The sequence below is a fragment of the Triturus cristatus genome, chromosome 7 (assembly GCF_964204655.1).
Source record: "Triturus cristatus chromosome 7, aTriCri1.1, whole genome shotgun sequence".
NCBI lineage: Eukaryota > Metazoa > Chordata > Amphibia > Caudata > Salamandridae > Triturus > Triturus cristatus.
This window is the reverse complement of record NC_140590.1, coordinates 28,563,479-28,851,836: the sequence shown is the minus strand read 5'-3', so window position 1 is coordinate 28,851,836 and position 288,358 is coordinate 28,563,479. Positions and strand designations below refer to the sequence as shown.

Below are 288,358 nucleotides of genomic sequence, written 5' to 3'. Positions count from 1 at the left end.
CCTTAGGAGACCTGTGGGACGGCGCACGATCTTGGCCGGGGGTACGGTGGTGCAGGGCAGCGCCCGTCAACAAGGCTGGGCGAATTTCAATGGGGGTGGGGCTACATGCCCGGCGGACCGCCTGCCTGTAGCACAGACCATGGTTCAAAGCGGCCCGAGGCTGGGCACCCGCTCCAAAGTGGCATCTGCGTACACCCTGATAGAACAGACCTCGGCTGGCGCAGCGGAGTACGGGAGCCTGTGACTGACGTGCGAGACAGGAGAAGACTACAGAGGTGAGGCGGCACACCAGGGTGGGCTTGAGGCAGTCCGGACACCCTGGGAGAACTCGCACAGTGCGCAGGGAGCATGCTGTCCCCCAGAGCAGACCCCTGAACCACAGAGGCCTGTAAGGCCACAGACGACACCCAGATCGGGCAGCCTTGCTACAACCCACAGGCTCCACCCTGACTGGTGGAGTTGAGTGAGGAGCCTTCATAAAATAGCCAATCATATCTAAACGCTCAGAGAAGAATATTGGTTGGGGATGTGCCTGGTCCACTGAATTGGGTGAGAACGTGACAGTAGAACTGCCTGGTCGCAGTCACAGGGCACTGGACGAATCTGATGGTGACAGGGGATAAGGCTCTGAGAAGGCACACTCAAGGACGCACCAGCATATAAAGACCCAGGGCGGATTATCAACTACGCTACCTCTTGGTGGCCTGAATATACAGAGCAACCAACTCCATTGAAACGCCAGAACTCTATGATTGGACTAGCTCCGTGAGTCAAGGGTTAGTAGCGAACACAAACATTGTCAGTCACCCGTGACCCGAGGGGTGAGCGCTGGGGAAAGTCCCCAGGAAGAATGGATATGCTGCCCTCGGTGCAGAGAGTGCGGGTCATGAGACGGATGATGACGACGAAACAGTTGAGTTGAGCAGAGGTACTGCTCCCACGGGGCCCACCCTAGTGGACATCATGCAGGCCATCACCGTCTCGAGGGAGGTGCTAGAGACGAAGATTGACGTGATCGGAACAGACCCTAACCTGCTGAAAGATGATCACCGCAAGCTCAAAGAGGGTGTGTTAGCCACCGAAAAAGCACTCACTGACAGTCCAGAAGTGGGGTCTACTTTGCAGAAATCGCTGAAAATTGTCGAAGCCAATGTCAAGGTACAAGAAGCACGGGCAGAGGACAGCAAGCTGAGATCCTGTAGAAACAACCTACGCATAGTTGGGGTTCCAGAATGGGCGGAGGGCACAGATGCGGTGAAATTGCTGGAGGACTGGTTTAAGACTGAGGTGGCCCCAGAGGGACTTTCCTCCTTCTATGCACTGGAGAGCGCTCATAGAGCCTCAGCCAGGCCGCCCAAGCCCGGAAACCCCCCTTGGCCACTTGTGGAGCGACTCCTTCACCTTATTCTTCAACAAGCTAATCAAAAACAGGACCTAAAGAGAGGTAATAATAAGAGATTATCTTCCCGGACTTTACCAGAGAAGTGCAATGCCAGCGGGCATCATTTCTGGCCCTCAAGCGAAAGCTCCAGCAACTACAGACCCCGAATGCCATGATGTTCCCAGCACGCCTCCGAGTGACCAACAAAACAGGGACACAGTTCTTCACTACTCCACAGGAGGCATGGGAGTGGCTATAATCCCATTGGGGCCGGGAGGACCGCACCTTGTCCCCAGACCTGACACAGCAAAATATGACCAAGAGCCAGCATTCGCCTAGGCCCCCATCACCTAAGGAGCGCCGATCAGAGTGTTCAAGGCACTGCAGGCAATTGCAGAACTTAGCTGAAGAGGCACCAGCCCTGGCTCAATCAAAAGCGGTCCCGATATGGACAGATCTGAAAGCTCACTGCCAGTTAGTGCAAACAAGGACTCTGAGGCTGAGCTACCAGAAGTTACACTTGAACGGCAGACGAAATTGCTTAAGAGGGCCAATCCATGATGTGCTTCGTAAGACTTCCAAAAGACTGAATGTGACTCATGCTGGGAACCAAATATGGCTGTGGGTGAATGACGACGATATGAGCATTGGGGCAGCCGATCAAGTAATGATGTTGGGGGTGCGGCCTGCAGGAGCTTCGGGCCCGGTAGGGTAAGCTACATAACCCCACCACTACCAAAGACTTCCTATTACTAAGTTTAAGTTTGGATGGGAACTAGTTTGTGTGTACCTATCCTGGGGAGGGCGAGTTGGGGGGTTCATTTTCTTTGGGGATTGTTGTTCTGGGCCGGGCATGTCGTTTTAGGGGAAATCACTAGGTATATGACCCACCTCCCACCATGGTATCCACCGTAGGCATTAAATGTCTATTGTGGAATGTCCAGGGGATGCACACTATGTTACGCCGCCATCAATTCATGCATCCCTGATCAGGAGGGGGGTGCAAGTTGCGCTGCTACAGGAGATCCATCTAACTGTAAAGGAAGTTGCTGCTCTTCAACGTAAATAGAGGAAGCAAGTATTTAATACCAATTATTCGGCCTCCACCCGGGCAGCCCTAATCTGGGTGAGGGCGGGAGTGCCCTTTGAATGCACTAGACAGATAATTGACCCAGAGGGGAGCTTTGTAGTAGTCCTGGGGTGCTTAGATGGCAGAGACATAGACTTTGGGAGTTCGTATGCACTTAACACGGAGCAGCCTGCATTCCTGGTGCAACTTTTGAGGACACTGGCTTCAGCTCTGATGGGATCAGTGCTACTGGGCGGTGATTTTCATGGTGTGACTGACATTGGGTTGGACTGCTCTCACCCTCCACTCCCTGATGCTCCCATACAGAAAGTTGCAAAGGCCCGACGAAATTGGCATCAGAGGTGGGGGTTGATAGATACCTGGAGGATTCAGCACCCTGGGGAGACAGATTACTCCTTTTATTCAACAATGCATGAGCTCCATGTTCGTTTAGATGCTATCTTGTGCTCTCCGGATGTGCATGGGGGGGTCAAAATGAGTGAATACTTGACTAAAACGATCTCTGACCATAACCCGCTGTGGATAAACCTGGAGTGGACCCGTGAACGACCAAATATTCCCGTTTAGCACCCGAGGCCGGAAGCGCTAGAGGATCAGGTCTTCCATGCTACAGTAGGCACCGCCATAGATCACAATTTTTTAAATAACGCTAATACGGCTACGAGTCCACTTATAGAGTGGGACGCCCCTAAAACAGTCATCAGAGGGTGTTGCATTGCAGAGATGGTGGGGGCACGGAAGGTTCTCCTACAAGATATATGAGGGGCAGAACAGCGACTCTGTGAAGTCAAAAAAGAAAGACCAGAGCGGGTAGATAAGCTTGCAGATCTCCTGGAGGCTGGAGAATCAATGGCAGCCCAAGTTGGGCGACTGCGTTGTTTTGATTACAAGAATTATGCAACCCAAGCCCATGCTGAGAGGGACAAGTCTGGGGCCCTACTGGCTTAGTTGGCTAACCCGGTGAGGAGGGGGACAATGATTCTGGAGCTCCGGGGGTGGGAGGACGAAATCTATTATAGACAGCAGGATATTAACACCCAATTCCTGAATTACTACACTGACTTATATCAAAGCAGATTGGCCCCAACAGGCGATGGTATAGCCAGGTTCATAAGAGAAGTGGAGCTCCCAGGCTTAGATAGGGAAGCAGCGGAAAACCTAGGCAGAGACATAGAGATCGGCGAGGTGAGAAGGGCCATTAAGTGCATGGCCAGACATAAAGCACCAGGGACGGATGGGTTGCCAGTAGAGTTTTATTTAGCTTACTTCGACGTGTTGGCTCCCAGGCTGGTGGCCCCCTATAACCAGGTGAAGCAAAAAGGGCGAATGCCTGATTCGACGAGAGAGGCGGTAATTATTCTGCTCCTCATATCAGGGAACCCGGCTTGGGATAGAACAGCATACCGACCACTCTCCATGCTCAATCTAGATTACAGAATCCTGAGCCAGATACTGGCCACCCTCCTCCTACCTCATATGTTGATGCTGATACATAAAGACCAATCGGGCTTTATCGCCACCAGAAATACAGCAATGAATACACGACAGCTGCTACGGGTGTTAGAGGCGGACACCTACCAGAAAGAGGAGGCAACCTTGCAGTTGATATCGAAAAGTCATTTGATAGCCTTGAATGGCCTTAACTTTTCCAGGTGAGGAGGAAATTTGGGTTGGGAGGAAAGTTCGTAGACTGGATGGCTCTCTTGTACAGACTCCACTGCCAGGGTCCGGAGTGGTGGACTGATCTCAGATGCCTGCATGGTGGGTCAAGGAATACGACAGGGATGTCCACTGTCGTCCTTACTGTTTGCCCTGGCGATGGAGCTCCTTGCAGCCTGTGCTAGATTCGGACAGCATTACCAGGGTCTGAAGGTGTCAGGACAGATCCAAAACAGAGCGCTATTTGCAGATGACTAATTGATGTTCCTTGCTGACTTGGGAGAAGCACTCCCTGGAGCTAAAGAGCTCCTGCATGCCCTGGGAAGAGTGGCGGGGCTTGGAGTAAATTGGACAAAGTCGTGTCTCTTCCCGACCGGGATAAATAGAATGGGGCCACCAGAGACGGATGGTATGAAGTGGGAGCATAGATGCCTGCCTTACCTGGGCACCCAAATATACCATGCCCAAAGGGACCTGTTAGAGAGTAATATAGGAAGAGCCTCGGGAGTCATTAAAAGTAGCTTTGACTTCTGGGGGACACTCCCGTTATCGGTCGTGGGCCGAGTCGCCGTCCTAAAAATGGTTACATTGCCAAGACTCTAGTATTACTTTGGTTCACTACCAATATGGATACCGCCCCGAATATTTACTCAACTCAAAACAATGGTCATGGGGTTTTTATGAGGAACTGGGAGGCGAAGGCTTGCACTCAGTACCGTGATGCACCCCAGAGTGGAGGGTAGCTTAGCTGTGCCTGATTTTGAGACCTACTATTTCGCGGTGCAGATGCAGTGGTTCACATAATGGATGGCGGGACTCAGGGGGACAGACGATGACTTGAGCGATGATTCGAGTCTGCAGTGCCTCTCACAAATACTGTTGAAACTCCCCATGCGGGGTCATTCGACACCTTCTGACTTGCTAACAGTGCATAAATGTTGGAATAGGACCCACTGATAATCGCGGATCCGATGCCCCTACGCACCTGAAATCCCACTGACCATGTGTGAGGCTTTATCCCAGGGGGGAAATTGGCATAGGCTGGCGGCCTGGGGGGAAGCGGGATATGCACCATAGGAGATCTGTATGTGGAAAGTGCTATGCTCCCTGTTAGAAATGGGATTTCTTGTTGGCCAAGGCTTGCGCCAAAGCCAGGCAGAAGGCACCACTCTAGTCAGGGCAAGGGAGTTACATGCTGAAGATAACCTTTGCTCACCCCCTCGGTAGCTTGGCACGAGCACTCAGGCTTATCCAAGAGGCAATGTGTAAAGCGTTTGCGCAACACACACACACAGCAGCAGGAACTCCACACAAGGTTATATAAAAAATAGCCTTTGTATTGTCATAAACACATTAGAAACATAATCGCACATCTACACTGTGCCAACTGGCACTAGACAATATTCACAGGGGGTTATATATAGGACAGGGCCAATCGGGCCACTGTCAAAACCATTAGATCAGGTAAGTAAATCTACAACGCAACCAGTAACTACTGGTACCATAATGACCTAAGCATTATCACATTAGTATTAGACACCATCCCAAAATATCATAGCATGGCATTAGGCATGAACACCTTAGTCCCAAACATCATTAGCATAAACACATTATGCAGTAGACATCACATTAGGGCTTTGCGCCCTACCAACATAAACCTGGCGCCACCCAGGCCAACTAGCCTTTTACTGGGGCTCGAATGACCTATGTCCAGATAGTCAGGGCTCTAAGGGGGACCTCGCAAAGGGCCCCCTGACTGCCCCAGCAACAAACACAAAGTGTGTCAGGGCACTGGGGCCTGGAGTGCACTCAACCCTCCTTGACCTAAACGGTACTGGCCCCCAAACGTGGCAGCGGCCCATTGCTCTCGCAGGACAGCTGTAAAAAGTGCGCAAATAAGGTCAGGCACTCACGGGGACTCCAAAATAAATGTGGCCCCACGTTGCAGCTGCCCACTGCCAGGTGGGGCAGCTGTAAAACCAGAAGCGGCACTGGGGGCGGGCACCGACAATGTGCCCCGATGCCCCCTTCAACAACCAGTTCACCAATGAGCTCCACTCACCGGGCTCTATCTCTCTTCCAGGTGTCCTCACTTCTTCCACTGCCGCTTCTGGCACCCGGTCGACTTCGAATAGCCCCCCTTCCACCGGGACTCCTCCAGGACACATCGCGGCTTCCTCTTCAATGCGGCAGGGGCAGGCACCAATAATGTGCCTCGGGCCCCCTCCGCTGCAACTACCACGCGCTTCACCCTTCACCCTGTCCCCCTTCCCGGGACCGGGACTTGGACCTGGAGCCGGCGAGGCTCTGCAACGAAATCAGCAGGGGGGACAGGCACTGGCAACATGCCTCATCAGTTCACCCCTGCACCGGGACCACTCCCGACTTCCACCTCACGGCCACAGGGCTTCCACCAGCTCACAGGAGCCCGGCTCAGCCTGTAATGACTTCCAGGCTACTTCAGGCGAGGTCCCTCCCACGATCAGGCTTTCACTTGCCTGACTTCCTCTGCGGCCACTCTGCTCGTCTCGGCGGTGGCTCACGCAGGGGGGCACGGACCGGCAGGTCCTAAAAAGTGTAAACCCGCGGGGTGGGCACCCTCTCACCAAGTCAGTGAAAATGCGGAATGGGCACCCGACCGTATTAGGCACAATGCGGGGTGGGCTCCCGCCGTCCTTCCCCACAGCACGTGGGGGATCCCTACATCGGGGATTCCCTCTGAGTGAGGTGCAGCTCTACGCTGTGCTGCCCCAGCACTCTTCTTCTCCTGGGGCACAGGCGATGGCAGGAATAAAAAGGTATATAGCGCTCACGAGGCGCTGGGTTTCCAAAAGTCCCAGGGGCACAGCTGGGCCCAGGCAGGCCAGCACACAGGGCCTCCAGCAGGGAGGCAGTCCCCCGTGGCAGTTCCTCCTGGAGCCCAGCAGAAGCAACAGCCCCCCCCCCCCCCAGTAAGTCAGGAACAGCTCTACAAACATGGGGTCACAGTCCCTACATTTATACTTAGTTTTCCTTTGTCTGCCCTGGCACAGGACTTGGGGAAACCAGTTAGAACTGGTTCTGGAGCACTCTGTTTACAAGGCTCCTCTTCCCTATTGTTAGGTGGGGGCTCATCATCAGACACACCACAGAGGGGCAGAGCTAGCATTCACTAGGGCTGGCACCATCCTATTCAGGGACCAGGGATTCCTCCTCCCACCACTCCAAATGCAGATGTCCCATTCAGCCTAGTGCTGACTCACCCTGCCCCTACTGGAGCTACACACACCTCACCAGCCCCTGTCACTCAAAAGCCAGACATGCAATTCACATCAGGCAGGCAGACACATAGCACACAGAAATGCCAACTTCTAAAAGTGGCATTTCTAAAATAGTTATAATAAATCTGCGCACACCATTGCGTAGCGTTTATTACTACTATTTCAAACATACCAAACTTGACCACGCTGCACCTCTCATATCAGGAACTACCAGTGATACGCTGATCAGGTAATCCCCTATGCATTCCTATAGGATGGCAGCCCCATAGTAGTGAGAAACCAAAATGGCTGTTTGTCACTATGTCACACACTTAAGTTACAAGTCCTAAAGTCCTATCTAGACATAGACCTACAATGCACCCTGCCCATAGAGCTAGCTAGGGTCTACCTTAGGAGTGCCTGACATGTAGTAAAAAGGGGGGTCACAGACATGGCACACACTTTAGGTGTCACCTCACAGCGGCAGTAACACTGCACACCCGGGCCCTGCAATGGCAGAGACCTGAGATAGGTTTGAAAGGCTACTTTGGTGGGTGGCGCAATCAGCGCAGCAAGCCCACCAGTAGCATTTAATTTACCAGCCCTCGGTCTATGGGATACCACTTTAAAAGGGACTGACAGGTAAATTAAATAGGCCAAACAGGTGTAGACCAATCTTACCATATTTAACACAGAGAGCGCACTCACTTTACACTGGACAGCAGTGCTAAAGTACCCAGAGTCCTAAACCCACCAACACCATGTAAAAAAAAAAGGCTAGGAGGAAGAAAAAAGTTTAGAGATGACCCTGCAAAAAGGGCCAAGTCCAACACTCCCCTTCAGTGACCTCCGAGAGAGAAACGACCTACCAGGAGGTGATTTTCTCTTACACACAGCTATCACAGCTATCACATGCGGAAGCACTGGCGGATGGGGCTCTCTGAACCCCAGACGTCAACAGTCTGCCAATACGTAGTGACGGCAGCTGGAACTTTTAAGGTGGTCACTTGCCTATATAAGCACCTACACATAAAATACTACAACCCCTGACGGAGTTACGTCTCAAGTGGGAGGAGGATTTGGGTGAGGTTATAGCTGAAAAGTCATGGGGGAGCTGGTCGAGAGAGCCTGAAAGAGCACCAGGGATTCACGATTCCAGCTAGTCCTCTTCTATGTCTTGCACAGAGCTTACCTCACCTGGGTAAGATTAACAAATACTTTGACACCCACTCAGCTGCTTGCCCCTGCTGTAATATGAAGGGAGCAGGGTTTCCGCATATGTTCTGGGATTGCCCAACTTTGCACAACTTTTGGGAGGGGGTCACCACAGTCTTGACGGATGTCACAGATAGGCAGGTTGAGGCGACTCCAGGGTATTGCCTGCTGCACTGGTTCTCCCACACAGCCAGGAACAAGGTTACAAGTACGCTTTTGGACTTGGGGTTGGTATTGCCCAAAAGGGATATCGCTAGTCATTGTAAAGCGAGGAGCAGTCCTCATATCTCTAGATGGGCAGAATGCAAGGGAACGGTCAGAATGCAAATAACAAAAAGGACAGGAAGCAAGAAAACACTGGAAACAGCTAGGGCATGGGTAGCACTGGTGGACCTCCTGAAACACCCGGATGAGGATAGGGAAGACAGTCTAGTGGAAGAAGGCCCTGATAATGGTGACTAGCCCCTAAGCACCACAGCCGATCCCAGTTGATGTCCACACATCAGGTCAGGCACATTACTTCATGGGCCCTTCAACCGAACTTCCAAAATTGCACTCTTGTTAGAGCGGAGGACGGTTAAAACATAGAGCAACCCTAGAACACAAAGATATGGTTTGTTTGTAAGCAACACGCCTGTGGGGTGGGAAGGGTGGGGGGCTAGTTGTGCGAGGGCCAGAGTTGAATAGGAAAACAAGGACTTACTGAGGTGATCCTTGTAGATCAATAATTTACTTTAATAGGTAGATATTATGTTAAAGATTGCTGAGACTGGGCATTGGGCCTTTTGCTATGATCTATCCTTTTTCCTATCCTGCTATTGGGAGTAATGGGCAACCGTAACCAAAGAGATTTACTTCTGTTCTTGGTCATTAATTTTCATGGATTTTTATCGCTTTTCAATAATTGTGAATGTAACCAATAATCCATTATTATAAGCCTACTGAAAACCCTCATGATAGTCTGGAGCCAGGGATGGGAACAAAATACCTATGTGCACTTCAAAGACCCTTCTTTGAAGTCACCCTCACTACAAAGGCACAACTTGGTATAAATACTGTGTCTCTGACTCTACCAAGCCAGTTCACTACTGGACCTTTGAAGAACTCTACCAGTAAGGACTACTGTGCTGCTACAAGGACTGCCACTCAGCTGGACTATTGCGCTGAAAGAACTGCTTTTCTGTTCTGATGTGCTGCCTGTTGCCTGCTGCTTGCTACCCTCTATTCTGTTGAGGAAAGGACTAGGTCCATCTCACTTGAACCCAGAGTGACTACAAGGGCTTGACCCATGTTCTGAAGTCTCAGGGACATCAAAGACTTCCTACAGCCCTTCAACAGCACCTGGACTCTGCTATCTGTGAGTCCTGCCATGTAGAGTGGTGTGAATCCAGACCTGGGTCCTTGAAAGTGAGCTTTTGCTGTGCCGACCCACAAACCCATGCATCGACGACTTTGTGACAATCAGAACCAACGCATCTCCTTCGGCGCAGTTGTTCAACGGACTGCCCTGCTCAACGACGATGGACTGCGCAACTCAACAACACATTCCCTGGATCACAAAGGGGGTTCCCGACAAGGCTTCGCCAACTACTTTGATCGGAACTGGTGCATCACCTACATCCAAGAGATCGCTAAAACCAGCCGGATGGCATTGAGAATATCATCGGTGCTAGCTGGAGGTCTGAGACAGTATAGGCTTCCAGCTTGGGTACCGTGGATTCGGCAAACTTTCTCCAACAACCTGCGGACATCACACGTTACAAAGTGCAAGCTAGTACAGGTTTCCGGTTGAAAGCATGGATCCCACATTCTAAGCAGACTTCCCAAGCACTCCTTGAACTCCTCATGCAATGGCACCCCCAGGTAGTGTGCTGATTGTTACAAGCACACTCCCCAGCACAGTGTGATTACTGCATACGTCAGGAAGATCTTTGCCCCACCGACGATCACTTCCACCCATTTCTGCAGCACACTTCTCAGTCCTTACAATTTAGTGGAAAGGGGAAGATCTTTTCTGACCCTGGGATCTCATGAAAAAGAGGCCAGCCAACCAGTCCTTGGAGAGTGCTTAGCTACCCGGGCCACAACAGTTGACAATTAGCTGCTGGCCAGCAACATCCAGGCAAAATTCACTAAGTGATAGTCCCCTTCTTGGAGCACGACAAGCCCCAGGCCCCCACAAGTCTGCAGATAATCCATTTGCAGCCCCTCCTGCCCAAATGGTTCCTCTAGTCGATGGCCCAGCGTCAAACCAGCTTATTTTGGTTCCAATCCCTAAAGTGTTTCCAACTCCTGAGGGCAGAGCCCCACTAGTTATACCCACAATGGCCTTTGAAGATGAGATCAGTTCAAAAGTCCACCTTCTAAATGTTGTCCTGTCTGCCATCTCACCCTAGGAGGCTTGATCAATATCATTAGTGGGGCCAGGAATCTGCCCCTTGGAATGCAGGTGCCAATTTCACCCTGTTATGTGCCCGGGTTAAGCCCTTGTAGCAATGCTGTTCATTTCTTACATTGTCGTCTTTTTCACAACAACATTTCTTCTGTGACCTTTCGCAAATATTTGCACGTGTGACAATGTTGGATTAGTTTCTCCGAAACTACTTTGTTTACACATCTAGCTTCGCATAACATTATCACGATGCCTCAAACACCATGTACAAGGCCCTTTTACGTACAATGTACAAATGTCGTTCTCTCTTCATCCACGGGGTGACAGGGCTATCTACATATTTATTACATTGCTAATCTATACGTACATCACAAGGATGCTTACTTTTATAAATAATGAGCATACCAATAGATCAGCAGAGGAGATACTTCAGCTGACACCGAGGATCCCTGCATGCTGAGACTCCACCACAAAGCAGTCTGACATCTCGTGAGGGGTGTCCAGTTCATGACCAGGACAGGGTCCTACATTCTCTCCCACCAGGTAATGGGTTGGATCGTCCCTTGGGGGGATTTTTAGCTACATACCTACACACACTCTAGGTGCACGTAGAGTTGGGTTTGCATAGTAGGAGTAGGGCTGATTACTGCCTTGTTTATATGCCTGCACATTTACACTATTTTAGCACCATGGTAGAACTATATCCACAATTTACACTTTTGGTGCTTGTAATCAATTTCATCTGAATGACGTTGATTCAATAAATATATTGAAAGTATCCCACTGTGTATTCTCTGTATATTGCTCTGAGCACAAGTAAGCATGAGTGACTGAGCAAAAGATTTGGTCTGTCTCCACGATCCCTGGGGGGTCAGGATTGCCATGTTCAATGGTTGCCAGAAACCATTTGCTACCTGGGTAATGTTAGGGAGGCTTACGGTGGCACTTTGAGCTAGCTGGTCTCTAGGGCAACATATCCTGCGGGGTACCCAGAATTAGTCTAGGGACCGCACCCAAAGACTATGTCGTCCAAAAAGCGCACACATCCTACGGATTAGTAGGAAATGCATGACAACCCCCTCTAATCTGTCCCAGAAAAGCCACTCAGCACCAGAGGTCTGCAGTCCCTCCTAAGCCCCTACTTTATGGCTGTCTATCAGGAATTCACAGATGTAGCTGTCCCCCTACCACCCAGAAGTGGACTGGAGACAGGCTGACAGGCACACAGAGCCATGAGCATAGAAATGCCCACTTTTCCAAAGTTGGAACCAAGGGGAGGCTTGGGTCCTGAGCTAACTGGATGGGACCACTGATAATTATACAAACAAGAATATAGTCACTTGCTTTGATTAGTACTCATTCAATACTGGGCCAGTGGATTCAATTCATAGGCTTGTGTCATTTATTTCACATTTTTTTTAATTATTCCATAAGATTCAATAACATTCAAATCATGTCAGACATTAAGGAAACACAACATAATTATGTTTTTGAAAACAACATACGAATTGCATAGACAAATAGAGGCACATGAACAAATATTTACAAATGTGTGTAATACATCAGCATGTTGTGTACAGTTAGAGAAACAAACAAAAGTGATCAAAGCACCAGTCCATAAACCAAAAATGGCAATCAGGCAGAGCGACAAGTCGAAACTTGCAAGCCACTAGAATGTCTCCTGCATATATGCACAGCTATGTCCCATTTCCAACCCCGTCGTCATTAAGGGGTTTTCATCAGGACTTGGACGTGGTGGTGTCTATTAGGGAAAATCAGAAAAAAACGAGGTGTGGGTTACTAGCACCTACCAACTTAATTGTGGTGTGTTAGTTTTCCAATGCTACGCCTAGCACACAATAAAAAGTATCTCTTATCGTGGTTGCAAATTGTGTGGGTTTTTTTCAAAAGTTGCTGACAATGTGCCATAAGTCCAAAACCATTGCACTAAATGACCTATTCCTCTTTTCCCCTTTCAAATCACTCCCATTCACTCCTCCTTACCCATCTCCACAGTCGGTCTTCAGGATAGCCATGCTATGTCGACCGTGAATCCATCCAGGTTCCCCCAGGAGGCCATGGGCTCCCTCTGCTGATCGTCCCCAGGGCATAGTTGGCTGACCATGCCCCTGGGGGGGAAGCCAGTCTGACGAGGCAGCAGGTCGAGGCCCCGTCCGAAGCATAAAAGCAGGCACTCAGGTCCCTTTGCCCAAGCCACTAGGACATGCCCAAGATCAAACAGACCCCATTCTCTGACATTTTTCGGCTCTTCTATAGATCCAAAACAAGGCAACTGATCCTGTGGAGGAAGCCAGCCTTCCTGGACATTTGGGAGAAGGAGTTTTTTAGACTGTTAGAGAACTCTGTCAGCCATGCACAAATTTGGCACCTGAGTGAGAAATATCCACCCAGGCAAGTAGCCTATTCGGTTCAGTTACTCCCAGCAACACAAGCCCTGCTGCCCACCTCACTCCAACATTCAGCAGAACATTCGGCCTGCTCTTCCCTAAAAGTTTCCAAAACACCCAAAGTCTGCCCATTGGATAGGCCGGGTAGGAAGCCTCTGTTTTCCGACAAGTGCGGCAGCACCAAAATATCCTGTGCCCGAAGAAGAGGGGTGCAATGGGAGGGAAAGGGTTTCCACAATGCCTTTTGGCTCACCAACCATGCCCAGCTTGCCAAAATGATATTCACAGGAGCTCATGATCGTACGAACCCAGCCGTGGGCACACCCTAGCCACTGAGACCATAGTCAAGCGAAGGCTACAACGGCTACAGTATCCAATTGGGAGAATCCATCGAAGTCCGTTGCACCGCCTCTATCGGGCCAAACACATAAAAGTTTTAATGAGACCCCTAACTGTGGCAGAGAAAGCACAGCAAACCAATATAGTGCCACCCATTTTTCCCTGCAGGTTCCAACAGGGGTCCACACACAGCCTCCAATATCCCTTGTTGACGTTAGCAAAAACCAAAACCGCAGGTAACCCCCCCCTGGTACCTGCACAAAATAACCTGACAACAGCCCAAATATTCTCAATCCTTCCAGAAAAAGGGCGTTACCCAGTAACTCAGCCCGATTAGAAAAAACCCTTGTTCCATGCCACATGCAGAGACCCAAGAGACATGCACGTGTCAAGGGAAACATTAGTCTAAAATTAAACAACCGCTTCTCTTCGCAATTGCTCGCTGCTCATGCAGCTCATAAGGACACCACTGCATCGTTGAAAGCAATACACCTTTAAGAAAAGCAGCCCACAGGTAGGAGTACTGTCCCCGCTGTGCCAAGGAGAGTGGCGAAAACCCATATTGTGAATACTCTTAAAGAGTTTAATCCCTTCGCTGCTAGGCCTTCCCCATGCTAATCCTTCTTTTTGCTATTTGTGGTAGTTTGCGCTTTGGCCCCTTCAACATTATGTCCACATAAGGTATCCATGCCAAATTTGCGTCCTTTTCTTCCAACATCTTGAGGATTCTAAAGGTAAACAGGGTTTGTGTATTTCACTGGAGGGAACCGAGCAATTGGCTAAAATACAGCTATTTTGGGGGGTAATTGGAAAAAAGTGCTGCAAAAGAAAGCGTCTGTTTTTTTCCTTGCAAAAGGTATAAACAAAGAGTTTGTGGTGCTAAAATTACCATCTTCCCAGCTTTTCGGAACCGGCCGACTTTTGTAAAAAAAACAGCATCTTCTACACAGTTTTGGCATTTTACTGGGACAGCCTATTTTTTTGTGTTTTCAACCTCCTTCTAGCTAGTGGTAGTATTGGGAATGAAAACGCTAATGGATGCCGGAAGACTATACATTTCTGAAAGGAAGAGAACATTCTGAATTCATCAAGGGGTAATTTGTGTAGATCCTTCAAGGTTGTTCTATAGAAACTAACAATTGAAATAAAAAAAATATTGAAACTGAGTTTAAATAAACAGCCCTTTTCGCCAAACGTTTTCACCTGTAACTTCGTCTAAGTATGGCAGATTTTTTAGAACAATATACCGTCACGTCTGCTGGACCCTTCTGGCTGTGAAGATATCTAGGACTTGTAGGTGCACCAAGAACCCGCGTTACCCGGAGCCAATAACTTGCAATGTTTTTTGATTGTGTACCGGGTATATTGCAATTCATTTGGTAAAATAGAAAGAGTGAAAAGTAGGTACCAAGCAAACCTATATATTTACGAAAGGGGAACAGAAAATAGAGTTTAGAAGCAGTGGGCAGTGACTATTATAGTGTCCAATATCAAAATAATTCTACAAAGAGCTGCAGTTCAACTAGTCCTTACTAGATGTCCCTCACAAGTCAAATGCAAAAGCATTGAAATGATTATTACATCAAGCTGCAGTTCCACTAGTCGTTACTAGATGTCCCTAACGAGTCAAATGCAAAAGCATGAAACCCTTTCATGAAACTTATGCATTTGACTCGTGAGGGACATCTAGTAACGACTAGTTGAACTGCAGCTCTTTGTAGAATTATTTTGATATTGGATACTATAATATTCACTGGCCACTGCTAATCTTGTCCCATAATGCTTTGCAGGGCCTTTGGTTGGGATTGTATTTTTGCCAATAACTGTGCTTGGGGTTGTCCTAAGAGGATGGGAACACCACCGAATCATTCAAGAAGATTTGCTTTTTGTTTTCAAGGAATCTGCTTGGTTCTCTCCTTAGGTTAGGGAGGATCCCAAAATTATCACCTCTCTCACTGCTTGCTAATTTATCATTTTAACTTTTGTGAAGTGACTATATGCATTTTAGCATATAAATACAGCAATATTTATTTTATTATAACTTTCTCTGTGCAAGATGCTGTTTGCAATTATTGCTCAGAGCACGCAAGTGCACAGTGCTATAATCTATGCACTATGCAGTTCAAAGTGTACTTCGCACAGCTACATGTAGTGCTACTATGCAAACTATGCCCAGCATTACCCAAAATGCAACGTGGACACATCACATTTTTCCATTTTTGTGCAATATGCATAGCTGTGGATTTTGGACCCTAGCTCTGCTGGCATTGTTTTTTTTAGGGGGGGCTTTGTCATGCCCCCCCGAACTATTAAAAAAGAATCATTGGTTGCTAGGGGGCTTTCTGCTTCTCAGGAGGGTGATTTGGGGGCCAGTGCCTCCTACTGCCCCCCGGGTCCAGAAATACTGATTATGCCCATTTTGAAATGGGAAGTGCTAAGGCCCTTGTCCAAGGGGCCTCTTCCCCCCCTTCCTGGTGCCTAGTGGGTGGAACCCTGCTTGGGGATCACCCTCCTGCCGCAATCCCCAAGCATGGATCCACTAGGAAGGGGTTCTCCCCTTTCCAATTATATCTCTCCGGTGTGATTCGGTGCTCGGGGCTGAGATAGTCCCACAATCACTGAAACAGTGAGACTGAAACTAAGTTTCAGTTTCATTTTCAATGTAATGACATCAGCGCAACATGCATGTGATTGTCATTCCATTGGAAACAAAAAAAAATGTCTTGGGAGGTTGGGGAAGCTCTTCCCTCCCCCTCCCGAGGCAAAAAAAAGTTAATTTTGTGCTAGTGTGCACATGACAGAATGGTTCTGTCATGAGCCCACGAGTACTGGTGCTCATGACGGAACGATTCCGTCATGGGCACGAAGGGGTTAAAATTAAGTTAAAACCCCAACATTCCACTAAAATTCGATCACCTTCGTTCCATTCAAGAAAAAATTGCCCCCCAGTAAACCCAGAAGAGCGTACTATTTACAAATAAATGAAGGAATGTTTTAAAACTGCCTAAAATGTGTTTTTTCCAAGCTAACCTATAACCTGCAGCTCTTATTCTACAGGTCTGTGATCGAAACTACAAGTACACCATTACGGCCGCAGTCTGCCATTTCTTCAATCAAAGCTTTCAATGACTGTTTTACAAGACCAATCACTTAACTAATACAAATTCCAAATGGACTTTTGTAGCCTCGTCTTAAAAGAAGTTTTTCTGCACCGCGCCAGGACAAAACACCTCTGGGCATCCAGACACCAGACAACAAAAAATAGACAAGAAACAACAGACGAAAGGCCCAGATGGCCGACATCTCCCTGGAAGATGAAAATACAACCTACAAAATGCTTCCTAAGTTACGTATTTTTGTACACGCTCACTCTAATCGGGGTGCTCTTGAGCCCCTCTGGAGCCAAAAGTATGCCTAATCTCAATGAGCTCTACTTCTACATTCATGCTACGCATGCACAGAGACCTCTCACCTCACATACACCTACACTGAACCAAATGCTAGTATTCTTCACGCACTACACAATGTACTCCAACACAACACCTGTAATCAGCACATGACCGACGTAGGCACCTGAACTGCAAACAGGTCATGTTAAATCTGTTCACTAAAAACCTCACGCCGTAGGTGCGGACATGCTTTACTTATCACAGGAGGTAGCCCCCGAAAAAACAAAGTGCCTCATCCATTTGTACCTATGTAGGATTAGGGTAAAAATCCAGCCCAATAGAGTAGAACCCCGTAGAATACTTTTAAACATCACCTGGTATGAAACCAACCCCACTACACTATATCTTTTCACTGAGCCAAGTGATATACAATCTGAGGTAGACAAGATGCACAGAAAGGGCACCATAGGAAACTACACTGTTTGGCCCCTGGACTTTGCAGAAAAAAGATTCCTGGAGGTAGCAAGACCACCACACCAATGCACAAACACATCTGCTCCCACCTCCATCTGTGGTCCCAGAGAAGCCCTTAACATCTTTGGGGCCACCTTCTATAATGACAAATGGATACCAGACATAGAATTCCAGTGCAGGGCTGCTCATCTCAATCACGCTGGGGGTGAGGGAATGAGTCCCATGGGAGGGAGTCAAACATCAGCATAGATACCCCATGCCAGAAAATCTGGGATAGCAAGATTGCTAGGTACACATATTTGGGGGAGGAAGCGGCAACCCCTAATGGTACGGAAACTTACATAGTACTCTTTATGCTTCAGAGGCAAAGGAATCATACCGCCGGGCAGCAATGAGAATTACAGCATGGTAATGCACACACTGTATCTGCAATGGGGCACCTCCACATTGATGGATTACTACTGGCAATGTTGGGACCTTGCCTACACCCAGCTCGTCCCCTGATGGCATGGCCTCTGCAACATAGGGACCATACACACCCCCACCCTGGTTATCCCTGGAGAAGATCTATCCGAGTTGTCTCAGCATCTGTTACAGAAGAAAATAACTCTGTTGCATCAGGCTCGAAGGAGAAGAACTGATGAGTATTTTGGCTGGGCTCAATACAAGGACATTCCAGAAGAATTCAGACTGTTCACTGAGGCTCAAGTAAACACTAGAGGGTCAATACCCTGTTTCACCATGCAAACAAAAGCGAACAGCCGCTTGTTACAAATACCCAGATGGGAGATAATGAAAAGGATCAACAATACTGAGCTTGGCCTAAATGCTATCATGGAAGAATTGAGAGCCATTCGCCTCATGGTGATGCAACATCGGTACGTGTTGGACTTGATGACCGCTATGGTGGGTGGGGTGTGTGCCAAGATTAGTGCTTCCTGTTTTACTTTTATTCCTGGAAATGACTCGGACAATGTGACATTAGCCCATGCTATCCAAGAACTGTATCATCTGCAAGCCGACATGAAGAAGGCGGGAGGTGCACCGGACTAGGACTGGTTGCACAGCATGTTTGAGTGGATCCCCTTATGGTTATCCAAATAATTCATGTCATTACACTGATTCTCATTGCTTTTCTTTTGTTATGTGGTTTCCTACAAGTGGGGGTTTCCAGATGTAAAAAAGCTGTCCTCAAAATTAGGTAGTATGCACTCAGCTAGTGAAAAGGTAGCATACACTAACCACACACACATACACTTTCTAATAACATAACAGTCATGACATATGAGGAGGATAGAGTAGTTGAAGAATCAACTGGAGGGGGGAATGCTGGAATAGGTAAATACGATGTCAATGATTCCCGTGATGTGTGCTGGCTAGACAATGGTAATACCAATAAATGTAATATCAACGTATGCCATAACCTCTGCCCGCACAGTAGCACCAACATTTGCAATGATGATATCAATGTGTGTCATAAAGCATGCTCAAATGATAAAGCTGTTAGTAGTAATAGCAATGCCGATGTATGTTATGACCTTAGCCAACGTAATTGTGTTGATAACACCAAGATATATTTCAATATATGCTATGACAACTGCATGCACAATGTGAAGGATGTACAAAAAAAAAATTATACCAGTGACTGCCACATTATTTGCAGGAGTTTCAATGAACTCGAATTATTGCTGTCGGATTCACCCAAGTTGACCTCCCGATCCACCGCTCCCAGTGTAAACCAGGATTGATCCCACAGATAGCTGCACCACAAACAGGTTCGAGGAAATTGACCCCAATAAATCATGTTTGGCCAAGGGCTCATGTTCCCGAAAATACCACAAAGCTAGATACCACATGTAGATAGAAACACTCAACCAATCAGGACACAACATGCAGACCACACATAGCGATCATGTGCTACTCAAGCCGAACATCTAGTCACACACACTCTGACCCACTCTAGCTCTCCCCGAGGTCGAGAGCCATCTGTTTTCCTTAACAGACCCCCACATTTATTGATTTATGACTGAGATGCTTTTTGGAATGCAGAAAATTGCTTTATTGTACCTCATGAACTAAATACAACAGCGGCCAAAACATTGTATAACGAGAGACTTTGAGCAGACGCACTCTGTCGAGGCTATCCCGGCCGCAGGGTTTCATTTAACCAACTTGTAATTGTTTTGCCAAATGCCGCTTCTCTTTTCATTTATTTAAGGTAAACTCATATCTAAGCAACACACTTCTTGTGATAGTTAGACCGGTCAGCCTTATGGAGGTCTTCCCCCAAACCTTTTGCCTCTCCTTCTCCATTTTGCAAAACTTATTTTTGCTGGCCTTAGGCCTCTATGCACTTTACCACTGCTAACCAGTGCTAAAGTGTTTGTGCTCACTTCCCTAAAACATGTTTACATTGGCTTTTACCCAATTGGCATATTTAATTTACTTATATGTCCCTTGCAGAGTGGTATATCATATACTCAGGGCCTGTACGTTAAATGGTACCAGTGGGCTGGCAGTACTTATGGTGCCACCCACATAAGCAGCACCTTAAAGCATGTCCCAGGCCTGCCAATACAGTCTGGATACAGTTTTAAACTGCCAAGTCAACTTGGCAATAAAACCCCCTTGCCAAGTCCTAAACTCCCCTTTTATTATATATGTAACCCCTAGGGTAGGCCCTAGGTAGCCCATGCGGCAGGATGCCTTGTAGTTGAAAGATTGGGCATGTACCTTTTAGTTTTACATGTCCTGGTAGTGAACAACTCCTACATTCATTTTTTCATTACTGTGAGGCCTACCCTCCCAAAAAATGACATTGGAGATTCCTTATTACATGTAATAAGCGGTAATTTCCAATTGAGAGAAGGTAGGCATTGTAGCTAAATGTGTGTTGTTTGTTTGATTGGGGCATTGCACCTACATTTTGTACTTGTCATTGTTTTTTTTACATTTATTGTGGTGGGTGGCCCGTAGTTTCAGTAGGGGCCAAGTTGTTTCTTTGTAAGTAACTTTTCTTCTTTTATAAAGAAACATGTTGCACTGTTTACTACATTTTCTCCAACTTTTGAAATGAATTTGCAATATTGATTTAATTCACTAGCCCAGTAGTCTGTCAATAGTCCTTTCAGCCAGTTGGTCCCAGATCCACTCATGAGTGCATGAACTAACTGTTTCTGTGGCGTCTGTTGAATTTAAACATCATTAAGGGCATGGATGGCATTGGATTGAAATGCAAAATGTGTTTTTTTGGTATTTCACTTTTTTTATGTGTGTTAAATAAATGCCTTTGTTGGATGTGTGTGGTTGTTGTGTAAACTTTTTTTAGTCCTGTGGATTTTCATTTTTGGCATTGTTGCATTAAAGCATTTGCCTTTGTTGAGTCTCCCCATGTGGCCAGGGGGCATTTTGTAAAGTGTGTGTCCATATAGGCCTGCTTGAGTTCATTGTTTTCCCGGCCTCCTGCTTGTTGTTGTTGTGAGTGACCGTGTGGCACTGACTAGTGGCCATTTTTGTGGTGGTAGGTAGTGTGCGTTTGCCATAGGCCTGCATGTCTTCTTTCCTTTGTTCCTCTTGGCTTATTGCTTCTTGTTGTGTTAGCCTGGCTATGTGGCTTGCCATTTTGTGAAGGCAGCCAGTGTACTTTTGCCATAGCGCTGCATTGTCTGTCTTCCCTTTCTTGTTGTTGTGGCCTGGCCATGTGGCTGTTGGCCATTTTTTGAAGGCAGCCAGTGTGCTTTTGACATAGGCCTGCATTGTCTGTCTTCCCTTTCTTGTTGTTGTGATCTGGCCACATGGCTGGCAGCCATTTTGTGAATGGGCAGCCAGTGTGCTTCTGCATTAGGACTGCAAGCCTTCTTTGTGGTGGCCATGCCTTCCTACTGGTTTTTGTTTTGCATGCAATTTGTTCTTCTTTTATCAAGCAAACAATGTAGCACTGTTCACTACATTTTCTAATAAATTTGCAATATTATTGATTTAAATTGATTCACTTTGTGACCTAGTCTGCCAATGGGTTTTCTAACCAATAGGCCCAGAACTACTCTTGGGTGCATGAAACAACTGGTTCTGTGGTGTCTGGTAAATGTAAACATCATTTAGGGCATGAATGGGATTGGATTGAAATGCATTTTTTGGGGGGTGGTATTTCCCTTTGTTTCATGTGTGGTAAATAAATGCAGTTGTTGGATGTGTTGGGTTGTAACTTACAAACCTTTTTTAGCACTGTGGATTTTAGTTTTTGGCATTGTTGCATTAAAGCTGTATTGTTTAGCATGCCTCCTTTAACTGGCCAGTGTGTGAGTGTGTTTGTAATAGTGGGCGAGCATTTGCCTTGGCTGAGCCTCCCTATGTGGCCAGGAGTAATTTTGTAATGTCTGTGTCCAACTCCATATAGGCCTGCTTGAGTTCATTGTTTTCCAGGATTCATGCTTGTTGTTGTTGTGACTTCTGAGTGACCATGTGGCTGGTGGCCATTTTGTGGTGGCAGTTAGGGTGCTTTACTGCTTTTGCCATAGGCCTGCATGTCTTTCCTTTATTCCTCTTGGCTTATTGCTTCCATCCATTGTCAGCTGCAGCTCCCTGAATGCTGCATCCCACGTGATGCACAAAGCCAAACCGGGTCCGCTACATTTGTATTTTTGTTCTTCTTCTTCTTTCCTATCCTTCCTGAGTGTACTTTACAATACTCCAACCATGAACGCCCTTGTTGCTGTCAAAGTCTCACAAATGGCTACACTGTATTGTTATGTTTTTTTAACAACTGAGGTAATACTTTTAATAATATCAATAACACTAACAAGTGTGACCACACATCAAGTTATATATTATATTTGTTTGTTTGTACTAGGGGTAATTTACCCACAACAATGAAGGACACGTTTTACTGATGTTCTTCTTGTTTCTTTGCTTTTAGGTGCACAAAAGAGGAGGAGACGACATCATCCATTGCACTGCCAGACAAAAGTCCTACTGCGCACGATGTCACGTGACGTGTGACCACAGACATCTCTTCAACTTGTGCCACTGCGTGCTGCTGGCATCTTCAAGATGGACCCAAAGAAAGATACCAGGCCCAGTAATAAGAAAGTTGCCAGTGAGAAGAAGGCACTGCCACTTACCAAGACTGGTATGTTGCCCAAGACCTGTTTTGGGGAAACAAAAAATTGCGCCTGCAGCAGTGGTGTCTGGGGAGCAAGCTGGGAGCAGCACCCCTGCATCAGTGGACCCACCCCACCATCCTAGGACCAAGCCCATGTCTGTCTAAGAGGCAGCCAGTCTAATCACGAGTCCAAAGCCGATGAGCACTGATGTTGAAATTGACTTATTGTTATCGCAAAGTAGTACCTAATAAATGTAGGAAACTCAGATAAGTGGGCAACAACAGCCACAACCACCCCCAATAGTAGTTGTTCCTCCCGAAGCAGGGGCAGTTCAGGAGATCGAGATTCCTGCAGAGGAAGAAAAAGAGCAAGCCACTCCTTCAGAAGATCCATTGTCTTCCAGGTCCCTAGCAAGGAAAATTAGGGTTAGTCCATCAACTTCTTCTGCAAGCCCCCCTTCTGATGATCTAGACACCACTTGGAAGTCACCTCAGCCTGAGAGTGGGGCACACCACGAGCCAAGGCTAGGGAAACGGAAGGTTCCAGAAAGCCTTAGAGTTATGGGGATAGATATAGAAGAGGAGGATGATGATGAGCCAGTCATCATGGACATTAGTCACGCCCCAGTAGAGACCGACATTATCCCATCCCAAATTGCTTTGAGGGATGTGACACGGATACCACCAACACAAATGATACCACCAACACCACCTCCAGCTTCCATATTTCACCAGCAGCGACCTACATCCACAACCACCTCAGTAGAAGTCGGTACTGTAGAGAGTCAAACATCATGCCCACCCAGTTCATCCGACATTGCAAGTGGAACCAGCAGTGTCAGAAAATTGACTTCCCCAGTTTGAGACTTTTGTTTGGTTAGCAAGAAGGAGGTGAACATTGCTATATACTCCATTTGTGGACTAGGTATTAGTCGGGGTAAGCTTGGTACGAACTATGGTACTAGAGGCCAAACTTCCCATCTGGGAAAACACCACTTGATACAATGGGAGACACACCTTAGTGGCCAAAAAGCCAAGCGTTTTGTTGGTGGAGGGGATGAAGAAGCAAAACTGATCACGGTGCAAGGTGAACAAGAGGGAGACATTTTCTCTGTTACACAAAGCAGCCCTGTCTCCAGCAGTGCAGTGGTACCGCCCACATCATCATCTGCAACATTGAAATGGCACAAGAGTCAGGCTAAGGTACCAAAGGGTCCAAGGCAAGAGAGTACTGCAACAAAAAAAACATGCATTGAGCATAACATCTGGCTTCAAGAAGTCACCTGCATTAGTAGCACCAGAAAAGAAAAAATTCAAGCTACCATTTTCAGCATGTTTAGGTCGGAGGGGCAGTACGAACGCAACCAACCAACGGCACATCTGTACAATGCGAAGCTGGCTAAAATGTTAGCGCAGGACCTCCTCCATTTTCCTTTTGTGCAAGGGTTGTGTTTCTTGAATTTGTGGTAGCCATCTGCCCGAAATGGAAGGTTCCCAGCCGGCCCTATTTCACTAGAGTTGCTGTTCCAGCACTACATCACAACGTGCTGGAAGTGCTTGGACAAGCTTTGCAGCAGAGTGTAGTTCACACTATCCACCTGACAACAGACATGTGGGCCAGTTGCCAAGCCACTGATTGCATGTGCATCACTGCACACTGGATCTCTTTTGTGGGGTTAGAGAAAAGATATCTGCAGGTGTTGACACTGCTGAGATTTTTAATGCCCCTTGAAAACATGCAACTGTAGCCATGTTTGCCATGGAGAAATCTCATACTACTGCAAACATTTTGGAAGACTTTGACAGCAAGGTCTTTGAATAACTGTGACCAAGAGGCCTTAACATTGGTTTTGTTGCCACGGACAATATCAGCAATATAGTTAACATGAGTAATATGAGTTTTTCTGGGGCACCATTGTATGCTAACATCTTCATGCCAAAATTTGAACAGGATCATATTTTCATGGACTCAGGAAGGAACTCCAATTAGATTTTTTACGGACGTTCCTTTGATGAAATTTTCTTAATTTTGAACAGCACCCAGGCAGCATTAGAGCTAAAGATTCAAGAGCTGAGAAATGCACAGATTTTCTTTACACACATGATCAGCACCATGAGTTTATAGTTTTTGGAGGTGTTGATCACTAAATCCAGTGCCAATTTGAACACCACAATCTTCAAGAAGGAAACAGATAGAAGAATTGGTTACCATTCTCGAGTTTTCACCCTTCTAGTCTCTTTCAAAATTTACTATGCTCTCAAATGCTGAAGCTCATACGATTCACGTCAACACATGAAGCGTTTGAGACAGCTTTAGAGATTCAGAAATGCACTTTTAAGCAAAGGGGTTATCCCCCTTCCATACTAACTGAAGCTGAGACAAGAATCTCTTCCATTCTGAGACAAGACTTGCTTACAACCAAAGTCAAAACACCGCAGAACCGCATGGTATTCATGTCCAAATGTTTCACTAAATCAGCAGCAATAAAAAGAATTATAAGGAAACGATGGGAACTACAGCACAAGCCTGACTTCTACAATTTGTTTGATGAACAGCCTATATTCGCGTATACAAGAAGTCGGGACATTGAAGAAATGTTAACACAACCCAAATGCACACAAAGTATTGTTGCAACAGACACGCAGAAATGTCATAATTGCATCCATTGCAATAATGTCATTCTGGGGAACACCATCACCCATCCACAGACAGGGAAACCTATCAAACTAAGACATTCAGGTGATTGTAACTCAACATTGTTGATTGATTGCATAAAATGCCCCTGCGGCTTAATGTACATATGCAAAACAGAACACAAGATTAAGATTAGAATAACTGAGCACAAGAGCATGATACGCAATAAGAACACTAAATCCAATCTAGTTGCACACTGGTTGGAACTCAAACATAATACAGCTCAATTCAGGTTCCTCATGATGGAGATTTCACACACTAGTGTAGATAAAGACAATTCTAAACTTTTTTTTTAACAGGAGATCTGGTGGATGAAGAATTTCAATACTATGACCCCTAATGGGCTCAACGATAAAATGGGCATGATTTGTTTCCTATAATTGTGGCCCTAGTAGTGAAAATGAAAGTGCATTGCATCGAGTGTGTTCATGTTAATCCACTTTTTAATATAATCTTGGCACCAGGTGCATACTGTGTCACTACTGTGTGGTTTTGTGTTACATAACATGTTTATTAAGATCCTGTGGTAAGCAGTGGCTTGTTCCTTGTTTCCATGTTTTTCACTATGCATATCCAACCCCATAATGGCGAATATGAGATACAACTTCACGTCTTCTACATTGGTGGTGAGGTTCCTTTTTCTTTTTCTCACGAGCGTTTTTTTCTCTTTTGCTACCTGTTTTTTTTTTTTTTTACCCTTGGTAGATCAGTTCCTGTTTCCAGGTTCTCATGCAATCCAATAAGCAATAGGGTGCTCTGTTTTGCTCTTTATTTTTTTCTTTCAGCATTCCGCACTAAATTGTGCGCATTACATATGTAGGTTCACAATTCACTGTCATTGTGTGGTATTTAAATCACGTGCACTTTCACACGTAGCCTTTTTCTGTTTTATAATTTTCACACATTTACAGCGGTGGTGGGACTGCTATCCTTTTTTGGTAATGCTCTCTAAGATGGTGAACGTAATCGAGCATTGATCATTGTTTATGCGTTGTAGTATATTTTTGTGCCTGACTCTATCATGGCGCCCCTCATTTTATTGTCCATAGCATACACTGCCTTTTTACAGTTTGCGTTATTTTGGTTAATGGGCAGGTTTTTGTTTTCAGCATTTCCCACATGGTTCATGTGAAAGTTTGGCCAGCCTCACATTATTCACAATGCTTCTCTTGGTCTCCCGTCTTTTTGGCTCTAGTGCCATTCATACACTACTATTGTTACATGTCCCAACTTGGCGACAACGTTTAGGCCCACGCATGCTAGTACATTTTTTATTTCTCTGCGCTGTTTTAAGAAAAGTTACTGCGGTTTCTATAGCGGGTTGGGTTTTTCTCTGTCTCGGGCAAACTGGCAGGTAATATTTCAGGCACAGCTCAAGCTAGATTTTGTTTGATGCTGTTCTCAATACTTATATGGCTGTTTTCTGCGTTCTTCCACTGCTGTCAGTTTCAATTTTGGGCTTAGAGTTATTGCATAGCAATCCATTTTTCCTGGATACTGATCTGCTTGAGGTACCTATATGTTGTCAGAAGCATGCTGTGATACTTTCAGAGCATTCTATTGAGCTGGTGACTGATGCGCTATTTTCTTGTTGTTTCCCCCAGATCACGTTCGTGCATACTCACTTTTGTGAATATTTGTTTTGATTGAGAGCAGGAACTTGTTGTAGGTGTGCTCACTTTATCATACACTTATAAAAAAGGCTAAAATCAACTTCTTTCAATCTAAGATTGCTACTGCCCAAATTAAGAGCAAAGAAATGTTTAAAATAGCCAAATCTTTTATCTCACCGACAGCCTGTTCTAAGATAGGGCCTTGCTCAGAGAAATGGTCAAAGCAGATTTCTCAATTCTTCCATGGGAAAATCTCTCTGATCCAACATGCTTTTTCTAACATAACTGAGGAGGAGTTGACTTTTTATAATGGTCTCAATAGCAAATTTCATATTTTGGATCCTCCGCCTCTTCTTTTTTTCACAGAGCTTCAGCTGGATGAATCATTGTCCCTCCTTAAAAACATTAAGTCGGGTTCCTCTACCGACCCCTGTCCAGCCAACAATTTGTCTCTGGTTGACCCCACAATAAACCCAATTGTACACCAGCTCTTTAACACTTCCCTCTCCATGGGCATTATGCCCAAGCTGTGAAAGCATGCTAAGATTCCCCCTCTGATAGAAAAAACGAACGCTGATCCTATGGATCCAGCTAATTATAGGCCGATCCCTTTGCTTCCAGCTCTCTCTAAAGCTTTATAGAAGCACGTCCACAAAGGTCTTCAAAATCATATTGAAGATGGGAAGCTTCTCCATGACTCCCAGTCTGGCTTTAGGGCCAATTTCAGCACCGAGTCTGCGCTGCTGAAAATGACAGAAATCATCAAGGGCAAATTAGACGGGGGAGGTAAGGCCGTTTTGATATTACTCGATTTATCGGTGGCCTTTGATACAGTCCCACACGAGAGACTCTAAAACAGACTTAAAAATATCGGCCTGGGTGGCACTGTCCTCTCATGGATCTGGAAAACAGATCCCAGAACATCTGGCATCCACATTTTTCCTCCCCGGTCCCTGCCATCAATGTAGGTGTCCCCCAGGGCTCCATTCTCAGCCCTACTCTCTTTAATATTTATCTCTCTTCCTTGGCCTCCTTGGTTGAGGAAGCGGGTGCTAAGGTCATCACTTACGCTGACGACACTCAGCTTATTTTCTCGTGTGACATAGACTCCGACTTTGATGGGTTGAAGATCAACTCCTGTCTCTCGAAGGTTTTTAATTGGCTGAGGGTCAATCAACCTAAGTGAAATCCGGATAAGACGGAAATGGTTTTCTTCGGGAAACCAGTAACACCTGAATGGAGGGCCTGGTGGCCCAAGGATCTGCCGCCCCCACCCGCTGATAAAGAGAAAGTAAAAAATCTGAAAATAATCGTAGACAAAACATTGTCAATGCACTCTCTAATACAATATTTTCTGGTGCATCCTTCAGCATCCTCCGTATGCTAAAAGAATTCTTATCGCTCCTGGCACTGGAGAGTAGAAGGACTGTTGTGCAGGCTCTTGTGACATCTAAACTTGATTATGTCAACTGCCTGTACCCTGGTCTTTCTAAATCCTTGACCCAGCGCCTGAAAGGGGTTCAAAATGCGGCAGCCAGAGCCATTGTGAGATCAAGACCTTTACTGGCTTTGTATTAAAGAGAGAATTGACAATGCAGTTGTAGGCTATTTGCAAATCACTATGTATTTTCTTTAGAATGATCCTAATCTGCCTGGTTGGTAAATTCTCATGCTCCCTCTGTAAATGCAGTTGTAGGCTATTTGCAAATCACTATGTATTTTATTTAGTTTATCCATTTGATACTTGCCTGTCGGTACCTAGAATTTAATTAATGTGCAAGGGGCTAAAACTCTAATGTCTGGTCCTTAGAGTTATATGTGTATTATCTCAAGATTGTACAAATGTTATTTTTCTTGCATATCCTTTCATTTGACTATCTCTCTCTTGTGTTTTTTATATCTTATGTTTGCTATTTTTTTATGCTTTCTGTAATTGTCTACTATTAAAAAAAAGAGCGAATTGGCTTTAAGACCATGACCATCTTCTTTAAAGCCTTTCACAAGGTAGGAGCTAGGTACTTAAACAAACTAGTAACCCACTATCATTCATCTAGACCTTTACGTTCCTTCAACGCTAATCTGGCTATTGTGCCCAAAACTCGCCTTGTCCGCACTGGCAGCAGATCCTTTGGCTTTTTGGGTGCCAAACTATGCAACAGCTTGCCAGAGTTCCTTAGGCTTGACACAAGTCAACTTTCTTTCAGAAAGAATCTAAAAACATGACTCCTTAACCAATAATTGGCTTCTTCTATTCCTTTTCTCTCCGCTGTCAATGCGCCAGGACACTCTAGCTTGAGTAGCTGTGCGCTTTATTAAATACTACATTTCATTTAATTTCATTTCATTCATACACTACAGAGTATTGTACACATGACAGTGGCTGACGTAGTGTTCGGTGCACAGGTGTTTAGGAGCTTAGATTAACACATATTTCATTAATTTGCATGTATTTCTTGGGATCTCTAGGGAATCTTGTCTCACTTTTCTTCAGTGCCATTAGCTTCGGCTTACTTTTGGTAACACCAGCACAATCGCCCATCAGTGAACTTTTATCTAATCTCCCGCCATTCTTCCTGGACTTACACCACCGGGTTGGGGTATACCTTCCTGTACATTACACAGTATGTTTACATATTCAGTTTTGTTCTGTTGTATTCATAGAGGCCACCGAAGAAGGGATTCCCTACCCCAAAATGCATTGGGCATCTCCATCAACAGAATGTTCAAGAAATTTGTGTTTTTTACAAGAAATGTGTTCACAATCCTCTGAGAAGAATTTGAAGTTGTTCAAAATTCATATGTTATTGCTTTTGCTTGTTCAATTGATATAAACTACAAAATTGAACCTCTAATCAAATAAACTACAAAATGATATTTGAGAATTTTACATTTTGCAACGGTATATAATTTATGATCAAGTGTTGAATTTGATTTGTAGCTGTGCGGCCAGGCATCAAGTGAAGTGTCACTTGTTTAGGTTTTCATTTATAGTAGAGGCAGGCTACCTCTTCCTGACCTGCACGCAAACTAGAGAAAATATGGGTTAAACATGTTTTTATTTCAGCAGAAGTATAAGGTGTCACAACCCAACCTACGTCAGTAATATACTTAAGGCAATGGCCGATGGTGGCCATCTCAGGGTCCTGTGCTTGGGGCACTGCATTAACATCAATGTTCAGGACTTTTTGAAAAAAGAAGACTGAGTCAGCAACATACTGACCACCTGCAGATGAATCTGCACACATTTCAGCCATTATTTTAAAGCCCAGAAGCAGCTGAGGATCATTGAACGTGCTAATAGAATTGCTAGTTAAAGCATTCATACAGGAGGTGCCAACAGAATGGAAATCAACGTATTACATGCTTGAACGTCTGTTTGTGTTCATGATGTTTATGTTTTGTGGGGGGGTTACTTTTTTTAATTCACACAGTTTCCTTCGCTGCAGCAGGGCCGCAGCCAGTTTTTGATTGAAATAATCTGCCGATAGTGTAACACACCAACAGATATATGCGGTGCCCTCACCTGTGACTTGCCCTACTAGTGCTGTCTGTCCTTTCTCCTAGTCTATGCAGTCTGCAAATAAAACCTATGGACTGGGAAGGGTGTGGGTGTGTGAAAAAAACTATAACATATTTGTGTTTTGATTGGTGTGGCGTGTGCCTTGAATTTGGTAAACTGTTCTGTTTCAATTTTTGGACTGACAATTGAGGAAAGCAGGGTGTATCTCCCCTATTCAGGAGCACCGCCTTAATTGAGGTGAAGGATATTAAGTGTATTCCATGTAAGCAACAGGAACCAATACACCCATAAACAGTAAAAAATACAACAACAAGGCAGATGATATCTGATCTGAATGATTATTTTTGGGACGACGTGAGGTACTATTGATTGATTGTGTACCCATGCAGCCGAAAGGCCACCCATGGTTGACACGGTCAAGAAGATGTAGCCTTACGGCTAGAGCGGTCGACCTCGCACCTGGGAAACCGGGTTCGAGTCTCAGCGACGACGCTCAACATCTTGTGATTCTGGGCAAATCTCTTAATCTCCCCTTGCCTAACAAAAATGAATGTGTCCTTCTGTATCAAAACTGGTGCTCATGTAAAGCACTCCGATACCCGATTTTCTCGGGTCTAGTTCGTGCTATATGAAACTCCTGGAAAAAAAAACGTAGGGAGTGGGTCTCGGAGTTGGAGGGAGGTGATTGATAATGGGTTGGTATGGTTCAAGGGAGTATTCTGAAATACAAACTTGAATCAAAAACCTTGAAAAAAAAACAGTCCTTGTTTCTCTTCCCAGCGATTTTTCCATTTATCATTGCATTGCTCTTACAGCATTATATTTTTGTTATCCTAATCTTATTCTTATCTTCACCCTTGGCTTTGCTACTCTGGTGTGGTTTATTTTTCTTTTGCCTTCTCTTCATCCAGTGACAGTCTCCACCTATGCTATGGTTGAATACCATCCAGCCATCCATCCATTCAAAGTAAACATGGCTATCACTCTTCTTAATCTCTCAACAAACCTTTCACCAACAACATACATTTGTAATTTTTTTTAAACCACCACCCACATGACCTTGCTTGCCTTTGAGTTCGACCCATCAAACTCCCGAAGGATTCCTTTCACCCATACAGTTTCACCCACCCAGGCAGACATCCTTTCTTTCACCTTTCACCCATCCTTTAACCACCTTCGCATCCTATCAGCCACCTATGCATCCCGGGCCCCCTTCCTTCACCCTCGCGGCCTTCTCTGCCAGTCATATATTACATGTCATCTGTCCTTCCTCCCTCCTCCTTCTTTCCATTTTCGTTCAACCCATCCATCAAGGTCATCTGACTCTTAGTCTTCTTCATAAAACTTTCCCAGCTGAGTTGAAGTCAGATACAAGAGGCCATTAGTTACTCAACTCCCACCGCTAATGCTATTGCTAATGCTAGGTAAAGGGTGTCTTCTTCAACCGTTGTTCACAACAACTTAGCCTACACTACACCCTGGCAGCGAGTGTGTATTGTAAATAAGTAAGGAATATAACTTACCACCGCCCGCCACTGCTGCTGGCTCACCCACCGCTGCAGCTGCCGCATCTGCTCACTCCTGGATGGCGTTGCCTTCCCCACTGGCCCCGGCACTGGTGGTTGGTATGCCTAGAAAACACATTACACATTTTTTAGATGCCATATAATCCTCCGCCTTTTTTTTTTGTCACTAGCAAGATTGAGAAAAATAGTGTCCAACTGGGCATACAATCGGACAAGAGGTCTCTCGAGTCTTGAGTCCTCTCTCTTGGTTGGAAAATATAATTGTGCCCTCCTCATAGTTCCTTCCAGCCATGGTGCACGGTAATCAGTTGTTGTAAATCAACTGCTGCTAAGAATAATAATAGTACTAGGCTTAGACAAGAAAAAGTAAAAATACACAACTTTGGGATGTCCAACGTGACCATCATTTCATTTACTGATTGAGCATGAGAAAGAAATTAAAAGAAAGCCTTCTAATTTCAACAGACATGTGTAGAATACATTAGTTGGGCATGCAATCTGCACAGCAGAGTAGTAGTACTAGTAGTAGTAAAGGACCAATCTGTTCTCTGAGTCTTACAGTAGTACCACCACTAGGCAGTCCACAAACTATAACGGGAGAGGGAAAGCCGACTGAATAAACGGAATAAATTATAAAGCAAGCCTCAGACAGACTAATAGTAGTTTAGTGTCAGAGGCAGTAGATAGATGCAAAAAAAACAGACACTAGAAATATAATAATTTAGTAGCTTATATATGCTTCTTTAAAATTCTGAGGAGACGGACCGGCTCCTGGACCGTGTCAATTCTGGCTCTCCTCTGGATCCTTGCCCACTCAAGGTGTTAAAAAACTGTCGGGAGATTGTGGTTCCTCTCTTTATGGGGGTCATGAATGTTGCCATCTCTGAGGGAATCTATCCGTCATTGTGGAAGACAGCGGTGGTTAAACCCCTTCTGAAAAAACCCTCTTTAGATGTTAAGGAATTAAAAAACTCCCGGCCAATTTCTCTGCTTCCCGTTCCTGCTAAGATCCTGGAGTCTCACCTAAACTCTCACCTCAGCACATATTTAAGGGATCATCATTTGCTTGATGATTCTCAACACGGCTTTAGGAGACAACATAGCACGGAGACAGCTCTGACGGTAGTCTTTAATAATATTCAAACGCAGGTTGATGCTGGCCGTACTACCCTCCTGGTGCTTCTGGATCTTACTGCAGCCTTCGACACCCTATCTCCTCATAGGCTGGTGGCCCGTCTCCGAGAGATGGGTGTCGGGGGCACAGCGCTGAGCCTCCTTGCTTCCTTTTTGGGGGAATGTGAACAGAGGGTGAAATTGGGGCAATACTTTTCTGCCCCTAAGGTCCTGCAGTGCGGTGTCCCCCAGGGCTCGTCCCTAAGCCCTACACTTTTTAATATATATGTGGCCCCTCTTGCAGAGGGTGTTAGATCCTTTGGGCTAGAGGTACTGTCCTACGCAGACGACACCCAATTAATGGTGTCGATAACTCATACCCTCAAAAACTCAGCCCTTAATTTCCGGAGCTGCATGGAGGCAGTTTCCTGTTGGATGGTGGAAAACTTTCTGAAATTGAACGGGAAGAAGACTGAGGTCTTGATCTTTGGTAGGGATCAGGGAATCTGGTCCACTGATTGGTGGCCAACCTCGTTGGGGATCTGTCCCTGTCCAGTTTCCCATGGGAAAAACCTAGGGGTGATCATGGACAATGTACTCTCCCTGAAGCTCCGGGTAAATAGGACGGTCTCTACCTGCTTTGGTATTATCAGAATCCTTAGAAAGATGTCTCATTACCTCTCTCTTGAATCACGCAAGTAGGCTGTAGTGGCCTTGGTAACTTCGAGACTGGACGATTGGATTATTTTTAAGATCCTTTGTTTGACCCACAAAGCCTTTTATGATGCCGGTCCTGAGGGTATAAAGTCAATGGTCTGTCATTATGCCCCTTCTACGTCTCTTCGTTCCGTGGACAAGAACTTTCTTGTTGTGCCTAGGTTTAGGAGGGCCAAATGGGGAGGTAGAGCTTTCTCCTCTGTGGCGCCCAGAGTGTGGAACTCTCTTCCTTTGAACATCTCTGGAGAGCCATCACGACTTTTGTTCGGTAGGGCCTTGAAGACCTGGCTTTTTGTCAATTCTTCAGTATGAGCTTGCTCCTTCTCTCTTGTCCTTTGATGGTTTGCATCAAGCGCCTTGACGCCCTTGGGCATAGTTCGCGCTTTTATAAATTTATTTTCATTCATTCATTCATCTCATTCGCAATCATCAATGAATCAACTCCCTTTGACTGGCCAATTGCTCGCTAAGTTTGCATTTCCATTTATTTTAGTCATCAAAAATGCATAGATGGGCGCATACATATTGCATACACCAAATCGATTTGCTGAGTTGCTATATTATTCACCCTCCAACAAACTACAAAAGGTTCTACCAAGTACTGGAGTCAGAAGCACGTGACGGAGGACGCGTCATGCGTGACGCTAAAACATTACGAACTAATACCAAGTAACTAACTATAATAACTACCTACCACCACTATCATAGTGACAGGACAAAGGGAAGGAGTCTCTCTAGCATTACCTCACTTAAGTTCTCTAACCTCTCTCACATAATCAGCCCAAGCGAGCGCAAACTTGTAAACAAGATTAGTAGCACATTTCACCTGTTGGAAGAATAACAATCACATAAAATTAGATTTTTAAATGTAACTTACCAGCATGAAAGCAGCAGCAGCATTCTTGCTATTTGGGGAAAAATAATATTTACAATAACACAGAACAGAACACACAATCGTAATAAATTAGCTACTCACCAAGCCCCATGACCTCATCACCTAGCAGGTCAGCAGGTTCTGCTCCTAGTCCAGGATGTTGGCCCACCAGTGAGTCAGCTATTTGTGGGTGCACCAGATCTCAGAGCAGCAATACAGTGCCCAATGCACCCTCCCCCACCGGCGGTGATGCTCCTGGATCCCATAGCTGGAACCAGGCCTGCTGCCTGCTGCTAAGGTTAAGGTGGTGCTGCATGAAAAAAACGTGGGCGGCCACCTCCTCCTCTGAGAATGAGACCTGGACCTTAGCTCCATCTGGGCGCGTCCTTACCCTTAGCCATGGTTCTGGGGGGGCGGGAGGGAAAATAAAATAAAGTAAGGAGAAGAAATAGGAAAGTAAAAAAAAAGCAAGTAATAGAAAAACAGTACAAAACGCTGTAAAAGTAGAAATAAAGGGCAAAATATACACTTAGGAAGAGAGAAGGATAGATCACAAATAAAAAAGATCAGAAAAAAATTGAAGAAACAAAGGATTAAAAAGATATGAGAGGATTCAAAAACAGGCCCCAGAACTATAACAAAGAGTGGAAAAACAAGATGGCTGCACCCATTGGCGACCACGTGGTGAAGTTAGAGCGATATTTCCCCCCGAAAACGCAATCCGCGAGCTTGCGGAGCAAGTGACTATGCATGCTAGCGTAACTCCCCGTAACGTTGCAGAGTTTTTTTACCACTTCACGTACTTCCGCATAGCGTGGCTATGCGAGCTCCGCCCGGGCTTAGTCTTAGGTCACATGACTGGATGTAGCTCACAGGTTTTGTGAATTCCTCTTAACCGTCACACAATGCGTATTAGGTATACCTGAATGTGCCATTTGCTGGCAGGATGGGGGGGCTGGGGATTTGATCACTGCCCCCCTTACATTTGAATTGGGACTGTTTTTCCTTCACACCAATGATCTATCACCTCCACATTGTCACTACAGCCAGCTTGGGGGCAGGGGAATCAGGACAATTCCATTCACTTCAAAGTCACCTTTCTAGGTGCTTCTCCTAACATCCAGAAGGAGGGTAGCAGGTAATTTAATATAGGCCCTCAGACACCAACTCCTCCGTTCCCTCCTGGACCTGTGGAAGGACTCCCAGAAGACTGACTGCTGCTGTGACTTGCTGTACACTCTGCAGGACTGCTTTGCTGTATGTGGATGAACTGCTTTGCTGCATGGAGCCTGTTTTGACACCTCAGAGGCCAGCCCAGCGGTTGAACCCTGCCTCTTCTCTGGAACCAGAACCACCAGAGTGACTCCATGGGCTATTATGTTGGCCTCCTGTTCTAAGCCACAGGGCCACAAAAGGCTCCAACCATCTTCAACTCACACCTGGACTCATCATGAGTGATTCCTGAACCCCCAAGTGGTTCCCCACCAGTCCTGGACCCTTGGCTGGGCTAAAAGTGCCTAGGTGGCCAAATCTCAAAACTGAGGACTTAGAAAATGTTTGGCCAAAAACTGCTCAGAGAACCAGGAGGATACCAAGACCAACCTCGCCTATCCACCCAAGGTGCATCACTGGTCGGATTGACTTTTTGGCTTCTCCCACTATGCTCTTCAATGTAGAAGCAAATCCTGTTCAGTGGTCCTTCGCCAAAAGGATATGTGACCTTGTGAAACTGTCTTTGGCTACACCCCTCTGCCTCATCCAGCTGAAGGTTTTTGACTACGCAAAAAGAGATCAAGGCCCTGATTACGATACCTGTCGGACGAGCGTCTGACCGGTATCGTGTCTGAATGGAACTTGACCAACTAGTAGTCGGCGGTTCCACCTGACGAATTTGGATGTGACCTCCAATGAAGCAGTCGAAAAACATCAATTTTTACATTGCGACTTGCGCTGCAGTCAGAAAAGAGCAGCAGCAGAACCTGCATTGGCAAATTAATGTTTTCAAACATCCAAGCACCAAGTGCCAGGCACCATGTAGTACCTGGCACCTGGGGCATGAATGTTTGTGGGGGTTCCACAGCTGCCCCCAGACCTCATAGTAGAGGCCACGGAGGGAGTGGGAGCCTGCTAGAGGTCCCAAAAGTCCATTTCCAACAGCTTTTCAATGGCAGTCAGACCACCATGGTAAGTCTGCCTGAAAAGGAAATCGTAACCCCTAAGGCAGTGCCTGAGCAGGCACCGCCCCGTTGTAGATTACTTTCCGACTGACAGTTGGACGAGCTCCTTGAGCCTGTTTGAATTGTGGGCCGGTCCCTCCGCATGCTGCCTCCGACCGTCACACATATTTATGTGGGAGTCGGACTGCAGCATAAGAAGTCTGTCGGACCGCAACTGACAGTACGTTGGCTGCAATCCAACCAACATCATAATGAGGGCTCAAGTCTGAATGTAAAAATGTTTACCGCAGCTTTGACCCAAGGCTCTCTGATGATGACCCTCCATTCTCGGACACCGCTTGCTGCCTTGCCCCGCTGAACTTTACCTTCTAAGAACATTTTCGATGTGGGATTTTTCTTATGATGTGTTTTCCCTTTATTACTGTTTGTGTACTGCATAAATACTTTACACGTTGCCTCTAAGTTAAGCCTGACTGCTTCTTAAGCCAAGTTTTCTAGGGTTAAGCACAGGTTCATTCAGTGACTTTTTGTAGTTCACCCTGCAAAGGATTACGGCTGTTGCTTGACCAGAGTTCACACTCCAGCCAACCAACAACTCAAATTCTCACAGGGGTTTACATATTTTCTTGATCTTTCTTTAAGTGAACACATGTTCCATATTTGACAGTTGTTGTATTTATTGTTGACAGTCACCCTTTTGCAACTATTTTATTTTTTAACTTCACTTCAAAAGTTCAATATTTCTTGTACATCATCTGCTCTTGCTAATGTTTTTTTTCTCCATTCTTGAAGCTCGCCTTCATTTAGGAGGCTCTTATGTTGTCTTTCTTCTAAAAGTCTGGAAAGGTGGCGTGTTTTTTTTTATTTCTCTTGCTCATACAAGTCTGGACATTTACATGTCCCTTTATATAACATACACAGCTTCATTTCTAGATGGACACACACAACAGATACTATGGTAAATACCCATTGGAAGAGCAATGGTTACATTCTGTAAATAGTGCAGGCATTCCTCTCACACTGGTTCCCAGCCTTGGAGTAATTCTCAGTATTATTTGCCATCTTATAACATGTATCAACTATCTCCATTAGTGTAAACTGTCTCCAATTACTCACTGGCCCATTAACATACTTATATAGTCAACAATTCATCTACAAACCATTGACCTCTTCTCCCACACCAATTCAACCATCACAATCTATGTACAAACACTCTCACAAATAAAATCACCAGGCCTACTGGCTTGCCAGTCCTTCTTCTGTGCAACAATGTCTTGTGCATGCACACCAACTCTCTGAGTTAGTAAGAGTGATTTAGTCTTTAAATGGGATACTCTGCTATAGATTGCACAAGGTACGCCATTTACTTTTCACCTCATGAATAAAAAATACCCGCTTTAGAAATATTCATTCCTTATAATTATCGAAAGGATAATCAGCCCTGCTTAATAGTTTCAGATTTTGTTTTGACAATCTTCTAGGTCTTATTAATGTAACACCAGTTTTCTTGTATTCACTTCTAAGTCTTGCCTCCTGCTCATAGGTAGTCTAGGGAAGCATATTCTGACCCATATGAATCCACATTTTGTTTTGGTTTTTATATGCCCAGGACTGTTGTTTTGTAAGCCTTTGCTGTGAGTCTTCCATATGGAGTTTCACCCACTATAATCGTCTGTTGAAAATAGATAAGAGCTGCATCTGTTAGCGCCTATCCTCTAAAAAAAGCTCAACCGAATACAGCTGGGTAAGGATCTCTGATCAGGTTGCACACGACACATGTTTAAATGTGGGAGTTTGCGGGAGAGTATCAGAGAGGGACCACTCGCCTAAGATAGCTTGGCACCTTAACACAAGTAGCACAGTTGAGGATGGGACCCAGATGAAATTAGTTATGGCCTGTAAAGGTCTGATTATTCAGTTTCCGTTCAGTTCAAAATAGTTTATTTAGACAAATTAGTCCATCAAACAAATTAGAAGTACATATATACAAATAAAATACAGACCATAAAAGCAATCAGTCGGGTATTAAAATCCCATTAGATCATCATACGAGTAACAACATTCACATATTGTCCTATAGCTATGGTCATCTAAATAACACTGTTAGACCTGGCATCCTTGGAGTGGTGTTAGCCCACAATTCTGTCTTCACTATCCTATTTCAACTGAATTAATGTTTGTTAGCTTCATAACCAGAGGTAAATTGCTAGTGATCTCTCCCCAAAACACGGTAAAATTGGCCTACACCTGATTGATACATTTAATTGACCCGAGTTACATTTTGTTAGGCCTAACGATTCCTTTTTAATACCTATAAGTCACCCCTAAGGTAGGAGCTTACCACTCCTATAGCAGGGTGCATGGTGTTAAAACATTGTATATGTGTATTTAAGTTGTACATGTTCTGACATTAGAACACTCCAAAAATCATTTTTCATAGTTGTAATTCTATCTCCCTCATACACTTACACTGGGTTACCTTATTACACTTCATAAGTGAAAACTTCAGCTTGGCGGCAGATAGAGAAATGCTTCTTCCATTCAAATTAATTGTAATTTAAAATCCTCTTTAATGGTAAAGTCGGATTTTAAGCTACTCTTCTGAAAATGCCACTTTTAGAAAGTTGAAATGCACAAAAGGTGAAGGGTGGCTGCTTGCAGTAAGTCTAACCAGTGGCAAATTTTCAGGGAAGCACTGGGACCCATCGTTCTTTTGCTCACCACGCCACCTCAGTTTGGAACCAGGCATATGCTAATTAGTCTTAACCATGTTCCTCATGGGAACAATCCATTCTGAACTGTACCCAGCTGATGAGCCCATTATTAGACCTAAAATGGTCCTGGGCTGCTTGGGTTCCAGGAGGACCTGACTTGGCAGTCTGAATATACTCCATATTCCATATTAAACTTCACTAAAGCCCCTGTTGATAATACTGCGTATTTGTTTTCACTGAAAATGATCAATTTAAATTACATGTAAACATTCACCTGCCTCCATTCTTTCTTTTGATTGAAGCCATTTATAGTTTGGCTGCTTTTTTTACTAAATAACATTATTTATGTCTTCTCTGTATTTATGCCATTATTTATGTCTTCTCTGTATTTATGCTTAGGTCATTTACCTTACAGTATTGAGCAAAGGTATTAATTTTTCTCTCTAAACCAATGGTTGTATAATCAAGTAGAATTAAATCATTGGCAGAGAAGACAAGTGATATGTGTATTATGCATTTTAGGTTAGAACGAGTGAGTTGTTTTAAGAGCTGAGGCGAGATCCACTAAACAAACAGTGTGGGAGCAAGGAAGCAGCCTTGATGTAGACCATTTACAATTGGGATTTTTTTTAATATACATCCCAATTTCTTAATCTCTATCTGCGCCAAGCTGGGTGAATTTAATCTTTGGATTAATGGAAGCCATGTGTTATTCCCCATGACAATAATTTGCACCAAAGTTTATCCCTATCCACTGTGGGTCAACGGCAGATTGGAAGTCGACGAAGCACACTCAATTCTTTTGGTTTGTCTTGGGCGACTTTCACAGGGCCAATCACTGATCCATTATCAGGTGACCTTCTCTGAACCCTCCTGCTCCTTGGGCATTCAATTTATAGGTCTCGCATAGGCAGCGCATGCGCTGCCTCTACGAGGCATCAAGTAATTAGTATGTTAGGTGAAACTCCGCCTATTGCTGTGTTATTTCTGTTGCTGCTTGCCATTAGTTAAAGTTTGTCATTGATTGTGTTTGATGTTTTTTTATTGGCTGTTGATGCGATGCTGACTTCCGTTTAGTCCGGAAGCCGCGGCGCCTAACTACTCTTTTTGTCCGATAGATCGCACTCTATTTTGCAGCTGCCTCCTGCTTTTCAAACGCAGGCTTTCACTTTTAGAACACGGTCGTGCACTTTTAACAATGGCACCCATGCTCGTTTTAAAATCCCGGGAAAAGCTCAGCGAACCCACGCTTCTTCCCTCTCCCTGGCTGCAGCTGCCTCCTGCTTTTCAAACGCATGCTTCATGCTCGTTTTGCTTTTAAACAGCAGGTCATGGATGCATGTATCCCGGGTTATGCTGTAAGTGCTGTCGCCATCCTGGAGTTAAGCGTACCTAGCTATTAAGCCTCAATACCCTCATGCACAACACTCTCCCCTTGCCATATGCCGTGCCAGTACAGGGTACCCCGCGCTGTGCCTGGAGAGGATCAGAACAGGGGACATGCACTTTTCCATCCCGGAGACCGAGAGTCCAAGACCCATAACGGGGAGGGCGGCGCCGCCTACGTGGTGAGTGATTCGGTGCCCAATGCCTCTCATCCCTCTTCTTACTCCGTTCCCGTCCTCACTATACCCTTCATGCCCTTCTCACTTGACTCATCTCTGGCTGACCCGCTGTCTGTCCCCCTCAACCCACGGATGTTGTCACCCTTTCCTGTCTCCTCCTCTGCGAAGTTGGCAGTCCTCCTTTTTATTATGCTGTATCTCTCCTGCCCGTCATACTTCTTCTTACTCCGTCCACCATCCTGCCTCTATATTAGCATCCTCTTGTCGGTACCCCTCCCCTCTGCAGGGCCAGTCTCCCTCTCTGCCTCCACATTCCTCCAATCTCCCCCAAACAGCTCTCTTTTATCCGATACCACTTATTCACACTACATGCATTTGAATTTTCAGAGTGATGAAGAGTGCACACGTTAATTAGTAAAATGCCAACTTTGAGGCCTAGTCCAGACACGTTATCAATAGACCAATCTCCTCCCCTGGCCTGGAGGTAACGCATTCAACTATTTGTATTTAAAATTATTCTTCAGTTTGGGGGATTAGCAGCATGAGCTGTGGAAGCAGAAGGCAGGCAGGTGTTTCCTTTTGACGTTGCCACACTTCCTGGATAACTGCCCTTTAGGTAACGGATTCTTAATCTGGTGGGCATGCCCCTCTTCTGAACCTGGTGGAACAGCGATCAATCGGGTATTTGAAGGATGTGTCACAATTTTTGAAATGTATTGACTTGCCATGATTAAACTGGTGTATAAAAGGAGACTGAAGAACTGCTGCACCCAACACACAAGCACTGGAGGGCATGTCACAATCCTGAAGTCTGGGGCCATGAGGTCATAAATTTACACCATGACAACAGGTTGCAATGTAACATGGGAACTCTGATTTGGTGTAAAAAATATGCAGTTATAATGAAGATACTATTATAGCACTGGGGGGCGTGGCTAACTGGCCACAATGGCGGACGTAAACCCGTAGAGCTCTGCTGCATTTCCCCGAGTTATCCTGCTTACGGGGATCCTGAGGTGCTATCTTTGCGCTGAAAGTAAGCGGCATGGTGGTGTAGCGAGGCAGAGGTGCTGGCAAGATTCTGGAGCCCTGTGAGTGCAGCGAACGGGCTGTGGAGCGATGGCGACGCCTGGCCTTGGGAGCTGTGGACGGCGGTTACCCAGGGGAGCCGCGTGGATTACGCCCGGAGCTGCGGTGGCCGGAGGCATTCGCTGCGGTGGAGGCAAGGCGGGGACGACCAAGATGGCACGGGCAAGTGGCGGAAGTGAACGCTGGGCAAAACGTGTGGCTGGCGGGAGAGACCCCCCGGGTGCGGGACCTGACACACGGGCGCAGCAGAGGAGGCTGCGGGCAGACTGGAGCCGTGGCCCCAGGAGCAATGAGCGGAGCCCTGTGAATGACTGCCGATGTGGGGGCACCCTCGATGGAAGGAACACGGAGAGTGGACCTGGTGAGCGACGCGCCTGGGCAGCATAACTTACTGGGGTGATTGGAGACGAGCGACCGCCGGTAGCTGGAGCAACTTGTGCGGACATGGGTCGCCGGGCGCCAGAGACTCTGGATTGGCCTCAGTGACCGTTGAGAGACACGGGAGCCGGACGGCGGCGGCCATTTTGAGACTTTCTCCCTGAGGTCGCTCAACGCAAGACAACACAGGGGGCACGAGAAGGACAGAGCCGAGGGGCGAGCTACATACGGAAGAATCACAACGGGGAGAGACGCGGATAGCCCCCTCTGACGTGGGAGAAGGCAGAAAAGAATCCTCAAGAATGTCCGCTCTAGTCGGCTGATAGACGCTGAGGGAGCAAGACTGTGTAGGGAGCACAAACGATTCTGACATCGTGGGGCACACACGGTGGCGGACCTGCTGTCATAGTGCCTCGGACTGGAAGAAGGAGAAGGTGAGAGGTGCGGAGTAGCGGCTGCTGCTGTCCCAGTGTGACAACATGAGTGGCGAGACTGTGGTGGGGGATGCCGTCTGCGCTCATGGGAGATGCTGCGGGGCCGACGCCTGTGGTGCAGATGAGGTCGTGAAGGGCGAGGCTGTACCCGAGGATCTGCCCCGAGGGGTGTGCCGCTGCCTCCAGCTGAGGAGTTCCCGCCCGACTGCTGCCTGCCGCCTCGGGGTGCCGCCTCAGGTTACGTTGGAGGAGCTAGGAGAAGCCATATCCTCCATGGCATCCGGGAAAACCCCGGGCCCGGACGGGTAACCCACGGAGTTCCACAAGGCCTACCGGGAGCACCTGGTGCCGCACCTCCACAAGGTGTATATGACGGCGGTTGAGGCAGGAGAGCTGCCTCCCTCGATGCGGGAAGCTTATCTGGTGTCTCTCCCCAAGCCGGATCGGGACCCCACGGACCTGGGATCTTATCGCCCACTAGCGCTTCTTAACACCGACTGTAAGATCCTAGCTAAGGTGTTGGCGGAGTGATTGGCGCCGGTGGTTTTGCACCTAGTTCACAAAGACCAGAATGGGTTTGTGCCAAAACGCAGCACTTCCTTGAACCTGAGGAGGTTTTTCAGGGTGGCGGCAGATAGCACACAGGAATGGCCTAGGGCCGGCTGTCTAATATTAGATCTGGAAAAGGCATTTGATTTCCTGGAGTGGCGATATATCTCGGTGCTGCTGCTGCGATACGACCTTGGCTTGGGGTTTCTGCATATGGTGGGTCTTCTTTATAAAAAACCTACGGTGCTGGTGCGATTAGGTCCGTATACCTCTGACGTCGTACCGATTTGTAGGGGAACTCGGCAGGGATGCCCACTATCGCCACTCCTGTTCGCCTTGGCGATGGAGCCCCTGGCAGCGACTATACGGGAGAGGATGGGGGCTGGCATACATTTGGGGGACGCAGTCCATCAGGTGTCACTCTATGCGGATGACCTGTTGGTATATGTGAGAGACGTCGATGATATCCCCCCTCAGTTAGCCCAAATTTTGCGTGACTTTGCTACCCTTTCGGGACTTTGGGTGAACGCCAGCAAATCTTGTCTCTAAGCGTTCGGCGAGGGGCGACAGGACCCCGGATATATCTTGAACGGCACTAGAGTACAGTGGAGGGGAGACACCTTCCGGTATCTGGGACTTCGCATCTACCGTCAATCGGCGGACCTACTAGATGGCAATCTGGGTAAGGCCTTTACGGCTATTTAATCCCAGATACGCTTCTGGAACGCATTGCCGCTAACGGTCACAGGTAGAGTGGCACTGTCCAAAATGGTGATCCTCCCGCGGCTTCTATATTATTTTGCTAACCTACCCCTATATGTCCCAGCGGCCTTCTTTACCAAGCTGTCACAACTCCTCAGGGACTTCATCTGGGGGAATAGCCGACACAGGATGTCGCTCAAGAAACTCTATCTCCCTACAGACCAAGGAGGATTGGCCGTACCCTGTTTTGAGCATTATTACTTAGCCTGCCAACTACAGTGGATAGCTCGTTGGTTGGCGGATAGGGGTCGTGAGGACACCACGTCAGTGCTGCCGCCGTACTCGCTTTAGCAGTTGCTAGTGCTTTTCCACCCAGCCTCTAGGACTGCAGTGCCAACCCCGCTCCTCGTTGCTGTGGCGTATCACTGCTTCCGCAGGAGCCTATTCCTCACTCGGCACGTGATCCCATATGCGCCGGCGCTGCCGCTGGAGGGCACCCCCAGAGGGACGGGACCGCTCACCTCCCACGCGCTTACACAATGGCGAGAGGCAGATATTCAGACCCTGGGAGATTTTTACAGGGATGGAGTGCTCCTCTCGTGTGACTTGCTGGTGGAGGAGAGGGGACAACCACCGGGACAATTCCTGACTTATCACTCCTTAGTTAGGACTTTGGTTGCCAGGTGGGGAGATATGACCGCGGAGCCCAGCCAACACCTCACCATACAGTATTTACACGTCATGTGGAGAGGCCGACGTCTGATTCGATGGTTTGCAGCATTGTTGCGGACATATACGGCGATCACCCTAGAGCCACTTAGCTGCAAGTGGGAAGCAGACCTGGGGAGACAACTGGCAGATAAAGAATGGGAACGCATATTGAAAGGCCCGGTGCGTATACCTAGAAATATGCGCCTCCGACAGATACAATTGTTCGTCATACACAGGGCGTATCTTACCCCTGCGGCCCTTAATAGCTACTTTCGTTGCACTGACGCAAGGTGCCCTAGATGTGCTGAGTCGGGGGCTGACCTCATACACATGTTGTGGGGTTGTTGCAAATGACACTCCTACTGGTCTACAATTCATGACTCCCTGCGTACTATAACAAGTCGTGACATACCTTTTGACTAGGTGGTCCACCTGCTGCATCACTTTCGCAGGACGCCGGCAACTAAGGTTACGTCTCAATTCCTGGACCTGGGACTCGCGGTCGCAAAACGCCTCATAACTAGGAGGTGGAAGGCGCAGGACCCACCTCATCCGTGGGCATGGAGACACTCGCTTGCTGCATGGGCCGGAGAGGAGGGGACTGCCATCAGACGGGAGGAGACATTAGGGTTGAGGAAGACGCCCATAGCTGCACAGTGGGAGGAGCTACTCCGGGCACTCAGACATGTTGAGGAGGTGGATGGGGGGCGAGCTAGCAAGTGGGGGGTTGACTCCAGGACGGGCAGCGGGGGATCCGCCGGAGTGACCTCGTAGTGTTCCACGCATGACTTACACCTAGACTAGGCGCTGTGAGAATACGCATCTAGACACAAAACTGTGAGTCACAACTTAGTCACTGCACATCACCATGAGAGATGGGGAGTAGACGGGTGGCAGAGACAGGGATATGCATAACGGAGCTGGTCTAATTTCGAGGTGGTTGAGGTTTTACATGTTTTGTTTTATTACTATTTGTTGGAAGTAGATACGGATTCGGCTGAGGGACTCAATGGTACAATTTGATGTACTCATGAACAGGAGTAGTGGGCTGTGCGCAGCAATACTTAAGATCTGCACTGTATTAGGGGTTCCGAGCAACTGGATAGAGTTATTAGTCTACAAACTATTACACGACTACGTCCCTTCATGTGTGATATATAATGCTATTGACAAGGAGTGTTATGACAAAGGAACTCATACGCAAGTAAGCCAAATTTCTGTAACTGTGTTTGAAAAATCAATAAAACAGATTTATAAAAAATAAAAAAAAGATACTATTATAGCGCTTTCAGACCCCTCAAGCCTTCCAACACAGCATGGCGAAGCGCCTTTATTTAGTTAATATCACCAGCGCTTTCACACCCCTCCCGCCTCCAAACACAGCATGTCAAAGCACCTTTATTTATTTAAAATCACTGGTGCTTTTAGACCCCTCCCGCCTCTCAACACAGCACAGCGAAGCACCTTTATTTATTTAACATCACCTGCGCTTTCAGACCCCTCCCGCCTCCCAAGACAGCACGGCGTAACGACTTTATTTATTTAACATCACCAGTTTTGCCTATAGCTCACAAAACTGCAGATACTCTGTGAATTGTATACGTGCTTGGACAAGGGAAGTGTGTGACTAGTAGTCATATTTTAAATGTCTTTAATTCACAATGTTTGAGGACCTGATCGAAGCTCAGGAACCTCTGTGGAATATTTCAAACCTGCTGCAACCAGATCCGTTGAGTTCCCCTGCACCTGGAACCTAGTGGTTCCATATTTAATGGACCGTCTCACTGCATGAACACCTCAGGACGACGGGCACTTTTTTCTTTAAATAATAAGTCCACTGAAAAAAAAATATAAGTAGAAAACATTGTCATTTATAACGCCAATCGCTCTAAGTTTTACAAATGGGAGACCGATTGCATTGCAAATGCTTGTTACTGTAGGTGAGCTAGAAGGATCTTGCCGAAGATCTTTTATTCTACATCCGACTTATGTTCCCTTTCTTTTTGGCTGAAGTGTAAAATCTGTAGTGTTTAACTATATTTCCATTTTGCGTAAAGTGAGCCTCGGCAATAGCTTCTGCTACGAAGGCGATTGGAATGTCTTTTCATATATATTTGTGGGCCTTTTCTGTGAACTATCTCGGTCATGAACACATATCCCCAATTAAATTTACATGGTTTAGTTTATATATTTCTATTAGCCGTACCTCTCTGAGTGAGACTTCATAGAATGAGGGCCTGATTTAGATCGTGGCTGTATTCCCGCCGAACAGCCGCCGCCGCGGTCCAAGCTACTCCATTGAGTTGACGGCGGCCCGCCCTCCGTATCTAGATGTTGCTGCAATAGACAGGAGACTGCCGCTTCAGCGGTCTTCTTTGCTAGCAGAACTCCAGGCAGGATTGCGCTGAGTAGATTTAGATGTTCCCATTGTACTGGCGATGTCCTGGCGGCGGAGTCCTGACATAGTGGGGCAATGGTGGCATGGGAACAGGTAAGTACTATTTATTTTCATCTCAATACATGGATATGTTGTGTATATGTCAATATGTATATGTAGTCAATGTGTACTGCCCATTTTTTAAATTTATAGCATTGCACACCAACAACATACATACACCATTGACTGTACACGCACACCCACCACAAAAGACCACCTTGCATTCCGGGGACAATGGGTTGGCTAAGCGTCAAAGTCAAGTAGCAGCCACACAGCGAGGACCTGGGCAATGACGTTGAAGACCAAATCACTGGTGGGATCCTGAAAAAAGGTGAGTTTTCACCTCTTTTTCTTCATTTCTGGCCCACCCAAGCTTAGAGGTTTCCCTGCCACATATACCACGGCTGTGAGGCGCATGGTAATCTGGACGGTGGGAATCTCTGCGGGACTCCCTCCAACAGCCGCTTCAGCCTCTGATACTGTTGAGGCGGGAGACAGATCCTGGCGGAGTCAGTGGGACCGTGGCGGTCTTCCCTCGAGTGCCCAGCCAACATCCAAATAGGAATATATAAGCTACAAGACATAAAACTGAACCAGAAGGAAACACAATAGTGAATGATGTGAACATATGCGGTATATTGGTTATTTCATCCAAACGACAGCCAGGACCCCGGCCTCAATTCTGTGACTCCATCGCCGACCTCATCAGCACGCACGCGCTGACCTCCACCGACTACATCCTCCTCGGAGACCTGAACTATCATCTGGAGAACAACAACAACTCCTCCACCCTGATCGACAACCTCGCCAACCTCGGACTGAAACAGCTCGTCACGACGCGGACCCACATCGCCGGTCACACGCTTGATGCCATCTTCTCCTCAAGCCCCCACGTCACCTTCAGCCACGCCGCCGAACTCACCTGGACAGACCACCACTGCATCCACTTCTCCTTCCAAAAACCCCTCACACACCACCGCGCCCTTCATGACTATCAATATAAAAAAGTCTATTAAAACCACATTAGATTCCCAGGCCATCACATAAGGACGGTAGCTCTCTGCTTGATGGCACATTCAATTTGTGTAGCAGCCGAGAAGCAGCTCTTGATCATGGGTAAGGGCTGCAGGTAAATAAAGGCAGTTCCACAGTAACAAATGTTGGCTGCTCCATAAGAATGGGCAGCACATATCATTTCCTCAGCAACTAATAAAATGTACAAAATGAGATAAAATGTAAGGTAGTTGGTGGAGATTAGTCGTCACCTGGGCATAAAGGAAGTTGTAAAAAATGAGTGTCTTGTAATGGAAAAAGCAGCAAGAAAGTGCATTGTGTATAGCCTGAGTCTCATCAGTAAGAATTTATGGTGTAAATTTCCCACCCATAGTAAGTATGGCGCAGGACTTATGGCCGTACCAAATCTCCATATAGGTCTGGACCGCTGGTTTGTCTACAGCATTCCACGTTCTATTTTCCAGGCATCTCTCTAAACCCGCATACTTCAGGTACTCAATAAACTTGGGAAGGAGGATTCCATCATCATAAATCCAGCGGACAAAGGAGGCGGTATTGTGACTTAGAACAGAGTTTCCTGTGAGGCAGGCATCATTAGACAACTGTCCAACGTCAATCACTAAAAAAAGCTGCCCTCAAATCCTATGCAAGAGATAAAAACTAAAATACTAGAGACCACAACCTGAGCATTGGTCCAGGAAGCTAGGATTTGACTTTCTCAACAAACAATCCCCACGTACCCCAGTACTATATTCACTAAGTGAAATCCATAAAAGTGTAACCAACCCCCCAGGCAGACCGATGTTATCAGGCTGCGACTCCCTCCTGGAACCTCTCGGGAATATATGAATATCTTTATGGAGGAGTTTGTTCCCCATCTTGACACACATGTATGTGACAGCACCTTCAAGATCAATCTCAACAAAGGACATGACTTTGACCCCACTCGGGAGATATTAGTGACTCTAGACAGAGCCACTTTATACAAACATCCCAAAAAGAGAGAGCATTGATGTAATTGAAGGGATCCTCAACAATCGACAAGCCAGTCAGTGTGCCCACTGATTTCATTATAGAACTCCTGGAGATAGCCTTACAACAAATGACTGTCTGTTTAATCAAAAATATTATCAGCAATGCTCAGGGACATCATAGGAGCAATTTTCAGTGGGCCAACTTGAGGAGGAATTTGTCACCACCGACCAGAACCCTTTCCAAGCCAATATTCAGTGCTGGAAGAAGTACATTGAAGACAATTTCCTAATATGGAGAGGTGTTCATCTGGGCCTTATGATGTTCATTCAATACCTCAACAACAGCCAACCATTCCTTAAATTCACATCCAATTGCAGTAACCACAGCCTTCCCTTCCTAGACTTAGACATAAAACATAATGAAAATCATCTAATTTCTCCCTCTATCGAACCCAATGGAACAAAACACTCAACTTGAATATAATAGCTGCTTCCCAGAGCCCTAAAAGATGGTCTCCCATATGGGCAGTTATTAAGATTGCGCAGCAACTGCACCATTAAGCAGAATTTCTTTAGAGGAGGCACCATTTTGAGCACAAACCTTGGTGATAGAGGCTACCCTAAACGCCTCGTGAGAAACTCTATGAAGAGGCATTGCTATAGCCCAAGAGAACAAATATTAAAAAGTAATGCCAAACCCAAAATAGCCAAAATTGCATGCGTCACTACAATCTGCCCAGATACGAACAAGATGGTGAAAGTTATCAAAAAATATTGGCATACACTCACAACAAATGACTTCTTTAGTTGTTTTTGCTGCTCTTTCTTATCCTTCCTGAGTGTACAGTCACCATTAAAGTTTAAATTGGTGTAGTTTTCCTTTTTACGAATCAACACTAAATGACCAGACCAGTCGGGCATGTACTTTGCATTAGCACTTTGTTTTGTAAATGACTGGGTTGTATGCTATTTTAGCTCTAATTTTATGGGATATATCTTTTAAATATTGAAATCTGTTTATCTTTGTATTTTTTATATATTTGTATTCTTGTGATAAGTATTTCTTCCAATTCTTATACATTGCTTTTAAATTCCCAAGAGTCTGTATAGGGAGTATATTATAGTACCTTTTATCTTGTTCATTGCCACACTAGATTCACGTGCTTACTTCTTTTATGGTACTGTAAAACCGAAACAAAGACTTTGATTGAGAATCAACACTGTATACTATTGTTAATTATATTATCTTAAGTAACTGAATGATACTGTTTGTTTGTACAACTACTTGAACTGCAACAATGCCACTTTTCACTGATGTTTTTCTTTCTGGTTTGCTTTTTTTTGCTTCAAAAGAAAAGAGACATCACCCACAGTACTACCAGTCACAAGGCCTATGCACGACGAGAAACGTGACTGACTACGCAACACAGTCATCTCTTCAGCTTGTTGTGAAGCTAAGTGCCCCTGCCAGCTGACAGCTTCAAGATGGCCCCAAAGAAAGGTGCTGCCAAGAAAGTGGCTAGTGGGGAGCAGAAGAAGCAGATTTCCACCACTGGTGTGCCAACAGCAACCTTTTTCAGAAAGGTTGTGCCTACAGAACCAGACTCCTGTTAGCAGGTTGAGAGCAGCACTACTGCATCAACAGCATCGCCTCCCTAACCTAAGCCCAGGACCATGTATGTCAGTGAGGCAACCAGTGCAATCATGTCGACGCAGACGAGTAGCGATGTTGAATTGGATTTGTCCCTTTCGCAAAGTAGTGCATGATCATTTCAGGAAACACAGCAAAGTGGAAAATCGCAGACGCAGTCAGCAATGGATTTGTCTGATGTTGGAGCAGAGCAGGAGGTTGAACATCCTTCAGAGCAAGAAGTTGAACCTCCTCTTTTAGAATCATTGACTCCCGCATCTCCGGCAAAGAAAAGGAAGGGTACTACAGCACCATCTTATCCAAGCACCACTTCTGATGATGATGCTAGGGACATGGTGTGGATCTCAACAGAGAAAAGGACACAAGAGGAGAGGCAAGGGAAAAGAAAATTTCCAGAAAGAGTTAGACTTATGGAAGGGGATGAAGAGGAAGATGACGAGGTAGTCATGGTGGAAGGTGGCACAGAGGAAGCTGACATTGCTATTCAATCAGCTACGAGGGATGTGCACAGGTAGCACTGCCACCACCTCCCATATTTACAAAGCCCCAGCTGAGACCTACACCAACTCTTGCCTCAGGAAAAGCAGAGAAGCAATCCACAACATGCCCACCTACCTCCAGTTTGTCTTCAGGCAGTGATAATGGCCCAGTGAAAAAGTACTCCTCCTAGTTTGGGACTTTTTTACAGTTGGCAAAAAGATGGAGCACCTTGCAGTATGCACCATTTGCCACAGTACTGTTTGTCGAGGTAACCCTGGTACACATTATGGAACTGAAGGCCAGAAGACCTGTATGAAAAACACCACATAATCAAGTGGGAGGAGCACATTAAAAAAGTTGCTCAACATGGTCGTGGTAGAGGGGAGAGCCAGGGAACATCAGCTACAAGTCCAATCATGGTGGAAGGTGATGATGTGGAAGAAGAGGGCGACATCTTCACACAAAGCAGCCCAGTCCCCAGCAGTGAACCAGCAGAATCACCCACCTCAGCGACTTCACAATGGCACAAGAAGACTCTGAGTGAGATGATGGAGACACCACGGCATATAGTGACTGCCCCACCACCACAACGCACATTGAGTCTACAACTAGCATCTACTTCTCAAGAATAAAATCCAGGCTATTTTGACAGGCATGTTTAGGCAGGAGGGGCCCTACAAACAAAACCACCCAACTGCACATTTGTACAATGGGAAGCTGGTAAAAATGTTAGCGCTGGACCTCCTCCCTTTTTCATTTGTGGAAGGAGTGGGATTTTTAGAATTTGTGGCAGCCACCTGTCGTAAATAAAGTATTACGCTCTCAAAATTTCTATAATATCAATATGATCATGCATAAAGCAAGAGGCTGAGTCTGTGGTATCAGGTTCAAAAGGGCTTTATTCCAATAACTCGAGTTATAGGGAGAATAGTTCCATCACCACAAGGGATCAGGAAGGGGCTTCTCAGAATATTCTCAAACTTTATTCACAGAGTACAGTATATATACATTTGATATTATACGTAAGCAGGAGTGCTTCAGGCGGAGCAAGAGAAAATTAGATAAGAGCATGTGGGTGTGTAAGCAGGCGTGAAGGTGGGCGTCCACTTGATGATAATAGGTGAGTGTCATAGGTGGGTGGATGCCTTGAGGGGGTTGCGTGATCAGCTGGAACTTTACTGGAACTTTGCCTTACTTGTGCTCAACTCGAGCATGACGTGTAACTGACGTGGGGAAGGCTGCTTGTGCAGTCGGGGAGTCTGGAAGTGAGGCCTTCAGTGTCAGGACGACCAGCACATCTTGTATTATCTGATATCTAAAGTCTGGAGCAGGGACTGATTTGTGACATAGGTTGCCCATCACCAAGAGCCGATGTGGCATTTATTTCTTCATTCACTGCATAGGCCTTACATGGGGGCTATGGGCTGTTCGCTGACGTGAGCTTTGCAATCACACAAAAAGAGACAGAAAGGCTAGGCTTTCTCCTTTGCAGATGGGTTATGTTTATTCCCCCTTCTCCAGGCAGGAATGTGGTTCAGCAGATAACCGTGCTCAATACTGTCTCGGCACCTCGGACAGGGCCCCTTTGGCTGAGGCCCAAGTGTGCAAGGCCAAGGATACGCAGCTGCAGCTCTCAGAGCGTCTGAGGCCTGAAACCTCTTTTCGGCTCTGGCTGAGCCACAATAATGGGCTTTCATAAAAATGCAGGAAAACATGATGCAAAACGTGTAGGCCTCAGTGCAGATTTGTTGTTTCTCTCATGGGAGACTGGATGATGGCAGGCCACGTTTATAGCATAAGCATCATGATAGACAGGCCATGGAGGGGAAATGCATGGGTTACATGCATGTGCACATAAGCGTTGGGGGGCATATGGGGACACATAGGCCTCATAATTTTTATTTCCTCATTCCCTCCTTGTCCCCTAGTGGACCCTTCATGTCACATCTATTCTCATGAGACAGTCGATCTGTTCTTGCAGCATTATTTTTCCATTTTCAATGCTCTGTAAATGGGGATGTGGAACACATGCAGTAGCACACAGACCGCAAATGGCCGGGCCACACTGCAGACATAGACAACAACTGAATATCATTAGTAGTATCAACCCACAGACGGTCAACACTTTCCATCCCCATGCCGATATTATTCCCCAGAGCCAACTGGACCAAGTCCACGTGCCTGGGTCTTGGTGTATGCTTTGGGCAATCTTGTGGAGCCTTGTTATTGCTTTGTATACAGACGGTGCGTTATTAGGAATGAAAACGCAACAGCTGGAGCCGATGATCCTACAAGCCCGCCCCTATCCGCCAGGATGACGTCAAGAACAAGACGATTCTGAAGAACGACCATTCTCATAACAGACTGTTCCTGGGTCAAGTTCCCCAGGTCTGATGCAGTTACATTTGCAACTGTTTCTAGAATCCTTGTTAACCTGCGGATAAGTTTACTATTCTGGACGGGACCTATGAAGAAGAAAAATCCTTTGTTGAAATCTGTATATTGCTCCCAAGCTGTCTCAGTCTGATCAATGCCGGAAGCATCGAGCCCTCGTCTGTATCTGATAAGTGCTAGTTGGAGATTTTGATGATAGTTGGACGGGGCCAAGAAAACAGGTGGTAAAAGAAATGATACGTAGCACGTCCCACCCCAGTCTAAGGGCAGTTGTACATAGGCTGTCTGGCCACAAATAAAGTAGGTGTGTCGTGATGCTCTGAAATAGGACTTTCCTTTGTCTTTAAACACTATTACAGTATTACACTCGCTGTGCCCCAAATGTACTGAGCCTTCTTTTCTGACACACAAGTTCCCTTTTACTGGCAGGACTGTAATTGAGGATGGACCTAAATTGTGTATGGGCTTGACATTCAACACTATAAAGTCGAGGGTCGCATTTCCTTGCAGATACTCTTCATTTTCTAGATCTGTACCTTTCCTTTGGGGAAGACCTTCTTCATCTGGGAAACATGCTTCATTCATGACTTTATTCAAGTTACCCCATACCCAGTCGCCCCTACACTCCTTGTCTTGACATTCTTTGGCATCACCGTTGATGGATGTCATTAAGGCAAACCATGCTCCGCAAGAACCATTATGGGAGAATGGAAAAGGGAAAAGAGGCAACACTCCCTTCACCTTCTGATACGGGGGAAGTCGGCCACAGACCCAGCAGTCTGTAGCATTGCTAGTCTGATGTGAATGGTGCAGCATCTGAATAAAGGTATTGTTGCGTAAGGCAAGTCGATATGATAGCTCATGGGATGGCAGATCACTAAATGTGTGATTTATAGTATCATCAGTGGAGGAGTGTAAGAGTGAGGCAATAGGAGGAAAAATAGCATGTAGTATTAAGCTGATACATATTATCGTGATACACAGAAGAGATAGAAAAATCAAAGTCACTATACATCTACCACGTAATATTTTACAGTATTTGCTTTTCATCTTGCTCTTTTTATCATTATCAGTGTTCGAGATCTTATGCAAGCCAGAATGCATGTTCAACCGCTTCACCACCTAGTGGACTTAATTGATCAAACGGGTTCTGACTTGTTAGATCTAAGTTTAGCTTTGTACTCCTGCTGGGGAGTCTCCTCTAGTAAAGGGGGCTCGAAGTCTGTAAAGTTTGTGTCCTTTTTAAAAGAATCGTTCTTCCCGAAGTAGCGTTTACAATGATGAAGATGAACCCATCCTTTCCGTCCTTCGACTTTAACGGCTGTCCTTGTGGTCAGTAACACCAACTTTGGCGTCTTCCACCTCGGCTCAAGAGGGCTTGATCTATCAAAGTTCCTTATTAGTACATAATCCCCAGGAGCGATCGAGTGTTCTTTGACCTGGGTGTTGTCAGGGAAGGCGGCATCAACCTGCGAACGACAAGAGAGTAGTGCAGACATCAAGGAAGCCAGGTAATCTGTCAGCATGTTACTATCAACATCAGTAATTTTTTTAGGCATTGGAGTGCCCCACATATTCGGTGGTCTACCAAAGACCACTTCATAGGGAGATAAGCCTGTTCTAGAATGGGCTACCATTCGCATGTAAAAGAGGGCAACCGGCAGGGCTACCATCCAATCTACACCTTTGTCTGCGCAAATCTTTGCTATTTTTATTTTTAGGGTCTGATTGTGTCTTTCTACAAGGCCTGCTGCCTCAGGATGTCGTACACAATGGAACTTCCAGGTATACCCTAACAGAAGGGACACCTGTTTCATGAGTTCAGAGGAGAAAGGCTGACCGTTGTCGGAATATACGACACACGGTAATCCATAACGTGGGAAAAACTCTCGCACCAACTGTCTGGCGGTAGTTACAGCAGTATAATCAGGGACTGGATAAGCTTCAGTCCACCTCGACAGTGAACATACTACTACCAGGACATATTTGTAACCTCTACATCTGTCCATTGGACTTCAAAAGGATGGTCAGGTGGATGGAATCCACCTTGTTCCATCGGTATGCCTTTACCTGGATTGAATTGGCAACAGATCATACATGTTCTGACCTTTTGTTTCGCTGCTGCACGCAGGTGCTTGTTGAACCATATATTCTGTAAGCTGTCTAGCATTGCTTTCTCTCCCAAGTGTGCAGGACTATGTGCGGTATTTATGATCACTTGTACCATCGAATCAGAAAGAAACCATGTTGCTTTGCCCTTAGTCATCCAACCCTGATCAGTCAGTACCCCTCCTTGTTCCGACCATTTCTTTAATTCGTCTAGAGTAGCATGTGTCTGTATGTCTTGTACATCCTTGGAAGGATCCCTGACTGTCATGGCTTTGGTCATTGATGGTATCTGTGAGTTTGTCATGTCTAGTGGGGTCTGAGCTGTCTGTTTAGCAGTCCGGTCTGCCAGATCATTGCCTTGAGAAATGGTATCTGTGGCTTTAGTATGTGCTTTGCATTTCAGGATAGCTATGGCTGTCGGTAAATGTATCGCTTCCAGAAGGGCTTGAACAAGGGGGCCATGCTGTATCTTGGCCCCGTGAGAGGTCAAGAAACCTCTTTCTCTCCACAGTACTCCGAAGTCATGAACTACCCCAAATGCGTATTGTGAATCGGTGTAAATGTTTACTCTCAGGTGCTTAGCTCTTATGCATGCTTGTGTCAGGGCGATGAGCTCTGCTGCTTGTGCTGACAGTATGTCTATTCTTTTCGTCTCCATGATTTCAGTAGCAGTGGTCACTGCATACGCTGCCACTAATTCTCCCGCCCCCGTCCTCATGCATGAGCCGTCAACATAGAGTGTTAGGTCAGGGTCTGGGAGTGCAACATCTGTCAAGTCTTGTCTTGGTTTAGTCACGGTATGTATTACTTCAACACAGTCATGTGGTGGAACGTTTTCTGTACTAGAGGGCAAAAGAGTAGCAGGATTCAGTATGTTGCATCGTCTGATTTCTATGTGTGGTTGAAATAACGTCAGCTCATAACCTGTCAGTCTCGCTACAGTCAGGTGTTGGGTTTGTGTTCTGTTCAAGAGAACCTCCACTGCGTGCGGTACTTGTACTGTCAGGGGGTGGCCCAGCACTATCGAGTCACTTTGTCTTATGGCTAAGGCCGTTGCTGCAACAGATTTTAGGCACGCAGGCAAAGCCTGGGCTACTGGGTCCAGTGTACTAGAAAAATAAGCACAGGGCTTGTGTTTTCCTGCATGATCTTGTGTGAGGACAGATATTGCTGTTCCATCCCGCTCTGTCACAAAAAGCATAAAAGATTTGTTGTAATCAGGGATTGCTAAAACTGGTGCTTGACATAAAGCTCTTTTTAATTCTTCAAATGCTACAGTGTGTTCCTGTGTCCAAGGGAGGACATTAGTAGAAGCTGCCTCCTGTGTTGTCAACTGTATTAGGGGCTTGGCTATGTAAGCATACTGGGGGATCCACTGCCTACAATATGAAGTGAGGCCAATGAGTGCACGTACCTCTTTTTGTGTCTTGGGCTGTGAAAGGCCAGAAATCAATTGAATACGTTCCGGTGCCCACAACTAATTCCCCTGAAAGATCACAATAAAACATGAGAAAAAGGGAAGAGCAACATACCTATTTCCTTGGCTTAATTTCTAAGGGGCTTAATTTCTAAGGGGCTAGCGGGAAGCGAACCTCCTCAGGGGTCAGCAGGAAGCCAATATTCTCCTCAGGAAGCCAATATTCTCCTCCTTCCCTCCTTTTTGACAGGAGGAAATCTGAAACAGATTTCACTGCTGTCAAACACTATCAAACCCTGTGTCTTGTCAACACTATTAATCCCTGTGTGTAGCAACTGGGCGTAAGCAAAATTATAGGAGATACACAGCGCATTTGAAATGGCGAGAAATCCTTCTAGCAAATGTACAAACCTCATTGTGTTAGCTCATAGGCTGGCCAAATGACATCTCATATGCAAATGTCCCTATTATGTGAACCTACACCAACCTGAAGTCAATATTAATGCTAGGAGGCCCTAATAGAAATGCTAATCTTCCTAAATATTTGGAAAACCAAGTGTAAGAACAGTTGTTAATGTTGATAATTTCATAATTAATAATTTATCTGCTAAAGAAACCAGTCATTTTGCAATAATTTCCACCTATACAATAAGCTGCATCCCTCGCCTTTCATATTCAAACGTCTCCCTTCAGAAGGCCAAACCCAATAGCCTAATTTAAAAACATGTCAACTTTTGGCGCCACCATTTACAAGAATGGGCTTACTAAAGCAAACTTTAAAAAGGAAATCCTGTCAGATATTTTCTCATTACCCTAAATACCGAGCCTCATTTGTGAAAGCCCATTTACAACATTCTAAAAGGCAGAGTTGTCACTCTGGGGTGGCAGTCCTTATTTAAAACAGGCATTTCAAGAGTTAAGATGCGAGTGTACAGATCATAATCGTTCCTTAATGTCCAATCTGGAAACATATGACCGAGGCTGCCTGTCTATAAGAGAAGGGCAGTCATGTGATAAATATTTTAGTCTTGCATAACCTTTTTTATTTTTTGTTTTATTCATCTCCAATACCAATTAGACATACACTGATAACGTGTTGTCTGCTATTTTGACAGCATGATAATGTTAATATCATGTCTGTGAAATTTAGTAATTGTGAACAAGTTCCAGTTAAGCGCCGCGCAAAGATTGACGTCGCCACGACCATCTCTGTACCGCACAGGACAAAAACAAAACATATATAAAATACATATGCCAAGCCATCAGTATACCAAGCACAGAAAGCATAGACAATTTATAATAACATATATAAATGAGCAGTGATGCGCAATTACCGTACCTACAGCTCAGAGGCGAACATTCTGGCCTGCTTAATTTGTCAGGCTTATAATCAATAACTGATTTTCCTGCCCTATTCACCCCCATCTGACAGCAGGTCATCTTAATGATGAGCAGCTGTCAGCTGGACTGACTGTGTTATTTCTGACACACAGGACCAGCAAGAATAATCAAAAATGAAAAACACACGAACATTTCTTTTTGGAAAGGTGTTATGCATCTATTTCAACACAATGTACCCTGATTTCCTATTTGAAGGCGCATATCTCATGTTTCTTCTCATACTTGTAACCATTGGATCATTTTTTCAATCCAACTGGTGGCAGCTTTGGGCCACAATTTAAAATTGTCTGAATTTGAAAATCGTTTTTATATAGGCATATAGCCCTTAAAATTTCAAGCAAGAGCATCCTTTTACTTTTTGTCTAGAAGCAATGTAACATTTGCTAAGAAATAAAACAACAGTTTTCCATAGACATTTCCTCGGGGCACTGGTTTTGCACAGAATAGAACAAAGGAAGGCTTGAGTTTCGTTTCTCAGCTGCCCTGTCTTATCAGAGAAGCTACAAATAGCCCCTCAGCGCGGCTTGAGCCTGGGCTGCCAGCCATCTTTTTTTTATCTACTCCTGGCCCTCAAGGCTCTCCGGCTGCAGGCATTACACAGATGCTATGTCAGAGAAGCTTTCTGAGCAGTGCCTGTGTTCTGCTCCTTTTCCGGCCCCCCCACCTTACTTGCTTCAAGGTCAGAATCTGTCTCCGATTTCTGTATCACATTCTGCTCTATTCAGCCCCCACCTTCTCCTCACTCTGAAGCTGTCAAAGACAAAAAGTCTTCTCAATTCCATATAAACTGCAATAATTCGCCCTATTGAAAGATCGTTTTTATATACAATTTGTTCTCAGGTGGTCGTAATCTTATTTTTCTAATCTCAGTTTAGTAGAAACGCTCACTGTGAATAATGTACAGCACATAACTTACTAGTACAGGGCAGATATTGGGTAATACTTCACACAATGGTACTTATTTTTTCAACCTCTAATAGGTGGGAGTCTCTGCATGTTCAGCGTGAATCAGGACCCACAACCGTCTGGACCCAGCACATTGGCTCACTGAACCACCAAGAACACAAACCTGTATTCTTGAACAATTTGCAAATTCGAAATACCCACAATTTTTCTCAAGCTAAACTTTTAACCGATCACTAATTATTTTTTCGTTAACACTTTGTACATTAGGGGTGTCATCAAATCACAGGTGTTGCTCTTTTTCTAGCTACACCCCTCTCAATTTCCTTTTGACAACGTAATCAAATGTTGGACCATGTAAACACCAGCTATGCGCTGTTCGTTAGGTGGGAGGCTCAAGAACATTTGAGCTTCTATATCATTATTATATGTATCATTTTGGGACACCCACAGGGTCGCTGACCGTGCTAATTCTTTTTCGGTCGGGGTGAGGGGCTGGTTGTTACCTATCCATCTACTCCTGGAGCTGGGCCTGTGTTGGGGGTGCAGGGAAAGATCCGTCTAGGTATGCTGGTGGGGATTCCTCTAGGTAGGTGGTAACAAACGCTTCGGATGCTGTTGGTCTTATTTTTCGGGGTACTTGCGGTGGCACTCTAACGGGTCTTTCTACTGGGGCCACTCTTGCTAGTTCCTCTGAAAGGACGGGATAAATACCAGCAACGACAGTATTTCTTTCTCTTTCAGTCTGTTCTCTTTTTACCCGCTCCCCTTCCTCCTGTAACTTCTTTTCTTTGGCTTTTTCAGACTCCTGTCTACTTCTCTCTGCTCTGTGGAACACTTACTCTGTTCTTCTATGTGACTCCTTGCGCCAAAACTCAATGGTATCCTTCTGAGCAGGTCTAGATTTTCTCTTCCATATCTCTTCCTCTACTTTCATGATGCATTCCGCATCCCACGTTCCCGTGATAGGCCATCTATACTTTGTCTCTAAATCCTTTGTGTAATCCACCCATAGTTCTAAAAACAACACGGCATCTAAACCATGCTTACAGTACATGAAATGTCCAGGTGTGTCTCTAGGCGGAATGTTAACTGGTTCCTCTAGTACACCTTTTCTGGTACATATCTTACGCAGTTTTGAAAACAACGGCATGTTGGAATGTAACCGAAAACAAAAATCACAATGACTCAAAAAACAAAAATTACTGAGCCTAAGACACAAAAATCACAATGAAACAAACTTACATAAAAACCTGACACATTCAAACCTAACTGAACCTGACTAAGACAATAACATTCATACAGTTAAATCGGTGCACCTGAAAACTTGGACTTTAATTCTTTAATTCTTTAATTCTTGATGCATGCTCTTGAACATACCGGTCTCACAAGTGAGACACGTCTTTACCGTGTTCATTAAATGAACCCGTCTTTATTGCAACCCCCATGAAAAACTCACCGGGAAGCAGAACTTGAACTTGAACTTGAAGGCCTCGGACACTTGACACTGCGCGGGGAATGGCGTATCTTTGGTGGATCTCTAGAAACCTCGGACACAGCTCTCTCGCAGGGTGGGCTCTGGGTTGGGACGATCCGCAAACCTCACCGCCTCATATGGATGCCTGGTCACAGTCCTCCTCCTTCGTTGGCCTGAGGGAGTTGGCGGGAAAAACCCGCGACATGCGCACTTGAAGTCCGTCACGGCTGTGGAAGGGGGCAAAACTGGACCTTCATCTCCGGCGCGTGGGGAAAGAGATTTGTCCCTGTTCGGGCGCCATTAATGTCGTAAATAAAGTATTACGCTCTCATAATTTCTATAATATCAATATCATCATGCATAAAGCAAGAGGCTGAGTCTGTGGTATCAGGTTCAAAAGGGCTTTATTCCAATAACTCGAGTTATAGGGAGAATAGTTCCATCACCACTAAGGATCAGGAAGGGGCTTCTCAGAATATTCTCAAACTTTATTCACAGAGTACAGTATATATACATTTGATATTATACATAAGCAGGAGTGCTTCAGGCGGAGCAAGAGAAAATGAGATAAGAGCATGTGGGTGTGTAAGTAGGCGTGAAGGTGGGCGTCCACTTGTTGATAATAGGTGAGTGTCATAGGTGGGTGGATGCCTTGAGGGGGTTGCGTGATCAGCTGGAACTTTACTGGAACTTTGCCTTACTTGTGCTCAACTCGAGCATGACGTGTAACTGACGTGGGGAAGGCTGCTTGAGCAGTCGGGGAGTCCGGAAGTGAGGCCTTCAGTGTCAGGACGACCAGCACATCTTGTATTATCTGATATCTAAAGTCTGGAGCAGGGACTGATTTGTGACATAGGTTGCCCATCACCAAGAGCCAATGTGGCATTTATTTCTTCATTCGCTGCATAGGCCTTACATGGGGGCTATGGGCTGTTCGCTGACGTGAGCTTTGCAATCACACAAAAAGAGACAGAAAGGCTAGGCTTTCTCCTTTGCAGATGGGTTATGTTTATTCCTCCTTCTCCAGGCAGGAATGTGGTTCAGCAGATAACCGTGCTCAATACTGTCTCGGCACCTCGGACAGGGCCCCTTTGGCTGAGGCCCAAGTGTGCAAGGCCAAGGATACGCAGCTGCAGCTCTCAGAGCGTCTGAGGCCTGAAACCTCTTTTCGGCTCTGGCTGAGCCACAATAATGGGCTTTCATAAAAATGCAGGAAAACATGATGCAAAACGTGTAGGCCTCAGTGCAGATTTGTCGTTTCTCTCATGGGAGACTGGATGATGGCAGGCCACGTTTATAGCATAAGCATCATGATAGACAGGCCAAGGAGGGGAAATGCATGGGTTACATGCATGTGCACATAAGCGTTGGGGGGCACATGGGGACACATAGGCCTCATAATTTTTATTTCCTCACACCTACCCAAAATGGAAGGTACCAAGTAGGACCAATTTGCCAGAGTGGCTATTCCAGTACTGACTCACAATGTGCTGCAGCTGGTTGGATAAGCTTTGCAGTAAAGTGTTGTTCATACCATTCACTTGACGACAGACATGTGGACCAGTTGTCAGGCGACTGATTAAATGTGCATAACTGCAGAGGGGATCTCTTTTGCAGGGGGTAAGTAAAAGATATCTTCAGGTTTGGCCCTGAAGAAAGTTTTCAAAGCATTCGGCGACATGCAACAGTGGTGATTTTTGCCATGGAGAAATCACATACAGCTGTCAACATCTTAGAGGAATTTAGCAGCAAGATGTATGAATGGCTGCAACCCAGACGTCTTAGAATTGGATCTGTTGCTACAGAGAATGGCAGTAACATAGTCAAGTCCATGTCAGACAGAGGCTTTTCAGGGTCCTGTGTTTGGCCCATTACAGCAACCTGGTGGTGTAACCCTTCCTCTATAAGGAAGACATATTCAGCAACATACTGACCACCTGCAGACAAATTTTCACCCATTTCAGCCATTCTTCTAAAGACCGGAAGCAGCTGCGGATTAATCAGCATTATAATAAAGCACCAGTTAAAGCCCTGATATAGGAGGTGGAACTCCACTATTGACATGCTGCCACATCTGTTTGAGCAGTACAAACAGATCAATGACTATGGGCCGATGTATCAACATTGCATTTTGCGATTCTAAAATAGCGAATTTTAGCGATTCACTATTTTGGAATCGCAAAATGCAATGTATGTAGGTTTTCGCAAAAAAATAAGGATTCCCACATATTCCTTAATAGCGAATCGCAAATTGCGATTCGCTATTAAGGAATGCATTTCCATTTATTGCTATGGGCCTAGAGGCCCAATGGAATGAATGGGAAGGCATTCGCAAATTGCGATTACCAAATAGGTAATTGCAAATTGCAAATGCAATTGCAAGGGTGCCAGGGGGCCATAAGACCCCCCTGATGCACCCCAAAAAAGATATGTGTGCACATGTGGCACACACACACATGCCCTTAGGGCATGTGTATGCGCCACATGGCACTTAGAAATTTTTTATTTTTTGCATTTGTCTAAGGATTTTCAAATTACCACCAACTTGAAGTTGGTGTTAATCTGCGATTCCTTATAGCAAAGTCACATTCTGAGAGTTCTTCTTGCATTGCATTTAGGGAATCACAAATTGCGATTCCCTAACTGCATCTGCAAAATAGGTAATAGCAAAAATTGTGATTACCTATTTTTCTAATGCCTTTTGGTTTGATACATCCCAAAACGCTTTTTACCATTCACAAACGGGCTGATTTTGTGAATCGGCCCGTTTGCAACTGACGACAACCCTTGATACATCTGGCCCTATGTCATTCATAGAGGAGGGGATGCGGTTGGGAAAGCTATGACCATGGATGCGGACAAATGGGGCTTCGCTATCGTAGGAAAAAATTTGGAGGCTCGACATTCACTACTCTTGACCCCCACTTTTGGAACTCACTTCCTCTTACTATCAGATCTATTTCCACTTATACACACTTTCGTAAAGTTCTTAAAACTTACCTATTTTCCATAGCATACCCATCATAGTTCACTTTCTCCGCCCTCTTGGATAATCTTTGTTTAGCGCCAAGAAACCGCTTGGTAGTAGAGCGCTCTATAAAACCCTTCAACTTCAACTTCTAGTCCAATTCCTGACACAGATGCTATTCCCTTTTGAGGTTTTCACATGCAAGTTAGCAAGGAGGACAGTATGATTGCCACGTTATCCTGTTGCAGCATGTCCTACAACAACAGGTAAAGAAGACACCCGAAAGGTTCACTCCTGCAGGTGTGAATGAGAACACAGAAGTACATGCCTTAGTTGAGAGCTTAGTCCTGCCCTTGGCTTCTAATATAAGGCTGCAACATGACATCATCTAGTCCAAAAAGTACATATGTGCCAGACTACTTGATCCACAGTACAAAATAATAACTTGGGTAGGAAACTCTGCTCCGCACTCCGCTGGGAGTGAAAAGTTGGCAAAAACTCCGACTCCGGCACATGGGGGTTTTCCCCTTTCCAACCACCCATAGCCCCTGCCCGAGTCCTCCCCTTACCTGGATCTCAGTGCGAGGCGCTGTCCGTGCCCGGGGGAACTCCTTGGCGCAGGAGGATTCTTCTTCTCCTCCAGTGGGCTGTAAAATGGAAACAGCTTCCCAAAGGGCGTTGGTCCAGAGCTAGTCCATGCTCTGCTTCATCGACGTGAGCTGGCCCTCGATAGTGTCCAGCCACTGCAGAATGTGGTGCAGCAATTGCCTGTTGCTATTCTGGTGCGAGTGGCAGCAGTTGACTTGCGGCGCTGCCAGCGATGGGATGGCCGGGAGGCTGGAGGCTGAGGGGGACAGGCTGTACTGGGGTCCAGGAGCTGTGCATTGATTTCCTCTTACTCATATTCCAGGACCACCAGCCATCTGTATTCCTGCTGGATATGCTCCAGCGGCTGTGGCCGCACATGGGCTGATCTCTCCTGCCTGTCGGGTGGTCCGACTGGACCGGCAGGAGCAGCTATATTGAGAAAAACAAAAAAGACTAATTGTAAATAATGCTCTGTGCAAACAATTGTTTTGAATAACAGCGTGGCACAGTAGCAGTATATTGCTGGTACTGTAGTGTAGTCCCAATAGTACCCTATCATGCAGGACCTACGCTGTTTACGGATAACATATTCTGTGTGTCTGGTGGCAGACTGACTCCGTACAACCCCGCCGCATATGTTAGCCTATGGTTTGCATTAGCTAGCTCGCAGTCCCTCTAGAATCTTCTGCTATCAGAGAGATTAGTTTTTGGCAACCTCAGAACACAATAACCTTCGACTCGTAGAAACAATATATTACTTTTCACCCAGTCACTTGTGCTTGCTTGATTTGCTCTCAGAGAGATACAGAGAAGAAACAGTTGAGTGTGCTTACAATAAGAATTTATTGTACTGTTGTTCTTCTCATGTAAAATAAGTGCACTGTTCCAACTGTAACACAGGAGCAGAGATATAGAACCAGCAGTACAGTGAATAAAAAGGAATAGTAGTGTTCTACCATTTTGCAATAGTCATGAACACATACATGAATATGAAATGCATTTATAAAATAAAGTGTGCACTCCTAAGATTCCTGACTAGATGTACCTGGGTGCACATAGTATGTGAGTAGGTGCTACAGAGTCTAAGCCTATGAGCCAAGAATCGCGCTAGGATTTAGTCGAACCCCCATACCTGAATAGTGAGAGTGTGGGACTTCGTCCTGGACTTGAGCTGGATACCCCACAAGGGATGGTTAGACCACTGTCAGTTGGAGTGATGGTATGCCGGAGCTGCAGCGTCTCTGGTCAGTGTGTCAGCCTTGAAGTCTTGGTTCCCTCCTGCCTTCTGATAGCAAGAGGTGCTGCATTTATACAGTCTATGTACGTGTGTTACCCATTGTTCAGTATGAGGATGATGTTGGGGATTAAACCTTGTGCGTCTATGGGAGAGGTGAAGAATACCCCCTGGAGAGTGTACTCATCAATTATTCATATGTGCTAAGGATGACGTCTTAGCAATATCGATTGGGCAGAACCCACCCTCGTCATCGAACTAGATGAAAGGTTTAGTCCATAAAAGGCTGTAGTCCTTATTTGGAGTTATGCCCTTTTGAGGTTCGTTCATATGAAATAACGGGAGATGATGTAGGGAAAGTGTACGATGTTCCCTGGACCTAGAGTTGTGCATGGGACCACAAAGGTTCCAGCCTGGAGTCCAAGTCCGCTGGCATCTCCGTGTCAGGTGTCAGACAGATGTCCAACTCGCATTCGCCTTCGCAGAACAGGCCATCGGAAGACAGGTACGATGCAGTCCTCAAAGACTGGTCTGAAGGATAAGAACCAAGAAGCACTTAGTTCTCGTAAGCGAGGTGCACTGAGATGCTGTACCATGCGCTCACGGTAATGTCTTTCCTGGAGAGCTTTCGCAATCTCGCTGGCGGTTGGCTGGTCCATTGAGCAGCAGGTAGACGATAATCAGGATTCCAGCTACAGCGAGTGGTATCAGAGCTAGACACCCGAAAAGGCAGAGTATATGAAGTTAGGAATGACTCAGAGGATTGTCTGGAAAATGCTTAGGAATCCAGACCCTATGGTCTTAAATAGGTGTATAATGCCACTCATATCAGACATGTTAAAGATACGACTCACCATTTCTATGAAATGAAAGGGGCAATTTGTTCAAATTAGTGCTTGTATTTCTGTCGAGGTCCTTGCAACTTGAAGTTCAAAGGTTTCTTGAGCAGAGGTCAGCGGCACGGTTTGCTGTAAAAGCATGGCTTTCATTCTACTCAAAGCATCAAACTGTATCAACGAAACATTCAGTGAAGGCCATACTAGTGCCTCCCTGACTGTATTTGTCAAAGGAAATAAAACTTGCATACAGCAAGTAACCCTGGTGTTCACGGTGACCAGATAGGCAATGCCTGGAAGCATGCCACTACAACCTTGATCGTTCAGCATCAAGAAACTTCCATTCGAAAGTAACTCGAACACTGGCGATATTACGGCAGCTGGTGTTCCTTTCATGTGGCAAGACAGATTCCAAACTGAACCATTACAGGCTCCGTGCAAAACGATATCTTGGCAGATGAGTGAACCACTAAAAGCGTTCTTGCAGTTAGTACCACTAAGAAACACTTCTCGATCCCCACTCCGGCATTGAAATTCATATGGCACATCCCAGGATTTCTTAATGTATTCTTTACCCAATTTTTCACATGTGCCTGCCTGCCGTTGCTCAAGGCAATAGTGAGCCACTCAGTTGATGGTAATTCAGCTACTGTAAATGGTAGTCTGTCCAGTTTTTCAATTTGCAGCATTGTATTAGCTCCCCTTTGTGCCATTTCTATCTGTGTATCAGTTAGATTGTATTCTGAAAACAGAGACATACTGTTTATGGAACGCCAAGGCACAAGGCCTGCACGCAAAGATTGTAATGTCCAGCTCAATAACATAATAGAACGTAACTGTGATTGGCCATGCTAAATATGGCTAAATCCTGTTCCAGTATGTCAATAGTAGAAGATACAATGTTGCCCAATGAATGTACTCTGGAGGTCAAAGTTGTTAACCCATTATCCACCACAGCAAACACTTTTTCTAGGGTAATACGGTCTATTTCCCGTATTCTCTCTGCGGCTTCTTGTTGGGAAATTTTCCACTTTTCATTATAGGCAGCATAAATGCCTGCACATATGAAAAGTTTTTGACGTTGTTTCCTAGGTCCTAGTAAAAAGTCCCTAAGATCCATGTCTTGTGAGAGTAAAGATAAGTATTGTTTCACTTCTGCAAGTGTTGAGGTCTTTAGCCATTGTAGGCACAACTTCCCAACACTGTAGGATGTCACTACCCCTGGATGTTCTCTCTGTACATAATGTGGGTCTGGTTTATGCATACTGAGTCCCTCGGTGATGTGTAGGAACCGTTTATGACATATGTTTGTATCTATGGGCCAAACCACCCACTCCTTCCAATCCGGGTCTGATCTATTGTACTTTAATACGTCGTCAAATGTTGCCACTTCCTTTGTAGAAGAATTCTGCCACCCCTGTGTTGGTGTAGGAAACTTTGGAGTGTTCAGGTCCTTTATCTTGGCTATTGCAAGACAGGATGTCTGTTGCACAGTATCATTTTAAAAGATCATCGGCTGTGGAATGAGGCATGCTCTAAATAGTGCCTCTGTACCCTGGACTTGCCAGTCCCTTGAACCCTAAATTGAGTTTGTGTCAATTTTTTCTTGCCATAGGTCGAAACCCTGTTCAGACAATTGGGCCAAAAAGGAAGCAGAGTAAATCTGTTTAGTGTTTGTTAACATAATTTTCAGTGCTGGAGTTGGTTCAACCTTATAGTAAAATGAGTCTGGAGCTGTGATGTTAAACCCTGAAAAGTATGCAAAATGTTTGTGCAAACGCTTGTGAACTACTTTTTTTGTGGTGTTGGGCAATGTTGCCAGTGATTGTATTTAAATAAATTCCTTGGTGAAATGGATTTGTGCAGGAAATGATGACCATATGGTTGGTAACAGTACAATTTGTCATAATCTGATGAACCATCTAACATTTCATTATTAGAAAATGCAGCAGTTTTCTCTAAATCAGATAACGTGTTATTAATTGTTTCAGTGTCCCTATCATCAGAAAATGTACTGGAGGTAATTAAATCACCTAATGAGATTTTAAATACATGATTCATTTTTAAAAGTTCGGTCGGTCCAAATATGCTCAAATCAACCTTGTCCTATACAATACCATCCGGGATAGGAACAGCTGTAATGTTCACTGATGACAAGTCTCTTTGTTCACGATGTGACGATGTGTGTGGCTTCAGGAGGATGTTGACCTTTCGGGCTGTGGAATCTTGTTGAAGATAGTGTCAATCAATAAGCATACTAAAAGTCAATGCTAAACCTAGTTATAAAAGAAAAACATTATCCCAGAAATTACCCAGAGTTAAATCCAAGGTGATACCAGGTATGTCTTTTGAAGAAAGATAAGAAAGTTCTATAATTCTTGCTTGAACGGTGTTTTGTCTGGCGTCGTTTCCGGCCCACTTGGATCCAGAGAAAATGTATCAAAGGTAATGAAATCGCCAGAAGCAGTTCGATCAATTGTTTTAATTGCATCGGTATTAGTTGAAATTTCCTTTTCCTCTTGATGAGGCATGTTGATGTAGACATCTGTGTTAGGTCTAATTGAAACTTGTGAATTATGCTGATTTTCATTTTGATTTTGAGTTTCTGGTTCAAGTGGAAAAAGTTCTATAGCGTTGTTGCTTAGTCCTTCATTCCTTACAGTTGGCTCTTCAAACGTGAGGACTCTTTCTGTTTAAATTTCTTGGATTGTAGCTAGAGGAGGGTGTCTGCTACAGCGGAGTCAACTAGGCCTACTGTTTAGTATCGGCCACATAGTGTGGTTTGATTAAGTCGATTGAGACAAATCTTTTCTCCTTTTTTCCGGCAAGAGGCGGGAGCAGCACAGTTCTTGTTCCGTGTACTGCAAGGACTGGTATAGGTTTTCTGTAAGAAGGTCCAAATTCCTTTTTGTCCGCAATTTTCTCTCTGACCAGATCCCCGACCTTTGGGATCCAGACAGGTCTTGCCGTGACTACCTTGACTTCTTCAGTGGCGGTCTGCTTTAGATGGACATTACTTTGTTTTGTCCTGGACTCATTCAGATCCTGTAAAACAGCCAAACGATCATGGATATCAAATGGTTTTTCATCTGCCACTGCGCCTTCACAATCAAGATCAGGTACCCACATTTGTGTCCCAAAGAGGACCTCATATGGTGTGACGCCCCCTAGAGAGCTTCTTGGCTGGTTATTTAATGCCTGCTGTACCCCATACGGGCGTGTGACCCAACTACCGCCTTTGCCTAATACCCTGGATTGCTTTAAGTCCCTGTTTTTTCTCTCCACAACAGAATTTGCCTCAGGATGATATGGAGATGAGAACCACAATGCTACACCCACTCCTTCCATGGCCTCTTTGTAAGCCGAGAGCTAAACACAGGGCCGCGGTCAGAGTGTAACGTGCTAACTACGTATGTACCGATAAAGACTCGCAAATCTTTTATAACAGTTTGAGCGTCAGCAGAACGCTGAGGCCAAAGCCATAGGAATCTTGAGCATGAATCCACCGCAACCATGATATATCTGTAAGCCCCGTCCATTTGTAAGGTGCCACAGTGGTCCAAGTACACACATGCGAGAGGTTTGTCTGACTTTAGTATTGGCGTCTGTGCCGGGCGTGTAATGGTGGAGCCTTTTATCTGCTGACAGATGTCGCATCTCGTGACATAGTCTTTAGGTTGCTTACATAACCCTGGCCACCAATAGCGTTGTTTCAGTAAAGAAATATTCACATTTACGTCTGTGTGCGCAGAGTCCAAACCCTTGTGTGAGGCTAGTATTAAACCTTGCCTACGATCCATATTTTGTATTACTCTATTCCCCACTCCAGGAATATGAGCATATGGAATGTTCTGTGCACCTAACTTGTAGGAGTATTTGAGTGGCAATTTTTTAGGTACTGCTGTGCTGCCTTTGCGTGATGTGATGACAGCTGCCATTATATCTCCGTCTATTCTTTTTTTTTAATGATTCAGCGCAGATACGGAAGCTGTGCGAACAGCCCCCTTAACAGCTTCATCAGCCAATGAATTCCCTTCAATGTCAACGCCATCACGTTGAAGACTCATTGTATGGATCACGTGAGTCCTCGGTGGCTCGGATTTTAATTCCGCTACCTGTTCCCATAGCATTTTGTGCTTAATTGTGCCTCCTTTTGCGTCCTTAAACCCGTTTTATTCCCAATGTTGTAAGTACTCATTGTATGACTGTACACAGTAAAAGGAATCACGCACGATTAGTGTGGGGAATTTGTTATCCGTATTTACAAGTGCCAGTATCAGTGCTTTCAATTCTGCCAACTGAGCCGTGCAGTGCCTTAGAGATTGCATTTTTGTGCAACTAGGATGGGAGTTGCCATCATGCATGCGACCTTTAATGATAGCACATGCTGAAAAATATTTCTGCTTACTTCCAGATCCGTCAGTGTATATTATATATTCATACTGTTCAAGAGGCAAGATTTCATTGGGTAGAGGATATTCTTGTTATTCCAACGGATGGTTGCAGTTCCTACACAAAGACAGGATAGTGACAGCCAAAGGATAAGCTGTAGAGAGTAGGGGATGTCTCCAAGGACAGAGTGAGTGTGCAGAGTGAGGAGAGAGTACTCCTTGTTGTGGTACTTGGTGCCCTCACACACCCTTGCGGATGTTTAGCATCATCATTGGGCACAGTTGCTCCTCGTGGGGGTGGCGCTGCAGTCCCTCACGGGCCCTTAGTTAGGGGCTCTCTGGTGGAGTTCTTTTAGGAGTTGCCGCATTTGTGAGTGTGGGTGTGTGGGTAGAGGTGTGCTAGTGAGTGCAGGTTATAAAATTGAGACAGGGTCCAAAAATAGTTTAATTAAGAGGTCCCTGGTTCAAACTAAAACATTCACGGGGATGGAGATGCACGGTAGTGCTAAAATGAGAGGGGAAACAGAACCAAATAAAGCCCCACTTCTCTCAACCCATGTAGTGTGTTAACAAAAGTGATATAAAGAAGGTCAACATGTTTCGCGCTATCTGATGGTTACCGGCAGAACAACCGCACAGGTAGGTCACCCCGCAACGTAAGGCAACGCGTTAACCTTACTACGCGGCTCACGCTGACGGAGCCCATCACCGAGTAGGAGAGGGCTGTGAACAGGATTCACGTATAATAACGGATTCTGGACACGAATTGTCAAGCATACCAGACCTAGGTAACGAATGGGATTACGGGCTGTCTTTTCCCGAACCCCTTCTTCTAATACTCTTTTCTTGGTCCTGACGAAGCGCTCCTGGATCCAATAGGGACCATCAGATAGCGCGAAACATGTTGACCTTCTTTATATCACTTTTGTTAACACACTACACGGGTTGAGAGAAGTGGGACTTTATTTGGTTCTGTTTCCCCTCTCATTTTAGCACTACCGTGCATCTCCATCCCTGTGAATGTTTTAGTTTAAACCAGGGACCTCTTAATTAAACTATTTTTGGACCCTGTCTCAATTTTATAACCTGCACTCACTAGCACACCTCTACCCACACACCCACACTCACAAATGCGGCAACTCCTAAAAGAACTCCACCAGAGAGCCCCTAACTAAGGGCCTGTGAGGGACTGCGGCGCCACCCCCACGAGGAGCAACTGTGCCCAATGATGATGCTAAACATCCGCAAGGGTGTGTGAGGGCACCAAGTACCACAACAAGGAGTACTCTCTCCTCACTCTGCACACTCACTCTGTCCTTGGAGACATCCCCTACTCTCTACAGCTTATCCTTTGGCTGTCACTATCCTGTCTTTGTGTAGGAACTGCAACCATCCGTTGGAATAACATATGACTTTTAGGAGCATTGGTTCAGGACCTTTTTCAATTCGCTCCTAGTCCCCTCTCTTATTGATTTGCTGAAGAGGATATTCTTGTTCATATTGCAGGAATGCCTGAGTTTTTAAACTTGGATCAAATCTGTATTCAACGTCTGTTGCAGTAAGAGAATTAGCCCATTGTATCCACCTTGGATGTAACGATTTTGCATTTGGGATGCTGGCCTTTGTAACCGCTTCTAAAGCTGGTACTGGAGTCCTGAAAATGATGCTTTTCCCCTGAGACAGTGCTCTTTCTCTTGCTACAGCTGTCTGAACAGCTGTCAGGATTTTTTCTGTTGAAGTGAAACGCATTTCTGCATTTGTGTACAGGTGTGTTTTGTAAGTGATTGGTACAGTTTCTCCCTCATTAAAGGTCAAATAAATGTACCCGCATTGACCCGCTATTATTCGGATCACTAAGTGGCGTACGTTTACGCGTGTTTGTAAGTGTTTGGAAGCAATCATGTCTTCCTGGAGTAAACGAAGAATATTAGTATGTTCTTGCGTCCAATCTCTGGATGAAAAGTCAGGTTTCATTAATTCATAGAAAGGTTTTACCCTTTGTGCGTAATCTAAAATGTATGTCCTGCCGAAATTTAGGATTCATAGTATTGATTGTAGATTTTTAAATGATTTGGAGGCTGGAGCAGCGCACACTTTTCTAGAAAGGTAGCTGCCAGACTTTTGCCTTCACTTGACAGCTCATATCCCAAGAATAGGACATTGAGGTGGGCTATCTCTGTAGTAAATCCCATAATAATGGTGCTTACCCTGGTCAAGTGCCTCTCTAAGCTGTCGTCTGTTAGATAAATATCATCCACATAGGAAAACACTTCTTTATCAAATTTCTGAAGTAACTCTGTTACTCTTGCTTAAAATACAACTGGGCTATCTTTATACCCTTGTGCTAGTCGACAAAATTGTCGCTGGGACCCTGATGCACTGAAGGCGGTCAGATACATGCTTTAAGGCGCTATATTTTGGCAGATATATCCATTTGAGATATCAAGAGTGGTCTTGTATTTTTTGCACACAGTGTTATTCCTTAATGCGGCACTGTGTGCATTTTGAATATCAAATGTCTCTGCATGAGTTTAAGTGTCTGTAATCTAAAACTAGATGATATGTATTGTCTGGTTTAGAGACGGGAAACAAAGGATTGTTCATTGGAGAGGTACATTTTTCAATGACCCCCTGGTATTCAAGTTGATCTGAGATCTCCCTGACCAGTTTTTTAGCTTCTTGCTTTAAGGTGCTAAGCCTCTCTGTCCTCCCACTGTTTTGTGGGTAAGGGTTAATTGATGGTGTGTGTCTGAGAAGGCTTAAAGGTGCTAAGCATCTCTGTTCTCCCACTATTTTGTGGGTATGGGTTGATTGATGGTGTGTGTCTGAGAAGCTAAGGTGCTAAGCCTCTCTGTTCTCCCACTATTTTTTGAGGTATGGGATGATTGAGAGTGTGTGTTTGAGAAGGCTTTAAGGTGCTAAGCCTTTCTGTTCTCCCACTATTTTTGTGGGTATGGGTTGATTGATGGTGAGTGTCTGAGAAGGCTTTAAGGTGCTAAGCCTCTCTGTTCCCTCACCATTTTTTGTGGGTATGGGTTAATTTGAATAACTCACCCGCTTGTGTAGTGTTCGAGTTGACTACATGTTAGTCACTCTTATCTACCACTTTTTGTGTTTGGTGGCTGAAGTAAGTATCACCCTTAGTATTGGCGTTGTGCTTGTGAATTGTATTTGTGTTGCTGTGGTTATATCTCTACTGCACCGTGGGGTTTGGTTTCCTGTATGCTTACTTTCATTTCAGCCTGGCAAGCTGGTATGCTTTGTCGCATAAGGGATTTCGTTGGTTGTGGAGTGGAGTGTGTGGTGTAGTAGAATGTAGGTTTGATTCTTTTGTGTGAAAAGTGAGATGTGGGTAAGTGTAGTCTTTAAGAAAGCAGAATGATTGTTTTATCTTGCCCAGGTTGTTGTTTTGCATTTTGGATGTTAACTTTCACGCCCAATGGACTCTGTTTTATGTTTTTGATCTTAACTTGTATGCCCTTTAGCCACCTTCAGGTCTTTGCAATGGGTCCTCATGTTATTACCATGCATGTATATTTTACCAATGTATGCTTTTCCTTGAACTATTGCATTTTTTTTTCTTTTTTTACAGAGTTTTATATAGCGCAAACTTGACCCGGAGGTATCAGGTATCAGAGCGCTTTACATAGCACCAGTTGCGTTACATGAGGACACATTAATTTTTTGTTTAGGCACGGGGAGATTAAGTGATTTGCCCAGAATCACAAGATGTTCAGCATCATTGCTGAGGCTCGAAACCAGTTCCCCAGATTCGAGGTCGACCGCCCTAGCCATTAAGCCAACTGCTCTCCCCAATTGTGTCCCCAAGCATTGTGTCTTGTTCACCGTAAAGAAAGGAAATGTGTTGTACTTGCTGCTCAGCCAGTGTGAATGTAGTGTGGAATGTTGGAGTGTGATGATGCTGTGGAATGTTGGATGAGTGAGGTTAGCAGTTGGTGTATGGGCTGAGCAGCAGGCAGACTGCTCCTGGTGGGGCTCTTCATGACATCTTATCACAATAAGCCTACTTATCTTATTTACCTTGGAACAGGACATCATTGCTTGTTTACAACAGATAACTCTTTACCCATCCTGCTTCTTCTCATAGGAGCCAGCTGGTCCTTTCTTCCAGGCTTCAGTGCTCCCTCAGTACTAAGCTGTTTGGCCTCAGCCCTGGTGACATCAAATGCGCAGGCTGAGATGCCCATCATCTCTGCATGTGTCCTGAACTCCACTTCAGACCAGGCTGAAGTTTCCAGATCATTGCCTAACAGACAATCTACAGGTTGATCTGGAGAAATCATAACTCTTTTAGGGTCAGTCCCGACATTGCTAGCTTTGGCCACTTGGTACAACTGTCCAAGTGTGATCTGTTCAGGGGACACAAGTTTCTCTGTCACCGTTGTGACACTGGACCCTGTGTCCCTGTAAACCATGGCTTCTTTTCCATTGATTAAAGGCTGTTGCCTTTACCTGCCCAAGTTAGTGGGACTTACTAGTAAGGTGGCAAGCTCTATGCCATCATCACAGACAAGAACAGCCTGAGTTGGAGTTCTGACTAGGGCAGAACCCACCTCAGAACCCAAGGTTAACCCTACTAATCCCTTGGTTGCTGTACTACCACTTATATTGGTGCTTGGGGGAACAGTTGCCTTAGGGGCTGTGGTAGTAGGTTTCTAGGCCTTAGGACAATCAGCATCTCTTTTCCAATGGGTTTTGCCTTACACAAATAACACCAAGGTTTCTTTTTACCCTTCTTGGAGTTTTGGGACTTACCCCCTGATGCAGGTGTTTGTGGACCTTGAGAACACTCCTTTTTATCTTTACCCTTGTCCCCACCTTTATCTTGGGATTTAGAAAAATGTTGCTTCGTCTGGTCACCTCTACCACTATGGTTGTTCTGCTTAACCCTCGTGTGTACCCATTTGTCTGCCTTCTTTCCTAATCCCTGGGGAGAGGTCAGATCAGAGTCCACCGGGTACTGGTGCAGTAGTTAATTCTGACAATTATTAAGGATGTGCGCCCTCATTAGCAAAGTGTACAGTCCCTCATAGTCCTGTAACTTGCTTCCAAGAAGCCAGCCATCCAAAACCTTAATAGCATTGTCTATGAATTCAACCCAGTCTTGGGTGTGTGCCTTTTGGGTATCTCTGAACTTTATATTTTACTGTTCAGTGATTAAGCCAAACCCATCTATGAGGACACTCTTCAGGACTGAGTAATTGTCAGCCTCCTCTTCTCTAACAGTGAAGAGCTTACCTCTACCTTTTTTAGCAAAGGAAAGCCACAGGATAGCTGCCCACTGCCCTTGAGGGACCTTCTGAACTTTATAGGCCCTCTCGAAAGCAGACATCCATTTCTGAATGCCATCCCCCTCCTGGTAAAGAGGGAATATCCTGCTCAGGTTCCTAGTATCAAAGGATGGTTCCCTAATTATTGGTACACTATGGCTGCCACCATGGGAATCTAATCCCAGATTCCTCCTAGCTTTCTGTACTTACAGATCTTCCATGTCAAGGGCCAACTGATCTTGTCTGAGCCTAACTCGCTCAAGTTTGATAAGGCGGTATTCCCTCTCCAAGGAGTCCTCTCTCTTGCTTGAGATGGAGGCCCCTATGGAATTACCTGAAGCATTGGAATTGGCAGAGGTAGCCCTAGATCTCCTCTGCCTACTCTGAACCCTCTCAGGAGGAAAAAAGAGGGACCTACTTTTAGGGACACCCTCTGTGCCATCTGCACTATTCCCTGGGGGATCAGAATTTTCCAGTATGAATTTCCCAGACTCCTCCTGACCATACTCAGAATTAAGGTCAGTAGGGGGAACACCTCCTGGCCTCTCTTCTGGAGCATCCCCACCCACATTGTCCTGTTCGTCTGTACCACCAGGATTCTGGTCATCATGATGAAGTAGCTCTAAGAGGTACTTTGTATTGGGGTTGCTACCTGCCTTTATCCTTCTCAGGCTACACAGGGTTCTTAGTTCCTGGAACTTAAGACCACTGTACTTAGCAGACTGGGGCCCACTGAGGTCCATAACTTAAGACATGGGGGCATATTTACAAGGGCTAAATCTCCGCTTTTTTGGCTTACAAAGCAAAAAAAGCGGAGATAAAACCAGCGCCCTATTTGCAAGAGGGTGCTAACATGCGTAATCGCATGTGAGCATCCTTTTCCCCAACGCCTCCCTTTGCATCTCCAATGAGAAGAAAAGTGGGCGTTACTGGGCGTAACCCCGATGGACTACCTTGCAAATACCGCTGATGTTTACATTGCGATATTTACAAGGCAGCCCACATGATTTTAGCAGACGTTAGATTTTGGCGAAAACGGCTGTTTTCACCAAAATCTAACGTCTGCTAAAATCCTGACTTAGCCACCCCTAACATAGGGGGTGGATTATGCTGATACAACCCTGTGGGTCGTATCAGCAAGGTTATCGCAGTTTTGCAGGGAACATCGCTAAAAAAACAGCGATGTTCCCTGCAAAAGGGCGATAACCTCATTATCTCTGGAATTTTTATCACCCTGGAGAAACGCGTTGTTAATAACGCGCTACCAGGGCGATAAATTCCAGAGATAGCCTGCAATAATATTATCGCTGGCCGTTGATAATATGCCCCGCAGTTATTAGGTGTAGTGTGGTGTTGCCCCTACGTACCTTAGTGGAAACTAAACTTCCTAAAATCGGACCAAGGATTGTGCTAGACCCTTAACAACCAATCTAAGAGTTCAGTAGAACTTACTTGGCTGTAAAATATTATATGTGCCTAATGCTAGTGATGTTTTTTCAATTAATCCACACCTAGATTAGCTGGTAAAACAATGCAAGCTTGGATCTCATCTGCTGCACACCAGTGTTGGGGGCTGGCTTAATATGGTGCACACTTATTTAAGTGAAGCACCCTGCACTAATCCAGACAACACTTATGATGATTTTAGTGGTCTTAGACAACCATAGAAAGCTCTCCAAGTGGTAGCTGTGGAAATCGGTCTTCAGGCTTAGTCCACAATGTGTGTAAAGCAGCTTGTTTTACCAGTACTTAATCAGATGGTGTAGGTGAATGAAAAAGAACCACACAGTGTAGTTATAAAAATATGTAACACTCACTAACACATTGCAGTATCTCCTCCCCGGAGATATAATCACAATACACACAATACTTTAACAATAGAACAGGTAAGTAGCAAAAATACACAGTGGTCTCCAGGGGGAGATCAAACCATATACTGAGAAAGTAGAATGCGACCCATGACCGAAGTCGAGACTGGACCCAGAAGACATAGAAGTGTTGGGGACCAAAGGAACCACCCAAGGTAAGTACCCAGGAACCCCACGAAGGTAGAGTGCAGAGTGGGAACACGACTGCGTGATCAACACAAGTCAATAGGGAAGTAGTTTTGCAGTTTTAAAGAAGAAGGATCCTTCCCAGAAGACCTTGAAAAAACCCGTGAAAGATGGAAGTTTGGAGAATCACCCCACCCATGGATACCCCGGGAACTATGATACCTACACCAGGGTAGCCAGGTGCATAGGTGCAAAGTGACGTTGGAAACCGCAGTAGACCACAATGGAGGACTTCAGTAAAAATGCCGCTGGCGAAAAAGACAAAAGAGTCCAGTAGAATCCAAGGGTAGATTCAGGATGAGAGATACCTGCAAGCGGAGGGAACAGAGTCAATGCCACTCAGGAGCGACCAGGCGGCAAGGAAGACGAATGCCCACCGATGTCGGAAGATGCAGGAGAGTTGATTGACACCTTGGCACTGCAGACGTGGAGATCAGGCGATGCTGTGGAAGACCAGGTGCCATTCACAAGCTATCCCACGTTGGATGTCAAGAGCCAGGGTGTTGGTGTTCGACTGGAACACCAACAAGCCTTGGCAACGGCAACAAACATAGCAGACAAAAAAGGAAGGTGCAGTGTTGGAACCAGCAAGGTCCAAGGGACTCACCACAAGCAGGGAAGTCAGATTAGGCCTTGAGCAAACAGGGGAGCCCACTGGACCCAGGAGTCGCAAGAGGACCTAGAGCAGCTCACCAATGATGAAGGCACGTGGCACAGAGGATGCCATGAGGACAAAGATCTTGGTAGCAAGCAATGCTGGATGCTTGAGCTTCTTGGAGCCCAAAGATCTCTGGTGAAGAGATTCAACAAGCCTTGGCAACGGCAAGTTATGTTATGTTATGTTATTTTTATTTGTACCGCGCACAGCTGCCCCAGCAAAGGGGCGTCCTGGCGCTTTGAGAAGGTGAACACAACACAGCACTAAAAGCGGACAAAAGGAGACGAGACACAACAGATAAACTAAACAAATAAAAAGGTCTTGATAGCCCGTCTAAACTGAAGGAGCTCATCGATGGCCCGGATTTGTGGAGGAAGAGAATTCCACCAACTCGCTGCCAGAACTCGAAAGGAGCGGCCACCAATTCTGCTCAACTTAAAACGCGGGACTACTGCTAAGTTCTGGCCTAGCGATCTAAGAGTGCGAGAGGGGACATAGGGGATCAGCAATTTCTCCAAGATTTGTGGGGGAGTACCCTTTAGGATTTTAAATGCAAAGCAGAGAACCTTTAATCTAATCCTCTGCTGCACAGGGAGCCAGTGGAGAGAGCGCAGAGTATTGGACACCGAGCATCGCCTAGGCAGACCAGTCACCAGTCGGGCCGCAGCGTTTTGAACCCGCTGGAGCCGCAGAAATTCTGACTGGTTTATCCCCGCCAGTAGGGAGCTGGCATAATCCAGCCTGGACAGCACTGATGCTTGGACCACCAGCTGTCTTGTGGGTGCATCAAAGTTGACACTGTGCACAGAGGTACAGCTCCAGTTGTTCCGACGAGGGGTACTGCCTTCAAACTTTCTGAGAAGACAGTGCAGGCCTCGAGGGAGTTGCATAACAACAACCTCTGTTGCTGAACCTTTTTGAGTCTGTAGGAGCTCAGGAACAGCAGATCAGTCAGCTTTGTTGCAGTGCCTGCAGATGCAGGGAAGTGACTCCTTCACTCCAAGGAAGATTCCTTCAGGTGTCTTGGATGTCCACAGGCCTGTAGAAGAACCTGTATGGAGCACAGGCACAAACAACGCAGCAGACTGTCAGGACGAGAGACATGGAGCAGAAGGAGTCTTCTTGGTGCAGTCTTGGTACCCAAAGAGAAGTCCAACGAAGTCCAAAGTGCCCAGATGGTTGAATATGATGTGGTTTCAGATCTGAATCTTATCCCATGACAAATCTAGGGACCCTCCCACAGGTAAGCCCTTAAGTACCCTAAGGAAAGGGTTGGGAATATTAAGGAGTCCTTCCCAGTGGAGGGGCAGGACAGTGGGGAGGATTCTCCAATGTCCTTTTTCCAGTTTCACGCCAGAGCGGGAGCCAATGGCTCCCTGAACTGGTTCTAACTGGATTATGCAAGGAGGTCACCAAAGGTGCCCTTCACAGCAGTCTAGTGCTGCTGGCATACCCCACACTGGCCCAATACACTAAGGGCCCGATTCCGATTTCACTTGGAAGGCCTCCGAATCAAACTCGGCTTTCCCATATCTGATTCGTAGCCCTTGTGTCCGACCGAAACGTACACAGTTCCGTACGACTGAGTACGAAGCCTAGAAAGCTTTTGTGCTGACCGGATCGGTTATAGGAGGCTATCGTACAGGCCAAGCCTTCTGGAGTGGATTCTTACAGCTCTATAGACTCGCTTTCCGAGTGAGCGAGCATGATGACTGATTCGAACAGCCGTTATGATTCGGTGTGCCTGGATAAAAACGGCTGCCGAAATCGGTCTTTGGGGGCCCATAGCAGGTCTCCTTCACCTGGGGCCCTCCAAATCGGGCCCCTGGGGATACCCATGGGTCACCCCCTTTCAGACCATGCACGGTGTGGCAGGGGTGCCCGCCACAGGGTTCACATTATTCTCCAGCCACCCCTTTCTTCAATGGGAGACTGTGTCCACGTTCGGACCACAGGCTCCCATTGAAGTTCAATGGGAATCCAACCGAATAGTACCCGGGTGCTTACTTATGCATCGTGCTCACTCGGTTGGACTCCACCGCTCCGAGTCGTATGGAAAGCATTCCGGATCCAATTCGGTCGGGATGCTTTCGGTGCTGATTGGAATCGGGCCCTAAGTCCTGTCTGGGAGGTGATCAACCTATTGTCCTACCTTCCCCTGCTCAAGCTTAGCTCAGCAGCAGGAGGGCAGAATCTTGTCTGTGGTCGGCAGCAGCCATAGCTTGCTGTCCGGCTCGGGAAGACTGGTACCAGGAGCACTAAAGGCTCCCCGGAGGAGCCCCACAGTGCATGGAATCATACCTCCAACACCGTTTATGTCAGGATTCGTTACAGCCAGTTTAGAGTTAGCCATCGCATAATGCTGCATTGCCACTCTATGTATCGTAATTGCTAATGCACTCACAACCCAGGAGAATGGACTCTGAGGATTGTAGGAGTGTCCTGCTCATGCAGGGGCACCTTCACAATTATAACTGAGCACCCTACCTTCAGGATTGAAAGGGCTGCCTTAGGGGTGACTTTTAGGTTTTAAGCCTTAAAAACGTGACTCTTTTAGGCTATCTCAACAGGTCCTAATAGCTCAAAACTCGCTGCCGCAACTCACCTGATGGTTTTTTAGCACCGGGACACCCCTACTTGGGGTAGCCGTCGCGCTCTATAAATTCCAAATAATAAGTGCAGTGACCTCAGATATAAGTTAACTTCTATCAGTTGTAAGTGCTGCTAGCACCTGCTTACGCAGGCTGCAATGGCAGGCCTGGGGTCACAATTTGAGTGGTCTCCCATGGGTGGCATAATTCATGCGTCAGCCCATGGGGGACCCCTGTGGTACCTTTGCCCTGTTTACCTTAGTACCATATACTAGAGACTTACAAGGGTATACCAGTAGCCAATCTGGGGGGTACCTAAGTACTCACCATGGTACAATATAGGAAGGAAGCACAGAGACTGGGGTCCTGCTTAGCAGGATCCCAGTCAGGCTAGTCAGAAAACAAAAAGACACCAGCAAAATGTGGGGGTGACCATGAAAACAGATCCTACTTTCCTACAGCATTCTATGGGATACAGAGGGTGGCTTACATTATTTTCCTCTCCTTTGGTATATTGCTTCTGTGTTACAATCTGAAAGTATTACTGTGGATATATGACGGAGATGTCTACTTTATTTTTATCGAATTAAATCATAATTTTTGTCACTGTTAGGTGAGCTATGCCTAGATGTCGGATTACTATCCACAAACTACCACTTTACATTTTATATTATGTTTAAAATAATATCCTGGCATGTATGTTAATACTTACTGTGGCTCTCTGATGTGCAGGAGCTGGTGAAGGATTTCACTGAATGTTATTGGTACAGAAATGACCTTATCCCAAAGAGGTTTGCACAAGCTGTTGGAGGCGGCCGAGGATGCGCGGGTCAGTGCAAGTTTCCTCCTCACTGGTGTAAGTCAGATACATTTTACCAAAAGAAAAACCTGCCAGAGGAGTTAAAAAGTCTCATGGTGGAACTACTCCACTCAACGAAAAGAAGGATGATATTTATTCAGGAAATTCAAATGTCTTAATTACTCTCCTGTCAGAGTTTTGTGACAAGATGGTAATATTCACAAAATGTTAAAACATTTGGGCACACGTGGTCCCCATTGCATATCCAATGGACGCACATAGGTTCTATTGTTGCTGCTTCGCTTTGACTTTCTATTCTTAACTGATTGTCTCCAAATGAGCAGTTCTGCTCTGGTCCCTGGGAAAGAGCTCCAATGAGAAGGCTGGTGACAGCACTGATGGCCCTCACTGCGGCACGCGTTACCTCACACTTGTGCCGCGCTTGCACTCTGCAGATCAGCAGCCCCGTTTTATAACTTGGATGCAGGATCCATTTGAGCACCAGAAATTTGTTGCCAAAGCAATCTCTTCCCTAACTCAATACAGTCTCTGAAGACCTTATCCTGTCTAACAACTGGCTCCATGGAAGGCACAGCTAGGGAGCTGCTCTTTCCTCTTCTGTTGAGCAGTAGATCAAAAGTGAAATAGGAGGCTTTGCTGATTGACCGTCTCTGGCTACACCCTCTAACTATGGGACTGTTCTTCTAAGTCTGCAACTTTCTCTATCAGAAATGGAAACGTTCTTCTCCACCTCCCACATGACTAACGATCTAACATCACCCTTGTGACCACTCACCATAAGCAAATGTACTGACTCTTGAAAGCGTATGGTCTTGTTTCATCTTGAAGGCAGCACACTCTTTGAAAGAAGATTCTAATCTACGTTTTTGTTATCCTTTCAGAGTTTATGAAATCTGTGTACAAGGCAAAAATTTGGCCAACCATGGACATCACAACTATGTGATGTAAATTTGCCATAAAGATCTGACTTTCCAGAAGAGAACTGAGGAAAACAAGATGTCTGGAAGCAAACAATAAAATATCTGGTTTTCATTGGCCATATCTTTTTTACTTTTTACTATTATTTTTTAAGGTAACCTGAGCCCCGTCTGGCACAAGTATGTGCTTCAGTTGATTAAAAATATATCTTGGATCCATTTTATTTCAAGTTATTTATGTTCAGTCTTTTCCCAAAGACCCCACTATTAGAAAAACATCAGGTAATACAACTCTTGCTCCATTGTAAATCATTCACCAGTAACCAGAAGCTATCCAAAATGTTTCTTGGAATCAACTTGGCTAGCAGTTGTCATGATGTCATGCTATTGTAAGCCACACTCATGCTAAAGTTTTCATAAAATCATCCAGGACTAACCCACAACCACTCTAAAGTTGTCCCATAGTCATCCTGGAGTAATTCACAGTCATCCCAAAATTGTCCTTGAATCATCCTTTAGCGATTAACCCTCATCCTGCAGTTGCCCGTTGGTGTTCCTAGAGTAATAAAAGATCAATTGAAGTAATCAAGACGCCATCCCAGAGTAGTCTTAATGTGATGACTCGGGAGTCATCTCATTCAAATATTTCTGCCGATTCCCATACTTCAGGGTGGCCTGTGATGACTTCACCAGATCAATACAGGAATAGCCCAGCTGGAGTCATGGGGTGACTTCAGAATGACTCCAGGAAGATCTTTCTTTTTGACTCAGGGCAGCTGGACTGGCTGTTCATACGTTGCCTATGGAGTAGCTATGAGCAATAGATATTACTCCAGATTAGATTGCATCGAAACAGAAATAGGCATTCGTTGTGGAGAGAAAAAGTAGAAAACCTCATAGTTCCAGCCAGAGCACCAGTAGTAAAAAGTATCAATGACTCGCCTGTTGTTGAGTAACTGCATTTTTGGAAGGTTTAAGTGCACACTCAGGGCATTATTTATAAAATAGTGGTGCAGGGCAGTGCAGCAAGTCACCTTGCTGCACTGCCCTGCATCACTGGGTAAAGGCAAGCATGCACCATATTCATTCATTGCTGTCCTTTCCCCTTGCACCTTTTTAGCATCCTTGCGCCAATGCAGACACCCTTTTTGCCAATGGAGCATGGGTATCTCTGGTGCATACAGGACTGCTGCAAGGGGCACCTTCCTACACAAAAACAGTCTTGAGAAGGTTTTCCTCTTTCTATGTGTGCTACAGAATGCAGCACATGTAGAAAGAGTAAAAAACAAGGATAAATAAAGATATTTCTCCTTGTTGCGCCTCTCCTGGAGAGGCATAAGATTTTGGCGCATTGCCAGGTTCACAAGTCCTTGTAAATCTGGGAAGAAGTACAAAATCCTGGGAGTTGCATGGAAACACCCATTGCAATGCCGATGGAACGCCTCCCTTGCAAAGAGTAAGGTGATGCAGCGGTTTGCACTGTGTTGCCTTACTCTAGATTTATGAAGCCATTTGAAGCAATGAAAAATGGCTTTGCGTGGTTTCATAAATATGACTGAGAGGCTTGTGTCACGCATGTACCACTTTGCATGGTGCAAACGTGATGCAAACCTCACATAAATATGCCTCTCACTTTTGGCCTTTCTCCTTGGAGCGCAAGGGGCGACTGACGTCCTTACAGGGTCGAACTCATCTTATTGTCAGGAGGATATCTAAAGTACAAATAAGCCCCTTTCCAGCATTAGCGCAGTCCCCAGATGAAACCACTTGTGTGCACGGCTCAAGAAATGAGCACAGGAAGCTGTAATCACAGTTTTTTGTGCACAATATGGAGGAGCTCTGTACTCAGACGGCCATCTTGCCAGGTGCAGAGCACGCCCCGTTACATTCCATTGTAAACATTACCTGGGAAAAATGTGAGAGTTTTGCTGTGTGAGCTCAGGGTAAGCATTAGAAGCAGACCCATTGAAATTGCCACTGTTTGTTTGTCCAGGACACCTACCAATCCAGATTCTGAAGCAATCATACCACAGAGAACGCCCTCCTCGCCGCCACCGACGACATCTGCTCCCTCCTCAACCAGGGTGAAACCATTGCCCTCGTCCTACTGGACCTCTCGGCAGCCTTTGACACCGTCTCCCACCGCACCCTAGCCACAAGACTCTACGACACCGGCATCCCGACACAAGGCCCTCAACTGGATCCGCTCCTTCCTCACCAGCAGAACACAATGTGTTAGACTCTCACCATACCTCTTGCAACTGACAGAGATCAGCTGTGGAGTACCACAGAGATTCTCCCTCAACCCCACCCTCTTAAATGTCTACATGGGACCCCCTCACAGCCATCGCCAGGAACCACGAGCCCAATGTCATCTCCAACACCGACGACACCCAGCTGATCCTCTCCCTCAGGAAAAAATCCATTGTCACCAGGAACAACTTCCACCAAGGAATGAAAGCCGTCCCAGCCTGTATGAGAGACAGCTGCCTGAAGCTCAAGTCGGGCAAGATAGAAGTCCTCATCCTGGGAGCCTCCACCTCCACCTCCACTTGGAACGGCTCATGGTGGCCCTCTGATCTAGGAATTCCCTCTAGCCCCACGAACAACACGAAACCTTGGCATCGTACTGGACTCTGCGTTCTCAATGGACCGCCAGAGAAACACCTTCTCCTCTGCCTGCTTCAACACACTCTGCCTGCTGCGAAAAACCTTCAGATGGATGCCCACCAAATCCAGGAAGACAGTCAACCATGCCCTCATCAGCTGCAGACTCGACTACGACAACGCACTCTACGCCGGCGTCACGCAGAAACTCCTCCAAAGACACCAGAATGTCCAGAACGTGTCAGAAAGACTAATCACAACGTCCCCTGGTGCACCCACATCACACAACACCTCCGCGACCTCCACTGGCTCCCAGTCAACAGAAGAATAACCTTCACAAAGCTCGACCTGCATACCTGAATCACTGCCTCACATTTCACATTCCAACAGACACCTACGCTCCGCCCAGCTTCCGTGGCTACCGTCCCATGAATCCGCAAGACGAGTTTTGTGAAGAAGGTAGCACACACTTCTTGAAGGAACTGGAATTTATTAGTTGTAAGGAACAGACCCCTGGGACACATCTGCTCACAAGTCCACCTGCAACTCCTCTCCTGACCTTCCCAGTTTACAATCAGATAGATGGTTGCTAGGGGACCGCAGTGTTCCATGTCATCATGAACAACCATGCTAACTAACAGCAAAGTGAGCTATGTAGAATACAACACATCTCCCCCCCTTAAAACGAAAAAATAAAACTATGTACATATGTAATCTGTATATTTTGTAGGCATTGTACGTTGTCTCAAATTTGTTCTGACCTTCGCAACAGGCAATCTAACATGATCGGAATTAACTCTGCATGCAACAATATTTTGTCCAGGATTAGAAGACATGTCAACTTCAGTGTCGGAGCATGGTGATACCTTCCTAGTGTTCCACCAATTCCCATCATCCAACTTTACACTGGTACCCTTAACCACAATAATTTTTGGGGGAGAATACGATTTAGAATGACCTTTTTTTGCCTTATCTCCAACGAATACTCTCACAAACATACCTTGCATAAAACAGCGTTTAGGCTTCACAATGTTTTTGTTACAGCGATCACAATAGTTTTTTTGATATTTTTCTACTCTATTCCGCACTTCCTCTAAGTTTGCATTGTATATTCCATCTCTATTCATCCATGGTGGCACAGCCACAGAACAAGGAATCCTTCCCTTAAGTAAGGAGAAAGGTGTTTCCTTTGTCATCGAATGTGGAGTTGTGCGGTATGACCACAACATGTCCTTGACACACTGCCTCCATATCTCCTTGTTTTTGCATGCTAATTGGATACATTCAACCAATACTCTGTTGAAACGTTCCACCAACCTGTTTCCCCTTGGATGAGAAACTGGCGTGGTAGTGTGTTTAATCCCCCACTTCCTCAGGAAGATTTCAAATTCATCAGAAATGAATTGAGGTCCATTATCAGTAACAACTTCAGCGGGGCAACCTTCCCTTCTGAAAATGTCTTCACAAAATGAAATACCACTTGTAGACTTAACCTCCTTAACAAAAGCAACTTCTGGCCACTTGGAAAAATAATCTACCATCACTATGGCAAATCTCTCCGATGCATTCAAAATATCAAAAGGTCCACATATATTGATGGCTAATTTATTCCATGAACCTTTAGGCATGGGCGAGGCATTTATGAAGGTTTCTTGAGAAGAATGGATCTTGTCGCTACACGCACAAGCCATGCAATCTCGAACAAAACGCTCAATCTGAACATCCATACCGGGCCACCAAAAATCCACTCTGATCTTCCTTTTCATAGCTGACATTCCACCATGCCCTTCATACATGATGTTAAGTAATCTATTTCCTAATTTCTCAGGTACAACCAATCTGCTACCTCTTCTAAGTAGACCTTCTATCACATTCAACTCGGACCATATCAATTTAAAAGAATTGTTTAATACAGCATCTTCTTCCATGGCTTCCTTCCACTCAACCTCACTGATAGCAGTACAAACATCCTTTATTCCAGCAACCATCCATTCATCATCTTCCTCCTCGTGTGTGCTTTCTAATGGTAGTCTAGATATGCAATCCGCATTTACAGTCCTTACACCTGGAATATATTTTACATCAAAAACATATTCTTTCAAACGGTACAACCATTTTGCAATTCTGGGAGTAGCCTTGCTTGCACCTCTTGTGGAGAATAGGTCTATCAAAGGCTTGTGATCAGTATGTAACTGGAACTTTGTTCCCAAACAAATGTCCTAAAATACTGTATGCCCCACCAACATGCTAAAGCCTCCTTTTCAATCGTGGAATAAGAGTGTTCTGCCCCTTTTAATGTGCGGGAAGCAAAAGCTACTCTTTCTTGTCCCTTGTGCAACTGGACTAATACTGCACCCAGCCCATTATTACTGGCATCAGTAATAATAATGGTTTGATCATTAGGATCAAAAGGCCTTAATGACACAGCATTTATGATGCATTTCTTAATCGAATCAAAATTTTGTTGGCATGACTCTGACCATTAGAATTTTGCACCTTTCTTCATTAAATTCCTCAGCTCATGTACTTTGTCTGAAAAATGGTGAACACATTTTGAGTAGTACTCTGCCAATCCCAGGAAAGACCTGAGTTGGTCTCTATCTCTTGGGGAAGGAGCCTTTTCAATGGCTTCAACCAAACTACGTTTTGTTTTCACACCCTCACAGGACAAAGTGTGACCTAGATACTCCACCTCATTGACTCCAAATTTGCATTTTTCTAATGCAATCGTGAGACCAGCTTCAGATAGTCTGATAAGAACCTCTTCCAGGATTAGATCATGATTGTTTTCATCACTCCCCCACACCAACACATCATCTTGAAATACAACCACATTTTTTAAACCGGTTAAAATAGATTGCATCACTCTTTGGGAGACAGAGAGAGGGAGACGGAGAGAGAGAGGGAGACAGAGAGAGGGGGAGACGGAGAGAGAGGGAGACAGAGAGAGAGAGGGAGACAGAGAGAGAGAGGGAGACAGAGAGAGAGGAAGACAGAGAGAGAGGGAGACAGAGAGACAGAGAGAGAGGGAGACAGAGAGAGGGAGGGGGAGACGGAGAGAGAGAGGGAGACAGAGAGAGAGAGGGAGACAGAGAGAGAGGAAGACAGAGAGAGAGGGAGACAGAGAGAGAGGGAGACAGAGAGAGAGAGGGAGACAGAGAGAGAGAGGGAGACAGAGAGAGAGGAAGACAGAGAGAGAGGGAGACAGAGAGAGAGGGAGACAGAGAGAGAGAGGGAGACGGAGAGAGAGAGACAGATAGAAGGAGACAGAGGGAGGGAGACAGAGAGAGAGGGAGACAGAGAGAGAGGGAGACAGAGAGAGAGGGAGACAGAGAGAGAGGGAGACAGAGAGGGAGACGGAGAGAGAGAGACAGATAGAAGGAGACAGAGAGGGAGAGAGAGATAGAGAGAGGGAGGGAGACAGACAGAGGGAGGGAGATAGAGAGAAGGAGAGAGAGATAGGGGAGAGAGAGATAGGGGGAGGGAGTGAGAGAGAGAGAGAGAGAGATATGTGTATGCCAGGTCCGGTGGCTCAGTGGATGAAGGCGTACGCTGCAGGGGCCTGTGTTCCACCTCATGGTCACAGTTCTTTTTTGTTGCTCTAGCCCCGCCCCCTCCCCCAATGACCCCGCCCCCATGGTGCGGCCCTCGGCCACAAATCACACTGTAAATTTGGCCCCCAAGAGAAAGTTTGTGAGTACCCATGCTCTAGAGTCTGATTTGTACAATATGGAACCCAAAAACATGGATTAATCGCAGCTTCCCTACTCAAGAAAATTGTGTGATCTTAGGCACATATTTTATTTTAGCGATCCTCCTCGCATATGAAAGCCCCTTCGAATGCGCCTGTCCAGAATACCAGCTCCACAAAAACCTATTGTGTGTGATGTAATATACTATAATGTATTATTATCGAGGCTTCCACATGCTAAAGAAGTGCACTTTTTGGAATTTTGAAGAGACTTTATCATATTTTACGTCATATTTTCTCCCTTTCTCGTCACCAAATGTATTTTGTATTCAATACTCAATAACATTACAGCTACATTTAAGCGGAGCTGTACACATGAGGCCACCGCTGTGGGTTCTCGCCAGGGACGCTCCAGCTCACCCCCGGGGAATGTCCTTCACGAGGCAAAGCTGTGGAATGTCATGAGGTAACATTCCACATATTACATCATGCCTGCCATGCTGACGTACAACAATTTGTTGGATGATTCACATGGCAGACATTTTCAGGGCCAGGCTCTAAGAGCCAAGTCAGATCTCTGGCTCGGCTCTGGCTCGGCTCGCGGTGTTATAGTATTGGCCCGCTTAGTGGCATGGGCTGTACACACACTTGCTTTAAACGGCATTTTATTTGTTTGTGTAAATGGCGCTTTTTGGGCTCACTCACAGCAACCTTTTCGTTATTTGACCTTTGTCTACCCGCCCTGATGGCTGACAAAGCGTAATCCAGAGAGAACCGTTCACTTCCGGGAGGGGGAAGAGGAATCTGTCAGCAAAGCTGAAGGTCCTGAACGCGCTTCACTAGTTCTATTCACTTCCCCAAATATTTTGTACCTATTTTTTTTAATAGAATCAGTATATAAGCAGATAATTTTCATATTATATTAGGGTAAAACGCACGCAAAGTGTCAAAAGTCAATGAAGCATCTGTTATTTACAGCGCTTAGAAACAGCCGAATGATGCACTTTTCAAAAAAAAAAAAATATATATATATATAGATATGTATGTGTATATATATATATATATATATATATATATATATATATTATATATATATATATATATAAAAAACTAGCATTGCTTCGCTTTAATGTTTTAATGCAGGAAGAGGGAATCCAGCATTTGCGGAGGCCTGTGCTGGTATGCCTTGCGTTTGCCAACGCTTGGTGGGGCTTACTTCCACTCGCCCTTCCGGCGCTCCTTACTAGCCTGAGCCTCCCACGTGAAAAGTGTAAGATGGAGGGGCGGAGCAAGGCGACCAGGCCGCAGACACCACTGGATTTCGCAACAAGAAGCGGCCTTGGTTTCTGTCCGAAGCAAGAAGGGTTCTTTCTTTCCATGTTCTGAGAGTTCACTTTATTTTTCCTCAATCGTCACAGGCTCGCGCCCTCATACATAGTCCCACCAGGTTTGCCTCGAGTACCAGGAAGTCACGCGTTATGTATTTCACTTTCGTGCAGCAGTGACAGCCGGCGGCAGCCGTCAGGGCTCTGAGGTCCTTCACCCGAGACAGGTCATCAGAGCCTCGTAGGCTGTGAGACACTCACCAGAGACACCTCAGAGTCCCGAGCAGAGGTGACTCCGTCTGAGGGGCTTCAGGAGGGACGCAGGCGCCCCAAGACACAAGGGACAGAGCTTCTATCAACCGCAAGTGACAGAGCCACTCCCAGCCAGAAGGGACAGCGCTTCTATCAACCGCAAGTGACAGAGAAATTCCCAGCCAGAAGGGACAGCGCTTCTATCAACCGCAAGTGACAGAGAAATTCCCAGCCAGAAGGGACAGAGCCGCTCCCAGCCAGAAGGGACAGCGCTTCTATCAACCGCAAGTGACAGAGAAATTCCCAGCCAGAAGGGACAGAGCCACTCACAGTCAGAAGGGACAGAGCCACTCACAGCCGGAAGGGACAGAGCCACTCACAACCGGAAGGGACAGAGCTTCTATCAACCGCAAGTGACAGAGAAACTCCCAGCCAGAAGGGACCGAGCCACTCACAGCTGGAAGGGACCGAGCCACTCACAGCCAGAAGGGACAGAGCCACTCACAGCTGGAAGGGACCGAGCCACTCACAGCCAGAAGGGACAGAGCCACTCACAGCCGGAAGGGACAAAGCCACTCCAGCCAGAAGGGACAGAGCCACTCACAACCGGAAGGGACAAAGCCACTCACAGCCAGAAGGGACAGAGCCACTCACAACCGGAAGGGACAAAGCCACTCCAGCCAGAAGGGACAGAGCCACTCACAGCCGGAAGGGACAAAGCCACTCCAGCCAGAAGGGACAGAGCCACTCCAGCCAGAAGGGACAGAGCCACTCACAGCCGGAAGGGACAGAGCCACTCACAGCCGGAAGGGACAAAGCCACTCCAGCCAGAAGGGACAGAGACTTGGTAAGAGACAGACGCAGACTCAATCTCCAATATATAATATGCTGACACATTACAGCTGAGTTCTGACCTCATGATGCCTGCTGCCAGAGGCAGCAGCCAAGGTGAAAGGCAGGGCAGTGGGCATAATCAAAGCTGCAGTTTAAACAGCAGAAAAGGAGCATGGCTTTTTTTCTGCTCCATTTTAATAGATGAGCAGTGATAAGCAGAAATAAGATTTTTATGGCAGCATGTAACATCTCTCTGCATGTTTCTACACATTCTGAACTACAGTGATTTTTATCTGACTTTATTCAACTGAATCTAGTCTCTAACTGCTATTTGTGTTTAATTTTGTGCCAGAGCTTCTACTTTTATTCTTCATGTCTACAACCATCTTCTGCCTTTTATATGAAAGAGCGGAACACCAAGGATACAAAAGGTTTGTGGAAAGGGTGACGGTGTGACCATGTATTATAAGGAATAAAGTACCCCTGCTGCACATTATAAGGATATAGTCTCCTCAGAGTTCCATGCCCTTATAAAGTAACTTGACCTGTGGCCCCATTCCTTTCAAAGATCCCAGAACTCCTCAGTGACTTTAAATATCCTGGTAATGTATGGCAGGGGTTACTTTATCCTATATATAATGTATGGGAGCCTGCAATCTCCGTATGAAAGCCTGTCACTAATTTTCTTATTACAGTCGAGTTGCCATGTTCCCAGTCACCTGTAATAAAGAAATGACATAGCCTCAGATCTGTAATAAGCCATTGCAGTTGAGTTCTGGCATCACAATGCCTTCAACCAGAGCCAGCAGCTGGTGTGAAAGACAGGTCACAGAACATAATTACAGCTGCAGTTTAAACAATGCCCGAAAACTGACTATTCATTCCTATGAGATCGTTTCAGAGGGATTCCGCTCCGGTCTTTCGTTGTGCCTGAGCAGCAAGCAGGCATGCAGGCAAGCCGCAGCCGTGCAGGCGGCGGCGAGCGCAGGAGTTTCCCGGTTGGGAGAGCCGCAATTGTGGAGACTGTGAAGGCTTGAAGGCAGCTTGAGCAGGTAGTGCACAAGACAGGCTCCCCTGCACCCCGCAGCCTCCGCTGACGCCGGTTAACGGCTGCCACCAGCAGCAGTCACGGAGGACTACGGGGGCCCAGAATGACGAGGTAACGCAGCAACGCTGGGCAATTGTTGGGAGGTTCACTTGCTAGAGCCTCGGTTCCGTCTGACCGCCTGTCCGCCCCCCTCAGTGAAACTGCTGTAAACGGGCTGGGTCTGGGTCAGCCGGCGTGTCTCCAGCTCTCCATTTTTTTGACCGCACTGGGCTGGACATTTGTCTGGGCTACTCCCTTTGGCATTGTCTTGCCTTGACTTGCCTTGACTTGTTGCCTTGTCACACTGACAGGTTGTCCAGTCCCCCTTCTTTCAACAAGGTAGCCCCCACAGACTGCCCTGTCGAGGAGTAGAGAGGGGCAAAGGAGTATCAGTGGAGATAGCCAAATAGCCCTCTCCCCACACTGTGTCACAATCAGGTTACAATCAGGATTGGCCCTCCACTCTGACCCCCCATCCTGCTCTGGAAATCGTCGTTTGGGAAATTACTGACGGACACCTGCAGGGGAGCACAGCCGCTCAGTGTGTGATTAAATAGGGTAAAATCAGGCAGCCCTAATGACCTCGCCTGAGGCCCAGCCTATTCGGAGATATCGCTACCTCCGCAGAGCCGCAATGGGCCCAAACCATGAGGCAACCAGGAGGGCACTTCCTTTTCTCCAAGCATGGAAGTCATCTCACAGAGCATTCCACCAACCGCGAGCTAGCGCTCTCGAAAAATGGATCAAAAATTCAAGTCACACAGCTCAATACAAAAAATCTCTAAAGTAGCGAAAGTGCTGAGGACAACTCAATATGGATCATGCGCATCCCTCTCCTCCGGTGGTGTGTCCAGCCTTAGCCTCAACCAGACCAACCTTGGAGACCCAGATAGCTACTAAATCCACCAAAGACGGAGATTGCGCAATCCCATTAAAACCCACATACTCATCTATCGCAAGGGCTCGCATGGTCAGTAAAAGGGCTAGCTATACTAGTAGCCGAAGCCCTTCTCATAACTCCGTCTCCCACAACAAATAGTAAGCTCAACCAGGCGCCACCACACTTAGTAAATAGCACAGTAATTGATATATCTTCTGGAAGTCCCTCGGACAGCCTGTTGGCGGAAATTGACTTAACAACTAGCACGATGGAGAAAGACCCAGGAGTTGAAAAGGGGATTCACCTCTCAACACTCAAGGATAGCCTGGAGAAGGCACCACCCCGTCTTAAATTAAACTGTATATCCACGGCTGCACAGATTCACAGCTCCAAGGAAATAGGCGCAGGGGCTACAAGAAAACAGGTTATCGCAGGTTGCAGCCTCTGGCCTACCGATCAAGCAGTCAAAGAAAAAAGAATCCCCTTGGGTAGCCTAAAACTATATATACCAAATGATCAACAACAATAGAAAATAATAAGAAGAAAGATATTAAGTACTAACTGTGTTTTGCCCGAACAATAAACTAAACAATATACCACAAGTAAAAATTAATACCACAATGTTTATTAACACCGTAAAATTATAGCACATACAGAGTAAAATTAATTGTTGCAGAGAAAAAAAATTATGTACAAACACAGATTTAGATGTTCAATAAAAATCTTTCTTACAAAACAATAAACATATTCGATTAAAACAATTCTTTGAGAGAAAACAGGAATTAGATGTTAGATTTAGTCTTAAAGATGGACACATTCGTCTGAAAAAAGGTTATTATTGATTGGAGCTTGATACTTCTTCCTCATTTAGTATCTAATGATCCAAATCAAAGCAACGAATTGTGAACACAGATGCGTCGACGCGTTTCGATGGTATCAGACAATATACACCATCTTTATCAAGACAATAATATTATTCTCTCGGTGATATTATTCATATATCTAAAAAACAACAAAAGATGGAGAATCAATAATCTATGAATTCAAAACAGATTAAAAACAACAACAATATTATCCTGTACGTAAATCATATGGTTAATCATCAGTGCAATATACAGTAAACTGATTGGGCTAAAACACAGATAGTCATAGTAAAGAAAGAGCATAAGAAGAATATAATAGAAGAAAGAACCATCAGATCAGCAGACACACATGTACATCATCTTTAATTAAACTAATCACAAGTATTAGTCTATTTATACTTTGTTATGCTCAAGAGGCTACTAAATTTACTAAGATAAGCCTCTATTCCAACCTAAACATTTGTATAGAGCTAACATAATAGCTTTGAAAGTACATGTAAAAGCTGCATTAGATTATCATATCTTGTTTACTAGGAGCCTCTGATAAAACTCACGTCAACAGCATAAAGGGTGTTCTCCCTATTTATAATATACAAGTATTTGTCAATGCGAGCACCAAGAAATATATTTTAAATTAATTAATACTGTCAATTCTTGTAAATATTGTTTCTAATAGAAACGTAAATGAAACAAAGTCATTCATCCTACCTTGTTTAATGTCCACTTAAATATAGGACATCGTCATATAGGAGTCACTTTTTTTTAAAACCTTAAACTTCCGATCAAGCAGCCTATGACATTTTTAAAGGCGGCCTAAGGGGAGCTAACACTGGTCAGGACTTGCCCGGAGCCCTTTCTCGAACCATGGGCAAATGCACAATATAATCTGCAGAGTCCGGGTAAACACTCGAGCAGCATGGGCTCCAACCCCCAGCGGTTCACAGCTCCACGCTAAGTTCGAGCATTATGGAAAGCCTAATATTATCTGCCTCTAAAAACATCGCAAACAACATTGAACAAGACTCTCTATTGGCTTCTATAAATGCAACTTTAGCAAATACAGTAAAGGCCCTGACATGGCAGTCCGATAAATTGGAATTGCAACTTGACCTAATTCAAACCATGGCTATGTCAATACTGAAGATCGAGGAACAAGTCCGCGCCCTGCATGAGGAGCTAAAAAAAGGCGCAGGCAAGGAATCTCGTTATGCTTCTTGTTCCTGCCATTTGATCGCGGAAAAATTATGCACCCTGCCAGATGCTTTGAACTTAATGCTAACGGATATAAAGCTGGATCTACATCAACAACTAAGTAGTACCCATAGCAGGCCCAAAACCAACAGACAAAGAATCTGGCTGCACCATGGAAAGAGTGACTACCACACTGGAGACAGCCGATGGGGAAACCTTACAGCTGGGCGTGATGCTACCAAAGCAAGACCTCGCAAAATTTCCATCACACGCCTTGGAAGTAAATCACAATCAGGGGGCTGACTTACCCCCCATAGAGCACGAAACGGGCCCGGAAGTGAAGGACAAAATATCACAATATCACCAACACAGAAAATCTTCAACTAATGACAACAAATGGCCTGTTGCTCTATCAAAAGAGCACAACAAAGACAAAAGAAGACAAAAGAAGGCTGGAAGCAAAGCAAAGAGAGATCGCCTTTCAAACCAGCTTCCACCCAGGCTAATAAAATTAGACAACAACTCGCCTAACGTATATCCACTGTTTAAAGGTTGTGGCAATGCATTACAATCTGTGCAACTACCTGCTTCCTTACCCCAGGCAATCCTGGCCTTGACAATGACACTATCTAAACCAAATACAGCTCCCACCGTGGTACAAAGCCTAGCATCACAACCCATTACACCAGGAACACACCTGTTGGGGCTCCCACCCTCAACTAGGCAAGACCCGAAGTAACCTTTGCCCTGTAACAGTGGTAACACAACAAAAGATTCAGAAGTAGGACAACGGTCGGCATTCTCATCCGAATGCACTGAGATATTAGTCCATTCCACAACCAAGAAAGACCGAGGCTCCATCACTGACCAACCCCCAGGATGGGTGGTGACTTCAGCCCCACAAGAAGCCTTCCCTTCTGCGACAGAAAGTGGAGACCCACGGAGATCATTGCTAGTGCGTGAATTGATCAGACCAGTTATAAATAATCACTTTCCCCTAGCCCACCCCTATATTGAAGGGCATACTAATAGGTGTCTAGGCGAGGATCAACTGACCAAGCTGGCCCTCTTCCCATACTACCCATCGTAAGGGAGGCACGATGTACTGAATCGATCCAACATACTAAGGTTACTTCAGGCTACTCCTATTCAGTCAAAGATAACCTCAGATGACATTGAGCGTGGAATTTAACATTACCCTAAAGTGCCACAATGGGAGGGAAGCCACATTTTTAACATTAAAAACAACTTCACTGGCAGAAGATATACTAGACTGTAAGGCCATCCTTGAGGAATGGGGATTAGGAATTTCAAAAATACAAGCACCGAAGTACCCAGCACCGTTAAGAAAGCTACTTGATCCACTCAACCTAAAAGTCCACACATATATTATACTAAGGGGGACCGGGCCCCTGCTTCGCCAATCACAGATAGATAACCTAAATATATCTTGTATTCACTCTTCAACAAGGGGCATGACCAGGAAAACAGTAACAAGACAAACAGGGGGAGAACACCAACCCGACCGGAAACGAGTTCCCCACATCTTGTCCAGTGAAGCCTCTGCCTATTCCTAGCAGCGGGAAGTGCCCATTAGAGCCACAACAACTCATAACGTTTCTGTCATGGAATGTAGCTGGGCTCTCAAGACTTCTGAGCTCAAACGCAGCAAATTAAATGCTACTGGCATCTGATGTTCTCTGTTTCCAAGAAACATGGTCACTAACCCCTTTCAACAATTGTTGGCTTCCAAGGGATCCATCAGGCAGCTAAGAAAAAAAAACATCTTTGCGAGGCCCTCCGGAGGCCGGTCAATATACCGCAACTTGAACATGAAAATAAACCACACTCAATTTCAACTCAAGATAAGATGCTTCAAGCGCTCGTACTGGAGAGCACCAAGGCTTCCGCGTCCAGACTCAAAATCCTCCTGGTTAACGTCTACTTTAACAGCTTTGGCTCAGCACGAGCAACAAGACTCCGCCAGCTGTGCGACAATTTGGATCAAATACTTTGCGATCACGTTAATCATGAAATAATAATCTTCAGCAATTTTAACCTGCGACAACTAGGATTATTGAACACCACCTGCCCACCTCTAAATCCCTTAAGCATTCAAATAACTAATATTCCCTGTAAACATGGCCCACAATCCGTACAGATTTTAGCTAACAATCTAGAACCATCATCTCAACTTTTGAAGACCTTCAGGGGAATAAGTACCATCGACTATGTGTTTGCCTCGGTGAAACTTACGAACCACCTAGTAAGCTTTAAAGTGCATTTCTCAATGACAGTGACCCTCTTCCACTTCGCACAACCTTTAACATTAATCTACCTAAATGCAAAGGCCACAAGGTTCTGGGCACTTCCTGCAATGACGAAACACTACATCTAACTCGAAGAATAAAATGGGGCCACGTCAATCTATGGATCCTAGCATCTTGGAAAGCTGCTTCTGGACAGTCCCTGCAAGCCCTAAGTGGCGAATACCTATTAACTCACTGGGCTCCCATTACAGGGACATCCATGAACTACTTAATCTCCAAACAGGCCCCGGGCGACATCAGTTAAAACCCATTAATAAAAATCAAACTGTGTTGGCTAGCTCACAGCACATTCGCAAGTTGACGGCGGCACTTAAGAAAACTCGGAACGACCAAGTCAAAGCCGACCTGTCATTGGAACTCCAAGGTGCAAGAAAACAGCATAGGCAACTGATATGGCAGGAAAAAAATCAGCAGAGGGAAAAGGATTGGCAATACGTCCACTCAATCATGAGCAAACATAATCAGGCAGACCTATGGAGATACATCAAAAACAAAACAAGCCAAGAAGTCATAAGGAGCAACTCCATCACCGAAGCCATGTGGTCTTTGCATGTAAATAACCTTTATGTAGTCGATCAACCAGGAGTTCTTCAGCTTGAACACTCAGATCTTTCTGATGACTCAGACGACTGTGTCTCCATATTTACGACTAACAGTATTCAAAAAGCACTAAGCAAAACAAGATCTCCAGGTGCACCTGGTCCAAATGGCCTCCTGGCCCAACTGCTCAAAGAAGACTTGGCATTATGGTCCGCAATACTTTCTTCACTGTTTACAATCTGAACCAAACTCCATCAAGTGCCCGATAGCTGGAGAGGTTCAATATTGCACCCAATTTTTAAAAAGGGCGATAGACAAAAATCCCTACAATTATCGGCTGATAGCCTTACTGGATATCGAGGCTAACACCTAAGCAGCCGCACTCTTAAAAGATCTAGAGGCTTGGGCAACAACAAATACAATAATTCCTTTCTGCCAAACTGGCTTTAGACCCAATTCCTCAACACTGGATAACATAATCCCCCTGTCCTACCTTGTCCACCAGGCAAAAAACCAGAAGACATCAGCTCTCTACGCACGCTTTGTGGACTATTCATCTGCCTTTGATCTGGTGGACAGAGGCCTCTTATGGAGAAAACTCCAGGTGTGGGTTATTCCCAGCGGCCTCCTCAACGGGTGAGGGTCAATATGTCAGACACCGCGTTAACTAAGAAGATTAACACCAATCAAGGGCTAAAGCAAGGGTGCGTCTTTGCTCCAATGTGGTTTAATTTATATACAGCGGATATGTCCCGGGCACTTATCAATGCTAATTTAATCCCTCCAAAAATAGGCAATACTAAGATCACAATATTGCAAACGCGGATGACATCCTCCTCCTTGACAACTCAAAAATAGGACTCCAGAGAGCATTAAATTCTCTTCACCTATACAATAGTGTAAACAAGATGAAAGTAAATGAAGCCAAAACAAAGGTGCTATCCTTTGGAAGGACGCTACAAAAAATAAGTAATAACTGGTCCCTGGGTCCTTTAAAAATCCCTGGAGCCAAATCTAATAACTATCTGGGCACATGGTTTTCTGCAAACGGTGCATCAACAACAAACAAACGCCACCTAAAGGATAAGGCAGCATTAATAACTACTAGACTCTGCCAATTATATACAGCCCTTGAAAGCCCCTCCTCGGCGCCAATCAGAAAGGTGCTCAGGGCAGTATTACCATCCAAAAACTACACCTAAAAATATATAAAAGTGTTTAAATTGCCTTATTACACCAGGGGACCCTTGGTGAGACTTGAATTTGGCCTGGAGTGCTTCGCATGGTCTAGCATGGGGTCTTTTATAAAGTACTACCATAGATGCACTACGGCATTGCTGGGTACCCTGAAATTTATTTTGCAAGATTATTTTCAAACATAAAATCAACCCATGGTCCATTTATTTAAGGACGGCAGTAGTAACTCTACAAATTGACAAATTGACCTGACCACTCTAAACACTTCTTCACTTACGTCTACTGCAATAAAAAGCATAATGAAAAAACAGACTAAACAACTTTTTAAGACCACGGACTTGCAAAAAATTAATTCCACACTGCCATTAAGGGCCCTGGCAGTATCATACAACAATGACAGCCAAGTTGGACTTCGGGCACAACCTTATCTTAACTGCGCAATAGGCAAAGCACATCAAAGACTTTAATCCTAAATGGCAGCTGCTTTCTAAAGTAGTTAAGGGTAGACTTTGCGGCAACAAATCGGAAACTTTTTTGCATCTACTGTGCAGCTGTCCAATGTTGCTCGACTCCTGCTGATCCTTATTAAAGCCACTCTTCTTAATTCATGGTATAAGAACATGCAATCATGCAATGAACCATGGTTCCCCTTGAATTGGCAAGAATAGGCACATTTTTCAAAGCAGTGCAGGACTTCCTTAAAAACTCACAACAAACCACTGAGAGGACCATGCACTGTTAACGCTTAGCTTTTGGATCGCGGACATTAAGCATTGTAGAGTTTGACCACTCTGTAATTGAGTTTCTTCTTAGTTGAAACACATAATCCATCTTATGGTGGATTTTTAACTCCTTTTTATTCATTATTTCCACAAAAGATAAGGGAAAGGGAAGAAGGTAGAGAGAGAGCCTGCACACCCAGAGCTTTCATTTTTCTGGCATAATACGCCTGCTACACTATAGGGTCTTACAAGGAACCATTATTCTCTTTTGCCTTTGTATACTATGTTTTTCTTTTTAAACACTTTCTATTGTCATGGTTTTAAGTAATCTATACAATAAACTTTGTACATTACATTTCTACGATTTGTTTTTCTAAATGAAACAGTGAAGAGCAGAAAGGAGATCTTTATCGCAACCTTTGTTTTTTGCATGCTAAAAGACATTACAGTAATAACAGAATAGATCTGCCTTTTTCTGCATATTTCGAGCCACATAACTTTTAATCTGTTCCACATTAAACTAATTCTAATATCTTCATTACTAGCTAGTTTTTGATGAGTTTAATTGCACACCAGATTGTGCTTTTATTCTTTATGTTTCCAACCATACTACCTCTTTCATATGAAAAATTCACACGCCATGAATTTATGTGGTTTATGGAAAGGAATTTGTAATGAACATGTATTAGAAGAAATTAATCACTCCCTGCTGTACATTTTAAGGATATTTCAAGTGACCTCAGAGATCATGACCTTATAAAAGAACTCAGCCTTCCACCTTATCCTATGGTCACAGAGTTCCTTGCTGACTTCAATACATCACGTAAATAATGTACCAAGACAAGCATGGGTCATAGTGCATTTTGGAAGAACACATTCCAAATTACCATTGATACTTTGATACATTTACCTGAAACTGATCCATAACTTACCAGCTCTTGCTTGAATTTTTTTTGGGGGTCAACAAATGTGCTTCATAAATGTGTTAGAATGTTCAAGTTTTAACATTTCCCCAAAACACTAAATTTTTTGTGTCAGCTTCTAGCACACGCACGAAAGGTGTTGGAGTATTCTCTGACATGTCTGTTTTATTATCATTCTTCCACTTGCTAATTTACAGACTTTTTTGTTTTTCAAACAATCAATCAATCAGGGAATTATAGGCATGCTACTCACCTGTGAGGGTCTCAAGGTGCTGAGGGGGGTGGTAAGCAGATTTGTTCAGCCGAAGAGCCAGGTCTTGAGGGTCTTTCTGAAGGTGTTCAGGGAGGGGGCGCGTCTGATGTCTATCGGTAGCTCGCTCCAGGTTTTTGCTGAAATGTGTGAGAATGATCTTCCGCCTGCTCTGGCTCTGTGGATGTGTGGGGTTTCAACTAGTGTGAGGTTGGCAGATCGGAGGTTTCTTTTGGGTACGTGGAAGTTTATTCTGTCGTTGAGGTATTTGGGTCTGTTGTTGTGTAGACATTTGTAGGCATGAGTGAGGATTTTGAAAGTGTGTTCGTGATGGGGGATGCCGAGGATGAGTCTGGCCGCAGTGTTCTGTATTGTCTGGAGTTTGCAGAGTAGGGATTTGTTGATGCCGGCATAGAGAGCGTTCCCATAGTCCAGTTTGCTGGTGATGAGTGCGTGAGTGACTGTCTTTTCTTGACACCGGGGGGATCCATTTGACGGTCTGTCGAAGGATGCAGAGGGTGTTGAAACAGCAGGAGGTGACAGTGTTGTCATTGTGAGAGATGAATCAAGTACGATGCCGAGGTTTTTGGCATGGTCTGAGGGGGTAGGTGGGCTTCCGAGGGTGGTGGGCCACCAGGTGTTGTCCCATGCTAAAGGGGTGGTTCAGAGGACAAGGACTTCTGTCTTTTCGGCGTTGAGTTTTAGGCAGCTGTTGGTCATCCAGACTGCGACGTCCTGCATTCCTCTCTGGAAGTTGAGTTTTGTAGTGGTGGGTTCTCGTGTGAGGGAGAGGATGAGCAGGGTGTCGCTGGCATAGGATACAATGTTGAGGCCGTGCTTGCGGACGATGGCAGCAAGGGGGGCCATGTAGATGTTGAAGAGGGTCAGGCTCAGTGATGACCCCTGTGGGACTCCTCATGTGAATTTGGTAGCGGCGGAGAGGAAGGGTGGAAGTCTGATCATTTTGCTTCTTCCGGTGAGGAATGATCGGATCCAGTCATGGCCAGTCCTAGTATGCCTTCATCGTGTAGTCTGTCGAGAGACTGTGTTGAAGGCTGCAGACAGGTCGAGGAGGATGAGGACTGCGGAGTGGCCTTGGTCCAGGAGGGTGTGGATGTCGTCTGTGGAGGCGAGTAGGTTGGTCTCGGTGCTGTGGTTGCTTCGGAATCCTGATTGGGATGGGTCTAGGACGGCGCTCTTTTTGATGAATCATGTCAGTTACCTATTGACTGCTTTGTCAGCCACCTTGGCTGTGAACGGGAGGAGCAAGATGGGCCGGTAGTTCTTGAGGTCGGAGGGGTTGGCCGTGGTTTCTTGAGAAGGGTGCTTCCAGTCATCTGGGAAAGTGCCTGTTGTGAATGTGGTGTTGATGGTCCATCGTAGTTTGGATGCAATGCTATCCGTGGCCCTGTGGTAGATTTGCGGGGCCAGGGGTCGGTGGGGGCCCCGAGTGGATGCTTTTCATGATCGTGGCGGTGTTCTCGGTTGTGATTGGTTTCCAGTTTGAGATGGTGGGCTGGCTGGTGTCTCTGGCAGGCGGGGGATGGCTGTGGTGTCTAGTGGGTGGTTGACTAAGTTGTTGTAGAGTGTCCTGGTCTTGAGGTGGAAGTAGGTTCCAAGCTTGTAGCAGAGGTCTTGGGAAGAGGTGAGGTCTATGGCTTTGCTGCATGGTTTTGGTGAAATCCTGGATGACACTGAAGAGTTCCTTTGAGTTGGCGGAGTTGGCGAGGATTTTGTTGTGGATAAAGTTCCTTTTGGTTGCTCTGATTTGGCTGTGGTAGTCCGTCATAATGTCCTTGTAGGTGGAGTAGTTATCTGGTGTCTTGGTGTTCCTCCAGCTCTTCTCCAGACGTCTGCTGGTCCGCCTGGCCTTTTGAAGATCGGTGGTGAACCAGGCGACTTTCCTGGGATGCTGTTTGCCGGGGTTGCGTAGCAGGGCTAGCTCGTCTACGCAGTTGGCGATCTAAGTGTGGAGTCCTGTGGCTGCGATGTTTGCCTCGGATGCCCAAGTGGGTTTGTCTCGGGTGAGGGTGGAGTTCAGTTGCTCTTCGGTAACCTTTCTCCAGTTTCTTCCTTTGGTTTTGGTGCCTTGGGTTTGCCGACGGTCAAGTGGATGCAGTGGTGGATGGCCCAGGGTGGTTGCGTTGTGTGGCTGAAGTGAACGCTGTTGCCTGCAGCGAAGAAGGGGTCGAGGGTGTGTCCCACTCTGTGTGTAGGTCTGGTGACAAGTTGGTTGAGTCCGATGTTGGCGAGGTTGTCCCGGAGAATAGTGGAGTTGGGTTTGCTGGGGTTGTCGAGGTGGAAATTGAGGTCTCCAATGAGTATGTAGTTCATTGATGCAATGGTGTGGGGTGCGATGAAGTCTGTGATGGTGGTGGCGAAGGGTGTCCGGGGGCCAGGGGGTCTGTAGACGAGGGTTCCTCGGTGTGTGGTGTTGGGGCTGGTCTGGGTCTGGAAGTGCAGGTGTTCGGCCAAGGGAAAGATTGGCCTGTAGGTAGTGAGGCGGAGGGTGTTCTTGCGTGCGATGGCAAGGCCCCCTCCGGGTGGTTGGGGCGGTCCTTCCTCTGGATCTTGTATCTGTCCGGAATGGCGGTGTTGATGTCGGCGGCGGAGATGGCGTTGGTCCATGTCTCCGTGAAGAAGGTGATGTCGGGCTAAAGGAAGTCGAGTAGGTTTCAGATTTCTGTGGCGTGTTTGTGTACAGAGCGCACGATGAGGAGGAGTGTGGTCTGTGCAGGTGTCGCCGGTGACGGTGGTCGGGGGGGGGTGGTGAAGGTCTGACAGCAATGGAGGCAGGAGAACTTCCCATGGCTTGAGTTCGGCGAGGCCTGTTTGCAGCCTTTGAGTCTCCCTGGGTTGAGTGCGAGGAGGGCGGCATTGTCGTAGTGGTGGGAGGTCCTGGATCCAGGGTTCCTGGCGCTGGTCGTGGTTGGGTGGTGGACGGGCGCAAATTGGCTTGCCTTAGGCACGCCTTTGGTGCACCAGTGGCGCAACTGCGCAACGGCCGCCATTAACTAGGGAAGGGGGTGGGACTAGAGGTAGACGGGGTGGGAGTGGGGGCTATGTCGGGGGGAGGGGCTGCAGTGACAGCAGTGTCAGGAAACTTGCTTAAACATAAATAAAAATAAGGAATGAAATAAGTCAGGAGGAATGCGGGGATATTAAATAAATAATAAACCTTCGAGGCTGGAGCGGGCTGCCGGCGCGAACCCTTCCCAGGGGAGGACTCATGACTGCGGCGAAGACGTGGAGCTGCTGGGGAGAGTGCTGACTTGGACCGGAAGTTTTGGTAACATTTATTTATTTATTGAGGCAATTGTATGGAAATGAATATATAAACAAGTATGTGAGCTGGTGCGAATCCAAGACACAATATGACAAAAATAGAGCTCCTGTGAAGGCCATGGAAGTCATACAATGCGTAAATACATAGTCCACAAACAAATTTAAACGTCTAAGGAAGACCCCCGTCTTTAGAAAATAGTGGAACTACTGGGGAAGGAAAGATATGGGTGGGAGCAAGTATGTGGAAGAAAGGCATAGGAGTCAGCCTTCCTTATGCAGTACTGACTTTCTTCCAGTCCGAATCAGCGCATTCTATTTGACGCCAACTCATCAACCCTTCGAGGGCACCACAGTGTCAACAGCGCAGCTTGACGACAACGCATTACCTTCATCACCTGAAAGTCGACGACAATGCACATCTCCACTGCGTGACTCAAAACCAACACATTGCTTACATCCTTCAGACCAACGCACCACCGTCGACCACTCCTTGCTGCTTGCTCATCGACATTGACACTTCCTCTGTGAAGGCAGGGTCAGATTGGTAACACGGGCACTCGGCAAATGGCAGAAGGGCCGGTAGCCGAGTTCAAGCTGTGGGCTGTTTTTTGGGCATCTGTGCTGTTAGGATGCCACCAGTGGCCCAGTGGGTGCCCTTTCTAGAGGCAGATGCGCAGAGGTATCACTCCCTTTCTCTCGCTGGGCTGGCCCATTAATGTATGCTGATTGAGCGGGGGCAGGGGACCTGAGCAGAAGGGTTTTCATTTGCATTCATGTGTGCCTCAGCAGTGTGAACTAATCTGTGAAGTTAATAAAACATGTCCTCCACCCCTTTCTTTTCATAAAACTTTCTGAAGCAGTGTTTTGCGGAAAGGCAGTATGCAAATGTGGGCCACTTTTCTTTGGTGTGCCTGGGCCTATTTTTGATCCCAATCGAACCCTGTGTGAAGGTACTGTTTGCAGTGGGCCCTGCGTGGCTCCTGCACATGATCCATGCTCCATCGCAGTCGGCTTGACTTTTCAGATTTGACCCGGTCCAGCATGACCAGATAGCTCCGGTTAGTGCTTTATGTTTCTAAGCTCTATATTTCAAGATCTTCTTAAACAATTTGTAACTCCAATTCTACAGATCAGATATTTGTTGTTTTAGTCTTGTATTGTTTATTAAATTAATTTCTATTTTTCTAACCCATTGTGGATTATTTTGGGGTGGTGTTTTTTACTGTTTTACTGTATTAAGTGTTGCACAAATACTTTACACATTCCATCTTAAATTGAGCCTGACTGCTCTGTGCCAAGCTACCAGAGGGTGGGCAAAGTTTAATTTAGGGTGTGTATCTGACTTACCATGACTAGGATTGTGGTTCCTGCTTGGACCGGGTGCATACCTCTGCCAACCAGAAACCCAATTTCTAACATTGGTAGGATAGGATTTGTGTTTGTGCAGTGCTTTACAGTAGTTTGGTGTACACTGCCATCCACATTTTAAAGATCATTTCAACTTATTTTTGCCTTCCTTAGTTTTTTATTTACTTTTCCCCCCTTTTCCAAATGTAAATTCCCTAAACCTTTGCTTGTTGCACCCTGGATGCCTTCAATCTCGATACCCTCAGCAGGTTTTTGGTCCTGTTGTCCTCCCACTTAGTAGGAGGGCAGATCTGTCCTTCAGGATCACAGATACCTCTTCCTGGGCGCTGTGGCATTGGGCTGGCTGGTGAGCTGCTACACATTGACCAGGACTTTGCTTTTCAGTGCCTGCGGACTGTAGGGAGATTGTTGGCAATTTACGAAGGGTTGGAATTCTCCCGGCGTTCTTGAAAGCTGTAGAATGATTCGCTGGACACACTTGTCGAGACTTGGCGCAGGCTTAGTGCCAGAAGTACACAGAAACTCTTCAGTTCTCGCTTTACTCACAGCTTTTCTTATTCTCTTCGTCTTGATCCATTGAATCTAAGTTCCTGGTATCAGGGGTGCCACCTAAATACTTAATTTTGGGGTGTTAATGGGAGTGACAGGTAGTAGCCAATGGGCTACTGACATTTAGTATGACTACACCTTCTATATAACCACTTCCTGTGGGATGTGGGCATAACGCAGACCTAGTGAGCCCAATTCCACCAAAAATCAAGATGGTGGAATTCTGTTTTTAGTTTTCATATCAGAGAGCCCACCTAAGGGGTGGTACTAGCCTGATGGTGAACACGCCTCCTAACTTGCTAATTTTCCCATCTGTCAGGGAGCCAAATAGGCCCAGGGAAGGTGTTGGTATTTTCCCTGTCTGGGGGAAGACGAGGCCACATATCAAAGGCAGTAGAAGCCTTTGAAGCTTCCCAACCTGATAGGCTAATGCTAACCATCCGATTCTGGCGGAGGTGATAATACTCCCAGAGCAGGCTTTGTTTCTGACCTCAGAGAGAGCCGTCTCTCACCTCCCGGGGGTCAGAAACACATCTGCGGTGGCAGGCTAGTCAAGACCAGTTAGTCAGCACACTAATAGTCTGTAGGTTTTCACCAACACATCTAAGGTTCCCTCTGGGTGCATGTATTAATAAATCAATCACTGGAATCAGTATGGCTTTATTAATACAAGGTGTTTGATACCAATCATCTTTGTTTTCAGGGAGGCCATCATGTGACTGGGGTACTCGTAAGTACCAGTGTCCAGCACATGTATTTAAAAGGGATTTCCTGTTAACTTGCAATAGCTAAGAATGGAGATATCTCAGGGGCATATCTGCTCAGGTAGATAGGTCCACACATGTAGTAAAGTGCACCCTGCCATTGGGATGAAAGGCCTGTTCTGGGGGGGGGGGGGGCTTACCAATACTGCATGCAGTGTCTGCAGCATGGCACATAGGAGGTGTGCCATATCATTTCTCTGCATGCATCCTGCAATGGCAGTTTGCATCTTAGGGTGGCACAGTACATGCTGCAGCCCATAGGGACCCTTTTTAGTACATCATGCCATAGGTACCAGAGCTACCATTTACTAGGGACTTAGCAGGGGTGCTAAAGGTATTGCCAGTTGGGGAGAACAGGTGTACAGTTTAGGTAAAGAGATCTGGCACTGGGGACCTGGTTAACAGGAGCCCAGTTCACTTCTGTCAAAATTGTATCAGATATTAGGCAAGAAGTCGGGATGACCTTGTCAAAAAGAGGCACTTTCCTACAAGAATCGCACGCGAATTTGAGGGAAGCATGCGTGAGATAATTTCCCCAAATTGACTGTGCCTCCAGGTCCTTGACAGAAGTGCATTGATACTTAAACCATGAGTTTGTAGAGGGGCCATCACGTAGCATAAGGGGCCTAATGGCAGCTTTTAATGTTCCTGCCTTGCTTTTTAATCAGAGAGTAGTATTCTAAAACGTTTGTCTTACAGGCAAGGTCTTGTCAACCTAGGCCACATCGCATTCAAATTTGTCAGCGGGAGCAACTCTGAGGAAGATGAAACAACTTTCAAAATGTGTCGCACTGTGTAAGGTCTAAAGTGCGGGTGAAATGACCTGGAAAACACAGATGACCCTAGGCCATTGAATGAATTCATTTTGCTCTGGTTAAGCTCAGGATCGAATTTGCAGAAGGGTGATAGAGCTTTGTGCTGAGCCTGCAAAGAGCATATGCTACTGAAGTTCCTTAATGACTCCGCTTCGCCAATTGGTATCTGGTTGAGTCTTTCTCTATGAGTCAAATTTCCAAGTAGTTGTAGAATGCGGAGGATCCAAGTAAGCAATCGCCAGAGGTCCATGCTTTTTCTGAATTTTTTCAAGTATTTTCCGAAAATCATTACACTGTCGAACTAATAACTGGGAAAAATGTGATATAATAGCACTCCAGGAGACATGGGCACTGGAAGATTTCCCCCTGGCACAATACAAACGCTACATAGTCCCTGCAACAAAAACCAAAATTTATGGACGGTCAAAGGGGGACTTGCAGTTTTTATATCCACAGCACTAAAAATGGAATCCAAACAGATTGTTTCTTCACATCCAAATATTCAATTGATAAAACTTACTTCAGGGACTGTCGGCAGAAAAAATACCATCCTGCTGATCAATACATATGCACATCCGCTAGCACGGAAAAAAACTGCCCACAATGCCCAGCTGATCAGCCCAATTACAGATATAAGCAGTACACACCCCACATGGGACATGATACTGACGGGGGATTTGAATTCTAACCTAATATATACCCCGGATGACGACGAGAAGTTAGCAGCCGACAATATATACTGGAACGTTCCAAAGCAATATCAGCTAAAGAGATCAACACCGGACTCTGAAGGTCGACGACTGGTAAATGCCCTGGAATTGGAGAGTAAGAAACGGTAGAACGACAGATGATTTCCCACCAAAACACACATTTCACGGAGTAAAGACACGATCAAGACTGGATTATACAATCATCTCAGTAGCTCTGATGCCATTTCTTGCACACTTTTCCATAGAGTACACAACCAGGAGTGACCATTCCTACCAGCACATACATTTCAGGCTACAAATCGCCAAACATCAAGCGAACATGAAAATAGACGGAAGTATCCATACAATTGGCCTAAAACGCTTAAAATGGTCAAATGAAATGATAGATACACTTCAGACCAATTTAAAGATGATGATAACGGCTAGTGAACTAGAGGCCTCGAACAAAATCCAAGCTTGGGTAAAATTCACCTCGGATCTCACAACATTAATGTCAAGCAGACAACAACAGACTAAAAATCCAAAAAACAGAAATGAAATTAATCAAAAATCATCGGTTGTCCTGAGAGCCTTGAAAAGCGAACTCAAAAAAGCAATCAGGAGGCTAAAAACAACTTGCCACGACCAAGTAGCCTGGGACAATGTACGTCAGCTGAGGAAAAATGATTAAAAAAAGCAATGGGAAGAAAAAAGAACTAGCAACGATAAATTTTGGGCTGAATTGCTTTGTAGTGCTAAGAAAACTAACTTGAACACATTTTGGGAAATCATAAATAAACTACATAGGCCGGTGAATGTGTTATCGTCAAATATTCAAGAACATGAGTGGGCTACATTTCTAACCACAAAGTTTACAAAAATAGCAACCCATGACATGTTAGAGGCGAACACCAAGGAGCAATCTGAGGAAAAAAATACATCTGAAATTATCATAAAACAGGTCAGTGACACAAACAACTCAGGAGAGGACAGCAAGCGGTACATAAGAGAATAAAAGGCCCCCGGAGCAAAGCCAATGGACCAAAACGCCGGTAAAAAATGGCACCAACTTACCAAATGTAAAGACAAGCCAGTCGTCCATGCTAGCCGATGGAGTAATACGCATAATTAAGAAAGGTAGAGGAGACGGCGCTCCAGGACCTAATGAAATCTGACAAGCCATTTTTAAAAATGACCCATCTTTTTGGAGCAAGCACTTATTCAGGTATACAAAGAAATAGAGCTGCTAAACTGTTTTCCACCTAATTGGCATGGCTCGATACTTGCACCCATTTATAAAGGTGGAAATAGAATTAACCCGTCGAACTACAGGCTAATCGCCCTCCTGGACGTCGAAGCCAAATATCATGCTGTGGAGCTCGTGTTTGACGAGCTCTCAGCACCATGTACTCTTAAAGGGCAGCACTGCACTTACAGTGCTCAGGAATGGACCTGGGCACTGTAGGGGCACAGGGCTCCTGCTCCTGTGCCCACACCATTGGCATAAGGCACCCAGCTAGAGGGGTGACTGATGTATGCCATGGCAGTGTAGGTGATAGGCATGGCACACAGGGATGTGTGCCATGTCAACTTTGTTTTTGTCTTGCACCCAAACACTCAGCCTGCAAAGGCAGTGTGTGTGTGTACGGGTACAGGGCCTCTAAGGGTGGCACAAGGAGTGCTGCAGCTCTTAGAGGCCTTCCTTGGTCACAAAGCCCTGGGTACCTAGGGTACCATTTACCAGGGGCTGACACGTGGCCAGGGTTTGCCAATTTGGGTTTTGTTTGTTTTAGGGAAGAAACATAGGCCCTGGGCACCTGATTGGCAGGAGTCCAGGGCAGACTCAGTCAAAGTACATTCAGCAATTCAGCAAAAAGTGGGGGCATACCATGCAAGAAAGATGGCACTTTCTCACAGATTGGTCAAGCAGGATTTGTCACTGTGATATCAATGCACTAGGGAAAACCTACAGGAATTTGTCTACTCGTTCACACCTCATTCATGGCTGAGGACATGCTGGGAGTTGGCAGAGACTAGTGCTAATTGGCCTTCAGACATCTCAGGTAGGTAAAAGGGTAACTTTCTAAAAGGTAATTTTCCTTAAAATTTATTAAATTCCAGCTTCACCATTGAATTGGAATTTTAATGCCTATTAAAAATCCTGGTTTCATTATTTTTGTAGCTGGTGCCATACCAGAGTTAGCAGTATTAGTTGTTTGTTCTGCACTCTAATTTCTCCACAGAGGACAGCTAGGCCTGTCATAGCGGAAATAGCATAGTTGGGCCTTGTCACTGTAGAGCATAGTAATTTTCTAGCTGTCCCACTTTTAAATGACATTGCCTTGTGGGCTACAAGACCTACATGTGGTTACTTACTACAAATTGAAGGGAGTTCGTACCTATCAAAAAGTGTTATTTTGACCAATTTGACCATCTTTAAAGGGGGAGCATAGGTACTATCCTACATCCATCGCTGTCTGGCAAGAGAACTTGTCATTACACCAGACGCACAAGGCAGCAAACATGGAAAAAGCAAAAACAAGGAGAAATAAAGCATTTCTCCCCATTTCGCCAAGTTAAGACCAGGTTTTCCCTGGTCTTAGTTTTGGTGCTTCCGGTGTTGACGCTGCCCTTGTAAATAGGGGGCAGCGTCAAAATCAATGGGTGTTGTGGCGGAACGCCCACCGCAACACCCACTGCCCACCCCTTTCATGCTTATCATAGCGTGAAACTGGGCCATATTTGCAAGGCAGCTTTAAGCCACATTAAGTGGCTTAATGCTGCCTTGTAAATAAGGCAAAGCACCTATCGCCACGGAAGCATCACAAAAAGTGACTTTTACGTGGCGATTAGGGCTCGTAAATATGCCACCTACTTTCTTTATTTTACTGTTCTGTAAAGGCCATCGGTCATGTTTGAACAATACATTAAAAAATAGACTGCATACCCACCAGTGAGTCACGCTTGCATTGTGCACATGTGATCACGCAGTGGCTATTTTGGAACAGCAAAAAAGTCTAATACCACCTCCATGTGCTAACATGCATGTACATGATGCATGTGTCGTGAGGCACTGAAAACCTATTGCCTTTGCCCATGATTGTTAGCAATATAATATTGAATATTTTAGTGTTCCTGTTAACATGTGAGATTTCCTAGAGGTCCACATGGATGCTCTCATGGTAGGTGAAAGAGTTTTATTCTATTCTGTCTCATGCCTTTAGATGGAGGCCTTGGATCTTGAGTTTAAGTTCTATTCCATTCAGCAGCACCTCAGGGTTAGTTGTGCCCTAACTCAGCTACATGCTTTGTGCAAATGGACCATGTGCACCTCTTCTCTCATATGGTGCTCACCACATAAACAAGTACAAGCAAAGAAGGTGCTGAACTTACTGTGTCATTGCTGACTAGAGGGCACAAGTCAAAATGTGTTTCATTTTGAGTTAATTCTACGCTTGCCTGCAGCTTCTGACACTCCCGCCGTGAGGGGAACGGCTTTCTTACTCCAGCCTACCTGTGCAGCGCCGTGAGGGCAATGGCCGGAACAACACCGCAGCTTTCCCCCCACTGCCAAAGACTCCATATCCCAGGTGCCCCGGGGACCATCGGCGCACCCGGGACATCACCGCCTGCGGCCGGAGGTGCTATTAAACACCGGAACGCTTCCCGGCCCGCGGGACGCGCGCGGGTAGTGCCGGGCTAAGCCCGGGCAAAGGGCGGGCCGTCTGTGGCTGTCAGGGACTGAAGGAGGCTGGGCCGGGACACCCTTCTAAGCCCGTTTGGAGGAGACCATATGAGCCTTGAGACTCCGACATATGTGGTAACCTCCAGGATTGACATTGATCAGTCAAAGTTTGCCCCGAAAATCTGTCTCTTATTATAAGAAATCTTTCTTGGGGGCGTGTATTTTATCTTATTATTATTACTTTGCTTCTCTTTTAATTGTTTTTTTTAACTTGTGTAAGACAATCTATTATTGTCTTTTTCTAGGTGGATATTTTTGTCTAAGCCTTTATGATGAGTAGTAAGGGCATAAACAGTAAGCCCTCTGCTGTCCGCCCAATGACTAGACAATTAGCAGCAACAACTCAACCACTCCCGAGCCTCACAGCCATTGATAAAATGCTCCAAAAAACAATAGGGGTTGTGGCAACGGCCATAGAAAACACTGAAAGGCGTCTCTCGATTACCCCTGTTATACCCCCCTTCACATCTTTGGGGGACTGTTCTGTAGCCACAGCCAACCCTATTGATTTTACGTCATTTCTCATGCCCTCATTCTCTGATCTACCTTGTGCTCAGATTGAGCCTGACGTAAACGTTTCAATAGAGGTTCCTCTGTCTCCACCTCCCTTGACACGCATTAAGGCTCTTAAATCCAATGTTAGAGCGAAAAAGTCGAAATTTGTTAAAAATTCGGCCAAGAAAAGAGCACTAACACCTGTTCTTGTACAACCTGAACCTAGCTCTCTTTCCCCTATCATAGGACCCCCTGTCTGGGCTACTCATTTAATAACTGATCTCCAGACACGCATGGAACAGCTTATCAATAACCAATTTAAATCCTTGTCTACGAGGATTGATAAGCTAGTTTCATTGATATATAATAAAGGCCTTGGGAGAGCTCAGCCAAACTCTGTGCTGGGGGATCTCGCCACTACAGGCTCCTCAGGAGTAACTAAGCCTGCTGTTAAAGGCCCAACTCAAGGTGTCATGCCGAAACCTATTTCAGCGCCGAGCGCCTCTGGTTTAACCATTTGTTCTAATTTGCCTTTAGCTGTAACAGGCCCGAAACAGTTCGGCTTACATTCTATATCAAAAACTCCCGGTACCCAGAGCATCGAGCCGGGTAGGTCCCCACTTAATCCTCCCCGGAAATCTGGTGTAAATGGATCATTAAAACATCCTCCTCGCCCCCAGTTACCCCCAGAGGCATCACAGGAGTACCTGAACTGGTTGGCGAACGAGGGGAAACTTTCCCCGAGATAAAGAATAAGATCATCTCCTGGCTAAGCAGACATAGACCCTTAATGGAGGCTGGTCAGAGGGAGATCTTATTTGCACATAGAGTTAACTGGTTGGGGACTAGACTCAAAGACATCTGTGGTGATTGCGTAATTGTTAACTTCAGGGATCCTAGAGTAGCTGAACACATACTAGCAAATGGAGGGCCTCCTAACACTGGCACGATTAACACTTGCCACCTGGGGTATTTTTATTCTCGAATTTTAATATCGGGAAGGTCGGATCCATCCTTTTTCCACCATGGTGGTAATGAATTTGATTACAATATCTCAGTGGGCAATAGATATAGTGCATTGAGTAATGTAGATTGACTGCCAGTGCCATCGCGTGCAGACGGAATGGCTCCGAATTGGCCTGGGAGTCATGTTGTGGAGGGCTTGAGCATAGAGGAGGGGTCCCTCAAGGAGGTCTCTAGAGCTAAAGTGGGTAGTACAATTATTTTTCCCCATTTTAAAAACCCTGGCTCAAGAGGAGGTGGAAAGGTGTTGGAACAAATAGTTCCTCCACCTCCCAGTGCCCCGATAAGGAATAATCATGTGGGGACCAGGATACTTAGTTGGAATATCGCAGGACTAAATAATAAGGCTGATGATGCTAGGTGGAGGGATTGCTTAATGGAGTGTGATATTATTGGGTTGCAGGAAACTTGGGACTCTAATAACACATTTCATCTGGATGGTTATACAGCTTATAGGTCCTCGGCAATTGCTTCCCCTATGAGGAGGGCTAAGGGTGGGCTATTGACCCTGATTTCTTTAAAAATTGAGGGCACTCACAATAAGGTGGAGACCGGCTCACCTTATTGTTTGGCTGTACAAATCTTAACCAGTGTTGCGGGCACTTGGCTTATTGTCAATTTTTATAATTCTTTTGAAAAAATCTTCTTCAAATGAACATTTAGTTAGATTACATGATTTTTTGGAGTCATATAATAGAGAAAATCAAAACTGTTATTCCGTTTTTGTGCTGGGTGATTTTAATGTTCATTGTTGTAAAGAGAAGTGTCATGTATGGGATAGCTTGGGACCGATCGGCCAAGTGAATATACATTTTGAGCACTCCCCACAAGGACTTTATCTGGAGGAATTGGTGGCAGATTATGATCTGATTTACCCAAAGTTAACTGATGAGGAATTGTTAGTTCCAACTTTCAAAGGTAAGGGTATAGGGTCAATCATTTATTATATTTTTATAAGTACTGTATTGGTAAACAGGGTAAGTGGGTACTGTGTATCCTGGTCTACTTTCAGTGACCATAACCCTGTCATATTGACCCTGGTGGGCGACCTAAAGAAAAAGGAAAAACCAAGAACAGTGGGTAATTTAGAAATACGCCCCACAGATAAAGCGCGCCGTTTAAAATGGTCCCGGGTAGTGCCCCAGGAGTTTTATGCTAATTTACTGGTTAAGGTTGGAGATGAAATGTCCATTTGTTTGACAGAGGATAATGTGGACAAGATAGTTTTGGTGGCATACTCCAAAAATGTTGCACAAATTGATAGGGACCTTAAATTGCCACGTAAAGGTCAAGATAGGGTTGGGGAAAGATGGTTTGATCATAATTGTTCTGTAGCCCATCGGAAGTTGCTGGCTGCATTGAAATCCACTCCATTGGATAAACCAGCTATAGCCGGTCTAAGGAAAACATATAAACTGGCCATGAAGAACCGGAAAAGGGAAATTAGGGAGGAGGCCTGGAATGAGCTCTTATCTATTGACGTTCTCAATAATAGTGCAAAATTTTGGGCAGTGGTAAATAGACCCTTTTTCCAGGACTCCTGTAAAAGCGAGCTTGAATGTGGCATCCAGGAACAGGTTTGGTACAACCACTTTAAACTAGTCTATGAAGGGGAAGAGTCTTGTGTTAACTCTGACCTTAACATAGAGGAGTATACTTTGTCGATCACTGAGTCAGAGGAGTCCGAGGCAATAAGGCAGATGACGAGTAATAAGGCCCCTGGACCGGACGGCGTGCCGGCAGACCTGTTTAAATCTGACATCAAGACATGGTCAAAAATATTGTATAATGTTTTCATTAATGCCTGTCAATTGGGTCTGCCAAAAACGTGTTCGGAGTCCATTATAATTCCTATCTTTAAGAAAGGCAAGAGAGGGGCCCCAGCTGCTACCGCCCAATATCTCTTATTGATTCTTCAGTGAAGGTACTTGGAAGGGTGGTGTTAAGTCAACTCACAGGATGGCTTGAGGAAACAGAAACACTCTCAGTCCTGCAGTATGGTTTTAGAAAGGGCATGGGCATGTTAGATCAATATTTAAATCTACATTTATTGATCGGAAAATATACAGTTGCTAAGAAGGGTGCTCTTTACCTAGCGTTTATGGACCTGTCATCGGCCTTTGACCGAGTGAAGAGGTCCAAACTCGGGACTATGCTCCTTAATTTGGGAGCTGATAAAAACATCGTCCCTTTTCTCGCAGACCTACACAGGGATTTATCAGCCACTGTGAGGTACGATCAGACGGGCAATTGCACCGAAGGAATAAAAATTGTCAATGGCGTTAGGCAGGGGTGCATCCTGGCGCCTCTACTCTTTACGCTTTACATTAATAACCTGGATTTGATTTTAAGTGCTGGCTGTAAAGATATCCCTCGTGTAGGGAAACGCTTGATCCCGGCACTTCTTTATGCGGACGACGCTGCCCTTCTAGCTAGAACCGCGGTTGGATTACAATCACTTTTAAATTATTTTGCGGTCTTTATGAGATCCCTTGACCTTTCTGTAAATTTTTCTAATTCCCATGTAATGGAAATTGGCTGCAGGACCACAATGGTGAAAACCTTTTACTGCGAAGGGAACATATTAACCAGGGTATCTACGTTCCCGTACTTAGCGGTCTTATTTGATGATCAGGGCTCTTGGGGAACTCAAATTATAGCTAAAAGAAACGTCCTGACTAGAGCTACATCGGCTGTTTTAGGTTTTGCCCGCAAATTGGGAGCTAGACCAATGAAGGCCCTCTTAAAAATCTATAGAGCCAAATGTGTCTCCCTTGTAATGTATGGGGCTGACCTGTGGGGTTGCAGGAATGTGAAGGCCATCCAGGTGATCGAAGATAAGTTCTTTAGGAATATTTTATCTGTCCCACAATCAACAGCTAGCGACATTGTTCATCAGGAATGTGGAGTGGGTTTTGTTGAAGATTTAATTGCCATGGCACCGCTGTTAAAATGGATTGTCACCTGGTTAAACCCTGAATTAGGGCTAAATCGTGAAATCCTGAAAGATTGTTTGGCCCTTGATCATGGGTGTCGCATTCCCTGGCTTAAATATGTCCATAACTTGTCAGTAGAACTTGGCAGACCTGAAATATATAATTTTCCTGAAAAACTGCTGAGGGGAGATATAAAGTGGGTTAAAGATTCATATTTGCGAATAGCTGCAATGGCTGGAGAAGAAAGGGAGCTGGTAAAACCGACAGTAAGGGCTCATCAATTGCGGAAGACTACCCTGACCGTGGAACCGTATCTAGACATGGTTACAAACCCCAATCACCCATTTCGACTGGTTAGATTCAGATTAGATCAATTTCATTTTCTTTTAGGTGAATCGCCAGGCTGGAAGAGGTTGGAAGATCTTGGGGTCTGCTCATGCGATGATTTTCCTGTTCAGGATACCATGCATTTTATTTTTTTTCTGCGAACATCTTACTGGTATCAGGAAGCGCTTCATTCTCCCAATTTTAGTTAATAAGGGCTTCGTGCAAGTTAAGCCAGCTCTCCTTTACCTGCAGTTATTGTCGAATGTGTGGGAAGTCTTTAATGTTGCTAGTTTCCTTTCTGCAGCAGTAAAAATTATAAGGAAAATAAATCAAGCCTAATCTGTCTAAAACTTGTAATCTGAATTAACTGAACTTATTTTGTGTTTTTTTTTGTAATTCATTCAAAATATGTTTGTTAACCTTTGTATATAGTCTTATATGTAAATCATGGTTTTTATCTTTTTTAGTGACAGAATATGTCTTTTAGTATGCTTTTATGGTTTTGCATAAACCGAATAAAGTAAATTTGATTGATTGATTGAGTTAATTCACCCCAGTATGCAGTGGTTAAACTGAGGAAGGAATGGGATAAAAGGGCAGCAGCTGAAGCAGCAGTGCTGAAAAGTACAAAGATGGGAATCACCTCAGTTGTAGCTGGAATGATTCTGAATGTTGCCTCTCAGTTCTGTGGCCCTTGAATCTCTGCATCAACAGTGAACTCCTCTGAGACTTGCAATATCCCTATAGAGTGTCATTTTGTCTAATCCAACTATATTTTGCATCTCCAGGAACCCAGAGGGACACTGTTTACCTGGTCTGTGCTCCACATGGCTCTGCGTTGAGTGTTTCACTACATCCTCACTCAAAGAAGACAGCTTGAATCAGTGAAGGACAGTGACTTCCCATCAGGGATGCTGGGCATCTTCTCCTCCGAGGCCTCTCCTAGGCGTAAACAAAGCCTCGACCGATGGATCCTCATAGGTAAGAGAAACCGGGGCTGCTACAGATTAGCAAGAGATAGTTCATGGGACTGTAACACCCTGGAGCTACCAGTCCTGTTAGTAATACAGCACTCCAGTGCTCCCAGGTGTATGTACCTGTAGCTATCTTACATCATTGGCTATAACTGATTATGAAGCAATAGTTCACATAAATATTTGTAAACATGCATGTGTTGAGGAATTAGATGCCAAAATAAAATTCTAATCTGTTGACAGCATCAGGGCGCTGCTATTTTTCCATGTTAATTCAGTGTCTAGAATTTCCAATTGAATGAATGATTGATAAACATTGAGCAGAATTGAGGAGAGCATGGGGTATGATTGTAGAAGACTGGAAAGAAAAGGCATAAGATGAAGTTTGTCGTATGTTAATGTATCTAACTTCTCACTTTCCAATATAATGGAAACATATGTTTCTGAAATGTTTTAAAATTTGAAGAATTGCTACCAATACATTTAAAAAGTATTTTAGATGTTCTTTCTTGCCATTTATAACTCATGCTACTATATGTTTGACCCAGCATTGACAATGAAATCAGACACCTCCAGTCCAGTCCACAGATGCCTGAGTGCACTGAATCATTGGCCTGAGGGTCCAATATTTATGCCTGGAGCCAGCTTTGAAGTGGGAGAAACGTCTAGACATCCCCACCACAGCTGGTTCTGGAATTTCTATCCCTCCCCTTCCCAGGCTCCTAGCGATTTGCTGTGACATTAGCCTGGCGTCAAGTGCTTTGTAAGTGCGCTGAGGCAGCTCCTTTGAAATGTACCTGGGGCCTAGAACAGCTCCGCCCCTCGCATCCTAAAAGGATGACCCATCCTGACAACTTCTAGTCTACTTCTGTCTCACTGTTTATGAGAATGAACATAAAGGCCAACTGTCATCTACATTTAGTCATGTGACCAAGGACACAGCATGCAGACACCAAACGGTTAGGACAAAAAAATGCCAACTTTCTGAACATCTAAAGTATACAAAAAAGTGATGGATGAAATGCTTGAATTAATCTCAGCCACTGGTAATATCTCGGGTCGCATCCTAATCCATTGTTACTTTGCACTACATGGCACCTCAATTCGGACCCACCTGTATGCAAATCAGTCTTGACCCTGCTCCAATGGGAACAGTTCAACCCAAACTGCTAAGCAAGGTCCTCCCTGAACCAGGACACACGCACCCAGTTTTGCCCTTGTTATGAGCTCATCAGCAGGGGATAGGTTCGTTCAAGTGACAATGTGCACGGCACCCACATCTCGTCATACCCGTCCCACTTAGGGTGACATACTAAAGTGAACAAAAAGTGATGGATGAATCGCTTGAGCCACTGGTAATCACTCGGGCCACATCCCAGTCCATTGTTACTTTGTATTTTGAGGTGGCATGGTGTGCAAAAATAATGATGGCTGTGATGCGGCCTGAGCCAGCAGCTATCCCTGCAGAACCACCTTTTGGGTCAGGCTACCTGTGTGTCATTACCAAGCTGTGCATAACAGTAGGTTCAATGCACAGCTTGCATATGTGTGCACTTGCATGTGCACACATATTCACGTGTAACCAGCCCCGAGCCCCTCTACCTAGCTGCACCACAGTGAACTTATCTTAAAAGGCAGGCACCAGTGGGTAGCATGCTCATTTCAATTATTGTGAACGAGAATCACATTTGCAATATACGCAGTTGTCAGCTGAAACTAGGAATAACTCGCCATTGCTCATGGGTACTCTAGCCTAGTAAACGGTGACTAGTGGCAATGGGCTCTGACCATTTGCTGGTTTTCTGCCACCATAGAGTTCCTACGCTGGCCTTCCCACATCAGGTTCACCCACCTAAATCAACAATAAGAACACCTCCCTTGACAGGGAACCAGACTGCACTTGTACTACGTCTGACGCATCCCCAGGACATTAGGAGCCTACATGGCCTGAGTAGTTCTAGGCCCACCTTTGCCCTGAGGCATGAAACACTGCTCTTACCACACTCTCCCTGGCAAGAGTCAGTGCCTCCGCACTGAAACCATCACTAAAACATGTCCCTGGGTCACCTGCTGTTCTCCTTAAGGAGAATACACAGCCCAATAACCTTACTAATCGAGGTCACTACCCCCTAAAGATGAAGACACAGATCCTTCACTGGACCTCTGACCCTCACCCACAGCAGTTACACTGGGGTCTATAGCTGCCACCATCCTTGCAGAATAACTGTGCCTTCTAAGTAAACAACAGCCCACTCAACACTCTGTGCTCCCCTGACAGAGAGTCACCTCTGGGTTGTCCAAGCCACAGGAACCACCTCAGGAACCCTAGCCAACCTGTCCATTGCGAGAACAGGGTTCATGTCCCCCACTTGTGCTCTCACAAGAACCCACCGGGTTAACTGGAAATGCCAGTGGGCACTGTATAGGCCATGCCCAAATTTGGGCCACTTCCCAGCCTCTAATCAGTCACGCTGGAAACCAACAAGGGACCCTGAAGATCCCCCTGTGAAATTTGAAATGTCACTCTGAAAGCACATATTGCTTCCTTCCACTTCACTCAGCAGAGCAGCCACCCTTACCTGCTGTGTCCATGCCTGGCAAACCAGGACTTCTGAGGAGACTCAGGGCCAATCCCCATGACTGGTACACCTAATGTGCACCAGGCAGGATTCTGCTAAAACAGAGACTGCAGTCTCCCCTTCTGACAGCTCAGAGTGGCAGCCCCAACAATAAGTGTCTAGCACCAACCTGTACTCATGCAAAAGGTCCCTTCACTCAGAATGCCACCACCCGGTCACCTTGTTGTGCCACTGCGGGCACACCCGCCATCAGTACCATCACACCGAAGGCTGTATCCACCAGTAAAAACAATGTCTGGCAAGCTCAGACAGTGATGCACATCAAGACTAGTACACCTAAAATGCATGAGGCAGGAGTCTGCAAAGGAAGACCCTCTGCAGCTTGTCCTTCTGACAGCTCGGAGTGACAATCTCTAACAGACATACTTCCCTCCCTCCAGATTGATGCCCAGAGTCCGCTCTAAGACTCTGCACAAACCGCCCACCTGGTTAGGTCTTGGTGGGCACCTCCATACCCTCCGTCTACAGAGCCTCTGTGCCCTGTCCTGGGGTCTTATCTCACAGGATCTACCTGAATGGACATCAGGCCGGGCATTGCCACAGCCACCACTTCAAGTTCTAGGTAAAAACCGTCTGTAGGTTGACATCCTTCACTGTACTTGGGCAGTCGACAACTCTACCCTGACATTTTAGGATCCACCAGTAACCCATATATATAGTGAGTCTTCCACCTCTCTCAGATCTCCTCAGGTTAAGCCAGTGGCCAACCTAGAAAAACTAGGGCACTCACTACCCACCCTAGGTCTCCTTAAGGGCTACCAATACACCTCTTACCTCAGGAACAATCCCCTTACTCGGCCACCTACCACTAATGGCCCACTGTGGACCATCCTTGGACATCTCCTTCTCTCCAACAGATGACCTATGAAGACAATAGGAAGAAAAAAATGTTCTTGCACCACCCTCCACCATGGGAGAATTTCTCAAGGACCACCCTACCCTCATGGTGGGAACTCATAGGAGTTGCCACTGACACCTGGTTACTCTCTTATCCCGGTAAAAGGGACATCCGATTTCACAGGTAAGTATACGGTGTTGTTTCCTAGTAAAGAGTGGTTACACAAATGAGAAGAGAGCTCTTAAAGTGGTTTTGGCCTGAAGCAATGGTCAGAAAATATCTACTAAAAGAATGATTTAGTGCGGTCACCCTTGCAGGAAATTTGCCTTGACAATAACAAACACAAGAATAATTTGAGCCCCTGCCCCCACAGTCACCTACTACCGCAGAAGAAGCAGGGCTCATCTCTACACCAAAATGTATGGTGTGGGTTCCTGTTGCAGTCCTTAAATCTTCCTCATACAGGTTTAGTGTCTGTAGTGTTGGGGTTCCAAGGACACCATGGCCCGGAACACTTTAATGGAAACAGTTCTACAAAAGCCCACCCTGCCAAAAATAAGAGATGTTCATAACAAACACAGTTAACATCAAGCATCAATGCCTTCACATGGCATATATGTGTGCAGGGGCTTTCCTTTCTCACATCTTGAGTTCACACAAACAAACTTTAAACCCTTTGTCAGAGCCTTGCGCTCGGATATATGCACATTTATTGATACGAAATGTGTGGTGAAACTGAACTTATCAAATATTGCCAGTGCGCACCGCTACTGCATACTATTGATCCCAGCACTGAACAACAACGTAAGAGTTTGGGTTAATAATTGTGCAAGATGTGAGTCCTGTGCACTTAAAAGGTCCACAATGATCGGCTTACTAGAAACCAAGTACCCCATTGTAGCACTTGACTCTCTCGGGCAGAGAAGCAGAGTTGTCCAAGGCCTTATCCGGGGAGGTGGCTTGGGCTAGTAATCTCCATTCACTTGCCTACAACAGTATTCAACAAATGATTTTCCAGTCAGTGCCTTTTTCTTTGAAACAGTAACAGTACATTCACTACACACACGCTTCTAAATCATACACATTGATTAACAAATATATACATCATGTCGATAAAAATACATCACTACACTGGCTACTGGTGTGAATTCACTACAATGGCTGCCGGTGGGATATCACTTCTGTTAGACCGGGCACTTTGGCGTGAGTCTCCCTTCCACTTTTATGTTGCTGTGCCTCACGTGTTTTGCTGGTGTTAGCTGCTCAGAGCACTGTGCCACTGCCAACCAGTGCCACAGTGCAAGTGCTCCCTGTATAAAATGTATATGTTGGTTGGATTCCATGATTGGCTTATTTGGTTTACTGTCAGACCCCAGTAAAGTGCACCAGGAGGGCCCAGGGCTTGTAAATCAAAATGCTGCTAGTGGGCTTGCAGCACTGGTTGTGCCACCCACAGAAGCAACCTTGTAAAATGTGTCTAAGGTCTGCCATTGCAGAACCTGTGTGCAGTCTGGTCCTGTCATGCTGACTGGGCAAGTGCACCCACTTGCCAGTCCCTAAACCTTCCCTTTACTTCATGTGAGTCACCCCTATGGTAGGCCCAAGAGCAGGGTGCATTGTAAGCATAAGGTAGGACAAACCCTGATTTGGGTGGCATGTCCTAATAGTGAATTACAGCTTTTTTCGTTTTTCACTATTGCAAGGCTACCTGTTCTCATAGGCCAAAATGGGCTGTCAGAATTGTTACATTCTATGATCCTAACAGATCCAGGGAATATGGTCAAAATTCGAGTTTAGTATGCCTGAACTCAGAATAATAAAATACATCTTTTAGTAAAGTTTATTTTAATATTCTGTGTTTGCAAATACCACTTTTAGAAAGCTGGTATTTGCTTGCCTATCCATTTCAGACCGCCTCTGCTATGATGTGTATCTGCTGTCTGGTTTCTGTGAGTGACAGGGCTGGGGAATTCCAGAGGGGCAGGGCTAGGCAGCCTGGTGGTGAATAGAGAGATTGACATCCAGATGGGTGGGAGGAGTGCACCTGGACTCTGAATAGGGTGGTGCTCTGCCACCACAATGCTGGCCTGGCTCCACCTCCTGTGGAGCGGCTGATGTCTCTGCCCTGCACCCTGAATAGAAAGTCAGAGTCATGTCAACAAAGTGCTCAGGAACTGGTTCTGGCAGGGAAAAGGCCCCTCTACCCCAGAGGAGCAAAGGAATTAGGGGTATAAGTATTGGGACCCTGCTCCCAAGAAATTAGATCCTGCTTGACAAGAAGAACCTCTGCCTGAGAAGAAGGAACTGGGCAAGCTGTAAGGAGGAGTACTGTCCCTGACCTGGGGGATTGGCCTGCAGTGGTTGCCTTGCTGCTGAAGGAGAGGAGAAAGACTACAAAATACTTTATTTCAACTTGTGCTTAAAAAGATCTCCAAGGGACTGAGTAGAGCTGGCCTCCTGTTAAGAAGTCCCAGGAACAAAAGGACTTCACCCCCATCTTCCCCTGAACTCTGCTGTGTGAGTTCTGCCCCTCCTAGAGTGCTGGAACCAGTTTTGGAGCCTCTGGGAGCTGTGCCTGCTGTGGGAAGCTGGCCAAGAATAAAGAAACCAAGATCTCCACTTTTTCACGCACAGCTGGCTTAGCGATAAAATTTCAGTCGCACCGCTCATTAGCGTGCAGAATTTGATCACTACCAGCCCAGATCCCCGCTCCGCCTGTTAGCGGGCAGAATTCTATCACTGCGAATATCGTCGCAGAGCCTGCTGCCGCTTAGCCAGATCAGCGCTGGAAAAATCATCGCCCCGCTCGTTAGCGGGCCGAATTTGATCGCTACCAGCCCAGATCCCCGCTCCGCCTGCTAGAGGGCAGAATTCTATCACTGCGAATATCGTCGCAGAGCCTGCTGCCGCTGAGCCAGATCGGTGCTGGAAAAATCATCGCCCCGCTCGTTAGCGGGCCGAATTTGATCGCTGCGGACATCGCCGCACCCCCATCCAAGATCCCCGCTCCGCCTGTCAGCGGGAAGAATTCTATCGCTGCGAACTTTGTCGCAGAGCCTGCCGCTGCTGTGTGAAATCGTCGCAGACCAAGCCCTGATCATCGCACCGCTCGTTAGCGTGAGTAATTTCATCGCTGCGAAAATCGTCGCAGACCCAACCAAGATAACCGGTGGTGAATTTGTCGCCCCGCACGTTAGCGGGACGAATTTGGTCGCATTGTGCCTTAGCGAGTAAATTTCTACCAGATAAGCTACACCTTGATGTTCAACGCTGAAGCACCGCTAAGAACTTTTATCGCATTCCCAGGTACTGTGGGTTAAAACTGACGCTAAGGTGAATGATTTTGTCGCTAACCTAAGAACTCTTTCTGAAATCATATTCTTGAACTGTGTATGTCATTTTTGTCGTTATTTGGTTTTGTGCTAAGTCCTTATATAAAAGATCACTATTTTTTATATAAATCTAATGTGGTGTCCATTTGTGGTGTTGTCACTGAGTTACTGTATATGGTCACAAATGCTTAACCTATAATGCTCTGAGATAAGCCTTGTCTGCTCGCGCCAAGCTACCTAGAGGGTGAGCAGGGGTTATTTTAGGAGTATACCCCCCTTTACCCTGACTAGAGTAGAGGGTCCCTGCTTGCCACAAGTACCTACCTGTGCCAACCAGAGATCCCCAAATCTAACAACTTCATTGGCTGCCGGTGTGACATCACTCCACTGGCTGACGGTGTGACATCACTACACGGGGTGCCGGTGTGACATCACTCCAATGGCTACCAGTATGACATCACTACACTGGCTGCAGATGTGACATCACTGCACTGACTACTGGTGTGGCATCACTACAATGGCTGCCGGTTTGACATCAAACCAGTGGGGCTGCCGGTGAGACATCACTAAGCTGGCCTCTGGTGTAACATCACTGCAATGGCTGTCGGTGTGACATCACTGCAATGGCTGCCAGTGTGTGACATCACAGCAATGGCTGCTGGTGTGCCATCAATACACTGGTTACTAGTGTGACATCAACACACTGACTGACAGTGTGGCGTCACTACAATGGCTGCTGGTGTGACATCACTATGCTGGCTACTGGTGTGACATCACTACACTGGCTGCCGGTGTGACATCACTACAATGGCTTCTGGTGTGACATCACTACACTGGCTGCAGGTGTGACATCACTAAACGGGCTGCCGGTGTGAAATCACTACAATGGCTGCGGGTGTGACATCAATACACTGGCTGCGGGTGTGACATCACTGAAATGGCTAGCAGTTCCACATCATTACTCTGGTTGCTGGTGTCAGATTATAAGTCTGCCTGACAGTGTATAACTTTGAAGATCCTATGTATCCCATCAGCTTCCCCCCTCCCATACACTCTGTTGAGACCAGTTGGTATATTCACATCCCCATCCTCTGACATCATGTATATTCCCATCCCCATCCTCTGACAAGAGGTATATTCCCATCCCCATCCTCTGAGATGAGGTATATTCCCATCCCCATCTCCTGACCTGAGGTATATTCCCATCCCCATCCTCTAACTTGAGGTATATTCCCATACCCATCCTCTGACATGAGGTATATTCCCATCCCCATCTCCTGACGTGAGGTATATTCCCATCTCCATCCCCTGACATGAGGTTTATTCCCATCCCCATCCTCTGAGATGAGGTATATTCCCATCCCCATCTCCTGACCGGAGGTATATTCCCATCCTCTGACTTGAGGTATATTCCCATCCCCATGCTCTGAGATGAGGTATATTCCCATACCCATCCTCTGACATGATGCATATTCCCATCCCCATCTCCTGACATGAGGTATATTCCCATACCCATCTTCTGACATGAGGTATATTCCCATACCCATCCTCTGACATGATGCATATTCCCATACCCATCCCCTGACAAGAGGTATATTTCCATCCCCATCCTCTGACCTGAGGCATATTCCCATCCCTATACCTGACATGAGGTATATTCCCAACCCCATCCTCTGACATGAGGTATATTTCCATCCCTATACTCTGACATGAGGTATATTCCCATCCCCATCCTCTGACCTGAGGTATATTCCCATACCCATCCTCTGACATCAGGTATATTCCCATTCCCATCCCCCGACCTGAGGTATATTCCCATCCCCATCCTCTGACCTGAGGTATATTCCCATCCCCTCCCCTGACATGAGGTATATTCCCATCCTCATCCTCTGACCTGAGGTATATTTCCATCCCCATCCTCTGACCTGAGGTATATTCCCATCCTCATCCGCTGACTTGAGGTATATTTCCATCCCCATCCTCTGACATGAGGTATATTCCCATCCCCATCCTCTGACCTGAGGTATATTCCCATCCCCATCCCCTGACATGAGGTATATTCCCATCCTCATCCTCTGACCTGAGGTATATTCCCATCCCCATCCTCTGACCTGAGGTATATTCCCATCCTCATACTCTGACCTGAGGTATATTTCCATCCCCATCCCCTGACATGAGGCATATTCCCATCCCCATCCTCTGACCTAAGGTATATTTCCATCCTCTGACATGAGGTATATTCCCATCTCCATCCTCTGACCTGAGGTATATTCCCATCACCATCCTCTGACATGAGGTATATTCCCATCCCCTTCCTTGTGACCTAAACAGAAAAGGCAAAGCTCACCTACTTTCCTTTAAATCAATCTGACCATGAGGGCAGAGGGGTCATTGGCAGTGCAGGTCCTATGGATTGGACTGGAGAGCAGGGGGGAAGGGTTGGGGCAAGAGGGGGGGGGCGAGGAGGGGAGAGGGAGCAAGAGGGGGAGGAGGAGAGAGAGAGGGGCACAAGACTGGGGGAGAGAGAGAGAGAGAGGACAGAGAGAGAGATAGAAAGAGGCTCAAGATTGGTGAAGAGAGGAGAAAGAGAGTCATATAGCGAGAGAGAGACAGAGAGAGAGAGAGAGGGAGGGGGGGGAGATAGAGAGAGGCACAAGACTGGGAGATAGAGACAGAGAGAGAAAAGGAGACAGAGCGAGAGATAGAGAGACAGAGAAAGAGCACAAGCTTAGAGATACACAGAGAGAGAAGGAGAGAGGGAGAGAGAGAAGAAAGAGAGATTCATAGTGAGAGACAGAGCGAGAGATAGAGAGACAGAGCATGACAGTGAGAGAGCACAAGACAGAGGGAGAGAAACACACCACCAAGGAGAGAGAAAGATAGAGATAGAGAAACAGAAAGGCACACGACTGGGAGAGAGAGACATGCACTGAGAGAGAAGGAGAGAGAGAGAGGGAGAGATTGAAAGAAACAGAGAAAGACTGGGATATTGAGAAAGATGAATAGAGCAAGTGAAAGACAGAGACTGAGAGAGAGAAACCAAGAGCGAGTGATACAAACACAGAGAGACGGAGAGAGAGAGTCATAGAGAGAGAGAGAGAAAGAGAGAGTGAGAGATAGAGAGACTGAGACAGACACAAGACCGGGAGCGAGAGAGAGACAGAGAGAGACATAGAGAGGCACAGGACTGGGAGAGAGATGCACAGAGAGAGAGAAGGAGAGACAGAGAGGAAAAGTGTGAGAGAGAGAGGTATAAAATGGGAGAGAGACATAGAGAGAGAGAGAGAGAGAGAGAGAGAGAGAGAGAGGTAGAGACCGAGAGAGAGAGTGTAAAGAGAGAGGCATAAGACAGGGAGAGAGAGATAAACAGAGGCACAACATGGGGAGACTAACACACAGAGAGAAGGTGAGAGGGAGAGAGAGAGACAGAGTGAAATTGAGAGACAGAGCGGCACAAGATTGGGAGATAGAGACACACACACAGAGAAGGAGAGAGAGATTGAAAGAGACAGATTCAGACTGAGATAGTGAGAAAGATGGAGAGAGCGAATGAAAGAGACAGAGTGACAGAGAGAGGCACAAGATTGGGCGAGAGAGATAGCGCAACAGAGAGAGTACACAGCACAGAGGGAGAGACAAACAGAGAAAGTATACAGATACAGGAAAATAAAAAGAGAGACAAGGAAAGAGAGATTGAAAGAGACAGGGAGAGACAGCAATGGAGACCAAAAGATAGAGAACGAGTAAGAATGGAAAGGGGGTGGACTGCTCTCGACATATGTGCCTGGGGGGCTTTCAGTTCCCAGTTTGACTTTAGAGTCATTGTCGCAGATGTTCAGTCAATCATTCAATCACTCACTCACTCAATCAATCAATAAATCAATCAATCAGTACTTCTACACTGCGGCTTATCACTAGTGAAGGTGTGCTGAACTCTTTAGGTAACTGTGATGTTGGGCCCTAGGCCCGCATGCAGGGGGTAATCATAGACACCAGACACATAGTCAGGGTAGTGGGTTAATGGCCACGAGCACGTGCGCTCGGCCTCTTTATTAACAGCGTCACCTGACCCAGTGACGTCTGTGGTGGGTGGGTGTACAGTGTATTCCACACACATAGGAACACTAGAACGTGTCCCTGCTAGGACACTACATTCCTCCCAATCTTTAATGAAAGAAAACCCAAAGTCAAATTTCAACCTGCGGGAGGAAAAATAAAGATATACACCTATACAGTACAGTGACCAAACTTCTGCAGAGTCTCTTACGCCTCAGCTGCTTGGATACGCAGACGACGTTCTTCCTGCCGTGGAGACCAACAGTTCGCTGTGACACCAGCCATGGGTGCTTGATGGATCCAGTCTGTTGACGGCTCTGCCTTGAAGTTGTCCCCACAGTCTTTTCTTTACCTTGCTTCCGTGGCGACAAACGCAGTCAGAATTCCTGTGATTCACCGCTAGATGTTGCCGTTCGACTTTCAGTCCTGTCCTCTTCTTCGTCGGTGGCGTGTGTTCTGTGTTGGCAAAAGACGGATTGTTTGCAAGACACCCCTCTCACCATGATGCCCCTCTCACCGGTGTTCCCCTGCCACGGGATATCCCTGAGGCCCTCTCTATAGGACTTGTCCTGGGCTGGGTGTACAGTATCGTGTTCCTCGCCCTCCAATCAGTGTGGGCGCAGCGGAGACAAGTCTCACCTCCGATTCCGCAGTCAGACCTGGAGGGTAGCTGTTGGCTCCTGTCTTCGCGCGCGATGTCTTCCTCCTCCTGGGACCTGTGCTGGAGGGCGGCTGATGACCATCTCTCGTTGCGGGGATGCTCTCTCACTGGCATCCCTGAGGCCTTTGCCCCTGAGTCACCACGGCTGGCAACGTCCAGTGACCGTGTGACCCCAAAGGTGGATGTCTCGAATGGTCCGGCCGGCTCACCTCTGCCGATCCCAGATGTGCTGAAGGCACCGCCACAGCAGATGGACTTCTACCCGTGCCACGGGTGTTCTCGGGACTTGCTCTCCATGTTCTGGCACTTGTCGCCTTCCTTATCTCTGAGGTGTGAGTAGTCTTGTCACACTCCTCTCTCTTTCCTCGGTTCCAATCTCCGAGAGGGTGTCGAGTCACTCTGACTTCTCCTCCTACTCTTAACAGTGGCCAACGTGCCACGGATCTATTTCCTTCTTCTCCTCTTCTTGCAGTGGCATACGTGCCACTCCGATCTCTTCTTTCTTCTTTTCTTGTAGTGGCAGACGTGCCACTCCGATCTCTTCTTTCTTCCTTTCTTGTAGTGGCAAACGTGCCACTCCGATCTCTTCTTTCTTCTTTGGCTTGTGGTGGCAGACGTGCCACTCTGCTTTCTCTTCTTTCTTCTTTGGCTTGTGGTGGCAGACGTGCCACTCTGCTTTCTTCATCCTTTCGCTTCACGACCTACTCTGGACCGTTTCTGTTCTCCTTTTGGTCTGGCCAGGCTTCTCCATGCAGCGCGCGCACTCTGCACGTGTTTCCCCTGGTCTTGTCCTCGTCCGAGGACACTCGCTCCATCTTCCTCAGCATTCCGAGTTAGGGTCGTGACCTTCTCTTCGTCTTCTCCTTTTCACCGGCTACATTGGTTGTTGAAGTTCGTGGGGCCCTGCTCTTGGTCCTCTTCGTTCTCCTCCTTTTCGCCAGTTACTTTGGTTGTTGACGTTCGTGGGGCCATGCTCTTGGTCCTCTTCGTTCTTGAACTTCTCGGACCACTTGACGGTCCATTCTGCCGATCTCTGGCAGGATACCTTCGGTCTTTCGTCAGACCTCTTGTTCCGTGGGTTCACTGACCCGTGCGTCGATCACCTTCTTTTGCCCCCTGGCGGGTTGGCTTCTGTTGGTGCGACCATTTGGCTGGTTAGCTTCACGAGATGCGTCACTTCGTGTGACTCCCTGTGTCTTCTGACTTGCCGGGCGCTGGTGCGTGCTTCTCTTCGTACCGTCGTGGTACATCTTCAGTGTAGCATTGCTCCCTGCGCCGTGATCTCTTGATGTGGTGGCTTCTTGGCGCCACTGGGTGGTTGTGGTGGCTTCTTGGCGCCACTGGGTGTGCCTCTGCGTCCTTATCCTTCCGTGTCGTTGGATATTTGCTGCGCACATCTTCTTCCGTGTAGTTCCTCTCTTGTAGGCGCTGCTGTGTACTTCCCGCGTCCGGGGTACATCTGCGCTGAGTCCTTTGGCTCTCTTGAGGGGTCACTCCACTTGATGCGGCGACAGCGCGGTCCTTGCTGGGGTGGACATGGCTTGACACCCTTTTCTGTTCCTCCTCCTTGTCGCTGTGGGATGGCGCTGCATCCCTGCGGCACACTATCTCTTCTCCCTTGCGCTTCTGTCGCGTTCCTGCGCATCCCTGTGCGCCTCCGTCGCGTTCCCGTACCTCTGGCGCATTCCTGCGCTTCTGGCGCATACCTGTGCGCTCACCACCTTGCCTCCGTCAGACTTTGCGGTACCTTCCTTGCTGCCTCTTCTCTAGCCTTTCCACTCTTTGTCTCCAGCAGCTGGTGCAGTACTGGTCTCCAGCCACTAGATGGCAGTGCGAGCTCTGCTCTTCACTCCATTCAGCAGCAGCCTTCTCTGCTGCTAACCTTGTCTTCCTCGTTCTTTTCCAGGCTTTGGTAGGCTGTGCAGAAGGGCTGGGGCCAGAGCAGTGGAGTGGAGTGCAGGATACGGGGCTTGACAGCAGGTAAGTCATTTACATTTACCTAGAGGCAGGGGGGGGCACAGGCATTGTCCAGTGAGCTGCTTTGGGATGAGGCATCACTCGCAAGCTGGGGGAGAAAAGCTCCTTTTGCGCTCCCTTCCGACACGTTTCTTGGGGGCTCATGCCTATGTGCCTGGCAGCTCTCACCCTCATTTGCTGCTGCACGGGCTCCTCGCGCCCTTCGCGCCTCTTCCCAATGTTCATTCGCGCTTCCCTGCGCCTTTGATCTGCTGCTTCGTACCGATTTGGGGCACACGCCTGGAGGCACCACTGAGGGGAGGGGCGCTTTACCTCATGTGTCCCTCATTGCTCCGACGACGTGTGTCCCGCGCCGGCCGCTCCCGCTGCCATCAGTCTTGAATGAGCGGTTCCTTTTGCGCTCACTACTGCGGGCACGCCAGTCAGCTGCAGTTAACATCGCGCTCGCAGCGCTCTGACCCGGCAGCTCCCTTTCTTCACCGTCGCCGCTCTCCGCACACATCGCGCGGGGTGGGGGTGTGTTCTGCTGCACCCGGGGCTACATAGCAATCACGGCTCACCTTCTGCCCGGCTGGGCTTCTTTTAACACGGGTGGGCTCCGCCTCCGATGCTTCTTCCGCCCCGCTACACGGCTGCAGACACGGCAGCCTCACACCTGATCTCGCCTCCTTCCTTTCGGACGCGGGGTGGACTCCCGCGGGCCTTGGCCGTTACTCCCCTTCATGCGGGTGGGCTCCGCTTGCCGCCACGACACTCCGAGCACTACATTGCGGCCACTGCGGGTGGGCTCCGCATGGCTCGCACTTCACCTCCACGGGCACACAGCGGCACAGCTGACGGGGTCGGGGTGGGCACCCGACTTCCCCTTAACTTCTGGGCAGCTTCCGCGCCCGCAGGCCAGCGCGGCGATGCGGGGTGGGCTCCCGGTCGCGGCTCACGCCCGGGCTCTCTCAACGGTGCGGGTCGCGGATGCCGGTAGGCTATCGCCACCATTGCGGGTAGGCTCCGCTGCGATCATCGCCGTTCTCCCTCCGGCGCTGCTGGTCCTGTTGGTGCGGGGTGGGCTCCCAGTCGCCACCGGATGCGCTGCGGGCACTGCCTCGCCCTGCAGGCTTCTCGGCGCGTCGCGCCTTCTTGTGGAGGGGGTGTCGTCCCTGGGGGGCCGTCCTCTCTCCCTCCTTGTTTTGTGTAAGTTGGTTGCGCAGATCGGGGCTGCACACGCGGGGTAGAGTACCCGCCTCGTCGCCAGTGTGATGTTGGGCCCTAGGCCCGCATGCAGGGGGTAATCATAGACACCAGACACATAGTCAGGGTAGTGGGTTAATGGCCACGAGCACGTGCGCTCGGCCTCTTTATTAACAGCGTCACCTGACCCAGTGACGTCTGTGGTGGGTGGGTGTACAGTGTATTCCACACACATAGGAACACTAGAACGTGTCCCTGCTAGGACACTACAGTAACCTATGACCTTCAGGAAGGCGCTGGAGACCGTCTGTGATTGGCCAGGCCTTATTTAAGATGAGTGTGAGACCCCCAAGTGTGGTGGGTGTGTATGCAGGCAGTCAGTCAGGACAGAGGTTCAGTGACCAGGTGTCTGCAGCCGCAGAAGAGAGAGGAGAGTTGGGGTCTCTTCCCTTCTTGTAAATAACTAGAAGCAAGGGCTGGTGTTAGTGCAGGTGACGCGTCTGCCTTGGATGGAGGGGGCAGGGTGGGGTCTACTTCTGAATAATGCCACCATTTGTAATATTTGACCTCACCCTCCAGCACGTGTATCTCTCTCTCTTCTCTTCTCCCTTCCAGCCTGGCTCGGGGTCTGGACCCAGCGGACGGCGGGGCAGGGGCCCGGGGCAGAGGTGGTCACTGCTGCGGTGGGACAGACGGTCGCCCTCACTGCCGTTTTCAGTAAGCGTTTAGTGGACTTCGCCTGGTACAGGGGAACAGCGGTGTCTTCTCCACAACTGATCATCGCTTACATTGAGTCTACTTCCACACAGTCCACTGGCCCCCTGTCCACGGGCCGGGAGAGCGTGAGCCCCGATGGGACCCTGCACATCCGAGACCTGCGGACGAGCGACGCTGGGGTCTACACAGTGTCTGTGACACAAAAGATTTTCATAGTAGTAAAACGAACAGCCTCCAGCAAGCTGCGAGTGTACGGTGAGTGCCTCACTAGAAGGGGTATTTACTTCCTTCCTCCTCCTCCCGGGGGCGGGCAGAGTGGGCGTCTGTGTCTGACGAAGCCTCGGGGGTAGGGCTGCTCGACCCCACTGTGGACCAACAATCTCTCACCACCCCCGCGTTGGGACCGGTGGGCGGGGTGTCTCCACTTTCACACTCAGGACGCGATTCAAAGCCAGTATTCTAAAAGTGCACGCAGAGCGTCACACCTCCACTTGAAAGGCCTTTTCACACTTTATTTTACTCTTCAGAAACACCTGAGGTTTCGATGCGCAGTACTGTCGATGTCATGTGACATGTTTCAAATACTCTCCAATACCCACTATTGAATGGTACCTACTGTAAAGACACACACAGGAGAAATAACAGAAAGCTACTTTCCCATAGGTAAAACCTCTTCCCTTACACAACCGCCAGGTATGTAAGGAGAATACTTGGCAAATGTAGACCATTTCCATTGGATCAAAGTTTGAGAATGCTTCAAACGTGCACTTTAGTGGACTTTCCCCATCATGCAAGACCAACTGCACCGAAAGATCAACGGCATCTTGTTCAGCACCATATGAGATAATAATAAATGAATTCATATAAATAGTTACAAGTATATATACATATAATTTAATGTCAATAATTGCATATTTTAATTTCATTCTAAAATATTTCAACATTATGTTTTTGCATTTAATATTGAATGAAACAATACACTGTATTATATATAATGAAATTACTTTCAATTAATTCTATACATCGCTTTTAATATTCATTACGTATAAATATATCATTTTACACATGAGGGAATTTATTTTTTAATGTAAACTTGGGCAACTATTTTAAATACTAATTTAAAGCATTTAATTTCTTATTCAAAATTTAGGGAATAGAGCTGAAGCATTTTTCCTCAGTTTTACATTTTAAGTAAATAAATAAAACAAATTTACATTCACGTTTAAAGAATTTTACAAACGTTTTCCAAGTTGAAATCACTTTTTTACTCTTCCATTATGTTGCAAAGTAATCCTGTGCCCTGTGCACCCCTCAACTTTTTGCTGACTGGTACTGGTGGTAACTGCCTCTGACTGACCCTGGGCTCTGCCTAACCAGGCCCAGGGCCAGCACCAAGCTGAAAGGAACACATTAGAATACAGTTAAAACACCTAACATACACTAGGGTGCCCTGTAATTGGCATGACTTACCCCATAAGCCCCTAGTATATAATAGGGCAGGGGATTGAAACTACCTAGAAGTCCCCAGTACCCTGGGGCATGGCAGTTTAGAGGCCAGCAGCTTTTTCTGCACTTGCATGTGTGCGCTGCTGAAGCCTGAGGTCAGGTTAAAAGCAGCACTGGGTGCCAGGACTGCTTTTAAAAAGTAAACTGTGCCCAAACTCTACTTTGGTGGCAGGAGCACTTAGAAATGGATAACCTACAATGTTTTAGCATATTAGGGACCCCCAGGGTCTCCCCTAGGTATCCCAGGGGCAGGGGGTCAGGTATGTATAAGGTATACCCTTATACAATAAGTTTTTATATGTCTGGGTTAAGTGAAATTTCACAGTGTTTTAAAGTGCTGCTCAAATTCGTCTTCGATGCTAGGAGCACTGTGGAAGGAGGATCTGCAATATTTCTGCAGATTCAGAACCCCTAAAGTCTTCCCATGTTGCACAGGGGTTGGGGGTCCTGTAGAAATTAGGGAAATACTTATAAAATATGTTTTTATAAGCCCAGGTGCTAGAAAACTGGGCCAAGTCATTTTCCCCTTTGCAAATCCCATGGCCAATAGGTTAACATTGCAGGGAGTTATTACATATTAACTCTTGATAGAAAGGAGACAGAGCTACCATTCAAACACTTCCTAGAATGGTAGTGCAAAATCTAACCATATTATATTGTTGAATTTCTTCTAAAATGTACAGACAAGAAGTTATTAGACTTTCTTGTTTGTGGATCCAAATTCAGCCTTCCAGTGGTCTGCCCTGATTGGTCAGAGTTAAGTGGATTAGCCAGGCTGCTTTCAAGAGGTGATAAAGAGCCCCTGGGTTAACTGGCTCTGCAGGCAGGGCAGTGTGCTGTTCAATAGGAATGCCAGGCCAGAGGAAGGAGTCGTAAACCATGGTCTTCAAAGGCGGCGGGGAGGCCTGGGTGTCAGTTACACTTTAACACTTTTGACCCAGAGTCAGGGCTAGGCTTAAGGAAGGTATGTGCAGATGGTAGGGGGAGAGTCTATAGAAATAAGCCATCCTAGGGGGTGTGTTTAGGCAACTCTTACCTCCTTGCTGGAAAATCAGCCGTTATGGATTTGGAAGATTTGATGCACTCTGGGACAAAATAATGCCACACTCTACAGGATGTGGTCATCGCCTTGAGGAGTTACCCTGCTCCCATTGGTCAGGAGTGACATGCTGCTTGACCCATAGAATTTTGAATAAGTATCTGAGATGGACAGAGCCCTCCAGATCTGCTGCTTGAAACTTACTGAAGCAAGAAGTGCCCTGCTGAGAAGATTTTGCTGTGCAAAGAATTCTAAGGCCTGACCTCTGAAGACTGCAACATCTGAAACTGCAGCCCTGTGGAATACCTTGTTGGAAAAGAAGTAAAGAGTAGACTCCCTGAAAGCTACAGGTGAAAAGAGCTCAACTGGGACATTACCAACTTATTCCGCAACCTGGAGAACCACCAGTGGATTTATAAGGGTTTTGTACCAGTGGATTGTGGGAACTGAAGTCCTCAACTTTCAAGGACCATTTTGGAGCTTCCGGACCCTAGGAGTGAGTTTGTGACACTTTGGGACCCTTTGAGGAACTTGAGGAAGAAGTTCAAGAAGTTTGGAGAACTTTGGAGAAACGTTAAAAAAAAGCTCCATAGAGGGACTAGCTCAACCTGGCCAGCCAGGCCGTCTGCCTTCAACCGTGAGCCGGCCAAGCCAACCAGGATCGTCCCTCTAAAAGCTCCATCGCACCAACTTCCAGAGATTCACCGGGACTAGAGAAAATCTGTAGCCGGCGGACCCTCACCATATCCGGCTAAATGAGAAGCATCGAGAGACCCCGCGAGAAAAAGCCCCAGAAAGTTTCTGAGTCCGCTCGTAGAAAAGGTGATCGGGAGCAACCGCGAGAGTCAAGCCGCCTGCCTTCCATCGCCTGTCGGCCTGTATTCCTGGGTTGTCCCGCTGAATCAAACTTTAAATATTTTCTAAGTCCGCTCCAGGGAAGTTGACCGGGACCTCGTCCAAAGTCAAGCCGGCGAACCCTCACCGGATCTGGACTGGCTGGGAGCTTCGAGGGGCCTCGCGAGAAAAAGCCCCAGAAAAGTTTCTAAGTGTGAAGGTAGAAACTGCGACCGGGACTTGCCGCAAGCTGTAGCCGCCCAGGGCTCAATCGCGGTCGGCCTGAAAATTTGACTTTGCCCGGGTCTATCGCAAGTAGGTATCACAATATGGTGCTATAATCGTTTAAGTGCTATATTTTATTAAAACTTTGAAAATTCATATCTCCGGTTCCCTACATTGGATTTTTGTCGTTTTGGTGTAATTTTAAAAATAAAAATATTTCATATATGTATAAATTGGTGTTGGATTTTTATTATGTGTTGTGTCTTAAATATTAATTGAAATTGTGTTTTTAAATGCTTTATATACCTGTCTTTGAAGTTAAGCCTGTCTGCTCGCAGCCACATTACCAAGGGTTGAGCATAGGAATAATTTTCTAAGACCTATGCTGAGTACTATCATGTGTTAGTGGACTTATTGCCAGTGGCAGACCTACATTTGCCCCCACCAATAACCCACTTTCCAACACATATACTTTACCATAGAGACATTCAACAGTCAGGGTGAATATCTCAACTTCGTAAAATACATGAAGAAGTTCCCAATACTTTACAATAAAGAGATCTCACCCTCAGGGGCAGAAATTTCTTCATGATATAGGAATATAAATTTATAGAAATAGTTTAATGTTAAATACCAATGTGAAATAATGTTATATATAGGGGAGAGGAGTTGGCCTAACGGCTAGGGTGCTCAACCTCAGACCTGGGGGAACTGGGTTCAAGTCTCGGTAATGACGCTAAACATCCTGCAAATCACTTAATCTCCCCATGCCTAACAAAAATAAATGTGTGTTCTCATGTAGTGTAACTGGTGCTATGAAAAGCGCTCTGATACCTGATTGGATTCGGGTCAAGTTTGCGCTATATAAAACTCTGCAAAAAAAATATATATATATGTACGATATATGTATATATATAATTGCTTTGAACATATTTTCTCATTTTTAAATAAACATAATTCGTATCCAAAATTGAAACAAAATATGCCTGAATAATAAAATAAATGATTGCATAGAAATATTTAAAAGTAATTTTAATATATTTTAATAATATGCATCATTACACAGATTTTTAAATGCAAAAAAGTGATTAAATATTGTATAATTAAATAAAAATATGTAATCACTTTATGTACCTATTTATATGTTTGCCTTTTTTTTATAATTTAATTTAAATTAACATTATTTCATATGAGTTTACATTTAAGTACCTTGATCCATTATTTTCTATGAGACTGTGTTGTACTAGTAGGTGTTGGTCATGTGTGGTGGTAGAAGCACCACTGTTTCTTTTTTTTGTTGTAATTTACACATGTAAGATAGGCTCCTCCTCTTTTTCAGCAGGATGAGACGTACAAGCTTACACTTTTTAGTAACTTTACTAAAAGTTACTAAAAAGTCTATGCTTGAATTAGCCAACGTTGTAAAGATACTAAACATTGTAAGAATAAATGTATATGTGTAAATTACACAAAAGTGTAATTTCCCTTTGTGAATAGTCCATATTCTGTTTGGCACCATACAATTGCATCTCAAAAATGGGACATCCCTATCCATAACTATTGGGACTAACAAAATGATTCAGATAACTCTGCAATAAGGGCTGAGAGATGAGGAGGGAAACTTCTGTGTCACTGCAGGGCCACAAATGGGCACACACGGGTTCCGGAAACGTTCAGCGGTCAGGATTGGTCAATGGTAATATAGGCATGGAAGCGTGCTGTGCCCCCAAATGTTAAACCTCAAAAGTATGCCCACTAGTGGTATATCGGGGATCGTTTTAAACCTAAATTTTGTGTGGCAGTGGGTCCCACAGACAAAGTATTAAACAGCGCTTCAAAATACAGTCAATAAAGAAAGGACTGACTCAATATGTGAGTTCTAGAGGAGAATTTAGAAAAACCATGAAGGTTTATTACAAAACTCAAAAGAGTACAACTGACAAATAAGGGAATGCAAAAGCTGCTGGGTTACATAAAATCGAGTCCTATAAAAGTAAACAATGCAGAATAACACAAAATATTGACCAAAAAATCAGAGAAATGCTAAGACTCAACTGTGCAGCAAAATCAGTAGGAAATCGGTCAACATCCCTAGTAGAACCAAATGATCGCCCGAGTCACCCAAATTCTGTGGTTTATATAGTAAATTTCCGCATAGAGAAATATGGAAAGTGCATCACTGTGATCCGAGCGAAATACTTTTTCAACAAATCAGAATACAAACTTTATGATCGTCATACAGCCTTACCACCTAAACACTATCCTGGGGATGAATATCAATTCTGCCCTTCTGACCTAATGTCATCTAGTAGTGTCAGAGCAAACTAGTTACATAAACAACAGAGAACCATTGTGAATGAATGTAATACTATGTGCAAGAGAAGATCCTTGGAAAACTGTCACAAACGTGAGCCCCTGCTAGCGAATCTTCTTTGTGAAGAGTGCCATTCGAAAATAAATCTACAGTTTGCTTCGGTGCGTGCAACAGAAACAATAACAAAGCAGGAACTTGGGCAAAATGCTGTTGAGTCCTAACTGAGGCCTACTTAGCATTACCCAAATAAACACACTTTAACCCCTTCGATGCTCATGACGGAACGGTTCCGTCATGAGCATCGGTTGAGCTGTGCTCATGACGGAACCGTTCCGTCATGACCACGCCCGCGCTAGAACCCTTCAGCACCGCGGGGGAATCCGCGCAGCGCTGAAGGGGTTAACAAGTCGTAGCAAAATCGTTTCATAAACAATAGTTTTATTTTCACATATACATGTGAAATCAAGTGTAAATGAATATTCTGCTTGCTTGTTAATAATGCACATATTTTAGCAATTCACAGAAGGTCTCTGATAGGAGTATGATGCTGGGAAACTGTAACAATCACCGCATTCCAAACTTCTCAATAGCAAAACCTTATTTAGGTCACTTGTGTCAAGGTGCGTTGAAAGATCCGTGTCACTTCTTTGATGACTCACATGTTCAAAGTGTTCTGCACCCTCATTTCAGTCTAATAGGCCCAGATCTTGTCTTTCTGATCAGGGACCTGAACCTCTTCACTCTGAGAAGTGCGTTATCCTGCTTCTTTCAGGGCAGGACACAGCAGTAGACCTCCTCCAAATCCTTTGCCAGACCCAGGGTCAAACAGCGACGTGAAGCATCTAACTCTGGCCAGAGGTCTCCTAAAGCTTTCACACAGAGCCCACTTCTCAGCCAAGACTCATTGAAAAGCTATGGATCAAGGAGTGCGGGTCAGTATTTACACTACTTTGTTGGCATCGAAAGGAAGGGAAGTCCAAGCAACATGTAGAATATAAACTCTCAGGCAAAGTGAAGTGAGATCAGACTCCTGGGACTTGGTCGGCCTTCTGTACCTGTTCAGACTCACCGGAATGGGCTGGTATCAAATGTTGAATGGAATCCTGATTGCGCCCAAAATTCTTGTCTAAGGTTCTAGTTGTTAGGTGAGGCCAAGGTCTGGTGTGGGGTGTTGTGGTGTAGCTGTTGTAAGATCACCAATTGCAGGAAAAATGCAGGTTAATTTTACTTGAACCTACCCAACATCTGGGATATCAATCACTCGGATTTGTAGAGCACAGTTAATCATCCGTGAGGGTATCCAGGTGCTGGGTTCTTGTTGGGATCAGTCAAAGAGCCAGGTCTTGAGTCCTTTTTAAAGTTCAGGGAGAGAGGATGCAGTTTGGAAGGGCAGGGGGAGATCGTTCCAGGACTTGGCGGTGAGGTAGGAAAAGGAGCAACCTCCGCTGTCACTTCGACAGATGCAGGGAGTGTAAACGAGAGTGAGGGAGGCAATGTGCGGGTGTCTGAAGGGTTGATGGAGCTCCAGGCAGTGGTTGATGCATGCTGGTCCTTGGTCATGGAAGGCCTTGTAGGCGGCCGTCCACATATTGAATTGACATCTTCTATGGATGGTAGCCAGTGGAGGTTCCTGAGGTGGGGGTGATGTGGGTCCATTTGGTGTTTGGGACATCAGCATAAAAGCTGAAAAGCCTACAATAGAAGTCAAAGACAAGTTGGGGTTGTATCATAATTTGGCACACTTGTGCATGTTACCCTGCACTTGGTGTCACAGTGGCACTTTCAATGTTATCCTTGGCCAGCAGAGCCTATTTATCAGCTCTTGAAAGTCAGTAGAATCCCGGAACACCTTCAGGAAATTCACTGATTATTGCATCTTCTTCAGGGAAACCTACCAGACAAGTAGAAGGGCAGCAGGAGGGCAAAAGTATCCAGTCCCAAGTGAGGACCATGGGCCTGATATGCTATGAAAAGGGTCAAAAAGGCAGTCACAATTGCATACCAATGTTTTGTGACCAGTATTTTATTTTGAAATATGTACTAAGAGGTCGGTTAACAACAAGGAAGTCGCAGATCAACCTGTTAGAAATTAATATTCACTAGTCAAGCAAAAATGCAAGGGACAGCAGACCAACATCCCTGTGATTGTATTCCAACATGGAAAAGTTTTTTTTAAAGTAGCTGGAGTTCCTCAACGAAACACGTTGATGCCATAAAAAAAAGGTTTTCACTTATGGAAACTTCATTGAAAGCAATCAGTGGACTGGACCGCTACCTACTCCCCATAAAGAGACCACTCCAATCTCCAAAGAATAAAAGGTCCAAAAGGGACTCCTTGCTCTTCGCAACTCAGACGCCACCACAATTTGGTAGTCAGTAATTGATCAGTTGTTTTCATCCAGATCTATGGTTGCAAACTATTGGTATGTCTGCTATCAATTCACAATTTGGGTGTTCCTTCCCAATTGTGAATTGTTAGCAGATGTACCAATAGTCTAAATCCATTTCGCAATTTGGAAAAAGTTTTCTGACTTACAAAATGGGTGTGTAACGTAAGAAATAGTGAATTAGCGCCGCAAACCCTATAATTTTTCGATTCGAAGGGTTTTTGACCACTCAATCACTTGGTACATCTGGCACATTTTTTCCTACTCATGATTGCTGTAGCTGAACAAGGTTCCAAAATAGAAAATCTACTGATCTGTCCTTAACTCGATCTCACCCACTGTGCAACGGTAGGTGAAAATAGTGACGTGCAGGTCTTTTCTGATTCCCTTTGGGTCCCCTGACCCCACAGCACAGGCTAAGCTGCTAAAAAACATATATATATCTTATCCTGTTAGTAATGATAAACAAAACATCATCCAATGAAAAATATGGTCCATTATATTTGGTATCCTAACATCCTACAATTATCCTTAAGTATCCAAGCATATCGAAATATTCAGTTTTACCAACATTTGGTAAATACTTGCGGAATCTTAGAATGACGGACAGTTTCTCAGCACCAACGCGGGCATCCTTGTAGGGATTATTTCTTTTGTGTAGGAAGGCACAACGTCTTACATAAAAACAATCAATGGAGGTGATTTGCTCTCTCTATCTGTGCTGCTAAAAGGAGCACAAATAAAAAGAGGAAAAAGCGAGGAGAAATAATGTCCTTTTTCCCCTTTGCTCCTCCCCTACAACTCCCCTGGGGCGGTGTAGGCTTTTGACGCTTTCCCAGGTTTATGACTTGTAGATCTAGGACTGTGTCAAATGCCATGGGTGTTGCATGGGAACACCCACCATAAGGCCCATGGCACGTCTCCCCATCGGAGTGTGAGGCAATGCTGCGACTTGAGCTGGGTTACCTCACTCCATATCTACAAGTTAATTAAAAGCCATGCAGGGTGGTTTTATGTGGCTTTGTAGATATGGCTAAGCCCTGTGCACCACCGGAATGTCACAAATGTGTCACAAACCATGGGTGTTGAGTGGGAGTACCCACCACAATGCCCACGGCGCACCTCCTCCTCGCAGTGTGAGGCAATGCAGCGAATTGTGCTGTGTTGCCTTACACCACATTCACGAGGCCGTGAACAGCCAGGCAGGGTGGCTTTGCATGGCCTCATAGATATGGCTCTGCACTGTGCGCTGCCAAGATGTCCAAAGAAGTGACGTTCTGGCAGAGCACAGGGCTTGTAAATGAGCCCCCGATTGACTTTCAGTGAAGGAAAGAGTAGCAGACATTGCCCACAGTTAACACCGACTGGATCCAGACTGCGTGTGGGCAGAGAATACGCTGCCCCGCAGAGCACTGGCAGTGAACGTTTGTATGTCTAGAAAGATGGCCGCCAACCTTGATCTTTAGGCAATGAAAATGCATTTAAGCCCATAAGACTTGGATACAATTATTTGCATTTTCAAGACTGGGGTGGTACATTCTGGTAAAAGTCACTATAAAAGAATATACCTGATTCCTAATAGGACTTAGGAACTCATGAGCACTGTACACAAGGTGTTGGATGTCCAGTCAGTGTATTTCTTGCTCAGAGAAGGGATACAACAAGATAACAATGATTTTCCTTATTCTCCAGTTTACAGAAGTCAAGTTAAAACTGTGATCATCTGTCCAGCAAGAGAGGTGTATGTATGTATGTATTTCAGATTTATAAAGCACGCTGTAACCCTTCGGGCATCCTGGTGCTGCAGTACAATACTCCACCACCATACTTCCTGGCTAGCTGGTTGCTAGGCTAAGCCTGTACTCTATATGTATGTATTTCAGATTTATAAATGTGTGAGTGCACATAAGTTTATCACATAATTGTGTTTTCTTGCATTTTGTTTTCACAATTTACCAGTCAACTATCAAACTATAGAAAGTTGATTATGCAATGTTGTATCCAAGTTTTCGTCCCAAGGGCCACACTTACCGGTGGCCCGCAATGTAAGTCAAATAACGAGCAGTTGGCAACGTAGAAGGTTCAAGCGTTTATTGGCCCAACAAGAAACTCTACATAGAGGAGCCTCGTCGACCCTCACCCAAGAGGTGTGCCGAGGAAGACTGCTGGCTCCTAGACAGAATCATACTTTTATACATTACAGTGCAACATACAAAGCCTTATAAGTGGAAAAATACCAGCCAGTCCAGGCGCTCCTAATGAGCTCATCCTATATCTAGTTTCAATGATACTAAAAAGGCTACTATCTTTAAGAATGGAAGGTCGACCGGGTGACTCCCTTCTCGTCCCAGGTTCAGAAGGAATTTGCTTGGTACTCCCTTTAGCAGATGTGACCTTGCTTCTCGGTCGTAAATACTATTCAGCCTGTCTTCTAAAACTAGTGTCTGCTGAACAAGGAAAATATGGGCTCAGGGAATCACGTGATGGTAGCTCCTCTAGACGGAAAGAGCCGAGGGCCAAGATGGCCGCGGTTCTGTTTTCGGCCCTTTCCGCCGTACTAACTAAATGGATGCACTAAAAGGCCTTCTTACTGGGCCGAGTCAAACAAGTTAGTTTTAGTTACACTGTGCTAATCATATTCTAAAATTTGGATCCTACAGAACGGCCCTTTTAGCATAGTGTAGCTAAAAATAAGATACAAAACAAGTATGACTAATCTTCAAAGATACCCTCGTCTATCTGCATTAGATCATGAATTTCTTTCTGGGTCATTTGGGCATGAGCTTGGGTAGGTGGGGATTTAGGTAGTGCAGAGCGAAATTGGGTGGCACAATAGGAACAACTGGCAGGGCCGCACTGGATACAAATGCAGCAGGTAAAAAGGAAACCCACAATACCCAATAGAACCATGAATAGTTTCCACCCCCAGGTGGTCAGAAGGTCCCAGAACCAAGTTGACAGAGACCAGGTACCAGTTTCGGTATGGATTTCGGATGCTAGTCGGTGTAGTTTCTGAATGGCTAAATGGACCGAAGGGGCGGAGTCAGGTATATATACACAACAAGAACTCCCGATCACCCGGCATGCTCCTCCGCGGTCAGCCAGTATGACATCTAAAACAAGTCGATTTTGGAGCGTCACAAGCCGGGTCGCCTGAAGCTCAACAGTGATATTAGTCAGTATTCCAGCCGTGGTATTGACCACTCCCTCCACCACCCTGGACAGCCTTCTGACTTCCTTACTAGTGAGGATGGGGCCCATATAGGTAGGACCCCTTTCATAATGTCTACGAAATGTTGGGCCGGGGTATCTGTTTGATCAGTGACATCATTGTCCATGGATAGGGATAACAGACTTCTTTTATTTAACGAATGAGATCTATGGTAATCTGAGGGAGCAATATAAACAGGAGGATAGAGGAGAGACAGATAACACCTGCCCGACCATCCCCTGGGGAGCCAGGTGTAAGCATTCTCCCCACATACAAAATATATGTTCGGGGGAGTTAAAATGGGAGGACTACTAAAAGTTCGCAGTCGATAAGTGTAATTACATTTGCTAAATCCTACAAACAAGTGGCCGGAACCCTGGACACAGAAAGGGGATGACGTATTTAATACAGGGACAGGTATAATCTTGTCTTCGGAGACATTGCGTTCCTGAAAATATCTAAAATACTCGGTGAAATTGAAGGATACAAAATCTAATACCTCATCTCTTAACCAAGTATCATTCTCATGGTCCATGTACACATTCATGCAGGCAGTTGGATCTAAAGTGCCATCAGTGCCTTCTGCATTGGGAGTGAATCCCTGATGCCTCTCTATGTAGGCCAAGATTAGTTCATAATCTTTCTCCGAGAATCTATGCGCATCTACAGTATAATGCTCATATATCATAGACAACAATCTAAACCAAGCCTCACAGCTCCCTAGATGTGACAATGGCATTGATATAAAAAAATCATGTTTATGCATTACTGAAGGGAGGAGGCCACATACCCAGCAATCGGTGACATTTGTGGAACTGTGAGTCTGATGCAGCATTTCGATGAAGGCATTATGTACATAAGTCTGGCGATGCCTTTCTTTGTGGGGGGCCAAAGTCTGAAAATGGTGTTCCTGAGGAGTGGGGGTAGTTAACACCAAAGTATGGACTGGGTGGCGGAATTCTAAATAAATGAACAACCCTAAACATAATAGAAATGACATAGCTATTATAGAAATAAACACAATTTTAACACGCAAACTCCATGTGGAGAACATTGGTAAATGTGCATATCTAGGGCGGGGAATTATGGGACGTTCTTCTTCAAGGGCGAAGCGAGCAAAGGGATACATTCTCACTAAAAGTCCAGTTCTAAACTCGGGAAACAATGAAAACAGGAAAGAAAAACTATATGCAGTCCATTCTGCCGGAGGGTGCTTCTTTCCTGTGTCCAAGTTAGAGCCTCACAGGCAGACTCTTAGCATTCCAAAACAGTAGAGGTACCAAAAAGGAAAAAAGAATAAAAATCAAGGGTGCAAAAAACTTCTCGCGTGGGAGCTGCACTTGACGCAACTCTGGTCGAAAAGGAGGATTACCTGGGCCCCTCTTGCTATCAATGTCTCTATCTTCTTTCTGAACAGGGCTATCACTTATAGTTCCACGCCCTCCACGAGTTCAGTCCAGTGTTCATGTGATCCCCTAGGTCCCTTAACTCGGACTTCACCTTTTATGGTAAGCCGGACCGGGGAATCTCACTCCGTTTTCGGGGCCGCAGGTGGTATCGAGTGTGACCAGGGGTTTCAGGATTTATGAACAAAACGGGCACAGTGGGATCAGAGAAGGAACAAGATGTGTGGCCCTCCTGGTCACGCGTTTGATCCCCAGGCAGGGCCTTATTTGACACAGCCGACCCTGAACTCGTGGCCCTCTCCCCCTGCCCTTCTGTTTCTCCGTGGGCTTCGGGGGAGGGCGGCTCTTCGGCGTCGTGCTCACCTCTGTGCCGTTCGTTCTCCTCTTGGTCCTGGCAATCCTCGGGCAAAGGAAGCGGGACACGCTTCAGATGGGAAACATGAATCCAATGCTGCCTCCCTTCGACCTTTACCGCCGTCCTCGTGGCCAGAAGCACTTGATGTGGCTGGGTCCAGCGGGGTTCCAAGCTCGACTTTCGCTGGAAGTTCCGAATTAGGACCCACTGACCTGGTTCGATGCTGTGTCCGGGGCCCTCCGGCAGAGGCTGCAGTACTGCTGAAATCTGTTGGTGGATAGAACGGAGATCTTTAGTTAAAGCATAAAGGTAGTCGGCCAGCATAGGATACTCAATATCCCTAAACGACTTAGGCCGGGGCACTCCCCATACATTGGCTGGTCTCCCAAAAACTACCTCGTATGGGGAAATCCCACTCCGAGAATGAGGGGTGGTTCTTACAGACAATAGGGCCAAGGGCAGAAGATCGGGCCATTTCAGGCCAGTCGTGTCCTGTAGTTTAGCTAATTTTTACTTCAGGATCCCATTATATTTCTCAACTAGGCCTGCCTATTGTGGGTGCCTTGCGGCGTGGAACTTCTGTCGAATTGCCAAACCTTTACATACATGCTGAACTAAGTTGGCATTAAAATGTGTCCCATTATCACTCCAGATTACTCGTGGTAACCCGTATCGGGGAAAGAACTCCTTTATTAGGGCTCTAGCAGTTGCTATAGCTGTGTTTTCCCTAGTGGGGTATGCTTCCACCCATTTACTGAAGGTACAGATTACCACCAGAACATATTTAAGGTTGTTTACCCGCTCCAGTTGTATATAGTCCATTTGGAGTACCTCGAAAGGCAAGGTAGGTGGGGCAAAGCTCCCTGACAACACAGGGGTACTACCCCCCGGGTTATGCTGGAGGCAAATCATACAATGCTGGACCAGATTTCTAGCCGTTTTCTGGATATTAACATTGTACCATACGGGGTCCAACATTGCACACATGCCTCGGACCCCGACGTGAGCGGGACCATGTGCCATGGCCACTACCGCATTCACGAATGCATTCGGTAGCAGCCATCTGCATTTTACTGATAAATCCGTCCAACACCCATTCTCGTCTAACCGCCCCACCTGCTCCTGCCAATACTGTAGCTCCTCTGGGGTGGCTTCTTTTTGCAACTCTCTTACACTATCTACAGTGTTTCGAAAAATGTCTGCTTCTACCATCCTTCTGCATTGACTAACTACAAACATGGAGGGGGTATCTGACTGGGCAGTTTCCTTAGCAATCTTGTCTGCAAACGCATTACCTCTCCCAACATCATTAGTTACAGCCTTATGGGCACTACATTTCACAATGGCGAGGGCTTCTGGCAAAGTTAATGCGGCCAGCAGTCGTTCGACCAATGGTCCATTCTTTATCTTTTCACCATGGGACGTAAGAAACCCCCGTTCTGCCCACAACCTCCCAAAACTGTGGGCTACACCGAAAGCGTACTGGCTATCGGTGTAGACGTTCAACCTCAGTCCCTTTCCCAACTCACATGCTCTAAGTAGTGCGATTAATTCAGCCGCTTGGGCGGAAAGATATGGTACCTTGGCCGCCTCTACCACATAGGCCGCAACCGTATTACCGTTGGGCAGTTTAAAACATGTTCCATCAACATATAATTCTCCTTGGGGTTCCGATAAGGGGGTGTCTGTTAGATCTATCCGGCCCTTTGTCTCTTCTTCAGTCCGGAATATGCAATCATGTACATCCTGGCCACTTTCTCCCAGGGGGAGGGGTAACAACGTGGCAGGATTCAGAGTCATGCATCTTTTGATGGTTATGTGAGGTGCAAACAGGGTCAATTCGTACCCCGTAAGATGCGCACTAGTTAAGTGCTGCGTCTGAGTTCTGTTTAACAATACGTCCACAGCGTGTGGTACCATTACTGTGAGATCCGTATTTAGGACTAGCCCTTCCGATTGCCTGATCGCCATTGCTACTGCGGCCGTGGCTCTCAGGCAGCTGAGAAGTGCTCTGGCGACGTTGTCCAAAACCGCTAAGAAATATGCACAGGGTCTTTTCTTACCTCCAAAGTCTTGTGTTAACATTGAAAGCGAACAACCATCCACCTCATGCACGTAGAGTACAAAAGGCTTCCGGTAATCTGGGGTGCCAAGCACAGGAGCAGAACATAAAGCAGCCTTTAGAGAAAGGAAAGCTATTTGACACTCATCAGTCCAAGGTAGGGGTTCATGCACGTCTTTGGTGATCAAATACAAGAAAGGTTTAGTGATGAGAGAGTAGTTAGGAATCCATTGGCGACAGTAAGAGGTTATGCCAAGCAAAGCGCGGACATCACGTTGCGTGCGAGGAACAGACATGTTAGTAATGGATGCAATACGTTCCGGGGTCAATCGCCTTCCCTCCTTCGACAGGAGATGACCGAGATAGGTCACCTCCGGTCCACAATATTGGAATTTTGACAGTGATACCTTATTACCATGTTTTTCCAAATGCTGTAGTAACTCCACCGTTGCCGTCCGGCAGCCTTCCTCAGTATCCGAGGCCACCAGGAGATCATCAACGTACTGGAGTAATACATTACCTGGTGGTAAGCGCAAGGTGTCCAGTATCCTTTTCAGTGCCTGACTATAGATACTGGGGCTTTCTGTAAACCCCTGGGGGGCGCGACAGAATCTGAAGCTACGGCCCCCCAATGTGAAGCCGAAAAGATAGCGGCTGTCCGGATGTATAGGGATACTAAAGAAAGCGTTTTTTAAATTGATAACTGAGAAAAATGTTGCCGTTGGAGGAATCATTGTCAGGACGGAGTTAATATCAGGTACCACAGGGTACTGGGGCACCACGATCTTATTGATTTCTCGGAGGTCAATCACAAATCGATAGGTATCAGCATAATCAGGAGTCGGTTGTGTCAGGGCTCGTTTAAGAATCGGAAGAATAGGGCTATTACATGTGTTAGAGGCCGTTTCTTCTACTACTCCGGATTGCATCAAATCGTGGATGATAGCCATTAGAGCCCGTTCCCCAGCAGGGGCAATTTTATACTGGGGAATCTTCGGCAACTGGGCGTCCTGTTTTAAGGTAATCGATACTGGGGTTATTCGTAAATGGCCTACATCAGTGTCTCCGGTCGCCCAGAGGGTTTCCGGAATGTTCGCCAGTTCTGGTGGTAGAGGTTCTGTTTTAGATAAGCATTGTGCAGAGAGGGGAGAAGGGTCTTTCATGGTCAGGTAGACCCCCTCTGGGGAACAATAGATGTGAGCATGTCATTTTTTCAAGAGGTCCATGCCTAAAAGGTTCTCTCCACACTGGGAGGTCAAAAGAAAAGGTGAGTCTATCGATACCGGTCCCAAGGTGAGGGGGAGCGGTTCTGAGATGGGGCTTACCACCGGAGTTCCCGAAAACCCCACAGACACATTATTCTGGCCAGACAGAGCAGCCCCCGGGACTAGGGCACGTGAAACAGAACTGTTCATGGCCCCAGTGTCGACTAGAAACTTACCTGATGCATTCAGTAATCGTGCATGGACATAAGGTCCAGCTTGATCAATTGGAATCGACACCTGCCCCTGTCTCTGTCCTTGGCTGTCCTATGCTTGAGAATAACCTGATCATTCGCCTGCCACATAATCGTCATTATAATACTGTTTTCCTTGACCATGATCAAAACAGTTCTGACCCATCTCACCGGTCGTCGAATGCTCTGATCTCGTAGATCCCCCTCGTTGTCCGGAAAAACGTCCCCTTCCGCGCCCTCTCAGAGCACTATTCTGTTCATATAGTAACGGACACTGGGCTCGCCAATGCCCCTCCTGCTTACAGAAAGCGCATTGATTTATGCCCAAATCTGTCCGTCCCATCGTTTGCTGCGGACCCGCCCCTCTTAAAGCAAAATTCTGTGACCCTCTCCCTCTTCCCCGTCCTCTTTCTACTTGCTGTAACAATACTCGAGTCTTCAAATCCTTCGACTTCTTCTCTGTCCTGTCCTTGCTTTCATTCTCCCGATGTTCATAATATTGAGCCATACTCAATATTGTCGACGGGGTGGTGGTTGTCCAGGTGCTTTCGGCAGCCTGTAATCGAGCCGACACCTCCGGCAACAAATTGGTCACGAATCGATTCACGAACAACCGTACCCACCCTTCAGTGGCTAGGTCCTGTCCAGTGAAGTCAATGAAAACTCCCTCAAATCTCGTAAAGAAATCAGATACGCTCTCATCCTTTTTCTGTTTGCAGGCCGTCAACTTATCCCAGTCCACTTTCCGGGGAGGGATCAGTGAATGCATGTAATTTATTATCCTATCAGGGAGGGCCAATATTTCCGCCCGGGGCTTATTCCCTGGTTTACGATCTCTATCCCATCCCCGTAGCTGTTCCCAGGTCCCCCCAAATTCGGTTGCATGGTCTTGATCATGCACCTGGCGCCAAATGTCCACCGGTACTAGTAGAGCGAAGCATAGCTCGATGTCTGCCAGCGTCATTACTGCGGAGGAAGCCGCCTCAGTGAGTTCTTTGTAGTACACAGTGGGATTCTTCCGGGGATCTGGTAACTGACTTTTTAGTGACAACACCTCACTGCGTTTCCAGGGAGTGTACACCCATTGTTCCTGGAAACGCGCCTCCACTCTGGGACGAGTAACTACCCCCTGGGCGTCTACTACTTCCGTAATCTCGGGATGGTAGATAGGGTGTACTTCCCGCATAGGGTACTGGGATAGCCCCGGAGGGTTAGTGGGCTGCAGGCGGATTCTATATGCCACCAGTGTCCGCACATTCTCATACACTTCTTTGGGGGTAAGGCGGGATTTGTGGGCTTGTGTGACAATATCGTATAATATGGCCGAAGCCCTTCCGTCCGGGTGGGCCTGTTCCCATAATGATATAAGGTTTGCCATATGTTCTAATGCATTCTGCTGCATTAACGGCTCGTAATCCCTCATGGTGCTCCAAATATCTGATAATAAATAAATGGGTTGCCGCATCCATTGGGATGCCTGCACAGCAATAGCGTCTTTTTCTTCGGTTCCCAAGGCCGAACGAGTAAACAACTTTTTACCCTCAGCCAGAGGGACCGGACGTGTCGGAGTGGTGACGGCTGCTACTGGCGTAGTACTCGCGGAGGAGGAGGGCAAGTCAGAAGGGGAAGTCATTGACCCGGGTGGCAGCTGTGTTGTCCCAGCTGCTGCAGCATTTAACAGGGCTGGCAACATAGTAATCACCTTCGACACAGACGTGGACAGTCGGGAGAGCTCTGTCGAAGGAGGGGGGCTGGGGGGAGCTGGAGGGGCTGAGCCCCCCGAGGTTCCTAAGGGTGTAGCCGTGGTTGGGGCCGAGACTCCAGTCACCTCCGGATACAGCCGTTGCGGCACATAAGGAGGCGGTGGCCGTATATCCAATAAATCCTCTATCTCATCTTCAGCATTGGACCGAGTCACATAGCTCTTATCTACCTTCAATCGAAATTCACGGTTCATACAGTCTATTCCCTTTTCTACTCGAGACCTATCATAAGCTATGGCCTTCTGGGTCACATTCTGTCCTGCCTTAGCCCTAGATTGCTTCTCCTCCCTTATTCGGCGCTGCTTGGCTTCTTTCAGCCATGAACCCAAGGCATCGAACATAGCCTGGCGGCTACGTCTGGAGAACAGTTGTTCCTGCAAGAAAGCAATCTTTTTCTCATCAAACGAGCCAGTCTTTGGCCATTGCAATTCTTCGTTACTTTTAGTATACTTATGCCACAGAGTACAAAACAATAAAGGGGTAATTCCATGCTTTACATACATATAGTGGCTGGGGCTGCCTTCCGGCGGGGCAGGCTGACTCTCAGCTAGCCGAGAGTCACCCGACCGACAGCAACAGCTGAAACAGATCAACTTACTAAAACAAGGCATGGTGATTAGCTCAATACAAACACAAATGACATACACCACAACCAAGAGTTTCCACCTAGTCAGTGAGCCAATCCCACACTAATCGGTAGCATCTTCAACAATAGACATCCCTGACTACACCATGGATCCTCTCACTGCCTCTCTGGTTCACCACTGAGGCCTGTCCCGGAGAGGTCTGTGCCTCACCGAGGATATGCCTCGCGGCTACCCAGCTTGGGTCGTGAGTTTCCCAGGTGCAATCGGGCTATATTCCGCGCGCGGTTCGTCAAGTCAGAAAAAAGGGCCCTTCAAATCATACCATGTGTACATGTACTTTCAAATCAATGCCCAGCCATACCAATCGGGCTTCAAACCAACAGTGGCACCATTTCCCAGTGCCTACTTCAAAATCAATGCACCGCCCTAGAGCCTGTGCTTCAAATACCACTACACGCTCCACCTTGCGTGTTTCAAAACCAAAACGGGCACTGCATGTAGCCAGTGCTTCAAATCAAAAATTCTACTCACCGGGTGCACCCTGGTACGGATGTCCGTTCTCCGCTGCCAACTCCTCTCGACCAAACCCGGTCCGTTTCCTGAGTCGAGCCCGTAGGACCCCGGTGAAGGGTGACCAGCAGCAGAGGGCTTCCCGTTCGAGCGCGCGGAGCGGAACTCTCGAGCTCGTTCTCCGCCCGCCCGACCGAAAAAATGCCCTCGGACCTACCACCCGATTACGGGGGAGGCCGGACCCTATCACGGGGTCCCTTCGTGGTCGCCAACTGTTGTATCCAAGTTTTCGTCCCAAGGGCCACACTTACCGGTGGCCCGCAATGTAAGTCAAATAACGAGCAGTTGGCAACGTAGAAGGTTCAAGCGTTTATTGGCCCAACAAGAAACTCTACATAGAGGAGCCTCGTCGACCCTCACCCAAGAGGTGTGCCGAGGAAGACTGCTGGCTCCTAGACAGAATCATACTTTTATACATTACAGTGCAACATACAAAGCCTTATAAGTGGAAAAATACCAGCCAGTCCAGGCGCTCCTAATGAGCTCATCCTATATCTAGTTTCAATGATACTAAAAAGGCTACTATCTTTAAGAATGGAAGGTCGACCGGGTGACTCCCTTCTCGTCCCAGGTTCAGAAGGAATTTGCTTGGTACTCCCTTTAGCAGATGTGACCTTGCTTCTCGGTCGTAAATACAATTCAGCCTGTCTTCTAAAACTAGTGTCTGCTGAACAAGGAAAATATGGGCTTAGGGAATCACGTGATGGTAGCTCCTCAAGACGGAAAGAGCCGAGGGCCAAGATGGCCGCGGTTCTGTTTTCGGCCCTTTCCGCCGTACTAACTAAATGGATGCACTAAAAGGCCTTCTTACTGGGCCGAGTCAAACAAGTTAGTTTTAGTTACACTGTGCTAATCATATTCTAAAATTTGGATCCTACAGCAAAGACATTGCTAAAGTACATAATTCACAATACAGAAACACTTAGGGCCTGAATTAGATCTCATCACATTGATTACTCCTTCACATCTGTGACGGATATGATGTCCGCTGAAATATTAATCCCATTATAACCTAAGGGATTCATATTTCAACCGACGGGATATCCGTCACTGTTGTGACGGAGTGTCCTGCCCCCAGAGATCAAAATCAGTCCCTTAGTAATCCAATACCAGCTTTGTGACATTGGATTTCATTTTGCACCTAGAATTACCACCATTATGACTGAGCCAGTAGTGTACATATGTGGACAGCATCATGACTTTGGATTTCACAGTGACAACCTGAGAACACTACTGAGGCGGAAGCCGGTAGTCGCTAATCTATTTTAAACTTTGTATACTTGTGTATTGTGTGTGATTTTAAAACCATATGCACCCTTAAAAAACCTTGGCCTTACCTGATCCTGAGCTTAGCGGCAGACAGCTTGTTGCTTCGCTCTTAGAGCACATCGCGTCCTGCAGCCATTTCCTGGTCGCCGCCAGACACGCCCACCGCGGCTGGCCACGCCCCCTCCGCCCAGTTTGTATAAATCGCGCGCCAAAGCGCCAGCGCTTCATTGACAACCTGAGAACACTACTGAGGCGGAAGCCGGTAGTCGCTAATCTATTTTAAACTTTGTATACTTGTGTATTGTGTGTGATTTTAAAACCATATGCACCCTTAAAAAACCTTGGCCTTACCTGATCCTGAGCTTAGCGGCAGACAGCTTGTCGCTTCGCTCTTAGAGCACATCGCGTCCTGCAGCCATTTCCTGGTCGCCGCCAGACACGCCCACCGCGGCTGGCCACGCCCCCTTCCTACGCACTGACATCGACTATAAAACATGAGCCCCTGCAGGAAGCACAGCGGACGAGCGCAGCGGGCGCGGCGAATGCACGCCAAAGGCGCGCATAAGGCAAGCTCGTCTGCGCTCGTCCGCGCCTCGGTAGCGCCCGGAGCGGCCCCTGAGGCTCCAGCCCCCCTATCCACCACTAGCCCTTCGCCTCTGGCGCGCGAGTCTTTAATCCGACTCAGAGACCACGCTCATGAAGGCCATCTGTCCTTCTTTGACACCGCCTATCCTCTGCACGACTTTGCCTGCAAAGGTTTACTGTCGGGTGGCCTGCTGAACGTCAGGTCTTTGCCTAAACATGCTAATGAAATCTCCCAGTTGATCGATAATCACCATCTTGATGCTCTATTCCTGACGGACACCTGGACCCACTCCGACTGTAATATTGAATTGGATTGGGCCTGTCCTCAAGATTTTAAAATCCTGCATCTCCCTAGACCCAAGGGTCGGGGTGGTGGAGTCGGTATAATATATAGAGCCTCCTGGACCGTAAAAACTCTTGATATGGACCCAGTGGCCGGCACGGAAATACTTGGACTCTCAATCGACTGCCACTCCAGAACAACTTTCACGGCTGTGATTTGTTACCGCCCACCGGGAGCCTTTAACTCCACTCAGCAGCAGTCGCTCCTCACCATCCTTACTAATATGGCTACCTCTCACAACAAGTTGATCGTCTTGGGCGATTTTAACTTATGGCCCAACGGCAGCCTAGACTCCGCTCTTAACAATCTATTACTTTCCTGTGAAGGTATGGGACTCTCCCAGCTGGTCATTAAGCCTACACACTCCGCAGGGCACCAGCTCGATTTAATCTTTTCCTCCCCCCAGTTAGTACTCCTGAGCGACATTCTGCCTATGTGCTGGACCGACCATGCGCTCATTAAATTTCACATAGCCGACAGCAGGGCCAGCAGATCATCACTCAGCTCCGGCCCCGATCTTTTGTTCAGAGATTGGAAAGCTCTGGATAAACTAAGACTGACCGGCCCGGTTTTTGAGGTGGAAGACAGCTTCTCCATCGCTCAGTCGGTAGAGGACAACTATCTGTCCCTCTGCTCAAGGATTTCTAACATCTCCGACCGCCTCGTCCCTCAGAAAAAGGGCAAACCAAAGAGACGAGCACCTGCCCCCTGGTTCGACGACTCATTGAGAGCACTCAAACTAGCCTGCAGACAAGCAGAGAGAAGATGGAGGCAAGGCTATTCTGACAGAAACAAATCTCTTTGGAAAGACAACCTCCGGGCGTACAAAACTGCCATTGCCCATAATAAGGCCAACTATTACTGTTCCACCATCACCAATGCCACCAACAGTTCGAAAAGTATCTTCCAGATTCTTAAAAACTTAACCCATCCAGACTGTGTAACTTCTTCGCAGCCCCCCACCCAAGCCCTCTGTGATAACCTCGCAGCATTTTTTATCAACAAAATAAACACCATCATTCAAAACCTGAAAACACCCCCTTCTCTGGGAGCACCTATCATTCAGGGATCCAGCACCAGTTCTCAAAACCTGACGCCTCCAGGCTCCATCCTGATGGCCAGATTACGGGAATTTCCTTCTATCCCGGTCTCCGAGTTTGAAAGACTGGCGCTTGGAATTACCTCGGGCTCCCCACTTGACCCCCTGCCCCCTAAAATTTGGAAAAGTTTTGGAACTGAACTTTTCGGCACCATGCGCCAAATATGTAACCAGTCCTTGCACAGTGGTTATGTCCCAACCTCATGGAAACAGGCGCTGGTCACCCCACTCCTAAAAAAACCCTCCCGTCCAGACTGTCTATCTAACTACCGTCCCATCTCCCATCTCCCTATTACCATTTCCGGCGAAAGTCGCTGAACGATGGGTCAGTTCTTGCCTTTCCTGTCATCTAGAACAGAACAACTTTCTAGACGATCATCAGTTCGGATTCCGTCCCGCCCACGGCACCGAAACAGCGGTCTTGACAGCCATGGAAGACCTTCGCATGCGTGCAGACAGGGGCCAGCCAGTAGCACTGATACTGCTGGACCTGTCTGCCGCATTCGATACGGTCAACCACAGCACGCTGCTGCAGAGACTAGGTGAGGCAGGCGTGGATGGCACAGCGCTGCTCTGGTTTCACTCCTACCTGTGGGACAGGAGACAGGCTGTCTCCCTCCCCCCATTCCAATCCACCTTCGCACCGGTGCCTCAGGGAGTTCCCCAGGGCTCCTCCATCAGCCCCATTCTTTTTAACGTGTACCTCATCCCGTTGATCACGTTAATTAAGTCTTTCGGGATAAAAACGATCAACTACGCTGATGACACGCAGCTCATTCTCTCTTGGGAAGGAGAAGACTCCATTCCTTTAACCACCTTCCACGACTGCTTAAGAGAGACGGCTGGGTGGCTCCACAGAAACTCCCTCCAATTCAACTCCTCCAAAACAGAGGTTCTGTTCTGTGCGGCCACCAACACACCCCGCCCCTTTCCGAGTGAATTCTGGCCACCTGAGACTAGGGATAAACCTCTGCCAGTCTCCTCGGTCCGCAACCTGGGAGCCATGCTCAATAACAAGCTGAGTACGGAAACCCAGGTAGCAAAAACAGTGGGGATCTGCGCAGCCCTGCTACGCTCCCTGCGTAAAATCATGCCACTCCTCCCAGCACAAGCCCGGGCGTCGATAGTCAGATGCACAATACTCAGTCGCATTGACTATTGTAACTCCCTGCTCCTTGAATCTCCAGTCACGCTGATGGACCGACTTCAAAGAATTCAATCTGCCGCCGCCAAGCTGGCTCTTGGCTGGACGAGAAGGTCTTCGGCCGCAGCAGCCCTGGCCGAGCTACATTGGCTACCCTTAAAGCAGCGTGTGGCATTCAAGTCCCTCTGCATCGTCTTTAAGGCTCTGCATGGACTCGGGCCCAGACCCCTGCAAGCTTTGTTCCTGTGGCACACTCCCACCAGAGACTTACGATCATCATCAGCCCGTCTGGTAAAGGTGCCCAGATTCAACAAAGCCAGAACCGGGGGCAGATCCTTCAGGGTCGCAGCGGCCAAGTTATGGAACAGTCTGCCTATTGACATACGCCAGATCTCACAACTTCTTCCATTTAGGAAGCGCATCAAGACCTGGCTATTCCCCTAAATTCTGCCCACCTGCTAACTACTCCGGTCTATCCTTCAGCAGAGTATTCTCCAGCGCCAGGAAGCCTGCAAGGTATCAGTCGCGCTCTATAAATACTTAAAATAAATAAACAGTGTAAAACATATTTGTGATGCTTTGCCCTGCTTTGTGTCAAGGGGCCATTACCTATCATGACTTTTTAAACCTATAATTAAGTACTGAGTAAGTAAGCACCACACCTCCATAGACACACCCCACTAATTTGAATAGTGCATAACAAGCATTTCCACCCTCCCCACCTTCTTGTTTTGTTGTGCCTCGAGTAGACACACCCAGGGGGTTGGTTGGTGTGTGCGCCACAGATCCTCTTCTGTGTCAGCCTACAGTGAGGCTGACACCAAGGAGAGTGCCTTGCAGGGGGAATCAAGCAGAGTCAGAGGAGCTCTCTCGGGGGAGCTCTCTCGGAGGAGTTCTCTCGGGGGAGTTCTCTGCTTTGAGAACCTTCACTCTGGTAAGTTGTGGACTGACCTTGCTTCATTTATTGTTCATTAGTGTTGAAAACAATTGAGGGACACATTTCTAGTTTCAAACTCATTGGTGCAGGGCATGGGTTGCATTCTCCATTTTCTCTTGGCGTTTGGTAGGCTGCTACTCAGTACGTGGTGTGTTGGTGACTATGAAGGACAAAATAGGCCACAAGAGGATGAATGTTGAAGCTCCTTCATCCGAGAATGAACGAGGCAGCTGCCAGAGACTTAGAGTGAGGACTCATTCACCTGTATTCTCTGCCTTTCTCTCTCCTTCTCAAGTTCAATCAATGATTGAGGACTGTAGAGCATTAGCTGGTGGATCTATTTTATTTGATTTATTTATAAAACACAACCATCATCCCCATAGGGACATCCCGGTGCTGGGCCAAACACACAGAAGCTCAACACTCGATGCCACTAGAGGGGGTAAAGCCAGGTCTTCAAGTATTTAGGAATAACAAGGAGAATTTCCAAAGGATTGGAATTCCAATGGTGTGCCCTAGATGACTAAACTGGGAGTGACCACCCTTTCTGGCTTTCCTGATTTGACAAATCAAGCAGGGCCGGACAGGCAGCATAATCGGCCCTGTAACAAAAACGGCCGAAAACCGGCCCTGGCAAAGAGCTCGACGGCACCCCCAACCCCCCGCAGAGGGGGGGTGAGGGGGAGGGGGCGCTTGAGCACTTTGCCAGGGCCGGTTGTGGTTCCCAGTCCGGCCCTGAAATCAAGGCTTGATGAGAGGAGTGCAGCACGCTAGTGGGTTTGTAAAAAGTCACTTTGCCACGCAGTATTGATAGCCCTGATTCATGGAGTGACTTACGGTGTTAGCAGAGTCATTTAAACCTGGCTCTTTTCCGCACTGGGAGCCAGTGCAACTGATTGAGGCAGGCTGAGGGTGAGCTTCGCTTGGAGCTATTACAGATCAGCCTGGCAGCTTTATTCTGTATGAGTGGCAGACGGCTAAACAGATAGTCAGCCATGCCTAATCACCACAATACACTCTGCTCAAAATAAGAGCTTGGGTTAATGTCCTGCGCCACGATAGCGGGATCCATCTGAATAGCTTTCTCAACATGCATAGGAGTCCAAAACATCTCCCACACACCAAATTCATCTCATCCTGGTTATTGAGAGAGAATCATCTAACACGAACCTCAGGTTCTTGGCAGTTATTTTGGGTGTTGTAGCTGCGCCAAGAGACGTGGGCCACCAGGAGTCATTTCACACTTTATCGGCCCCTCCAAACAGCAGGACTTTAGTTTTCTCTGCGATCAGCTTCCGATAATGTGATTGCATCCAGCTAGCCATGTTAGAAAGACAGCCCGGTAGATTCTCAAAAGATTTTGGCTGACTGTCATCAATGGAGAAAATAAGCTGGGTGTCATCGGTGTTTGAAAATGTCCCAGGTCTTAACAATACTCGTCAAGGGGGCAACATAGGAATCAAACAATGACGGGCTACAACAGGAACTCTGTGGACACCACAATTAGACAAAAAGAGAGTAGATTTACATGGAGCCAATTGAGCAGGAGAGAACAAAGTCCAGACCAAAGAGACCAATGCCAAGGAATTGTTCAACGTCATACAGCAGTTCGCAAAACCCACCTGCCAAGCCACAGTCGTCACACCTTCCCAGGAACTCTGCGACAAACTTAGCTCCTACTTCCATCTGAAGATCAAGGCCTCTATGACAACTTCAGCGAACCAACAAACAACACCACCCCCCACCTACCGCCGCCAATGAGCCGACCATCACGGCCTGAAATTCCGCTACCACCGAACTCATCACTGCGACCATGAAAAAAACTCACTCAGGAGCCCCAACGGACCCCTACCCACCGCACATTTTCCACATTTTCCACATCACCATTTGCCGTTGCAGCGCCCGCAATGTAATTCGTTTTATTTATTTACTTAACTCCGTTCGGCCGTATGCCAGAGTTTACTACCCCCCACCCTGCCCAACCGCCGCAGCACTCTCTCGAGGATCCGCCACTGAATTTGACATTTTATTGTCCTAACCATTTGTGCCTGCAGCCGGTGTTCTGGGTCACATGAGTAAGTGTAGCTGGCAGTCGGTCTTTGTGTATTGCTTCCAGATACTGAGATAAAGGGGGAATAAATGTTGGCAGGATAAGCCCATCTCTGAGTTGGTGTGGGGGACGAGCTTTCATCTACCCCGCCTGCACATCACAAAGCCTCTACCTGAGCACACTCACTAAGGGTTTGATACTAGTCTTTTGTGACCCCAAACAAGCGGAGACAGGGACGGAAGGCAGGAAATTCCAGGCACCTCTAGTGGTGGAAACCTCCAGAACCTCTCCTACTTCAAGGTGGGCACCAGGTATAAATAATGGACCCCGTACCCAACTCTTCAGGACACCTCTGGACCTGTGGAAGAGTCAGACGGACTGCTGTGCTGTTCTGCAAGAAAGGCTGCTATTCTGCTGCCCTGATGCCTGAGTGAATCAGTCTGGACCTGTATCTTGAACCCAAGGCCACTAGAACGACTCCAAGAGCTAGTTGGCTGGCATCCTGATCAGAGTCTCAAGGTCAAAAAAGGCTCAAATCACCTTGGGGCTCATTTACCAGTTGCTTGCGCCGCCGGTACGTCACTTTTTGTGACACACCAGCGACGCATTTAGATGCCCCATATTTACAAGGACACAAAAAGCCACCCTGTGTGGCTTTTCGTGCCCTTGTAAATATAGCCCCCTTTTAGGCAGCACTTTGCATGAAAGAGGCGTGCCATGGGTGTTGACTTATGTTGCATTCCCAGATTTACAACCTTTTGTAAACCTGGGAATGCAGCAGAATGCTACGCCTCCCCATGGATGGCGTAGGGAGGGGCACCAAGGAGAAATGTTTTCATTTCTCCTTTTTTTTCCTCTTTCTATGCGTTTGTGCTTCCTGTGGCACACATAGAAAGAGGAAATTACCTCTTGGGACTGTTTCTGTGCAGGAAGGGGTCCCTTCCTGCACAAAAACAGTGGCCCTCAGTTATGATGCCCCTTGCACAGCTAGAACGTCACTTTTTGTGATGTTCCATGGTGCAGGAGCCTGCTCCATATTTAAGAGGCCGCAGTAAGCCACTTTTTTGCTGCCTCATAAATATTGGTCCCTTTAACACAGTTTTCTGCGTTAAAGGGGCATGCAATGGCTGTTACTGGGGGCGTTCCCAGCAACATCCATGGCTTTTTGACACTGCCCCAGATTTACGAGTCGTAAGGGAGGCTCAACGAAGAGAAATATCTTTATTTCTCCTCGTTTTCACTTTTTCGATTGTTTTTGTACAGGAAGGTTTCCCTTCCTGCTCAAAAATAATCATCCCTGCAACGCAGGCTCCCTTGCACTATGGTGCAAAGGTGCCTGCATTGGTGCAGGGCAACCCCTTATGCGCCGGTGCAGGGGAAAATGCCAGGATTGCACTATATCTGATAGATACTGCACATTTCTGCCCTTTTCCTTTCTCGTAGGGTAGTGCAGCAGGATCGTCGGCAGCGCTTCCCTACAGCAAAACCTTATAAATGAGGCCCAATCACCCCTGAAATGCAGACACTCTTGCACCATGGTGCACAGGTGCCTGCGTTTGCACATTGCAGTCAAATGTACACCATCGCACTGGTAAGCACAGGAATACGACATAATATTGTAAATATGTTGCATCCCTGTGCTTTGAAAGTGACTCTGTGCAGAGCAGCCAAATGGCTTGCGGTGCCGCATGGAGTTTCTTGAAGATATGGCCCCTTGAACTTAGGGCTTGGGCTCTGTCTCCTTTGAAGCCTACCCCCGAAGTGGTGCCACCCCAGTCCTAGATCCTTGAATGTGGGCTTGAGGGGGCTCTGCCAGCCCCGTTGTGGTTTGAACCATGCATGACAATCCATCTCCTCACAGCCCTATATGATTCATCCCTGAAGCAGAACTCTGCAGCGCAGCCTTCAGCTTCCTCGGAACCAACCCTGCAAGACGCATCCTCAACACACAGGACTCCGCATCACATGCCTTGCAACTCCTTGGAACCGCCAAAGTGCGACACACCTTCAACGCATGATCTTGCAACACTCCCCAAGCCAGATTTAAGGTACTTTGTCCAGCAGTCCAAACTTGGTCCTTGCGTGTCCGGTCCACATTCCATCATGGATGGCCTCAACTTGTGACTTTGTTCCAGTCTGGCGCGACCAGACAATCACAGTTGGCACTAGGTGCTTCTAGGCACCATTTTTACTTAAAACCTTGAAACTGCATATCTCCAGTTCTACAGCTTGGATTTTTGTTGTCTTGGTCTCACATAATTAATTTTATTTTGTTTTCCAAATTGGTGTGGAATTTTTGTTGTGTGGTGTTTGCACTTTATTACTGTTTGAAGTGCTGCATAAACACTTCACACATTGTGTTAGACCTGTCAGCCTTAGGGTGGTCCTCCCCCAAACGATGTGCCTACTTACCTTCATTTTTTGCTGGATTTCATTTCATGCAGACCTTAAGACTCTGCGCACTTCATCACTGCTAACCAGTGCTAAAGTGCCTGTACTCACTCCGCTTAACATGGTTTGATTGGTATATACCTAATTGTCATATTTAATTTGCTTATCCATATTGAACTAATGGATTTCTGAATCGTTGCTGAATTCAAATAAACGTGTCACATATGTGGGTTACTATTGCCAACCCCCTCATCATTTTAATTGGTTCCACCTCTTTCATTCCCTGTGTTCCTTATGTATTTTCCAAAAGTAACATACACCACGCAGCATGCCTCTTGCTTCCATAATTTCATCTGCCGATTTCTGTGCATCACCCTGCACCACTCAGCTTAGTTAGGATAGGGTGGACTTTAAATTATGCAGGCCGAATTCTCCCAAATTACATCTTGGGAAACCCAGAAAAAAATGGCAACTTTCACATTACGCAGTTATCTGTATCTAGCCATTACTTCGAATCATCATAAGCCGGGGCAACATTTAAATTATGCAGGTGAAAGTTGCAAAATATTTGAATTTCGCATTACTGGAAATTAAGAACAAATCCCGAAATGTGGGAGCCGCTCGCACCCTTGGATTGTGTGTTTGCTGCTGGGGCTGACACGGAGAACTTCATCGCTGAACTGGGAGGCTGAGGACATTTTTATTTGCTTTTAGCCACCTCGGGACTGCGAGGACCAGGGCGCTTTGCTGCCTGCTGACCTGCCGCACCTGGTTCCTCTTCCCGACTCCTCCCCTTGCATCCATTTAGCGCCTCGCGGCCCCCGCTTCGCGGGAGCCGCTCGCACCCTTGGATTGTGTGTTTGCTGCTGGGGCTGACACGGAGAACTTCATCGCTGAACTGGGAGGCTGAGGACATTTTTATTTGCTTTTAGCCACCTCGGGACTGCGAGGACCAGGGCGCTTTGCTGCCTGCTGACCTGCCGCACCTGGTTCCTCTTCCCGACTCCTCCCCTTGCATCCATTTAGCGCCTCGCGGCCCCCGCTTCGCGGGAGCCGCTCGCACCCTTGGATTGTGTGTTTGCTGCTGGGGCTGACACGGAGAACTTCATCGCTGAACTGGGAGGCTGAGGACATTTTTATTTGCTTTTAGCCACCTCGGGACTGCGAGGACCAGGGCGCTTTGCTGCCTGCTGACCTGCCGCACCTGGTTCCTCTTCCCGACTCCTCCCCTTGCATCCATTTAGCGCCTCGCGGCCCCCGCTTCGCGGGAGCCGCTCGCACCCTTGGATTGTGTGTTTGCTGCTGGGGCTGACACGGAGAACTTCATCGCTGAACTGGGAGGCTGAGGACATTTTTATTTGCTTTTAGCCACCTCGGGACTGCGAGGACCAGGGCGCTTTGCTGCCTGCTGACCTGCCGCACCTGGTTCCTCTTCCCGACTCCTCCCCTTCCTTATATTAGTCGTTCCCTGTCTCGCGTGAGCGGGACGCGTGCGGGGCGTAGACCGGGGCGAAGCCCGGGCAAAGGGCGGGCCGTTTTAGGCCGTTAGAGGCCGGCAGAGACCGGACCGGGCCCCATCTCTATCGTTTTCTTTGACCCAAGGCTCTTTTCTCTACACCAACAGGAGTGGCTTAAACTATCCCGCCCGCTATGGCCACTAGAGTATCTAGGAGTAAGGCTGCCCAACAGTGCTCCAGCACACTGGACAAATTCTTTTGTAAGTCTAGTGCCGCGGTTAGTAAAGGTCGCACAGCATCAGACACTCTTCCAGAGGCAAATGTCGAAAATGTGTCCGTTGCTATGGTCCCCTCGGACTCTTCATCTATTGATATCAGCACTCCAACACCATTTGACGCCACTCACCTATCTCTCATGGATAGCATCGATCAGACAATCGAGACAGTCCTTCAACAACTTAGGACCCCGTCAAACTTATTGAGGGATAGTGACTCTCTGTGCCCCTCGGGGGTGGTGGAGACAACTCCGCATACTAACTGTGCAGAAACATCTAAAGTACAGGTTGAAGGGCAGATTGTAGCGCCAACAGATCCCGTAGGCAGGAGAGTCTACCACCCTTCGAAAAGGAAAAGGATAAGGAAATTAAGAGGGGCAAAAAGGGCCAAAGTGGATAAAACCAACCCAACACTAGTTGCTAGTTCCGGCGTTCTGGCTTCTCCCGTAGCTAGTTCCCCGGGAATTGGCTCTGATCATTTAGACTCGCCATTAGCAACAGTGGTACCTGGGTGTTCTGGCCCGTTTGTATTTGGTGGAAATCCCCTAAATGCAGCCGAAGCTCTGATTGGCTCTTTTAGGGATGTCCTTAGGAGCCTGTTGGAGCCTCTGACCGCCAAATTGGATTCTATAGCTGCTAGACTTAAGGCTATGGAAGAGGCACAGAATAGGAATAGTCCTAGTAGGGGGTTGGGGCCAGGTGCACAGACGGCTCCCCAGGATCCTGCAGGGTTCAGAGCGCCTTCTGCTGGAACAAGTTTACAGGTCCCGGTTGGGGTTCAAGGTAGTGGTACAGGTAGCCATTCTCCCCCATTGCCCCCTTTACAAACACTTAGGCCCCCTGTCCCGGCACCTAGAAGATCTAAACAACCAACATCACCCCTCCCAATGAGCGGGGGCGAGCCAACGATGAATACACTGATCGCCCCATGAGTCCTAACAGTAGGCGTAGGGTGGTTAACTTGCCCCCTGAGGCTGTGCCCTACACAGCGATTATGGTAGGAGTCCCTGAGCTCATTAGTGACATCAGAGAGCCACAGGACTCACTTCGTAATAAAGTAATTAGTTGGCTTAATATTAATAGGCCCCTCCCTCCTAACATCAAAGGTGATGTGCTGATGGTTAGAAGGATCCCATGGATTGGAACCTCTCCCAAAAATAGGGCAGGGGACTGTATCATAATCAGTTTCAAAAGCCCACTAGTTGCCCCTTACATTTGTAACTGGCTGGTAAGGCCGGACAAATCCAACATAGATGTAGTGTCTCTCTCGCACTTCTATCCAAATGCTTCCAACTTAGGAGTGGGGAGGGAACAGAGTTGGACTAGAGTGGGCTTTGCGGTAGATGGTTCACGGTACAGACCCAAGTACAACCCATTGCCTGTCCATGGTAATTTTGTCCTTCAGAACAGATTTTCCTGTCTGGACCTAGTAGATTGACCAATAAGGGGGGTCATTCCGCAAGGTCAGATAAATTCTGCCCATGGGTCTATATTTAGGGGGGAAGGTACACCTGTTCCCACTTACAAAAAAAGGTCCCTGTCCCCTGTAAAAGCCGGAGGGCCCATATTGGGAAGCACTCAAGTCCTTAACGAGGTTCCACCAAATACATTAACTGTTGCTGCAATGCAATTGGTGGAGCTTGTTGAATTACCCACTCGGTCGCCCATCACCTCTGGCTTGGGTGATTTGGGTGACTCTGCATATGACATCCCGTCTGCACTAAGTGAGGTTGGTCCCAAACCCCAAGGTCCTGGTATGACTATCCTGTCCTGGAATGTAGCCGGCATCTCTAACAAGGTGGATACTCCAGAGTGGGAAACTTTGGTTAGTAAGTGTGATATACTCCTTTTTCAAGAGACATGGGCTAGGGCACCACTGGCCAGGAGGGGATATGACATTTTTGAAATCTCGGCGAAATCGAATGGGAGAGGGAGACCTTCGGGAGGTTTGGCAATCTGGGTGGCAAGCCATATTGGGTGTCAGGCAGTTGATATGGACACACTCTCACCTGACATTCAGTGTGTGCTCCTCAGATGGCCTGACAAAAGCACGTGGGCTATTGTTAATGTCTACTCTCGACCAGTCGCTGTGGGTAAAGAATCCCCCACCCTAGCTGACCTCTCATCTTTTTTAGGGCAATTGTCAGGGAACTTGAAAATAGTGATGGGAGGAGATTTTAACTGCCACTTTGAACCCCTGGAGGGCCTAATGGAGGGTGTTTTTAGTGCCGAGGATGACCATTGGGGGGTCCCTCCTTCTTCATCACCTCACCCTAAAGCTTGGTCCCCGTTGGCAGTACAACTTACTTCTCTCACCTTGAATTTTGCCTTGAGGGCGTGTAATGGGCGTACTCCTTCTGACACCCCTTCGGTCTGCACTTTTAATAAAAAGGACCATGAGTCAAGGCTGGACTACATTTTTATAGATATTTCTCTGTGGCCCAAAGTTATAGATTTTAGAGTGATCCCGAGGTTAGACAGTGACCACAATGCCCTTTCCCTGATGATCCAGCACCCAGCCCCTGTCTTAGGGACGCCAACTACCGGTTTTCTAACTGACCAGGGAGATATATTACTCACTACAAGCAGGCGCCGAGTGAAATGGGGGAAGCTAGTTGAGAAAGAAGAAGCTTTAAAAAACCTTTATGGCATAGCACTCCCTAGGTTCCAGGAGGTGGATGCCCTTATCAGCCAATCTAGACCCTCAGATTACAATGAGAGACTATCTGGTATTCACCTGGCCTTAATAAAGGACCTTGCAGATGTCTTCAATCCGGCCCTGCCTACTAGAAGGAAAAAGATTCGTGCTCCGACTTGGTACACTTCCACATGCAGGAAAACTAAGTCTGAGCTTCTTTCTGCAATTAAAGAGGGTAGTGACAAGGTGAAGATAGCTGCCCTTAGGAGGGGGTATAAGGTAGCACTGGCCAATGCAAGGGCAGAGTGGGACTGGAACCACTGGCATGACCTGTCTGGAGCCCTGAAATCCAAAGACTTTAGAAAATTTTGGGCTCTGGTAAACAATGGAACAGGGGATCTGTTGTCTGCAGTAGAACCCAATATTGCCCCCTCTGTTTGGGAGGCTCATTTTGGGTTATTATACCAAGATTCCACTCTCTGGCCGGAAGGGATGGTGTTAGAGTCCCCCTGCCTGCCAGAGATTGCCTTGGAATTTTCTCTGGGGGAGGTGAAGCTGGCACTGGAGGGCTTAGCTCTGGGGAAGGCACCGGGGCTGGACAAGTTACCAGGTGATTTGTTTAGATATCACCCGGATATTTGGGCCCCGTACTTTCTTGTCCTTTTTAATGCCATTTTGGGAGGTATGGCGATCCCCTCCTCTTGGTCAGGGGCTGAAATAGTTCCGATCTATAAGAAAGGGTCCCCTTTGAGTCCTGCAAATTATAGGCCTATCAGCTTGATAGATGTTCCCCAAAAGCTTTTTGCGCGCCTTATCTTGAATCATCTATTAGACTGGGTGGAGGAAAATAACATCTTGAGTCCCCTTCAGGCTGGCTTCAGGAGAAACACATCGACCATGGACCAGATCTTCCGCCTAGTTCTCCTCTACTGGAAGACGGTGAGGATTGAGGGCGGGAGATTGTACATGGTCTTTGTGGACCTGAGGTCAGCCTTTGACCTAGTCCCGCGCAGGAAACTCTGGGAGGTATTGGAAAAGCTAGGAATTCCGTCCCAGCTACTTAACATCCTGGTCCGCCTGCACGAGAACAACTATGCGCAAGTCAGGTGTGGGAGGGACGGTAGACTTTCATCCAGGTTCCCTGTGCGCCGAGGTGTGAGGCAGGGTTGTGTCCTGGCACCGACCCTGTTTTGTTTATTTATCAACAATGTTATCTCACACCTGGAAAATGTCAAGGATAACGACGCCCCCTATTTGGCAGGTAGGAGGGTTCCGGCAATCATGTTCGCCGATGATACCCTCCTCCTCTCAAAATCTCCAATGGGGATCCAGAGGATCCTGGATGGGTTTGGTCTATTCTGTAGTGAGCATGGATTGGAGGTGAATACAGAAAAGACCAAGTTTATGATTTTTAACCCACCAACTAAAACTAGGCCCAATCCTACCCTGGGGACCGCGAGCCTTGAGAGGGTGTCTACCTTCATATATCTGGGGGTTACACTGCAGGAAAACTTGGCATGGGATCGGCAGATAGTACGTTCCAAGGCCAAACTATCCCAACTCTCGGGTGCAATCCTGAAAGTGGCCAACACTTCTTCTTTCAAGCCCATAAGCCCGGCCCTTGAAACCTATAAGACCCAGGCCAAGGCTGCGGCCATGTATGGCAGTGAGCTATGGGGACATAAAACACTGAAGGGTTTATCAATAGTGGAAAATAGCTTTTTGAGGCGCCTTTTAGCCCTTCCAAGTGCCACGCCACTCCAGCCTCTGAGAATGGACATGGGCCTCCCCCCTATTGCAGAGGAGCTTGTGTCAAAGCCAGTGAAGTTCTGGCACAGGCTCTGGTCTACGGACGAACTCCATCACTATAGGGAGGATCTTACCCATGTCATGAGCTTAAATTCTAGTGGCAAAATCCCCTGGCTCACTTTTGTGGAAAACGAACTGTCTGCCCTTAATCTCCGTCATCTGTGGGAGGACCCTGCACGAGGCTGCCGTGCAATCTCGCGCAAGGCCCTGGCTTTAATTTACAAAGACAGGTCCCTTGCACACTTGACGGCGGCTCAAAATAATGGTACCCTAACCTTACAATTTTTAGAATCCAAAAATTCTTATGCTTTTGAACCTTTTATGGATTTTATCTTTCCTATCCTGGCAAGGAAACTGTATGTTCAATGGAGGTATAGCACACTACCTATTAATTCATACACCTCGAAGTGGACTAATGGGGGCGACAAAATATGTCCCTGCTGTAACAACTATGTGGAAGACGGCCCCCATATCTTGTTTGTGTGCCCTGCATACCAAAGGCCCAGGAAATATTGGATAGCGCCACTCTGTAAGAACCTGGGGTTCAGAGAGTATGCACAAGCATATAGGATTTTGAAAACTAGCACCTTGGACCACATTGTGTTTGCTGTTTCCAAATTTCTTATGGCTATATGGCTGATTAGAAGGAAAAAATCGTCTGAAGCTCCTTGAACTTTTTAAAGAATCGTCTAAATGCGAGTTTAACTTATTCCTTGCTGGGTCAGTCGTTTTTATTCAAATGTATTTTACTAATGTTTTATTGTCTGTTTTCTTTTATTGCATCTTTTATGGTCTATACGACCGAAATAAAGAATTTTTGGAATTGGAATTGGATATTATACAGTTTAGCCTACGGAAGACTGGCTCATGGAGGCAATATCTCACCAGTCTCCTGCGAGTATCTCATGCGGGTTTATTACGCTCACTATGCACCTGTGCGACAAAAAGTCCCGAGAGCTGCTAGCAATCCACATTATGTGCATAAATCGTAATTTTATTTAAACAATGTGAAAAAGAAATGAATTACCTTAGCATAACCCCAATTTCTCATAATGATTGCATCCAGTCACATGACACAAACGCGAGGGGTGGAACACCTACCACAAGTCTCTGGCACGTGCTGGGGCGCTGCCCAGTCCATCACTTTCCAACCATTGTGCCATTGTCCAAGGGGGTCAGCTGCCTGCAGACCAGCCTTGGCCCTGCTCCAGTAGGAACAGTCTGGTTCTAACCACCAAGCCAGGTCCCCTCTGAAAGGGAGCGCAAGCGAACTCAGACTGGTGTGGGCTCCATAGGACTTGTGAAGGAGATATAACATAAGTCCTCCAATTATTCAGACGTAAATACTTGTACTCAAGTGACTTCCCCAGAGCATCCCTTTTCACGCCCCTCATACTGAACTGCCTCAAAGGGCATCATTCTAAACCTCTCATGCTCAGAGCTTCCCATTCCACACCCCAAACAACAGCCCTGATGCACGAGACTATAACTTATGTTCCTATTTTACAGCAATTGAAATAAACAAATATATAAACAAAAACAACAAGACAATAAAACAACACAGACGCATTTACCATATACATATACGAACAAAATGCATCCCTGGGACCACTGCCTGCCCTTAAAAAATATTTGTGCATGCATTCACAAAGGAGTCCCCTGGGGACCCCTTCCCGTTTGTGAGTGCTTTACCACCCTTCTGAGAAGGGTGGTAAACTGCGAGTGTTTTGCAACCGCAATTACGGTCGCAAAACATTCATGCATTGATTACGAAGTCGCTATTAGGAAGGGATGCCTTTGAAACGCCCCTTCCTAATAGCGAAGCAAACACAAAGAGATGATGGACGGAGCGCTGAAACTTTCCAGACACTAACCCCCAGTAACAGACCTGGGTTTAATCCATCAAGCTTCTTTGGCTCACTTCGCCACCTCAGTTTAGACCCAGCTATATGCAATTCAGGCTTGACCCTGTGCCTTATGGGAACAGTCCAGCCCGAACTGCCAAGCCAGGTCTTCCCTGAACCGGAAACAAGCATCCTGGGACTGGTTTCTGGGTAACACCCTTCATCAACCTGGCTAGCTTGAATCCAGTGGCAAAGTGAGCAAAGGACCTACGTCTGGGCATACCTTGCCAACTTAGGGCGAAGAAAGCAAAGATAATTTATAGCGAGTCACTAACCCTATTTTGCCAGTCACAAGTTGTTTACGACTCGCAAAATAGGGTTGAAATATGACCCACACGTTTTTTGCGGTTGTAAAAGGGCCTAAAACCCCTTTGCGCCTGCAAAAATCAACCGTACTTCTGGCCCCATGTCCTTACAATGCTGCACAATCCTTAGACATATATACATCTCCACTACCTGGAAACAAATTTGGGGTCCATTATCAGAAACAATTTCACTGGGATAACCTTCTCTGATAAACAACTTTTCCATGAATTGTAAAATGGATTTGCTGGTCACCTTTCCCAAATATTCAACCTCAAATTCAACCTCAAACCACTTGGAATAATAATCCACCATGAACATTACAAATCTGTTATGACTACCTAATATCAATGAGACCCATAAGGTTGACGGCCACCTTCACTCACAGGCTAACAGGATACTCAACCGGCTATAGAGGCTGCGTATTGGTTTTCAAAGTTTTATTACTGTTTCCACACAATGTGCACTCCTTGGCAATGTTTTCTATATACTTGTCCATCTCTGGCCACCAAAACAATTCCCTTTATCTGCTTTTCGTGTCCTGCATGTCTTAAGAGAACCAATACTTAAGTTTAACTTAGACAAAATCCTAACTTTACGACTTTCGGTTTTCACAAAGGGCATTTAGGAGTAGTAAAGCTAGCATTCCTAACTTTACTACTATTAAATGCCCTTTGTGAATACCGAAAGTTGTAAAGTTAGGATTTTGTCTTAGATTACTTTTGTGAATCGGGCCCTAGAATTTTGAACAAGCAAAAATATACTAATATAAACTGTAACAACATAAAATAAATCATATAATTTTACATTTGATACATATAATATTCTCACACACTTTCATACAAAAGTAAGCACATTGTTCTACTGAAGATGTATGCAATTTACTACTCCCACTTCACATGCAACAGATGGGAAACTATTACAACAAACATGGGTAACATGTACTATTCCCACTCCAGTCAGTGCCACACTAGGGAAATGTTGGAATGTGGAAGGATAAAATTTACTGTTTCGTGAGTACTACACTAGGGAAAATGTTTGCTTGTGGAGGGGTCAAATTTACTATTCCCACCCCAGTCAGTGCAACAGTAGGGAAAGTGTTGGATTATGGAGGGGTCAAATTTACTATTCCCTCTATAGTCAGTGCAATAGTAGAGAAAGTGTTGGATTGTGGAGGGGTCCCATTTACTATTCCCTCTATAGTCAGTGCAACAGTAGAGAAAGTGTTGGATTGTGGAGGGGTCAAATTTACTATTCCCTCTATAGTCAGTGTAACAGTAGAGAAAGTGTTGGATTTTGGAGGGTCATATTTACTATTCCCACTCCAGTCAATGCAACAGGAGAACAAGTGTTAGATTGAAGAAGTTTAAAATTTACTATTCCAACTCCAATAGCTTCAAAAGCTGGAAAAGTGTGGGATTATGGAGGGCTAAAATTTACTATTCCCACTATAGTCAATGGAATAAATGGGAAAGTGTTGTATTGCTGAGGGATAAAATGTACTATTCCTACTCCAGTCAGTGCAATAGTAGGGAAAGTGTTGGATTGCAGAGGAATAACATTTACTATTCCCACTCCAATGACTGCAACAGATGGGAAAGTGTTGGATTGTGGCGGGGTAAAATGCGCTATTCTCACTCCAGTCAATTGAACATTAGAAACAAATTCTCTTCAACACAATAGAATAATTGCAAAAACATTGTAAATAAACAAAATATATAAATACAATAAATACATATGACAATGTTAAATACATATCATAAATAACTACAAATATTATTGTAATTAAAATTTAAAAAAATGTAATTTATAATTTTATTTAAAAATAATGTATTTACAATGTATTAAATACTTTTATTTTAGTTACTTCACTCCCTATGCCCCTTCAAAACTCACCACCCACACCTAAAACTTAACTGTAAAAAACTAATTATTTGCACAATTAACATAAATATTTCTCAATAAACTAATAATTATTAATTAAATTATGATAGATTTACTTCCCACAATGTACCCCAACAAAACAGACCACACACTCCTAAAATGTATTTAAACACAAAATGTCTTTCACAGTTACCATAATTATTTATCAATGTAATAATTAATTTAAAAAAAATGTATTATACCTTAAATAAAATTAATTTAGTTCCTGCCCTATAGTCCTACAAAACCCACAACCCACTCCTAAAATTTATGTTATAAAAGTTTAATTGCACAATTATCATAATTAATTATCAATTAAATAATTAAAAATAATTAAAAACTAAATATTATTTACTTATAATTATTTTACTTTCCACCCTGGACCCCTATAAACCCCACAACCCACACCTAAAATTGAAATATAAAAATATTGATGGCAGAATTAACATAATCAAGTACCATTTCAATAAATGATATTAATTACAAACAAATGATTAATTTAATATAAATAATTTACTTCCCATCGTGTACCCGTATGAACCAACAACCTGCTAAGCTTCATAACTACTAAAACTGTACCAAATGTATTAAAATCATAAAAAATAATTATACAAAAAATTCACATCATGTACATTTTAAATATATACTAAAATACAAAACATAAATGAAAAAATGATATTATAAACAACTATGGACCTTATTATGATGTCGGGCAGAAAGCCATCCGACAGCTCGTCAGAGGCCTTCCGCGAGCATCATAGGTTTCCGTCTGACCGCCATCTTATGATACTGGCGGTTGGGGGGAAACCCATGTGGGAATTCTGCTCCGCTTTGGACGGGCTCATAGAGCCCGTCGGGGTGGTGGGCAGAATTCTAATTCCAAAACGACAGTGGAGCCAGCATCAGCTCCACCGTCAGGATTAAGATGTCACTTTCCGCCTACCCTTTCATGACGGTCTGCCCGCTATAAAAAATCAGATGGAAAGTGACTTTGGAGGCCTCTAGCAGGGCCCCCATGCCCCAGACCCTCCGCTATGGGGCGGGGCCCCCTAAACATCCCTGCACTGTGTGGCAGGCACCACATGGTGTTTGCCACACGGTGCAGGGATGTGTGAAAATATCTTTTTTTTTTTTTTATACGGGTTGTGCAGCAGTCCTTTTCCGGCCGCTGCACAAGCTGCAATGGAGAAATGGGTGTTTACGACAGCCTCATGGGTGGTCGCATCAAAATTTGTCAGATGGAACCGCCAACTACTAGTCGGTCGTTTTCCATCCCAACAAGATACCGGTCGGACTTTTATCCGACCAGCATCATAATTAGGACATATATTTTTGTAAACTATATTAATGACTTTTGATGAACTTGGCCCTTTTTGGCAGGTTCACCCCTGAACTTGTTGCCTTAAGCTCTGACATGGAGGTAGTGGTTTTAGGCCTCTGGGCACTTTAGCACTCTGGCCCAGTGTAAAGTGCGTGCGCTTTCTGAGTGTGTGTGGTGAGGTTGGCCTGCCCTTCCATGGGAATGCATGGAGGATATGTGTGTCCATGGTAATTTTTGGTATGAGGGGAGTGCAGGGTCGAGTTTAGTATGTATGAAATCGTGAGAATAAATGCTGCGCAATGGTATGCGCAGATCCGTTATGACTATATGAGAGATACCACTTTTAGAAGTTGGCATTTCTGTGTGTCTGCCTGCCTGATGTGAATTGCATGTCTGGCTTGTGATTGACAGGAGCTGAGAGGGCTGGGGAATTCCAGGAGCCAGGGTGAGTCAGCCCAGTGGTGAATAGGGAGATCTGCATGTAGATGGGAGGGAGGAGTTGCACCTGGGACCTGAATAGAGCTGTGCCTTCCATCCACAATGCTGGCTCCGCCTCCTGTGGTGCGTCTGATGTCCCTAGCCTGTCCTGTGAAAAGAAGAGAGGAGCTGAGCAAAACAAAGTGTTCCAAAGCTCCCCTATACCAGTACTGACTGGTACCCCCCAGCCCTGTGCTGTTAGACAAAGGAAATGTGTGTATAAAAGAAGGGGCTGTGACCCCATGAAAATGTTCACTCTTGGATTGTGATTCCGGCTGGGCATGCTGCTGCAGGGGCCCAGGAGGACTTGCCAGGAGGGCTGCCTCCTCTGGGCCCAGCTATGCCCTGGGACCTTTTTGCTTTATCTTACAAGAACTTTGTGCTTTGCTCCTAGCCCCCTGTGAGCGCTTTGTCCTGGACTTCCCCTGAAGGAGAGGGAGAGCCTGGGGGCTGCGCAGCACCGTGCTGCAGCCCTTGCTGGGGGAATCCCAGCAATGCCCACCCCGCATTGATCGTTATCTCGCGGTGCCACCCCGCATACTGGTGCCCTTTTATTTAATGCGTGGGTGCCCACCCCGCGACTTGGACTTTTTATCTTAAATTACGGGTGCCCACACCGCTTACTGTGTTATTTATAAAGTGGGTGCCTACCCCACTGTATATTTTTAATTACGAGGGAGCTTACCCCTCTTACTGCCCGGAGAGAAATCACTGCTGCGACCCGAGTCGCAGCAAGGGCGGAAATCAGGCAACGATGTGCCTGACGGCAGGCGGGACTTCCGGTTTTGCGGAGGAAGTCCGGCGCACGCTTCCGCCGCCTGAGAAGCCGCCCGGGGTAAAGAAGATGTCGACTGCCTGTGCGGGGCTCCAATGGCTGAGGGAGAGACCCGCGGGCGCCAGCCAGTGAAGATTGAAGGCGGAGGGGGCTCGAGGCACATTGCCGGTGCCTGCCCCCATCGCATGTGAAGAGGAGACCAGCGAGTCCCCAGAGCCCGGTGAGTGAGGGCTGAGGGGGGAATATGGCCATAGTTTACTCCCACGCTACGAGGGAGTATGTATTGTTCTCTGTGCCAGTGTGGGGCCCCGAGTCAGAGCGGCCCCGTATGTCAGTGGGCCGCTCCAACGTGGCCATGATTGTTTAAACGGCCAGAGGGGCCCATATTCTGTCCCCGTGCGATGCCTCATTGTAACTTATCTCAGAGCCCCGGGGGGGCTCCATCGTGGGCATAGTCATTTCAAGAGCCTAGATGGCTCCAACGCTTGTGGGCATGTTTATTTTTAGAGCCTAGGTTGCTCCAACGATTGGCCTCAGTATCTCAGAGCCAAATTGCTTCAACGAAGGGGGCACATTTGTTCCAAGGGCCATTGAGAGCCCATGCCGCATGTTAACTTTTCCAGCTACCCAGCAAGTAGTGGGCAGCTGCACCATTTAGGTCTTTCTTTTAGGGGATATGTTTGAATTCAGAGTGAGATGCACTCCTTCGCCCCCTGACCTTCACAGTTGTGCAGCACTTAGTGCCAGCAGCAATGTTTAGGTTTGCGCAATTGCGCACCCCTGACTCCTGCTGCACAGGCAGCGCGCCCGGACTTTTGGACAGAGGGCATTTGAGCCCCTTTGGAGATGGCCAGTTGGCCAGGGGGATTGTTAGATTTATAGGGCACCAGGCCCCAATGTGATGTGGTGCTAGGAAATGGAATGTATGTAGTATGATTACGCACCCTGTGTTATACCTCTGAATGTGGTTTATGATTATGAGGTTGTTTTTGCATATCATGGGTTATGCCAGGGAGATCATGTTTCACTGGGTGATTTACGCCCCTAAGGTGAGTTATACTTAGGAGGTTAGGGTCTAATGTGTTTAGACTTGTGAGAGGATTGCATTATGTGTTTATGCTGGGGAGGTTGGCGCAGAATATATTTCTCACCTGATATGATACGTTACATGATATGATTTATGTTACAGGATGATGCTGAGTATAGTGTTTGCCAGTAATTACTGGTTGTGTTCTACGTTTATTATAGGTCTACATTTATTATCTTTACTAAGTGATGATTCTGACAGTGGTCCACGTGGCCCTGTCATGTGTATATATTCCCCTGTAAATATTGCCCAGTGCCAGTTGGCACAGTGTATATTGTGTGATTACCATCTAATGTGTTTTATGATAATACAAAGGCTATTTTTGATATAACCTTGTGTGGAGTTCCTTTTGTGGTGTGCCTAGTATGTTGTTGTTGTGTGTGTTGTACAAATGCTTTACACATCGCCACTGGGATAAGCGTGACTGCTCGTGCCAAGCTACCAAGGGGGTGAGCAGGGGTTATCTTGGCGTGTAACTCCCTTGCCCAGACTAGAGTGGTGGTCTCTGCCTGGCTGTGGCGCAAGCCTTAGCCAATCAGAGATCCCATTTATATTTAAAAAATGAATATTACTTACCATAAAATTGATATTCTTGACAATATTCTTGTTGGAGACAATATTTTGGTATGGTGATATTTTAACTTCAATATTTTGTCTGAATATCTCAATCTTTACCAGAAATCTACCCAAAAATACAATAAAGTCCATACCTGCTGTGTGAGGGTGCAGAGTGGGAGGGGGCTTTGAGACCTCCTCTTTGAATGAAAATGAGCAGGTGTGGTAATAGTTTCCTGAGGTTGTGTGGCTGCGCTGTTGCGCTAACAGTGTCTCACATGAGGTCTTGAAATACCGTTTCTTTTTATATATACACTTTATTCTTTTGGTTTTTCCTTTATACCTTGATCCTTGGTTTGTTTACAGCTGTCCTCAGATGTGCACTGTGTAATTCACGTCATCTTCATGTAGCCCATGTTTCTCCACCCTCCCTCAGGATCATCCCTGAGCCTGGAGATAAAATGTGCACAAGGGGATCCATTCCTAGTCTGGTGTGCAAAGTGTTGTCATCACTCTTCACAAATATATGTGGCAACTCTCCAGTAAGCCAATGTACGCATCATTTACATGCTCCTGAAAGACCTAAGCATGCGCAGTGCCGTGCAAAGGACCGCGCAGATCACAAAAAGAGAAACATAAACTTAAATATTTTCATCTAGTTCATTGTAATTACACATTTGGTATATACATCTGAGTTCAAGTTAATAATAAAATAAGCCCACCAGCCTGCAGATTGTTTGGGACATACCAAAATGAAAGAAATGGCCCACCCAGCACTGAGGGAACTTTAGGGAACAACAGTAGGACTAGCTCCACTGACCCAACCCTTAGACCGTCTTCTCTGTTAGCTCACAATTTTTGTCCACCTGCTGTTCAGGACCATCTCTCTGTTAACCTCCTCTACTAGTCCTAAGATTGAAAGTAATGTAGAACTTTGCGAATCTTTGGCTGCCTTTTTTCTACAAAAGGTCGAAAATATGTTTTCCTCCTTTACATTTACGCCCATATCTACCAACGAGGCAGTGCCAATAGAGCGCCTAGAGCATAGTGGACTTTCCTTTGCTTTCGATCATTTTACACCTCTAGATCAGCTTGGAGTCACCAAGCTTCTCTCCGAGATTCGCTCTGGCTCCCCGCTGGACCCATGCCCATCCTCAGTATTGAGGCTGGTCCCGAATATCATTGGGGAAGCCCTTACCCCACTGTTCTGCTCTATTTTTAAAACCGGTCATTTCCCTGTTCTTCCATTGCTCAAAAAACCTAATTTAGACTTAAAAGATCCGAGCAATTATAGGCCCTTCTCTCGTCTTCCCTTTACGGGTAAGATGATTGAAAGGGCCATGAATGTTCAACTTATCCTATTCCTGCAGTCTAATTCATCTTTAGACACCACACAGTTTGAATTTCGTGCTGAACATAGCACTGAATTGGCACTTATAAAATCCACGGACGAGATTAGGGAGGCCTTAGATCAGGGTGGCGCTGCCATACTTGTCATGCTGGATCTCTCGGCCGCATTTGATACGGTCCATCATGAAGTTCTGATGGACCGTTTATCAGCGGTCAGGGTTAAAGACAAGGCCTGGGACCTCCTGAAATCGTTCCTAGCTAACAGAACACAAACGGTGGACGGCGGGAGAAACAGCTCTAAACCCTTTTCTCTTCCTTGTGGAGTCCCACAGGGGTCTTCGCTCAGCCCGACATTATTTAATGTATATGTCACTCCGCTGGCAACCCTGGTTAAATCTTTTGGATTCCAGTTGTCTTCTTATGCCGATGACACACAAATTGTGTTGTCAATCAAAAAGGGGTCAGAGGCTGAGACTGCCTCAAAGTGTCACAACTGCATGCAGGTAATTGCTGCCTGGATGGCATCAAACTGCCTCAAACTTAATGCAGAAAAACCGAGGTCATACTCTTTGGGAACACGGCCAACCTTTGGACACCGGAATGGTGGCCGACTAAAATGGGAGGGCCTCCTGTTCCGGTGGTAAAGGCAAAAAATCTCAGAGTGCTCATAGACTCAAAACTGTCTTTCGAGGACCAGGTCAGCAGGGTTGTTTCATCCTGCTTTTTTACGCTCAAAATCTTACGTTAAGTAAAATTTCTCTTCCCAGAAGACTGTCTGAAAACTGCCGTTACTGCACTCATTCTGTCGTGGCTGGACTATTGTAATAGTCATTATATTAATATCCATAAAAAAGACATGTCCAGACTCCAGACCATGCAGAATGCTGCAGCTAGAATGCTTACTGGCACACCCAGGTTCACTTCAGTAAGGGTGGAACATAGATCCCTTCACTGGCTACCTGTGGCATCACGGATTCAGTTCAAGGCCATGTGTATAGTCTTTAAAGCTCTTAATGGCATGGGCCCTGACTTTTTAAAACATTCAGTTCAGTGGTATGTGCCGGGGAGAGCCTTTCGCTCCCTGCAATCCAGACTCGCCATCCTCCCCCGCTACTACAAAACCAGCTGGGGTGGTAGGAGTTTTTGCCATTGCGCCGTTAGGGCTTGGAACAGCCTTCCTTTTCATCTTAGGAACTCCACAGAACTTCTTCCTTTTAGGAAGGGATTAAAAACTTGGTTATTTTCCTAGACGATCCCTTCGGCCCAATGTTTCAGTTGTCTTCTTTGGCAGGTAGTGCATAGCGCCAGGACACCCCAGGGTAGCAGAGCGCTTTAAAAATCTTAATAACATAAGAGAGACAAAAGATCTCCAGGTTCTTCTCTCTCTAACTCCCTGCCACCACCTCCAGGAAAACTCTACACTTATGAACTAACTCCTCATTATTGCCAGAGTTAAATTAAGGACCATCTTCTTATCCCACAAGCCTGTCACATGGTGGGCCCAAAGCTCCTCAGAATCAAACAGCACAGCCTCCTTGGACATTGTCTGCACTCACACAACCCTGGAATGCTGTAGATCTTCCTAGACACTGTCTGCACTCACACAACCCTGGCATGCAGCAGATCTCCCTAGACACTGTCTGCACTCACACAACCCTGGCATGCAGCAGATCTCCCTAGACACTGTCTGCACTCACACAACCCTGGCATGCAGCAGATCTCCCTAGACACTGTCTGCACTCACACAACCCTGGCATGCAGCAGATCTCCCTAGGCACTGCAGCAGTGAAAGGGGTGAAGCTCCTCACAGTGTAGTGGTGCTGGCTTTTTTCAGGGCTCTCTCTGTGAGCTTCCACTTTAGACCCCACTACGTCATCTTCAGAATAACATTGAATACTCCTCTGAGCTCTACATGCATGCTTTCACATCAGGATTAGACCAGAAGTCAAGTCATTCTTTGTCAATCCTCAAACGCGCCATACAAAAACTGCATACTCTTGTAAACCTGGGGCATATTTACAAGAAAATGGCAGCAAGTTTTGCAGCTCCACGCTCCACCATTTCCAAAATGCAGGGATGTGCTCTTTTTGCAACAATATGGCACAGCCCTGTGTTTTCCTCTAGTGCTGGCTCTAAAAATAGCTGCCTAGAGCCAACACAGACACCCTTGCACCATAGTGCAATGGTGCCTGCATTGCAGGGAATGACTGTTTACCTTTCTGCAACACTCGATAATGGGCGTTTGCTACTTCAATCGTCAGTAGTAAATCTGCATTATTTAATGTTTGCTTATGTGCAGGAAGAGACGCCTTCCTGCACGTAAACAATAATTAATGGTGTTTTTCTCTTTCTATGTGTGGTGCAGGATTTGCTTGGTACTTAAAGCTAAATATACATATGGGCCAACAACTGCAGATGCAAAAACTGTCTATCTCTACTTTCTCTCATTTTGCCATCCTGTTCCCTTCAAGAGAATTCCCAGTGGTGTCTTATGACTGAGAATCCATTGTTCCGCCATACTCCATCATCCAGAGGTCTGAAGGGACCTCCATTTGGTTCCTTCGATCAATCAATCAGAGAATTGTAAGCGCGCTACTCACCCGTGAGGGTTTTAAGGTGCTGAGGGGGGGTGGGGGGGGGTCCGCAGATCTGTTTAGCCGAAGAGCCAGGTCTTGAGGGTCTTGATTAGACTTGGCAACTTTTGGCGTGTTTCCCCTGAGTTTTTGCTTTCTGCCCTCCTGGTTTTGACTCTGTTTTTGCTGGTATAACGTTTCTGCACGCTTTTCGCACTGCTGATCAGTGGTAAAGTGCTGGTGCTCCTGTGGTAAATTGTGTTATGATTGGATGTGTGATTTACTTGTCAGTCCCCAGTAAAGGGCACTGCAGGTGCAGAGGCTTGTGACTCAACTGCCTGCAGCACGGATTATGCCACCCACATACGTAGCCGTCTTCAACCTGGCTGAAGACGGCTGAAATGACAGAAATCGGTCCTAGGATGCTTGTTTTCGGTCCAGGGAAGGCATGGCTTGGCAGTTCGGGCTGGACTGTTCCCATGAGGCACAGGGTCAGACTGATTTGCATATGGCCATGTCTGAACTGGGGTGGCAGAGTGGGCTAAAGAACGGTGATGGATCAAACCCAGATCTGTTGACTGGGTGTGAGTGTTTGATTTTGTTCTGATGCTCCGTCCATCACCACCCTCTTTTGTACCGCTTTGAATGCCTGAACTCAGCGTCTAAAGCCGCAGCCTTTAGCGAGGGTGCCCCCTTCATTCTGAGTTCATAAAGGCCACTTTTAGAAAGTGGGTATTATTTTGCTCGGTCATCCCGTGTGCCTCTGTTGGAATGTGGATTGCCTGTCTGGTTTTTGGACGACAGATGGCTAGGAAGCAGGGTGGCTCCCGATAGTCTAGGTAGGTCAGGAAAGGGCTAAATAGACCTGGGTTGTGATGGGGGGAAGAGGGAGGAGATTTCCTTGCACCTCAAAGGGCCTGGTCTGCCTCTGATTAAGCCGTCTCCACCTCCTACCAGGAATTCACACCAGAGAAGGCCCAACTGGTTCTGGCCGGACACAGACACCCTGTGCCGGAGAAGCTGCTAAAAGGAACGACTGCTTTGCTGCTTGCTTTTGCTGGGCTGACCTGCAGTGGCTGCTTCTGTCTTGGCCAGTGAAAGGCCTGGACTGGACTTTCTGCAACCGAATTGATGAGACTCTCCAAGGCCTTGAGGTAGAGCTTTCCCCCTGTTCACCAAGTCTCAGGAACAGTAAAGACTTCAGGTTCTTTCTTGTTTTGTGCTGCAACCCGAAGAACACCACTCGACGGCGTCTACGATGACCCTGCTGAACCGGTGTCCTGAAGGCACCGCACAGGGCACCGCAGCAACGGTGCGCTGTGACCCTGGTCTCACCGACGACGCCTGCTGACGCCATCACCTATCCGCTGCTCGCACCGCGACCTCTGGGCCTGCACTCTGCACTGCCTTGCTACACAACGGCACCGTGGCCTTCCTGATGCCGCCACCTCCCACCAAAATCGATGCCGGTGCTTGCATTGTGGTTCAGGGGCACCGCTCGTAAGTTACACAACGCACCGCCCTCATCTCACACCGCAGCCTCCAGTTTGTCAGCCGATGAGAGCGCTTCAGCAATGACAATGCTGCTGCTTGCACCGTGACCTGCTAGCACCGTGACGAGCACTGCCTCCAACTCTCACCGCGACCCTGGTCTCATCGGCAACGCCATCTGACGCCGCCACCGAGCCGCTGTTCGCACCGCGACCTGGGGGCACAGCACACTGCACCGCTGCACTTCACACCGCAGCACCCAACGCATGTTGGCGCCAGCGCTCCTGATCCCATCAAAAAGGAGCTCGACCTGCAATGCGAGTGACTTCAAGGATCCCATCGCCCTGCTACTTTGAAAGGTACTGTTTGCAGGTCTTCCCGACACCGTAGCTGGCCTGCGACCCCACGGTCAGCCAGAACTGTTTTTGGATGTGTGTGTTCATGACACACCGGTAGAACTGTGAACTTTTAAGTATAGTACTGTTGATTTTTATCGTTTTTGGTCTTGTTTTAATTATATATAAATATTGGATATTTTACTAAACTGGTGTGGTGTCCTTTTGTAGTTCGTACACTGTAATATTGCTGGTTAGGTGCAAACGCTTTACACACTGCCTCTAAGATAAGCCTGACTGCTCGTGCCAAGCTACCAAGGAGGTGAGCAGGGGTTATTTTAGACATGTACCTCCCTAATCCTGACTAGAGTGGTGGTTTTTGCCTGGCTTCAGCCCGCGCCCTACCCTACTAAAAATCCTATTTGTAGTCTTCCTGAAGGTGTTCAGTGGGCATGTCTGATGTCTGCCGGTAGCTCGTTCCAGGTCTTGGTTGCAATGTGAGAGAAGGATCTTCCGCCTGCTTTGGCTCTCTGGATGCGCGGGGTTTCGGTCAATGCGAGGTTGGAAGATCGAAGGTTTCTTTTGGGTACATGGAAGTTGATACTGTCGTTGAGGTTTTTGGGACCTTTGTTGTGTAGGCATTAGTAGGTGTGAATGAGGATTTTTAAAGCAACTCTTTTCTCCACGGGGAGCCAGTGGAGACTTCGCAGGTGTTGGCTGATGTGCTCATGTTGGGGGATGCAGAGGAGGAGTCTGGCAGCGGTGTTCTGTATTGGCTGGAGTTTGCGGAGTGGGGACTGGTTTATACCGGCGTAGAGTGCGTTTCCATAGTCCAGTCTGCTGGTGATGAGTATGTGGGTGACTGTCTTCCTTGACTTAGGGGGGATCCACTTGAAGGTCTTGCAGAGGATGTGGAGGGTATTGAAGCAGCTGGAGGTGACGGGGTTGACCTGTCAGTTCATGGTGAGTGATGAGTCGAGTACGATGCCGAGGTTCTTGATGTGGTCTGAAGGGGTAGGTAGGCTTCCAAGGGCGGTCGGCCACCAGGTGCTGTCCCATGCAGAAGGGGTGTGTTAGAAATGGGGGTCTCTAGTTGGCAATGGCTGGCCACTGTCCAAGTAGGGACCCTTCTTCCTAAGTCAGAGTAAGCAGCCTACACCCTTTGACAACCCCTGCTCAACCCTGTGGTAACGTAGCACGAGCAGCTAGGCTTATCTCAGAGGCAGTGTGTGAAGCATTTATGACCATACACAGTAATATAATGAGGAACACTACAAATGGACACCACTCAAGTAGTTATAAAACATAGGTATATTTATATAGACTTAATCACAAGACCAATGACAGTAAAAATCCACAATACTAGAAAAATAGGGTTACTTTAAAAATGCTGCAAAAATAGTTAAAGGTGCACAAAATGACGTTCAGTTCAATGCAGTGGTCTCTGCGACCCTTTTACTCACAAAGTATCTGGATTCTGTGGCAAAGCAACAAAAATGTCGCTAAGGAGTTGTAGCGATAAATTTCCTCACGCTAACCAGCGATGCGTTGAATCCTTACCGCAAGGGAGGATGATGCGCTGGGTTGCGGGCAGGACAAAGCGACAAACTTCTTCACGCTAAGCCGGTGATGCGATAAAATCCTTGCCGCTAAGGAAGGATGATGCACCGAGCCTGTTGCGTGTGCGATCTTGCTGCGATGAAAGAAAATGACGCTCCGTGAGGGAGCGACGATCCTGATGCGATGCGATGCGGGGAAAATGGCGAACGCTCAGCGTCCGCGCTGCGATGAGCTTGATGCGATGATTTGGGGTTAGCGAGCGCTTTGGGACCCGCTAACAAGCAATGCGACAATCCTTGTGTTAGCGAGTGTTTTCAGACCCGCTGACAGACTCTGCGACGATCTTTGGGATAGCGGGCGTTTTCAGGCCCGCAGACAGGTGATGCGACGATCTTCGGGGATAGCGGGCGTTTTCAGGCCCGCTGACGGGTGATGCGATAATCTTCGGGTTTAGCGAGCGCTCGGCGACAGCTGAGCGACGATTTTTCTCACGCTCACCAGCTGCAGCGGCTCGCTAACAGGGGTTAGCGACGATTTTCAGCACTCTTTTCTCAGCAGTAGAACTAGAGGCCCTGGAACTCACAGGAGCCTCACCTGCAGATAGAAATCCTCGCTGGGAGGAAACAGGAGGCTGGTGGTGGAGTCTGATGTGCCTGAGACTCCCGCAGGAGGCTAGCTCTCTTCTAGCCCTTGGGTAATTGCTGTAGCAAAAGTAAAGGTTCAATCAAAGTTTCTTTTCCTGTTCTCTTCAGTCCAGTAGTAACAACTGCAGGCCAGTCCCAGAAACAGCACACAAGCACAAGGACCGTCCTTCTCCTGCAGATTCCTGTAGTAACACGGACAGAGGTTCTTCTTCTTGTTGTCCAGGAGCAATACAAATTGTAGGGGTTGGGGCACAAATATTTATACCCCCAAAGTCTTTGTTCTTAGGGGTCCCAAGTCTCTGAACCCAGCCAGAACCAGTTCTGCCCAGCCCTGGAGCACTTTGTTGATCAGGCTGCATCCTTCCTTTCAGAAAGAGGGGGTCTGCCTCAGACGCACAGTGGGAGGTGGAGCCAGCATTCACCTTGCCAGGCACAGCCCTATTCAAGTGCAGGAGCTACCCCTCCCCTCACTCCAAGGCAGATCTCTCTATTCAACCCAGGTCTGACTCAGCCTGCCCTGTCCCTCCAAAACCAGACAGCCAATACACATAATAGCAGAGTACACTGGAAGGCTTAGGCAAGAAAGTACCTATACTCTAAAAGTGGTAGTTTCAAACACAGAATATAAAAATAACCTTCACTAAAAGATGTATTTTAATATTCTGAGCTCAGGCATACTAAATTCGTTTTTCTACCATGTTCTGTGGGTCAGTTAGGACTATAGGATGTAATAGCCCAGACTTCCCATTCTGGCCTATGGAGAACAGGTAGCCTTACAGTAGTGAAAAACGAAATTGGGTGTAATTCACTACTAGGACATGTTCCACACATCAGAGCATGTCCTACCTTACACATACAATGCACCCTACCATAGGGGTGGCTGACATGATGCCAAGGGAAGGTTCAGGGGCTGGGAAGTGGGGGCACTTCACAGCCAAGATGGCAGTCCTGGACTGCACGCAGACACTGCAGTGGCAGGTCTGAGACACACTTTACAAGCTGCTTCTGTGGGTGGCACAAACCAGTGCTGCAGGCCCACCAGCAGCATTCGGTTTACCAGCCCTGGGCACACATGGGCCACGTTACTAGGGACTAACAGGTAAACCAAATAAGACAATCAGGGATATACCAATTCACATAGTCATATTTACAAAGGGAGAGCATATGCACTTTAGCACTGATCAGCAGTGGTAAAGTGCCCAGAGTCATAAAGCCAACAAAAACAGGTTAGGAAAAATCCAGGAGGGAGGCAAAAAAGCTTAGGGATGACCCTGCAAAAAGGGCCATTTCCAACAGGGTGTTACTGTGGACAAGGGCTTCTGTCTTCTTGGTATTGAGCTTCAGGCAGCTGTTGGTCATCCTGACTGCGACGTCTTGCATTCCTTTCTGGAAGTTGAGTTTGGCAGTGGTGGGGACTTTGATGAGGGAGAGGATGAGCTGGGTGTCGTTGGCGTAGGATACCATGTTGAGGCCGTGTTGTCAGACGATGACTGCGAGGGGGGCCATGTAGATGTTGAAGAGGGTGGGGCTAAGTGATGAACTCTGTGAGACTCCGCAGGTGATTTTTGTGGGTTCGGAGAGGAAGGGTGGGAGTCTGATCCTTTGGCTTCTTCCGGTGAGGACTGATCAGATCCAGTCCAGGGCTGTTCCTTGTATGCCTGCGTCGTGTTGTCTGGCGACTAGTGTGCAGTGGGTGACGAAGGCTGCTGATAGGTCGAGTAGGATGAGGGCTGTGGAGTGGCCTTGGTTCAGGAGGGTGCGGATGTTATCTGTGGCGGGGAGTAGGGCGGTCTCTGTGCTGTGGTTGCTTCGGAATCCGGATTGGGACAGGTCGAGGACCGGGTTCTCTTCAATGAATCGTGTCAGTTTCCTGTTGACTGTTTTCTCTGCAACTTTGTCTACAATGGGGAGGAGCGAGATGGGCCAATCGTTATTGAGGTCAGTGGGGTCAGCTGTGGGCTTCTTGAACAGGGGTCTGACTTCCAGTCATCTGGGAAGGTGCCTGTTTTGAAGGTGGTATTGATGGTGCATTGTAGTTCATGTGCAATGGTGGCCGCGGCTCTGTGGTATATTTGAGGGGGGCAGGGATCGGTGGGGGCCCCGGGGAGAATGCTTTTCATGGTCGAGGCGATGGCTTCTGTCGTGATCAGTGTCCAGTTGGATATGATGGGCTGGCTGGTCTTTCTAGGGGGCGGGGCAATCTGTGGCACCTGGTGGTCGATGAAGTTGTGGTAGAGGTTTCTGATCTTGAGGAGGAAATAGGTTCCAAGCTTGTCGCAGAGGTCTTGGGATGGTGTGATGTCTATGGCTTCGCTGCGTGGGTTGGTGAATTCTTGAATGGCACTGAAAAGTTCCTTTGAGTTGGTGGAGTTGGCCAGGATTTTGTTGTGGATGAAGTTCCTCTTGGTGGCTCTGATCTGGTTGTGGTAGTCCATCATGGCGTCCTTGTAGGTGGTATGGTTTTCGGTTGTCTTGGTGTTTCTCCAGTTCTTCTCCAGGTGTCTACAGGTGCATCTGGCTTCTGGGAGAGCGGTGGTGAACCAGGCGGCTTTCCTGGGGTATTGTCTGTCGGGGTTGCCTAGTTGGAGATCCAGGTGTGGAGTTCTCTGGCTGCGTCGTTTGCGTCGGGTGCCCAGATGTGGTTGTCTCGAGTGAGGGTGGAGTTAAGTTGCTCGTCAGTAACTTTGCTCCAGTTCCTTCATGGTAGGCATGGGGCTGGTTTGGGTGCCTTGGGTTTGTTGATGGCGAAGTGTATGCAGTGGTGGTCGGACCATGGCAGCTGCATTGTGTGGCTGAATTGGATGCTGTTTCCTGCCGCACAGATGGGGTCGAGGGTGTGTCAGGCTCTGTGGGTCAGTGTGTTGACGACTTGTTTAAGTCCGATGCTGGCGAGGTTGTCACGAAGGGTAGTAGAGTTGGGGTCGCTGGGGTTGTCGAGGTGGAAGTTCAGGTCTCCAATGAGCTTGTAGTTTGTTGAGGCGATGGCGTGGGGTGCGATGAACTCAGTGATGGTGGTGGCGAAGGGTGTTCGGGGGTCGGGAGGGTCTGTCAACGAGGGTTCCTTGGAGTGTGATTTTGGGGGTGGTCTGGATCTGGAAGTGCAGGTGTTCAGCAGAGGGGAAGGTTTCGCTGGAGGTGGTGAGGTGGAGGGTGCTCTTGTGGGTGATAGCAAGGCCCCCTCCTGGGTGGTTGGGGCGGTCTTTCCTCTGGATCTTGTATCCGTCTGGGATGGCGGTGCTGATGTCGGGGGCAGAGGATGCGTAGGTCCAGGTCTCTGTGAAGAAGGCGAAGTCGGGCAAGAGAAAGTCGAGTAGGTTCCAGATTTCCATGACGTGTTTGTGTACGGAGCGTACGTTGAGGAGGATGCATGTTAGGGTGTCACCGGTGCTGGCGTCAGCGGTGTTGGAGGCCTGGGTACGATGAGGGTCTGGCAGAAGTGGAGGCAGGAGAACTGGCCATGGGTCGTGTTCGGCGAGGCCTGTTGGCATTCTCTAAGTCTTCCAGGGTTGAGTGCGAGGAGGGTGGTGGTGTCGTAGCGATGGGTAGTGGGAGGTCCAGGGCTCCTGGCACTGGCCGCAGTCGGGTCATGGACTGGCGCAGACGGGCTTGACTTGTGGTGTGCCCACGCCGCCATTAAGTAGGGGAGGTGGAAGGGAGGAGAGACTGGGAGGTGGGAGCGGGGGAATTCCAGGAGGGGGGGATTTCAGGGGGGAAAACCAGGGAGGAGGTGCCACAGGGGCGAAAGGCGAATGGAACAGGCAGACACAAGAAAATAAAAACAGTGATGGAATTAGAGCAAATCACAGATGGGCACAATAACAGTGGAACAACAGGGAAAAATAAAGACGAAAAACAACAAAAAAAAGATGGGAAAGGTCTGTCCAGACCTCCAATGCCAGGGTGGGCTCGTTTTCTCATGGATTAAACTTCTTTCACCAATTAAGAGCGGCTCTTCGTTTATTACCACTGACTTTGTGATTACCACACTCAGTTTACTTCTCCTCATCCTGTCTAGTTTATGTCCTTGAGTAAAGTGATGTGATCAAAGGCAGCACAGAAGGCTCCTGGAAAATGCATGGTTAGAGCCATACAGTCTGGCTTGCGGGTGTTATTGTGCTGTGAGTGGTCTGATGTCCCTATTTCACTCTTCAAGGGCAACCCATTGAAGCACGCAGCAAAGCATCTTTACCTGGGCTGTTCTCAGTGAGTGGTGGGTTCACTCCTGGGAAAGGGTGCTTAAGATCTCAGGTCTCTCTGGCTCTCATTATATGCATTATATTGGGGAAGGTAGCAAGAGGTGTGAAAATGCAGGGTGTCACTCACCTAATGCTCATTCCTGTTGTCTGTTTACCACAAGTACAGGAGATGCCTCTTGGGATTATGGCACCCTAAATATATAATCTACTGCATTTAATAAAGCGCAGAACCCACATGAGAGTGGGGTAAATCCCTGGTTAGAGTTGTCTCTCCCTTGCCCTTTACCATTCCTTTTCCTGATTTATCCTGCAGGAGATACATAGCACACTGCTCACAATATAATCCTGTCTGTTTATTCTGGTTGCAGAGCCGGTTATTAAACCCACAGTGACTTGTGTACCCTCGCAACTGGTGGAGAACCGGGGTCCTGCGGAGATAACCTGTGACAGCTCAAGCGCAGCTGTCACAATCCTCTGGTACTTTAATAGCACTTCGGCTCTACCTGGAAATATCATTCAGTCTCCAAACAACAGAACTCTTACCATCACCAACATATTCCGGGGGGATTCAGGGATCTACCAGTGCAGGGCCCTGAACCCTGTCAGCAGCAACATGAGTGACCCCCAGACTCTTACTGTCACCTGTAAGTAATCCCAGAGTTCTCTCTCTCCTGTCTCCCATCCCTTTCTCTGGTAAAGACAGTCACAGCTCACAGACCCTCTCTCTGTTCCATTACAGATGGGCCGGAGGACGTGAAGATTGATCTACCAGGTTCTCAGTCACTACAAGTGGGGGGTAAACTCTCTTTCTCCTGCACTGCGGAGTCCTTCCCAGCACCAGAGTACCAGTGGCTTCTCAATGGTACTGATCTAAAGAGACCTGGTAACACATACACCGTTGAGAAGGTGTCTTCACAAGATGATGGGAACTACACATGTGTGGCTCACAACACAGTCACTGGCCTGTCTGTGAAGGCTTCTTTCTCTATAACTGTAAATGGTAAGTAGTCCAGGAATAAATAGACTCAAAGCCTGTATCTTCAAGGCCAAAACCACTTCTGAAATTGAAGATGTGAATTTAGCATTTTTCAAATTCCTTTCTGGGACTCTGGGCCTCATCCATTTTCAGATGTACTACATTGCTCCACTTCTCTCAGAGCCTCTTCTTTAAATACCTTTCTTTTCTGCCCTCTCACTTTGCATTATTTTTCCAGCTGTAGTTACTTGTAGCCTCATTTAGAGGATGTGGATTAGGGCAGCCCGGCATGTCTTCTTGCTGCGCTGCCCTACGTCAAAGTGAAAGTGCAGGAATTTACCGTATTTATCCAATACAGTGCATTCCTGTCCTTTCCCCCTGCGCTGGTGCAGTTTTGGCTGCCTGGTGCCTAGGGATGCGGGAGCTCAGGGAGTTGCAATACGTGGAAATCTGCAGAGTTGCATAAAAACTCAATGGAATTCCTCAGTTGCTCCACTCGCCAACCCCTATATGGCTAAATACATAGGGGCAGATTTACAATAACTGGCGCATCCCTACATATCAGCAGGGATGCGCCAGTTATTTTGCGTCACGGCAGACACCTCTTGTGCCACCATGGATGCGCCGCATTTACAATGACGCATCTGCTGCCGTAAAGGTGACGCATTGCTGGAGTCGCATCGCAAGCGCGAAGCAGCTCCAGCAAGGCTCCAGCAAGGCTCGGGGTGCCCCTATGTCTAACATGCTGCGTCAATCCTTACGCCTGCTTCAAGCAGGCGCAGGGTTTTGACGCAGCATGGCCATAAAAGTGACTGAGTGAAATCTTGTAGATTTCACTCAGTCACTTTTAGGAGGCATTCCAGATCCGGAACGCTCCCCCCTGCGCCGGAACGCCCACATGTGGCACAGGGCTTTACAACGTGACGCACCTCCCTAGATGCGTCACATTGTAAATACCCCGCAGCATGGGGCTGGCTTTGCGCCGCCACTGCGTCACAAAAGTGATGCAACGGCGGCGCAAATGTGGCGTACGCGGCATGTAAATCTGCCCCCTAGTTGCTGTTCCCAATGATTTTACCTCACTGCAGGCTGAAAGATACTGGCCTTTCATAGTATTCGAAAGCACGGTTCAGATTTACTGGAGAAGCCTGAGATCAGCTCAAATGAAACGTCATAAGAAGAATGAAGCCGACTTTGGAACATTTCAGAGAGCTCAGTGTGTTATTTACAAATGCATTTCCCACCTGCTTGTGGAGACTGCAGAGTGCACTCCAGAGAACTCGCATAGTGACATTCTTATTCCCGACTCAGTTGGTGCGACAATTGTCTGTAAATGCAATGCTTCCAGGTCGCCTGAAAGCCAGTATCAGCGCTGGACATGGTCTGAGTGAAAAAGAGACTCGTGATGTGTAAGGTGGCCTGAGACTCGAGCCCTTTTGGTTGCCCAGGCAATCCCAGTGCACTGACCAGAAGTCCGAATTGCGGGTTGGCTGCGGAGTCTGCATGTGCCTTTGCTGCACTGTCGGAGCTGCCCTCCACTACTTGGCAGTGACGTCAGACAGCTTGGGGGGGAATGGCTTTGTGGGCAGGTTATTCTGCAGTCATTCAGTGATGGAAGCCGAGGGAAACATGAGCCTGGTAGCAAGCAACAGCTGTCTGAAAACAGACAGCCAGACCCTGCTGCTGCCACTCGGGATTCTTGGTGTGGGAATGGGCTTGTGTAGTGGCAGCATGCCAATTTGTAGTGAGGCTGGTCTCTCCCGGTAAGGGCTATGACTGTCGGCATTAGGCGAAGTCATGGTGGGCTGGATAACAGTCTGTTTGGTTCACTCAGGGGCTGTGCAGATGCTGTCTGTAGTGCTGTGTTGCCTTGATATCTAGGGGCGTTCAACTCTGTCGGTGACTGGTACATCTGTTACGCAGCTTTGGCAGAGTTTTTGCTAAACTTCTCCCTCCAAGCAGAGTGCAGAGTGAACAAAGCTCCATGAACTCTGCCGGCAGAATGTAGTTTACCGCCCACCCCTACTAGTGCCACACAGGCACTATTGCACCATGGTGCAAGGGTACCTGTGTTGTAGACAGGATTGTTTAACTGCAGGATGGGACACCTTCCTGCACAAAAACAATCCATTGAGGTGTCTTCCTCTTTCTACTTGTGTTGCAGAATGGAGCACACATAGAAAGAGGAATAAACCAGGAGAAATAAAGTTATTTCTATTAGTTACGCCTCATCTCCTGGCTACCTGCTGAAAAAGCTGCAGGTGGTCCAGAATGCGGCAGCCAGGCTTCTTCTTGACTTGCCTTTTAGAAGTAGTGTGAGCCATCATCTGCGCTCATTGCACAGGATGCCCATTATGGCAAGGGTAAAATTCAAATCACTAATCATTTCCCACCGTGCACTCTACGGCCATGCACCTACGTACCTGCAAAAACGTTTCTCCTTCCATGCCCCTGTGAGACAATTACTCATCTCAGATTCTGGCTCTGGTTCCCGGTTTTAAATGCCAGAGGTTAGGTGGCAGCTCGCCCGCCCGGAAAGCTGCTGTGGCCTGGAATGCCCTTCCCTTTGCACTTCGGAAAATTAAAGATCCACTGACTTTTAGAAAGCTCCTGAAAACTCATCTCTTTGCCCAGGTTTTTTTCTTCCCACCCCACGCTGGCTCCGCCTCGGGACGCTCTTGAGTATCTGTGCGTGCTATTAAAATAAATAACATAACATAACATCTCGGCAGGTGTAAAGTTTTGGAGCGTCCCCAGGTTTACATTGTCTTTTAAATCTGGGGAAGCGTCAATATCCTGGGCATTGAGTAGAAACACCAACCACAACGCCCATGGAACGCCTCCCAGGCACAGAGTAAGGCTGCCTTGCACACTCCATATCTCCATATCTATGCGGCCATTCCAAGTACGCAAAGTGGCTCTGCGAGGCCTCACAAATATGATTTGGTGGTTTGCCCCGTCAGAGCATCACATGAAGTAATGCTATGGCAGCGCAAGCGCCTCATAAACATGCCAGTTTGTCCTTAACCAAGCTCTGAGAAAATATAGCTTAATCCCAGTTCTTCAGTAGAGAAGATCTGAAAAAGATCCCAATGGACCTATTATCATTCGTGTTCCATGGGTTCAGCATCTCTCCAGCTGCAGGGGCCGTGCAGTGCGAGGCATCAAAACGAGTGAAAGGAAGAGAGAAATCGTCAAAATACACGTTTCATCTAAATACACTGCGTATTCTTCAACAATATTGTGAAATGTATATATATAGTCAAAAAAATCATAATGTCGAAAATATCATATGACAGAATATAGAAGGTAATACAAAGACATCCATACCCACTGTGTGAAGGTGTAGAGTGGGGGGCGGGCTTTGAGCCTTCCCCTTTGAATGAAAATGAGCAGTTGTGGTAATAGTTCCTTGAGGTTGTGCTGACCCTGTCTCACATGTGGTGCTGAAATACTGTTTCTTTTTTCATACATATTTTATTCTTTTGGTTTGTCCTTTTATACCTTGCATTTTATATTGCTTTCTAAACATACTTGTAAATAATATATTTTTTAACTATTTAGTTCAGCTGGTTAGATTTTGTGTTATACGTTGTTATTTTGTGAAGTATTTTTAATTATCTTAGAGTAGGACAAGGTCCTCACATCAGCTCCCCTTGTGGCATTGGTTGGCTCTGTTATCTGTCTTTTGCCCTTCTGCTTGTTTAGCCTGCTTGTTTTTCCCATCTACTTGATTGTCTTGTTTATGTGGCAGTTTTGTCACAGTTTCTGCTGTTCTGTGTTGCTGTTCTGCCTTGTGTCTTTTTCCCATTGTATTACTTGTAGTCTACTCGTTTACCCAATTTACCTGATTGTTTTGTTTTTTGTCACAGTTTTTGCTGTTCTTTGTAGCTGTTCTGTCTTGCGTCTTTTTGTATTGCTTACAGTCTGCTTGTTTTCCCCATTTGCCTAATTGCTTTGTTTTTGTCACATCATTGCTGTTCTGTGTGCAGTTCTGCATTGTATCTTTCTGCCCAGTGTATTCTTTAGTTTGCCCTCTTTTTCCAGCCCCCTCGCTATCTGACGTTTCCTCCATCCTGCCTCAAAGCAGACACACCCACCACTTTCCAGTGACGCTCCCACCTCCCAGGACCTACTTAATTGGGGTCACAGCATGACCCAACAGGGGATGCAGATGCGCCATGCGTCCTTGTCTGCACCACTCCTAGCACCAGGTACCCTGGCACTCCAGCCACCCACAGATACTTTGTCTCAAAGCTCTAGACCCCAGACACCGCAACAACACCTGCTGCATCGCATCTCCTTGTTCAACTATAGAAATGCTGCTGTGTCGTCTGAAACTCCGGACTTCCTGCACTCATATCTCCGCTCCACATGCATCTCATGGACCACGACCACCCAGGAACCACTCCACTGCCTCCTGGTCAATGCCTGATTGCTCTACAACAAGACCACCTAAATATGGGACACCATCGCTACCCTCATTCCAATGTTTTCTTCATCTTAGAGACCTGGCTCGACCCCCCTCCACCCCTAACATCGCGATGCCCAATGGTTACAAGATGATACACCCGGACCGCTCCGACAAACACAGAGGAGGCATTGCCATCATCGACAAAGAAACCATCTGCTGCACCATCACCAAAGACGACACCACACCGTTCATAGAGCAGTTCCACATCCAAATCCAAACGGACAAAACTACCATCGGAGCAGACCCCAGTATCATGCCCTAGTTTCTGAAAAGCTATCCCAGAATTCATTGCCGCACTCATCATTGACTCCAAGCACTACATCTTCCTTGATGACCTCAACTTCCACCTCTATGACGCCACACAAAGCACAGGATGCACGCTCGGCCCGACGACTCGATCTTCACAGTCAGTGACACAGTCATGTACAGTCACGTCACCAAACTCACTTGGACTGACCACGCCATCATCCACTTCTCCATCGCAGGCAGGTACCCCATGCACCACCTCCAGCCCCCAAGCTCATTCCACCACAACTTGAACAAAGTATGCAAGACCCAATAAACGTATGCCCTCAACACCACCTATCCCGACTTCGCAACAAGTTTCGAACAGCCAGTTCAGAATTTCTATGCCTGGATTAGCAACATCCACAACATCCTCACACTGACAGGCGGCACCCACAGCCACCTGCATACCGCATGTGAGGAACTCACCACTCAGGACACTACAACCTTCATGAATTCCATCCACTCTGGAGCCCCCATGGGCCCCAGATCCCAAAATGTCTTCAACCTCGGCAGCAAGAAAATTAGATGCAAACTCACTGCCATTTTCAACGCTTTCATCACCTTGGCCACATACCCCGTCAGATGGAAGCACAAGAGAGATCAGACCCTTCCTCAAAAGACCCTATGCGACCCCAGTGAACTCAAAAACTACCAATCCATCTCACTGCTTCCCTTCCCCACCAAAGTCCTTGAGAAGGATATCAACCACCAACTCACAGAAAAAGAAACAACCTTCTGGACATCTCCCAATCCAGCTTGTTGCACTGATCACTGCCAATTATGGCATCAGAACTCTCCTTGACAGAGGAGAAATAGTGGCGCTCATCCTCCTTGAACTCCGAGCAGTGTTCCGCACCATATCCTTCCACACTCATCAAGAGACTCCACCACATCAGGATCTATGAACACTCCCTCAAATGGATTGCATGATTCTTCACAGGACAAAACCAGAGAATCCGCCTACCACCCTTCACCTCGGAACCCAAAGTGCCATCTGTGGCATCCCTTAAGGGTCATCACTCAGATACACCCTGTTTAACACTTAAATGATGCCCCTAGCCAACATCGTCAGAACCCATGGCCTCAACATCATATTCTATACATACGACACTCAGGTCATCATCTCGCTCTTAGAAGACCCATCCACCACTAGGACCAACTTTCAAAACTGCATGACAAGTGTTGCTGACTGGATGAAGATGAACTGCCTGAAGGTTAACACAGACAAGATGTAAGTGGTGAACCATACCTCTCCATGGAATGACAGCTGGTGGCCCTCCGAACTCGAACCTACACCCACAAGGACAGACCACGGCGGCAACTTCAGGATCATCCTGAACAGCCAGCTCACCATGAAATGCCAGATCAATGCAGTCTCCTCCACCTGCTTCCACGCCCTCTGCATGCTCCAAAAGATCTACAGATGGCTCTCCTTCAACACCAGGAAAACCGTCACTCAAGCCCTAGTTAGCAGTCGGCTGGACTACGGTAACAAGCTCTACGCAGGAATCACGACCCAACTCCTGAAGAGACTCAAAACAGTTCAGAATGCAGCAGCAAGACTCATCCTCGACCTCACCAAATGTACTCACATCATCCCCCACCTCAGGAACCACCAGTGGCTCGCAATCCACAAAAGATGCCTCTTAAAGAAACTGATGCACGCCTACAAGTCCCTCCAGGACCTAGGACCAGCATACATCAACCACCACCTGAACTTCCACCAACCCTCCTGACAGCTGTGCTCTGCCTCCCTTGCGCACACTCCCTCCATCTACCAAATCTACAGTGGAGGACGATCCTTCTGCTACCTTGCCGCCAAGCCATGGAAAAAACTCCCCCTCCACCTCCGAACAGCATCCATCCTGCAGGAATTCAGAAAGGGACTCAAGACAAGGCTGTTTGACATAGCTCTATAAATCTGAGTTGATTGATTGATTGATTTATTGATAAAGTGGTTCTGTTTTTATCTCATTGGTTATAATTATAAGCGTTTTCTATTAATGTCATTTCTTTTTGGTGGGTAGTGAGGTTTGTAGGGGAATAAGAAAATAATGCTGGTATTACTTTAGCTGATTTTGTAAAAACCAACTGTTTAATATGTTCAAAATAATTACATTTGTAACTTTAATTAGATTTTTAATATTTTCTTTATACAGGGTCCTTGGAATTATGCAATTGTGCGGCCATGGCAATTTTCGCATAATTATAGATGTGCCGCATTTGCCATATAAGACATCATCAGCCTCACTCTGCAGATTTTAACAAAAAACAATATTGTCCCTATCTCAAATGGTTAAAAAAAATTACAAAAAATGCGACAACACGTTACCATGCAGTGGAAGGCCCTTTGCAAAGCTGGAGTGATCAACTTTCTGTCGCTCTGTTGCTATATGTGGGTGTTAAAATGGTACTAATGAGGTGCAACCAATGGCCACAGAGTGTTGCTAAGTTTAACAATTATGAGCAAATGAAGTACTACTATTACATAATGTGCTGCATTATGCTGCTTAATTTTGCCTTTTCTTGCCGCATAAATTACTCAAACCTGCCACATAATTTGTACCTCTGCAGCCGCATAATTCCAGTGGCCCTGATTATTCGACATTTAAAATAATATTTAACTGTAATCATCAGTAACATTAGAATGTATTTCTAATTTTTTGGAACATTTAATATACTTTGTCACTTTTTCCTGTACAACACAAAAAGGAGATTTCCACCCCAGTGGCAGACAGAAACCTCATCATTCCTGTTAGATAGAAATAGTAACTTTAGACTTGTAAATTTGGCTCAACCCCCTGAATTGTTGGTGTTTAGACTTGTTTTCTACACCTTGTAGCCAATTTACATCTGTAAATGGTGAATTGCCAAAAGTAGAGTAAACTTATATGTGTAGATTTACTCATGTGTAAGTTTACCTTTGTGAATTGCCCCTTCTGTATCATAGAGTAGCCAATAAAATTTAGGATGAGGCATAAACATGACTAGTAATTTATAATAAAATCAGAGCAACTGATGACGTGTTGATTGTAGAAGATGCAGAGTTGGAAGAGGTGTTTTATAAGTTTGGAAGGGTACTTGTGGACCGGTTGGGTTTGGCTGAGTATGTTCCCAACATTGTGTTGAAAAATAGAGCCTTGCCTTTCAGACACAAGGCTAGGAGAATTCCTGTGGTCCGAAGACCTGCAGTGAAAGTTTTATTAGACCAGATGGACATTGAAGGAGTCATGAACCAGTCGAAGAAGCTGAGGGTCTGTCTCCCACAGTCATCCAAATATGATGCATTCTCACTCACCATGCATTACAGATTTTGTATCAGTGAGCAACATGCAGACATTATTCATCATGTTGCTAGTACTTATTTATTGATCACAATTATTTTACATTCCTTAAAACAATGCCAGAGATACTTGATAGATAACGTCGAAAAAAACATCAATTGCATATCAAACAACACATTTGTAAATTATGGGCAATTGTTTGAGAAACACAAACAAAATGTCACAGACACATATTTGATAGCACATTTACCAAATGACATGTCAGTTGGTTCCATCCACTTGGTGGATGGGCTTTGTTTATTGCTCTCATGCAGGCACCTCACTGGTACACCCTGCCCTCGTTTGCCGGATGTCCTGTAGCATGGCTGTGACACGCGTAGGAGCGAACAGATTCCTGCTTTTTGTTCACACTTTGCTATACCTGAAGTCTGACCGTGTGACTTGGTTGACCTGTTGCATGAGTCTTTTTGCTTGGTCTCATACACCCACCTGCCTTCCAAAGACACTGGTCCAGCTGCTTAGTCCACGTTCAATGTCTCCCTCTTCCCTCCAATGGCAGGGACCCGGCTCCCTTCAGCTGTTCTCATCCTCCATTGCTGATTGGCTCTCTTTCAGTATTCACCTGTCATCATTGACTGCTCGGATATGCAGCTTGCCTGCCTATCTCGATACTAAGTTGAAATGGCCCTAACTACTTGTCTTTTCCTTGTAATTTAAGGGGACACTGATAGATATTTTGTAAGATATTATTTCAATAGGATCAACATTGGTTTATATGGTTGAGGGAGTGTTATAGGTATAATATGTGTCCCGCTGTCTTCATCCTTGTATGTGCATTGGACACTAAAGCCTGCCTATGGTAGATGCTGGGAACTGTAGTCCAACCGGCCATCACGCGACACATTGACTTACTTCTAAATGATGTGTGCTATAGTTTTTTATGCGTCTCATAGTCGTTATCATAATGATCCATGCTTGTGGATTGGTTATGGTGGATGCTGCTGTCATCACAAGAGAATCCAATGGGAGTCTGACAATGATAACACTACGACAGACTGTGTTCCTCTTCTTAGCAGGAACAACATGGTCTTGACGTTGACAGAAGGTAAAGACTTCTCAAAGTTATATTTACCAACATATCAGGTTAGACAACTTATCTACTTCAGGATTAACCCTTTATAAACCAAAAACAAATATTTGAAGAAGGAGACTTGGTAATGAAGGAGAATCCATATGTGTGGGGTGAAGGTGAACAATGTGTGTGTGAGGATGTAAGAGGAGCTATTGCTGGACCTGCTGTAATGTCTATGTTTGAAGTTGTTTTAACAAGTATTGTCACAGTATTTGCCAATGCCATCAGCACATGAGCATGTTCTCTTGCACAAATGTGAAGAGAGGAAGGAGTTGCTTCTGCCAGGCGTTCTTTGTCTGGCAAGGTTAGGAATTACTTGGTAATTGAACAGGAAGCATTAGCAGCTTTCTGAAAAACTGAGTATTTCTGAAGCTATCTTTGGGGTTTTAAGGTGATTTCGAAAACTGATTATAATCCAATACTCAAAGTTATGATCTTGGGAGGACTAGCAGCCAAGATGAAATTTTACCTTTGAAGCATAGAAAATGGTTTGTAAGCTGTGGATGTGTTAATAGAGAAAGGGTTGTGAAGCAATACTACTGTTTCAGAATGTGCACAACCTTGTTGCAACATTTTGGAATCATTAACCATTGCCATTGTTAATCTTTATTTCGGCACCAAGGGCCATAAAAGCAACATAAATTATCACAATTTACAGTTTAAAATATACACATTAAATCACAAATTATGAAATATTACATAAGATTCGGGCACCACAGAACTCAGTATAAAACTACAAGAAATTCCTGCGCTTTAGCCACATTAACAATAAGTAATGGGTATGTGATGATGCAGGGAGACAAATATGTTCCCCTCAGGTGTCAGCTCCAGATTGTAAGTATTTGCCCATAAAGAGCACCTGGGGTGGCCATGACTTTGAACAATGTCAAGGTGTCAAGGGGAGTTTTGGGAGTGTTGGAAGACCAGGCAAAGAAATAGGTGTTCAAATGTGAGGTGTGTGAGGAAGTGGGGAAGAGCTTGAAGGTTGGTTTGGGTACCGTAACTCTTCACCAATATATAGAGGATCCACGATTGTCATGAAACAAAATGTGTCTCAATTGTATTGACCTTATTTTAGTCCTCACTAGATCCTGCAAGATACGCAGCCGCGGCTGTTGATCTGCATTCTACATTGGTAGACCTGTTATTCATGAGTAATGTGACCATCCACTCTACCACTGGGGCATTGAGGGCAATTTTTAGTAGTGAAGGGATTTTGTCTTGTTGGGTCATCCTTCGGAATGAAGAACATTTTGGAACAATGTGGAATTAGACATACACATTGCCTAGGATAATGGGGACCATGGAAATGGTGGTCAAGTCAGGCGGTTGCGAGGACACTGGGAGACATGTTGTGAGAACACCATCTTGCAATTAATAGTGTATTGGTTAAATCCCGGATTGAGATAATGTGAGATAGATCAGCTGGAACAAAGGTGGCCACAGGATGGTTGCACAAAGTATATGGTGTTGAGATTAAGGCCTAACTCTTCCCATATCAAAATTAAGTTGAATGCCCAGTGCTGCTTCTGGTAATTTACATGCAGAAAGACTGACATTACTTTACTACACAATTTAGGCATATATTTATGAAAATGTATTTCAAAATGTGCCACTCAAATCTTTGCAATACCCATATTCTCTTGTTCATGTATGTCCCTTTAGTACACGCACTCTTCTATCATAATCCTCCAAACTTGCGATGGAGGTGCAGCAGCAGTCGGGGCCCACTGCACCAGATTAGCGCAGCCGCCAGGAATCCACGATCCCTGGTGCTGGTGCGGCAGTCTTGAGGCTGGAATAATTTGCTTGGTGGTGCCAAAGGACCACCTGCCAGACTACAAGGAAATCTGTGATCTGGCTGATGACCGGCAGTTGCATTTGGCAGTGCGGGGCAGTGATGTGTTGCCCTGCTCTCGCACCGTTAAACTCATAATCAGGCGCTAAGCCTTAGTAAAATGACATTATTGGCCAGCACCTCCACTCTAAAATGTGTTACAGCCCCACTGCATGTTCTCAGACCAAGTGTATATAATCCAGACACTCACTGGCTGCTTATATTCTGCTTCCTCCAACAGGCAGCTCTTGCCCCACCCCCTGCTCCTGTTGGCAGACCACCCTGGGCGTGGCCTGTGGCATTCTCCTCGGTGCTGCAATCATTGTCGCAGTGATGGTGGTTCATTATGAGAGACGCTTGAAACAGAAGGACACAAACAAAGGTAAAAGTTTATAACATGGCCCTTATTTTATCTCTCTGCATACTATGAACTCTGCATATGTGACACAACAGTAATGCTTCCATCACTCTTTGTCTTAGAAGAAAATGTGTTCCATAATCCCGGCTTCATCAACGACGCTAATACCCAATACCCAATATGAGAACATGAGAAAAGGGCGTGAGTGACAGTCAGCAGTGAGTAGCAGGCGGTGATGAAGTCATGTAAATAATGCCTCATAATAACAAACCCAATGTATTCATATTGTTTTGCTTTTAATGTTCATTCTGCATGGAACAAAGTGCATAGGCCTTGTGCTCTATGAAGGAAGAGCATAGATTGAGGGCTTGGTTGGAGCCCTGATGCATATTAGACAGTGTGCTATATCTGGCAGATAACCTGCCTCCAACCCTCTGCAGTGACCCCTGAGGTGGCCTGCAGGGACAGTGTGGGAGTGACTACTGTCAGCTGAAGATGCTGCAGAAACTCACCCTTCCTTCATTAGGGGGGCCTTTCTGACCTCTTTAGTACATTTCATTTTAGTAAATGTAGAGGAGCTCCCTGCACTGGGCCTGTGGGAGCGACCCCTGCCTGGCTCTCGAGCCTACATGACGCTGGCAATGCACCTCTCTACATACATTTTCAGTGCCCACATACATAGTCACCATCATTTAATGTGTGTTGGGGAGGGTCGTTCCTCTAACTTTATGAAAGGAACACACACTTGTTTTAAAGTCTGTCCCTCTTTTCATGAAGTACTTTTGCACAAGTTGGCAGATTGTATACTGTAAATGGTTCAATGGATATGCCTCCACCGTGGATTGACAGCGCTGCAAACCAATCCAGGAAAGGACTCTCTACCAAGGGAACATTCTCCAAGAAGCACAGCTCCAGATTGGATGATTAGTGTATGGAAATTGTTGATTATTTGGGGCGAATTTGAGTTCTGTCTAAGTAAGAAGTTCACAGTCTTGTCAAGTCAAAGTTTACTGAATAATCCTGATCTCACTCCCTCAAGTTATGGCACAGAAAAGCCAGGCTAAATGTAGAGGAAATATGAAAATTATATAGCAGTACCAAAACAGGTTCAAAGTCAAAACAAAACATAAAAAAGCTCACAACTAAATCCTAAAAATTAAGAAAAATGTATTAAGTAAAATGACACAAAAATAATTAAAATGGAAATATATATTTTTAAAGTTTTTAGGTAAAAAAGCACAAGGAAACAATCCAGCATCCATAGGTGCAATAGACCAAGACCTAGGCTCAAGTTGAGGTCACCTGTGATGCTTCACCACTAGGCCAGGGTGGAGTTCGTAGAGTTCTGCTATGCAGAACTCCACGCAGTGCTGGAAAAACTTCCCTGCGCTCCATGGAGTTCCTCGAGCAGAGGAGTGCAGTAAGTCGTGCTGAGAGTTTGTCCCATACTTTAATATCAGCACAAACGGCATATCACCCAGCATAAGAGGGTTTTCTGCTGCTCGATTAGATGTTCTACTCGAGTGGCAGCTTTCTCAACACCAGCAGCAGGTTTCTCAACACTTGCGGTAGCGAACAGCTACAACCATGCCGCATTGAGAAATTATGAAGGGAGGTGGTCTAGCATAAGATTTTTCTGACTCATGCTCACAAACTTAACACTGGGGGCCACGCAAGAGGAAAACCTTTATGCCGCTTCACCAGGTTTTTCAGAACTCCGCTGATATAGCAGAATTCATTGCTCATGCCTATCCACAGACAAGAAATCCCAGACGTGGGTCCCTTGCTCACTTTGCCACTGGATTCAAGCTAGCCTGGCTGATGAAGGGTGTTACCTAGAAACGGGTCCCAGGATGTTTGTTTCCGGTTCAGGGAAGACCTGGCTTGGCAGTTCAGGCTGGACTGTTCCCATGAGGCACGGGGTCAAGACTGATTTGCATATAGCTGGGTCTGAACTGAGGTTGCGAAGTGAGCTAAAGAATGATGAAGGACTCAACCCAGATTTGTGACTGGGGTTGAGTGTCTGAAAAGTTTCAGCGCTCCGTCCATCATCTCCTTATGTTTGCCATACCTATCCACTGCCCAAAAATCCCCCTCTCCTGACCCTACCCAAAAATCTACTAAATGCAATATGGGTTCTCTGAAAGCTTGCCAATGCCCCTCAGGTCCCAGATGTACTGACCAGTCAACATAGCGAAAAACTGCAAGTCGCTAATTGGTACCTACGAACGAAAGAGAAGACATGATTGCGAGTCTCTAATGACTCACATCGCTGTTTTTTTTATGGCTATTTGCGAGTTGGTAAACGCTCACAAATAGCGAAACCCTCAAAAATCCCATTTTGCACATGCAAATAGCGAGCACTGCAAAAACAAGCCCATATCTTGCTCACAAATTACAAAACAGAAAAAAATATGGAAAACACTTCCTTGTTGAGCTGAAGGACCCCAAAACAGGAAGTGGTGTCCAAGGATACTCCTGAGCGAAATCACTAGTACATGGTCAGGTGCAGTGGCACAGTTCAACTGTGTGAGTATCACTGAAACCACGAGCAGCAAAGCCAGCGACAAGGGTGGCAAGGAGCGTCTGAGGAAGCTCAAGGTCTCAGAGAAGGAGCTTGATATCATTATAGAGGAATGCTGCAATCACCATGAGGCGCTATTTAGTAGGGTCTCACACCATGTGCCAGAGGCTGACAAACAAAAGATCTGGAGTGGAATAAAGCAGCGCATCAATGCCCTTGGTGTGGCACACAGGTCCCTGGATGATATAAAGAAGAGCTGGTACGACCTCCAGGGGCAAGGAGAAGGTGGCAGCACGTCTCCAAGAGTCACAGCAGACCAGAGGGGGGCCATTCACTGCATACAAACCATCTGCAGCTGAGGCAACGGTGGAGCGTACCCTGGAGAGGGCTGCCGTTGTAGGATTTAGCAGCCTTGACACATCACAGCCAGCACCAAACCCTGGTAAGTGTTTAAAATGTCAGTAATGTGTAAATCCCCACTAAAGCCTTTTCTGTACATGCATACTAATCATCCACAACTAAACATTCAATGCCACAAAACAATCAACACAAATTGGAGATGTAGTCAGTGACACATACAGTGTAGTGAAGGAAAAACCTGAGCTGATATACATTACAACACCACTGAGATAGTGACTCATATATTTTATTTTCTCCTTCAATATTTTGCCACATAGATATACCATGGGGAGGAGAGCACAGTGCATAGGACACAGAGGATAGCTAAGATCAGGAGCAGATAGAGGAAGGGCAGGATGTGGGGCAAACAAGTGGGCCATGTGGATCAGAAGCCCAAGCCATAGATGCAGCAACAACATGCCAGGCTGCAGCCAGTATGACACCGGCCCCACGTCAGTGAGCTCCATCCAGACAGTCTCCGGCTACCAGGGTGTGGCGAGTGCAACAAACCCAGCAGTTCCTACGGCTTCTGAAAAGTAAGTCGCTTGATGGAGCAGCCAGTCAGGTCTTGTTTGGGGGCCTGGAACAGGCGATGTTGAAAATACAGCGCCTGCAACAAAAGACACAGAGGCAAATTAATTTGAGGCAGGCGCAGGGCCACGCAACATCACAAGACAAAATGAATAAAACTCAGTGCAGGCTTGAATCAAAATTTGATGTCTTTACAAATACAATTGTGGATTTAGCCATAGAATGGGTGGAAGAAAGGGCGCAGCACAGGTGCATGGAGCGTAGGCAGGTCACTCCCCTCACCTCCGCAACAGCTCCTCCTGGTGTGAGCACCCCCCCCCCAGCTCGTTACTACCGCCGATTGCAAGTTCGAGGCTCATTCGCTGCACTTGATCTGAACTGTCTTCTGTCCTGCCACCTGTATTTTTCCTTTCTTCCCCTGTGTGTGCCCCCGTCTATCGTTTTTTGTGCCCTGTTTTTTGCTTTGCCTGTATTGTCTTTTGCCCACTGTGATTCTGTGCCCCTCTGCTTCCCCCCGTCGCTCCTCACCTGTTTTTCCCGTCGCTGCGTCCCTGCAGCCCTGCCCCCCCCGCTCGCCCATTCGCCGCCCCGCTCCCACCTCCCAGATGCTTCTCCCTCCCACCTCTCCATATATGCGGCTGCTGTGTGGGCGCGCAGAGGACACATGCAGTGGGTGCGCCGCTGGCATGCCTAAGGCAAGCCTGTCTGCGCCCATCCGTGCCTGGACCGCACCCAGCGCCTGTACCCCTGGCCCCCGCGGACGCCACGATGCCCTTCTCCGCTACGATGCCAGCACCCTCCACGCACTCAACACCGGATGCCCACAAGCCTGCTTCCTGGCCACCCCGAAGCGCACCCATGGACCCTTCTCCTGCCGGAACTGCAGCTTCACCAGCATCCGATCCGCCAACTCACCGACCAGGAAAGAACCCAACTATCTCAGATGCATTCTTCTCAACACCCGCTCCGCCCGCAAAGACCTGGCTGAACCACTCCTTGGCACCTGACATCGCCATAGCCATCCCGGAAGGCTACAAGATCACCCGCAGGGACCGCACCAACGGAGTAGGTGGAGGAATCGCCATTGTCCACAGGAACACTCTCAGAGTCTCGACCAACACCGACGACACCCTCTGCACTTCCAGATCCACACCGACCCTAACACCACCCTCAGAGGAACCCTCATCTACAGACCCCTCGGACCCTGACCACAGTTCAGCGACTCCATCGCCGACTTCGTCAGCTCACATGCCCTCACCTCCACGGACTACATCCTCCTCGGGGACCTGAACTTCCACCTCGAGAACAACAACGACACCAACTTCACCACCCTGATCGACAACCTCGCCAACCTCGGACTCAGACAACTCATCACAACACCCACCCACTCTGCCGGCCACACGCTTGACCCCATCTTCTACGCAAGCCCCCACGTCGCTTTCAACCACACCGCTGAACTTCACTGGACCGACCATCGCTGCATCCACTTCACCTTTCAGAAACCCACCACGCACCACCGCAACCGACAGATGCCTCGCCACTGCTGGAGCAAAGTCACCAAAGACCAGCTGACCACCACCCTCATCCAAAGCCCCCCCGCCAACCCCACCAACCCCGACTCCGCCATCCGCAACCTCAGACAGTGGATCGACGACTGCACCAACACCCTCGCCCCGCTCAAGAAACCCTCCAACAGCCACACCAGCAAGAAAGCCAGCTGGTTCACTGAAGACCTCCAGGCCTCCAAGCAAACCTGCCGAAAGCTAGAAAAGAACTGGCACCGTGAACGAACACCGGACAGCTATGCAGCCCACAAGGACACCACCTGCAGACACCATCACCTCATCAGATCCACCAAAAGGGCCTCCTTCAAAGACCGCCTAGACCACAACGCACACAACAGCAAAGAGCTCTTCAACATCGTGAAAGAACTCTCCAACCCCAGCTCCAACACCAACGACATCCCACCTTCGCAAGACCTGTGCGACTCGCTGTCCTCCTTCTTCCATCGCAAGATCGCATACATCCACGACAGCTTCAACGTCGCGACCGCCCCGACAACCACTGAGACCTCTTTCCCATGACCACCATCCGCACCAACCGCCTGCTCTCCTGGACCAACATAAACAACAACGGCACCATCAAGATCATGAACACCGTCCACTCCGGTTCTCCGTCAGACCCCTGCCCGCACCTTCAACAAAGCCAGCACCGCCATCGCACCCCATCTCCGGATGGCCATCAACATCTCCTTCGAGACAGCTACCTTCCCGGAGAGCTGGAAGCACGCCGACATCAACGCCCTACTCAAGAAACCCAAGGCGGACCCCAAAGATCTCAAGACTTCTGGCCCATCTCCCTGTTCCCGTTCCCGGCGAAGGTCATCGAGAAGGCCGTCAACAAACAACTGACCCGCTATCTCGAGGAAAACAGCATCCTGGACCCGTCCCAGGCCAGGTTCCGCAGCAACCACAGCACCGAAACCGCCCTCATCGCCGCCACCGATGACATCAGGACCCTGCTAGACAACGGAGAAACCGCGGCCCTCATCCTCCTGGACCTGTCAGCCGCCTTCGACACAGTCTGCCACCGCACACTACGCAATGCCTCCATGACGCCGGGATCTAAGAGAAGGCTCTGGACTGGACCACCTCCTTCCTCTCCGGCAGAACACAGAGTGTCTGCCTCCTCCCCTTCCACTCCGAAGCCACCGAGATCATCTGCGGCGTACCCCAGGGCTCATCCCTCAGCCCAACGCTTTTTAACATCTACATGGCACCGCTCACCCACGTCACCCGACTGCATGAACTCAGCATCATCTCTTACGCCGATGACACCCAGCTGATCCTCTCCCTCACCAAGGACCCCCACACCACCAAAACCAACCTCCATGAAGGAATGAAGGCCGTCGCCGAATGGATGAGGAACAGCCGGCTGAAGCTGAACTTAGACAAGACGGAGGTCCTCATCCTCGGATCCACCCCCTCGGCCTGGGACAACTCCTGGTGGCTGACTGCACTGGGAACAGCTCCAACACCCACCAACCACGCTTGAAACCTAAGGGTCATCCTCGACTCCACCCTCTTCATGATGAAGCAGGTCAACGCCATCTTTTACTCCTGCTTCAACACCCTCCGCATGCTCCGCAAGATCTACAAGTGGATCCCCACTGAAACGAGAAGAATGGTCACCCAGGCCCTCGTCAGCAGCAGGTTGGACTACAGAAACGCCCTCTACGCAGGAGCCTCGGCCAAACTCCTGAAACGGCTTCAACGCATCCAGAACGCCTCTGCACGCCTGATCCTCGTCATCCCTCGCCATAGCCACATCACACCCCACCTGAGAGACCTGCACTGGCTCCCCGTCAACAAGAGGATAACCTTCAAGCTCCTCACCCACACACACAAGGCACTCCTCAACACCAGACCAGCGTACCTCAACAGACGACTCAGCTTCTACACCCCCACCCGCCAGCTCCGCTCCGCCGCCCTCGCCCTCGCCACAGTCCCCCGCATCTGGAGAGTGACCTCCGGTGGCAGATCATTCTCCCACCTCGCCGCCAAGACCTGGATAACCCTCCCCACCCACCTACAGCAGACCCAAGACCTGCTGACCTTCAGAAGACTCCTCAAGACCTGGCTTCTCGAGCAATAGCCGCATTCCCCACCCCCCAGCACCTTGAGACCCTCACGGGTAAGTAGTGCACTTTATAAATGCTATTATTGATTGATCGATTGATTGAGCAGGGGCCACAAATTGGACACTTTGAGCAGGGCCATTGGGAGGCTTGCCCATGCTACGAGCCAACACACCAAGTGCACCCTGGGCCTCCAAGTGGAGTTGGGCCACTATAGTGGGAATGTTGCTCGTGGTCTTGAACAGATCACTGCAGCAGTGGAAAAAATGAAACCAACAGAATTGTCAGTGGTGGTGCTACAGGGGGCACAGACAGTGAGGCGTCAAGCCACAGTAGTTTCTCAGTTACTGAACCACCTGTAATGTGGCGTAGCAGCAGCGGCCAGGCTGGGATTGGTGGTGGCAGCTCTTGCCAGGCTGGACGAAGGGGCATAAAATTATTTGTGTAGGGGCTCTGCATAATTTGTGGGTCACATATCATTTCTGAATTGTGGTGATGTAACCACAGTGGAGTTACATTTCAGTTAATGCCTACATTTGGAGATGGACAGGTTGTCCTTATTGTGTTTGTGTATGTGTGCACCATAAAGCACCAATTGAAAGTCACAATTGGTACTGTCTTATGTAGAGGGCAGTGGGTAAGTACTGTGTATGTATCTTTAGAAATATTTGTTAGCAATCTGGTCTCTGCACCTGCTCCCCTGTTCTGCAGTGCTACCATCCCTTTGCTGTTGGGCAGGTGGTCCTAGGTCCTCATCCTCTGAATCTGTGTCAGACACATCCTTTGGCAATCCACCCCTATAAGTCATGTTGTGCAGCGTGGCACATGTTGCCATGATTTCACAGACTCTCTCAGGTGCATACTGCAGAGCTCTGACACTCTTCTGTAGGCACCTGAAACACTGTTTCAGGATGCCAAAAGTGTGCTTGATAATGTTCCTGGTGCGCCTGTGTGCCCTGTTGTACCGCTTTTCATGGACATTGTTGGGCGACAGGTACGGTGTGAGGGTCCATGGCTGCAGGGCATACGCACTGTCATCTGATGAAAGATTTGTGATGCTGAGACAACATGCATATAGACATAAAAGTGCCAATACATTTCTCTGGGCACAGGAACGATCAGTACCTAGGAGGTATCCATCATCAAAGTCACCTCTTTCTAATTTCTGGTAGACGCCACTGTGTCTGAGAATGTATGCATCATGGGTGCTTCCAGGATATTTGGCTACCACGTCTGTGATAATGTTTTTGGTTTCACAGACCACTTGGATGTTGAGGTAATGTGTGCTTTTCTTGTTACGGAAGGTGTATTCTATGTGGGATTGGGGACATATGGGCACATGGGTCCCATCTATGCTCCTTATATCTGCTAATCTGTAAAACTCCAGTTTTGTATTTTCAAGTTCCTCATCATCCCTGGGCATGTAGATGTGTTGATGGATGTAGTGTCGCATGGCATATAGGAAATTGTGAAAGAAACGTGAAGGCGCACTCTGCGACTCAGCTCCGACCACTGCAATGACATCCTGGGAGCTACCAGTGGCCAAGAGATGGAGGGAGGGCAACACCTGCACATGTGTGGGGACTGCACTGCTGTGCTGGGTTCTGCTTTACAATTGTGGCCTCAATGTGTCTATGAGGTCTAGGATGACAGTGCTACTCAGCCTGTACTGGTCATGAATCTCCTCCTCTGCCTTCTCAAACAATGTTAGCCTGACTCTGAGTATCCTCTGCATCATCATCGCTATCACATACAGGGCAGACATTGTGGAGAGGTGTCTGATGCTTTTTTGGGCTGTTTTCATAGGTTGGGCCTGGTTACCACCTGTTTCTGGTTATTGGTATATTGCATGCGCAAATAGGTCTAACTGCGCATACTCACAATTTGCGACTGCTCTGTTCATTGTATAGTGCGACTCGCAATGCTATTGTTTATTTTGAAAGTGCCTTTCGTACATTGGGTTTACAAACCAATTTTCTGCATGCAGAATGGTCGCACATCTGGACCCAAAAGCACAATATTTAGTGAACATTTGGAGTATTATTGTTATTGGGAGAAGTGTTGGACCGCTGGTTGGGAGAGATTTAAAGGGTCCTCAGAGATTCTGAAATATTGCTTCACAGAAATATGAGAAAATCTGTGATTTACTAATGTTTGGTGATTGCTGTGCATTCTGGGTAAGAACAGGAATTGGGATCCACACAAGCTACTCCATTCAAGTCTACCCTAAGTACCTTGCTTTCAGAAATGTCTTGTCCTAGCAGGTGTCCCTGTGTGCCGACCCTGGTCTAAATACCTCAGCTACCCACACATCACGTGAACTGGTAAATTTTCAAGGTAAAATCTCAATCTTTCCTTGTGTCCGGCGGATTTTAGGGAGCCTTTCCTTTCATGGATGATAGCTCAGTCACACAAGTGGGGTACTATTGTTATCAGGAGAAGTGTGGGAATGCTGTGTGGTAGGACACTTGCAGATTTCCACAGATTCTATGGACACTTACAGATTTCCACAGATTCTATTAGCACGGCCTGCTTTCACTTTTGTTTAGCTGTATAATGACAAAGGAACGCAAAAAAAAAAAAAATCATATTTGCACTGGTGGGAAGCATTTCCTTCACATGCCAACTTTGATTTTGGAAAAGAAACTGTTTCTTGTGTTTCTGCCAGAAACATTTTCTTTTCTAGAATGATGGATGGCCTGTTGAAGTCCACCTCACTATGAAAGCAGTATGGTGGATGTCAATGGGTCATTGCCTTAAAGCAGTTAAAACCTACCACATTCATGCAGCTAGGCGTCCTGTTCAACATGAACTGACAATAAGCAGCGGGATATGATAGCCACATTGCGCTAACTTCTTTGTTCCACGATCGTAGGGGAATTCTCCAATTCCAGGAGGACCCCATGAAAGTAGGCTTCTGGGATTGGGGAACAGCAAAAAGCACAGTAGTCAAAGAAAGGTGTCATGTGATCCTAATGGCCATGCGCAGCCCAAGAAACCTTTCAGTTTCCATATATGGTCTTTGTAGAAGATGACTGGAGAGAGAATACAAATTATTAAGAAGTACAAAGAAGATAGAAGATAGCATAGAGATGAGAGGTTCTAGAAAAGGAGAGAAGATTGAGAGAAAGAAAGGAAAGTAAAGAGAAAAAACAAGAGAGTATAATAGAGAGACAGGAATGGGAAGATACATGCAGCAGCAAACAGAAAGAGATAGGGACAAAACATTTGCGAGAGACTGCAGGGCAGAAATTGGAAGCTTACGAGAGAATAAAGAAAGTAAAACAGAGCCTAAAAGAGCAAACCGTGAACTAGGTATATGTAGAGAACTAGTGATAGAGATTTTGAGTAGAATTTATAGCTTATCCTGTTTTGGCCAGTACACCTGGCTCAATGTGATTTCAAAGCACCTTTTTGCACTTTATTTTCTTCCATGCATAGCGGTCTTTAAAATCCATATAAGGTCAATCCATTGCTACATGATCCATATTGTTTTTTGTAAATTGATTAACAAACAATGGCACCCCTTGCTATTTGTTAATATATGCTTCTGGTGAGAAGTGCTGTTGTTGCTCTTTTAATTCTCTTTCCTCTTTTATTCAGCCATGTCAGCATTTGCTTTTACAGTCACTGGAAAGTAGAAACTACTTTCTGAGAAGTCCAAGACCTATTAAGGAGGTGATTTGGCTTTATTGTGTACATATAAATACGGCAGTCTCTTAATTGTTTCATAACATGAAGCTTGACTTTTATTAGCACCTGCAGTCACACTGAACAATCCCTCTATAAGTAAATGTTTTACATTTCTGGTATACACGGCAGGCCTCCATTCTTTCTACATTCAGTAAACAGAAACGTGCATGCTCGTCCATGCAAAGTTAGCCACACAAAGGGTGGCACCTTGAGGATCCTATGCATAGAGTCTCCTGTATGTGACAGAGTAGAAACTGCCTATAATTTTTTAAGTGGAGGACTCTGCAGCATCCAAAAGGGAGGTACCATGAAAACAGCATAAAAGAGAAATATAATCGCAGAGCAGGATCCTAGATACAAACCATGGAACCACCGTTTAGGGCATCAGAGGCAGTGCTGCTGCCTGCCCATCTATGGCTCCTCTAACTAGAGATGGAACTAGTGTCAAGGCCTGGGCAGAATTTCGATGATGCCAGAGTAATCAGCATCATTTTGATATTTCCACACTTAGACCTGGCAATCTTGCCATGGTATACCCCCCTTACCTTTTGGCTTCAATCCCCTTGTTTACTGACTTTTTTTTTTGCTGGCTTTAGTCGCTGTTCACTTTACCACTACTAACTTCTAAATAGGCCTGGGTGGTAAATTCCGTTCCGCTCTCGACATTTGCGGATTTTGGGTACTTTTGCGTGCCGCGGAGAACGCGGAATTGCCAAAAATTCCATGATCCGCGACTTCGCGGAATTTTTTTGTTTGTTCGCGCTTTCAAAATGTGTGCTTGTGAGATATTTCCCCTCGAGCACGCAAACAGCGTTCGCGAACAGGAAAAAAACATCGCAAACAGGCGGAACAAGCAATTCCGATGGTTTTGCTGAACTCTGCGTGCTCGCAAAGATTTTTTACCGTTTCGCGGTGCTTAGCGTAGCGCAACTACGCAAATTCCACCCACCCCTACCTCTAAAATGCTTGTGCTCTCTCCTTACAAACATGCTAAAATTGTCGTATACCCAATTGTCATATTTCATTTGCTCGTAGGTCCCTAGTAAAGTGGCACTTCCCATGGCCTATAAATTAAATGCCACTACTGGACCTGCAGCGCTGGTTATGCCACTCATCTAAGTAGCACTTTAAATGTGTCTCAGGCCTGCCATTGCAGCCTGTGTGTATGACGTTTTTAACTGCTATTTTAACCGAAAAATATAAACCTTTTTGATAAGCCCAAACCTTCCTTTTTAATACATATAAGTCATCCCTAGGGTAGGCCTTGGACAGTCCAGAGGGCAAGGCGCAATGTATTTTAAGTCAGACATCTATTTTCAAGATTTTACATGCCCCAGTAGAGAACAAATCTTTAAAATCATGATTCACTACTGCAAGGCCGACCTTCCAAATGGGATAACATTGGAGTTACCTTATTTCATTAAATAAGCAGCAAATTCTAAATTGGAGCAGGTAACCAGTTCATGTTTGGTGTCTTTGGAATTGTGATGAAAAGTCCTAACTTATGGTGAAATCAGATTTTAAATTACAATTTTGAAAATAGCACATTTAGAAAGTTCACTGAGCTATTAGATAGCTTGCGCACAACTCTTTTTATTTGTTGGTGGTTGTAGATTTTCGTTTCTATCTTAATAATTTTCGGCTTTGTTTTTTGGGCGCTCCCGGGGTGGCGTCTTCCGTCCAATGGGTACATCACTGCCGTAGATACTTTATAGTGCTTCCAAACTCCTTTGGTTGCATCCCCCTGGGCACTCCTTGTTTCCTTGTAAAAGGATTTTGTTGTATTTTTTTTCTTTGTAATATTCACATGGATTCATGTATCTTTCTCAATAAAGTTCTTTATTGTTTTATCTTTGTTGAAATTAAAATCATTTCAATTTTCTTTATCTAGCATTTTAATTGTTTCTCATTGGAACTCCAATGCATTTTGAGCCTCTCGCCCTTCTTCAGGGAGCATATCTACAATAGAATCATTGCACACATACCTTACCAATAAAGTTCTTTCAACTAGTTTAAATCTTATTATCCCTCATTTGATATTATATCCCAAAGGCTTATTTCAATATCATGCATGTTTTTTGTGTTCCTCTAGTGATGTCCCCGTGATATGTGATTTTTTAACCATTCTGTGTTCACTGTGATTGTGACTGTTATATCGTTAACGCGATGATTGGGACTAATGTGAACTTTATCGTATCTCAGTGGTGCTCGGCCACGTGAAAATGATCTGCAATGTTTACTCATGAATTTTGTGTTTGTTCAGTATTCCCCTGTTCTGCAAATGAAAAGGGGACCATTCATGAGAAACTATTAGAACGGGCAAGATTACCGGTCTAAAACTTAATTTACATTGCGCTATTTGAATGCGCTAGTGCCAGCTTACTTTCTTTGGTTTTGAAGTCTCCGTGCAATTTTCGGTAGGCAGTGTTGTAACGATCGAGTCATTCCCGAAGTCGGCGTTTCTGTTTTACATGGATTCGATCGTAATGTTTTTGTGGAGCTGGGTTCCCCACTTAGAGTTGAATAGGCTGTATCCTGCCACCACATGAAGGGCTGCCTATCCACCATAGTCAGTCTACCTGTTCACTTCAAAGCCATGTCTCTAAAAGCTTATCCCGCTTTGAAGGCATAAATGAGTGTAAATACTGGCCCTCAGACATCTCCCCTTCAGTATACTTCTGGACCTGTGAATGCTCTGACAGGAAGAAGAACTGCAGTGCTGCAGAAATGACTGCCACTGTGCTTAACTGCTGCTCTGAAAGAATGCTGCCCTGCTGTGCTGACCTACTGCCTGCTGTCCTCTTGCCCTAGTGAGAAGGGCTTGACCTACATATGTTGATCCCAGGACCGGAATAGTGACTCCAAGGGCTTATTGGCTGGCCTCCCGACTTGAACCTCACGAACAGACGGTTCCAACAACCTTGACCATGGGACCAGGACTCTGCCATCTGTGAGTCAACCTGTCAAGTGGTGGCAGCCCTGTCCTGGACCCTTGGAAGTGGGTTTAAGGTACGCTGCTGGCCTCTGTGGATCCAGTGCATTTCCTCTGCTAGGCAGCGCAGCCATGAGCAGATCACCATTGCAAAGACCTGCAGTGCCTCAGCAGCCAACAACCTCTTCGGAACCACTGTTGCCCAATGTATCCTGAGACTGTAAAGCCATGAAATGCTGGGAGCGTGGATGTAGTGAGGTCACTGCTGACCTAATGGGAGAATGTTGGGAATTTGAAGAGAAGAAGCTGGAGAGCGTTTAGCTCAGCTGGAGGTGCTGTATCACAATACATTTGTGGGAACTTATTAAGACTCCTTGAATCTTTACACTGGCGACAAGTTGAAGGAGCTGTGCAGAGGACGGACGGACAGCATCACCACTCCTGGAAATACAAGTTGAAGCATATATATAAGGCAAGTCGTATTTGCAAGTTCGCGAGTGTGATGTAATCCTTGGTAACGGGTCAATAGTTGACAAAATGTATACTGCACAAAGCTGAGAAGGATAAAGGAGAGTGTAAAAGACAATAGTCGAGAGAATTGTAACTGGACTTTCACATTGCCATCAGGGATCGCATCTAATTGAGCGTTTGAGCGCACAAATGTCTAACGCTTCCCTAAGGGAGCGTAATTGCAGTAATTGATATGTTTCCCTAAGTGAGCGTAATTGCTGTAATTGATTTATTAGTCATTCAGTGTATTAAGTTTGGACTAACGCTCTAACAGTAACATGCCTCGCATTCGGTGAATGTCGGCGAGCGAGTCGGCGCGCGAGTAGGCACGACTTCTAACTGGTCCGCTGATTCTCAAGAGTGTTTGAAATTAGGGGTGCATATCAGCACGAGTCAGACATGCAAGGCAGATTATGAAGGATTTGTGTTTTGAGTTCGAGGGTGGGCGCCAGTCAAATGTGCAGGGTGGATTGTTTTGAACGTGAAGCGCTAATCTTAGGAACACAGCAATACTATTTAATGTGACTTTTTAAACCAACAATTAGAAGTCTCTTACCACGTCACCCAAATCAGCCAGTCCTTGTCTGTTCTTAGCTGCATTGTCTGAAGACATTAGAGGAAAAAACGTTGCTTTTCTCTGTTTCGAAGCAACATCAAGGGAACATCTGAAGGCATTAGAGTAAAGAACATTGCTCATAAGGCATTCGACATAGAAACAAGACGTAATCAAAAGGAAGATTCTCAATGGGAATGCTGTGATTTCTTATTTAAATTTTTTGTGGTAGTTTATTGTATTAGTTTATTATATTGGATTGTTATTTTAAATATTTGTTTTAGTTTGTTGTGTTAATTATATTGCAGGAATTGCAGATCAATCTATGCCTTCACCCCCACCGTTCTTAACCTCTCTTGGGGATCCACCTGTGCCATGGAAACAGTGGAAGAAACTGTTTGCTACATATATGTTGGCCATTGGTGGTGATCGCTATGGGCTTCTCAGGCGGCAAGCAATCCTACTTTATCATTTAGACATTGAAGAGAGATTGAAGTTGATCGTGAGGAAATACAAAGGAGTGTCTTAAAATCGCAGAGGAACAACATACTGTATTATAACAGAAGGAAGGGTGTGAAGCGGTGTTGTGTGGTCATGAGGAAAAAAGGGTTTGTTTGCAAAGGGGAAAGCAAATATTCTGTTCGGTGCATGGTGAAATGGTGCTACAAGGAGTATGGGTGACATATGTAGAGTTCAGGGATAGTGTTCCTTAAAAGTGTACATTAATAAGATCACATGAATTATATTGGCATGTTGCTAATAGTGTTGTAGAGTTTTGTTATCTATGTTAATTTTAATTGGTCTTGTTCGAATATTGTAAGGGGTAAGATGTGTAAAGACATTTAATGCTGGGAGCATGGAATGTAGTGAGGTCACTGCTGACCTAATGGGAGAATGTTGGGAATTTGAAGAGAAGAAGCTGGAGAGCGTTTAGCTCAGCTGGAGGTGCAGTATCAGAATAAAATTGTGGGAACTTATTAAGACTCCTAGAATGTTTTTCACAGACCCTGGCATCCCTCATCAACAACAGCCTTTACCTTGACACCGGACTCCACACCACAGCCTTGAAGCTCCTGGGCCCAGTGCATCAACCTGAATGTGTGATGCATCCTCAATGCCAGACTTTGCATTGCAAGCCCTTGTCGACGGGATCCTTGATGACAATGCAAGACCTCGCATTGCATCTTTGCCACACCTCCTAACCGATGCATCATTTCTTTAACGCGCATCCTTGAAACGCTCACCAAACCAGGATTGAATGTGCTTTGTTCTGCTGGTATAACTGGGTCCCTGTAGCCAGCTCGTGCTCCATCGCATTCGGCCTGAACTTGTGACTTTGTCCCTGCCCTGCATGACCAGATGTCCACAATTGGCACTATTTTCACACACATCTTGAAACTTGCATACCTGCAGTTGATTTTTTTTGTTTTGGTCTTGTTTTATTTATTAAAGAAATCCCTATTGTTCTAATCTGGCCCTAAGTGAAGTCTACTCCGCCTTGCATAATTAAGTGTGATTTTGGGGGAAAATCCAAAATGCATGAGCCTATTTAGCATTCGGTATTCGTGTTTTGCTGTTTCACAGGGCAAAATGCATCCTCACATCAATTTTTGACACAACTGTGCATTTGGCAATGAAAATACTGCTAAATGCCAGCAGTAAGTTGGGAGAAACTTTCATCCCAAGAGCTCATTTAGCGAGCGCTAGTGGCTGCTCACACTCACTATTTCTGTTCTGCTGCATTTAGTATTATCTCTTAGCGTAAAATGCAACCTCGTGTCCATTTTGGACATGAGGGTAATTTTTGCACTAAGAAATAGCTCTAAATGCATAATTACTCTTCTCATGTAATTCAATTGGAATCTCACTGAATGTTTAGGAAATTCCATGTGATTAATCACACGGAATTCTGCCATAACATCCACCTCTACTAGTGTCTTCAGTCAGGCCACAGGCCTCTAATGGACCATCACCAAGCTCATACAATCACCTATACTTTACCATGTCTACCAGTCTTTCTGGTCGATGTCTGACAAAGGTCCCCTTCAGCACAACCAGTCTGTAACTATGAGGGTTGTATGACATTGTCGGAGCCTGCTTCAAGTCCATGCAGTTTTGAGTGCTGCTTTTGAAAGAAATGTAATTGAACTGTCCACCTTTAGTTACAACCTTAGAGAAACTCATTGTGGAACCTTCTTAACTTCCCCCATAAAATTACATTTACATTTTATTTAGTTTTCACCATTTTTGCATCCCTAAAATGTTAAAGAAAACACTGTCTGACCCTAATTTCACAAAATATTAGGTAAATTAGTGGAGAGGTAAATTAAAACTTCACTTATGAATTTGGTTGGTATTAGGAAACTCTACACTTTATGAAGCAGATAAGGTTTCCTAAATTTACATGAGGTAAGGTTTATCTTTTCGGGAATTTCAGGTGTGATGATTTCTTGAATCAGAACGTCCTCAGTAGGTCATTTTCCATCAAAAACTTTTGAGAGTGGAGGCTGGACAGCCATTACCTGATGGTCAGAGAGCTCTGAGCTGAGGCCATCTTATTTTTTTTCTTAAATAAAGAACTTGCTAAGCTTTGCATTGGACAGAGCTTGAAAAGTTTAGACAATACATAAAGTTGTGAGTCAGCCTACTTTACAACTTTACACATGTCTACTTTCAATTTCATCTAAATAATAGGAGTTAAAATTGGATTGTTAAAAGCTGATAGAATGTGCTTTAATATGTACATTAAAAAAATACATAAATTCCTAACACATAGAATTACATGGTGTGCACCTAAATATGGAAACCAGAATATCAATTACACAGAATATCGGAGACAGAATATCAGTCAAAAATATTGACAGATAAGTATATATTTTCCATACTCTACTCCACATAAATGTTCCTACGCAATGTGTATATCTTCAAGGTATGTAGATGTAGAGTTCTCAATAGTAAATCTACACCTTCCTGGATGCACTTACCTTTCAATATTCTGTCCTCGATATCCTTGTACCATGTACTCAGTGTACATGGTAAGTACATAACACAGTACAAGGATCCGACCTTGTGACATTACATGACTTTCGTCTTAGAGTCATTATTGTATTTCACCGTAGAGACAGGAAGCAGATCCCTGGCACAGGAAGTGGTGATGCCCTTCCTGTGGGTAGGAGAGGAGACTTGTCTGCCTGGGGGACAAAGAAACAGGAAACAGAGGCAGGGCAGATGTTCATGGGCCTCAGCTTTGAAGGTTCCTGAGGGAGAAGAGGAGTCTCATCGCGCTATAGCAACAATCCACACACTGCTATTGACTTAGCAGAAAGTGTCACTTTGTTAAGACAGGTAAACATAAATGCTCTTCCTCAAAGCAAACATAGATATATCAAAATTCTACATTGACATTATGCTTTAAAACATTTATCATAAATGTAACCAAAAATATTCCCAACAAAACTTCAGAAATACCCCATGTACTGCACAATCTCATCATTTCCTTTCCCCTCCTCTTATTTTTTCCCAACAAGCTTTACGTCCCCTCTCCCCCAGCCCAGAAGGAAGGATAAACCTGCTCCAGACTATCCAAATCTCCCAAAAAAGCGCTGAATTAAAAGAACGACTTAGTGAGTGGAAGAACTGCTACCTATCCTAACGTGACGTATACATTTAAAAAAAATAACGTTTTTTAATAAAAAATACATATGCATACTACAGCAAACAACTCTAAAGGGGTGGGTGGGTGGGTCAATGACAAACTACGCTTCCAAAAATCCCTCCAGCGATTAAAAAAAAACCGCCAAAAGACCCTCTATAAATAACCTACCAACAAGCCCTGCCCCTTACCTACCTACACCTATTGCGTTGCATGGATTGTTCCACCGCACGAAAAACCCCAGGGGAACACCGGCTCGCGCCAAGGTCCCCCTGGGTCCCCATCGCGCAATAACAACAATCCACACACTGCTATTGACTTAGCAGAAAGTGTCACTTTATTAAGACAGGTAAACAGAAATGCTCTTCCTCGAGATTGTCATTATGCTTTAAAACATTTATCATAAATGTAACCAAAAATATTCCCAACAAGACTTTTCAGAAATACCCCATGTACCGCACAATCCCATCATTTCCTTTCCCCTCCTCATATTTTTGCACAACAAGCTTTTCGTCCCTCCTCCCCCACCCCAGAGGGCAGGATTATCCCGCTCCAGACTATCCAAATCCCCCCAAAAATTGCCACCCGGGAAAACCAAAGAGTTTTCATCGCACGATTTAGCTTCCTGCGAGCCTTCTCCATCACAGCATGATTGCGAGCCCCCCTCCAATGATGCCTGTAGATAAATTCAGACCATACTAATGCCGTACCCACCCAATTGTTCTTTAGCACTGCTAAGTCCAATTTCATTATTTTCAAAAGGGATAAACCCGACAATGGCACTAGATCGTTTTCGCCTAAGTGAATGATTAATAAATCTGGGAATCCTCTTTCAGACGACAGCTCTGATAACATGGAAAACAACGCCTCCCACCTCATACCACCTTTCCCCTTCCATAAAACTTTGTGACCTTTGCTGGGAAGTCCAAGTGCTCTGCCGTAAATCTGCTGTTCCGCAAAGATGGCTGACCATTTAATGAAGGAGTGGCCTACAATCCATGTACGCATTTTCATTGACAAGGAACTTTTTACACAACCTACCCTCACCAAAATGGAAGATCTTCACTTAGTGTGATTCCAGTGGTTACAGCGGTATTCATTTACCATTCATTTACTATTAAAATATAGTATTTATTTAGTATGCATGAAGACTATGTAGTATGCCCACAAGCCGAAATATGCAAATGAGGGAATACTAGTTCTACTCAACTACCCTTCAAATACACGATAAACACTTCAATTGATTGCTAAAAGAAGACTAGTAGTATTCTAGAAGAATAGTATTTGAAGCTTAGTAGTATTCTAGAAGAATAGTATTTGAAGCTTAGTAGTATTCTAGAAGAATAGTATTGGAAGCTTAGTAGTATTCTAGAAGAATAGTATTGGAAGCTTAGTAGTATTCTAGAAGAATAGTATTTGAAGCTTAGTAGTATTCGGTTAGTGTTTATTTGCAGCTCTTGTGCTATTTCAAGAGCAAAATGAAGGCTAGTCTCATTGATTGTGACCACTGTTTGAAGACTAGTGGTATTCTTTGTGAGCAATATCTGAAGATTAATGGCAATGACTGTCAAGGGTTAAGTAAGACTATAGCAGAATTCAAATAGAAATGTTAATTGAACACAAGTCGCATTAATTCTGATTAATTTATAGCAATTTTATTCATTTGGTTGCTTGCACAAGGCTTCTTTCAATGATGGTTTTTAGACTAAATTTTATGAATTAAATATCTTGGGAGTCAATGATTCTAATACGCCTGTTACAAACTCATTAGTCATGCATTTAGTAAGCATTTTATAATTGTGGTATGTGAGAAGACCGGAGCAAGAGATCGTAGGAGAAGCACAAAGCAAAGGAGCCAACCCAGACATACACAGGATTGTACCAGGAGACCCCTCCTCCTGCAAGGAAAGAGCCAGTTGAATTGTCGAGAACATGACTGAATTCCCACTTGGTCCATGACAAGACAGGATCACCACCGTTTGTTTTCAGGTTACCCAAAATGAGCAATTGTGCAAAATTCAATTAGATGTCAGATAAAAAAAGTAATTGTTCTAATTCCTCCTGTGTTGATTGTCCACCAGACTCCATTAATGTTTGAACTTATAAAACCAATTCACTAAACACGTTTGTACAAGGCGTTTATGGCATTGACTTGTAAATTCTTTTAAAGGAAATGCAGTTGGACACAAAAATGTGTGATATGACATTTCAATGATATTTGCCTATGGAAGAGCTATTGGCTTTGCCAATGTGTTTTAGCCATGTTGTGCACTAGCTAGTGGTGTGGAGTGTTGCAGTGTGGAATTGCGAATATTGGAATAGAGTGTTGAAAAATGGAGTGGCAGATAGTGTCATGTATTGGAGTGACAGAGTGGAGTTGCGTAGAGTGGCGTGCAGTGGAGTGGCATAGAGCAGTTACTAATCTGTTGCAGCATAGTGGAAGTCCTTTTGTTAAGGTTGATGGGTCATCTTTCTGTAGCCTATTGCTGTATTTGAGTTTTAAAGTAGTGCTTATGGAGTAAAACCTTTGCTAAGCCAGTGTCAACAACAATAAAAATGCCAAAATAATAAATGCAAAAATAGGTCACAAAATGTGCTGCATTCGCCTACAAAATTTGCCTTTTCTTACCACATAATTTAGTCAACTATGCCCCATAATTTGGTCTTCTTCAGCTGCATAATTCCAGTGGCCCTTACATAGATTGACAATTTCCTGAGATAATGTAAATACAGTTGCATGTTGATTCTCAAATATTTACCAGCAGCAGCAAATAAGAAGAAAAATGTTTAGTGGTGAGTAGTGTTACTAGGATGTGTTGTGAGTGGGTGATGGTATAGTGAGCAAGAAGCACAATGGCTTTGAGTAGGATCTGGCAAAACTGAGAGGGATATTGAGTGGTTTTGTTAATGACTGAAGATTAGTACTTCAACGAGCCTACAATGCAGTAGGCGTTTCTTCTTATTTTGTTTTTTAAGGGTCTGCATTTGGTAAACAGAAACTTATTTCCGAGATAGGCAGGTGAGGAGTACAATGGGAAAGGGCCAGATAATTAGGTGTTTTGGGTTTTGTGGTCAAAGTTGCTGCTACTCACTTGGTTTTAAAATATGAGTTTCACTTACCTTTTTAGCAACCATTCTTACCTTGAAATGTTCTTATTTTTCCGACCAGTAGCAGGGCAATCTGATGAATAGCTGTAATAATTGACGAGGAGATATAAGTGATTTACTAATGTACAAAAGTATTTTGTAAATAGGCACATAACATTGTGAATTCAACTTCTTAAGCATAAACTGAGACAGAATGTGTGGTTGAGTTTCACTAATCATACACCATATTATGGCATATTGAGTGGTGAATATCATAAATTTATTACACAGTCACCACAGTTTAGTTCTGGTTTGGCCAGAGAAGGCATTTTTTCCTTTAATAGCCTTGGTACCGTTTCATTAAAAACATTTTTTTTTAAAAAACAAATCACTTTGGCTTCATCATGGAAAGTTATGCAAAATTATACCAAAATTGATCAGCAAAATGTTAGAACTTTATAGAGAAAACCTGCTTTTGGTTATTTGGTGTAAATCTGTTCAGCCACTGTTGAGAAATTAGCATCAAAATGGAGATCATGATGAGCTGGTCTCTTGTCTTCGTGGACTAATGCATCCACTGTAGGAGTCTATTCATGACCTCACAGCAACGAGTTCAAATCCCAATCCATTCAGCCTATTATCCTGAGGTTGAATTGGGTAACAACAAACATCTATTAATGAGCAACAAGATTCCTTTTTGCTGAACGTGTGCATTACAAATGTACATGTTATGTTAGGGTAAACACCAGTTAAAACTTAAAAATAAATGAACCATTGGTGCCAAATAATCTGCGATTGGCCCATTCAAAGTGAAAGGGTGGAGCCTGATTGGCTGCCCACAAAATTGAGAATGTTGGGTCAGCCATCTCAATCCTCTAGTCCTGAAGGGGGAAAGACAACATGAAAGACCACATAGGGGTCAAGATAGGCATGCCTTGCCTTTGAGACACCCCACTTTAATTCCCAACAGGTAAAAACAGAAAAGAAGAAGATTGGGCCGCAGGTACCCCGGTATCAGTGCCTGGTACTAGGGTAGCCAGCACAGTAGCCACTGTGGTACCAATAAAACATTGAAATATAAAATACAAAACCTACGGCCAATCACCACTTTGCACATGTGAAAGACAGGCACCATCATATCATGGAAGCCAACAACAGGACAGGAATTCCTACCATTATACCCAACCCAGCATTTTACCAGAGGTAGCCAACATATCATGCGTGCTCACATATGGCCAAGAATGACCCTTTTTGTGACTTGGACAAAGTTTTCCAAAGGTTGGGTATCATGCAATGGTTGCCAAGGAAAAACCATTATGTGAGGGTCAGCATATCACCAGTGTTGGCAATGGGAGCAAGACTACTTCCTCAGGCACTCACAGAGCCTTAAACGTTTTTGTAGCTTACCTTTTACTGCTGTCACGACGCCAAATGGTGCTCCAGGCTGCCTTCCTTTTCCCCTCATGTAGACAGCAGCAGTTCCCTGATTAGTACTCCTGGGAGAAGTGGACGTGAGTCCTTTTGGTAGACTGCAGGAGACAACTGGGAGAGAATGACACGGCCTGGGGGAGGGTTTGAAACAGGAGAGCATGAGAGCAGCAAGCAAGAGCGGGAGTGCATGGATAACTGGACACTGCAGTGGTGAGAGACCTTGTTATGTGAAAACTGTAGGTGTGCATGAAATCATGAGTGACTCCTCACCCGTGTAAACATTTACAATTTTTCTGATAGGAACATCAGGAAGAATGAAGTAAATGAGAATGCTAGCAACTGAGGGACAGTATGAGTTAGCATACACAAATCTTTTATTGGTCCATCTATTTAAACTCAATTATATTTGGTGTTAGAATTTCCTATGTAGAAGCCTCTACTCCAGTGGTGGCGACTTTCAATAGAAAGTGGTAGGGCAGCAGATATTTAAAAAAAGAAAAAAGGACTTACCTGCCGCTGTCCAGCTTCTTCCACCAGCGCAGTCCAGCTCCTAGACTGCACACCCAATCTTGAAGCTGCTCTCATGGTATTACCCAGCATGACAGCATCACCAGGATTGGCCTGAGCGGACTGGTTTAAAATGCTCACTAAGGCATATGAGTCTGTGGCTTTTCTCTACCTGGAAATACAACACAGCTGGGTTAGAGAAATGTAAGTGTGCATGTTGGTTTGGCCGCCCTAGGTTGGCCGGCCAACCCAACAAGTGAACTAACAGTGCCCACCACTCCTCCTCCCTGCTATTGTCCTTAGAGGATGGCCCTGCCATAGACTCAGGCCACTTGACCTAGACAAGGAAAAATAAAATGATAAATTGTTTTATTATATTATTTTTCATCTGCTGGCTTTTAGCGGGGGGGGGGGCTCTCCTTTGCCACTACGGAAGAGCCGTTGCTGCTCTATTCTCTACCCTCCCAACCCCACCACCTTCAAACCTTACCAGGAGAAAAGACAGAGGCGAAGATTAGGTAGTGTTTGAGAGATAGAGAAAGCTGGGAAGACTGGGAGCCTGGGTGTTCCCATCAGGTTTCTTTGGCCTTGAATATTTATGTAGTTGTGCCTCTATATATGATCTAACTTTAGGGTAAGAGCAAAATAAATCTGGTGGCATAGGATGTAAGTGGAGGAGGGATAGAAAGTGGGAGAGAGAAGAACTATGAAAACAGTGGTCTAGATGGATGTTTCTTTGGGCATGCAGAGCAGGTGGTTACGAGCAATTTAGTACTGTGAATATGAGTGACACTTTCCCGCGAGCAAAATCAAGCAATGAAGATAAGCGAAATCCCCTTTAAAAAGAATCCTCCTAAGTAGTCTGCTTCGTGTCATGAGCCATCCAAGCGCACTCTGTCAGTGACCCACTCGGTGCCACTGCACAGACAGGGCAGGCAGAGAAAGAGGGTAGTCATGAAAATATAGGTTTTAATAGGTGACTAAGACCAAACAGCTCATCCTATCATCGCAACTTTCCTGCATAAGTACCTCAAGCAAAACTTGATATTCAGCTATTAAGTGATGTGCCCAGAATCACAGGATGGGGATCCAATGCTAGGACTCGAACCCGTGGCCAAAGTTTTAAAGTCTGCAGGTGTGATTGCAAGGCCATACCAATGGCTAGGTATGGCGATACAAATCCCCACATTCAATCGCTACCACACATGCTTTTTATTAATAGATCATGTCATTCATCTGAGCCTGAAGCGCCGATGTTACCAGGAGATCTCAGACACACTGCCTCAATTGGAAGTCTCACATTCAATGCCCTGCAGCGTCCCAAAAGCCCACAAATTATGGGATCTAAAATAGCTGCCAAGGTTTCGGATTGCTTATGCGAGGCATTTTCTGATTCAATGTGATTACGAGTGACATTACAATGAGCCTTTCTCATGAGCAAAATTAAGCAATAAAGATGAGGGAAACATAGAAATTTCGGAAATTACAGCCATTTAAGCAACGAGAAACTCTAAGACCATCTTAAAACTTCTGCAAAGCACCAGAAATGGAAGAGCTTGACATCAGGGTTTTTAGTGGGATGAAAAAAGTGGGAGTCTCTAAAAGGTGCATGCATGTAATTAAGCGTATGGCTTAAACACAAACCAAATTTCTCCAATGGCAGCACCTTGCAGGAAGATTTACTAGTAAAACAATGTTATTGCCATCTTATATCACAGTCCACAACTGGGGAAGAAAGGTGCATGGGACAATCACAACAAAATGCCCAGTCTTCAAAAAAAATGCTTACAAATTCCTGTAGTGTTTCAGTGATAAACAAAAAGGTCCCCCCTTAACTTATTGCCTGAAACTCTTCCTATCAAAATGAGAGAATGAATGAAAATGTAAAGTTTACGGGGGCTTGAAAGACACTGCTTTGTACCATTTGACTCAACTGGGACACTTCTGTATACCACTAGAAGGAGTTTAAAAAATGTGAAGAACTATCCATGGTAAAGTGCCGAAAATCAACACGTTGTTTATGTCTGCTTTCATTCTCTCGAAATAGTAATTTAAATAAACAATTGTCAAGCTTCGGACTGAGAGTGCAGCAGCCAACTCATACTAGAATGGGTAGATAGAATGGGTTTTGACACTCAGTCTAGCGACTGTTAAATGCTGGTGTATTGGGTGAGCCCTCTAGATCTTTTCAACTATCATTCCGATTTTTCTTCCACCCACCATGGCCTACAACATCGGGTAACCCACATCACCCACTGGCATCCAAGCAGTGGCAATGGCATCATTTTAAGTGATCACACATGAACATTAGCAGTGTGCTTCATTGCGAGGGCTTGTGGACAAATAAGTTATAATTGCCAATGTGTTGTGTGTATAGATTATGCCTTCAGATAACTAATTCAAAACCAATATTACATATTCTGTGTGTCAAACTTCTTTTCCAATGATACTTTCAAACTAAAAATTATTTTTATATCCAAGCAAGCCTCATTATAGGAAGAACCCATACTGCTCGATTAAAATCACAAAGATTTATTTATATGTTTTAATGCAAACATACTGTCACCGTGTTCAGACAATAGCATTTTTTTGCTGCATAGGTTTAAAAAAAAATTATATTTTATATATCCGCAGCACTGGATTGCTAAGGTAAAACATATTGGCTTTGCCTAACCGTCATTGGTACGGTAATCTTTCTCCTTTGGGCAAAAAGTGAAGGATTACTCATACTGCACCTGGTGACAGCTCTCGACATTCTGCCTGTGGGTTCTCTCGTGTGGAAGGCGCAACTCTCTACTCTGCGCTGCAAATGGTCTCAAAGGGGGCCTTTAGATCTCTTAAAGTGAGCTGCCACCCTTATGTACACGAGCTGTACTGAACCGCTAGTTCCTAGCTTTTATCGCACCCACAGCTAGCATACTTCAGTAAGCAGAGCGGTCTGTTTCTGGTGCGGTTGGGAAGAGGTCTAGCCCCACACCTTGTAAGAAATTATGCATTCCGGAAAAGGTGTGCTGAGTGTCTGACAAACTTAACGTCTCTTATTTGGGTTTTACTTGACAGTATGTGTGGTCTGTGGGAAGCTTGTATGCGGGATTGAGGGCGGGGCTCCCTCTGGTTCCTAAAGGGAGTGGGGGCAGTGACAATTGCTAACCTTTAAGTGGAGGACTGCAGGGTGGGATCCTAACCTGGCCGCTCTATACGTAGGCAGTGCTAGTCAGTGGCGTAACGAAACTTGAGGGGGCCCCCCTGCAAAGCACATAGAGGGGGCCCCCCTCCCCCGGCGGCGCGGCCCACCATCTACCACTTTGCCCTACCACCCAGAAACCTAGCATATTTTGATTTGAAACCTCCAACATTTAAATGAAATGCCTCTATATTGTCTTTCTCTAAGTTCTAATGAGAAAGTGGGAAACACTTTTAACATACAAGCTATGCCATTTGTAACAATACTGTCAAACGCAGATTATTTAACTGAGGCAGCAATCAGAACAATGCCAAGAAGTGATCCTATTGTCTCAGGAACTGCCTCTGGCTGAAGAACAAAGAACAACTATGAAGGGTCTGAAATAGAATTGACAATACCTTGAAACTTTGAAAGACCAACCCACACCTGCAATTCCATAAAAACTCGACTGACAATGTACATGAGAAGAACACAAGCTATAACTCAGTATCCTGCGAAAGTCAAGAGAAATAGACTGGTGAATTATCTGCATGCCACACACTAGGGACTGTCAAGGGTTGTGCATGATAACGTGAACTGAAGAAGAAATTTCAATCATAATGTCTTTATTAGTAAGCACTGCAAAACAGGCAGGCAAACAAGGCTGAGGAAACTGTTTGGATGCTTCAGAACATTGATGCAGATGTTTATCTGTTTTAATTTATCATTTCTGTAGTGTAAACAATGCTAAATACAAGATTTAAGGTACACGTATTACAGACAAGTGCAAGCAACACCATAAATAACACTGTCTGTAGGATAAAAACAAACCATATCAGCAAGTACCTAATGACAATCTATACTAACTGTATTTGTAAAGCAAAATAAAAAGTGCAAATACTTTCAAAGTGCAAAATAAAGCAATCAGCAGTCCAGCAATATACAAAAATCAAGCATGTCTTGTAAAACAATCCAACTTTCTTCTTGCATCAAGGTGAAAATACTTTCAAAGTGCATGGTAAAAACAAGTCCAGCAGCTTCCCTCACAAGGATTGACCTGAACCACCTGACTGGGCCACTTGCTTATATCCTTTCAAAACATAGGCAGTATGGTTTAAAAAGACCACGGGCATATTATCAAGGATGGCATTAAAATTATCGCTGCTTTAACTGCAGGAAACTGCCACTAAAAGCGGCGATAATGGGCTTGATAATGTGCCTCAGAGAATTCCAATAGAAGCCCATGTTCTGGTGTGAACATGGGCTTCTATTGGAATTCTCTGCGGCATATTATCAAGCCCATTATCGCTGCTTTAGCGGCAGTTTCCTGCCTCGGCGATCATTTTATCGCCGTCCTTGATAATATGCCCCAAGGGGCATATCAGCAACGGCTGGCGATAATTATCGCTAAGCGCGCTTAGCACGAGGATAATTATCGCCGGCTATCGCTGGATTTTGTTGCGGAGATAGCGTGCTATCAGCAACTCTTATCTCCAAAGCGATAAAAATCCAAGCGATAGCTGCAAAATGTGCGATTATTGCTGGAAATCCAGCGATAATCGCACAGCGATAGGTGATTCCTTGTTCATAGAGGAGGGTGTGCTTATGCCCAAAATCCACCTACCATAGGTTTATATGGCTTAGTAAGAATAATAGCAGGCGTAAAGTAACCTGCGATAAGCGTGGTTAGCGCTACTTTTCTCGTCGCTAGGAAGGTTAGCGACGAGATTGTTGATAGGAGATAGGTCAGTTAGCGCCCTTTCCCATGTTTATTATACTCGGGTACGCCCACTTTGCATATCATCGGCGTTACTATGATAGTCATTAAGGAAACCGGCGAAGAGGCATAGGAACACGCGTTAGCGTGTCCTTGCTGATGGTGCGATAAAATTATCGCCGATTTACGCCCGAAAAACGGACGCTAAAGCGGCGATAATTTTATCGCTTCGCCTTGATGATATGCCCCCAAATTCGTAAACACACAGTCGCTGTACACATTTGGTTTTCCAATTCACCCATCAAGCAGGTATTTCAGTACCTCCAGGCAAGGTGCACTTTCCCACACAGGGAAAACAATGTTGTTCAAAGAGAGAGGAGAAAACGAAAGTATCACTTCACTGGCAAACACTGTAAAGTGGCGCTAATGTGTTTAGGTGTAAATAAATCAATCTGACCACCTTGCAACCACTCTGTCTTGCTTTAATTACTTATTTATTTTTCACATTTGGAATGTTTTATTTCTCTCCACCCGGAGGCTGCTTGTGTCAGAAAAAGACAACGTTTCCAACAAAAATGTTTTTCTTTTTTGGATCCATTTCACAGGGGAGCAAATAAACGAAAGGAGGAAGGAGAGGGTAATACCCGTTTCTTAAAGTCTCGGTTTTCAATAACTGAGGAGCGAGACAGAAAGAGAGGGAAGACTAGGCCGTCACCGTGGCGTGCGTGCAACAGTTTAATTTATGGGGACTTGGGGATGCCGTGGGCGCAGGAGCACCTTTTTATTTTCGAAAACTGAGGCTTGCTTGCAGGCGCAGCCATCTCCCTCCGCTGGAGCGTGGGGGCCCCCGCACCGCAGGGGCTGCGGGGGCCTGTGTTACGCCCCTGGTGCTAGTGCATGGACTTCCGATGTCCTACCTCTGCCAAAGCTTCCCGCGAAATGTAGGCCCCAGGCGGCTCCATTGCCCTAAGCTCCAGGCAGCTCCATTGCCCCTGGCGGCTGGGAAGAGTGAGCCATGTCGTGAGGCATCCTGGGAATTACGTAACCACGCAATCGCCACGTTCCCGCACTTCGAACACCGACGTTGGGGAATAATAACAGACACAAAAGAAGGACGGATAAATAGTTCGCGAATCAGACTGACACCACTTGACAGCAAGGCAGCCTAGAAGCCGCAGGAAAGGTGTTAGACCCTGACTGGGAAGGGGGCATTCTCTCGGGGCGCTGTCACAAGATGCTGTTATGGACTAAGTACTAGGGACTTGAACTACAGGCAACTTGGGGTAATGATGACGTGATGCATGTTTAAATTTGGACTGTCTGTTTTTTAAGTTAATATGCGAATAAAGTGAAGCTGCGGTCGTTTTGCACCACCAAAAGCAGTGGACACTCGCTCATCTGGGATGGGTTATCTCTGTCGATTTAATACTTCTGAATAAAATCTTTTCACTTACCTGATAAAGGAAATGCAATCCCTTCTGCCCCCTTTACTAACACTAAAGTCGAAAAGACAACTTGTAAAAGATTAGATTATTTCCAATTGACAAAACTTGTTTCATGCTCAGAATATAATATTTTTACATACTATTTTATACTAATTGTTGCACGTTATACTCACTGTCAAAACAACTGTTTAGTTTGCCTAAGATTTTAAGCAGTCAGACTTCCTCTTTGATCTCCGGTCTTGTCTTCTTTTTGACTTCATTCTTTCTCTCTCTCTCTCTCACGGTCTCTTATGTCATACCCTTGAAGTGATGTTAGGAACACGCAGCAGCGGCCCGTGGAGGGAGTTCCGTGGGGCAGTAAGGCGGGGCGGGGGAGGGGCAGGGTGGGGCGATCTAAAAACCGGAATATGGATAATTACAGGTAAGTAAACAATTAAATAAATAAAACAAATTTCGTAGCGCGTACTGCATCGCATTTTGCGAAGCAGCGCGCGCTACGAAATTCGTTTTATTTATTTAATTGTTTACTTACCTGCAATTATCCATATTCCGGTTTTTAGAATCCCCCACCCTGCCCCTCCCCCGCCCCGCCTTACCGCCCCACGGAACTCCCTCCACGGGCCGCGGCTGGGAACACGAACCCAAGGCTGCAGAAATAATAAAACAATACGTTGTCATTTAACATAGCTTTGAAGCTCCCATCTTATGAGGATACAATTTACTCGGCTACCTTTTCAAAATAGATGCCTTAAATTCAATAAATATAAGGTTACTCCAGGAATCCTATATCATTCTTTAGTAATTGGTTATTTGTAAAACTATTTTTAACCGCTGTCGTTTTAGGCGTGAAGACACATGCATTGCTCATGATATGAATACTTATGCTTCAAAATGGCCACTGCCGCTTGTCCACGAAGACAGATAAGTTGATACTATTTTTGCCCCTTTTTTGTTTCTCTCAGGGAAAGTTCTTAGAAGACGGGTGTTGTGCAGATTGCGTTCCAATGAACTTCGGGGAGCATTTCAGATTGGTTTAGAAGCGTCTGATCTTGACATTGGCCCGAGAAATCTCTCATATTGGCCGTTGTAATTAAGAGCGTGGCTTAAAACACTTATGCTAAAACTCTGTATTAGCATACTTTGCTGCCCCACTGGTATTTTTCTGCCTTATTTGTCCACGTGAGCTCTTTCGTGCACTGTGGGAGAAACACTTGGGTAGGAGAAAGCTGGCACCGTGAGCTCTCGTGTAACGTGTGCAACTGGGATAGAAAAGCTGGGGCTGATTTCTAACGCTTAGCTGTATCTGCTGGCTTGTTCTGTACGCCTCATCTGCACGGGGACCTATTTAGCCCCTAGCACGGACTGTCCCCGCGCTGCTTCTAATGGAAGACAACTGGGGCATTCGGTTCCTGTCAATGCCACTCATGGCCCATCAGGTAACCTCACGGCTGCTCAAGTGCAGGTGTATGATCCGTCTTTGCAGCGGGCGCCTGGAGGACAAGGGCTCGGATTTGAGCTAACATATATAAAAAGCAACTGTTTGAAAATAAACTGAATTTGGGATTTATTATCTGCATAGCACATAGGCCTTCTAGCATTGAAGTCTCTGCTAATGCGTGCACTGTAGGTTTAATTGCAGAGTTGAAAACACCCTAAACCCTAAAACACTATACCCCCAGCACGGCCCTCCCCCGACCCCCAGTCCAGTCCCCACACTCAAACAGTACCCTGCACGACCCCTCAGCACTACCCTAAAATACTACCCTACACTACACTACACACACACCACAACACTACCCTAGAACACTACCCCCAGCACGACCCTCCCCCTACCCCCAGTCTGGTCCCCACACTCAAACACTACCCTGCACAACCCCCCACACTACCCTAAAACACTACCCTACTCTACACAAACACCACAACACTACCCTAAACCCTAAAACACTACCCCCAGCATGACCCTCCCCCGACCCCCAGTCCGGTCACTTCACTCAAATGCTACACTGCACGACCCTCCAGCACTACCCAAAACCATACACTACACAAACACCACAACACTACCCTAAAACACTACCCCCAGCACGACCCTCCCCCGACCCCCAGTCCGGTGCCCACACTCAAACACTACCCTGCACGACCCCCCAACACTACCCTGAACTCTAAAACACTACCCTACACTACACAAACACCACAACACTACCCTAAACCCTACAACACTACCCCCAGCATGACCCTCCCCCGACCCCCAGTCCGGTCCCTTCACTCAAACACTACCCTGCACGAACCCCCAGCACTACCCTAAAATCATTCACTTCACAAACAACACTACCCTAAACCCCAAAACACTACACCCAGCATGACCCTCCCCCGACCCCGAGTCTGGTCCCCACACTCAAACACTACCCTGCATGACCCTCCAGCACTACCCTAAAGCCTAAAACTCTACCCTACACTACACAAACACCACAAAACTACCCTAAACCCTAAAACACTACCCCCAGCACAAACCCCCAGTCCGGTCCCTACACTCAAACACTATCCTGCACGACCTCCCAGCACTACCCTAAACCCTAAAACACTACCCCCAGCACAACCCCCAGTCCGGTCCCTACACTCAAACACTACCCTGCACGACCCCCCAGCACTACCCTGATACCTAAAACACTACCCTACACTACACCAACACCACAACGCTACCCTAAACCCTAAAAGCTACCCCAGGACAACCCTCCCCAGACCTCCAGTCCGGTCACCACACTCAAACACTACCCTGCACGACCCCCGAGCACTACCCTAAACCCTAAAACACTACCCTACACTACACAAACACCACAATAGTATAATAAATAAGGCATACAAATAGTATAATAAATAAGGCAACGATCTACCATTCAGCATGCAGCTTGAATAGAATGTTAATAGTAGTCTGGGTAAAGTCCAGTAGTATTCAAATTGTTTGTATTCACTAAATGTTCTGCATTGTAAATGAAGACTATGCGATTACAAATAAGTATGTGCTTAGTATTCTGTTAGTATTCGAGAAGTACCACTCACATATCAGTAGTCTTCATGCACTAGCCTTCCCAAAAAGAACACTATTGAATACTAAAATTGGCATAAATTAGTCTTCGAATGCTATAAAAAGACAGGTTAACCACTAAATGTAGTATTCGACTTCGGTAAGGGTAGGCACAAAAAACAAAATTAGACTGCAACCATGTGATAAACAGTCGCTAATATTTCCTGACATAGCGAGTACAACAAGCAGATTTCCACCTACCAATCCTCTTAATGTCTTCCCAACCCCAGCCCAATCTGGCCGTTTCAGTAGCTGCCCCTGTACGAAAAGAGTGAGTCCCAAACAGTAAGGGTTTTTTTCCACGCAAGATCAAAGCTTTACGTCACACAGCTAATAAATGAGCACTAGTAATCTGATTCCCATTGCGATGAGAGAATATAATCCCCGTGCTGAATCTCCACCGAATTTATGAATGACTCCCACTCCCCCAAAGGACAGCATTCCTGTACACCACTTCTGTTTAAAATAATCCATATGCCTTTCCCTAGTTGATCAGTTTTTGAACTTCTCAACAAAATCCTCAATTTCCCTCCCAGAACATGAACCTCACTGAACTGAACACCCAACTCATCCCTTAACCCCAACATTTCTGAAACCCTAAAAGCGCCAAAAAATTTGCCATATCATGCAAAGCCCGAAGCGAGGGACCTCCCACATGTCATAACAGCAAACTGGCAATTTTACTAACAGCTGCTGCAAAAGAACAAAAGTGATTGGCTCCCGCAAAGGCAAAGAAGAAGAACGTTCTCTACTAAAACCCTTCAACATGCGACGTAAAAGACAATCCCCTCCTAAATCTTGACCCCTCAACAACTGGCCAGAGAAAGAAATCCCAGCCAATTTGCCAGAAATGGTTGTGGGTGACAAACCCCTGCTAATCAAATATAAAACAAACTGTAATAAGAAACATTTGTTACCATCTGAAACCCCAACAGAGCCATGAGATTTTGCATAACTTAAAAATTCAGTCCAGACCTGTCGATAACTGCGTCTGGTGGAAGGAGCTACAGACTTTTCAACCAGATCGATGATCTTCATTCCCCCAGCACCCAAGTGTCTTGCAGGATCGCAGTTTCGAAGTTGTCCGCCCCCGGCACCAAAGTGCGGAATTTCTGCCAATTAAAGCGAGACACCGCATCTGCAATTGAATTGTTAATGCCCGGAATGTGCCTAGCCCTAAAAACAATATTCAATTTGAGGCTCTGTAGCATGAACACCCGCAAAAGGTGTGGCGCCCGATCTCTTGCTTTTTGGTGATTAAAAAGCTCCACCACAGACCTATTATCAATGTGAAACAGTACGCACCTGTCCCGGAACTCCTCACCCCAGACTAGCAAAGCCACAATGAGGGGAAAGAATTCCAAAAAGGCAATACTGCGTCCCTGTTGAAGCCAATGATGAGGCCACCTCTCTGCACACCAGCGACCCTCCCAAAACAAACCAAAACCATGGGCCCCAGAAGCATCTGAAAAAATCTGAAACTGCCAGATGGTGTTATCCTCCACAAAAAAGAGAGAAACTCCATTAAAATCTTCCCAAAATTTTAGCCAAATCAAAAGATCTTCCCTGATGGCTTCAGTAATTCTAATCCTGTGATGAGGGAGGTATGCTCCTGACATTGCCATCCCCAACCGTCTGCAAAAAGTTCTGCTGGCCCTGACAACCGGACAAGCAAAGTTGAGATAGCCCAACAAACGCTGTACCTGTCTGAGCTCAATTTTATCTTTGTCGATAACCTCTAAAAGAAAGGACCTGATTTCTCCCACCTTTGCAACCGGCAAATGAGCCATCATAACTTCAGTGTCGATCTCTATACCCAAAAAAGTGAGTTCCTCCACATTGGGAACATTCATGCTTGAACCTGCAAAATTGTCTGGTGCATACTCCCCGGTTGAAGTTCCAACAGGAGCCAGGTGAAGCAGCTGTCCTCTACCAAAACCACCCGCCCCAACTTGGGCGGGGCGAGGCAGAAAGGGCGGATAAGTAATAGGCAGACCTCTTGCATTATGGGTCATCGCTGGCGGTTGAGTAGAGGACATCCACTGAAACCAAAGCCCCCGATCCACCTTCCCCCAAGGTTTATCATTGAAAATACTGACTCTAGCCCTGAATTCTTCGTCATAGCTGAGCCATGCAAAGCCACCGAAGAATAATTGTGCTTTACAAATGGTATCCATGTATTTAGACAATGCCACCGCCCTATCCTGATGTCTCTCACAATATACAGTCGCATAAATAAAAAATGCAGCGGTCCAATTCTCAATATTCTTAGGGACTCTGGGAGGTATAGAAAGCTCCCATTCTTCCTCCTTGGACCCCTCTTTAGCTTGAATGTCCCTATGAAGGAGTTTGAAAACCTCAACAAACTCATGTTGCCAAATTCTTTTCTTTGTTTTTTCCCCAAGATGTGTTCCCAGTGGCATAGCTAAACCAATATAAGGGAGTTTCTTATGAATGTTAACATTGATGACTGATTCCTGCCCCAAATTGGATTTATCAACGCCTGAAGCCTGCGTGACTTGACTTGAAGCTGTATTTGTCCCCGCAACACTGCTACTTAATGAGGATTGATCCAATCCTTTCACCACGCCCTCCCCTGCCCCCAAAACCTCATTCACAGGTGAATCACCAACCCCCACAGAACATGTACTATGCTTGCCCGCCAAAGGCTGTGACCAAGAAGCCCATCACTGAGGCTTACCTGTCGTTAACTGAGAAGCACGCTTTTGAAATTCCTGTGGATCATCACGACGACGATGACCATGACGCCGTACTTGATCCATCGCACTGTCTGCTCTTGACTTCTGCAACAAACTAGAAGAATTGTTTGCCCCCGAACCCTCTTTTGACAACAGATGTTCATGTCCCAAAGTACCTGCATTAACATCAAAACCTTCAGCAAAAAACCCTTCATTCATATTTCCCACCGCAAACCGATGATCAAAATGCACCTCAGACATTTCAAACTCAGCAGTGCTACTACCTGGCATTTCCCCATCCCCTACTCCGCCGTCGTGAAAATCCCAATTGGTCACAGGCCGCTGCTCAGAGAGCCCGGCCGTAACACAAGAATCCGCACCTGATCCATCTTGTGTACCTGATACATTGCCAAAAGCCGCAACCTGCTTCGCATTCAAAAGCCTGGAAACACCAGACGCTGGCTGAGAAACTGTAGAGGCTGCAAACTTCCAGCCGCCCTTGCCAGAAGCCGCTGACAACTTACCAACTCCAGCAGCCTGCACCGAGCTGCCAACTGCGGACGATGAAGGAGCAGAATGTTCAACCCACACCCACTGTCCACATTGTGGACCGAAGGAAGAGTCAAAAGCAAGCTGAGAGTGACGGGGGGCGGGATTCAGGAAAAATAGACTCAATGCCTGACAAAATCCCCAAATGGTCGCACTGCGAAAAGTCATGATCACTGTGAGGCCATACCTCCACCTCATCCAGAAATTCAGGAACATCTCCACCCTGAACTGATTCTGCTAACTCCGCATAAACTGATTTTTGAATGACAAAACCGGATTTTTCAACAGGGGGGCCTCTAGGAACAGGAAACAATATAACATCTGCAACGCCCCCCATGACGTCCCAACAACCTGCACATTCATAGGTACGTTAATATCTTTCATAGCAGGTGACAATGCTTGAATACCAGTCTCCTCATCCCCACTGTCACTACAATAATCAACTATCACTGCAGAGCGTCCATCCGGAAACACAGGAGGCGCTATATTAATTAATGTAACTCCTTCAGTTAAATGTGCGCTCTTCCTGTGCACCTTGCCGCCCAAATTGGTCCTTTTTGCAGGAGAAGGAGATGCTGTCACAGCAAAAGAATTAACTTCCCACTCACCAGCGCCCCTCCCAATGCTTGCCCGAGTGAATGAGGCAGACAGGCTCCTAGAAGCAGCACCGCCCCTGCTGACAACACGCCTCCTAGAACGGCCCACCCGAGGGGCGTAAACTGCCCCCAACTGACCTGCCTCCATTGCCGACAACGAGGAACAGCGTGGAGAAAGAAGCCTGCCAGCAACACTCCGTCGAGGCAGACGACCGCGGCTCTGCAGCTGAGTAGGTAACCTGCCGGCAGCAGCCAACTGTGAATGGCCTCTCGGCGGCAGGCATGCAGCCACAGCTTCATTTACTCCCAGCGCCGCCACACGCTTTGGGCATTTCACGCCCACCGCCAGAGCCGCAGACACTCCAGGCCGCAAGAGGTCTTCACGCCCCGCCTCGCATAGAATGCGGAGCGCGTCACTCACTGCAGCGTTTTCCGCCATAGCACCAACAAAGGACACACACGCCTCACGCTGAAAGGAAACAGCTCAGTGACAAACTAAGCTTCCAAAAATCCCCTCAGCGATAAAAAAAAAACGCCAAAAGACCCTCTATAAATAACCTACCTACAAGCACCGCCCCTTACCTACCTACAGCTATTGAGCTGCGTGGATTGTTCCACAGTGTGAAAAACCCCAGGGGAACACCGGCTCGCGCCAAGGTCCCCCTGGGTCCCCAGTGAGGAGAACATCAGCAGAGCGTAGATCAAGAGATGATTCAAACGAACCAACCAACAGGAGCCAGGGAGAAACGGTCCTCGTGTGGGTTTTATAGTAGTTGTGCAATATAAATACATTTATAATATTTAAATATTCTACAGAGTTCTAGTATATTTTAAACACTACAATTTGGCGACAATCTGTGCACCACCCAAGAAGAAGGATTCCAAGGCCCACCAAGAAACAATGGTTTCAGGAACATGAGTATTTTCAAGCAGTCTCACAAGGTCAACTTTTGCCGTTTACAAAGCGTCTGAATGTCGAAAAAGATGTACTTTTGTCTATATGCGCAGGGATGAGCACTCGTCACCGTTTCAGGTTTGCCATTGAGACCGGCATTGTATGTGTGGCACTTGGCATGGCTGGCTCGTGGCAGGCGTCTTCAGAAACTGTCACGCGGGCACAGCGCGTGAGACATTGCCATCAAACAATGGAGCACGAGCGTCACCGCGAGCTGTTGTTGCTTAGAGCGTAAACTCCGCCGCGAGCAGGGACCACGTTTGACGTATTCTGCGTCCATTGTAAAAACAATCTAGTACGCGCCTGTTAGCGTGAAATCCATTGTGTGTGGGTAAAAGCGGTGGTGGCCAACTTGGAAAATCAGCATATTTACATTGCAACTGGGACTCGCACACCAATTTGCAAACTCTTTCAGTGACCATTTTGTGTTTACAACGATGATTCGCACACCTAATGTAAACAGTTCTAATGGTGTTTTAAATTGGAGTTCATTAAAGTATCAAATATGTCGAGCAGACAGTGCCTTCCAGTGTTTACTGCTGGAACTGCACTTACTAATGTATCAATTACAACATCTGTTGCCACACTTTTATTTAGAGAAAGTTTCACAAAGCTTTACCTGTACTGCATGGTTTATGGAGCCGATTAAAACAGCGATTAGCACACATTCATTTGGTAGAGTCTACAACAGAGATCAACACACTAGTATTGCTATGTATTTTACTGGAATTTATAATACATTCCTCTACAAGTTATTAGTCAGCATGGCTAATTCCAATATTTGCAGTCAACCACCACTATTTCTTCAGTCACCAGGGAAACAAGTAATGAGATGGAAATATCGGCACAAGTCAATTGAAAACTATGTAATTGCTAATGGCAAAAAGTTTGATTCTAAATGGAAAAAAGCATGTATGTATGCCTTGTTGGGTATGGCAGGTCAAATGTTTTTTGATAACCTACCAGAGATTGAAGCAGGTCATTTTGTACCTTTAAATGAATACGAGGAGGCAGTAAAAAGGACGGAGAAACAGTTTATTGAAGCACCAAATCTTATGGTGGAAAGGCATGTTTTTAATTTGAGAAAACAGGAAAAAGAAAGTATTGAAGAGTACATTGCGGGTTAACCTATTTTTAGCAGCTATCAATCAAAACATTTATAGAGCACGCTACTCACCCGTGAGGGTCTCAAGGCGCAGGGGGGGGGGGGGGGCATGAAGCAGCTACTGATCGAACAGCCAGGTCTTGAGAAGTCTCCTGAAGGTCAGCAAGTCCTGGGTCTGTCGCAGGTGGATGAGGAGGGTGTTCCATGTTGTGGTATTCTGTATCCTGTATTCTTTTCTGTATCTTACTGTTTCTTTAATTTACTAGGATGTATTCTTTAGAACTCTATTATGTCACGTAGCCACTATGTTCCAACCTAGTCAGTTGCTGTCTTGGTTTCTGCTTCTGTAACTGCTCATGCCGTGGGCTCTATTCTGCATACTACTTTTCCTGCTTATCTTATAATAAAAGTAGTGTTTGGACTTCGTCCAGCGTTTCCTGGTATTACTGGCATTCCCCTCCCCTACATATTGGTACCAGGAGTGGGGTAAAAAAATTCTGCCTATTCTACGCTGTCCTGTATCCCTACTGGGGCCCACCGGACTGTTCTACTCTTCATCCGGCATCCTGACGACCTTTTTTGGACACTATTTCAAGGTGAGTCAAATGTAACTAATTCCCCTTTGATGCAAGCTTTCTGCCGTTGGATGCGCTCACGCCATTTCAAAAGCCGCTTGCCTGGAGCGCTCCTACCTCCGTGTTCCAGATTCCTTTGGAACTTAGTCGTCCATTTCGTTCTCCTTCCTGCCTCTCCCAACATCAGTCAAAGAAAGTTGCCGCTGTGCATCCTGGGAGATGTCACACGTCACGCGCATGACGCCTTGACGTCACACGCATTAGCCGCGGCCATTTTGAGTGAGGAAATTTTACTTGTGCGACGCTACGATCGGTGATTCGCACACCATTTTCACACCATTTCCAGATTACCTCATTTGTCTGCATTTACCTAGTGCGCACGTCGTTCCTGTTTTATTTCACATACCAGCTATTACCAAGTGCGATACCACCACTGGTGATTCGCACACCAGAGCCATTTTACTACATGCTGCCATCCTCCTTCATGGGACTGCCGTCGTGCGACACACGGTGATTCGCACACCTTTATATGCCTATTGCATACTAGTGAGTCAATATTACATATCTTACAGTTGTGTTTATTCTCAAAGTGCTCACACGTTATTATACTTTTATTTCACAATATTCACATTTGTACTGCACGTTATCAACGCATTACTACGTGTTCAATAAGTTCAAATTCTTCATTTTAATGGCATCCATCCAAGGAGTCATTTAACCAGCACCTTTCTTCTCAAAACCTGGCAAACCTCATTTAAAGTGGTCAGAATCGCTTCAAAACTTTGAAAACGACCTCACTGCCATCGACGCGGATGGTTATTCTCCTACGAGGAAACTAGCTTTACTAATAAACCATCTAGACACAGCTGGTCGCAGGGTGTTCGACAATTTACCACCTTATCCTGCTCCCACATCCGAAGATACTGTTTGGAATGTTTTCATCAAACCTAAGTCACGTATGGCTAAACAATATTCCGACTCCACAAGTGTTATATTAGAAAGATTTTATTTCACCATGTGTAAGCAATCTTCAGAGGAGTCTGTGGAAGATTATATAGCAACTTTTAGAGTTTTTTCCGAGAAGTGTGAGTTCGGCCCTGGTGTTGAAACTTACATAAGAGATCAGTTCATCTTCTATTGTTATTCCAAAAAGATCCAAGAGCGTCTCCTCACTTCATGTAATCCCACCTTGGCTGAAACAATTGACATTGCCAAAAGCATTTAACGATCAATTGTCACATCTAAGGTTTTGTCCAGTCACTCTAATCAAACTACACTTCTTCCCACTCAAGCCACGATTCCTTCAAATGTAAGTCTAGTTTCTGATGTAAGTCTAGTTTCTGATGACAATACTGTGTGCGCTATAAATGCTAAACAAACTTTCAAAAAGAGACCCTATAAAAATCAACCTTCAAGAGGCCAGTTGGTTTGTTTTCGGTGTGGTTCTAGGAATCACATAGGAAACAATCCCAGTTGTCCAGTCTTAGGGAAGAAATGTTCCAAGTGTCAGAAATTCGGGCACTTTCAGGGTGTATGTAGGACTGGTATGAATGCTAGTAGAGTTAACGTTTCAAGCATTACTTTAGACACTCCTGATGTCCAAGATTACACTTCTAAATTTGCTAACATCTTAGTTACTGTCGAAGTTCCCGACTCTTTGGACAAACCTATTAAAGGACCATTAGTTGACATTTCCATTGATGGTAGAACTATTTTGGCCATGGCTGATTCGGGAGCTCCGATTACTATTCTAGCAGATAGTACATTCTACAAATTTTGGCCTGTTGACATGTCTCTTCTCACCCCAGATATCAACCCCAAAGCCTTCGGAGAACAAGACATTGATCTCCTGGGTTACTTTTGGGATAAACTGGAGTGTCTTGGTAGGTCCGATAGAACAAAAATGTACGTAGTCATTAAAGGAAAATACATAATTGGTTGGAAGGACCTTGCCCTCTTAGGTATAATTCTACGTCCTGGACAAGATCCTCCAATTATCTTAGGTGATCTTCCTTCAGATATTTTATCTGTCAATCAATCTAACTCAATAGTTGAAGATCTTCTTAAGAGCTTTGAATGTATTTAAAAATTGTGTTGGCACTGTAAAAGGTTACAAACACACGATCTTATTAAAGAAAAATGCTGTTCCCATAATACATAAAGTTAGACCTGTACCTCTTAGTATTAGAGAGGATTTAAAGTCTCTACTCAATGATCTTCAAACTGAGGGTATCATTTTGCCTATAGATTCCTCAGAATGGATTTCTCCGGTCGTTTTACGGAAAAAAAAGACCGGGGACTTGAGGCTATGTGTGGATTTAAGATCTCTAAATCAAAACATCCTTGTGGATTGCCATACTTTACCCCTCATACATGAAATGCTAGCCAACCTTGGGAAGTCAAAGTTTTTTTCCACTATAGACATACATTCTGCGTACCACCAGATTCAACTTTACCCAAGCTGTCAAGCACTTACCGCTGTTGTAATGCCTTTTGGAGCTTTTAACTATGTGAAACTTCCTTTTGGCCTCGCCTCAGGCGCGAGTGTGTTTCAAAAACGAATGAATAGTCTATTTGGTGATTTTTCCCAAGTGCAAGCATTCCAAGATGATATCTTAATCCACACAAAGACAAAGGAGGAACATTTACAAATACTTAACAAAGTACTCAAAATTTTACAAGACAAAGGCATGACAGTAAAAGCCAAAAAGTGTAAATTACTTGTTAACGAGGTTGAGTATCTGGGTCACACCATTTCGAGCAAAGGTATCAAACCAAAATTTTGCAATGTAGAAGCCATACGCAATGCCCCTCCTCCTTATGACAAAGATTCTCTACGGTCATTCCTTGGACTCTGCGAATACTATGCCAGATTTGTACCTGGGTTTGCACAATTAGTTCAACCTCTAAGAGGTCTACTCAAAAAAGGTAGTATTAAATTTGAATGGAGCGACCGTTTATCCCCAATGCCAGTTCTTTCGTGTCTGTAGATGCCAGTCAAAAAGGTCTTGGAGCAGTTTTTGGACAATGGGTTGATGGCAAAGAAAATTGTCACGGTCCCTCGGAGGACTCTCAGGATCGGTTCATTGCTCAAATGGGTCCACCTATTGACACCCTTAATTCTGAGAGGCTTTTATAACATGGAATATTAAGGTGGTCAATCGAGGGAAGGAAAGGAAGGGAACAGTGGGGAGGGAGACCTGAGGAAAGAAGAACAAAACTGTATATAATACCTATAGCAATACAGTTCTCACTATTTAGCAAACACTACTCCTATATACCTGTAAAGAAAAAGAAACACACTTCTAGCAGTGGCTTCATGTGCAGAAGGGTCAATGCTCCTCCTAGCTGTTAAGCCTTTACATCAGGTAGTACTGTGAACATAAACCAGATGATTAGGCCGAGAACAAAAAAGAAACAACTTGCAACCTCATGTGACTCATTATCTTTCACTGACTACCCACCACTGTAGTTGCAAAGTTCCACGTCACAAGGGAGGAAGGATGGATTCTATGTTCATCCTCTCACTGTCCCCTTGCTACAGAGGACAATCAAAAACACACAACATGCACCATAAAACAGATTCCATAGGTTCAGTTGAAGGATTGTCTGTTGAACATTATTAGATTCATAATGCAATGCCACTTATCCACCTGAATACCTTGCTGTCAAATTTATGGTATAAAGTTTTGAAGAACAAGTAATCGCTATAACACCTGGTACATTCAAATGTCTCTGTATCAAGGTGGGGAGTCTTAACCGGGTTGGCACAAGACCTTTGAGGCCCCTTCGTAGTAGCGATATTTCAAGCACCTCAGAAAATGAGCACTTCCGAGTAATCAAGGCTAGGTTTGTTGATTACTGAAAATAGGCGGCTTGCCCCTTCTATCGGCCACAATGGTAACAAAACGGGGAGGTGGTGTCATGGACACCCTTACCACACCAAGCGAGGACCACAGCAACCCACACGAATTCCTTGGCATGTTCGGCATACCGGCCACGAGTCGGCAGCGTCTTCAGGAATAATCTGCGCGGATCATCTCTGACGGCCGGCATTCATAGCCTCAACGTTGTGACATGCCGTCACTTCCTGTGCGCGCACGAGATGCGCCGCACAGGATTCTAGGGATTGGAGTTCCTACCCCAGTGTTTTCCGATCCACCATGCCCGTAGTGTTTAGTAGTACGCGGCGGCGTACCTGTCCCTGGTCCCTGCCTGTTCTTCCCGCCGATTCCCTGCGGCGCCTGCATCCCGTTGCTGCAAGGGTGTATGGGGTAAGTGTGTAACAGCACATTCCTCTCCCCGGGAAGGCCGACCTGACCCAGGCTTATTCGGAAACTTTGCGTGAAATGCCTTGACAAACCTTGGGGCGTGCATTCCCGCAGCAGGCTCCCAGGAATTTCCCTCCAAGCCATATCCTTTCTATGATACAAGGTACCACAGCCGTGATCCTCTCATCTTGGAATCCAGTATTTTGTGTACCTCATATTCTAGCTCATTGTTTACCCAGATAGGGGAAGGCCGTTTCTTCACTGGGGTGTACAAGAGTTTCAACAGTGAGACATGGAAGACAGGGTGTATCTTCATATTACTTGGGAGGGCTAACTTAACCGCCACCGGTGAAATGATTTTTTTGACTTTATAGGGACCTATAAACTTAGGGTTGAATACGCTATACTTGCGGAAACTAATGTTTCGGGTGGATAGCCAGACTACATCACCCACCTGGTATAGGGGCTGTGGTTTACGGTGTTTGTCTGCCTTTGCCTTTTAGGTCCTCTTGGCTTCTTTCAGGTTCCTGTAGTTCGACTTCAATGTTTGTTGTATGCGGTTAGTCCGGTCTTGTTCTTCAGGTACCTTTTGAGATGCTTTGGGATGGTTGATTAGTATGATTGAAACCCGTAGGTGCTGTAGAAGGGAGCCAGTTTGGTGGATTGGTGTTTGGCGCTATTGAATGCGATCTCTGCCAGGCATAGCAGATCCACCCATTCCTCCGAATTCTCTTCCACATAGCACCGTAAGTACTGTTTCAGTGTTTGATTTGACCTCTCGGTCTGTCCATCTGACTGTGGGTGGAATCTTGTTGACTTAGAGGATTTCATGTCTAAGTTATCACACCACGCTTTCCAAAACCTGGCTGTGAACTGCTGGCCTCTATCGGAAATATTATTGGTCGGAAGGCCGTGTAAACGGATTACGTGTTGCAAGATAAGTTCACTAATTGGCCTGCAGTAAGTTCCTGTGTGCAAGCAATAAAATGGCCCATCTTGGTGAGACAATCCACCACGACCAAAATAGCTGTACATCCCTTGTCCTTTGGTAACCCCACCACAAAATCCAGCTAAATGGACTCCCACCGAACCATTGGGGTAGGAAGTGGTTGTAACAAACCTTGAGGTTTTCCATGATCCACCTTGGCTTTTACGCACGTCTCACATCTGTGAATCGTGCTTAGTGTCTATGACCACCGACGGCCACCAGAACTGGCGACGTATTCAGTCAAGGGTCTTATAGATGCTATTGTATCCTGCACTATGAGCGGTATGACACCAGTGGAACACTTCTGTACGTAAGGCCACACTAGGTACCAACAATTGTTTGCCTCTTAGTGGTAATCCCTTGATCAGGGTGCATTGAGGATTCTTCTTTAGCCATTCCTTCCAATGGCGGGTTAGCACCCCCTTGGCAACCTTTTGCAGAAAGGTATCTGTTTGGAGAAGTCCTATGACTTGTTGGGGGTCCAAGATAGAATGCTGTTGTTCTGTCTTCTTTTCATGCTTGGTTTCTTGTCTGGACAAGGCATCCGCTTTCCTATTTTTGGTTCCAGGTCTGTATGTAATCACATAATGGAATTCGGAAAAGAAAAGCATCCATCGGAGTTGCCGGTGAGAGAGCAGTCTGGTGGACCGCATGAACTGAAGGTTGCGGTGATCCGTACTCACGGTCACCACGTGTTTAGCTCCCATTAACAGATGTCTCCAATCACTAAAAGCCTCTTTTATGGCCAGCAACTCTTTTTTGGCTATGGTGTATTTTGGCTCTGCATCGTTTAGCTTCCGTGACATATAGGCCATCAGGTGTAGTTGACCTGTGGTTTTGTGTCTTTGCGACAGTATGGCTGCTATGGCTAAATCTGACGCATCAGCCTCCACCACATAGGGGCTTTCTGGATCTAGATTAGCCAAAACTGGAGCTGTAACAAAGGCGTTTTTCTGGCTTTGAAATGAAGATTCCGCTTCGTGTGTCCAAAGGAATGGCATATTTGTCTTTAGTAGTCTAGTGATGGGAGCCACTGAGTTGGAGAAATGGCTTATGAATCTGCAATAAAAGTTCGCAAAGCCGAGGAAGCACTGTATATCTCTAACATTTGTAGGGGTTGGCCATTCCTTGACAGCCTGTATCTTACATTCTGACATCTCCTGACCAGTGGGTGACAACATGACCCCCAAGAAATCTACTTTCCTCACATTAAACTCGCATTTGCTGAGCTTACAAAAGAGACCGTTTTGACGTAGTGTCTCAAGCACTTGGCAAACATGCAAGTAAGGATCCTGGCTAGTGGGGGAATATATCAAAATATCATCGACTGGTAACACTGCCAGCAGTAAGATTCTCAGCAGAGCATGGCATAAAGTTGGCCAAAGTTCCCTGGAGGCCAAGCTAGCACAAAGTCAACCTGCTTTGCACGGGGAAGCAGAAGCCTCAGCCGTCAATTACACTGCATGGCTAGACTCAAGTTTTGCATTGGTAGTTCCGACTTTAGTCATAAACAAAAATAGGAAAGTTCCATCGGCCCCTTGGTTCTCAGAGGCCTTACGTTTAAATAAGTAAGCTTGCAGACGGCAGGAAAGAAGATGGAGGAAAAGCTATGACATTGCAGAGAAGGAACTATACAAAACCACATTGGCCGATTATAAGAAAAAGTTAATCGCAGAAAAAAGTCAGTACTTTACAATGCTAATTGAAGGGGCTGGCATGTCCAGTAAGGAACTCTTTAAGGCTATAAAAAACCTAATCTCAGCACCCAAGGACGACTCTGCCAACTCGACCCAAGATTTCTGTAACACTCTTGCTCACTTTTTTAAGTCTAAGGTGGACCAAATATATAACCAGTTCACCACGCACAGATCAGTCACTAAGAACGCTCCACATGCACTTTCAGGCAATGTGACTTTCTTAGATTTTTCCCTGGCATGCTCCGACCAACTATCTTCTCTTCTCTCTTCTACCAAATCAGGTTCCCCGGAGGATCCTTGTCCCCCCAGGATTCTCAAAAGCATTACTCACATTATCAGTCCATTGCTAACTGACGTGTTTAATCAGATGCTATCACAAGGGCACTTTCCTTTAATATGGAAATAGGCTTGTGTTCTGCCTCTTTTAAAAAAGTTAATTTGGATATAACTGATCCTGCTAACTACCATCCTATTGCTAGACTCCCCGTTCCCGCTAACATTTTTGAGAAACTACTAAATACTGAACTCTCCACTTTTATCACTGAAAACGATATCTTGGATCAGAGTCAGTTTGGTTTTAGAACGGAACACAACACAGAGACGGCGTTAAAAAAAACCACTGCGGAGATCCGAAAAACATTAGATGGCGGGGGTCATCAGCCCTTGTTCTCCTCGACCTGTCCGCGGCGTTTGATACCGTGGACCATTCGACCTTGGTCAAACGATTAAAAACCAATGGGATAGGAGGAAGGGCCCTTTCCCTCCTAAAGTCATTTCTTTTGGACCGAACACAAACTGTGCAATTAGGCAAGTTTAAATCAGTACCCTTCATCTTGCCATGTGGGGTGCCACAGGGGTCCTCATTGAGCCCCACGCTTTTTAACATTTACGTTTCTGAATTGGCCTCTCTGATTAGAAGCTTTAACTTATGCCCAACCTCTTACGCCAACGACACTCAGTTGGTCATCTCAGCAGTGGATAAGGACACCAACTATTCAACCAAACTCCATGATTGTATGGTTTCCCTGAGCGACTGGATGGGCAGGCACTGCCTCATGCTGAACTCAGGAAAAACTGAGGTGGTGCTATTTGGGAACCTCTCCCCTCAATGGTCACCAGTATGGTGGCCAGACACATTGGGCATGACTCCTACACCAGTGGCTAAGGCCAAGAATTTGGGGGTCATTATAGATGATAAAATCAACATGAAGTCTCAAATCTCTAAGGTGGTTTCCTCCGCTTTTCTCACTATGAAAATGCTACGGAAAATCCTGCCTTTCATTCCAATAAATACTAGAAAAATTGTGATGACATCTCTGGTATTATCTAAATTAGACTATTTTAATGGATTGTATATCAATCTACAATCCAATTTACTTAGAAGGTTGCAGGCAGTACAAAACGCTGCAGCTAGAGTGGTCCTGGATGCCCCTAAATATCAGTCTATTAGTGCAGTCATTCGGGAATTGCACTGGCTTCCAGTCGGCCAGAGGATCAAATTTAAAGCTCTTTGCACGCCCTTTAAGGCCCTGCATGGAGAAGGTCCACGTTTTTTGAAGGACCTTTTTTATTGGTACTCTCCTAACAGAGCGCTTCGCTCAGCCAATGCCTTCCTTATGCTCACCCCCAGAATTAAAAAGACTAATTGGGGGAGAAGGAGTTTCAGTTACAACACTATTAAGGAGTGGAATGCCCTTCCGCTCCCTCTTAGGAAATCTTTGGGCCTGTTTGAGTTCAGGAAACTACTCAAAACATGGCTTTTCAATATTAGTTTTCCTATCACAGTTTTGGACACAGTTTTGGAGACCGTGAGCGCCTAGACACCTTCGGGTAGTAGTGCGCATGATAAATTGTTGTAACATAACATAACATAAAATCGATGCATGCCACCACGTATCTGTCCAGAAACTCCCGCAGCACATCGTTCACAAAATACTGAAATGCTGCGGGGACATTGCACAGACCGAAGGGCATCACGGTGTACTCATATAACCCATACCTAGTATGGAAGGCGGTTTTCCACTCATCGCCCTCCCTTACCCACACTAGGTGGTATGCCCCTTACAGATCCAAGCGTGTGTATATGTTAGCTGCCTTAACTTGTTCAAGAAGAACGGGTGTCAATGGTAAGGGGTATCTGTTTTGATCATTACATTATTCAAGGCCCTAAAGTCGGTGCATGCCCTTTTCTCTCCATTCGTCTTTGGTATAAAAAAGAGTGGGGAGGCTGCAGGCGACTTAGAAGGGCGTATAAACCCATTCACTAGGTACTTAGCAAGATACACCCATAGGTGGGCGTTTTCGGGCTCGGTTAAGGTATACAATCGCCCGCAAGGAATCACCGCTCCTGGAATGAGGTCAATTTGGCAGTCATAGTGCCTATGAGGAGGCAACCCATCTGCTTGTTTTTCAGAGAACACGTCCTGGTAGTCGATATAACATGCGGGTAGCGTAATATCCATTTCTGCCGCTGTGGCAACACTCTGAATGGCAAGCAGACTGGTTCCTGGATTCCCTTCTTTGGCGAGGCAATGTTCCTTACACCAATGGCTGCCAAACACCACCTTTTGGTTTTCCCAATCTACCTGGGGATTATGTAGCACTAGCCACGGAAGACCCAGAATAACCCTGTACTGAGGAGCCTGAATGATATTAAACCTCAAATATTCCGTATTTCTTTCCCCACTTTCCAATTTAATACTGTCGGTCTGGAATCGGATGGGCGCTGTGCTTAATACTCTCCCATCCACTGTCAGAACCTCTTCTGGGTTTTCTTTAGCCTTTAAGTCTAGTTTCAGTCTTTTTGCCACAGAATCGTCCATAAATAACCCTGTGGCTCCTGAGTCAAGCATGGCATCTATTGTCTGCCATCCTTCTTCCGTCCTTAAACAGATGGGTAAAAAGAAATGGTCTGATGACAGACCCTCCTTACGATTGATGGAAGGGATGTTCACACCACCCAAGGATCTCCCTTATGACACCCTTGGGCTTGCTAGTTTTCCGACCTGACTTCTGTGGCAGCCACCTGTGGTTTCTTGAATCCTGGGTTGTTTCTTGGTTTCGCTAAACACTCCTTTACCAAATGGCCCTTCTTCCCACAGTACATACATAGCCCGTCCTTCCTTCTTGTTTCCCTTTCTGCTTGGGTCAGAGGCGTTCTTGCCGCTCCTATTTCCATAGGCTGGCCAACAGAACCTGATGCCGCACCTGTGCTACGATTCTTGTCAAAACGGGAGGCTGGTCCTTCTACCTTCTTGCTATCCCCTCTACATTCCCCCATCTGGTAATCCAACCGTAGGGTCAGATTAATCCCCCGCATCCCCCTTTATATAGGCAATCATGAACGCTACCCTAGCCTGGTTAGTGGGAAATGCCTTGGGTCTACATGAAAAGTGGCCCAGTATCTGGTTCATGAAGACTTGTGCCTTGGATGCTTCCCCATGAAAACCTTCCGGGGCCGCCAAGGGTATAGGTGTGGGAACTTCCACTGTAAGAGGGGAAGGCAAGGAAGAACTCCCATACTGCCACAGGCTTCCCCCTGTAGCACGTCCTGTCTGAGCGTCAAAGGGATTTCTCTGAAGTCTATCTACAGTGTCCTGGAGAGCCACAGTCTCCACTCTAGAAGCAGTGATCTCTTGCTGTAGCACAACTAACGTGGCTAACAACTCTTCTAAGGTGGCCATGTTCACAACGGACCGACCGGGAGAGGTATATTATGAGTTAGGCAGATTATTCTGTCACGGTCCCTCAGAGTCCTCTCAGGATCGGTTCGTTGCTCAAATGGGTCCAGCTATTGACACCCTTAATTCCGAGATTCTTTTATAGCACGGAAGATTAAGGTGGTCAATCGGGGGAAGGAAAGGAAGGGAACAGTGGGGAGAGAGACCTGAGGAAAGAAGAATACCCTATTGTCGTAAATAAAGTATTACGCACTCATAATTTCTATAGGTATCAATAGGATCATGCATAAAGCAAGAGGCTGAGTCCGTGGTATCAGGTTCAAAAGGGCTTTATTCCAATAACTCGAGTTATAGGGAGAATGGTTCCATCACCACAAGGGATCAGGAAGGGTCTTCTGAAACTTTATTCACAGAGTACAGTATATATACATTCAATATTATACGTAAGCAGGAGCGCTTCAGGCAGAGCAAGAGAGAATGAGATAAGAGCATGTGGGCGTGTAAGTAGGCGTGAAGGTGGGTGGGTGTCCATGTGGGCGTCCACTTGATGAGTCATAGGTGTGTGTTATAGGTGGATGGGTACCTGGAGGGGGTTGCGTGATCAGCTGGAACTTTACTGGAACTTTGCCTTACTTGTGCTCAACTCGAGCATGACGTGTAACTGACGTGTAACTGGGGGAAGGTTGCTGTGCAGCCGGGGAGTCTGGAAGAGAGGCCTTCAGTGTCAGGACGACCAGCACATCTTGTATTATCTGATATCTAAAGTCCGGAGCAGGAACTGATCTGTGACATAGGTTGCCCATCACCAAGAGCCGATGTGGCTTCTATTTCTTTATTCACTGCGTGGGTCTTCCATGGGGGCTATGGGTTTTTCACTGACGTGAGCTTTGCAATCACTGAAAGGGAGACAGAAAGGCTAGGCTCTATCCTTTGCAGGCGGGTTTTGTTTATTCCTCCTTTTCGAGGCAGGAATGTGATTCAGTAGGTGTAAGCAGATAACCGTGCTCCATACTATCTCGGCACCCCGGACTGGGCCCCTTTGGCTGAGGCCCAAGTGTGCGAGGCCAAGGATACGCAGCTGCAGCTCTCAGAGCGTCTGAGGCCTGAAACCTCTTTTCGGGCTCCGGCTGAGCCACAAAATGGGCTTTCATGAAAATGGCACGAGTGCAGGAAAACATGATGCAAAACGTGTAGGCCTCAGTGCAGATTTGTCGTTTCTCTCATGGGAGACTTGATGGCAGGCCACGTTATAGCATAGGCATCATGGTTGACAGGCCATGGAGGGAAAATGCATGGCGTACATGCATGTACACGAAATGTTGGGGAACACCTGGGGAACCATAGGCCTTGTCATAATCTTTATTTTCTCATTCCCTCCTTGTCCCCTAGTGGACCCTTCATGTCACATCTATTCTCATGAGACAGTCGATCTGTTCTTGCAGCATTATTTTTCCATTTTCAATGCTTTGTATATGGGGACGTGGAACACATGCAGTAGCACACAGGCCGCAAATGGCCGGGCCACACTGCAGACATAGACAACAACTGAATACCATTAGTAGTATTAACCCACAGACGGTCAACACTTTCCATCCCCATGCCGATATTACTCCCCAGAGCCAACTGGACCAAGTCCACGTGCCTGGGTCTTGATGTATGCTTTGGGCAATCTTGTGGAGCCTTGTTATTGCTTTGTATACAGATGGTGCGTTATTAGGAATAAAAACGCAACAGCTGGAGCCGATGATTCTACAAGCCCCGCCCCTATCCGCCAGGATGACGTCAAGAACAAGGCAGTTCTGAAGAACGACCATTCTCATAGCAGACTGTTCCTGGGTCAAGTTCCCCAGGGCTGATGCAGTCTCATTTACAACTGTTTCTAGAATCCTTGTTAGCCTGCGGATAAGTTTACTATTCTGGACAGGACCTATGAAGAAAAAGAATCCTTTGTTGAAATCTGTATATTGCTCCCAAGCTGTCTCGGTCTGGTCAATGCCGGAGGCATCGAGCCCTCGTCTGTGTCTGATAAGTACTAGTTGGGGATCTTGATGATAGTTCGATGGGGCCAAGAAAACGGGTGGTAAAAGAAATGATATGTAGCACGTCCCACCCCAGTCTAAGGGCAGCTGTACATAGGCTGTCTGGCCACAAATAAAGTAGGTGTGTCGTGATGCTCTGAAATAGGACTTTCCTTTGTCTTTAAACTCTATTATAGTATTACACTCGCTGTGCCCCAAATGTACTGAGCCTTCTTTTCTGACACACAAGTCCCCTTTTACTGGCATTATTGTAATTGTGGATGGACCTACATTGTGTATGGGCTTGACATTCAACATTATAAAATCGAGGGTTGCATTTCCTTGCTGATACTCTTCATTTTCTAGATCTGTACCTTTTCTTTGGGGAAGACCTTCTTCGTCTGGGAAACATGCTTCATTCATGACTTTATTCAAGTTACCCCATACCCAGTCACCCCTACACTCCTTGTCTTGACATTCTTTGGCATCACCATTGATGGATGTCATTAAGGCAAACCATGCTCCGCAAGAACCATTATGGGAGAACGGAAAAGGGAAAAGAGGCAACACTCCCTTCACCTTCTGATACGGGGGAAGTCGGCCACAGACCCAGCAGTCTGTAGCATTGCTAGTCTGATGTGAATGGTGCAGCATCTGAATAAAGGTATTGTTGCGCAGGGCAAGTCGATAGGATAGCTCATAGGATGGCAGATCACTAAATGTGTGCTTTATGGTATCATTAGTGGAGGAGTGTAAGAGTGAGGCAATAGGAGGAAAAATAGCATGTAGTATTAAGCTGATACATATTATCGTGATGCACAGAAGAGATAGAAAAATCAAAGTCACTAGACATCTACCACGTAATATTTTACAGTATTTGCTTTTCATCTTGCTCTTTTTATGATTATCATTGTCCGAGATCTTATGCAAGTCAGAATACATGTTCAACCGATTCACCACCTAGTGGACTTAATTGATCAAACGGGGTCTGGCTTTCTAGATCTAAGTTTAGCTTTGTACACCTGCTGAGGAGTCTCCTCTAGTAAAGGGGGCTCAAAGTCTGAAAAGTTTGTTTCCTTTTTAAAAGAGTCGTTATTCCCGAAGTAGCACTTGCAGTGATGTATATGCAGCCATCCGTTCCGTCCTTCGACTTTAACGGCTGTCCTTGTGGTCAATAGCACTAACTTCGGCGCCTTCCACCTCGGCTCAAGAGGGCTCGTCCTGTCAAAGTTCCTTATTAAAATATAATCCCCAGGAGCGATGGAGTGTTCCTTGACCTGGGTGTTGTCAGGGAAGGCGGCGGCAACCTGCGAACGACAAGAGAGTAGTGCAGACATCAAGGAAGCCAGGTAATCTGTCAGCATGTTACTATCAACATCAGTAATCTTTTTAGGCATCGGAGTGCCCCACATATTCGGTGGCCTACCAAAGACCACTTCGTAAGGAGATAAGCCAGTTCTAGAATGGGCTACCATTTGCATGTAAAAGAGGGCAACCGGCAGGGCTACCATCCAATCTACACCTTTTTCTGCACAAATCTTTGCTAGTTTTGTCTTTAAGGTCTGATTGTGCCTTTCTACAAGGCCCGCTGCTTCAGGATGTCGCACACAATGAAACTTCCAGGTATACCCTAACAGAAGGGACACCTGCTTCATGAGTTCAGAGGAGAAAGGCTGACCGTTGTCGGAATATACGACACGCGGTAATCCATAACGTGGGAAAAACTCTCGCACCAATTGTCTGGCGGTAGTTACAGCAGTATAATCAGGGACTGGATAGGCTTCTGTCCATCTTGTGAGTGCACATACAACTACCAGGACATATTTGTAACCTCTACATCTGTTCATTTGGATATAATCCATTTGGAGGACTTCAAAAGGATGGTCAGGTGGATGGAATCCACCTTGTTCCACCGGAATGCCTTTACCTGGATTGAATTGGCAACAGATCATACATGTTCTGACTTTTTGTTTCGCTGCTGCACGCAGGTGCTTGTTGAACCAGATATTCTGTAAGCTGTCTAGCATTGCTTCCTCTCCTAAGTGTGCAGGACTATGTGCGGTATTTATGATCACTTGTACCATTGAATCAGGAAGAAACCATGTTGCCTTGCCCTTAGTCATCCAACCCTGATCAGTCAGTATCCCTCCTTGTTCCGACCATTTCTTTAATTCGTCTAGAGTAGCATGTGTCTGTATATCTTGTACATCCCTGGAAGGATCCCTGACTGTCATGGCTTTGGTCATTGATGGTATCTGTGAGTTCGTCATGTCTAGTGGGGTCTGAGCTGTCTGTTTAGCAGTTCGGTCTGCCAGATCATTGCCTTGAGAAATGGTATCTGTGGCTTTAGTATGCGCTTTGCATTTCAGGATAGCTATGGCTGTCGGTAAATGTATCGCTTCCAGAAGGGCTTGTATAAGGGGGCCATGCTGTATCTTGGCCCCGTGAGAGGTCACGAAACCTCTTTCTTTCCACAGTACTCCAAAATCGTGAACTACCCCGAATGCATATTGTGAATCGGTGTAAATGTTTACTCTCAAGTGCTTAGCTCTTATGCATGCTTGTGTCAGAGCGATGAGCTCTGCTGCTTGTGCTGACAGTATGTCTATTCTTTTAGTCTCTATGATTTCAGTAGCAGTGGTCACTGCATACGCTGCCACTAATTCTCCCGCCCCCGTCCTCATGCATGAGCCGTCAACATAGAGTGATAGGTCAGGGTCTGGGAGTGCAACATCTGTCAAGTCTTGTCTTGGTTTAGTCACGGTATGTATCACTTCAACACAGTCATGTGGTGGAACGTTTTCTGTACTAGAGGGCAAAAGAGTAGCAGGATTCAGTATGTTGCATCGTCTGATCTCTATGTGTGGTTGAAATAACGTCAGCTCATAACCTGTCAGTCTCGCTACAGTCAGGTGTTGGGTTTGTGTCCGGTTCAAGAGAACCTCCACTGCGTGCGGTACTTGTACTGTCAGGGGGTGGCCCAGCACTATCGAGTCACTTTGTCTTATGGCTAAGGCCGTTGCTGCAACAGATTTTAGGCATGCAGGCAAAGCCTGGGCTACTGGGTCCAATGTACTAGAAAAATAAGCACAGGGCTTGTGTTTTCCTGCATGATCTTGTGTGAGGACAGATAGTGCTGTTCCATCCCGCTCTGTCACAAAAAGCATAAAAGATTTGTTGTAATCAGGGGTCGCTAAAACTGGTGCTTGACATAAAGCTCTTTTTAATTCTTCAAATGCCACAGTGTGTTCTTGTGTCCAAGGGAGGACATTAGTAGAAGCTGCCTCCTGTGTCGTCAACTGTATTAGGGGCTTGGCTATGTAAGCATACTGGGGAATCCACTGCCTGCAATATGAAGTGAGGCCAATGAATGCACGTACCTCCTTTTGTGTCTTGGGCTGTGAAAGGCCAGAAATCAATTGAATACGTTCCGGTGTCAGTCGCCTACCGTCCTTGGACAGCAAGTGCCCAAGGTACGCCACTTGCTGTTCACAGAATTGTAACTTCGAAGGGGACACTCTGTGCCCCTTGTCAGCCAGAAAGTGTAAAACCGTGAGTGATGCATCTTCGCAGTCAGTTTCTGATCTTGCTGTGATGAGAATGTCATCTACGTACTGTATCAGCGCTGTAGTGGTAGGCATATGAATACTGTCTAGTTGTCGTTTGAGTGCCTGACTGTAGATGCTAGGACTCTCTGTGTAGCCCTGTGGTGCTCTTGTGAATCTGAAGCTGTGGCCTTTTAAACTGAAGCCAAAAAGATATTGGCTGTCTGGATGTATTGGGATACTGAAAAATGCGTTCTTCAGATCGATAACTGTAAAGAACGTAGCCTCTGCGTCAATAGCAGTCAATAATGAAGAAATGTCCGGGACCACCGGGAACTGTGGGACTACACATTTGTTCAATTCTCGCAGGTCCACAACTAATCTATAGGCAGGTGGTGCTTTGGGATCAGTTCGCTTAAGAATAGGAAGAACAGGTGAGTTGCATACGTCTGAATCAGTCTCCACCACCACCCCTTGTGCAATGAGTTCGTCGATTAATTTCAGTAACCCTACTTCAGCCTCAGGTGGGATCTTGTATTGTCGTATCCGTGGCAGCACTACTCCTGCTTTGAGGGTGACCTGGTGTGGTGTAATGTTCATGAAACCTACGTCAGTCGGACCTTGTGCCCATAGGTGCTGTGGTACATTTTGGAGCCTGATGTCAAAATCTTTTATTACAAAATGTCCCTTGAAATCACGTAAATACAGTTGCACTCCTTCTGGCGAGCAACAGATAATTGCTCCCAGTTCCTTTAATGTCTTTATACCAAGTAAGTTTTCTGGACATGATTTAGTAAGCAGTAAGTCTGTTGTATGTATCAGTGGACCAACTCCTAAAGAGACTGGTTTCGTAACCTCATTAATAATTTGCTTTTCGTGAAAAACCCAGGGATATGCTCTTTGAGCCTGAGAGGGGTGCCCCTGGAACCTCGGAATGACTGATGGTAGTTCTACTCGCCCCAGTGTCAATCAAAAACTTTTTATCCTGTCCCAGTAAACGTGCATGTACATAGGGACTCTCTTGGTCCACAGGAACTGGAATAAGGGGCAAGTCGAATTCCCTCTCTAGGCTGCTTCATGAATATGCTTGGTATTCTGGATAGTTAGGTTGAGCGTGCTGATACATTTGTGCTGTAGCGTGGGTGGGTGCAGGTGCATGGACTGGCGGTGGCGGCGGTGGAAACGTATCTGATGTCTGATGCGTGTTATTTTCCTTGGGAGGATATGGACGTGGCTTTGTTTTACCTGTAGCTATATTGTGTTTCAGGACTGCACATTCATTTACGTAGTGGCCTGGCTTCTTGCAATAATTACAGTTCCCTTTAACTGGTGTCGCGCTACTTTTGTTCGTGTTTGTGTTTGCCGGTGCCGATTGGTCCACCAGCATCTTCATCTTTGTGTCTTTCATGCGTCTCTTTTCCTGCTCGTGTTCTTCTCTAATTCTCTTCTGGTGATATTGTAACATTTGTAACATTTGTGAAGGGCTGTTTGCTTGCCAAGTACTCTCAACCTTCAGTACCCTATACTTAATCTCGGGTAGGGAATTTTCTACTAGTTTGCTCACGAAAAGATGGGGATATGATTCGCTACCGGGCTTAAGGCCACTATTGATAGTAAAACATTTCTCAAACCTAGAGTAAAAATCGCTTGTGTCCTCGTCTGGTTTCTGCTTACAGGCTGAAATAGCATCCCAGTCTTCCTTTTTAGTAACTAATAATGTAGGCAAAACTTGTACAAGGAATTCAGGTAATTCTTTAGCTCAGGGACCCAGACCAACCCCCGGGGCTCTGGCTGCATCCTCTCTTTCTAACACATCCCAGCTAATCTTTTTCTCTCCCACCTCCCAGTCCTTTTCTTTAAGCTTCGCGTAAATACCAGCAGGCAATAGTACTTTCAATAATTTTAGAATGTCAGCATATGTATACTCTCCTAAGCGGAGAATGTCTTTTAGTTCTCGGTGAAAACCCCCCGGGTCTTTATCATGGGAGGGCAACATCTTTTTCATTTCCAGTATCTCTAATTTCGACAAGGGGGTGTAGACATACACCCGTTGTAAAACATTGTTTGTATCTTTTACAGGATGAACCTCTCGTAGGGGGTTCAGCTTGTCGTATAACTGTCGCCTATCATGGGGTGGAGCGGGAAGCAGGGACCTAGTCACGAATTCTATATATTTGTGTCGCTGATCTAGGATGGCATTAATCAATTCAGTACCCATGTTCGTCCACCTGTCTAGTACTATGTCGTCCAGCAACTTATACAATAGACCGGGATCAGAATATTGACTCTCATACAATGTAATCAAATGTTGGACCATGTAAACACCAGCAATGCGCTGTTCGTTTGGTGGGAGGCTCAAGAACGTTTGGGCTACTATATCATTATTATATGTATCATATTGGGACACCCACAGGGTGGCTGACCGTGCTAGTTCTTTTTCGGTCGGGTGAGGGGCTGGTCGTTACCTATCCATCTATTCAGGGCCTTTTCGGTAGTTTGGAATAAACTTTCAAGGGAATATCTTTCTTTTATAGCCGTTCCCTGTTTACGGTAATTGAGGCCCTTGGGCCTCTCGAACCATCGGGCATGGCCCACGTATAGTACTTTGTCTTTGTCCCCGGCTTCGTCATCAGAGGATGACTCAGCCTTTCCGTCCGGTCCTGCTTCGTGTGAGGCTATTATTGCCTTTCGGATTTTGGTCAACATGCTGTCTGTCTGTCCTGATTTATCATGCTGACCGGCATCTATGTGATCACTCCAACCTATATAACAAGGGTGTACGTCCCCGTCACCTTCGTCTTTTTTCCTGATCAGACAGTTAATTAGGAAACGAAGGATATAGTTCTTAACAATTACTTTTCGGTTTTGTGTGGCCTCTGCTATGCACTCAGGACCCTCCCCTGTTCTTATGAAATTATACATTTTCTTTAGGTTTTTATCCATATCTGGTAATTTTTCCAAATATGCGACTGCTTGTCTAAGTCTTAGTGAAATCACGAGCATATTGCCCTTTCCTGGATCTGGATCGTATATACATTCGGAGATGTCTACTTTTACAGTCGGCCCCCCTCCTGATGCTGTCCCAGATCCCTCCCCGCCGTCCTCGAGCTCCTGGAGCTGGGCCTGTGTTGAGGGTGCAGGGAAAGATCCGTCTAGGTATGCTGGTGGGGATTCCTCTAGGTAGGCGGTAACGAACGCTTCGGATGCTGTTGGTCTTATTTTTCGGGGTACTTGTGGTGGCACTCTAACGGGTCTTTCTACTGGGGCCACTCTTGCTAGTTCCTCTGAAAGGACGGGATAAATACCAGCAACGACAGTATTTCTTTCTCTTTCAGCCTGTTCTCTTTTTACCCGCTCCCCTTCCTCCTGTAACTTCTTTTCTTTGGCTTTTTCAGACTCCTGTCTACTTCTCTCTGCTTTGTGGAACTCTTTCTCTGTTCTTCAAAGTGACTCCTTGCGCCAAAACTCAATGGCATCCTTCTGAGCAGGTCTACATTTTCTCTTCCATAGCTCTTCCTCTACCTTCATAATGCATTCCGCATCCCACGTTCCCGTGATAGGCCATCTATACTGTGTCTCTAAATCCTTCGTGTAATCCACCCATAGCTCTAAAAACAACACGGCCTCTAAACCATGTTTACAGTACATGAAATGTCCAGGTGTGTCTCTAGGCGGAATGTTAACTGATTCCTCTAATACACCTTTCCTAGTACCTATTTTACGCAGTTTCAAAAACAACGGCATGTTGAAATGTAACCTAAAACAAAATCACAATGAAACAATCTTACATACAAACCTGACACATTCAAACCTAACTGAACCTGACTAAGACAATAACATTCATACAGTTGAATCGGTGCACCTGAATACTTGAATGACTCTATGCATGCACTTGTATACTTGAATACTTGAAAACTCTATGCACTGGAATACAGCACAACCATACCGGTCTCACAAGTGAGACACGTCTTTACCGTGTTCATTAAATGAACCCGTCTTTATGCAACCCCCATGAAACTCACCGGGAAGCAGAACTTGAAGGCCTCGGACACTCGACGCTGCGCATGCGCGGGAATGGCGTATCTTTGGCGGATCTCTAGAAACCTCGGACACAGCTCTCTCGCAGGGTGGGCTCTGGGTCGGGACGATCCGCAATCCTCACCGCCTCGTATGGATGCCTGGTCGCAGTCCGTCTCCTCCGTTGGCCTGAGGGAGTTGGCGGGAAAACCCGCGACGTGTACACTTGAAGTCCGTCACGGCTGTAGAAGGGGGCAAAACTGGACCTTCATCTCTGGCGCGTGGGGAAGGGGATTCGTCCCTGTTCGGGCGCCATATAAATGTCGTAAATAAAGTATTACGCACTCATAATTTCTATAGGTATCAATAGGATCATGCATAAAGCAAGAGGCTGAGTCCGTGGTATCAGGTTCAAAAGGGCTTTATTCCAATAACTCGAGTTATAGGGAGAATGGTTCCATCACCACAGGGATCAGGAAGGGTCTTCTGAAACTTTATTCACAGAGTACAGTATATATACATTCAATATTATACGTAAGCAGGAGCGCTTCAGGCAGAGCAAGAGAGAATGAGATAAGAGCATGTGGGCGTGTAAGTAGGCGTGAAGGTGGGTGGGTGTCCATGTGGGCGTCCACTTGATGAGTCATAGGTGTGTGTCATAGGTGGGTGGGTACCTGCAGGGGGTTGCGAGATCAGCTAGAACTTTACTGGAACTTTGCCTTATTTGTGCTCAACTCGAGCATGACGTGTAACTGACGTGTAACTGGGGGAAGGTTGCTGTGCAGCCAGGGAGTCTGGAAGAGAGGCCTTCAGTGTCAGGACGACCAGCACATCTTGTATTATCTGATATCTAAAGTCCGGAGCAGGAACTGATCTGTGACATAGGTTGCCCATCACCAAGAGCCGATGTGGCTTCTATTTCTTTATTCACTGCGTGGGCCTTCCATGGGGGCTATCGGTTTTTCACTGACGTGAGCTTTGCAATCACCGAGAGGGAGACAGAAAGGCTAGGCTCTATCCTTTGCAGGCGGGTTTTGTTTATTCCTCCTTTTCCAGGCAGGAATGTGATTCAGTAGGAGTAAGCAGATAACCGTGCTCCATACTATCTCGGCACCCCGGACTGGGCCCCTTTGGCTGAGGCCCAAGTGTGCGAGGCCAAGGATACGCAGCTGCAGCTCTCAGAGCGTCTGAGGCCTGAAACCTCTTTTCGGGCTCCGGCTGAGCCACAAAATGGGCTTTCATGAAAATGGCACGAGTGCAGGAAAACATGATGCAAAACGTGTAGGCCTCAGTGCAGATTTGTCGTTTCTCTCATGGGAGACTTGATGGCAGGCCACGTTATGGCATAGGCATCATGGTTGACAGGCCATGGAGGGAAAATGCATGGCGTACATGCATGTACACAAAACGTTGGGGAACACATAGGGGACACATAGGCCTTGTCATAATCTTTATTTTCTCACTATTACAAAACTGTATATAATACCTATTGGAATACAGTTCTCACTATTTAGCAAATGCTACTCCTATATACCTGTAAAGAAAGAGAAACACACTTCTAGCAGTGGCTTCATGTGTAGAAGGATCAATGCTCCTCCTAGCTGTTAAGCCTTTACATCAGGCAGTACTGTAACATAAACCAGATGATTAGGCCGAGAGCAAAAAAGAAACAACTTGCAACCTCATACGACTCATTATCTTTCACTGAATACCCACCACTGTAGTTGCAAAGTTCCACATCACAAGGGAGGAAGGATGGATTCTATGTTCATCCTCTCACTATACCCTTGCTACAAAGGACGAACAAAAAAACACAACATGCACCGTAAAACAGATTCATTAAGATTCAGTTGAAGGATTGTCTGTTGAACATTATTAGATTCATAATGCAATGCCACTTATCCACCTGAATACCTTGCTGTCAATTTTATGGTATAAAGTTTTGAAGAACAAGTAATCGCTATACCACCTGGTACATTCAAATGTCTCTGTTTCAAGTTGGGGAGTCTTAACAGGGTTGGCACAAGAGCTTTGAGGCCCCTTCGTAGTAGCGATATTTCAAGCACCTCAGAAAATGAGCACTTCCGATTTATCAAGGCTAGGTTTGTTGATTACTGAGAATAGGCGGCTTGCCCCTTCTATCTGCCACAATGGTAACGAAACGGGGAGGTGGTGTCATGGACACCCTCACCGCACCAAGCGAGGATCACAGCAACCCTCATGAATTCCTTGGCGTGTTCAGGATACCGGCCATGAGTCGGCAGCGTCTTCAGGAAAAATATGCGCCGATCGTCGTCTCTGACGCCCGGCATTCATAACCTCAACGTTGTGACATGACATCACTTCCTGTGCGCGCACTCGACGTGCCACACAGGATTCTGGGGATTGAAGTTCCTACCCCAGTGTTTTCCGATCCACCATGCCTGTAGTGTTCGGTACGCAGCGGCGTACCTGTCCCATGTCCCTGCCTGTTCTTCCCGCCGATTCCCTGCGGTGCCCGCCTCCCGTTAATGCAAGGGTGTATGGGGTAAGTGTGTAACAAAAATACTATCGCTTTTGCCTCCCGTGCTCTAACACCTACTGAATGCAACTATTGCACGATTGAACGGGAGGCCCTTGCCATTGTCTGGGCAGTTCAGAAATTTAAAACGCATATTCAGTGTGAGCTCTTTACTGATCACAAATCTCTAGTCTCGTTATTGTCTGGTGATGGTCTAGGTAAGTCCTCAGCAAGGCTATTTAGATTGCTTTCCAAATTACAAGAATACAATCTCATTGTAAAATATATTCAAGGAGGTAAAAACATCCGAGCTGATTACCTTTCCCGTATCCTCTTCCTGATTGCAGTGAAGGTGAAAACGATATCCATAAAGATTGTGTGGTTGGTCTCATAGATGCTGTTTCCATGTGTCATGGCAGCATCTCACAGGATGAATGGGCATCAGCCATGGCACTTGATGAAACTCTCAAAAAAGTGGAGGTTTTCATTAAAAGTAAATGGCCTCCTAATAAAAATTTGAGTAATGAAGTGAAGCATTTTGTGCAAATTAGTGGAGAATTATCCTTTGAAAATGGAGTTTGTGTGAGGAATGGTTTGTTCGTACCTCCCATTTCACTGAGAGAAAAGATTATCAATATTGGCCACGAAGGCCATTTAGGCATTTCTGCAATCTGCAAAAGAATAAAAGACATTTACTGGTGGCCAGGCCTAGACAAACAAGTTGCTCGTTTCATTGACAAATGCCCTAGTTGTGTTCTTTCCGACCAGCATTGGAAAACCCTCAAGAAGCCTTTGCTTCCTGTCCCATTCCCTGACTCTCCTTGGGAGAAAATTGTCTTGGACTTTTCAGGACCTTTAATGTATTACCTTCAGACAAAAGGTACTGTTTAGTTGCTATTGACTCTCATACCAAATGGATATATTACTCATTTGTACAAGAAGCCAAATCCTCTACTGTTATTTCATTTCTTCAAGGTATTTTTAAGGTTGAAGGTACTCCGCATTGTGTTGTCACTGACAATGGCCAACCTTTTCTTTCACATCAAGTCACCAGTCTCATGGAAAGTTATGAGATCAAACATTGTCAAGTTGCATTGCATAGCCCTTCTTCTAACGGACTTGTGAAGAGGGCCAGTCGTTTCATTAAAGAAGGGGTCCAAACTGCTGTAGCAACTAATCTTGATGTAGGTGATTTCTTACAAAAAAAGGTTTGGGCCTAATTAACAACACCTCATTCTACAACTGGTGTTACACCTTTTAAAGCTCTCAGGGGCAGGGAAGCTAGGTCCCAGATCATGCCACAATGGTTCACTGATTTAGCAGTAGGTTCTGCTTTACATTACAAAAGGAATACTTTGGTTGATCCTCAAATTACTAAAACTAGAGTTGCTGATAAGCAATTTCTACAGAAAAAATCCTATGATGGTTCTTCCACATCATTTGGCCCTAATATCAAAACTAATGATTGGGTTCTTATAAAGAAACCTTACAAAGTTTGCAAAGGCCAATCTAAATTCACACTACCCTTTCGGGTTGTCAGGGTCACCAAACCCTCTGTTCTGTTAGAGAATAGAGGTTGGTGGAATAATAACAATGTTGTGAAACTTACTGACAATCAAGTTAAAATATTTAACAAAGTTTATGCTAACAGGTCTGATGAAAATGATACTGATTTTACTTTTGGACCTGGTTTTGATTTCACTAATTTCTCCAATGCTACCAATTTTAACACTAATTCTTCAATTTCCTCACCGAATTGCTCTGACATGGTTTCACCTACTCGTTCTTGTACTTCACCTACTATGGCACCTGTACGTGATCAGCAAGATTGTAGAATGCCTATTAAATTTCATGATTATGTCTTGTATTAAAGTTCTGTATTATATGGGGGGAGGGTATGTGGTATTCTGGATGGGTGCAGACAAGCTTGCCTTAGGCGCTCCTTATTTATTTATTTATTTATATGCTTGTAGAGCGCAGGAAGTCAACCCCCGAAAGGGTATCTCCGCGCTTATGTTTTACCAAGGAGCCTCACAATTAAACATAATAAAGAAAGAGAGAAAAAAAGAAAAAAAACCTAGCCGACGACAAATAAAAACGTTTTCAGGGACTTCCTAAAGGATTGAGGATTAGTCATACTTTTGAGAGCTAGGGGCAGAGAATTCCAAAGGACAGGGCCTTTATAGGACAGGGCTCGCCCTCCCTGCCTGGCTCTTTTTTTCCTTGGGACCTGGAGTTGTTGCTGACTGCTGGAGCGTAGAACACGACTGGGTATGTGGAATTTGAATAATTTTTTTAAGTATTTAGGTCCATTACCAAACAAACAGTTGTGGATGGTGCAGCAGATTTTGAACTTTACACGCTGTCTTATTGGCAACCAGTGAAGTTTTGTCAGGAGAGGAAGTGATGGGGACCTTGGCTGAGCGTTGAGAACTAGTCTTGCAGCTGTGTTTTGGACTACCTGTAGTCTCTGTAGTTGTTCTTCATTTGCCGAGACCAGTAGACCATTACAGTAGTCCAATCTACTTGTAACCAACGCTTGGACAAGAGTCTTCCTATAGCAGTCTGACAAAAATGGGAAGACTCGTCGTAGCAGCCCAATGATCTGAAAGCAGGAGCCTGCTACTTGGTTGATGTGCTCTTTAAACAGAAGAGGTTTATCCAGGCGCACACCGAGGTTTTTGACAGTATGTTTGGGGATAGGGGTTGGTCCTAAATCCGATGGCCACCATTCCGGGGACCACAGAAGTGTGGCCTCTCCAAACAACATTACCTCAGTCTTGCCTACATTACACTGGAGGCAATTGTTGGCCATCCAGTGGGATACTGCTCTCATTCCGTCCGCAAAAGATTTTTGTATTGCGGGCGTCAAGGTTTTAAAAGGGAATAGAAGCTGGGTGTCGTCAGCGTACGACACTGGGGTGAAACCATAAGATCTTACAATGTCCGCCAGGGGGGCTACATATATGTTAAATAGAGTGGGACTTAGGCATGAGCCTTGTGGCACTCCCTTAGTGAGCTCCCTGGAGATTGAACGGTGGGGGCCCAGTCTCACTTCTTGTTGGCGGTCCGAAAGAAAGCTTTTCAACCAAGCAAGAGCCCCCCCATCTATTCCCCTCTCCCTTAGACGACCAAGAAGTATCTCATGAGACACAGTGTCAAAGGCAGCGGATAGATCTAACAGCACTAGAATCATTGAGTTTCCTCCATCCAGTGACATCTTGATGTTATCAGTCACTGAAAGGAGGGCAGATTCTGTGCTGTGATTGGGCCTGAATCCAGATTGAGAAAAATCTAGGCCCTCCGTTGCCTCGATGTATTTTGACAGATGAATGTTTACGTGTCTCTCGGTCATCTTACTGAGAAAGGGTAAGAGGGAGATGGGTCGGAGATTGGAGAGGTCGGTCCATGGAGTTGCTGCGTTCTTTCGTATAGGGTTCACCACTGCTTTTTTCCAGGCAATGGGTACAGACCCTTCTCTAAGAGAGTGGTTGATCAGTGTTAGAATGAAGGGCCCGAGCAGGGATTGCAGAGAGGCAGTTATTTTAGCTGATAAAAAGTCTTCTGGGGATCCAGTTTTTATATGGCTCATAAGAGCGGTCAGATCAGAATCATTAACTGCCGGAAATATCGTAAGTGTGGTGTTATTAGGTGTTGGCAAGGTAAAAGGGGAAGAGGAGCTGTCGCTCTTTTGATTTTGATTAGCGGTCAATAGAATTTTATCATAAATCAAATTGATTTTACTTTCAAAAAACGAGGAAATTTCGTCACATAATTGTTGAGAAAAGTCATCAGGGCTTTTGCATGCAGTGGGTTTTACAAACTCCTGAAGAATTTTGAATAATTCTTTGGATCGGTTTCCCGCTTCTGCAAGTTGTTGAGAGATGTTATTCCTACGGGCAAGTTTGATGTTTTTATAGTACTTGGTCTGAGCCTCATGATGAGCTTTCTTATTTTCCTCAGTTCGTGTTTTCCTCAATTTTTTTTCCAGCCTTCTACACTTTTGTTTTTCTGCCCTGATCTCTTCGGTATACCATATTTCCTGTTTGGTAACAGGGAATTGTTTGTGTAGTTTTAAAGGTGCAATTTTATCAATCGCTTCTTTAAGAGAAGTATTGAATTTAGTTAGGATGGTCTCAATGTTGTCTGTCTCAGTCAATGTTGGCTGCTTCCATTCCTTATGCAAATCCTCAATGGTGACTTTATGCCATTGTCGGCGCCAGATTGGTGGAAGAGAATTTTTATTGGAGGGCTTCTCCATCTTGGATAGTGAAAATTCCACAATGAAGTGATCGGACCACATTATTTGAACCGGAGGAGAGCATTGTATTTTGGGAAAATTGGTAAATACCAAATCAAGAAGATGTCCACCTATATGTGTAGGCTCATGATTTTGCAATGTCAAACCCAGAGAGGATAGATCTGAAATCAGGGATATTGTGTCAGGAAGTGTAGAATTGTCAACATGGACATTGAAGTCGCCAAGAAGAAGGAAATCTTATTTTGCTTTAAGATGAGGGGCCAAACATTCTAATAAAGCAAGGGAGAAGCCTGTAGAAGACCCTGGAGGACGATAAACTAAGGCTCCTTTCCAAAATCTATTTGTGGCATATTGCATTTTGAAAATTATTATCTCAAAGAGTGGGTTAATCTTCTGTTCCAGTATAATGATCTTTAGGTGTTCTTTATGTATGATGGCTAAGCCACCACCCATTTTCTCTGGCCGATCCAAATGGACCAACTTATAGCTGACGGGAATCGCAACAGCAATGGCTGGGACAGTGTGAGGTTTCAACCACGTTTCTGTTAGAAAGCAAAGATCTGGTGAAGTGGTGTGTATTAGATCCCATACCTCAAGTTGGTGGCTAGGCAGGGAGCGTGTATTTAGAAGAATGCACTTTGTCCCCTTAGTCCCTGTAGATAGAGTATGGTCACTTTTATTTAACTTCTTGATGCACGAATTTAAGAAACGGGTTTGATGTTTGCAATGTGAGCACAAGAAGGGGCCTCAGGATACGGCCAGGAATGTATGGAGCATTCTGAAAAAGAGAGTGGTCTAAGGTGGAGTAGCATTTGTGCCGTATACCTGATGTGGGAGGCCTTGTCGGAAGCAATGGGTGTGGGTATCTGGTCCGAAGCCCCTGGTCCCGTCCTGTCGCGGACGGGCGCAGACGGGCAGGACTCTGGCACGACTCCGGCGCAGGTCCGGCGCGTCCGCTGTACGCGTCCGCTGCGCGGTGCCATAGCCGTTCCTTTTAAAGTGCTGCTAGAGCGCGTCACCCGCCTGCCCCACACCCAATATGGCCGCCAAAACCGGCACCCCAGCCCTCGGCGTCGATACTCGGCCGAGGGCGGACCGGAGGCCGGGAAAGGGGGAAGGAGCTCACAGCGCCGAGAAGCGCAACGAAAGCGTCCTGTCCACACCGCTCCAGCACAAGCGAAGCGGACCACCCAGGTAGGAGTACACACAATCAAGAATGCTAAAAATGCAGTAAATGCACAGAGCGCTCAAAATAAAATAGAGACAGAGAGAGACACCTCCCGGCTGCGCCTCAGGAGGGGAAAATTTCTGTTGGTAGTAAACACCGATGAAGGTTCACTCTTTCCCTTTTAAAGTGCTGCTTGAGCGCGTCACCCGCCTGCCCCACACCCAATATGGCCGCCAAAACCGGCACCCCAGCCCTCGGCGTCGATACTCGGCCGAGGGCGGACCGGAGGCCGGGAAAGGGGGAAGGAGCTCACAGCGCCGAGAAGCGCAACGAAAGCGTCCTGTCCACACCGCTCCAGCACAAGCGAAGCGGACCACCCAGGTAGGAGTACACACAATCAAGAATGCTAAAAATGCAGTAAATGCACAGAGCGCTCGAAATAAAATAGAGACAGAGAGAGACACCTCCCGGCTGCGCCTCAGGAGGGGAAAATTTCTGTTGGTAGTAAACCTTCTGTTGGTAGTAGCCTTCAGCGCGCCAGTGGCGCAGCTGCACAGCGGTCGCCATTAAGTAGGGGTTGGGAGGGCTGGACAGCTAGGAGGTGGGAGCGGGGAGGGGAGCTGGATTGGGCCGGTCGCACTGGTCGTGCTGAGGGGGAGATTGAGATGGGGTAAAACTGAATGAAAAACGGAGGAAAGAAGCTGAAGGAGAGTGAAGGGGGAGCTTGAAATGAGGGGAAAACGACAGAAAATGGAGGAAGACCCAGAAGGAGAGTGAAGGGGGAGATAGAAGTGAGGGGAAAAACGAGTGAAAATGGAGAGAAAAAGTGGAGCGAGAGAATGGAGACAGAGGTCAACTAGACCACCAGGAATGAGGCGCAGATGAAACCTGCGGGTGGAGGAGGGCATCAAACATCAACACTCGAGAGTGCAGGGGCTCAGGGGAAGGCCTCACTTAATGGTGGAGCTGCGAGGGAGGGAGGGAGGGAGGGAGGGAGAGCAATTTCACTGACAATGGCTACATGCGAATATGGAGAGATGATGGATATATATTTGAGAGATCTTTTGGATTTCACTGTTATTCTAAAAAAATACAAGAATGACTTGTGGCATGTCGAAATCCAAAACTTATTAAAGTCATAGACATAGTCAAAGGTATTGAAAGATCTTTATTTTCTACAAATATGTTAACATTAGGAAATAAACAAAATCAATCAGTTTATTTTGTCCATGAAAAGAAAACGGACTCAAAAAGTGGTGGAACTTCTATGACTGTAAAGGAGAACCAAAAGTCCGACAAATTCTTTGTAAAAAAAAGCCTTTTATTTCATTATCATCATCATAAAAACTTAATTCAGATTTGCATGAATCCATAAAAGCATCAAATTTAAGAACATTGCATCGCAAACCATTATTTCACATTGCATTTAAAACATCGCTAGATATATACTAAGATTCGTTAAAGATGCATATACAGACATTAATAGTGACATCATCATTTAAGTTCTTAAATATTCTAATCTGCAATTTCAACATTTTATGCTTGATGCTGTGACTTATAAAACAGGCTAATTTATAATATCCCAGTTAACATCATCTCAGGGCATTAGCTTAGATAAGACTGTAGTCGGCTGAGGTATTATCCCCATGAAACCTGTTCATATCTCTTTCTAAGGGCTATAATTTTCTTTAAAACGTTAAAAACTGCTCAACAAATATCTTCCTTTTCCAGGCACTGTAAGTAACATAGACCTTCCAGATGGAGTCTAACATGTAATCTCCGCACTCCTATAAATTGGGTATTAAAAAGTCTCACCCTCGGGCCTCGTATAAAGGGCAGACCAGGAGCAAATGGCAAGTCATTGTGTGTAGATGATTGATCACACATATATGGCGGTAGCTCGTGGGACCAGCAGTTTTTAATAGCGAAGGCTACAAGAAAGTGGATTGTGCACAATCTAAAAAGAGATCGATACCGCCTATAGACAGGGTTCGTCACCCAGATTAAATATGGTTCTGTATCATTTGTTGTCACTAGTGGCCCATATCCTACCAGTGTTGGCATGCTTTGTGCTTCCGTTAGCCCATTATTAGTGCAATACCTTAAAAATATACATTTTACTATATCTTTTGTGGTTGCCATAATAGTGGATGGATTGTCATACAACTCTTTTGTGCTTAACAATTCAAAAGACTTCTTTACGTAAAGCAGCCAGGGGATGTCAACCATCCTTGATAGACCCAAGCACTCCAATATGCATGCACGCACCAATGAAGCCTCAGGATAAACCATGCCTTAACCTATAACAATAAAAGTAGTTTAATTGTTATGGATGTGGCTCAAAAAATCACTTAGGAAATCATTCAGGGTATCCAACTATTGGTAAAAGATGTATGAAGTGCCAAAAAGTGGAGCATTATGGGGCTGTTTGTAGAAATACCAGGCCAGCTAGCAAAGTAAAAGTGAAGTCAGTACATGATTTAGATGAGGAAATGTGTTCCAACATTGTACTTACTATTGTACTTACTATTGACTTAAAACAAGGAAAATGTAAAGGTTCATTAGGTAACATAGAATTATCTATAATGGCTCATTCAAGTTCTCCTATTTCAATTTTGGCTCATCGTACATTTTATAGATTGTGGAAGAATGTGAAATTGATAGAGTCAGATGACAATCCAAAAGCATTTGATAATTTGAGATTGAAATGCTAGAATACTTTAATGACATTTAAATTCAAAGGACGTTCCATAAAAATGTAAATGTATGTGGCATTACCAAGAAGAGATATAGTAGAATGGTAAGATATTGGTAAACTCGGTAATTTGTTCAGACCAGGTTCTGGGAAATCCATACTGTTTGGAGATATGCTTATTCTCAGTCTAGACCTGAAAAAGCAGGATTTGGTACTTGAGGTGCTGGAAAAACATTATAAGGTATTTCCCACACATAATGCTTGTGTAAAAGGATTTGAGCATCATATCAAGTTATAAGAAAATGCCTTACCAGTGACTCATAAAGTTCGACATGTACCACTTTCAGTCAGAAAGAACTGAAAGAAATATTAAGTACACTGTGTAAAGATGGTGTAATAGAACCTAATAACTTATCAGAATGGGTTTCGGAAATAGTGATTACTAAGAAGAAATATGCTGAACTTAGACTTTGTGCATATTTAAGATCATAAAATAAAAACATCATAACTTCCGAAAATTCAGAAGAGGCGTAAATCAGTCATTGGTGAAAACTACTTTTCAATTATCAATTTAAAATCTGAGTATCATCATGTGAAGTTGTTTGAAAGTTCAAAAGATTTAACCACTTTTATTACACTTTTGGGAGTGTATCGCTATGTCCGTCTGGCAACAGCTACCAGTGTGTTCCAAAAGTTAATAGATTATCCTTCTTGAGGGCATGCAAGGTGTGAGGACCATCCAAGAAGGAATTATGATTCATGCTCAGACTGTACGATAACGTAATGACATTTTGAACAAGGTATTGGAGATACTTGAAAATAGATGTATGACTGTCACTAAATCTAAATGTAAATTTTTTGAAACAGTTGTGGAATTTGCGGGACATACTGTATCTTCTGCAGGTATTACACCAAACGTTGATTTAATAAAAGCCTATACCCATCAACAAAGATACGTTAAAGTCATTTCTTGGAATTATTGAATATTATGCATGTTTTATTCAACATTACATAATTTCAGTTGAACCATTAAGGAGATTACTTTAACAAAAAGGCTAGATTTGAATGGAGTACAGAGCAAGAGAACGTTTTCCAGGACATCAAACAGGTTATTATTGCAACATCTGCACTTAAATCACATGATCCCAAGGGAAGAAATATCATCACAGTAGATGCCAGTGGCATAGGCTTATGAGCTATTTTTAGGGCTAAAAGATGCAGAAAAAGTACAGTACTATTGAGAGAGAAGTCTTGGCAAGTGTGTAGGCTGTACAAAAATTGAAAAACTAATTATGGGGGAAAGATTTTGGAATAGTTCATAAATAACTTTTGTCTGTGTTTGACGGTTGTGGTAGAGGAACGGCAACTGCTTCTTGAAGATTGAACAGGTTGATGTCTAGATTACAGGAATATAATTTTGTAGATGGACATATATCTGAAGGATTGAACAGAAGGGGTTGTCTTGATCACCAATTGGAGATGTGGATGAACATTATGGTATGTCAGATCAGGATTGCATTATTTTCGATGCCATTGGTGGTTGTGTCGGGTCTACCCATAATAATGAATGGATGGAAGCTTTGAAAAAGGATATTGTTTGGAGTCTGATTTAAGAGTATGTGACAAATGGTTGGCCACCAATCAGTAACTTGAATAATACAATAAAAGGTTATAAACAGAATGCTGATGAATTGACCATTGAAGGAGAATTGTGCATGAGACATGATGAATTTGTACCACCTTGTATACTGTTAGATTGCAAAGGATGCATCAATGGTTTAAAAAGTAGACATCAATGGATTACACAAGAGACATTAATAGCTTACAAAGGAGGCATCAAGGGTATGCAAAGGAGGCATCAACGCTATGCAAAGGAGGCATCAAAGGTTTACACATCAGGGATCAGTGGTTTACAAAGGAGGCATCAATGGGTTAAAAAGGAGGCATCAACGGGTTACAAAGGAGGCATCAATGGGTTACAAAGGAGGCATCAACGGTATGCAAAGGAGGCATCAAAGATTTACAAATGAGGCATTAGTGGATTACAAAGGAGACATTAATAGCTTACAAAGAGGTATCAGTGGTTTGCAAAGGAGGCATCAATGGGTTACACAAAAGGCATCATTGCTTTACACAGGGCGTCAATGGGTTACAAAGGAGGCATCAATGATTTAAACATGAGGCGTCAATGGGTTACAAAGGAGGCATCAATGATTTAAACATGAGGCGTCAATGGGTTGCAAAGGAGGCATCAATGATTTAAACATGAGGCGTCAATGGGTTACAAAGGAGGCATCAATGATTTAAACATGAGGCGTCAACGGGTTACAAATGAGGTGTCAATGATTTAAACATGAGGCGTCAATGGGTTGCAAAGGAGGCATCAATGATTTAAACATGAGGTGTCAATGGGTTACAAAGGAGGCATCAATGATTTAAACATGAGGCGTCAACGGGTTACAAAGGATGCATCCTTTACGTGACTCTCTGAGAGGTCCCAAAATTGCAGCGCACTCAAGCTCTGTGCTGCCGTAAGCAGGAAAATGTTAATTTGCACTCACTCCTGACACTCCAAAGGACCGATACAGATGTGAATGACATTGGCACCAAAGCTAATGGCTGAAGGAGTTTGACCCCTTGAACAGTCTATGTCTGCTAATTACAAGCGGATTCAGATTGTGAATAGCCTTCAGGCAACCAACCCTTGCTAGGAATTGTTATGATTATGATAATGGTTATGAGTATGATGAATATTTTTATTATTATTATTGTTTATGAGACCGGTAAAGCTGCATTTTTCGCCCAAACTAAAAATCAAAGAAACTATAAACCACAGATTCCATCTTCGGGAGTCTTACCCGAGATTGAAGAAGACAAGATTTCTGCATGAAAATGTAAATCTATAATTGTTTTCTCATTTTAGGCCCTGATGCTTTGGCTGAGAGGACTCTGTGCGCTGGAGAAGAAACGTTAATGCTTCTAAGAACCAGAAGATCCCCTCTTGCATCAATGGACAGAAAGACAAAGCTTATAATTGAAAATGTTTTGGTAACAATTTGTTCAGCTTCAAATTATTTTGTTTTTCGGGTGCTGCAATTGTGACCTCTTATATTCAGACTGATTCCAGTTCGTTTCTGTGACGTGGGACAATGATGATTTCTGTTCAGAAACAATTAGATTTTGTAATTAACCATCAAGCTTATTATCTTTAAGTTTTAAGACTGGAAATAACATGTTTAGTTCATGTAACACATCTATTCTAATATGCAAGAATAAAACAAACATAATTATTGTTATATTGAACTAAAATTGTAACAATTTTAACAAAAGGTGATTTATCCGATAAAGAAATCAGGGCAGTACTGAAAGGAGAAGATGCAATAATGGAGACATAAGCATTAAAAGAAGCGGGGGAGAAAATAGACACAGTATTATAAAAGACATTTGACAGCAGTGAAATTGTACAGAGTGTAACTAGATCAGTTTGGTTTCCGGACGCATCTTTCAATGTCCAACTGTACCCACTTTACTGAGAGGAGTAAATGCCATCGGCCTCCTCATCTCTTCCAACTGGACGTAAGCGGTGCCATCTCCACCGCATCAAAAACAGCACAGACTTCAAGGAAGCGACAGCCATTGAGATAATGACCTTCATGCCAAATGCCACTGGCTAGAATCCCTGCTCCATGGTGTTGCATTCAGCCCTACATCTGTCCTGTTGACACTGAATAGACCTGGGACCCTGGATCCATCTTTTAACTCACTGCACAGCATTAACAAGCATTTACAATGCAACGGTCTCGGCATTGTTAAAGTTAGAGCTATTGGCATTGCTCATGACAATGCCGTTTCTTTAAATGTTTAAAAACAAAAACATAAACAAAAATAATGTCATGAGCAATGCCAATAGCTCTAACTTTACCAATGCCGAGACCATTGCATTGTAAATGCTTGTTTTCGTCCGCTTTGGTACATTTCCCAAACCCTCTGATATTACTTTTATTGATGGTGAGTGAGGCAGGAAGGCTGGCCGTCTGCCCCCTCCCCAAGGTCCTGACAGGAAGTGGTAGGTGGGACTAGGGGGAGCTGGAGGGAACTCGCAGGCTCCGGTATTGTTTTCAGAAGCGCAGAGTGTAAAGTTGGAGGCAGAGCTGCCGTCCCCATCCTTCCAAACCCGAGCCAGGGGGAGTGACCGAGCCTCGGACTGCAGCGTGCAGCTGTCTAGGGCCGCTGCACTCCGCGCTGCTGCATCGCCTTCACAATGCACAGCACTGTTTGTTTATTGGCGGCCGGTGGCCCATGCGCACTGGCACGTGATTACCCCCCTCCCCAGAAGGGCCCCGAATAAGTGAGCTAAACTTAAACTTCACTTGCCACTGAGCTGCAACGTCATATATGCTGGCCATAACTGCAAGATGCTCGGTTTCTGTATAGATGGTTAATGGCCACGCCCCCAGCGCGTGGTTACGCATATACAGCAACATAACATTGATTAAACATGCATTTATTTGAACTGCAGGTTTTGAACAACTAAACCTTACATCCGTCTTTAAAAAAAGAAAAAAAATAACAAGTGGCATTGGCTTTTTTTATTGTGCTTAGCTGTAAACATTTGTTGGTGTTGTGTGTGTTTGGGGGAGGGGCTTATGTTAAATGAATGTCTTGTCTTCTTGGGCCCGGGGATTGATAATGTCACTTTCGTCAAAACACGCAGGCGTTGCTCAGATGCTGTCCCTTTGAGCAGGGACCACGGATGGCGGACTCCACTCAGGGTGAGGTCTGTGACGCCCACCGTGCCCTGGACGTTGCCGTGCTTTGAAATGCTCACATGTTGTCGTCAGCTAAGGTGTGCAGTGCTCCTCTGGGGCACGCGTGTGTCTTGCTAAACCTTGACCAGGGACTAGGTTTAATCAATTAAAATCTGATTTGAAATCACTTTCGTTTTGTTAGGTCTCGTAAAATGAAATGGCAAGTGTTATACTCGAGGACAGCGTTTGTCGAAGGACAGACCTGTGTATTTCTCTTCACGTACAAGGAATGCCTTTGAAGAGGGTGGCTAGAGTCTTTACACACTGATCAGAGCGGGCGTTGGCATCGGGCAGGGCCTACAACATCTCTATCTTCTCCGTGAAGCGCAACGTGAACAATAACAAGGCAGAGCAAAAGGCACACCACTGCCTTTCTCCGAGGCAGAGCAAAAATGCCTCGGAGAAAGGCAGCGTCCTTTTCGGATTCGGGGGCGTGTTTTGCTGTTGTCTCCTCCTTGAGACTTCTCGCAAAAAACACGCCCCCCGATCCGAAAAGGACGGGGCCTGTTTGGAATGACTGACCTCTTCTCCAGTGGCTGGCCAGTATTTACGAGGCCAGCCAATGGAGAACAGGGGAGAAGAGGGGCGGGTTAAAGCCCCTCTTCTCCAAGTCATAAAATCTCCGACTTCCGGTTCTGCCTTTCGGCAGACCGGTAGTCCTCGACCTAAAAAGCCTTGTGTCCAGCAGCAAGGCCATCAGCTTCCTTACTGCCACCTTTTTATGGTCTGGCTCGACAGACAGTTTGTGAGAACTGCCGGAAGAGAGGCCTTAGCTCCACACACATGTTGGGAGCCATGTTTACACAACTGTGGGATTATGACACTATTGATCCTAAGGTCTTCGAGGTGCAGCAGAACATCATCTGCATGTCATCGAGAAACGTGAACTCCCTCTTTTCCAAGTGTTTGTTTTACGGGAGCCATCTAGAGTGGTTATGAGATGCGGCTGCAACTCTTGTGTTGATGGCCTCACTTCAGCTGAAACATCTCGAACTGTTCCACTAGTCCAGTGGACTTTTAAAGTCTGCGCCTTTACCTTTTGCTAGCTTTAGCTGCTGTTTATGTTTTCCTGGAATTATTTAGGTTCCAGTCTTACATTTTCTTAAACGATTATTTAAACACTTGAGTCCAACTTTCTGTGACGTCCCTCGCTGGGATATTTGTATTGGGCGTGAAATGCATGTGATGTGTGGCCCTTCTTGGAGAATGGCTCACGCTCACTTAAACCTAAAGCGGTGTCTGAAAACGCATGTGTACCGCCTGAGCTCCACTGCCATGGTGCATGCATCTACTTCATGTTAATTTCCCATATTACCAGAAGCACAGACCCTACAGAAGCAGCCAGCCTCACACAATGCTCTGGACGTAAAAAGATATTTGCACTGTAGGTGTGAAATGAGTCGTTTTGAAAGAAGGGCACTTTTTGTTGTGTTTGTTTTTCGAAGACAGGTCACTCTGTTGTGAATCATCTATTGGGGCCGCCTCAGGGAAGACCACCAAGCCTTCTGGTGCCCACGCTGCAGGCGCTTCAAGAGGCGCCTTCACAACACTGGCTGAGATTGTTCTTCATGAGTGGACATGGAGATCACCTTCTCCGTCATCACAACTACCTTTACCACTGATGAGACGCGAAGCGCAATGGGACAAGCGCAGTTCCAAGCTGCACTGAGAGCATCACCGCCCATTCTATACTTGGTACTCGTGCTGGAAACTCTTCTCACTGCCGCCCTGCCGACGCCTGAAAGAGCTCTGTTCCTGGCATCTGGTGGGCACCATCACAGGGGTTCAGACGGACCATGGGCCACCAACTGCCACACTGTAGCTGCAGCCCTTTCTGCAGGGCTATGGATCTGATAGATCCATCATGTACTTTATAATCTGCAGACTACAGTAACACCTTGTTTCTGGCTCAAATATATCAGAAGTCACAACAAATGTGCCATATATGCTGCTGCACAGTGGAAGGCCTTTGGGAATTCTTTACCAGTCACCTTTCTGTTGCTTATTTGTGTATTTCTGTGTTAAAGTGGTATTACTGGGTGAAATGTTTGCCCAGACTGAGTAAAAATGCCAAAGTAATGAAGTAAAACTAAAAGAAAGTGTGCCTCATGCACCACATAATTCAACTCATCTTGCCAGATAATTTGGGTCAACCCTGCCATATAATTCCAGTGGTCAAGCCTACACTTCGATTTTCATAAAATACTATCTGGGAAGTGTGCTGGTGTGTCAGTAATGACCATCAATCCCCCTCCCTCCTTGATTCAGTTTCCCTCTGTGATGTTCTTGTGTATGCCCTTTATTGCTATGCCGCATAATCTATTTATTTGCTACTAAATCTACCTTGCCTTTAGCAGTGCTTTCTTTCTGATCTCACATTGCATGTTGTGTACTCACAGGGCCCAAATGATCATGTCCCAATGAGTTATGGCCATTCCTATATTCAGATGGTTGGCATTGTCCCACGTTTGCTTTGGTGCATCTACTAGGGCTCATCAGGGAAGTGTAGCTGTGCAAATAACAGTCTACAGTGCAAGCCAAAATCTCTGCTGGTCTTCATGCGCATCCCCCAGGGCAAGGGAAGCAGAAAACTGCATCTAAAAAAAGTGTGGCTTGAGTGAGTTGGGGGTGCGCCTCTCAATCCTCAAGGGCTCACTGAGAGAGAGTAGGCCACCCTCACAGGATGCCGTGCCATAGGCAAGCCGGCCGCTTCCTAAGTTGGAGCACAACACAACAGGGTTTGCATCAATGGAAGACATTCTGTTGTGTAAGGGGTCTGGAAGGGTTCACCGCCAGTCTGCTGACAGCAGGGGGAAGCAGCAGTTATGGAGAGGATTGAGTGGGGGATTGATTGATATACAGTAGATCTTGTCGCAGGAGGCAAGGATGGTTGGTCGTGGATATAGAGGTAATGCTAGAGATACAACACACCCAAGAGTGGACAGGCTCACTAAGGCACAGGAGCACCCTGGCTAAGGAGAGACCCATTGGATTCACTAGAGGAGGAAGGTCAGTACGGCCAGAAATTGAGAAAATGCATCAATGGCAAATGTTGGGGAAAGCTTATAAGGGAAGGATAATTTGTGTAATGGGTGTGAGAAATTTCAGATGAAAATATGCATGTGTTCGTTCTGAAGGATGTAATAGGTTGTGCTGTAAATTAGTCAAAGTTGTGAAAATGTGAACTTAAACCTGACTCGGTAATGAAGCAGGCTTTTGTGGAACAGCAGTGTATCCTTGTGGTTCTGTCGTGTAGTTACTACAAATCTTCAGGATCTGCGCATTGTTTGGATAGCATAAACTAAGGAATTGGTGTCTAGACTGATTCCGGGTACCCCTCGCCCCCCAGGATAATTTAGCCTATAGACCAGGTAGCTCGCAGTGCCACTATAAGCCACCGGCACTTACCAAGGAGAGAATAGTTTATGGCAACCCCTGACTATGCCAACTCTCAAACCCTTCAGGGATCGTGGAAACAGTGCAGTACTTTTCGCTCAGTCACTCGTGCTCACTTGTTCTCAGAGAGATACACAGAACAAACGACGGGGAGGTCTTCAATAAGTATTTATTGAACCAGTGTCATTCTAGTGTAAAATGTGTTTGCTGTGACAATCATTAGACAGAAACCGATATATAAGATTGCAAGCACCAACAGAGTAAAGAAAAAGTAGACTTATACCATGGTGCTAAAACAGTAAATATACGCAGGCATATCGATACATGACAGTAATCAAGAGTATTCCTAAGATGCAACCCCAATCTAAGTGTATCTAGCAGGTATGTGGGTGTACAGCCAAGATTCCCCTGGGAAAGAGCCAACCCCATTACCTAATGTGAGAGAATGAAGAACCATGTCTTTGGTCTCGAGTAGGACACCCCGCAAGGGATGTGAGACCACTGCGTGCTGGAACTACGTGCAGGACCTCCGCGTCTCATGTCTGCGCCGAAGATTTCTTCTCTGGCTGCACAGTGAAGATGTGCTTCTTTTATACCCGAAAAGTATCCTCGGAGCTTCTACCTAGATGTGAAATGGTACTGTGGGTCTGTCGTGCAAGGATGACGATAGCTGGGACTTTTTTACAGAGTTGTTATAGAGAAGATGGTAATCGAAGAAAACCACACAACATTTATGCGGCACATAACTAGGTAAAAGGTCAGCACCAGAACCGTTATGTAGGGCAAGGTAGGACAAATGTAGGTAAATGGTCATGCAGCTACCTAGGCCTAAATTTGGGTACATTGGGGCTCAGAACACCCACTCCTCATCCGACTGGACGACTATATTAACTAATACTAAAATATGCCTGTTTAAATAAAAAGAGCATAAAAACATTGCTAAAATATGAGTAAAAACAACATATAAAAACATGGCATGTGGTAGAATGATGCGAAAGTTAAAAAAAGTTCTATGAGTCCTCGAAATGGCTAATATACCATGAGACCAACCAAGTACTTCTAAAGCCATGGTGCTAAGTGAGAGCATGTTTTAGAAACAAAAACGATGTTGTCGTGTTCCAATTTGACTTGTTTTGAAAAAAAAGGTCGAATTGTTCCCATCACATGGAGAGCCAATGTTTATGTGTCTTGTGTGGGATACGCTACATTGCTGTTGCTTGCATCCACAGACGACGGCCCATGTAACACCTCTGGTATCAGGCCAATGGAGCAAAGGTGAACTGCGGTTCCCCCAGCAGTCGCTGAAGAAACGCTTGGCACTGGTATACCTGTAGTAGAGCCGTTGTCCGATCCGACTGGAGCTGATGTCTCCTGTGGAGGCTCCAAGAATGCATTCATCAACATGGGAATATGCTGAAGACACTGCAACATGGGGGCCATACATCTATGTCCGGTGGCTCAACAGATGGAAGTGTCAGACAGAGGTCCAACACGCATTCGTATCCGCAGAAGAGGCAGCGATAAACAGGAAAGATGCAGTCTACCCAGACTGGTCTAAATAAGAGGAATCAATGCTCTCTTAGCTCCCGAAGTCAAGGTGCGCCCAGATGGAGTACCATGCGATTACGGCAACGTCACACCAGGAGTGCCTTTTCCATCTCTCGAGGAGTTGGGCCGTCCGTTGCGTATAAGGAAAATTAAAACCAGGATACCCATTACAAGTAGCAGGACCAGCGGAAGCCCTCCAAAAATGCTTCCCAAAATGGAGTGTATTAATGATGGTATAACTTTGAAGATTGTCCGAAAGATGCTCAATAGTCCAGAGCCAATGAGGAGTACTATCCCACCCGTATCAGACATGTTAAAGATACGATGTACCATTTCTCTGGAATGGAGCGCGAAGTTTGTTCGGTCTAGCGCCTGTAACTCAGCCAAAGACCTTGCAACCTGGAGCTCAAAAGTCTCTCGGGCTGAGGCTAAGGCCACATCCTCAGTTTACACAATGTCGTCTGCATACCTCTTCTTACAATCACTGTCTACTGTCGAACTCTGTTGTGGAAGTTCAAGTTTCCTGTGGGCTGTCCTTTATGTTAGAAAGAGCATCAGATAGCAGATGATATCATTAATTTTTTTGAACATTTATAAATGATCAATTAACATATGACGTTTTTATGAACATGAACTTATTATTATAGTTTATAAACATATTATAAACCATGGATTCCAACAAATTTTAAAAGTTGTTATTATGAAATAGAACAGAGGACAATCTGAAAACATTGAGGCAGGAATGCGTCGCGGACCCCTAGCGGAGGGTTTTGCGATTCTTCCTCTCTACTCTTCCTGTATTAAAGCCATCATGTAAACACAATGTATGGATGTTACAAATAAAGGCTATCAGGGTCTAATGACTATATAGATGAAAGGATTCCAAATGTATTGTTTAATTATGTGAGGTCTTAATTGTATTTTTATGTATCTTTTTATTATACTTTTATGGTCTAATTTATTTACATTCGAATGAAGTTAATACTGACTGACCAATGAATGTACTCTGTTGAATAAACAAACCTGTGGCTGGTAATGAAAATGTTTTTAGTTTTTCATAATCTTGAAAACATTAATGTGCAGAAGGGTCTGTCCTGTCACTGCTGTGTCAGTAGGAAAACCTTTTCTGAAATCAATTAGGGCTTGGCAGACTTCCACATTGCCCCCACTGGGTACAATTGTTTGCTTCCTGAGGCTGGTAGATTGATGAATGTAGCGATGCTCACAATGATGCAAACAAGACAGGTGCTGATGATTTCCAGCATCAAGATATGGATTTTCATTATGTAATGAAGCATACAAACTCAAACCAGTCATCTGTTGTTTAACAGCATTACTGTCCAAGGAACGCGCTAAGGGACCTTGAGTGATGATGTCATCCAAAGAGATTCTTAAAACAAGAAATTCAAATCATTTCTGTAAGGTCCAAATTATGATAAGAAACCTTTTCTCAAATAACACCATCTAGCACAAGATCCTCAGTGATGTTAACTGAATGGGGACCCTTTTGGCACTGTGTGAAAAGTTATGTGGTTGTAGCTCCTAAAACCATGGGAGATGGTTGTTGTAATTGACCATCTTTTGCATGAAGTACCTCCAATTTTTTTTACTGAACTCTTGTTGCTGGCTGTAGAACTCTATGCACTTTACACCTGCTAACCAGCAGTAAAGTGCCTGTTCCCCCTTCAACATGATGACATTGTTATATCCCTGATTGACATATTCAACTTACTGACACATCTTTAGTATAGGGAAGCAAAGTGTACAAGGGACAATTCACAAGTGGACTGCAGGACCCATTGCCCCACCCACCACAGAGTAACATGACTGCAAGCCGTCCACTTGTAGACTAGCTGTGCATGTTTAAAATTGCAAATTATTCCTAGTTGAGAGGAAGGGGGAGTTCACCTACCTGGTGGACCTCAAAATCTCCAGGTACTCCTCACAGATTGCTCCATATCTAACGTCACAAATTCACTTTACGAGGTCTGAGCTCATCATGCTATTGGTGACAGATGGAGGGGTGGAAGAGGAGAGTTAACCTCTCCCTGACCTCTTAGCCTCCTAAGAGAAGGATGGATTAGTGGAAGGTGTAAACCTTTTTCCCAGTCTGAGTCCTGAACAGCAAAGGGACTTCCACCAGTTGCTGGGGCAGTACTCCTCTACGTTTTCCCTCATTCCTGGGACTACCCACCTATATAACCATGACGTGGACACAGGAAACAACCTCCCGGTCAAGAATAAAACTTACCAACTGTCTGATAATTTGAGGGCCAGCACTAAAGATGAGGTTTCTAAAAGGCTGGAATTGGGGGTGATTGAAGCCTTCACTAGCCCCTGATTCATTCATGTGGTACTAGTACCAAATGCTGCCCAACCAGGCACCACAGCTAGACCCAGGTTCTGTGTGGATTACAGGGGGATCAATTCAGTTACCAAGATTGATGCTAATACCATCCCCCCGGCTGATGAGCTGATGGTTAGGGGCCGCTTAGTTCTTAAGTACCTTTGATCTTACATCAGGGTAGTGGCAAATTGCCCAACTGAGAGATCAAAAGAGAGATCAGCCATCTACACTCCAGTGGGTCACTATCAATTAGATGGATGCCTAGTGTATGCAAGCATGCCCCTCCCACTTTCGAGTAGTTGATAAAACAGCTTCCGGCTGCAATAGTGGCCTTCAGTGTTCCCTGCCTGGATGACACTGTCTTCAGTAGCAGCTGGAATGACCACCTTTTTCACCTCCATGAAGTGCTTCGGGCTGTGTAACAGGCAGGCCTGACTATCAATGCCAGTAAGTGCCAGATAGAGCTGGGGTCTTTGTTGTAATTGGGACACCTGGTGGGCAGGGGTCAGGTGCTGCCCTTCCAGGCCAAGACAGTGGTTATAATGGCTTGGGAGCCCCCCAAAACCCAGACCGAAGTCAGAGCCTTCATAGGCCCCAATGGGTACTATAGGAGGTTTGCCAAGGGGTATGGCCCCATGTTCTGCCTTAGGGCCTGTTTAGGATCTTCCCCCTAATGATCCTGCTGTCGCTTTTCTGTCAGATTCCCTGCCCACCTACTAGGTGGCCCGGCTGCTCAGTTTAGATGCTGGCAGGTCCATGAACGACAGACAATCGTAGTGCCACCATATCATCAGAATTTCTCACCCACATCGATGGCACCACAGGGGAAAAAGGTTGTTGGAGGGAGTACAGCCACCTTGGCCTCTGGTGCAATCACAATGTGCCTTCCCGCCAACGCAACTGTGGAGGCAAAACCTCCACATCGGAGTTGCAGGACTGGAAGGGATATAAGGCGGAAACTCACCTTATCTCACGTTCACACTTCCTTTTCCACCATGGACACAATCTTCCAAGTCCTGCCTCTGCTGCTGCTGCTTGATGATGAGGAAAGTCAAACAATTCATGGCCGGAATCGAAGGAAAGCTCCTTTTTACCTGTTACCTTTTGACTTGTCTGTTCACATTTGCTCTAGACTCGTGCATTTTTAAATCTCTCGCACAAGCAGAAGAATACTAATCAATCAAAATAATCAAAAAGTGACCATACATGTGTGTTTAAATACATTTCCTAAACTGTCAAATTAAAACTCATGCATTACAAATAATTGGTATAAGTGAAATGTAACATAATGTAAAAATTGCACTAGAAAAGGTGTCCCATTGACTTTTCAAATAGCTGTAAAATCAATGTCTGTCCCAAACTTGAATCAGTTAACATATTAATCCATGTAACATTTCCCCTTGTTTACTGCAATTCCTAATTGTTGGTGCAAGTGTCAATTAGCATGAAGAATGCTTGCACCTAAATTCAAATTACCATCACATGCTATTTTAGCCAGTGTATACACTTAACACAGTAGACATTAAAATAATCTGTTGTATTTCGTGCCATAATGGCAAATAGAAATATGTCCTTCAGATTTTAGTCATAAACATTTCTAGGAACCAAACTATTGCAAAGGAAAATTAACGTCAGGACAAACTTGGTGAAGTGAAAAATCTTGATTTATTTAACTTATGAGAAACGTCTCTCATTGCTCAAGTTCAGTGAATAATATATGCAAATACCAATAGTCAGATTGCACTGAACCTCCTCAGGAAGGGGTATCTATTGGGCACAGAGAAGGCACCTCAATGAATGATCTTTCTCAGGAGGTGGGGTTGGGAGGGGGGGCTTGGGAGGGCTTGGAGGGGTGGGTTTGGAAGGGGTCAAGGCCAGAGCATATAAATAATTGAAAGGAGGAGAAAGGGCAGGTTGGGTGGGAGAGGATTGGGTTTGGGAGGTTGAGAGATCTGCCGCGGGTGATGAGGTGTAAATGGTTTTACAGTTGCATGTGGGTCTGGTATATGTTGTTTACATTTGGGTGTGTGTTTCTTGGCAGGTGTATGTTGGTCTGATGAGCGTCTGCATTTGTGTTTGGTGGCTGTTGTTTTGTATACAGGTGTGTGTTTGACTGAGTGTGCTATTGAAGTAGTTGGTGTGATTGTGGTGCTTGTGGATGTCATAGCGTTTGTGGGTGTGGTGATTTGTGTTGTGCTTGTGGGTGTGCTGGTGGTGGTGCTCTTGGGTGTGGTGGTGGGTATGCGGGTGGTTGTGGTGGGTGTGGTGCTTTTGGGTTTGCTGGTAGTGGTGGTGGGTGTGGTATCTGTATGTCATTTGGGTGTGTGTTTGTGTTCCTTGGTGTGTTTATGTGTGTGTGTGCTGCTTCTGTCTGTTGGAGTGAGTGCATGCAAAGGAGTGAGTGTGGTTGGGAATTGGGATTGGGAAGGAGTCTGAGTTGGGGCACAAGGTTGGGCTGTTTGGAAGGCTGTGGTCAGTAAAGAGGCTAATCCTGTAAATGATCTCTGCAGGCCAGACATAGCACTATGAATGCCTACCTGGTATGCTGCCATTGGTTGCATCTGACAAATAAGGACCTGGATGGCAATCAGGAGTGCAGTCTGGGCAAGAGGGAGGGTGGATATGTGCCTCAGAGTGGCGGACTAGGGTGTGGGTAGAACAGTTGCTGTAGGGTCCACCACCACTAGGGACAGGTCTCTTGCGGAGGCCTCCGAAGATGATGTAGAGCTGGTGGCCTCCATGCCAGTCCCCTCACACTCCCTACCACTGAAGTGACTGTGCACGTTTTA

General features: G+C 46.0%; 1 protein-coding gene and 1 long non-coding RNA gene across 5 annotated transcripts; one reads left to right on the top strand and one right to left on the bottom strand.

Annotated features, from left to right (window-relative positions):
- Positions 1 to 91,321: 91,321 nt before the first annotated feature.
- On the top strand, positions 91,322 to 276,766 carry LOC146808729 (cell adhesion molecule CEACAM6-like). Of its 2 annotated transcripts, none has more exons than XM_085615538.1 (8): positions 91,322 to 92,391; positions 119,146 to 119,338; positions 134,635 to 134,991; positions 191,311 to 191,586; positions 191,682 to 191,942; positions 203,175 to 203,315; positions 203,417 to 203,509; positions 276,394 to 276,766. In XM_085615538.1, exons 2-7 carry the CDS (start codon positions 119,269 to 119,271, stop codon positions 203,473 to 203,475), a joined length of 1,164 nt encoding a protein of 387 aa, XP_085471664.1. In that variant the 5' UTR covers positions 91,322 to 92,391; positions 119,146 to 119,268; the 3' UTR covers positions 203,476 to 203,509; positions 276,394 to 276,766. The 2 variants fall into 2 exon arrangements, with proteins under 2 accessions (XP_085471664.1, XP_085471663.1); XM_085615537.1 differs by having other exon boundaries at positions 203,414 to 203,509.
- Positions 206,442 to 232,669, bottom strand: LOC146808730 (uncharacterized). Of its 3 annotated transcripts, XR_014966239.1 has the most exons (7): positions 232,545 to 232,669; positions 226,751 to 226,919; positions 226,217 to 226,371; positions 224,864 to 224,914; positions 224,352 to 224,435; positions 221,055 to 221,327; positions 206,453 to 206,824 (listed from the first exon to the last, which is right to left on the bottom strand). It is a non-coding gene; the product is annotated as an uncharacterized LOC146808730 (long non-coding RNA). The 3 variants fall into 3 exon arrangements; XR_014966238.1 differs by lacking the exon at positions 224,352 to 224,435 and having other exon boundaries at positions 206,442 to 206,824; XR_014966240.1 differs by lacking the exon at positions 224,352 to 224,435 and having other exon boundaries at positions 221,055 to 221,261.
- Positions 276,767 to 288,358: the final 11,592 nt, after the last annotated feature.

What these genes read in the sequence shown, in the direction of transcription:
- LOC146808729 (XM_085615537.1), top strand. Translation starts at nt 119,269, where the DNA reads ATGCTGGGCATCTTCTCCTCCGAGGCCTCTCCTAGGCGTAAACAAAGC. An exon ending in CAGCAAGCTGCGAGTGTACG is followed by an intron (nt 134,992 to 191,310) that starts GTGAGTGCCTCA and finishes TTCTGGTTGCAG; the next exon opens with AGCCGGTTATTAAACCCACA. An exon ending in ACAGAAGGACACAAACAAAG is followed by an intron (nt 203,316 to 203,413) that starts GTAAAAGTTTAT and finishes TCTTTGTCTTAG; the next exon opens with AAGAAAATGTGTTCCATAAT.